The sequence below is a fragment of the Ylistrum balloti genome, unplaced genomic scaffold (genome assembly GCF_031769215.1).
Source record: "Ylistrum balloti isolate Yb309-2 unplaced genomic scaffold, AGI_CSIRO_Ybal_v1 Utg369890, whole genome shotgun sequence".
Taxonomy (NCBI): Eukaryota; Metazoa; Mollusca; class Bivalvia; order Pectinida; family Pectinidae; genus Ylistrum; species Ylistrum balloti.
Genome location: NW_026782023.1, coordinates 362,947 through 651,304, shown reverse-complemented (window position 1 = coordinate 651,304; position 288,358 = coordinate 362,947). Strand labels below are relative to the sequence as shown.

General features: G+C 37.1%; 13 protein-coding genes across 13 annotated transcripts; 4 read left to right on the top strand and 9 right to left on the bottom strand.

Moving 5' to 3' along the window:
• Positions 1–34,791: 34,791 nt before the first annotated feature.
• LOC132546437 (aspartic and glutamic acid-rich protein-like) lies at positions 34,792–37,536 on the top strand. The gene is made up of 3 exons (XM_060210148.1): positions 34,792–34,929; positions 36,767–36,836; positions 37,157–37,536. Exons 1-3 carry the CDS (start codon positions 34,792–34,794, stop codon positions 37,534–37,536), a joined length of 588 nt encoding a protein of 195 aa, XP_060066131.1.
• Positions 37,537–39,041: 1,505 nt separating this feature from the next.
• LOC132546435 (uncharacterized) lies at positions 39,042–40,650 on the bottom strand. The gene is made up of 3 exons (XM_060210147.1): positions 40,616–40,650; positions 39,748–40,301; positions 39,042–39,565 (listed from the first exon to the last, which is right to left on the bottom strand). Exons 1-3 carry the CDS (start codon positions 40,648–40,650, stop codon positions 39,042–39,044), a joined length of 1,113 nt encoding a protein of 370 aa, XP_060066130.1.
• Positions 40,651–69,950: 29,300 nt separating this feature from the next.
• On the bottom strand, positions 69,951–72,611 carry LOC132546434 (uncharacterized). Its single transcript, XM_060210146.1, has 2 exons — positions 72,606–72,611; positions 69,951–70,694 (listed from the first exon to the last, which is right to left on the bottom strand). The coding sequence occupies exons 1-2, from the start codon at positions 72,609–72,611 to the stop codon at positions 69,951–69,953; spliced, it is 750 nt and encodes a 249-aa protein (XP_060066129.1).
• Positions 72,612–83,447: 10,836 nt separating this feature from the next.
• Positions 83,448–85,781, top strand: LOC132546451 (leucine-rich repeat protein SHOC-2-like). The gene has a single exon (XM_060210164.1). The coding sequence runs from the start codon at positions 83,448–83,450 to the stop codon at positions 85,779–85,781; it is 2,334 nt and encodes a 777-aa protein (XP_060066147.1).
• A 23,845-nt stretch (positions 85,782–109,626) lies between these two features.
• Positions 109,627–114,080, bottom strand: LOC132546426 (zinc finger protein Pegasus-like). Its single transcript, XM_060210137.1, has 4 exons — positions 113,827–114,080; positions 112,986–113,475; positions 112,247–112,386; positions 109,627–110,113 (listed from the first exon to the last, which is right to left on the bottom strand). Exons 1-4 carry the CDS (start codon positions 114,078–114,080, stop codon positions 109,627–109,629), a joined length of 1,371 nt encoding a protein of 456 aa, XP_060066120.1.
• Positions 114,081–148,228: 34,148 nt separating this feature from the next.
• Positions 148,229–150,776, bottom strand: LOC132546433 (protein roadkill-like). The gene is made up of 2 exons (XM_060210145.1): positions 150,769–150,776; positions 148,229–148,829 (listed from the first exon to the last, which is right to left on the bottom strand). The coding sequence occupies exons 1-2, from the start codon at positions 150,774–150,776 to the stop codon at positions 148,229–148,231; spliced, it is 609 nt and encodes a 202-aa protein (XP_060066128.1).
• A 7,762-nt stretch (positions 150,777–158,538) lies between these two features.
• LOC132546432 (diacylglycerol kinase theta-like) lies at positions 158,539–196,119 on the bottom strand. Its single transcript, XM_060210144.1, has 24 exons — positions 196,059–196,119; positions 195,129–195,302; positions 188,630–188,709; positions 187,715–187,817; positions 184,169–184,257; positions 182,141–182,272; positions 181,855–181,999; positions 181,513–181,521; positions 178,990–179,106; positions 177,450–177,620; positions 175,355–175,508; positions 174,743–174,833; positions 174,073–174,186; positions 172,943–173,093; positions 171,529–171,686; positions 170,328–170,479; positions 169,244–169,392; positions 165,309–165,417; positions 164,122–164,325; positions 163,389–163,544; positions 160,691–160,856; positions 160,195–160,293; positions 159,352–159,479; positions 158,539–158,605 (listed from the first exon to the last, which is right to left on the bottom strand). Exons 1-23 carry the CDS (start codon positions 196,117–196,119, stop codon positions 159,357–159,359), a joined length of 2,907 nt encoding a protein of 968 aa, XP_060066127.1. The 3' UTR covers positions 158,539–158,605; positions 159,352–159,356.
• An 8,115-nt stretch (positions 196,120–204,234) lies between these two features.
• On the bottom strand, positions 204,235–209,778 carry LOC132546443 (large ribosomal subunit protein uL5-like). Its single transcript, XM_060210155.1, has 6 exons — positions 209,741–209,778; positions 208,991–209,144; positions 208,179–208,285; positions 207,816–207,963; positions 205,363–205,457; positions 204,235–204,333 (listed from the first exon to the last, which is right to left on the bottom strand). Exons 1-6 carry the CDS (start codon positions 209,744–209,746, stop codon positions 204,304–204,306), a joined length of 540 nt encoding a protein of 179 aa, XP_060066138.1. The 5' UTR covers positions 209,747–209,778; the 3' UTR covers positions 204,235–204,303.
• A 259-nt stretch (positions 209,779–210,037) lies between these two features.
• Positions 210,038–221,811, top strand: LOC132546448 (dynein regulatory complex protein 1-like). Its single transcript, XM_060210160.1, has 20 exons — positions 210,038–210,153; positions 210,394–210,594; positions 210,786–210,837; positions 211,427–211,483; positions 211,798–211,872; positions 212,296–212,433; positions 213,232–213,441; positions 214,563–214,702; positions 214,887–214,946; positions 215,286–215,360; positions 216,435–216,581; positions 216,963–217,060; positions 217,306–217,472; positions 218,780–218,869; positions 219,370–219,459; positions 219,632–219,679; positions 219,867–220,015; positions 220,457–220,609; positions 221,057–221,159; positions 221,491–221,811. Exons 1-20 carry the CDS (start codon positions 210,038–210,040, stop codon positions 221,560–221,562), a joined length of 2,241 nt encoding a protein of 746 aa, XP_060066143.1. The 3' UTR covers positions 221,563–221,811.
• Positions 221,812–222,482: 671 nt separating this feature from the next.
• On the bottom strand, positions 222,483–239,358 carry LOC132546447 (transmembrane protein 241-like). Its single transcript, XM_060210159.1, has 14 exons — positions 239,293–239,358; positions 237,967–238,105; positions 236,879–236,925; positions 235,798–235,887; positions 234,747–234,828; positions 231,941–232,018; positions 230,967–231,044; positions 230,463–230,511; positions 229,134–229,182; positions 227,794–227,829; positions 226,951–227,055; positions 225,204–225,300; positions 224,200–224,264; positions 222,483–223,029 (listed from the first exon to the last, which is right to left on the bottom strand). The coding sequence occupies exons 2-14, from the start codon at positions 238,042–238,044 to the stop codon at positions 222,576–222,578; spliced, it is 1,308 nt and encodes a 435-aa protein (XP_060066142.1). The 5' UTR covers positions 238,045–238,105; positions 239,293–239,358; the 3' UTR covers positions 222,483–222,575.
• A 121-nt stretch (positions 239,359–239,479) lies between these two features.
• On the top strand, positions 239,480–248,223 carry LOC132546444 (U5 small nuclear ribonucleoprotein 40 kDa protein-like). The gene is made up of 9 exons (XM_060210156.1): positions 239,480–239,618; positions 240,139–240,268; positions 240,711–240,804; positions 241,362–241,527; positions 242,226–242,348; positions 243,785–243,905; positions 245,447–245,529; positions 246,518–246,683; positions 247,300–248,223. Exons 1-9 carry the CDS (start codon positions 239,511–239,513, stop codon positions 247,347–247,349), a joined length of 1,041 nt encoding a protein of 346 aa, XP_060066139.1. The 5' UTR covers positions 239,480–239,510; the 3' UTR covers positions 247,350–248,223.
• Positions 248,224–249,842: 1,619 nt separating this feature from the next.
• LOC132546442 (survival of motor neuron-related-splicing factor 30-like) lies at positions 249,843–258,132 on the bottom strand. Its single transcript, XM_060210154.1, has 7 exons — positions 258,079–258,132; positions 257,143–257,208; positions 256,614–256,786; positions 256,157–256,244; positions 255,290–255,375; positions 253,599–253,725; positions 249,843–251,770 (listed from the first exon to the last, which is right to left on the bottom strand). Exons 1-7 carry the CDS (start codon positions 258,130–258,132, stop codon positions 251,624–251,626), a joined length of 741 nt encoding a protein of 246 aa, XP_060066137.1. The 3' UTR covers positions 249,843–251,623.
• A 2,819-nt stretch (positions 258,133–260,951) lies between these two features.
• LOC132546440 (neo-calmodulin-like) lies at positions 260,952–263,696 on the bottom strand. The gene is made up of 4 exons (XM_060210152.1): positions 263,639–263,696; positions 262,399–262,542; positions 261,389–261,634; positions 260,952–260,980 (listed from the first exon to the last, which is right to left on the bottom strand). Exons 1-4 carry the CDS (start codon positions 263,694–263,696, stop codon positions 260,952–260,954), a joined length of 477 nt encoding a protein of 158 aa, XP_060066135.1.
• Between the last annotated feature and the right edge of the window lie 24,662 nt (positions 263,697–288,358).

Sequence of the window (288,358 nt, the reverse complement as noted above, 5' to 3'; positions counted from 1 at the left end):
CTAACAGACAACTGGGATGATCATTGAATACTGACTAACAGACAACTGTAATGACCATTGAATACTGACTAACAGACAACTGGAATGACCATTGAATACTGACTAACAGACAACTGGAATGACCATTGAATACTGACTAACAGACAACTGGGATGACCATTGAATACTGACTAACAGACAACTGGGATGACCATTGAATACCGACTAACAGACAACTGGATAACCATTGAATACTGACTAACAGACAACTGGAATGACTATTGAATACTAACTAACAGACAATGGGATGACCATTGAATACTGACTAACAGACAACTGGGATGACCATTGAATACTGACTAACAGACAACTGGGATGACCATTGAATACTGACTAACAGACAACTGGAATGACCATTGAATACTGACTAACAGACAACTGGAATGACCATTGAATACTGACAGACAACTGGGATGACCATTGAATACTTACAACTGATTGTGATCATTAAAATAGTTACACCAGGTAATTATAAACATTGATGAATGGATAACCTTGTAATGTTTGTTGTATTTACCATTTTGTCGGAGACACGCCCCCAAAATGGTGAAGCAATAGCATAAACAGCAGCCATCAGTAAGAACAGCACTCCTATCAGTTCTGAACTCAGGTTAAACTGTCAAAATAAAAGAAAGTGTTATGTACCCTATCATACAACAAGTAATCTAGTACTCAAGAACTCTTAATTCCTACCACCATTTTAGTGCACATATAACAAATAACAAGCTCCATGAGGTTTTTGTTAAACTTGAATAAATCAAGTATATCCCCATCCCCCAACTAAAAATATTTTGTTAGACAAGAGGCCCATGAGGGTCAGGTGAGTGTGAACATAGTTCATATAATAACAGAAGTGATATTTTTATTGATGAAAGCTTTTTAATATTTTAACAAAACAACAACACTATTCATTTCAGTTTCTCAACACTTCCTAGCAATTTCTGCATAAAATGCAGCGGTAGAATTGCAGAAGTGATGAAAATGTGTTTTTCAAGATGGCAACCATGGTGACTATATTGGATGGTGGTGGGACCCAAAATATGATAACATTCAGTTATGACATCACAACAAGTCTTGGTATCATATGGGTGAATATGTGTATTCCCTACCTAAAACAGCACTCTGGTTCTCAAATTCTCCTTGTTTTGTAATAAAAATAAAACAAATAAAATTTCAATAATAAGGTAAAATCATGGGATGGACCTGTGGCACAGCGGTAATGCATTTCATCTATCTTCCAATAAGATGTCTCACACATCAGCCCACTACAGCAATTACTCTGGTAATTTAAACTGTTTTGCAGTTGCTATGAAATGAATAGTGAGCTTGAACAACTACGAAAACTGTTAATGAATAATAACCTCTACCTCCTCCAGGTAAAAATATCATAACTGCTAAAATATATACATCCTATATACATTGTACTACCTCCTCTAGGTGAGGCTCCAGGGGGAGTTTTATAATCTATAGTATATATAACCTCTACCTCCTCCAGGTAAAAATATCATAACTGCTAAAATATATACATCCTATATACATTGTACTACCTCCTCTAGGTGAGGCTCCAGGGGGAGTTTTATAATCTATAGTATATATAACCTCTACCTCCTCCAGGTAAAAATATCATAACTGCTAAAATATATACATCCTATATACATTGTACTACCTCCTCTAGGTGAGGCTCCAGGGGGAGTTTTATAATCTATAGTATATATAACCTCTACCTCCTCCAGGTAAAAATATCATAACTGCTAAAATATATACATCCTATATACATTGTACTACCTCCTCTAGGTGAGGCTCCAGGGGGAGTTTTATAATCTATAGTATATATAACCTCTACCTCCTCCAGGTAAAAATATCATAACTGCTAAAATATATACATCCTATATACATTGTACTACCTCCTCTAGGTGAGGCTCCAGGGGGAGTTTTATAATCTATAGTATATATAACCTCTACCTCCTCCAGGTAAAAATATCATAACTGCTAAAATATATACATCCTATATACATTGTACTACCTCCTCTAGGTGAGGCTCCAGGGGGAGATTTATAATCTATAGTATATATAACCTCTACCTCCTCCAGGTAAAAATATCATAACTGCTAAAATATATACATCCTATATACATTGTACTACCTCCTCTAGGTGAGGCTCCAGGGGGAGTTTTATAATCTATAGTATATATAACCTCTACCTCCTCCAGGTAAAAATATCATAACTGCTAAAATATATACATCCTCTATAGACTGTAATACCTCCTCTAGGTGAGGCTCCAGGGGGAGTTTACTTTAATATCTATAGTAAATATAAACTGTACCTTCTCTGGGTGAGGCTCCATAAGGAGTTTTTTAATCTGTTGTATATATAAAATGTACCTCCTCTAGGTGAGGCTTCAGAGGGAGTTTTATAATCTATAGTATATATAAACTGTACCTCCTCTAGGTGAGGCTCCAGAGGGAGTTTTATAATCTATAGTATATATAAACTGTACCTCCTCTAGGTGAGGCTCCAGCGGAAGTTTTATAATCTATAGTATATATAAACTGTACCTCCTCTAGGTGAGGCTCCAGCGGAAGTTTTATAATCTATAGTATATATAAACTGTACCTCCTCTAGGTGAGGCTCCAGAGGGAGTTTTATAATCTGTTGTTTATATGAAATGTACCTCCTCTAAGTGAGACTCCAGCGGCAGTCTTATAATCTATAGTATATATAAACTGTACCTCCTCTAGGTGAGGCTCCAGCGGAAGTTTTATAATCTATAGTATATATAAACTGTACCTCCTCTAGGTGAGTCTCCAGCGGAAGTTTTATAATCTATAGTATATATAAACTGTACCTCCTCTAGGTGAGGCTCCAGCGGAAGTTTTATAATCTATAGTATATATAAACTGTACCTCCTCTAGGTGAGGCTCCAGCGGAAGTTTTATAATCTATAGTATATATAAACTGTACCTCCTCTAGGTGAGGCTCCAGCGGAAGTTTTATAATCTATAGTATATATAAACTGTACCTCCTCTAGGTGAGACTCCAGCGGAAGTTTTATAATCTATAGTATATAAAAACTGTACCTCCTCTAGGTGAGGCTCCAGAGGGAGTTTTATAATCTATAGTATATATAAACTGTACCTCCTCTAGGTGAGGCTCCAAAGGGAGTTTTATAATCTATAGTATATATAAACTGTACCTCCTCTAGGTGAGACTCCAGCGGAAGTTTTATAATCTATAGTATATAAAAACTGTACCTCCTCTAGGTGAGGCTCCAGAGGGAGTTTTATAATCTATAGTATATATAAACTGTACCTCCTCTAGGTGAGGCTCCAATGTTGGGTCCAGGATTGACCATACCATTGCAGCTACTGCGATGGTCAAGCAGTTGACAAATGATTTGTAGGATTTGAGCAATATAAGTAGTGGCATTTTTTTGCTAGATTCTTGTTGGACAACTACAAAGAAACAGAATAAAAAAATCTAAAGTTAAAAATAACAAAATTGACTAAGATGTAGTATAATCAAGTGAATCCCATGGTAAAGTGAAACCGTGGTTCACTTAACCATTATGATGAAATGAACCCCACATCCCCACCCCCACCCCCGACTATGATAAAGTGAACCACTTTATATTTTGTTTTTGATTGCTGTTTCTTCACTAAATTTTTTTATCAGTTTACTTAATCATGTTCCTCAATACTTGATAAAACAAACAAAAAACAACACAACAGAGGTAGGGAAATTTAGGATGGAGCAGGGCCATGGTAAAGTGAAGCTTACAGTATTTTCTTAATAATTAACTTTTTGAACAATTTTTTTTCTAACCACCCTGATTCAATCATATACACATAAAAGACAGAATAATATGTCTGAGTTGGGAAATGTAGGGTGGGGAAGTGGGAGGTACCTAAAGACTGTCTTTACTTTCTTTTTAACTTCTTCTCTGGCACTTCATTTTGTAATTTGTTTCATTTCTTTGTGTCTGTTTTTTAAATCTGACATAATCTCTTAAACATGCCTTACTTTATGATAGTTAGCCCTAGGTAATATATGCAACAATGTAAATGATATCAGTTTCCAAAGATTGATTTTAATGCGCCAGTGATGAGAAAATTAATAATTTTGAATTTTTTATTCAGAAGTTAGGTCTCTGATAATTCCACTTACAATCATCTGCTGGTACGATCCAGTAGTTGCAAAGTGTTACAAGAATTATGATGCCACCTATCACAGCAAATGGCAAGAGGAAACCTCCAAACTGTCAACAAAATACATTTATCATAATGAGGTATAACAATATAAACCAGAAGGGAGACAACTCCTGTATACCGGTCACTGGAAAATGGAAACCTAAAGGTATACAGGGAGCCAACCACAAGTTACAATAACAAGGACACCAGAAGAGAGTGTGCTAAACATAAACATGCTTCAAGAAATAAGTAGGTATTAAACTTTAATTATTTGCCAACCAATTTTGCCTGTTACAATCCTGATGATCAATGATGTTGAACTAGTCTTACAGGAGTTATATCCCTTTCCCAGCTCTAGGCTATAGGAAGTAACAATTTAACAACAATCCTCTGAGTAATCATTATACTTTCGTATTTTCATTTTTATTTTTTTTTTATTGTTTTAACAAATAATTTAACAAGCTTTATTATACCCCATAAAGAACACCTCCAATTGCTGGTCCACACATGAAGCCAAGTCCCACAAACACCTCTCCCATCCCCTGTAAATACAAATTTTTTTTTTTTTTTAGTTTTGTAACTTTATATACATGTATGTAAATATGTTTCATGTAGCACAGCCGGTTAAATATCTACATGTATTTGATGTTATGATGACAGACGCTGATAAAACAAATGACTTATGATATGTACAGACCACACTTTCCTACATTGTTGATATCTAATGTTTGTTTGACATGTCACAGAATCAACATTTTATTTCTATGATTTATTGTAAATGCATTGTCTTTTTGTACACGAAAACAATAAGTATATCTGGATCGACAGTTTCCAGATATTAAAATAAATGTACTTATCTACATGTTAAAATAACATCCTATCCTCTAAATGGTCAAATGTTTACGCTTCACAACTTTCAATATTGAACCTTATTCTGAAAAAGTCTCAGTTTATTTTATCTTTTATTTCATTGACCAACACTTAACTTACAGACTTACAAATATAGTTCCAACAGTATCTCTGAACTCTTGAGCACAAAGAGAATAGCTAGCAGTTTGGTTGGCACAGCAGCCAAGAGCCAGAACGAAGCGGAGTACGAAACAAATGATAATGAACACTTCATTACCTTTTGTAGTGTCAATAAACGTCACCATCCTGTAAATGAAAGATAGATATGAATAGCTATTAAAACAAAAACATTCCTGGCAAGTAATTACTTTCAATAAAAGAACAAATCCATAAGACTGTTTTCCAATTAATCTACAATATAAAGGTCTTAAGAGATGATGTAATCTCCACTAATAAAAGTCCCAGACAGTTTCCATGGTAACCTTTGTACTTACCCAAACAAGACAGTACAACCTCCACTTATAACAGTCCCAGACGGTTTCCATGGTAACCTTTGTACTTACCCAAACAAGACAGTACAACCTCCACTTATAACAGTCCCAGACAGTTTCCATGGTAACCTTTGTACTTACCCAAACAAGACAGTACAACCTCCACTTATAAATGTCCCAGACAGTTTCCATGGTAACCTTTGTACTTACCAAAACAAGACAGTACAACCTCCACTTATAAAAGTTCCAGACAGTTTCCATGGTAACCTGTGCACTTACCTAAACAAGACAGTACAACCTCCACTTATAAATGTCCCAGACAGTTTCCATGGTAACCTTTGTACTTACCCAAACAAGACAGTACAACCTCCACTTATAAAAGTCCCAGACAGTTTCCATGGTAACCTTTGCACTTACCTAAACATGACAGTACAACCTCCAATTATAAAAGTCCCAGACAGTTTCCATGGTAACCTGTGCACTTACCTAAACAAGACAGTACAACCTCCACTTATAACAGTCCCAGACGGTTTCCATGGTAACCTTTGTACTTACCCAAACAAGACAGTACAACCTCCACTTATAACAGTCCCAGACAGTTTCCATGGTAACCTTTGTACTTACCCAAACAAGACAGTACAACCTCCACTTATAAATGTCCCAGACAGTTTCCATGGTAACCTTTGTACTTACCAAAACAAGACAGTACAACCTCCAATTATAAAAGTCCCAGACAGTTTCCATGGTAACCTGTGCACTTACCTAAACAAGACAGTACAACCTCCACTTATAAATGTCCCAGACAGTTTCCATGGTAACCTTTGTACTTACCCAAACAAGACAGTACAACCTCCACTTATAACAGTCCCAGACAGTTTCCATGGTAACCTTTGTACTTACCCAAACAAGACAGTACAACCTCCACTTATAAAAGTCCCAGACAGTTTCCATGGTAACCTTTGTACTAACCCAAACAAGACAGTACAACCTCCACTTTAAAAGTCCCAGACAGTTTCCATGGTAACCTATGTACTAACCCAAACAAGACAGTACAACCTCCACTTATAAAAGTCCCAGACAGTTTCCATGGTAACCTTTGTACTTACCCAAACAAGACAGTACAACCTCCACTTTAAAGTCCCAGACAGTTTCCATGGTAACCTATGTACTAACCCAAACAAGACAGTACAACCTCCACTTATGAAAGTCCCAGACAGTTTCCATGGTAACCTTTGTACTTACCCAAACAAGACAGTACAACGTCCACTTAAAACAGTCCCAGACAGTTTCCATGGTAACCTTTGTACTTACCCAAACAAGACAGTACAACCTCCACTTATAAAAGTCCCAGACAGTTTCCATGGTAACCTTTGTACTTACCCAAACAAGACAGTACAACCTCCACTTATAAAAGTCCCAGACAGTTTCCATGGTAACCTATGTACTAACCCAAACAAGACAGTACAACCTCCACTTATGAAAGTCCCAGTCCCTTTGTAGACAGTTTCCATGGTAACCTTTGTACTTACCCAAACAAGACAGTACAACCTCCACTTATAAATGTCCCAGACAGTTTCCATGGTAACCTTTGTACTTACCCAAACAAGACAGTACAACCTCCACTTATAAAAGTCCCAGACAGTTTCCATGGTAACCTTTGTACTTACCCAAACAAGACAGTACAACCTCCACTTATAAAAGTCCCAGACAGTTTCCATGGTAACCTTTGTACTTACCCAAACAAGACAGTACAACCTCCACTTATAAAAGTCCCAGACAGTTTCCATGGTAACCTTTGTACTTACCCAAACAAGACAGTACAACCTCCACTTATAAAAGTCCCAGACAGTTTCCATGGTAACCTTTGTACTTACCCAAACAAGACAGTACAACCTCCACTTATAAAAGTCCCAGACAGTTTCCATGGTAACCTTTGTACTTACCCAAACAAGACAGTACAACCTCCACTTATAAAAGTCCCAGACAGTGTCCATGGTAACCTTTGTACCTTACCCAAACAAGACAGTACAACCTCCACTTATAAAAGTCCCAGACAGTTTCCATGGTAACCTTTGTACTTACCCAAACAAGACAGTACAACCTCCACTTATAAAAGTCCCACACAGTTTCCATGGTAACCTTGGAACTTACTCAAACAAGACAGTACAACCTCCACTTATAAAAGTCCCAGACAGTTTCCATGGTAACCTTTGTACTAACCCAAACAAGACAGTACAACCTCCACTTTAAAAGTCCCAGACAGTTTCCATGGTAACCTTTGTACTTACCCAAACAAGACAGTACAACCTCCACTTATAAAAGTCCCAGACAGTTTCCATGGTAACCTTTGTACTTACCCAAACAAGACAGTACAACCTCCACTTTTAAAAGTCCCAGACAGTTTCCATGGTAACCTTTGTACTTACCCAAACAAGACAGTACAACCTCCACTTATAAAAGTCCCAGACAGTTTCCATGGTAACCTTTGTACTTACCCAAACAAGACAGTACCATCTCCACTTATAAAAGTCCCAGACAGTTTCCATGGTAACCTTATACTTACCCAAACAAGACAGTACAACCTCCACTTATAAAAGTCCCAGACAGTTTCCATGGTAACCTATGTACTAACCCAAACAAGACAGTACAACCTCCACTTATAAAAGTCCCAGACAGTACAACCTCCACTTTATAAAGTCCATGGTAACCTTTGTACTTACCCAAACAAGACAGTACAACCTCCACTTATAAAAGTCCCACACAGTTTCCATGGTAACCTTGGAACTTACCCAAACAAGACAGTACAACCTCCACTTATAAAAGTCCCAGACAGTTTCCATGGTAACCTTTGTACTTACCCAAACAAGACAGTACAACCTCCACTTATAACAGTCCCAGACAGTTTCCATGGTAACCTTTGTACTTACCCAAACAAGACAGTACAACCTCCACTTATAAAAGTCCCAGACAGTTTCCATGGTAACCTTTGTACTTACCCAAACAAGACAGTACAACCTCCACTTATAAAAGTCCCAGACAGTTTCCATGGTAACCTTTGTACTTACCCAAACAAGACAGTACAACCTCCACTTTTAAAAGTCCCAGACAGTTTCCATGGTAACCTTTGTACTTACCCAAACAAGACAGTACAACCTCCACTTTTAAAAGTCCCAGACAGTTTCCATGGTAACCTTTGTACTTACCCAAACAAGACAGTACAACCTCCACTTTTACAAGTCCCAGACAGTGTCCATGGTAACCATAAACTTACCCAAACAAGACAGTACAACCTCCACTTATAAAAGTCCCAGACAGTTTCCATGGTAACCTTTGCACTTACCTAAACATGACAGTACAACCTCCACTTATAACAGTCCCAGACAGTTTCCATGGTAACCTTTGTACTTACCCAAACAAGACAGTACAACCTCCACTTATAAAAGTCCCAGACAGTTTCCATGGTAACCTTATACTTACCCAAACAAGACAGTACAACCTCCACTTTTACAAGTCCCAGACAGTGTCCATGGTAACCTTAAACTTACCCAAACAAGACAGTACAACCTCCACTTATAAAAGTCCCAGACAGTTTCCATGGTAACCTTTGTACTTACCCAAACAAGACAGTACAACCTCCACTTATAACAGTCCCAGACAGTTTCCATGGTAACCTTTGTTTCAACCTCCACTGGTCCCAACCCATGGTAACCTTTGTACTTACCCAAACAAGACAGTACAACCTCCACTTATAAAAGTCCCAGACAGTTTCCATGGTAACCTTTGTACTAACCCAAACAAGACAGTACAACCTCCACTTTAAAAGTCCCACAAGTCCCAGACAGTACAACCTCCATGGTAACCTTTCCATGGTTACTTACCCAAACAAGACAGTACAACCTCCACTTTTAAAAGTCCCAGACAGTTTCCATGGTAACCTTTGTACTTACCCAAACAAGACAGTACAACCTCCACTGATAAAAGTCCCAGACAGTTTCCATGGTAACCTTATTCTTACCCAAACAAGACAGTACAACCTCCACTTTTAAAAGTCCCAGACAGTTTCCATGGTAACCTTTGTACTTACCCAAACAAGACAGTACAACCTCCACTTATAAAAGTCCCAGACAGTTTCCATGGTAACCTTTGTACTTACCCAAACAAGACAGTACAACCTCCACTTATAAAAGTCCCAGACAGTTTCCATGGTAACCTTTGTACTTACCCAAACAAGACAGTACAACCTCCACTTATAAAAGTCCCAGACAGTTTCCATGGTAACCTTTGTACTAACCCAAACAAGACAGTACAACCTCCACTTTAAAAGTCCCAGACAGTTTCCATGGTAACCTATGTACTAACCCAAACAAGACAGTACAACCTCCACTTATAAAAGTCCCAGACAGTTTCTATGGTAACCTTAAACTTACCAAAACAGGATAGTAAAACCTACACTAATAAAAGCCCCAGACAGTTTCCATGGTAACCTTTGTACTTACCCAAACAAGACAGAACAACTTCCACTGATAACAGTCCCAGACAGTTTCCATGGTAACCTTTGTACTTACCCAAACAAGACAATACAACCTCCACTGATAAAAGTCCCAGACAGTTTCCATGGTAACCTTATTCTTACCCAAACAAGACAGTACAACCTCCACTTTTAAAAGTCGCAGACAGTTTCCATGGTAACCTTTGTACTTACCCAAACAAGACAGTACAACCTCCACTTTTACAAGTCCCAGACAGTGTCCATGGTAACCTTAAACTTACCCAAACAAGACAGTACAACCTCCACTTTTAAAAGTCCCAGACAGTTTCCATGGTAACCTTTGTACTTACCCAAACAAGACAGTACAACCTCCACTTATAAATGTCCCAGACAGTTTCCATGGTAACCTTTGTACTTACCCAAACAAGACAGTACAACCTCCACTTATAAAAGTCCCAGACAGTGTCCATGGTAACCTTAAACTTACCCAAACAAGACAGTACAACCTCCACTTTTAAAAGTCCCAGACAGTTTCCATGGTAACCTTTGTACTTACCCAAACAAGACAGTACAACCTCCACTTATAAAAGTCCCAGACAGTTTCCATGGTAACCTTTGTACTTACCCAAACAAGACAGTACAACCTCCACTTATAACAGTCCCAGACAGTTTCCATGGTAACATTTGTACTTATCCAAACAAGACAGTACAACCTCCAATTATAAAAGTCCCAGACAGTTACCATGGTAACCTTTGTACTTACCAAAACAAGACAGTACAACCTCCACTTATAAATGTCCCAGACAGTTTCCATGGTAACCTTTGTACTTACCCAAACAAGACAGTACAACCTCCACTTATAAAAGTCCCAGACAGATGCATAAACTTGAGACCAACAACAGGTATCTACAAATTGAAGACAAACTATCAATTTATTTAATTTAGTTTGATTTTGTAACATTTTCTGTGACCCCAAGGCTGGAATATCCTAGTTCTACATACAGATAGCAAAGAGTATTTTTCTGTCCTTTCCTACCTCTGCTTGATTCATGAGAATGCCAGGTTATCAGAATTGAAATTTTTTCCCTGGTGAATTTAACAAGTAAAAAATAACTGCAAAATCTGATTGTTCAAACTTGTATTTAGTAAATAGAGTTTGTGTTAAAGTCACAACAATGTCACCACTCAAAGTTATTACGTACTGTGTCGTCATGTTGTGTCATATTATATTTGAAAATGGACGGGTCAAATTTCTCAGCCGACTATCAACTATAAAGTATGCATATTAAGATATTGTTCTGTGTAATTATGACTTCAAAATTGAATACATTGTTTTTTACTATTCATTATAAAGACCTTCATAACAATACAATCATTGTTAGCGAACAGATTTGATGTATTTGAAATCCCTCTGAAGTGTTTCCAGTAATTAGTAATTGCAGATTTTAATGTATCAATGTACATATAAAGTAGTAATACCCTAGCCAACATATAATACACATCCAGTAAACATTTTCTGACCAATAGTAGAGAAATGAAAGAAAATTTAAGGATTTTTTAGGAACTATGTTTTTAGATGAGTATATTAATTAATTCAAGTCCAAATTACTTTGATACCAGATTTTCCTGCAATATCTTGTACTTCACAGTTGGTTAGTTTAAGTTGTGTGCTTCATTTGGATAAATTTACATTTGTTCACCAGCTAGTTTAGTCCCTCAATTAAAATGGAAGTGAAAAAACAATACTTGCCAACATTCCAAAGGCTGGTGCAAAAAGAAATTGAGTTAGAGGAAATGCTGCGAAGATCCAACCAGACACCAAATTGCTGACACCTTTTTCACGAGCCTGGAATACAGTATGATGTACAATTTGTTAATAAAGAAGCACAACAAAGTATCTTAAGAATTGACAACAAGAGGCCAATGGAATGACAGACATATACATGTAATTTAACCATGATTTATCTCAGTGTAGAATGTGTCACCCTCTGTTCAGTCATAGTGAACTTTTTTTAACTAAATCCACCTGTAACTTTGAGAGATGCCAACCTGTAACTTACACAGGTGTTGACATAGAGCTTTACAAAGATTATAGCCATCATTTTACAGAGTGATAACCTGTAATACAGAGGTGATGACCTGTAACTACAGAGTTGATGACCTGTAATACAGAGGTGATGACCTGTAACTGCAGAGGTGATGACCTGTAATACAGAGGTGATAACCTGAAATACACAGGTGATGACCTGTAACTGCAGAGGTGATGACCTGTAATACAGAGGTGATGACCTGTAACTACAGAGGTGATAATGTGTAACTACAGAGGTGATAACCTGTAATACAGAGGTGATGACCTGTAACTGCAGAGGTGATGACCTGTAATACAGAGGTGATGACCTGTAACTACAGAGGAGATGACCTGTAACTACAGAGGTGATAACCTGTAATACAGAGGTGATGACCTGTAACTGCAGAGGTGATAACCTGTAATACAGAGGTGATGACCTGTAACTACAGAGGTGATGACCTGTAACTACAGAGGTGATAACCTGTAACTACAGAGATGATGACCTGTAATTACAGAGAAGATGATCTGTAACTACAGAGGAGATGACCTGTAACTACAGAGATGATGACCTGTAACTACAGAGGTGATGACCTATAACTATAGAGGTGATGACCTGTAACTACAGAGGTGATGACCTGTAACTACAGAGCAGATGACCTGTAACTACAGAGGTGACGACCTGTAACTACAGAGGTGATGGCGTATAACTACAGAGGTGATGACCTGTAACTACAGAGGTGATGACCTGTAACTACAGAGGTGATAATCTGTAACTACAGAGGTGATGGCGTATAACTACAGAGGTGATGACCTGTAAGTACAGAGGTGATGGCGTATAACTACAGAGGTGATGACCTGTAAGTACAGAGGTGATGACCTGTAACTACAGAGGTGATGACCTGTAACTACAGAGGTGATGACCTGTAACTACAGAGGTGATAACCTGTAACTACAGAGATGATGACATGTAACTACAGAGATGATGGCCTGTAATTACAGAGGAGATGACCTGTAACTAAAGAGGTGAAGACCTGTAACTACAGAGGTGATTACTTGTAACTACAGAGGTCATCCAGAGGTGATGACCTGTAACTAAAGAGGTGACAACCTGTAACTACAGAGGTGATGACCTGTAACTACAGAGGAGATGACCTGTAACTACAAAGGTGACGACCTGTAACTACAGACGTAATGACCTGTAACTTTAGAGGTGATGACGTGTAACTATAGAGGTGATGACATGTAACTATTGAGGTGATGACCTGTAACAACAGAGATGATGACATATAACTACAGAGATGATGGCCTGTATTTACAGAGGAGATGACCTGTAACTAAAGAGGTGATAATCTGTAACTACAGAGGTGATGGCGTATAACTACAGAGGTGATGACCTGTAAGTACAGAGGTGATGGCGTATAACTACAGAGGTGATGACCTGTAACTACAGAGGTGATGACCTGTAACTACAGAGGTGATGACCTGTAACTACAGAGGTGATGACCTGTAACTACAGAGATGATGACCTGTAACTACAGAGGTGATAACCTGTAACTACAGAGGTGATGACCTGTAACTACAGAGGTGATAATGTGTAACTACAGAGGTGATAACCTGTAACTACAGAGATGATGACCTGTAACTACAGAGGTGATGACCTGTAACTACAGAGGTGATAACCTGTAACTACAGAGATGATGACCTGTAACTACAGAGGTGATGACCTGTAACTACAGAGATGATGACATATAACTACAGAGATGATGGCCTGTAATTACAGAGGTGACGACCTGTAACTACAGAGGTGATGGCGTATAACTACAGAGGTGATGACCTGTAACTACAGAGGTGATGACCTGTAACTACAGAGGTGATAATCTGTAACTACAGAGGTGATGGCGTATAACTACAGAGGTGATGACCTGTAAGTACAGAGGTGATGGCGTATAACTACAGAGGTGATGACCTGTAAGTACAGAGGTGATGACCTGTAACTACAGAGGTGATGACCTGTAACTACAGAGGTGATAACCTGTAACTACAGAGGTGATAACCTGTAACTACAGAGATGATGACATATAACTACAGAGATGATGACATATAACTACAGAGATGATGACATGTAACTACAGAGGTGATAACCTGTAACTACAGAGGTGATGACCTGTAACTACAGAGATGATGACATATAACTACAGAGATGATGACATATAACTACAGAGATGATGACATGTAAGTACAGAGGTGATGACCTGTAACTACAGAGGTGATGACCTGTAACTACAGAGGTGATAACCTGTAACTACAGAGGTGATAACCTGTAACTACAGAGATGATGACATATAACTACAGAGATGATGACATGTAAGTACAGAGGTGATGACCTGTAACTACAGAGGTGATGACCTGTAACTACAGAGGTGATGACCTGTAATTACAGAGGTGATGACCTGTAACTACAGAGGTGATGACATATAACTACAGAGATGATGACATGTAAGTACAGAGGTGATGACCTGTAACTACAGAGGTGATGACCTGTAACTACAGAGGTGATAACCTGTAACTACAGAGATGATGACATATAACTACAGAGATGATGACATATAACTACAGAGATGATGACATATAACTACAGAGATGATGACATGTAAGTACAGAGGTGATGACCTGTAACTACAGAGGTGATGACCTGTAACTACAGAGGTGATAACCTGTAACTACAGAGATGATGACATGTAACTACAGAGATGATGACATGTAACTACAGAGATGATGGCCTGTAATTACAGAGGAGATGACCTGTAACTAAAGAGGTGAAGACCTGTAACTACAGAGGTGATTACTTGTAACTACAGAGGTCATCCAGAGGTGATGACCTGTAACTAAAGAGGTGACAACCTGTAACTACAGAGGAGATGACCTGTAACTACAAAGGTGACGACCTGTAACTACAGAGGTGATTACATGTAACTATAGAGGTGATGTCCTGTAACTATAGAGGTGATGTCCTGTAACTACAGAGATGATGGCGTATAACTACAGAGGTGATGACCTGTAACTACAGAGGTGATGACATGTAACTACAGAGATGATGACCTGTAACTATTCAGGTGATTACCTGTAACTACAGAGGTGATGACCTGTAACTACAGAGGTGATGACCTATAACTATAGAGGTGATGATCTGTAACTACAGAGGTGATGACCTGTAACTACAGAGGAGATGACCTGTAACTACAGAGGTGACGACCTGTAACTACAGAGGTGATGGCGTATAACTACAGAGGTGATGGCGTAAAACTACAGAGGTGACGACCTGTAACTACAGAGGTGATTACATGTAACTACAGAGGTCATCCAGAGGTGATGACCTTTAACTACAGAGGAGATGACCTGTAACTACAGAGGAGATGACCTGTAACTACAGAGGAGATGACCTGTAACTACAGACGTAATGACCTGTAACTTTAGAGGTGATGACGTGTAACTATAGAGGTGAAGACATGTAACTATTGAGGTGATGACCTGTAACAACAGAGATGATGACATGTAACTATAGAGGTGATGACCTGTAACTATTGAGGTGATGACCTGTAACTACAGAGGTGATGACCTGTAATAAAGAGGTGATGACCTGTAACTACAGAGGTGATGACCTGTAATACAGAGGTGATGACCTGTAACTACAGAGGTGATGACCTGTAATACAGAGGTGATGACCTGTAACTACAGAGGTGATAACCTGTAACTACAGAGATGATGACCTGTGACTACAGAGGTGATAACCTGTAACTACAGAGGTGATAACCTGTAACTACAGAGATGATGACATGTAACTACAGAGATGATGGCCTGTAACTACAGAGGTGATTACATGTAACTACAGAGGTCATCCAGAGGAGATGACCTGTTACTAAAGAGGTGACAACCTGTAACTACAGAGGAGATGACCTGTAACTACAGAGGTGATTACATGTAACTACAGAGGTCATCCAGAGGTGATGACCTGTAACTACAGAGGAGATGACCTGTAACTACAGAGGTGATGACCTGTAACTACAGAGATAATGACATGTAACTATAGAGGTGATGTCCTGTAACTACAGAGGTGACCTGTAACTAAAGAGGTGATGACGTGTAACTATAGAGGTGATGACATGTAATACAGAGGTGATGACCTGTAACTACAGAGGTGATGACCTGTAACTACAGAGGTGATGACCTGTAACTTTAGAGGTGATGACGTGTAACTATAGAGGTGATGACATGTAACTATAGTGGTGATCCACTGTATCTGAGGTGTCAGCTAGTAATTTAAAGTGGTGATGAGTCCCTTCTCCAAGATACCCAGGAGCCAAGCACCATCCCTCAAACTCAGTGGAGATGATTCCCACCAATAAATAAGATCCTTGGAAATGAGCTCTACCTCATAAGTTAGCCTCTCCTCTTATCCTCTGAGAGCTGAGCACTGTCCCCAACACTCCTAAGAGGTGAGCCCCATCTCTAAAACATCTTGCAAACCTACACACCTTAGACCTCTGGAAGATTACCTCAACCCCTTCAAACCATGATAATGAGCCCAATCACTCAAGCAAATGAGAGATGAGGTTAGCCTCTTCCCTCAGATCCTTGTGAGGTGAGTCTTTTCCTTCTGAACCCTGGGAAGGAGTCTCTTCTCTCAGGTCTCTATGAGGTTAGCCTCTTCCTTCAGATCCCAGTGAAGTGAGCATCTTTCCTCTTAACACTGTCAGGAGATAATCTTCCCTTTTAACCCTTACAGCTCTGTGAGGTGAGCTTCATCCCTCAGACCCCTGTGAGTGACCAACTACGATCAGGTCTGTGAAGTGAGCCTGTTCCCTAAGACCCCTGAGACTGAGCCTCTACCCTCAGGCCTGTGAGGTGAGTCTGTTCTCTCAGACCCCTGTAAGTGAGCCTGTTACGTCAGGCCTCTGAGATGAGTCTGTTCCCTCAGACCCCTGTGAGTGAGCCTGTATTCTCAGGTGAGATGAGTCTGTTCCCACAGACCAAGGTGAGTGAGCCTCTACCCTCAGGCCTTTGAAGTGAGCCTGTTCTCTATGACCCCTATGAGTGAGCCTCTATTCTCAGGTGTGTGTGGGACCTGTTCCCTCAGACCCCTGTGAGTAAGCATTTACCCTCAGGTCTGTCAGGCGAGCCTGTTCCATAATACCCCTTTGAGTGAGCCTCTACCCTCAGGTCTGTGAAGTGAGTTTGTTCCTTAAGACCCCTGTGAGTGAGCCTCTACCCTCAAGCCTGTGAGGTGAGCTTGTTTCCTAAGACCCCTGTGAGTGAGCCTCTACCCTCAGGTATGTGAGCCTGTTCCCTCAGACCCCTGTGAGTGAGCCTCTACCATCAGGCCTGTCAGGTGAGCTTGTTCACTAAGACCCCGTGAGTGAGCCTCTACCCTCAGGCCTGTGAGGTGAGCCTGTTCCCTCAGACTCTCAGAGTGAGCCTCTATTCTCAGGTGTGTGAGATGAGTCTGTTCCCTCAGATCAATGTGAATGAGCCTCTACCCTCAGGTGTGTGAGGTGAGCCTGTTCCCTTAGATCCCTAGGAGTGAGCTTCCCTCTGAAATTTGTGAGGAGAGCATCCCCCCTCAGACCACTATGAGTGAGCCTCTACCTCATGGCTGTGTGAGGTGAGCCTTTTCTTCCATCTTAACCTTGCAAGGAGAGCATCTTCATTCATTCTTCAGGTTTGTGTGACCTGAATTTGTTCTCTCAGGTCTGTGAGGTGTGCCTGTCCTTCCCTCTTAATCTTGTGAGGAAAGCATCTTCACTCAGATCCCTGTGGGTTAATCTCTTATCTTAGGGCTGTGTGAGGTGAGTCTGTTCCCTCAGGTCTGTGAGGTGCGCCTGTCCTTCCCTCTTAACCTTGTGAGGAAAGCATCTTCACTCAGATCCCTGTGGGTTAATCTCTTATCTTAGGGCTGTGTGAGGTGAGTCTGTTCCCGCAGGTCTGTGAGGTGCGCCTGTCCTTCCCTCTTAACCTTGTGAGGAAAGCATCTTCACTCAGATCCCTGTGGGTTAATCTCTTTCCTCAGGGCTGTGTGAGGTGAGTCTGTTCCCTCAGGGCTGTGAGAGGTGAGCCTGTTCTTCTCTCTTAACCTTGTGAGGCATCTTCACTCAGATCCCTGTGGGTGAGCCTCTACCTCAGGGCTGTGTGAGGTGAGCCTGTTCTTCCCTCTTAACCTTGTGATTTTCATTATAATATTAACCAGGCTTCAACAAAATTTTGAAAATTTCAGAAGAAATTTGTAAACATGATACAGGTATATACAGTTGACGGCTAATGAGGACAACTAATGATGATTAAAATTGTACCACAGACAGAAAAACAACTTAACGATTAACTCAAGAGAACAAAAGAATTATAAATATTGGATCTTGATCAGCTATTGGACCTTAGGGTCACAGGATGTTTACAAATGTTTGACTTATTTTCTAGATCAGGCCACCACTTGATATGTAAAATTGTCCAAAATATTTTTGCTCAGACGTTGTGTCTGATAATAAATGTAACAGCATGATTATCTTTCATTCTCCAAGTACTGTATATGGAGAAACACACCTCCAGAGTTTGCTTACATACAAAACTGTTCATTTCTGCCAGTGTTAAATTCAACTTATGTAGATATATAAAAGGTACTTTCATCAGGTTTGGGGCTGTGATAGCTCAGTCTATCAGTGTTAGCCTATGTAACCTTTGGAGAGAATGAGAGGTGTGGTCGCACAATCCCTACGCCAAGAAGCTGAAAAACAGATTGTTCTCTGCTGTCCTGGTTGTGTCCTTGTGGAAGACACTTTACCCTTATTGCTCTGGATGGCATGCAACTCGCCTCCTGTATGTTGTTCAGTGAGGTAGCCACCAGCTACTTGTATTACAAGTAAACTGCCTCAAAATGACTCTTACTGTTCGAGTGACAAAACCCAGCAAACAAATAAATATCAATTAAAAACTTTCCCACTAAAAATATATCAAAATTTGAAGACTCTTGAACAGAACATATCTAGTGACTTAAACTGAAAGTGATTGAAAGAGTGTTAATATCATTTATCATCTATAAACAGTTAACTATACCTACCTCTTTTGGAAAAAATGGAGCAATGAGAGAAAGACATAAGAAGTTGGCAAATCCCACGATACAGAAACTGAAAACAATGAACTTTTGTTTTCTTGATAACGCTCTAAAAGAAAACGTATTGTCAGTAACTGTTGTGATTTCTGTTGGCTGGGCAGGATCACAACCATTTTCTACACTTGCATCTGGTACACAATCAGCTGAAATCTCTTCTGTTGGCATTCTGTTTGATTCAGGGCAATATTCTGAACCTGTATCTGTTAAGAGCTTGGAATGGGGTTCATGTCCTGAATCTCGGAAGTTCCTTGAATGAGTGTGTCGCAGAGTTGTATTTGACAGGCCCGGAGAAGGGGATTTCAAGACAGAACAAGAATCTATTGCATCCTGGTCAGCAGGGTCATCCACAGAGCTTGTAGGTATGGAATGAGGATTGAAAACTGAACTGTTATCTGTTGAATCTATGTGACCTGATTCTGTGTTTGTTTCAGAGAGAGGATCCAGGTTTGATACAATCTGTGTTGAGTTCTTGGACTGAAGCCTATGACCTGATCCAGTGTTTGTCTCAGAGAGAGGATCCAGGTTTGATACAATCTCTGTTGAGTCCTTTGATTGAAGCCTATGACCTGATCCAGTGTTTGTCTCAGAGAGAGGATCCAGGTTTGATACAATATCTGTCGAGGTCTTGGATTGAAGCTTATGACCTGACCTTATTCCTGAGTCCTGGCATCGACATGAAAGTACAGCTTGGTCAGTTTCTATTGAGTTCTGGCAGTTAAACTTCAATACTGAAGCGGTACCTGGGTGACTTTTAGGCGAATGATTAGGCTGCTTTTTCTCCGAGGAACACATATTGTAAACCTCTCCTTCATCAATACTTTCACAGTTTGAAGACTTTCCCATACCCATACCCAAAAGACCAACATGTCTAGATATGTCCCTTTGTGAGAGGCTCTGTGATTGGCTCAAAACCCCACTAACAACTTGGGATGAGATTTCAGAGAGATTGGCTGCAGCAGATGAAAGTCCTACAGATATTTCAGATAGACTTTGAGGTAAGTATCCATTGGACTGGCCTTGTGATGAAGATCTTTCAAATTGACTTTCTTTGGAGACACCATTTGGAATCAATTGGGCTGTGAAAGCTGGAATGTCGGTCTCCACTGAGATGGTTGCCTTGGCAACAAGGATGGTTGATTCTACTCCCTTGTCCATCAACCTGTCAAAAAGTCTTTAAATAAGATTTTCTTTTCATACTGAAATCTACAAATTATTTTAGGGAAATACGAAAGACTTTATTTCTATAAATATATATATATATATATATAAAACAAATGCATTTTCTTTTATTAAACCTTAAATAAAAATACAGTTGAACCTCATTATCTGAATCTCGGTGGGGCCATGGGAAATCTTCAAGATGACCAAGTATTCAATTAAATTGAGTTTGAAAATTTTGTGTGCAGATAACAAGGTTTGACTGTACTTAATAATCATAATTGTATAATTGATAATAAACAGCAAATGCATTTTCTTTTCATTGAACCACTTACATGTAAATTGTATAACAGAATCAAATTGATGATTAATTGACTGTTCTGTAAATTTACTAACATAGATACTGTACTACAGAAACATGAATACAACACACTGAGTATTATCATTTTCAGTATCAGGCCAACAGCTGTTGTTATCAAACCTAAAGCATATGATCATGATAAACATTTAAAGTGTTTATCCTAGATTAATTATATATCACCTGATTACTGTTTCATTCTGTCCAGTTTATGTCCATCTCCTTCCTAGCTACCCTGTAAGTTAATATCCAGCTTGTCATTTGTGAAACACTCCGGAAACTTCTAATGCCCATAAAAAAATAAATTGCGTACGTGTTATCAGGAATCACTTCAAAACATTCTATAACTGATCTGCATACTGAATGAACAGTCATGTGTCTGCATGTTACATATATGAACAACCTGAATGCCAGTAGTTAATAACAGTCCTAATATCTGACACTGTTATCTCTATATGCACAATCAATAAGATAATAGGATCAAATCAACTTGGTCCACTTACGTTCATTCAAAATTTCTTATTTTTATTCATCTAACATCCTAACATTCATTTTATTTTTCATTCTGAGCAGGTCCTATGATTTATGATATGAAAGTAAATGTTTTTAGTAGTCAAGCAGGTTTTAATTAGTACGTCACAAGAGATACAGTGATACATCTAGTTATAAGTAACATGAAAATTTACATAGTTTAATAATATACTGGTATTTCATCTGTTGTTTATTTCTTTTTAGTATTTTTTTTTAGGTCAGAAACAAATTTCAAAACATTTTTCTATAATTTTTTAGGAAAATCAAAGATTGAAATCTAAAAAAAAATGTCTATCGTGCAAATTTAATGTATTTTCTGTATACCTTTCTGATTTGAGGGGTATAATGGTTAATGAATACTAAAAAAAAAGATATAAAGAAAAATAATGAGAAGTATTCCCCATTTCAACTCCTAGCTGATCTTGTAGCTCATTTCTGTACATGTAGGTGCAAAAAGGATAAAGATTGCTGAGATTAGAATGTGATGAATGGGTGACAGATGACTGAAATAATTAACATCATATGATTCTCATGTGAGCAGATAAAATCTAATTATAGATGTCAAATCTGTGTGTGGCATTCCTGAATAGTCGATTTACAAGTCAAAAAAAAACATTGTTATTATGCACCAAGATCTTGTCTAGTCAATGATTGTGTCACTTAAAAGTTCTAAAATTCAACCGATTTATTAAGTCAAAATCACACAAAAGGTCAATGTCAGCTTGCCTCTACATATGTAAACAATGCTTCCGGTCTATTAAGTTCAAGCACTACCTTATTTAAAATTCCACAGTTTAAAATATGCATACGATATCAATGGGATGGGTAAACAAGCTTTGGGCTTGTATCAATTCATATACCATATGTACATGTAAATGTGTAATATACATCAACTGATATGTTCATGTTGCAATTATATAGGTACGAATGCCATAGGGGACAGATATATGTGTACAAGTTTGTTAAAACAAGGAGTCAATCCACTTAAACATTCACTTTACAATATAATAAACAATACTGTTGATAATAAATCACTGCAAACATTCACATTGCCAGATAAAGATGTAAATAGTTTGAACATACAAATTGAGGTCATCAAAGGTCAGAGGTCAGAAAGGTCATCACTAATTATCACTATCATATACATCGTAATTTTTGTTCATTTAACAGTATAGGTCACCAAAAGTTGCATGACAAATGATAATTTTTTGTAGATCAAGTTGTTATATTTTATTTTGCTTCATTTTCACCTACAGGTAATACAAGTATAAAAATAAAACATTATGAAGTTTTTCAATACCAAATGGGGCAAAACGATGTTATAAGGGTTAAAAAAAAGGAAGAAAATTAGAAATTTACATCTTCGTGACCAACTGATAATTTGTACCAAATTTGAATTGAATCCTGCTAAAACTATGGCAGGAGTGGATTTCCCAAAAGATTGGATGCAAAGACAGATAGCCAGTCCGACAGATAGACAGACTATACTCTGTCCAGTCAGCCTGGGCAACAAACAGAAATGACACTCAGTTTGGCAATTTTGGAAAAGTTTTGTTATAATCAGATGAGTAAAATGAGGCAAGCATTTTGTCTGAGTTTGTAGTTGAATCAATTACGTTCATTAATTTTGTGAACTTATATGTATATATCCAGCCACTCAATGACTGCTGAATATATTTAAAATTATTTGATTTAATCTTCAAAATTATTCTAACTCAGGACATTATAGCAATTCAAAAAGATTTACATGAACAGATTCCTCCAAGGAATAGCTAACTAGGGTCGCAGTGGTAGCACTTGCCTTTCACATTATCAATAGAAGTAAAATCTATGATGAAAAAAAGACACCTGTGTGTCTTCATATAACCTACCTGGTAACTTTAATCATTATTTATAAAGTCTTCAATTTCTTTTGTAAACTAATTTTCCTTAAAATAAACAAAAAAAAAAAACAAAGAAAAAACCCATTTTTTGACCTCAGTTCGATATTGTCTCACTAGATTTGTCAACTCTGAAACACCATGCCTTGTATGCATGTTATTGCTCTTTATCACTATAAAAGTATCACCTGATATGGCTGTGTATACATTAAACCATTGTTTGTGTTAACCTATCATGACTCTTATGGCTATGATAAGACTTCATAGGTGGCGATAAAGAGTCCTTCACTTCTGACGTCCGTCCGTCCGTCCGTCTGTCATTGCAGTCCTCTGACCAGAACAATAACTATTGATAAACCAATACAAAGACTTTAAAAATATTAATCAGAGTTCAAAAATATTCAGTTTAAGTTAAGAGTGTGACAGGGTTAGCTCATACATTGAAATAATGTTCCCTTTTTGCTTAATGCTAGAGGTTATCTCCCTTTACTTCAGCTTATATTTAAATGTATTATTATTAAATTATATTTAAATGTATGTAAGGTAATTAAGTCAGGTGATCAGTGATTGGTCGGTTTAATTGGCCCCTGTTGGGCTTCGGTGATCCCCGTTTGTCTGACCTGGGGTCATTTTCCCCTGCGGGGCTATTGAAAACCCCACTTCAGCAGCATTTTTCAGACAATTTGACGCCAAATTGATTTTAAAATTTTTTGATTGTTTGGTATTCATTTCTTGACATTTAGAGCAAACAGAGCTCGAGGTATGGATTATTTCTTTTATACTTTAGCAGGACAAAAATGGATGACTGTCTCAAAATAAAGAACAATGTCACTTAAGATTACTTTCAATGGCCCGAGTGTTTACTTTGGTAATTTAGTGAAAAGATCTTTATTTTACTATTAGACTTTAGAACAATTCTTCTTTGAGATAAAGCAATATATTAAAGAGTTTATGTGTGAATGTAAGCAGATATCGATACAGATTTTATATATTAAACCAGTGATTGCACAATAGTTCAAGTCTTTTATGTATCTTTGAACATTTGTCACCCCTACTGTGATAGGTACATGAATGTGTATAGCAAGCATGATTCTTTCATGAAGTATGACGACAACTTCAATTTTAAACGAAAACATGACACATAAGTGCCACGTTATTTAAATTTCCTTCCCATGTGCGACACCTGTGGTCGTTACAGTAATAAACATCATAGATATATACACACACAAACTGAACGGGGACTGAATGCCAACAGGTAAGCACAGGTACACAGAAGTTGTTTAGATGAGGTAATTCAGCTGTTGACGTGAACTACGATCTACATATATATATCTAGTTGTGCATATTCATAACGGCATATCGAGCACACCTAACTGTATTATTCTTACCTTCGAATCCTGTTCCCGGATCAAAAACCTAGCTGAAGAACTACTTTCATTTTCCACTGTACACTAATTATCACGTGACCAGACCAACACACGAGGAAATACACGTGACCCTGCCTCGGTACCGATGCAAAAAAAAAACCTTCTAAAAAGGGAGATTCAATCCACTATGCAAGGATGAATTTAGGACTGTCGCGCACGTGCTGCCTCTCCCCACCCACATGTCTTAAGACTGATTTGGTTTTGTTTTTGTCTGAAATATTACAATAAAAATATCTTCAACATGATCACCGATAATGCCATTTAATTAAACAAAAAATCCAATAGATACATCAGTAAAAACAACAAGAGTAGTGAATGTCACCATGTAACTGACCGAATAGATTGGTTTTAAAATTGTGTAAACTTCGATCAACAAAATAACATTTACATAAATGTGTCTAGATGTTATGATTGTTCACGTAACTATAGCTTCTTTAATTTAATTTCTAGTACTATGATTTAATAACAATAGATCTTGTGCCTCCTGTACAAGAAAATGTTACTCTAATATATATATATATATAGAGAGAGAGAGAGAGAGAGAGAGAGAGAGAGAGAGAGAGAGAGAGAGAGAGAGAGAGAGAGAGAGAGAATGGTGTTCATAAACAGTAGGCCAAATCAACGACAGATTTTCTCCAAAACAAATAATTTTTCGTTGAATCAATCCCCTGTTCACATTTGTATCTTTTTAGTCATTTCGTTACCATTCATAAGTTCGTTTGTCTATCGCGGTGAATCAGGACACTTACCTATCTACACTGATGTATAAGTTGAACTACCAAACTCTATTTACTATCATAGTACCTGGCGCCATTAGTCATCTAGTACTCCGAAGACGGGTTAATTTTTGGAAACAGAGTTACCTATGCTATGTGTATCATGTGTACCGTACGAGGTCAAGTCGGTTATCATACGAGGTCAAGTCGGTTATCATACGAGATCAAGTCGGTTATCATACGAGATCAAGCCGGTTATCATACGAGGTCAAGTCGGTTATCATACGAGGCCAAGCCGGTTATCATACGAGGTCAAGTCGGTTATCATACGAGATCAAATAGATTATCATATGAGGTCAAGTCGGTCACCATACGGGGTCAAGTCGGCTACCATACGAGGCCAAGTCGGTTACCATACGAGGTCAAGATGATCACCACACGGGGTCAAGTTAGTTATCATACGAGGTCAAGTCAGTTACCATGCGAGGTCAAGTTGGTTATTAAACGCGGTCAAGTCGGTTACCATACGAGGTCAAGTTGGTTATTATACGAGGTCAAGTTGGTTATTATACGAGGTCAAGTCAGTTACAATACGAGGTCAAGTTGGTTATTATACGAGATCAAGTTAGTTATCATACGAGGTCAAGTCAGTTACCGAACGAGGTCAAGTCGGTTGTCATATGAGGCCAAGTCGGTTACCATACGAGGTCAAGATGGTTACCATACGAGGTCAAGTCGGTTGTCATACGAGGTCAAGTCGGTTACCATACGAGGTCAAGATGGTTACCATACCAGGTCAAGTTAGTTATCATACGAGGTCAAGTCAGTTACCGAACGAGGTTAAGTCGGTTGTCATACGACGCCAAGTCGGTTACCATACGAGGTCAAGATGGTTACCATACGAGGTCAAGTTGGTTATCATACGATGTCAAGTCGGTTACCATACGAGGCCAAGCCGATTACCATACGAGGTCAAGATGGTTACCATACAAGGTCAAGATGGTTCCCATACGAGGTCAAGTTAGTTATCATACGAGGTCAAGTCAGTTACCATGCGAGGTCAAGTTGGTTATTAAACGAGGTCAAGTTAAGTTACCATACGAGATCATGCCGGTTATCATACGAGGTCAGATAGATTTTCATATGAGATCAAGTCGGTTATCATACGAGGCCAAGTCGGTTATCATACGAGGTCAAGTCGGCTACCATACGAGGTCACGTTAGTTATCATACGAGGTCAAGTCGGTTACCATACGAGGCCAAGTCGATTACCATACGGGGTCAAGATCGATTACCATACGAGGTCAAGTTAGTTATCATACGAGGTCAAGTCGGTTTCCATAGGAGGTCAAGTCGGTTATCATACGAGGTCAGATAGATTTTCATATGAGATCAAGTCGGTTATCATACGAGGCCAAGTCGGTTATCATACGAGGTCAAGTCGGCTACCATACGAGGTCACGTTAGTTATCATACGATGTCAAGTCGGTTACCATACGAGGCCAAGTCGATCACCATACGGGGTCAAGATGATTACCATACGAGGTCAAGTTAGTTATCATACGAGGTCAAGTCGGTTTCCATAGGAGGTCAAGTCGGTTATCATACGAGGTCAGATAGATTTTCATATGAGATCAAGTCGGTTATCATACGAGGCCAAGTCGGTTATCATACGAGATCAAGTCGGCTACCATACGAGGCCAAGTCGATCACCATACGGGGTCAAGATGATTACCATACGGGGTCAAGATGATTACCATACGAGGTCAAGTTAGTTATCATACGAGGTCAAGTCGGTTTCCATACGAGGTCAAGTCGGTTATCATACGAGGTCAAGTCGGTTGTCATACGAGGCCAAGTCGGTTACCATACGAGGTCAAGATGGTTACCATACCAGGTCAAGTCGGTTGTCATACGAGGTCAAGTCGGTTGTCATACGATGTCAAGTCGGTTACCATACGAGGTCAAGATGGTTACCATACCAGGTCAAGTTAGTTATCATACGAGGTCAAGTCAGTTACCGAACGAGGTCAAGTCGGTTGTCATACGAGGCCAAGTCGGTTACCATACGAGGTCAAGATGGTTACCATACCAGGTCAAGTTAGTTATCATACGATGTCAAGTCGGTTACCATACGAGGCCAAGTCGGTTACCATACGAGGTCAAGATGGTTACCTTACGAGGTCAAGTTAGTTATCAAACGAGGTCAAGTCGGTTACCATACGAGGTCAAGTCGGTTACCATACGTTTTCAAGTCGGTTGTCATACGAGGTCAAGTCGGTTATCATACGGGGTCAAGTCGGTTATCATAGTGTTAATAGATTTACTTTGTGTTTTAGCCATCAATTTACTTACTGTGTTTAAAATCAATGCGCTACCTATCATAATGATTCTTCACGCGCTTCTAAAAGAAAAACATTTTCAAGATATATATATCATTATAGAAACAGACCACACATCTAGTTCTACACAAGTGTTTACAATCTTAATGTTAAAGCGGTTTATATCTTACACATAACTAACGTGTCTTTTCAACCAAATCCTACGTATTGGAGCATACCAGGACTTTTTATATACTACATGTTTTATCATTTTTGTAATCTATAATGAGAATTATGTTACAGATATGTCTTCTGACGTTACTCCTACGCAGTGGAGATATTGAAACCCTGGTCCCGAAGATTCTTCCTCGTTTTCTGACTTACCATTCTCAACCATAATTATTTATCGTTAGTACACTACAACGTCCAAAGTTTGTCGCCCAAAATTGATTTAAATTTTAGTGAATTACATCATTATTATACTTCCTCATTCACTGAGACTTGGTTATCCACAGAAACATCTGGTGAACTTTTTAATTCAAACTTTGTAAAATTGCGGATTGGCGGAAGCATCGCCGTTTACGTCAAATAAAAATATTACAGCGATTCGATGTCCGGAATTTGAAATTAATAATCTTGAATTAATTTGAATAGAACTACAGATCAACAATAAAATTATTTTGAGAACGTTTTATAGACCGTCAAATCCTCGGAATGGAATTTGGAATCTTATTGACCATTCAATATATATGGTTGCTAAATCTGATTGTATTTTAATTACTGATGATTTTAATGAACAATTAGCTGTAAATCCTGGTCGTATTATCGATTTAATGTAGAGATACGACTTCAATCAATTTGTTGTGGAGTCTACTCATTTTACAGATCATTAATCTTTTATTTATTGCTGACAAATGATTAAAAAAAATATTATTAAGAAAGATGTTGTCGGCGAATCTTTTTTACCAGCAGATACAAGATACCACGGTCTTGTTTACATGTGTTAGATGTTGATCGTAATGCATTTAATTCAAACTTTCAAAGCCAAATCTACAAATCCACAACCCTATAACAATCATAACATCACAGTATCCAATATTATTTATTATAAACATTTAGGGGTATGGTTTTCAGGTGACAGTACAGGGAATACCCATGTTGATCATGTAATGAAAAAAGTGGCACAAAGATTAGCTCTATTAAGAAGTCTAAAAAATACTCCTGACAGAAATTGTCCTCAAACAAAATATTTTTCATTTATTAGGCCTAAACTAAAACATTCTGATATTGTCTGGGATAATTTACCACGCTACTTACGTCAAAATTTAGAAAAGATTGAAGCAGCGAGAATTGTTACGGGTTCTACAAAATTGCCAAGTATACGTTCACTTCATAAAGATGTGAAATGGAAAAAAAATATCTAAACGACGGGGAAACCATAAAATCCTACAGTTTTACACAAGCAAACACCACCGTGCTTGCTTAATTTAGTCCCAGATAAAGTATCCGATGTTAGTAGTTATTTTGCAAGAAACTCTCCCTCACCCTCATGCCGTTTAGATTTCATTTGTTCATGTTATTGCCTAAAATATTACAAAAAATATCTTCAACATGATCACTAATGATGCCATTTAATTCAACAATGGACTTTTCTTTCTATAACTTCGTGTCTTGTCCTACCGAAGGTAGCTGTTTTAGTGAAATGATCATGAATATACTGCAGTTTCGTCCGTCGACTGTTTCTAAAAATCTACAAATTTTATATAAATAGTGGGTCACTGATTGAGAGGGTTATTAACACTTAAAAAAGCCGTTCATCGCCTGTTTATGTATTTTTCTCATTTTCAGCTTCTTATCAAGAACGCTGGGTCGACTGCAAATAAAATCGGTTACTATAGCATCGACCAGGAAGGCCATGAAAAGTACGAAATTCGGGGTCCCACCCCTTGGTGCTCACGAAGCGGGGACAAAAGAGTGAACAAAATTCTATTTATTTACTTTTTTTTAATTTTCTCTTCAGGAAGATATAAATATGTAAAGAAAATAAGTGTTTAAGATTATTATAATGTCAAAGAGAGGCTCATACAAAATGAGTGGTCACAGGAATTACCGTTGATCATCCAGTGGAGGGGCAATATTTGGACAGAGTCAAAATACTCTAATAGCAATAAAGTGCAAAATTCGTTTGAAAACTGTCATGTTTAAGGCATATCCATTTTAAAAGTTTATGAAAGGATGCACAGATTTTGTTCGCCTAGTAATTTTATTATTACTGGGTCAAATGTCAGAGAATAGAGGATGTAAAACTGCCATTTTTGTCTCCAAATTTTTCACACTTTTGTATAGACATATGGGTTTAAAAGTTGTAGCGAATGACACAAAAATATTGTGGGCCAAGATTGAAGATCAGAGGTCAAAGTTCAACAAGACCTAGAATTGCAAAATAACGTAAATGTTCTCTATAACTGTCAAGGTTTTATATAACCATATGGATTTGAAACATCATTTCTAAAGTCGCACAAAACACTTCGTCCTTTACCAATACTCCGAGTGTCAAATACAGGTTATTCATGGGCATGTCAAGTTTAGGTTTGAAGGAAATTGGACTTTCAAGAGAAATGACACGTAGATGTTGGAATCGTTAAGGCCCAATGGACCTCCTCTTGTTATACTACAAACGTTTATATAGCCATAAGTTAGGGACCATCAAATTGATTATGTACAATGTCCAAAGCTTCGTTGTCTGGTCAATGGTATGAGATGAAGGGCACTTAAGTCGTGGTAGCTTTACCTGATATTGACATTTTCATACCCAATAAAGCTCATTGATTGGTTAATCTTTTTGATCAAGTGACATGTAAATTGATGACATATATGTCAATATGACACACCTAAAGTCAGACATTTTTAAACTACGGGAATGTCTTTTTTAATACATTTTTAAATAAATCACTTCAGATTTGGTCTGATTTGGATGAAATGTGGTACGCATACAGATAAGAATTCTATGAATACTGTCACATAACCCCGTTATTACATCTTTGTCATACAAATGTTTTATTAACACTTTGTGTAAGATATATAGAACTTTCACGCGACTACTTGACGGCGGGACTAATAAACAAATAGAAAAGACGGAGATTCCGGAACAGACAACAACCGTAGTTCACTACAGTGAGAGAGTTATTTCATTTTTTCGATTCACCACTGTCTGACTAAATTAACGGACCAGATGTCTAACGACTAATGGAGGCCTGTTTTCAATTTATTGCCATCGATCTACAATACATAAACGAAAGTCGGTTACCCAGGAAAACGCATGAATCAAACATCAGTAGTTAACACGTGCGAGTTTACACAAACGAAACACTACTAGGTTTGGTTAGATGCCTAAAAATCCTCATGTTGAGTTGCCATTCAATACTTTTATTCAAAACAGCGAACAATGTTTTTCTTGTACGATTTATAAAAAAAAAGGCAAACAAAACGCTGTAATGTGAAATTATTGTTTTACTATGTATCTTGATGCATTAATAAAATCACTCAAAATAGACAAACCGTCTCCCTGACTGTAATCAATTATGTGTAGTCACGATAACGTATTTATTACGACGGCGATATTAGTTAAATGATCACACAAATAACAGTCCATATCAAATGATTTTGAATACATGTACATTAATATACTGAGAGGAAAAAGAAACGCAATTAGGAATTTCCAGGGCAACTCGAAAAGGGTTTTACAATGTAATTATGGTGTAACTGGAAGGTAATGTAAACTTTATTTATTTTACAACAATTGCGAAACAAGTTATGTCAACTTATAATAATCACTCTTGTTGGCCCGGATGTAAGCGCGCGAGGGGTCTTATTGTGGGAGGAAACCGGAGTACCCGGGGAAAACCCACGTGGTCGGGCAGGTGACCCCTTACCTTTTCACGTATCGAACCCCGGTCGGCTAGGTGAAAGGCGAGTGCGTTAACACTGCGCCACCCGACCACCCTGAACTGGAAGGTAGTTCACCACTCTATCATCTACGAGAATTTCATTCGTGTATGTTAAGTTAACCTTTCAAATTTGACTATGATTCAAAAGTACCTCACTCAAAATGAAGTGCGTTCTGGACCCATCAACATCGTATGCCCATCCCCCCACCCCCCGCTCGTGGGTACGTCTGCCCGGTAAAACGAAAACCTGGACTCATCTGAGAACAGGACCCTTCTCCAACGTTGCATTGGGAAGCGTCTTACGGAATGTGCGTTCAGCCATTGCATTCGTCTGGCACGTCGTCGCGTATTAAGCTATGGTCCAACATATGGCCGCCGCGGTCTTAAACCAAAGGCACGCAGTCGAGTACGCACTGTCTTGGATCAATTGGAACATGATGACGCCCAATTTTGATCTTTGCTGTTTCCGTGGCAGTCAGAAAGCGATTGCGAAGGTGCGAAAGTCGCATTGCCGTATCCTGCCGACGCGTCATCACACGAAGGCGACCGCTTCAGAGACGGTCTGCAACCCTTCCGGTGGCATGTAGTCTTTGGATGAGACGGCAAATGTTCGATGGATGGACTCCAAATTGATTAGCGACCTTATTTTGCGTGGTACCTTGCATAAGAAGTGCAATGGATGACCCCTGTCAACTTCGGACAGTAGTGGCATTTGTACGGTGAACTGTTTATGCTTAAAATGTGGGAAATCAAGACGGACATGTCTGAAGATTCGCACACACAGAGTTTGAACCAATCCTTTATACTGGGTTCGAGATATCGTGCTTTTGTCTCTTATTCTTTTGTACAAGCGGCGTGCGCAGTTTAGTTATGTATCAGTGATTTTAATACGGTACCATAGGGTTGCACACCGTCTTAGTATTGTAACGTGCAACCCTATCAACTATTTGTTATGAGGGTCAGAAACTTTAGCAAGCCTCAGATTACCTTGCTGTGGATCTATTTGAATCAGCTTGACGAATTGAGGGACTACTGACGAAGCAAAATATATACAGATATGCATATGAATGGAACACACTATATACAAACGGATTACACTATGTACAGGTTAAGGGGACTAAAAATCACCAATGAATGAACTCTGATCCTGTATACGCTTATTTAGCGTTATGAAAGCAATTACTCCGGTTACTCGGGGTTTCCTACTCTTATGGTTTATAACTGCACTGGTACTCAGTGCAAACCAAACCGAGTTACATGAAGGGACTTCTTTAGTTTGAACTAAGCCAAGCAAACTATTGGGTTGAGCAACTAATCTCACTGTCGCCTCGAACTAATCTACACGTAGTTCGAACAAGGCCAAACGAACCAATTCACAGGAACCATATCGCGACTATCTCACTAAGGCAACTTTAATTACATCGGATGAGGCAGTCTTTCAGGCCTATCACCAGTAAACCCTATCAGTCCTCTGTTATATTGCATGCGTGCTATACTGCTACTCATACCTTCTATGGTCGCCACCCGGCGGCCGATAGGAACATAAGACACCAGAGCTGTCTTTTCTTTTTTTTGAGCTTAACGTCCTTGTTCCGGTTATAACCGAGCCTAGGACACTAAGGGGGAGGGGGCTGGGAGGGACGAGGCGTAAAGGTATGCAATTTCGCTTTTTAGTCATCGTCAAACAGGTCTAATGTGGGGAGGACAGATCCGGCTATTTCTATACCCTAACGTCTAAATAAGGGGGGTGTTGGACTGTCACTGAAACACCTATTCCTACTCTAGTCTAACTCTATATTTCCCTATTATAAACCTATGCTCTGTGGCGGCTAGCAATTAGCCTTCTCTTTTTCGAAAAAAACCAGCAGAGGTTCTTTAGCGTGCACGGCGTGACTCACTGTACACCGGACCCCCGTTGAACGTCCCTTCCGAAGGACAAGAGGTTTAGAAGATAGCGGAAGAGAGCGTATGGGAAAGTAGGAAATTGGAAAATAGGTTTAGCTTGTTAGCGGGTATATGTTTGTTATTGGTAGACGGGGTTCTAGCCACCATTTGACAAGGCTTGAGAACAGGACAAAATTAGTGGTAACTGGATTGACAAGGCTTGAGAACAGGACAAGATTTGTGGTGACTGGATTGACAAGGCTCGAAAACAGAACAAGATTAGTGGTGACTGGATTGACAAGGCTCGAAAACAGGACAATATTAGTGGTGACTGGATTGACAAGGCTCGGGAACAGGACAAGATTAGTGGTGACTGGATTGACAAGGCTTGAGAACAGGACAAGATTTGTGGTGACTGGATTGACAAGGCTTGAGAACAGGACAAGATTTGTGGTGACTGGATTAGCAATGCTTGAGAACAGGACAAGATTTGTGGTGACTGGATTGACAAGGCTTCAGAACAGGACAAGATTTGTGGTCACTGGATTGACAAGGCTTGAGAACAGGACAAGATTTGTGGTGACTGGATTGACAAGGCTTGAGAACAGGACAAGATTAGTGGTGACTGGACTGGCGAGGCTCGAAAACAGGACAAGATTAGTGGTGACTGGATTGACAAGGCTCGAAAACAGGACAAGATTAGTGGTGACTGGATTGGCGAGGCTCGAAAACAGGACAAGATTTGTGGTGACTGGATTAGCAATGCTGGAGAACAGGACAAGATTAGTGGTGACTGGATTGACAAGGCTTGAGAACAGGACAAGATTAGTGGATTGACAAGGCTTGAGAACAGGACAAGATTTGTGGTGACTGGATTGACAAGGCTCGAAAACAGGACAAGATTAGTGGTGACTGGATTAACAAGGCTCGAAAACAGGACAAGATTTGTGGTGACTGGATTAGCAATGCTTGAGAACAGGACAAGATTAGTGGTGACTGGATTGACAAGGCTTGAGAACAGGACAAGATTAGTGGATTGACAAGGCTTGAGAACAGGACAAGATTTGTGGTGACTGGATTGACAAGGCTTGAGAACAGGACAAGATTTGTGGTGACTGGATTGGCAAGGCTCGAAAACAGGACAAGATTAGTGGTGACTGGATTGACAAGGCTTGAGAACAGGACAAGATTTGTGGTGACTGGATTGGCAAGGCTTGAGAACAGGACAAGATTTGTGGTGACTGGATTGGCAAGGCTTGAGAACAGGGCAAGATTTGTGGTGAATGGATGGACGAGGCTCGTAAACAGGACAACAAGATTAGTGGTGGCTGGATTGACAAGGCTCTAAACCAGGACAAGATTAGAGGAAACTGGATTGACGAGGGTCGAAAACAGGACAAGATTAATGGCGGCTGGATTAACGAGGTTTGGTAACACGACAAGATTAGTGGTGACTGGATTGACGAGGCTTGTGAACAGGACAAGATTAGCTGTGTTACTATATGTCTGTGGCCGTGTGTTGATGGGCTACTATATGTCTGTGGCCGTGTGTTGATGGGTTACTGTATGTCTGTGGCCGTGTGTTGGTGGGTTACTATATGTCTGTGGCCGTGTGTTGATGGGTTACTTTATGTCTGTGGCCGTGTGTTAATGGGCTACTATATGTCTGTGGCCGTGTGTTGATGGGTTACTATATGTCTGTGGCCGTGTGTTGATGGGTTACTGTATGTCTGTGGCCGTGTGTTGATGGGTTACTTCATGTCTGTGGCCGTGTGTTAATGGGCTACTTTATGTCTGTGGCCGTGTGTTGATGGGTTACTACATGTCTGTGGCCGTGTGTTAATGGGTTACTATATATCTGTGGCCGTGTGTTGGTTGGTCATGTATGTCAGTGGCCGTGTGTTGATGGGTTACTATATATCTGTGGCCGTGTGTTGGTTGGTTACTACATGTCTGTGGCCGTGTGTTGATGGGCTACTATATGTCTGTGGCCGTGTGTTGGTGGGCTACTATATGTATGTGACCTTGTGTTGATGGGTAACTACATGTCATTGGCCGTGTGTTGGTTGGTTACTACATGTCTGTGGCCGTGTGTTGGTGGGCTACTACATGTCATTGGCCGTGTGTTGGTGGGTTACTATATGTATGTGACCTTGTGTTGATGGGTAACTACATGTCATTGGCCGTGTGTTGGTTGGTTACTACATGTCTGTGGCCGTGTGTTGTTGGGCTACTATATGTCTGTGGCCGTGTGTTGGTTGGTAACTACATGTCTGTGGCCGTGTGTTGATGGGCTACTATATGTCTCTGGCCGTGTGTTGATGGGTAACTACATGTCATTGGCCGTGTGTTGGTGGGTTACTATATGTCTGTGGCCGTGTGTTGGTGGGTTACTATATGTCTGTGGCCTTGTGTTGATGGGTTACTATTTTCTGTGGCCGTGTGTTGGTTGGTTACTACATGTCTGTAGCCGTGTGTTGATGGGTTACTATATATCTGTGGCTGTGTGTTGATGGGCTACTATATGTCTGTGGCCGTGTGTTGGTGGGCTACTATATGTCTTTGGCCGTGTGTTGGTGGGTTACTATATGTATGTGACCTTGTGTTGATGGGTAACTACATGTCATTGGCCGTGTGTTGGTGGGTTACTATATGTCTGTGACCGTGTGTTGATGGTTTACTATATGTCTGTGGCTGTGTGTTGGTTGGTCATGTATGTCTGTGGCCGTGTGTTGGTGGGTTACTATTTTCTGTGGCCGTGTGTTGGTTGGTCATGTATGTCTGTGGCTGTGTGTTGATTGGTTACTATTTTCTGTGGCCGTGTGTTGGTTGGTTACTACATGTCTGTGGCCGTGTGTTGATGGGTTACTATATATCTGTGGCTGTGTGTTGATGGGTAACTACATGTCATTGGCCGTGTGTTGGTGGGTTACTATATGTCTGTAGCCGTGTGTTGGTGGGTTACTATATGTCTGTAACCGTGTGTTGATGGGTAACTACATGTCATTGGCCGTGTGTTGGTGGGTTACTATATGTCTGTAGCCGTGTGTTGGTGGGTTACTATATGTCTGTGGCCCTGTGTTGATTGCTTGTTCCACTGACTGTGTGTTGATGGGTTACTCTATTATAGCAGTGTGTAGAAGGGTTACTCCATCTCTGGCCGTGTGTGGATTGGTTACCCGATATCTGGGAGTGTTTTGATTGGTTCCTCGATGTCTAGCCATGTGTTGATTGGTTACCCGTGTCTTGTCGTGTGTTTAAGGATCACATCCTGCCCGTGACCACACCACCACGACATCTCCAAAACGGACGTTTGGAAGTTGTAGTGAGAGGCAGCTGGAATTTTCATGACATCATCATAGTGGCAAATTGTATAATTGCGTGACATGAATACCTGGATCGCAATGTTTATCCACATAATTCGTATCCATGTATATATTTACATTGCGATCCAGATGACGGAGGACGGTTAATGGATGACGAAGGACGGTAAACGGATGACGAAGGACGGTTAAAGGATGACGATGGACGGTTAACGGATGACGAAGGACGGTTAACGGATGACGAAGGACGGTTAACGGATGACGAAGGACGGTTAATGGATGACGAAGGACGGTTAACGGATGACGATGGACGGTTAACGGATGCGAAGGACGGTTAACGGATGACGAAGGACGGTTAATTGATGACGAAGGACGGTTAACGGATGACGAAGAACGTTTAACGGATGACGAAGAACGGTTAACGGATGACGAAGAACGGTTAATTGATGACGAAGGACGGTTAACGGATGACAAAGAACGGTTAATGGATTACGAAGGACGGTTAACGGATGACGAAGGACGGTTAACGGATGACGAAGAACGGTTAATGGATGACGAAGGACGGTTAACGGATGACGAAGGACGGTTAACGGATGACGAAGGACGGTTAATGGATGACGAAGGACGGTTAACGGATGACGAAGAACGGTTAATTGATGACAGAAGACGGCTAATGGATAATGGAGACGGGTGGCAGATAACGGCTTAAAAGTTTAAGATCACATGATTTCATGTGAATCCGGTTAAAACTATAACAGAAATTGATTTCATTAATTGTTTATTGTACACGGATAGTCGATCAGATGGTCAGAATATTTCACGTCTATTCAACCAAAGCATTTAAAAGATACATCAGCTATTTTGACAATTATTGTGAAGGCTATATAAAAAACGTGACGAGAATTTTTGTCTGTGTTGATTAATAATGCTAACTGTTATAAAATACATTTACGTATTGTAAGATATTTGTATTTGTATGCATTGTCATGTACACCATAGATGTTACCCCACTGCTTGCCAAGTATTTTGAATATCTATCTAATTTATAAAGAAATCATTCTAACCCATGCCTATACATTACTACTGAATATTTATATATAAGTATTGAACAGCTTTCAGTTGACATTCAAGGGCCTTTGAATGCGATATGGACAAAGGCAAATTCAGTGAAGTACGTTCGTGATAAATTTGCCTACGTTCAGTAACTATTGAATGCCAACTGAAAGCTTATGTTCTTTGGTGGCGCAGTGGTAACAAATTCGGTTTTTAACTAGGCTGCTGGGTTTCGATTCCCTGGAACGGACGTGAAAAGGTCAGGGGTCACCTTCCCGACCACGTGGGCTTTCCCTCGTACCTCTGTTCCTCCCACAACTCCTTGTGTGCTTCCATCCGGGCCAACAAGAGTGATAAACATAAGCTCAAAGCTTGTTTTACAGTTATTGTAAAATAAATGAAGTTTATATTATATAACTGGTAGTTGCACTATACTCATATCTACTCGTTTCTTACTTCATTTGACATCTCTCTCTCTCTCTCTCTCTCTCTCTCTCTCTCTCTCTCTCTCTCTCTCTCTCTCTCTCTCTCTCTCATTTTTCATTGGAACTCAGATTGACTGCGCTCTCCTTAATAGAAATTACCAAATCCTTATTGAATTGAATTTATACAGTAACAGTATAGTTCGCAACAGAGATGAAAACTGCGCCTCAATATGCTGTCCAATCCCTTTTTGGCAAAAAACTATAATGAAAGCCTGTCCAATTATTGGTGAAAAGAGGTTCATGATCCGATCCGGAAACCAAGGATTTCTTTTTATTAGGATATATTAGGATATTTAACGGACGCAGACACACAGTGCCTCTATATCCATATCAATAATAATCATACAATTAAATTATATAGTTACTTCCGATTAGTGAATTGCAACGAGCCAGATGGTTAAATTTCAGTTCGAGATTTTTCCAATGATTGTCCAAATTAATTTCAAAGTCTGATTGTTGATGATTGGATTACTTTTCTGGTAGACTGTTCCATAGGTCCATAGTTCTTAGTCCAAATGAGTATTTCCGAATGTCCAGATTACATGATTTCTTTTTCAGTTTCTTTGAGTGGCCTCTTGTTTTAGAATTTTCGTCTCGATCAAACATGCCTTTGGTGACTTTTTCATCGTGAAATTTATCCATAATTTTGAAAACGTTTATCATATCTCCCCTCAATCTACGGTATGCCAATGTCGGGAGTCCGAGATTCTTGAGACGGTCGCTGTAGGATAGTTGATTCGATATCCTTTATTTTGTATGGGTTCCAGACGCTTGCGGCATATTCTAAGTGTGGGCGGACTAATGCCTTGAACAGTTGTGTAAAAAACACTTCATCTAAGTATACAAAGGACCTTCTAATAAAACCAACAATACTGTTGGCTTTGTTTACAGCTTGTTGCATATGCATAGAGAAATTTAGATCTTTATCCACCGTTACGCCAATATCTTTTTCTGAAGTTATGTTTTCCAACGCCACGTTGTCCTCTGCTCCTGCCATATGGTATGTCCATGTTTCTTTCCTTTTTTGTTTTATTGTTAATACTTTGCATTTTAGTGGATGGAATTTTAGAAGCCATTTGTTAGACCATTCTTGCAGTTTATCCAAGTCTTGTTGCATTGCCTTCCTGTCCTCATCACTTTTTATTTCTCTATAAATCTTAGTGTCATCAGCAAATAGGTAGGTGTTCGAGGAAGTATAATCTGGCAGATCATTTATATAGATTACAAATAGAATTGGGCCCTGGGGGATCCCACTTAATACCGGGTGGTCTTTGGATGCTTTTCCATTAACTAGTACTCTCTGCTTCCTTTCGTGTAGAAAGTTTTCTATCCAGTTGACGACTTGGTCTGCTATTCCGTAGCTTCTTAATTTTTCAATTAACCTGGTACCTTGTCAAAGGCCTTCATAAAGTCCATATATATAACATCAATTTCCCCACCGTGATCTAGTATATCCGTCCAATCCTCAAGCACCATAAGGAGCTGGAGAACTGTGGACCGTTTCGCGATAAATCCAAATTGCTTGTTGCTAAAAAGATCATTGTTTTCCATATGATTAACGATGGAATTTCGCACAATTTTTTCCATGGTTTTTCCGACTATGCTGGTGAGGCTTACGGGACGATAATTCCCTGGGTCCGATTTTGATCCTTTCTTGAATATTGCTGTGATGTTGGCCTCTTTCCATGCAGATGGAACTTGACTATCCTCCAGTGATTTGTTGAAAATAATACTTAGCGGTTTGTTTATGATCGATTTTAGTTCCTTCATAACCTTTGGGTGCATTTGGTCAGGTCCTTGAGACTTACTGCCATCCAAGTCTGAGAGGAGTTTTCCGACACTTTCTTCAGTGCATATGATATCTCGAAATGGGTATTTTATTATTTTATTATGCATTTTTGGTGTGTCGCCTGGTGGTTCCTCTGTGAATACACTACTGAAAAATGTAGCCAAAACATCTGCTTTATCCTGCTTTATCTATTGGTCAATCATTTGTGACGTCAATTCTGCCACTCGATTCATATTCAATAGCAGTGTTTATGAAGACCATGTACATCAAATGGGACATATTTGGTTAAATAAGCATGCATAGCATCATAAACACTAAGAGATAGCGTTTGTTGTTAGACGCAAACATCTGATAAGCTAAATTATGTCCAGGAGAATAAAATAATAAAATGAAAAACATCTTCTCTGGCATCACTGTAACATGAAGTGCTTATTCTATTATTCCTTTCTATATTATTATACCTCCCAGTTTCAATATTCAGTTTGTGAGACGACATTTTTATTTTTGCGATTTCCTTTAAATTTAAATTTCCTGCATATTTTGTAAGATAATTTTGAAAACATGTCTTCACTTATATATTTTACAACGAACAGTTGGAAAATTAATTTACTTTTTCTCTACACTCTTGCTTAAATATATCAAACAATATTTATAATACAATAAGTGTAAATTTTCTTTATATTGACATATGTACCCCACTATGCCGAAGAATTCAACACTGCATGAGGTCTTTCCATACTTGATATTTGTATGAAGTTTCATGAAAATTGCCTTCCGAATGAAGTTGTTAGGTGGTATATACTGATTTGGGACGCGACGCGACGAGACGGGACGCGACGGAACGGGACGGGACGGGACGGGACGCGACGCGACGGGACGGGACGGACGGACATGGGCAACGCTATATGCCCCCGGCCGTAAATGGGGGGAGCATAATGAACTCTTTGCTCACATTTTAATCAGATATACCAAATAAAAGGTGTTTTTTCTACGGTTTGCTTTTATCATGCATTCTGTGATATATTTAAACTACTTTTGTGCTTGTCAGTAAATACATACCGTATAGCTGTTTTAATTTGCTTCTGAAATTTTAACATGCTTCATATTTCGTTTGCGATTTGTTTATAACTTCTATACACGTTTACTTGTAAATTAACTCTACAGAATCAATAACATTATTATTGTTATCATTATTATTATCATTATTTGTACATATGAAATTGTCAAAATTAGATCTGATATCTCTTAATCCCCGTGCCTACTACTCTTCCATTCCGTGTAGGACATACAGAACGAAAGTAAAGAAAAACACAACAGGATTTTATCTTCAGGGGAAGTGTATAAATTACAGACACACACACATACTGTACAACATCATCAACTTCACATGTGAAAAAATAAATCTTTTATCTTGTACTCTCCGTCTACTACTGTTCCATTCCGTACAGGAAATACAGAACGAAATTCACAATAGAAAAACAAAAAAACTTAAGGGGAAGTGTACAAATTACACAGAAACACACGCACACATACTGTACATCATCAACTTCCACACGTGGGTCAATAATCGTGCAAAGTATACGTATCATATGATGTCCGAGAGGTTAAACAATCGCCATCAACATGAACATAATGTTCGGTGTTTGCTACTTGTTGTATTCACGGTAAAATAAATGTACTATTATAATGAAATACATGAATATGTCTTTGGAAGAATGAATATTTAACTATTCTATTCCAGAGATTTGAGATGAAATAATTAATGTTCTCTCATTATAGTCTGATCTACATAACTGTTAACATTGATAAACAAGGAATCACCAGCATGGCAACATCATCACAATTCAAACTCAAATTCCATGAAATTAGGGCGAAATATGAACAAAAGAAAGATTTACACGGAAACTCCTGAAAATATACAAGAAGAATAAGATCAAGTGTTCAGGAAGAGTAAGCGTCTTCTGCTTCATCGACGGCAGTCGTCAATATCCACTCCCTAAGTCTGCTTAGTTTGTATGAAAACATGAGATGTGCTAGCTTTCGTATTTTCCCATATACTTTTGTTTTTAAGAAGTTTGCATAAACATGTCCGAACTCGCATGAATATGGAAAGGTTAAGCGGTATACAGCAGAATCAAAGCTGACATATTAAGAAACTGAAGCCGTATTTATGCAAGACAGTGTTGATGATTCTGTAATATGACACAACGTGAAGGAAAAACAAAATAACATTGGTTGTTGTAACATAAGACAATCAAATTGTAATTACTCAATTCAAGACTTCCATGTACAAATACCTATTAAACATTATTAATTATGACAATAGATCTATTACGGAAACTTTGTTCGAAAAATGGGCAAAATTATGATATGCAGTACTTTGACTTTGAACTGTAAGAATAACAACTATTTATGGAAGCAGGAAGATGAAGATGGGGGGGGGGGTGGGTTATGGAAGCAGGAAGATGAAGATGGGGGGGGGGGGTGTGCGGGCGGGTGTGAAACTTATAAACCGGATCACATATCAACAATGCAGTCCAAACGACCTACCGTATCAACAAACTAATAAAACAAGCATATGTTGTTAAATTTGTACAAATCTGTTTTTAGACCTCATCTACAATACGTCTTTACAACACGATCAGTACCAACCAAGATAGAGTGTGGAATCCGTGTGTGAATACGACGTACATAACACAACTCGTGAAGAGTTACTCGGACAGGTTGAGAGAATTGGTTCTACTCTCAATGACGTACAGGCAGATACCTGCTTATCCAACAGAAGGTTTTTTCACAAAGAGAGTTGACGCACTGGAAGAAATATCCAGAAAATGTCATCAGTGCAGAATATGTCAACCATTCTAAAAGTAGACTAAATTCTTACGGAAAGAACTGGAACATTAAACTCTCTCCCTCGAGAACAAATTTTGGTAATTTATGTTAACGCCATAACGGCGGCCGTACTTCTGCAGAGATCGCGAATTTTCTGATACCAAGATTTTTATTAAGGTATTCTAATGATTTGTCACAATCCTGATTTAAATTACCACTGTTAGAATTCAATTTTAAATTCAGTTACTTTTAACATTGTCCCGGACACGAGCAGACATATTTGTCAGATTGTATGACGGTATCGACAAATGATACAGTATTCAGACACATGACTGCTGATGCAATATGTATACCATATACAAGGTTTTTACTTTTATGAATCCTAATAATAATATATAAGCAATTAAATTTCCAGGTACATCAGAAACTTCTGGCGTGTTTGACAACGGCTAGGAGGACAGAGATTGGGCAGGAGCTGGGTTGGAGTTTTACAGAATTAAAAGGTAATCTTTATCAACGCGAGTTACTCGTTTAACACTAAAACATAAAACTGCTCTGTTGTGTTTATGTTTCAGGTGTACAACATCCTCCAGATATTTTTTGTTTAATTTGTTAACATATTATGTTAAATGATTTACACAACAATTTATTTATTACAAATTTTTTTTAATTACTATTTACATTCTAACAATTTCAATAAAAATCAATACATCTGCTGGTGTTCATATAGAAACAAATGCTGATGTGCGTTTGGAATTGTGCTTCTAAAATAATTTGTAGATTTCAGAAAGAAAAGGAAGTTTTATTTCTTAGTTTTGTCTAATATTGCCAGGTTGGTGGTAAAAGAGAAGAGAATCGACCATCCTCGTCTCCATGACAACAATCTATGGAGACAGACATTCTGGCTTTCTCCTCCCAACTAATTCCAAATGCTGTCTTGTCACAAAGCCAATCTGGTGAAAAAAATTCAGAAAGCCAGCCTCCGGGATCCTTACCTCCAAACATCTATAGGTCCTTCATCTGTCTGTAGTAGCTATTGAAAACTTCTTTGAAATCTCATCACAACGTGTCTGCGAGGTTTTGAAGCAATCGCATAGTTCCTTACAAAGGGACATTTCTGGACATGTGGGAAAATGTGGCTTTTGTGAACTCCTTTAACTTATGTGAATTATGTGAAAGTATTAATAGAGCAAAGGTAAACTAGCCAAGGTGTTCACAAGAAAATCACTTAGATACAGATACAGTGTTTAAGTGTTATTGCCAAACCTCAACAGATACTGGTCTGATAGTACTTACGTTGCCAGGATTCAGGCTTCAATCCAAGACCTCAACAGAGATTGTATCAAACCTGTATCCTCTCTCTGGAACAAACACTGGATCAGGTCATCAGCTTCAATCAAAGGACTCAACAGAGATTGTATCAAACCTGTATCCTCTCTCTGGAACAAACACTGGATCAGGTCATAAGCTTCAATCAAAGGACTCAACAGAGATTGTATCAAACCTGTATCCTCTCTCTGGAACAAACACTGGATCAGGTCATCAGCTTCAATCAAAGGACTCAACAGAGATTGTATCAAACCTGTATCCTCTCTCTGGAACAAACACTGGATCAGGTCATCAGCTTCAATCAAAGGACTCAACAGAGATTGTATCAAACCTGTATCCTCTCTCTGGAACAAACACTGGATCAGGTCATAAGCTTCAATCAAAGAACTCAACAGAGATTGTATCAAACCTGTATCCTCTCTCTGGAACAAACACTGGATCAAGTCATAAGCTTCAATCAAAGGACTCAACAGATATTGTATCAAACCTGGATCCTCTCTCTTGAATAAACACTGGATCAGGTCATAGGCTTCAATCCAAGACCTCAACAGAGATTGTATCAAACCTGGATCCTCTCTCTGAAACAAACACTGGATCAGGTCATAAGCTTCAATCCAAGACCTCAACAGAGATTGTATCAAACCTGGATCCTCTCTCTGAAACAAACACAGAATCAGGTCACATAGATTCAACAGATAACAGTTCAGTTTGCGATTCTTATTCCAGGAACGTATTACCTACTTGTTCTGTGTATGTCCCTACTGAACTGAACACAAAAGAAACAGATTCAGTTCATAGTCATTGTTTTTCAGGAAAGTCAATGGGTGTCAGTTTAGAGATGGAATCCCCATCTCATAATCCGGCAAATACTATTCTTGGACACGATTCAAGGAACTTTCAAGATCCAGGGCATGAACCTCGTCCAAAGTTCTTAACAGATACAGGTTCTGAATATTACCCTGAATCAAACCAAATGTCGTTAGAAGTGGTTACTCCTACAGGTATACCTGTGGGAAAATGTGGTGACACAACCCAGCCTTCAGAAGCAGTAACTGATACTGAAAACACATTTTTTCTTAGAACTTTATCAAGAAAACAAAAGTTCATTGTTTCAGTTTCTGCATTGTGGGATTTACCAACTGTTTAAGTATTTCTCTCATTGCTCCATTTTTCCCAAAAGAGGTAGGTATAGTGGACTATTTATAGATAAAAAATGATATTAGTGCTGTTTAGATCCCTTTTCGTGTAAATTACTGAGCAATGTTCAGGTCCCTTTTAGTGTAAATTACTTAGTAATGTCCCTTTCAGTGTAAATTACTTAGTAATGTCCCTTTTAGTGTAAATTACTTAGTAATGTCCCTTTTAGTGTAAATTACTTAGTAATGTCCCTTTTAGTGTTAATTACTTAGTAATGTCCCTTTTAGTGTAAATTACTTAGTAATGTCCCTTTCAGTGTAAATTACTTAGTAATGTCCCTTTTAGTGTAAATTACTTAGTAATGTCCCTTTTAGTGTAAATTACTTAGTAATGTCCCTTTTAGTGTAAATTACTTAGTAATGTCCCTTTTAGTGTAAATTACTTAGTAATGTCCCTTTTAGTGTAAATTACTTAGTAATGTCCCTTTTAGTGTAAATTACTTAGTAATGTTCAGGTCCCTTTTAGTGTAAATTACTTAGTAATGTCCCTTTTAGTGTAAATTACTTAGTAATGTCCCTTTCAGTGTAAATTACTTAGTAATGTCCCTATAATGTCCCTTTTAGTGTAAATTACTTAGTAATGTCCCTTTTAGTGTAAATTACTTAGTAATGTCCCTTTTAGTGTAAATTACTTAGTAATGTCCCTTTCAGTGTAAATTACTTAGTAATGTCCAGGTCCCTTTTAGTGTAAATTACTTAGTAATGTTCAGGTCCCTATTAGTGTAAATTACTTAGTAATGTCCCTTTTAGTGTAAATTACTTAGTAATGTCCCTATTAGTGTAAATTACTTAGTAATGTCCCTTTCAGTGTAAATTACTTAGTAATGTCCCTTTCAGTGTAAATTACTTAGTAATGTCCCTTTCAGTGTAAATTACTTAGTAATGTCCCTTTCAGTGTAAATTACTTAGTAATGTCCCTTTTAGTGTAAATTACTTAGTAATGTTCAGGTCCCTTTTAGTGTAAATTACTTAGTAATGTCCCTTTTAGTGTAAATTACTTAGTAATGTCCCTTTTAGTGTAAATTACTTATTGTCCCCTTTTAGTGTAAATTACTTAGTAATGTCCCTTTTAGTGTAAATTACTTAGTAATGTTTTTAGTGTAAATTACTTAGTAATGTCCCTTTGTAGTGTGTAAATTACTTAGTAATGTCCCTTTTAGTGTAAATTACTTAGTAATGTCCCTTTTAGTGTAAATTACTTAGTAATGTCCCTTTTAGTGTAAATTACTTAGTAATGTCCCTTTTAGTGTAAATTACTTAGTAATGTCCCTTTTAGTGTAAATTACTTAGTAATGTCCCTTTCAGTGTAAATTACTTAGTAATGTCCCTATTAGTGTAAATTACTTAGTAATGTCCCTTTTAGTGTAAATTACTTAGTAATGTCCCTTTTAGTGTAAATTACTTAGTAATGTCCCTTTTAGTGTAAATTACTTAGTAATGTCCCTTTTAGTGTAAATTACTTAGTAATGTCCCTTTTAGTGTAAATTACTTAGTAATGTCCCTTTTAGTGTAAATTACTTAGTAATGTCCCTTTTAGTGTAAATTACTTAGTAATGTCCCTTTTAGTGTAAATTACTTAGTAATGTCCCTTTTAGTGTAAATTACTTAGTAATGTCCCTTTTAGTGTAAATTACTTAGTAATGTCCCTTTTAGTGTAAATTACTTAGTAATGTCCCTTTTAGTGTAAATTACTTAGTAATGTCCCTTTTAGTGTAAATTACTTAGTAATGTCCCTTTTAGTGTAAATTACTTAGTAATGTCCCTTTTAGTGTAAATTACTTAGTAATGTCCCCTTTTAGTGTAAATTACTTAGTAATGTCCCTTTTAGTGTAAATTACTTAGTAATGTCCCTTTCCGTGTAAATTACTTAGTAATGTCCCTTTTAGTGTAAATTACTTAGTAATGTCCCTTTTAGTGTAAATTACTTAGTAATGTCCCTTTTAGTGTAAATTACTTAGTAATGTCCCTTTTAGTGTAAATTACTTAGTAATGTCCCTTTTAGTGTAAATTACTTAGTAATGTCCCTTTTAGTGTAAATTACTTAGTAATTACTTAGTAATGTCCCTTTTAGTGTAAATTACTTAGTAATGTCCCTTTTAGTGTAAATTACTTAGTAATGTCCCGAGTGTAAATTACTTAGTAATGTCCCTTTTAGTGTAAATTACTTAGTAATGTTCAGGTCCCTATTAGTGTAAATTACTTAGTAATGTCCCTTTTAGTGTAAATTACTTAGTAATGTCCCTTTTAGTGTAAATTACTTAGTAATGTCCCTTTTAGTGTAAATTACTTAGTAATGTCCCTTTTAGTGTAAATTACTTAGTAATGTCCCTTTTAGTGTAAATTACTTAGTAATGTCCCTTTTAGTGTAAATTACTTAGTAATGTCCCTTTTAGTGTTAATTACTTAGTAATGTCCCTTTCAGTGTAAATTACTTAGTAATGTCCCTATTAGTGTAAATTACTTAGTAATGTCCCTTTTAGTGTTAATTACTTAGTAATGTCCCTATTAGTGTAAATTACTTAGTAATGTCCCTTTCCGTGTAAATTACTTAGTAATGTCCCTTTTAGTGTAAATTACTTAGTAATGTCCCTTTTAGTGTAAATTACTTAGTAATGTCCCTTTTAGTGTAAATTACTTAGTAATGTTCAGGTCCCTTTTAGTGTTAATTACTTAGTAATGTCCCTTTTAGTGTAAATTACTTAGTAATGTCCCTTTTAGTGTAAATTACTTAGTAATGTCCCTTTTAGTGTAAATTACTTAGTAATGTCCCTTTTAGTGTTAATTACTTAGTAATGTCCCTTTTAGTGTAAATTACTTAGTAATGTCCCTTTTAGTGTAAATTACTTAAATTACTTAGTAATGTCCCTTTTAGTGTAAATTACTTAGTAATGTCCCTTTTAGTGTAAATTACTTAGTAATGTCCCTTTTAGTGTAAATTACTTAGTAATGTCCCTTTTAGTGTAAATTACTTAGTAATGTCCCTTTTAGTGTAAATTACCCTTTTAGTGTAAATTACTTAGTAATGTCCCTTTTAGTGTAAATTACTTAGTAATGTCCCTTTTAGTGTAAATTACTTAGTAATGTCCCTTTTAGTGTTTTTAGTGTAAATTACTTAGTAATGTCCCTTTTAGTGTTAATTACTTAGTAATGTCCCTTTTAGTGTCCCTTTTAGTGTAAATTACTTAGTAATGTCCCTTTTAGTGTAAATTACCCCTTTTAGTGTAAATTACTTAGTAATGTCCCTTTTAGTGTAAATTACTTAGTAATGTCCCTTTTAGTGTAAATTACTTAGTAATGTCCCTTTCAGTGTAAATTACTTAGTAATGTCCCTTTTAGTGTAAATTACTTAGTAATGTCCCTTTCAGTGTAAATTACTTAGTAATGTCCTTTTAGTGTAATTACTTAGTAATGTAATGTCCCTTTTAGTGTAAATTACTTAGTAATGTCCCTTTTAGTGTAAATTACTTAGTAATGTCCCTTTTATTTTAAATTACTTAGTAATGTCCCTTTTAGTGTAAATTACTTAGTAATGTCCCTTTTAGTGTAAATTACTTAGTAATGTCCCTTTTAGTGTTAATTACTTAGTAATGTCCCTTTTAGTGTTAATTACTTAGTAATGTTCAGGTCCCTTTTAGTGTCAATTACTTAGTAATGTCCCTTTTAGTGTAAATTACTTAGTAATGTCCCTTTCAGTGTAAATTACTTAGTAATGTCCCTTTTAGTGTAAATTACTTAGTAATGTCCCTTTTAGTGTTAATTACTTAGTAATGTCCCTTTTAGTGTAAATTACTTAGTAATGTCCCTTTTAGTGTAAATTACTTAGTAATGTCCCTTTTAGTGTAAATTACTTAGTAATGTGTGTAAATTACTTAGTAATGTCCCTTTTAGTGTAAATTACTTAGTAATGTCCCTTTTAGTAATTACTTAGTAATGTCCCTTTTAGTGTAAATTACTTAGTAATGTCCCTTTTAGTGTAAATTACTTAGTAATGTCCCTTTTAGTGTAAATTACTTAGTAATGTCCCTTTCAGTGTAAATTACTTAGTAATGTCCCTTTTAGTGTAAATTACTTAGTAATGTCCCTTTTAGTGTTAATTACTTAGTAATGTCCCTTTTAGTGTAAACTTACTTAGTGTAATGTCCCTTTGTAGTGTAAGTGTAATTACTTAGTAATGTCCCTTTTAGTGTTAATTACTTAGTAATGTCCCTTTTAGTGTAAATTACTTAGTAATGTCCCTTTTAGTGTAAATTACTTAGTAATGTCCCTTTTAGTGTTAATTACTTAGTAATGTCCCTTTTAGTGTAAATTACTTAGTAATGTCCCTTTTAGTGTTAATTACTTAGTAATGTCCCTTTTAGTGTAAATTACTTAGTAATGTCCCTTTTAGTGTAAATTACATAGTAATGTCCCTTTTAGTGTAAATTACTTAGTAATGTCCCTTTTAGTGTTAATTACTTAGTAATGTCCCTTTTAGTGTAAATTACTTAGTAATGTCCCTTTTAGTGTTAATTACTTAGTAATGTTCAGGTCCCTATTAGTGTAAATTACTTAGTAATGTTCAGGTCCCTTTTAGTGTAAATTACTTAGTAATGTCCCTTTTAGTGTTAATTACTTAGTAATGTCCCTTTTAGTGTAAATTACATAGTAATGTCCCTTTAAGTGTAAATTATTCAGTATATTCTGTGGAATTGACTATCAATTTTTTTTTTGTAACATGCTAGTTTAATTGCCCTGTGAAGTGTAAATTACTTAGGTCCCTCCAAATTACTTAGTAATGTCAGTGTAAATTAATTACTTAGTCAGTGTAAATGTTCAGGTCTTAGTAATGTCTTAGTGTTAGATTACTCAGATTGTCCCTTTTATCTTAGTAATGTCCCTTTTAGTGTAATTACTTGTGAGTAACACCATCATTGTAATGTCCCTTTTAAGTAATGTCTGGTGCCTGCCTCATTGTAAGTAACAGCATACATTGCATCCTTACTTAGTAATGTCTGTAACAGAGCAAAAAAATATACTTCCAAAGATTAGCTCATTTCCTTTGGATCCAATGGACAGTCCTCATTGCTCAGGAATCTGATGAGCAGGACTCATTTCCAAGGGATCTGATGGGCTGGTCATCATCTCTGTATGTTAGAGATCATATCCCTATGAATTACACGTCATCAACTCTATAAGTAACAGATCATCAACTCTGTAAGTATCAGGTTATCACCTCTGTAAGTGACAGGTCATCACCACTGTAAGGAACAAGTTATCATCTCTGTAAGTAACACATCATCGCCTCTGTAAGTAACACGTCACCATCTCTGTAAGTAACAGGTCATCGCCTCTGTAAGTAACAGGTTCTCATCTCTGTAAGTAACAGGTCATCACCTTTGTAAGTAACACGTCACCATCTCTGTAAGTAACACATCATCGCCTCTGTGAGTAACACGTCATCGCCTCTGTAAGTAACAGGTTCTCACCTCTGTAAGGAACAGGTTTTCACCTCTGTAAGTAACAGTTCATCACCTCTGTTAGTTACAGATCATCACCTCTGTTAGGTACAGATCATCACCTCTGTAAGTAACAGTTCATCACCTCTGTTAGTTACATATCATCACCTCTGTTAGTTACAGATCATCACCTCTGTAAGTAACACGTCATTGCCTCTGTAAGTAACAGGTTCTCACCTCTGTAAGTAACAAGTTTTCACCTCTGTAAGTAACAGTTCATCACCTCTGTTAGTTACAGATCATCACCTCTGTAAGTAACAGGCCATCACCTCTGTAAGTAACAGATCATCACCTCTGTAAGTAACAGTTCATCACCTCTGTAAGTTACAAATCATCACCTCTGTAAGTAACAGTTCATCATCTCTGTAAGTAACAGATCATCACCTCTGTAAGTAACAGGCCATCACCTCTGTAAGTAACAGATCATCACCTCTGTAAGTAACAGTTCATCACCTCTGTAAGTAACAGGCCATCACCTCTGTAAGTAACAGTTCATCACCTCTGTAAGTAACAGGCCATCACCTCTGTAAGTAACAGATCATCACCTCTGTAAGTAACAGTTCATCACCTCTGTAAGTTACAGATCATCACCTCTGTAAGTAACAGTTCATCATCTCTGTAAGTTACAGATCATCACCTCTGTTAGTTACAGATCATCACCTCTGTAAGTAACAGTTCATCATCTCTGTAAGTAACAGTTCATCATCTCTGTAAGTTACAGATCATCACCTCTGTTAGTTACAGATCATCACCTCTGTAAGTAACAGTTCATCACCTCTGTTAATTACAGATCATCACCTCTGTTAGTTACAGATCATCACCTCTGTTAGTTACAGATCATCACCTCTGTAAGTAACAGTTCATCACCTCTGTGAATTACAGATCATCACCTCTGTAAGTAACAGTTCATCACCTCTGTTAGTTACAGATCATCACCTCTGTAAGTAACAGTTCATCACCTCTGTTAGTTACAGATCATCACCTCTGTAAGTTACAGATCATCACCTCTGTTAGTTACAGATCATCACCTCTGTAAGTAACAGTTCATCACCTCTGTAAGTAACAGTTCATCACCTCTGTTAGTTACAGATCATCACCTCTGTAAGTAACAGTTCATCACCTCTGTGAATTACAGATCATCACCTCTGTAAGTAACAGGACATCACCTCTGTAAGTAACAGGTCATCACCTTTGTAAGTAACAGATCATCACCTCTGTTAGTAACAGGACATCGCCTGTGTAAGTAACAAGTTATCACCCTTGTAACTTATCTTGATTTACCACTGTGTCTCATGTTGTCAGTCGTCATCTTGCTGTGTTTCGTCCTGTAAATACATGATGCTGTTTTCCAGGCTCGTGAAAAAGGTGTAAGCAATTTGGTGTCCGGTTGGATCTTCGCTGCGTTTCCACTTACTCAGTTCATTTTTGCACCGGTCTTTGGAAAATTGGCATGTGTTTCTATTTACATTCTATTTTATTTGGGGACTTAACCAAGTTTCTGCACCAATGTAAAAATACAAAGTTCACTCTAATTATGTAAGCAGCATACACGCGTGCAAAAATACCAGAGTTTAAGCAATTTGGATTTATAGTAATTATTATAGCCATTTTAAATAATTAAATTCTTGAACAACTTGTATCAAATTGTTTTGAATATATGAAATACTTGTATGATTTGTATACCTCAGTATCGTAGATTTACGTATAAAGGGCCACTTTTATGTACGTAAGACATAATCGTGTAACCTGCGACATTCACGGTCATGAGGAGGCGTTTTTCATACAAGGTACTTTATCAAATGAATCAGTATGCATTTGTAGAAATGTTACATAATCAAAACGATGACAACATCGTCTGTACATTGCAGATCCCCATTTTGGGTCTCAAGGTTTTGCACCTGCTTGGGACTTTTATCGGTGGGTGCTGCACTGTCCTGTTTGGGTTAGTACAAGTTTAGTATAGCAACTGTCCGGAAACAATCCTATTTGGATGACGTGCTATCCTGTTTTGGTAAGGACAGGTACAAGGTTTTCATGACATTTGTCTGTGAATTCTATCAGTGAGGCTGCGGCGTACTCTAAGGGTACCAAGGGTAAGTACAGGGTTACCATGGCTACTGTTTGAGATTTTTTTATCAATGTGGTAAATACATGGTTACCATAGAAACTGCCAGGAATTTTATCATTGTATAATTGATATGACTTAACTTTCATTGACAGGATGCTGTCGTTTATTGACACTTCAAAAGGTACTGAAGTTTTCATCAGTTTCTGTTTTGTACTTCGCTTCGTTCTGGCTCTTGGCTGCTGTGCCAACCAAACTGCTAGCTTTTCTCTTTGTGCTCAAGAGTTCAGAGATAATGTTGGAACTATATTTGTAAGTTTTAAACATGTATTTTAGGATTATAAAAATGGATATCAACTTTATGACTTTTTTCTCAGAACAAGTAACATCAGATAACTTTTTCTGTTCAAGATTTAAAGTTATAAAGTTAAGGGATTCGAATGTAGAGAATTCAATGGGATTAATTTGATTTGTTTTGACTGCTAACAGACATAACTATTAAATATGTAGAAACTGTGTTTTAAGATCACTTTTAGCATAGGTGCACTTCGATTTGTTTAATGCAAAACAACATTCTAGTAAAATGAACTATGATTCTGTGGAAAGTTGAATGAACACTCGGTATCAGGATTGTATGAATTATCTACTATGTACTAGCAATATATCCAGGCTATATATATATCATCATGTCAACTTCTGGTTGTGTTGTATAAAGCTTATTAACAAATTCACATTTATACGTTGCATGTAAGACATATTCAATCACTGATATGAAACATATATATTATTCAAATGGAAACATATACTGTATATTTGTTTAATTCTGAGTGGTCTAATATTTCGCTGATGTCCAGGGTTACGCTAGATAACGGGTATTTAATTTCATATATTGGTATTCAATACAGGGATGATAGTTTACATTTTTATAATTTTGATAAACTTTAAGGATATTTTCCCTGTGTTTAATTTCGCTCTATATTAAATTACCACGGCTGTAGCGAAATTAAAGTCACACGAATATTATCAACTATACAGCATAGATATAACCATTAATCATATTCTAAAATGTATGTCGTCCACAGATTCTGTCAGGCAAACACCTAAACGTGTGAACTGATTTCAATGACATGTAGGAATATGTGAGGTCATGTGTATAGATGTGAAGTAGGTTTTCTTGCAAACATTTTGGTTGACATGGTAACCACGTTAATATACGTGGGGTTTTTTTTGTGAAAAACATAGCCAAGTAATCTAAAGGTATATTTTAATGAAACGTGGTAAAATGGTAGGAAACTTATAATTTGACAGATGTTTACAAAAGCGTTACGGGGAAAACATTATAGAGGGTTCTGATTGGTTGGGATTGAGATATTTACTGAGTATACTGATATTTTATACATGTTTAAGTATTTGGAGAATTTACATTACAGTGGCAATATCTTCCAAAACATCTATTGTTCATTGGTTGCTATGGTAACCAAATATACCTATAATTATAGGAATGTGGTTCACACGGAACCAATTTCAATAAAACTATACAGAAATATTCTGAGCCACATTAAGACAGCATTTTTGCCTTGGTAACCTGGTCACAATACACATATATTTGTGTAATGGCCAAGAACCCAAAGGTCCGTGAGACAGTTTTATTCACGTTTCGTTGAATTATGTAATTTATAAAACTTTTAATTTGACACAAGCGAAGCTTTCAGATTTGTTATAATTTTGATGGTATCTAAACCAAGCTTAACATGCTTTATTTCATTGATATTTCCCGTTTTATGTTTACAGGGGATGGGAGAGGTTTCCATCGGTATGGGATTAATGTGCGGCCCTGCCATCGGAGGTGTTCTTTATGGGGTATAATTCATTTTGCAAAATATACTTATTAAAATATCAGGGAACTGATACCACATACGTAAGTTACTCTTTACATGCAATGTTACATTGCTGTTTCATATCAGTTTGAATGAGAGAAGGGAGATAACTCGTATAACACTGATTGTTTCAGAATTAATGAAAGTACAACTAATCCCTCCTATTTCATTGATTTCGACTGTTATGAAATCATATTTGTTACGATATTTCACCAAAAACTAAATATTATTTACATCAGCCATGTCAGTTTTTGTCAGTAGTAAATATGATATTTTCTGTTTGTCTAGGTAGAAAATGAAACTGATCAACTAAAAAAAAAATTATCGAAGTTCCAGACTCAACAAAAATGACAATTTCAGAAATATATGGAAAAGAATTATTTATCAAATTATGTTATAAATGGGTTTTATCATCTTCAAACCAATTCATCCTGCCAAATTGTCCAATCACTGTTGACTTTATTTGGAGAGACTATTGATGTCGGTGTTATTGTGTTAAATATGCCACCATAAAAAAGTCCTCCTACCAGAAATCCAAACGTCTGTCGTCATTGTCTCTTTGTCTGTGAACATTCAGCAAATATTATTCCAGGTTAAAGTTCACTTTGTCGGCCAATCAAAATGCGTTAAGGAATTAATCCATGTGTGATTTATTTGTTGTTTTTTTTAAACAACAGATGTAAAATTTAAATGATACCTTGAGAGTTGAATAAAATCTACCTTTTGTAGTAGAAATACATTTATACATAGTAAATTACTATAGAAGATTTACATAACAATACAAACACAGTTGTAGGACCGTCATTTCCTACTTTCGTTTTCAGTAATAAACTGTGTCATTATATTTTTGTTGACAGCTTGGAGGTTTCCTCCTGCCGTTTGCTGTGATAGGTGTCATCATCATCCTTATAGCTTTTGTTAACTACTGGATCGTTCCAGCAGACAACTGTAAGCAGAACAGAGCTTTGAGCCTAACTTATAAAGAAAACATTCAAACTTATGAATTTCCTATTTACTGAATCTTTAAATGAACTTTGGGAAACGGCTACAATCTAGTTTATTGCATAACTTGAAAGGGAAATAAAGAGTGCAACAATATTTTAACCAGATTGTAATTGATATGAAGAATCAAGGTTTAATGGACGAGTTCCAATACTACACAAGATAAACTTAAAAAAAAATCTTCTGGAAAGTGAACTTTTCTACAAGTATATTATAGAAATCTTCAAAATGTTGAATAGCAGGATTTGGAAAAATGACTTGACAAGATCGACTAAAGAATTTCACATGTCTTAAAATTTCACATTATCCAAGTACACATTTTTTTACTTCAATATCCTTTAAAAACATTATTCTGTTGTGCCACATGTACAAGTATTTGATGAAACTGCGGCATTATGTAGACACTAGCATTGCAGTGCTACGTATCTGCTTTGAAAATAACTCAATTACATCAATGGTTTTTTTCACAGAAACGAGAGGAAGTTAAACCAAAACGTAATATAATTGTTAGGATTTCTTCTAATATACTGTAGTTAGAAAATGACTAGCTATAGTTGTTTAGAGATATACTTAGGAAATGATACAGATCTAATAAAAAAAACCACAAAACAAATTGAATAAACACACACATCCTCACACACACACACACACACACACACACACACACACACACACACACACACACACACACACACACACACATCCTCACATCCTCACATACCCACACCCACCAACCCCCAACCCCCCCCCCCCACACACACACACACATCCTCACACACACCTCACACACACACACACACACACACACACACACATATACACTCACACACACACACACACACACACACACACACACACACACACACACACACACACACACACACACACACACACACACACACACACACACACACACACACACACACACACACACCGCCACATACCAAACCCACACACACACACACAAAACCAGAGAGGAAGTTAAAGATTAAGAAAGACAATCTTTAGACAGTCAATATTATTAATTTCGACGGTAACTCTATTTATGCTGTGTCTTTGTAGTTGTCCAACATGATTCCAGAAGGAGATTGTCACTACTTGCATTGCTAAAGTCGTACAAATCACTTGTCAACTGCTTGACAATCGCAATTGCGGCAATGGTATGGTCAACCCTGGACCCAACATTGGAGCCTCACCTAGAGGAGGTACAGTTTATATATACTATAGATTATAAAACTCCCTCTGGAGCCTCACCTAGAGGAGGTACAGTTTATATATACTATAGATTATAAAACTCCCTCTGGAACCTCACTTAGAGGAGGTACAGTTTATATATATTATAGATAATAAAAATTCCTCTGGAGCCTCACCTAGAGGAGGTAGTACAGTGTAAATACATACTATAGATTATAATACTCCCTCTGGAGCCTCACTTAGAGGAGATAGTACAGTGTATATATAAATACCATAAATATGAAACGTGCACTGGAGACTCACCTAGAAAAGGTACAGTTTATATATATCATAGATATGAAACTCCCACTGGAGCCTCACTTAGAGGAGATAGTACAGTATATAAATATATATATAATATAGATATAAAACTCCATATGGAGCCTCACCTAGAGGAGGTAGGAAAGTGTAAATATATATATATATATCCTATAGATTTAAAACTCCCACTGGAGCCTCACCTAAAGAGTACAGTTTATAAAAGTTTATAATAAATTGAAAATCGGAAACTTTAGTAATTTAATAAATAAGGACACACAGATATCAATTTCTACAAATGTTATACATACGTATTATACCTTAAAATGTGTTGTGATTCACTATAACCACGCTTGAAGTATGGCATCAAATTGGAGACAAGAAAGGAATCGAAAACCGTATTTCCTAGAAAATTTTCAAAATATTAAGATCAGGTAATTAAAAGAAACTGATTATATATTTTTTTACTAAAACAAGACTCCTGGCGTTGTTTATTTTATTCCATTATTTATCTATAAACTTCTGTTATGCTTATTTATCTATTCCCTTATCATATCTATGCATTTATCAATAAAACTTCTGTTATGCTTATTTATCTATTCCCTTATTATATCTATGTATTTATCAATAAAACTTCTGTTATGCTTTATTTATCTATTCCCTTATTATATCTATGTATTTATCAATAAAATTTATCTTCTGTTATGCTTATTTATCTATTCCCTTATTATATCTATGTATTTATCAATAAAACTTCTGTTATGTTTATTTACCTATTCCCTTATTATATCTATGCATTTATCAATAAAACTTCTGTTATGCTTATTTATCTATTCCCTTATTATATCTATGTATTTATCAATAAACTTCTGTTATGTTTATTTATCTATTCCCTTATCATATCTATGTATTTATCAATAAAACTTCTGTTATGTTTATTTATCTATTCCCTTATTATATCTATTTATTTATCAATAAAACTTCTGTTATGCTTATTTATCTATGTCATAACGAGGTAGAAACCTATAGAACTGATAATCGATGCTTTGTTTTGACAGTTTAACCTGAGTTCAGAGCTGATAGGAGTGATCTTCTTGTTGATTGCCGCTATTTATGCTATTTCTGCACCATTTTGGGGGCGTGTCTCCGACAAAATGGTAAATATTTCAATTTCTACCCAAATAAGCCTCAATGAAACTACTAAGTGTGGTCTGTTTCTTTTACCGATGAATTTGACCAGATTAACATTGCCAGTGCGTATGAATACATATATTAGGTAAGGGGAGAAAACTCCACAACTTCTACTAGACTGGCAATATACCAGAAGTATGAGATTTAAAAACATCAAAATAAAAATTTTAAAACTATTGAAAACTATTAATAAAATTAACAGAAAAAAAGAATTGTGTATTCAACATTTAATAAATGTAACTTTACGTTTCAAAAGATGTGAAGCGACTGAAACCTGATATTTCTTGTTCTCCGCTGCGGTGCCAGTTAAACAAAGGGCCGACACCGCTTCGTTTGCGAATCGGCGCACCACGTCTAGACGTTATTCATCCGCGGGGGGAAATGCATAATGTCTTTGTTGCACAGTATAATTTAAATTTTCATTAAAGTTTTCGAAAAATAAGTGAAATTTTGTTCTAACTTGTCACAATAATCTGTCTTCAAGTGACGGACTATTTGCTTGTTTGACGTCAAACGATATGATGACAAGAAACGAAAATGAAAGTAGAAGATCAATTGCGTCAGTTCCCGTGCTATAGAAAAGAGAAGCGTGAATTGAAATATAAGGATTGAATCTTGCTTATGTCGATTTCATGGGATGATGAATTGAGTTGGTCTTGAGACAAATTCAACATGAACTGCTTCGTCCTTAAATACATCAGTTATTAAAACACTATGAAACGATCAAAACCATTTGATTGTCAGCAGTTAATGGTCGTATAAATTCTATGTTGGTCATTACTCATTGGTCATCCCTTTTATCTATTGGTCAATATTCAATAGTCATCATAATTATCCAGTGGACTGGAAACAATGGTAATGCCAGTTATCATTTAGTCAGCATTTAATGGTCATTACAATTATCTGTTGGTCAGCATTCAAAGGTCATCACAATTATCTGTTGGTCAGCATTCAAAGGTCATCACAATTATCTGTTGGTCAGCATTTAATGGTCATGACAATTATCTGTTGGTCAGCATTCAAAGGTCATCACAATTATCTGTTGGTCAGCATTCAAAGGTCATCACAGTTATATGTTGGACAGCATTCAATGGTCATCACAATTATCTGTTAGTCAGCATTCAAAGGTCATCACAATTATCTGTTGGTCAGCATTCAAAGGTCATCACAGTTATCTGTTGGTCAGCATTCAATGGTCATCACAGTTATCTGCTGGTCAGCATTCAAAGGTCATCACAGTTATCTGTTGGTCAGCATTCAAAGGTCATCACACTTATCTGTTGGTCAGCATTCAATGGTCATCAAAATTATCTGTTGGTCAGCATTCAAAGGTCATCACAGTTATCTGTTGGTCAGCATTTAATGGTCATTACAATTATCAGTTAGTCAGCATTTAATGGTCATTACAATTATCTGTTGGTCAGCATTCAAAGGTCATCACAATTATCTGTTGGTCAGCATTCAAAGGTCATCACAGTTATCTGTTGGTCAGCATTCAAAGGTCATCACAATTATCTGTTGGTCAGCATTCAAAGGTCATCACAGTTATCTGTTGGTCAGCATTCAAAGGTCATCACAGTTATCTGTTGGTCAGCATTCAATGGTCATCACAATTATCTGTTGGTCAGCATTCAAAGGTCATCACAGTTATCTGTTGGTCAGCATTCAAAGGTCATCACAGTTATCTGTTGGTCAGCATTCAAAGGTCATCACAGTTATCTGTTGGTCAGCATTCAAAGGTCATCACAATTATCTGTTAGTCAGCATTCAAAGGTCATCACAGTTATCTGTTGGTCAGCATTCAAAGGTCATCACAGTTATCTGTTGGTCAGCATTCAATGGTCATCACAGTTATCTGCTGGTCAGCATTCAAAGGTCATCACAGTTATCTGTTGGTCAGCATTCAAAGGTCATCACAATTATCTGTTGGTCAGCATTCAAAGGTCATCACACTTATCTGTTGGTCAGCATTCAATGGTCATCACAATTATCTGTTGGTCAGCATTCAATGGTCATCACAGTTATCTGCTGGTCAGAGCAATATGGTTAACCTAATTCACGACTGGTTATTGCAAATGATCATTTGATCATAACTGAATGGTCATCTCATTTCCGTATTGGTCAGTGCTCAATGGTCATCTCATTTCCGTATTGGTCAGTGCTCAATGGTCATCCCGTTTCCGTATTGTTCAGTACTCAATGGTCATCCCGTTTCCGTATTGTTCAGTACTCAATGGTCATCCCATTTCCGTATTGGTCAGTACTCATGGTCATCCCATTTCCGTATTGGTCAGTGCTCAATGGTCATCCCGTTTCCGTATTGGTCAGTGCTCAATGGTCATCCCATTTCCGTATTGGTCAGTACTCAATGGTCATCCCGTTTCCGTATTGGTCAGTACTCAATGGTCATCCCGTTTCCGTATTGGTCAGTACTCAATTGTCATCCCATTTCCGTATTGGTCAGTGCTAAATGGTCATTCAATTTCCCTGTAGATCAGTACTAAATGGTCATTTCAGTTGTCTGTTGGTCTGTTCTCAATGGTCACTCATCTCCGTTTGAAATTGGTCATCCTTGTTTTTATTGGTCATTTCTGTAAGAAATAGGAGATGTTGTATCACATTAAGACATTGTTTTTACAGAAGGACAGTCGAATCATCATTATCTTCGGCTTCATGATGACATCAGTAGGATTGCTGCTACTGGGACCATCAACACTGCTGGGATTTCACCAGAATTATAAGTAAGATATTTCTTCATCAGTTATCGTTTTCTCTACAAAGCCTCATAGGATTTGAGTGTGAGTGCCTTTAACATAGTTTATTTATATCTATCCAAAGATTAATGTATTTTAGATTTAGCTAACCTGTCTATTTTCAAGATCAGTAGTAAGTTTGAAGGAAGGGCGATCACGTTCGCTCATGTTAAATAGATGGGACGACCAAGACAAACTTTTCAGTTCAAGGTCAGCATTGATTGTTTTAAAATCTTCAATCGTTTTCTCTGTATTTTAACTGCCCAAGAGTATCTAATCAGCAGCTTGCAGGAATGAACGGTTACCAAATTTGTTTATATCAATGACCTTGGCTCACTTTCAATATTTCAAATAGTCTTTGGGTATGTCTATCGTTTTTACTTACAAGAAACTGTTTTGTTGTATTTTACAGTAAAATGTGGCTACAGATCATCAGTTTCTTCGTCCTCGGAATTGCAAGCAGCGCAGCCATCGTTCCGACCTTCGACCTCATGTTTAAATGTGCAGAGTAAGTATCATTCTAAAGTTGAGCTCCTGTACAACTTCAGAATCCATCCATACTTACTTACATTTTTATCATATTTTGTTTATTTTTTAGTAATTGCGACTGGAAATAGTTCGCTCTCACTAAGAATAGTTTGTATATGCTGGCATCTTGATGGTTTGATCCCAAACGTTTTTGGGCAGGGCAAAAAAAGTAACAAATGTACTGGAAATTCTAAAATCTTATTATGAAGACCCAGATATGGTAGAATGAAATATTCTTCAGGAATTGGAAGGTCTTTGGGTGCTTTACAAAATTGTCAATTTAGACCCTTGGGTGAGTCTAATATTTCCCCTGACGGAAAGAGTGAAGTTTACTATATTTTAAAGAGGGGATTTATATAAGTAAGCATATCAATTAGTTACAGAACCATTCGAAATAAATCAAACTTTGTAAAAATGATTAACATGGGACGATCTGCGCATTTTACTTTTGCATGTAAAATGTAGTTCAGGTCATTCATTATGACAGCTTTTATAGACCGTTAAGCCTCTTGCCGATGAAGGTATAAAACCACAAAATACATTTACAAGTGTATCTTGAAACCTACATCACTTACGTTCAAACTTTTAGTAAATCAAAAAAAATGAAAATAACGAAGGAAAAAACTGCATTTGCAGTATTTGTTGTTTGTCTTTGTATCATTTCAGAAACGACGGTTTTGAAAATGACGTCAACACATTTAGTTTGATAGCCGGAATTTGGGGTTCGATGTTTGCCCTAGGGTAAGTAGAATGACAGACAAACGCCTTTTTTCCAAAATGGCGTTTTAGATGTTGACATTCTTGAATGATATCTTGATATAGAAATGTACCCCAATATATTATAGATGTCGGGGGATATAAATAAATTAATGTATGTAATATAAACCGAGATGCTGGTAATGCTGCTGCTGCTGCTGATGCTGATGATGATGATGATGATGATGATGATGATTTAGAGTCAGTTCATGATGTCTTACTTTTATGATATAAAAAGATTTACTAATTTGATATTAACAGGGTTAATGTTGTAATATTAACAAGATTAATATTTTGATATAAACAGGGTTGATATTGTGATATTAACAGGGATTTCCTCGGTCCAGCACTTGGTGGTTTCTTGTTGGATGAGGTTGGATTCCAGACAATGACAACATATGTTGCCATGGTAATGGCAGTGATGGTAGGTTTTTTCTTAATTGAAATCATTTTATTAGTTTTTGTATAACCAATGCTAAACACAAAAACATGAAATATCGCTAATTTTAAAGCAATGTATGACATTGTTATTCAAATGTATGACATCATCATGCCCAGATATATGACATTAGTAGCTCCTCTGTCGAATGCAAGTGATCTTACACCGTGCAATAGCATCTGTCCTCTCTCCGTGCCGTATCATCCGTCATCTCTCCGTGCCGTAGCATCCGTCTTTTCTCCGTGTCGTAGCATCCGTCCTCTCTCCATGCCGTAACATCCGTCCTCTCTCATTGTCGTAGCATCCGTCCTCTCTCCGTGCCGTAGCATCCGTTCTCTCTCCGTGCCGTATCATCCGTCCTCTCTCCGTGCCGTAACATCCGTCCTCTCTCATTGTCGTAGCATCCGTCCTCTCTCCGTGCCGTAGCATCCGTCCTCTCTCCGTGCCGTAGCATCCGTCCTCTCTCTGTGCCGTAGCATCCGTCCTCTCTCCGTGCCTTAACATCCGTCCTCTCTCCGTGCCGTAGCATCCGTCCTCTCTCCGTGCCGTAGCATCCGTCCTCTCTCCTTGTCGTAGCATCCGTCCATTTTTCCGTGTCGTAGCATCCGTCCTCTCATCCGTCCTCTCTCCGTGCCGTAACATCCGTCCTCTCACCATGCAGTAGCATCCGTCTTCTCTCCGTGCCGTAGCATCTGTCCTCTCTCCGTGCCGTAGCATCCGTCCTCCCTCCGTGCCGTAACATCCGTCCTCTCTCCGTGCCGTAGCATCCGTCCTCTCTCCGTGCCGTATCATCCGTCCTCTCTCCGTGCCGTAGCATCCGTCCTCTCATCCGTCCTCTCTCCGTTCCGTAACATCCGTCCTCTCACCATGCATAGCATCCGTCTTCTCTCCGTTCAGCATATGTCCTCCCTCCGTGTTTACATATATGTCCTTGTGTTCACCGTATATGTCATCTCTCCGTGTTCGTAGCATATATCCATTGTGCCTTAACATATGTCCTTCTCTTGCCGATATATGTCATTGTGTTAACATATGTCCTCTCTCCGTTCCGTAACATATGTCCTCTCTCCGTTCCGTAGCATCTGTCATCTGTGTTCCATAACATCCGTCCTCTCTCCGTTCCGTAGCATATGTCATTGTGTTCTCCGATATATGTCCTCTCTCCGTTCCGACATATGTCATTGTGTTCAGATATATGTCATTGTGTTCAGATATATGTCATTGTGTTCAGATATATGACATTGTGTTCAGATATATGTCCTCTCTCCGTTCCGACATATGTCATCTGTGTTCCGTAGCATATGTCATGTGTTAGACATCCGTCCTCTCTCCGTTCCTTAATATGTCATCTCTCCGTGTTCCGTAGATATATGTCATTGTGTTAACATATATGTCCTCCCTGTGTTCCGTATCATGTCCTCTCTCCGTTCCGTAACATATGTCATTGTGTTAACATATCCTCTCTCCGTTCCGTAATATCCGTCCTCTCTCCGTTCCGTATATCCGTCCTGTGTGCCTTAACATCATATGACCTGTGTTCGTAGCATCCGTCCTCTCTCCGTGCCGTAGCATCCGTCCTCTCTCCGTGCCGTAACATCCGTCCTCTCTCAAATTCCAATTTTTTCCTGAAGCAACTTATTCTTAATAACCAAAAGATCCAAATTATTGCTATTTGGTCTATAGCACGGTGGGATGAATGGTTACCAAGTTTGTTCAAATTATTAACCTTGAAATACACCCATAGGATCAAATGTGTTGAAATATTTAATCAACTACTTCTCAATAAACAAACAGGTGGTGATATGGGTCTGTAGCTTGCTGGGATGAAGGCTACATTGTTTGAACAATCTTCTTAATAACGAAACGTCTGTGCGTCGAGTTATTTGTGTGGAAACATGCTTGGGAAATGTATGATGTTATTATAGTTAGTACATAACAGTATTGTGTTCAGACATATGACATTGTGTTCAGACATATGTCATTGTGTTCAGACATATGTCATTGTGTTCAGTCATATGTCATTGTGTTCAGACATATGTCATTGTATACAGACATATGTCATTGTGTTCAGACATATGTCATTGTGTTCAGACATATGTCATTGTGTTCAGATATATGATATTGTGTTCAGAAAAATGGCATTATTGTGTTAAGAGTTGTAACGTAATTGTGTGACAATGTGTTCAGATGTATAAAATTATTGCATTTATGGTGGGCAGATGTATGACATTATTCTGTTAAGATATAAGACATTTTTGTTCGTGTCTTGCATCCTGCTTTCTAAGTTATTTTGGTATATTTGGTTACTCACTCTAGAACCTGTCTGTGCCTATATACAGATATTTTCTGCGGAACATATAAAAAAGAACATGTCATTTTGTACTTACTGATATAGTTCTACCTTACAGGCTTTGATTCTTGTGGTTGTTGTGCTCGTGGACAGGCCATGTAGGTGTAACCCTTCAACACACAGCCATGATATAAGCCCACAACACACGGTCAGACATGGTGTTTCTTCTGGCGTGGTATAACTACACAAACACGGCCACAGACACGGTGTATTCCTTCGTCACACTGCGACAGCCGTGGTATAGCTCAACAACATCTGGCTACTGACATGGCATGACCCCCTCAAAACTCTGCCACAGACAAGGTGTAAGCCTCTCAGCACTCTGCCACAGACAAGGCGTGACCCCCTCAAAACTCTGCCACAGACAAGGCGTGACCCCCTCAAATCTGCCACAGACAAGGCGTGACCCCCTCAAAACTCTGCCACAGACTAGGCGTAACCCTCTCAAAACTCTGCCACAGACTAGGTGTAACCCCCTCAAAACTCTGGCACAGACAAGGTGTAACCCCCTCAAAACTATGGCGCAGACAAGGCGTGACCCCCTCAAAACTATGCCACAGACTAGGTGTAACCCCCTCAAAACTCTGGCACAGACAAGGTGTAACCCCCTCAAAACTCTGGCACAGACAAGGTGTGACCCCCTCAAACTCTGGCACAGACAAGGCGTGACCCCCTCAAAACTCTGGCACAGACAAGGCTTGACCCCCTCAAAACTCTGGCACAGACAAGGCGTGACCCCCTCAAAACTCTGGCACAGACAAGGCGTGACCCCCTCAAAACTCTGCCACAGACAAGGCGTGACCCCCTCAAAACTCTGGCACAGACTAGGCGTAACCCTCTCAAAACTCTGCCACAGACTAGGTGTAACCCCCTCAAAACTCTGGCACAGACAAGGTGTAACCCCCTCAAAACTATGGCATAGACAAGGCGTGACCCCCTCAAAACTCTGCCACAGACTAGGTGTAACCCCCTCAAAACTCTGCCACAGACAAGGCGTAACCCCATCAAAACTCTGCCACAGACAAGGCGTAACCCCATCAAAACTCTGCCACAGACAAGGTGTAAGCCTCTCGACACTCTGCCACAAGCATGGCATGACTTCCCCAAAACTCTGCCACAGACAAGGTGTAAGCCTCTCGACACTCTGCCACAAGCATGGCATGACTACCCCAAAACTCTGCCACAGACAAAGTGTAACCCCTCAATATACGGCCACAGACATGATGTAACACCTCAAAACATGACTATAGACATGCTGTAACCCCTTCAACCTGCGACCACAGACATAGTGTAACCCCTAAACACATGGCCACAAATATGGTGTAACCCCCTAAACACGAGGTCAAAGACATGGTAAAATCCCCTCAACATCTAACTACGTGAACTGGGCAACCTTACAAATAACCCACACAGGCACGTAGTAACCCCTCAAGTCGCTAGAGAGATTGGGACAATTCTACACACAGGATCACTGACACAATGTAACCCTAAAGTGACATTGACCTCGGAAATTTCATTCTTGAAAGGTTGTGACTGAGTCATGATATTGCAGTTGTGGTGCTAGAGCTGTGACTATGAAATGATTTCCTCTCGGGATGGTTTTAATCCAATAGTAGTTAGACCACCTCGTGGCCTAGACAAGCGTGGTCTTAATAGCGGGACGGTCTAAAGAGTGAATATGACCAAGCAAGCCCTTTCAGCCAGTTCTGTCCGTATTTTCATAGTCATAAGATTAATATTTTGGTTTTATAATATTAAACACACTGTAAATAAATATGAGAAAACAATTTAGATGTCAGTTTGAAGGCTAACTTGAGGTTTTACTGTATGACTTACAAATAAATCACCTAACTACAGACATGGTCCCAAGGAGTTCAGCTTTACGGGGTTGACTTCATATCTAACACATCTGACAACTGCTCACATACGTGGTCCCAAGGAGTTCAGCTTTACGGGGTTGACTTCATATCTAACACATCTGACAACTGCTCACATACGTGGTCACAAGGAGTTCAACTTTACGGGGTTGACTTCATATCTAACACATCTGACAACTGCTCACATACGTGGTCACAAAGAGTTCAGCTTTACGGGGTTGACTTCATATCTAACACATCTGACAACTGCTCACATACGTGGTCACAAGGAGTTCAGCTTTACGGGGTTGACTTCATATCTAACACATCTGACAACTGCTCACATACGTGGTCACAAGGAGTTCAGCTTTACGGGGTTGACTTCATATCTAACACATCTGACAACTGCTCACATACGTGGTCACAAGGAGTTCAGCTTTACGGGGTTGACTTCATATCTAACACATCTGACAACTGCTCACATACGTGGTCACAAAGAGTTCAGCTTTACGGGGTTGACTTCATATCTAACACATCTGACAACTGCTCACATACGTGGTCACAAGGAGTTCAGCTTTACGGGGTTGACTTACTAACACATCTGACAACTGCTCACATACGTGGTCACAAGGAGTTCAGCTTTACGGGGTTGACTTCATATCTAACACATCTGACAACTGCTCACATACGTGGTCCCAAGGAGTTCAGCTTTACGGGGTTGACTTCATATCTAACACATCTGACAACTGCTCACATACGTGGTCACAAGGAGTTCAGCTTTACGGGGTTGACTTCATATCTAACACATCTGACAACTGCTCACATACGTGGTCACAAGGAGTTCAGCTTTACGGGGTTGACTTCATATCTAACACATCTGACAACTGCTCACATACGTGGTCACAAGGAGTTCAGCTTTACGGGGTTGACTTCATATCTAACACATCTGACAACTGCTCACATACGTGGTCCCAAGGAGTTCAGCTTTACGGGGTTGACTTCATATCTAACACATCTGACAACTGCTCACATACGTGGTCACAAGGAGTTCAACTTTACGGGGTTGACTTCATATCTAACACATCTGACAACTGCTCACATACGTGGTCACAAGGAGTTCACTTGACTTCATATCTAACACATCTGACAACTGCTCACATACGTGGTCACAAGGAGTTCAGCTTTACGGGGTTGACTTCATATCTAACACATCTGACAACTGCTCACATACGTGGTCACAAGGAGTTCAGCTTTACGGGGTTGACTTCATATCTAACACATCTGACAACTGCTCACATACGTGGTCACAAGGAGTTCAGCTTTACGGGGTTGACTTCATATCTAACACATCTGACAACTGCTCACATACGTGGTCACAAGGAGTTCAGCTTTACGGGGTTGACTTCATATCTAACACATCTGACAACTGCTCACATACGTGGTCACAAGGAGTTCAGCTTTACGGGGTTGACTTCATATCTAACACATCTGACAACTGCTCACATACGTGGTCACAAAGAGTTCAGCTTTAGGGGTTGACTTCATATCTAACACATCTGACAACTGCTCACATACGTGGTCCCAAGGAGTTCAGCTTTACGGGGTTGACTTCATATCTAACACGGCGGAGTTTTACTGTAGAGCTTACAAACCAGACAACAAGATACAGACGCGTTTCCAAGGAGACCAAAGGGATGTACATAGAGAAATACAGTACACGCCGGGTACTTTCGAGGGGCTGAAGTTATCAATGGAATCGTTTTAGGAGATTCGAGTTTGAATAACAAATCTAGTGTCAACATAGGATGGAAGATTGTAGATTTTAATGACGAATTAGCTGCCCACTGTAACTTTGGGACGAGTCAGTGGTCTGTTAAGTCAGGTGTTATTCAATATGAAAGCTGACTTTGGTACTCTTAAAAATGGATTAAATGACGAGGTGGTCTTAATAAGGAAACCGTCTTAATACTTAGTTTGTATTTATAGTGAAACATATGTACATCGACTCAAATGAAGTGGCCTTAATGGGGAGTTATCTAAATTCTGAAGTATTCATTAGAAGGAAGTGGTTTTTTTCTGAAAGTGTCTTAAAATGAAAGTGTCTCTATTCTGAAGAGATCTTAACGAAGAAGTGTCTTAATATGAAGTGGTCTTGATAGGGAGATGTCTTGATTCAGAAATGGTCTGAACATATAGGTGTCTTAATTCTGATGTGGTCTTAAGTGGAATTTCATTGGACTTCAATTCAAACATATATTATTGATATAGATATTATTTTGATTGAAAACAAACTTTGTACAATACAGATGTCCGTGCCTTATCTAAATGATATATCAATCAGATTCAATAGTTATATACATATATTCAATTTATCTCGGACATATAAACTATATCACAATAACCCTTTTCATCAAATACTCCCAATATTACATAGGTACTGAATTTATTTCAGACATACATGATACGTTCTTTCACAACAATGAGTACAAAATATTGTAACGTTACTGTAAGTATCTTTTCTACAGTATCATTGTATTGTCAAATTGTCTTTGTCAGATGGTAATTGGTCGTGCTTTGTTCAAAGGTAGTGGACTCCATCACGACAACGGCGAAAAGTCGAGATAGCGTACTACGGTCTAAGTTACTTTGCCGGCGGTGACTGCAGTGATGGAACCAGCACCATCCAAGTCGCCACTAATCCTGCCCTGGTTTAGAGCCTCGTCAATCCAGTCACCACTAATTTTGTCCTGGTTTAGAGCCTCGTCAATCCAGTCACCACTAATCTTGTCCTGGTTTAGAGCCTCGTCAATCCAGTCACCACTAATCTTGTCCTGGTTTAGAGCCTCGTCAATCCAGTCACCACTAATTTTGTCCTGGTTTAGAGCCTCGTCAATCCAGTCACCACTAATCTTGTCCTGGTTTAGAGCCTCGTCAATCCAGTCACCACTAATCTTGTCCTGGTTTCGAGCCTCCTCAATCCAGCCTACACTAATCTTGTCCTGGTTTAGAGACTCGTCAATCCAGCCACCACTAATCTTGTCCTGGTTTAGAGCCTCGTCAATCCAGTCACCACTAATCTTGTCCTGGTTTAGAGACTCGTCAATCCAGCCTACACTAATCTTGTCCTGGTTTAGAGCCTCGTCAATCCAGTCACCGCTAATCTTGTCCTGTTTTAGAGCCTCGTCAATCCAGCCTACACTAATCTTGTCCTGGTTTAGAGACTCGTCAATCCAGCCACCACTAATCTTGTCCTGGTTTAGAGCCTCTTCAATCCAGCCACTAATCTTGTCCTGTTCTAGAGCCTCGTCAAACCAGCCACCACTAAACTTGTTGTCGTGTTCTAGAGCCTCGTCAATCCAGTCCCCACTTGTTGTCGTGTTCTAGAGCCTAGTCAATTCAGCAATTTACTAATCGTGTTGTCCTGTTCTAGAGCCTAGCGCGTATGTGCCACTCGGTTTTAACGAATGCATGTGCGCTATGCGCACGGACATGTGCGCGACTATATTACCTACGTCACCTGTTCCGTGTATGTTACACTGTTACGTGCTGATATGTAAATGTGGTATTGCGTGTTGGGTTGAAATAATCCCTCGAATGGTAATGTCCAGTATTGTATCTTTTTTCGAGGTGTGAGGATCAGGTTTTGTCGGATCGTTATATGTTGTAGTGTCAGGCAATAGTTCCTGCAGAATCTACCTCTATTAGGAATGAGTTATTTGAAGCGCCCCAAACCCATTGTTTGGGTACGTAGAACATATACATATAGTTAAATGAAACATTTGTAGTTTGTTTCATTTTGCTAAAAATGTTGTAAAATGAATGAATATTTTACACTTATTCATTGTAGTCCTATAATAGTATTACTTTGTTAAATGAGAGAACTGACGGGAAATTATTCATTAAACAAAATGTCCATCATATCGTATATCTATTGTAGCGGTCATTTCATCTTTTGTATTAACGTTTTAATTGATTAAACGTCACGAATGGTTGTTGGACTTCATTTCCTGTTTTTTCCACACAACTTGTACAACTTTACAACTAATCTTGTTGTCCTGTTATCGAGCCTCGTCAATTCACCCACCACCGTTTGATTATTTTCGTTTTGTCATAAGTTTTTATGTCACATTCCCTACACCCCAACCCTTCCATTTTATGAGGAGGGAGTCAGATTTTTATGCCACACTCCCCACACCCAACCCTTCCATTTTATAAGGAGGGAGTCAGATTTTTATGCCACACTCCCCACACCCAACCCTTCCATTCTATAAAGGTGGGAGTCAGATTTTTATGCCACACTCCCCACACCCAACCCTTCCATTTTATAAAGGTGGAAGTCAGAGTTTTGTGCCACACTCCCCACACCCAACCCTTCCATTTTATAAGGTGGGAGTCAGATTTTTATGCCACACTCCCACACCCAACCCTTCCATTTTATAAGGTGGGAGTCAGATTTTTATGCCACACCCCCACACCCAACCCTTCCATCTTATTAAGGTGGAAGTCAGCTTTCGTCATTAAAATACATTTTACTTTTTTGACATATGATTTCGTACATAAACCTGGACTCCAGACCGATATAAAATGTCAGTAGTTCTCGCCTCTCTGAAGCAAACCTGATAAGGTATAGAACTGTTTACTATTTCATGAACAGAATTCGTTGATAAAGCGTATCACAGAAACCGACAAAAACAATGATAGTGCTTTCCATTCCAATAAGAATTGCCAATAATTAATATCTTGATAACCTTCCAACAATTGTAATTCATATTTAACCCGTTGTATACTAACAACAAGTTATATACCTTATCACGTTTGCTTCAGAGAGGCGAGAACTACTGACATTTTATATCGGTCTGGAGTCCAGACTTATAGAAGAAAATTTATTGAATGTCAGAAAACCCTGGGTTATAAGTGAGGACATTAGTATGTTGTAGATATTTTTAAAATTTTGTGGTGAAGCTGTAGTTCATAGATCTCATATAACAGACTTCCTGGAATAAATGTGAATTATTAAATATATACAGGTATATTTAAAGTCGCTTTTTGTAGGTTTTATATTCTCATTATCCCCCAAGGTGATAATGTTATTTGGATACTATCTTCAGATGTACTTGAATGGTGTGGAACAAGTGAAAACAAAATAAATTATAGTCCCGTAATCCAAGATGGCTGACACATCTTCTGATTGGCGGAGACATTTTTGAGCATCATTTTGTAAATATGATCACATTATCACCTCTATTTCAACAAAGAACAAGATTGCTGTGAGTTCTACTGATGTCATGTACCGGCATGTGGGATACACAGTATTATAGTTTTGTAAGAGAGTCTGTTTATCACGTACATGGTAGATTACTCTATCATATGTGTTAACAGTTTTTTATCGCTATTTCTGTGATATTTGATACAAACGTATCACTAAATCCGTTTTGATTATATTTGTAAAATACAATATCTAAAGTGTCAATGTTTAGAAGAAAGTCTCTCACAAAGACATTTTTTGGTCTTATGATACAAATAATCTACATTTCAATGTGATGCGACATGTATGTATCAGTGCATATCACATTAACAATGAACGTGACTTTTTATATTTTTGTATTAAAAAAAGATAATTTGGTACTATTGTGTATTGGTCGTAATTATGCTTGTGAATCGATTTAGATTTTACTTTGAGCGAACGAACGCATGAAGGAAGGAAGGTTTTTTTTATTATCAAACCATGATTGTTATGTATATCACAAAGGATCTTAAGATTACGTGATGGATGATTTCAGCGACAAACATTGTTATCAATAAAGAAAATATTTGAAAAAACATCACTTTGGTGAAATGTATGTTAGTTATACACTATAGATTACCTTCAATATCAAATATCCTTGGAATAAAATCATGCGACCAGTTAGAATATAGAGTTTACTATTTGGTGAAGACAGATATTACTTGAACCAGTAAATGGCCCGTATAGAGAGAGTATTTGTCTCTGTCTTCTGGGATGTATCAGAGGTAGGTATCTTAATGATCCGGGACGGTATCCCTACAGACGACTACTCCAGGTGTATCAGAGGTAGGTATCTTAATGATCCGGGGCTGTGAGGGCTGTATCCCTACAGACGACTACTCCAGGTGTATCAGAGGTAGGTATCTTTATGATCCGGGACTGTGAGGGCTGTATCCCTACAGACGACTACTCCAGGTGTATCAGAGGTAGGTATCTTAATGATCCGGGACAGTATCCCTACAGACGACTACTCCGGGTGTATCAGAGGTAGGTATCTTAATGATCCGGGACTGTGAGGGCTGTATCCCTACAGACGACTACCCCAGGTGTAACAGAGTTAGGTATCTTAATGATCCGGGATTGTGAGGGCTGTATCCCTACAGACGACTACCCCAGGTGTAACAGAGGTAGGTATCTTAATGATCCGGGACTGTGAGGGCTGTATCCCTACAGACGACTACCCCAGGTGTAACAGAGGTAGGTATCTTAATGATCCGGGACGGTATCCCTACAGACGACTACTCCAGGTGTATCAGAGGTAGGTATCTTAATGATCCGGGGCTGTGAGGGCTGTATCCCTACAGACGACTACTCCAGGTGTATCAGAGGTAGGTATCTTTATGATCCGGGACTGTGAGGGCTGTATCCCTACAGACGACTACTCCAGGTGTATCAGAGGTAGGTATCTTAATGATCCGGGACAGTATCCCTACAGACGACTACTCCAGGTGTATCAGAGGTAGGTATCTTAATGATCCGGGACTGTGAGGGCTGTATCCCTACAGACGACTACCCCAGGTGTAACAGAGGTAGGTATCTTAATGATCCGGGATTGTGAGGGCTGTATCCCTACAGACGACTACCCCAGGTGTAACAGAGGTAGGTATCTTAATGATCCGGGACTGTGAGGGCTGTATCCCTACAGACGACTACCCCAGGTGTAACAGAGGTAGGTATCTTAATGATCCGGGACTGTGAGGGCTGTATCCCTACAGACGACTACTCCAGGTGTATCAGAGGTAGGTATCTTAATGATCCGGGACGGTATCCCAACAGACGACTACTCCAGGTGTAACAGAGGTAGGTATCTTAATGATCCGGGACTGTGAGGGCTGTATCCCTACAGACGACTACTCCAGGTGTATCAGAGTTAGGTATCTTAATGATCCGGGACGGTATCCCAACAGACGACTACTCCATGTGTAACAGAGGTAGGTATCTTAATGATCCGGGACTGTGAGGGATGTATCCCTACAGACGACTACCCCAGGTGTAACAGAGGTAGGTATCTTAATGATCCGGGACTGTGAGGGATGTATCCCTACAGACGACTACCCCAGGTGTAACAGAGGTAGGTATCTTAATGATCCGGGACTGTGAGGGATGTATCCCTACAGACGACTACCCCAGGTGTAACAGAGATAGGTATCTTAATGATCCGGGACTGTGAGGGCTGTATCCCTACAGACGACTACTCCAGGTGTATCAGAGGTAGGTATCTTAATGATCCGGGACGGTATCCCAACAGACGACTACTCCAGGTGTAACAGAGGTAGGTATCTTAATGATCCGGGACTGTGAGGGATGTATCCCTACAGACGACTACCCCAGGTGTAACAGAGGTAGGTATCTTAATGATCCGGGACTGTGAGGGCTGTATCCCTACAGACGACTACCCCAGGTGTAACAGAGATAGATATCTTAGTGATAGGGACTGTGACGACTGTATTCCTACTCCATGTGTTGTCAGAGGTAGTTGTTTTAGTTATTCGGGAGCTGTTAGGGCAGTATATGGCTGTGTTTACTAAAATCAATTATTGATATATTGTTGTATAAATTGTTTATCTTAATTGTTTTATCATTGCACTAAAACCAAGTTTAAACTGGAGTTACCTCCCTTCCCTTATACCAATTTATCCAATATATTTGTTATACTCGTGTGTGTTTTACATCCTGATCACTTGTCTTGGGAGAAGACTAATACAGACTTTCAGTCTGTTGTCTAATCTCTTTGATAGTTATATCAATAAAATGCTTGAAATAAAAGAATAGGTTTTCCAAAAGAGAAGTTTTTTTTTTATAAATAACGCTTTTTTTCTTCAATTTTAATTCCCCTTCAGATATTGATGCTAATTAAAAAGTTTGGTTGGAATCGGTCTTGCGGTTCTTGAGAAGAAGCTGAAAACGAGAAAAGTAACCGAAAAGAGCACAACAACAGACAAAAGGTAATGGCTATAGGTCACCTTAAGCTTTATCCAAGGTTACATAAAAGTAATAAATACAATTCAATTACCAGATTTCCATGCTAAAGGGAATCTATTTTTCCTATCGGGTAACTAGCAACATGAACAGGAGGTAAGGCAGTATACACTAAAAAAGCACTGTAAAGATACAGTCAAGTACTGGCTGCCTGCACGTACGGCGAGACGGACACAACAACATAACAGTCTTTCATAACAATAAATTAAATAAGTTTGTTTTCTTGTTTTGTTTTAATGCACCAAATTCAGATAGATGATAACTGTTGTGTTGTGATTTCATTGATTGATAAAGCATGTCATGGTCTTTAGTCTTCAGATAAACTATCAGGACAGGCCACAAGATTACTATCTTAAAGGCATATGCTACCATCACCCTCACTTCAGAAGAGTTCCACTCACATAACATAAACATGTGGAGATAGACTGCTGTCTACATAATGTATGTTATCATTCTGTATTATCTTTAATATCGTGATTGTGTCATACAATATTCACAACACTATGATATCGATATTTCCACCTTTCCCCCTCAATCACTCCACAGTAACAGCCTAGTCTTATCGAGTATCGACCACTCTCATCATGTTGACAAAACTATTAAGTAAACATCACCATATTTACTTACAACACCTTCGGCTTTAAACGAAACACCCGTTCTTTACACAAGGTATATACATATATATGCAATTAAAGGCTACCTGTAATGAATATTTTTGTGTCATGCGTCCCCGGACACGCCCCATTGAACACTAACAGCTGGGTGTAAGGAACTCTTTGGTGAATGGAGATTTCGCCAATCTTAGCAACGTGGATTATGGGCCTTGTTTCCAAGGCCGCTATACCTGGCGAGGGAGTATTGCACCGTTATAAATACATGTTTGTGGTTGGTCAATAAGGATATAGAGTGGTGATCGACTCCTAATCGAATCTGTCCATACATCCTCCTCCACACATCATCCCGGGGGACCCGGACAATACCAGGGAACACAACTAAATACTTACAGGTAAGTCACACCCTTTATATGCCACCCCGGGGTAATTGAGGGAGTGAAGTTTTCAAAGTTTTTAAAGTGTTCTAGAAAAGTATCTATCGCAGCAAATACACATTTTATATGCATATATATATATTATGTTGATGGGAAAAGTATCACTTGTAAAGTAGAGGTTTATAATCATTGACCGATTTTTTTGTGTGTTCATGTACACAATACGTCCGGTTTTAATATGTCGCGTCAGTGTCTATCATGTTAAAACGTCACGCATGGTAATCTCGACTTTACCTACATTTAAATACACATAGCTCTCGTATCGCCGTCACCGGGTCAGTAAGATCACGTTGCTCTGTATGGGGCCTTCGAAATTATTTAAAAGATCTACTATAATAAAGTTAGAGTGTGTATATTGATAACACTGATAAAGGACAGTAACGATTTTTTCTTCATTTCTTGAAAGGGTTTTACTTATGCTATTGTGGCTATTCTGAAGACGAGTGTTGTGTGGATTGAAAATCCTTTAAATAGACATGCGTTTAAATTCTGAAGTCATATGTATAGATAGAACTTCTTAAAAAGAAAGAAAAAATGAAAAATCATTTTAATAATTAAAGGAGAATAAAACTAGTGGTAGATTTTAATGAAAGAATCGCAATAATAGCTAAATTGTAGAAAAATAACCCCCCCCCCCCCCCCCCCCCCGCCCAAAAAAAAAAAAAAAAAAATCCCACTTCGTTCCGCTCGGCGAGCATACGTCACGGTAGATCGCGCACGTGTGTATTATGACATGACTACCTTAATTCAAGGTTTCGAATAATTCTAGTTTTAGAGAAAACAAATTTCAATGCTGATGGTCTTACACACTAGGAAATAGCGAATACCATTTTTAGAGCACATGTCAATCTTTGCCAGTGCGCATTGTAGCTTCGGGAATGCAAGGAGAGGTTTGATTATGAAACTGTTTAAATTAGCGGAAATTATTTTAATACTTATTTCGAAACTAAAAGTAACAAAATGACTGCAAAATGAAACTTAAAAAAAATATCATTGTGCATTTTTGGTTTAATTTTCTTGGCATGGTAGTCATACAATTTATATTTCAGTACAGGATGGACCCAGGGGAAATATTTTGTAATGCTATGTATAAGAAATGGAATTGTCCCCGTGAGTTAGTCCTCGAACGTTTGTTAGTCAAAAAACTACAATACCCCGACCCTCGGTATTTCTTTAAGTGACTTAAACTGTTGTAATTAAGGATATCACACTCTCTTGTTTACTTTTATGTCCGCTTTTATCATCCGGGTTCGACGTGAGAAAGAAAACGTGTTGTCAGGGAATGGTAACTTACTATATCCCCAGAATAAACATATTATTAGCACAATAAGTGATTAGTAAAAGAAAAATGTTTAGTTTTTTTTTTTTTTTTTGTACAGAAATGTATAATACTCTCGTCAGTCTGATATAACACACAGATAAATAACAACACACAGGACTGGCGAGGCGGTGATCTAGGAGTTATAACTGACACAGGATTATCTAACACATTTGAGTTTCACACGAACACTGTTGTCCTTTAGTGAATTAAAAGGCTATATTTAATTGGTTTTCATGTTGATGTTATGAGTGACAAAATCAATTTAAATTTAAATGGCTAATTTACTATGATCAATACATGTAACATTTCATCCTTACACAACGTACTACATGATTGCCTGGAGTGTTGAGTGACGAACAAACCAAAAAATGGTCGTACTCATGCTAACATCGCCAGTAGAATCACATACATGATGATATCTGTATAATAGGTGTGTACACACCTGTCACAAGGCGTATCATGATAAGGTATCACCCACTGTCACCAGGGGTATCATGATAAGGTATCACCCACTGTCACCAGGTGTATCATGATAAGGTATCCCTACTGTCACCAGGTGTATCATGATAAGGTAATCTTACTGTCACCAGGTGTATTATGATAAGGTAATCTTACTGTCACCAGGTGTATCACGATAAGGTATCCCACACTGTCACCAGGTGTATTATGATACGGTATCCTTACTGTCACCAGGTGTATCATGATAAGGTAATCCTACTGTCACCAGGTGTATCATGATAAGGCAATCCTACTGTCACCAGGTGTATCATGATAAGGTAATCCTACTATCACCAGGTGTATCATGATAAGGTAATCCTACTGTCACCAGGTGCATCATGGTAAGGTATCCCTACTGTCATACGGTGTATCATGATAAGGTAATCCTACTATCACCAGGTGTATCATGATAAGGTATCACCCACTGTCACCAGGTGTATCATGGTAAAATATCCCTACTGTCACCAGGTGTATCATGATAAGGTAATCCTACTGTCACCAGGTGTATCATGATAAGGTAATCCTACTGTCACCAGGTGTATCATGGTAAGGTATCCCTACTGTCACCAGGTGTATCATGATAAGGTATCACCCACTGTCACCAGGTGTATCATGGTAAAATATCCCTACTGTCCCTACTGTCACCAGGTGTATCATGATAAGGTAATCCTACTGTCACCAGGTGTATCATGATAAGGTAATCCTACTGTCACCAGGTGTATCATGATAGGTATCCTTACTGTCAACAGGTGTATCATGATAAGGTAATCCTACTGTCACCAAGTGTATCATGGTAAAGTATCACCCACTGTCACCAGGTGTATCATGATAAGGTAATCCTACTGTCACCAGGTGTATCATGATAAGGTAATCCTACTGTCACCAGGTGTATCATGGTAAGGTAATCCTACTTTCACCAGGTGTATCATGATACGGTATCCCTACTGTCACCAGGTGTATCATGGTAAGGTAATCCTACTTTCACCAGGTGTATCATGATAAGGTAATCCTACTGTCACCAGGTGCATCATGGTAAGGTATCACCCACTGTCACCAGGTGTATCATGGTAAGGTATCCCTACTGTCACCAGGTGTATCATGATAAGGTAATCCTACTGTCACCAGGTGTATCAATATAAGGTATCCCACACTGTCACCAGGTGTATCAATATAAGGTCCCACACTGTCACCAGGTGCATTATGATAAGGTATCCCTACTGTCACCAGGTGTATCATGATAAGGTAATCCTACTGTCACCAAGTGTATCATGATACGGTATCCCTACTGTCACCAGGTGTATCATGATAAGGTAATCCTACTTTCACCAGGTGTATTATGATAAGGTATCCTTACTGTCACCAGGTGTATCATGATAGGTATCCTTAATGTCACCAGGTGTATCATGATAAGGTAATCCTACTGTCACCAGGTGTATCATGATAAAGCAATCTTACTGTCACCAGGTGAATCATGATAAGGTAATCCTACTGTCACCAGTTGTATCATGATATGATATCCCACACTGTCACCAGGTGTATCAGGATAAGGTAATCCTACTGTCACCAGGTGTATCATGATAAGGCAATCCTACTGTCACCAGGTGTATCATGATAGGTATCTTTACTGTCACCAGGTGTATCATGGTAAGGTAATCCTACTGTCACCAGGTGTATCATGATAAGGTAATCCTACTGTCAGTAATCCTACTTTCACCAGGTGTATCATGTCCTAAGGTATCACTGTCACCAGGTGTATCATGGTATCCCTACTGTCACCAGGTGTATCATGGTAAGGTAATCCTACTGTCACCAGGTGTATCATGATAAGGTAATCCTACTGTCACCAGGTGTATCATGGTAAGGTATCCCTACTGTCACCAGGTGTATCATGATAAGGTAATCCTACTGTCACCAGGTGTATCATGATAAGGTAATCCTACTGTCACCAGGTGTATCATGATAAGGTAATCCTACTGTCACCAGGTGTATCATGATAAGGCAATCCTACTGTCACCAGGTGTATTATGATAAGGTATCCTTACTGTCACCAGGTGTATCATGGTAAGGTAATACTACTGTCACCAGTTGTATCATGATATGATATCCCACACTGTCACCAGGTTAACATGATAAGGTAATCCTACTGTCACCAGGTGAACATGATACGGTATCCCTACTGTCACCAGGTGTATCATGGTAAGGTAATACTACTGTCACCAGGTGTATCATGATATGATATCCCACACTGTCACCAGGTGTATCATGATAAGGTAATCCTACTGTCACCAGGTGAACATGATACGGTATCCCTACTGTCACCAGGTGAACATGATACGGTATCCCTACTGTCACCAGGTGTATCATGGTAAGGTAATCCTACTGTCACCAGGTGTATCATGATATGATATCCCACACTGTCACCAGGTGTATCATGATAAGGTAATCCTACTGTCACCAGGTGAACATGATAAGGTAATCCTACTGTCACCAGGTGTATAATTCTGTCCATTTCGTAGCGTTACCTGTTTATGTTTGTCTGGCTGTTTTGTTAAATATTTCACGTTAACAAGATAAGTTTTACTTCGACACTTTGGGAGACTACATTCTGGCAGATACTGATGCCTATGTGTTTTCAAGGTAATCATATCTCATATTTTCCTCATCCTTCCTACTTTTCACTTTTTATCTCCCCTTCTCATCGGTAAATTGATACGTGAAAGGGCCAAATTTAAATTTTTAAGAAGGAAAGAAGGATTGAGATGATTCTAAGGCACTTTTTCTTGTTTTATCAACTTTTCCCCCCGCGAAACTCGAAGGTTTAGTGTCGGTGGTTGGTATTGGGATTTGTATACAACAAGTGTTACTTTATTGATGATTTTTATTGAATTTTCGCTCCTACCTGCAGCTGGTTCCATTAATTAAACACACACCGGAAGTGTGACCTATCTACCAGTAGAAAGTATCGGAAAGGGAACAGAAAGGGAACGCGTAGCTAGATCGTTGGCACGGCGATAGATCCCAACTGCATTCATGTTCCGCGTTCATCCGCATTCAACGAGTGTTACAGAGTTCAATAGAGGCATAGCTGTATTGATCTGGAAACGTTGGCATAGCTTGGAAAATACTAGCCACAAAGAGAATCGGTTCAGCAGAGATAAAATATTTTTAAAATGTCATTTTATTCATCAAATATTGTTTTAATACCAAGTCATGTACAGAAATCAATTTCTATCTCTTTGTCTCGGCTAATGTACATTGCTTGTATTAATATCGCTAAGAACACAAAATGCGTCACAGCTAATATTTATAAAGCTAGATAATGGATAGAAATATCATAAATCATTGATAGTAACTACAGTAACTTTTGATAGTAACTATGGTAACGATTGATAGTTACTATGGTAACGATTGATAGTAACTATGGTAACTTTTTATTATAACTAAGGTTAGCTATAATTATAACTGACGTCCTCGATACTCCAGAGGTTACGATCATTTTCGCTCTCTGCACTCCTGGAACATGTCATGTCAAAATTGAAGGCACGAGTGTAGCAATTTGATTGGTTCCAGGAAAACAACTGACCAATCACCGGCTAGCAAAAAGGATCAAACTGGTTTGTCCACAAGATGACGCACATGAATCTGTAATTCTGCCGTGACCTATTCCAGGGGCACAGAGAGCGACAGTGATTGTAATCCTTGGAGTATTGAGGATGAGTTAACCATTGTCAGTAAAAACATTAACCAATTTTCTCTCATATCCCGCCATGTAAGATAGCTATGTAAGAAATTTCTATCTTACATGGGCAAACACGTTCGCGGAGTAATCTGTGTTCAGGGGAGACAACTTTTACAGCATCCGAAAATCCCTTGTACAAAAAATGACCGACAACCATGTACCCGATACCTTGCAGGTTTATGTCACGGGTCATAAAACACACAGTCGCTGAATAATTACAGGACACTGAATGACAGACAGAAGTACATGATTTCCAATATGTTGTCAAACACAAAAAGCTCTGAATTAATTCCATCAAACCGAACACCATCCTCTGCCACCATTTAATCAACTTCAACAGTTACTAGGCCTACATCTGATGTCACAGTGTGTTTACCATCGTCATCACAACAAGAAAACACGGTTAACACCTAAAATCCTGTATCACAGAAACAATCTGAAACTCGAATCGAATCCTTGTTTGCTGGTTCTCACATTGAAAATTGCCAAATCACCGTAAATATCACAAATATTCCACCACCCAAACGTCGTCGAATCATGGTGATCGAGAGCGACAGCGACTCGGAATAGGAGATCGTGTGACGTCACGCTTTGAATTTATGAATGGAATTCCTTTGACTATGGTGACGTCATGTCAGCGTCACAGTATTTTGAAAAAATGTTAAAACAGTAAAAATATACATTGATATATTTCTTAAAATGATCAAATATGTGATTTTGATGATAAAACTATATGTTGAATTATAAAAATCCGTTCCTTGTTGATTTCTTTGAAGCATTTGACGGAACAATTTCTTTTCGCGGATGTTTACTTACACATACTATATAATCACACAGAGATCATTTTTGCTTTTTTTTCATCTGCGAATAATATATTCATCCTGCAATATACCGAAAAATGGTTTGAAATTTGACGGCAAACTGTAAGTTTTCAAAATATGGGTATGATCGTTAAGAATATCCAGTTCGTTTTTTATAAAAAAAAACACCTCGGATTAAAAAAATGAAAAAAATGAAGATATTGGCCGACCGACAGTCCTTTTCCCAAAATTTTGGTAAAGATATGAGAGAAAAAGACTCTTATAATCCGTATCTCCTTATTTTTTTTCTAAATTGTCTTCAACACGAAAATGAAAATGTACCATACGACATGTCAATTGATTACAGTTGTTTTTAAGTTTGTTTGTACAATATTCACTGACCAATATATTGTATCTGTTTCACAGGAAACCATTGATGAAGTGATCCTAACAGCAGCGCAACCATGAGTAAGGAAGGGGAGGTTATCCCCCTCGCGGGCCCGGGGAGTAAAATCATCGCCCTGGCACCTCCTTTGCGAAAACATTTCCCTCGTGAGGGCAAGGCCGTAATCGTCGACTTTTCAACAAACAGTCTAAAACAACTGCCTATCGAAATATGGAAATGCGAGGAAATTATGCTCAACGCCACAAAATTTCTTGCAGAAAATAACCGTCTTAAGAAACTTCCAAAGACCATCTGTGACCTGGAAGTATTAACATTTATTGACTTGCGCAATAACGCACTTACCGCCGTTCCCGGTACCATCTTCAAAATCAAAACATTAGAGATTCTAGATTTGACCAACAATGCTGTAAAAAGTCTCCCTGCTACTATCAATAAAGCACAGTCCATGCACACGCTCCACGCGTCCAACAATAAGATCAAAGCACTTCCGAAGACCATTAACAAGTGCCCCGCATTGACACATCTAGATGTCTCCTACAACGTCATCCGATCCATCAAGAAGACTGTGTATGAGCTGGGTGCTCACATTATACTCAAACAGAACAAACTCGTGGATCTCCCTGATGCTAGTGTCAAGGCTCCGGCTCTTAAGTCCCTCGACGTGTCATACAACCAGATTTCCATGATTCCGGACAATATACACATGGTCACCACTCTGACGTGGCTTGATTTGTCACATAATGAGCTGGCAGATATTCCTCGCGAGCTGGGATTCCTTAAATATCTCAGCTTTTTAGACATTTCCTACAACAAGATTGTGTCTTTACCAGAAGAGATGGTAAGCTTGCAATATGCTCTGACGACACTCAAGGCGTCCCAGAACCAGATCCGAGCCCTTCCCGAGGACATTCATAAACTACAAAGGCTGACGATTCTTGAGGTGGCAGACAATCAAATAGAGAACTTACCACCTAAGTTTTACGACCTCAAGGGTCTTAAAACTGTAGATTTATCCGGCAACAAACTTTCGACTGCTGTAGGTATAACTAAACTGAAAGCGGCCGAGACGGTGAAGATTGCCCGCAATGCTATTACTACACTTCCCGAAGATCTGCCTACCATGAAATGCCTTGTTTCATTGGACGTGTCTGGTAACCATCTCAAGGTCTTGCCGGAGAATATATGCCGCGTGACGTCATTAAAGGACCTGGCGGCCGCAGATAACAAGATAAGCGCTATTCCGGAATCCCTTGGTGACAACCAGCTCCTCAGGGATGTGGACCTCAGCCGGAATCGGATTCAAGGACTTCCACAGGACCTCAAAAAGCTACGGAGCCTGGAAAGTTTGAAAATAGGAAATAACCAGATTTCAGCTTTACCAAAGACGTTGGACGTTCTTAAATTTCTCCGAACGCTGGATGTCAGTGGAAACTCTCTTACGGAAATACAACTGCCAAAAGCTATTACACATCTTAATATATCGCAAAACCCTGTGTTTTTACCAGCTCAGGATCCCAAATCAGTACTCGTACAGCTTGGTGAGAGAACATACGCCAAACAGATCACCTTCCTGGACCTGTCCAGTATTAAACTCGAGGAAGTTCCTCCAAGTATTGGTCACATGAAGTTGCTTCGGACCCTCAAGCTAGCCCACAATCTCATCAAGGCGATTCCCGAGTTCTTGTGTCGTCTGCGTTGCCTCGAAGAGTTTGATCTATGTAATAATGAAATATCTGAAGTACCAGACACCATAAAGAATTTGCAGAATCTAAAGCGTTTGGACGTGTCTCAAAACAAGGTAGGAGAATTTTCAGATGGCATGACAAGACTTCATCAACTGGAGTTTCTCAATATATGTTATAACAATATAGTCAGTCTACCAGAAGACTTTGGAGAGTTACATAAACTCATCTATCTGGACCTGTCCAACAACGAGCTGATGGGACTGCCGGAGGATCGCTGGGATGTTCTCGCTTCAATGACTGAGCTAAATGTCAATAAGAATCACATCAACATGGTGCCAGGCGATCTGCCCTATTTGTACCGGATCCGGATATTGAGAGCCGCCAATAATGACCTCACAAGTATTCCTAATGACGTAGGCAAGATGGCAAATCTGGAAATCCTTGACCTCTCCGATAATCTGCTGGAGTCCATTCCAGACTCAGTCTGCAAGTTGCCTGTACTTTCCGAATTAGATATATCTGATAATAAGCTGAAAGATTTACCTAAACGGTTAGACAGCCTCAAACAACACTGCAATGTCAACGCTGACAAGCAGTCTGCGTACAAGGCGCGGGAACCACCAGACATGCTTCAGACAGGGGAGGCACAGACAGACGACGACGGCCCAGGAGGCAAGAAAAACAACCAAATCAAATCAGACGACTAAACAGTGTAGGCAACGTGTCTTTAAAAACAGATCCAACGTGCACGAGATTTGGACCGTTGGTTTTAGTCTGACCGCTCGTTATACACACTGGCTGGATGACGGAGTGCGGCTGGATTGGACCTGCAATCAGATTTAGTAAAAAAATCCGACAAAAAGTGCAAAACACACGTCAACTTTACTGGTACTGGCAAAAAAGGGTATCCATTTTGGTGGTACACGTTAAATTCAGTGTTATGCGTTCACACATACAGACAAAAATAGACTTAGTTCACAATCCGTGCTTAAAGCAAGGATCTTAAAGGACACTCAACACGGTATTTACAATACGGAGTAGACATCCAATATAATATTTATAATTAATTTACAATTATAAATAAGGGGACATTAAGTCCGTTACTTGTAATACGGAGGAGACATTCAGTCTGTTATTTATAATACAGAGGGGACATCCAGTCCGTTATTTGTGATACGGAGGATACATTCAGTCCGTTATATATGATACGGAGGAGACATCTATTGCAGTATTTATAATACGGAGGGGACATCCAGTCCGTTACTTGTGACACGGATGAGACATCTATTACAGTATTTATAATGCGGAGGGGACATCCAGTCCGTTATTCATAATGTTGACATGTACATTTAGTGAAAATGACGTCAAAACCAACGAGGCAGTTCGTAAGAGTAGCATCCAGTTCGAATTAAGGGATGCAATTTCGACCACACGTGCTTCTCTGAACTACAGTGACTCAAAAATCGTAGCCAGGGAAGAACATTGATTTTCATTTAATATTTGTTAATGCGCCTTAATCTACGTATAATTTTTTTATTCTTAATTTTATATCAGATATTGGTGTGGCCTTAAACATTTTGTTGACGGTTATCGAAAGTTTTTGGCGCTGTTGACTTTTAAAAATGCACTTGTAGTTCTAAATATAGCTGGCACATCCTCCTGTTCTTGCTGTCATGGTTACGGATTCTACCTATAAGTGTATCTTTCCTGTAGGTCGGGCACAGGATTTGGTTCTCAAGTATTGAACTGAAGTTGCACATACATTTATCATTTTATACAATCAAAACAAGCGTAATTCTGATCAAAATAATGACGCTCGGTGCTTACCGAAACAGTCAAATCATATGAAATAATTATTCAACTAAGCTCAGATACTGTAAAGTCATTAATTTTCGTGGGGATTTATTTTCATTAACTTGGTGGGTACTTTAAATCTACGAATTAATGTCCAAGATTTTTTAAAATGAGCATATTACGTAGATTTATTGAACTGTATTTATCCACGAAAATAAGTGGGCACGCTTTTTAACGATATTACGAAAAATTGAGTCACGCGAAAATATTATTTTCAATATTTCAATCTGATGCAGTCAGATGTACGGATAAATAACGAAACAATTGGGACCAGTATGCATGCAAAGAGCTTAAGTGAATCAGGTCGGCTGAAGACATGCGCATTGTAGTTGTAGTGTCTCTGCGCATGGGAGCTGAGTCTGACCAATATTAATTCTGGTCTTGTTCGTGATTGAGGTCGCTTCACACGTATATAATATATACCGTTTGCGTTCGCCCTATACTCTTTATCTTTACAATTTTATTTTTACATTGTTTATATTTTTAAAATCAATCAAAACTTTTTACATCAACCTTACTAGAATAGCGCTCTAACTTATCATTTCTTAATGAAATCATGTATCAGTTGTGACGTCACTCCTCCCGAAACTGAAAAAAGATGGCGACAAACCATCAACAAAGTCATGTCAAGGGACTGAACGGCCGACAACTTTTCTTGTTTGTTTTATTAAATCTTACAACTATAAAGCTGTGTTGATTATCAATATCCATCAACTATCACGGGAAATCTAACAAGAGAGAACCGGAGAGCGCGATAGCTCAGTTACAGTACTGACCTACGTAAACCAAGGTGAAGGTCGGAGGTGCATGGTTCGATGCTCTCTACCCAAAACCGGAATGTGTTTCAAAAGAAACTGGATAACAGACTAGTCTGTGCTGACATGGTTGTGCCCTTTAACAAGGCGCCCTAATAGCGTTTGATGGCATGCGACGGACCTTCCGTACGTCTTTCGTTGAGGAATACATTAATTATCATAAGAAGACCATGCCTAAAAATAACACTGGCTGTTTCAAGGTGCGATAAACCCAATAGCAAAACCGTAGACTCAGTGACTCGTACAGACAACTGGATATTTTAGACTGATCAAACTTTTTTTACTAAATGTTTTTAGCAAAAGAGATGTATTTTTATGGCTGTCATGAAACGAACGATTGCTTCTATTAATCTTATTTTCAATGTCTTTCTTGCGTATATCTATAAAGATAACAAAGACAGGACTGATCCGAAAACTGCAACATTCTTTACAGAACAGAATACCAACACAGCAGATCTTTATGAGAACTGTTTTTTTTTCAAACGAGTCAAATTATATCTATTAAAAAAGCGATACGGGGACCCCTTTAGAGTGAAAGGGGAGAGTGACCAGGTTTTCCGGAAGGGTAAGCGTCTTCGTTTTATATAAATCTTGGTCCATCAAAGAAATTAATGTCACGACCCCAAAAGAGAATACGTCAAATAACACTTGATCCAAAAGGTATACTGTTGAGTATTAAAAACTTACAACTTCATATCGCATGAGGAAATATTGACGAGATGTCGGCTTCCATAGACACCTGGTGAGATGTCGGCTTCCGTAGACACCTGGTGAGATGTCGGCTTCCGTAGACTTCTGGTGACATGTCGGCTTCCGTAGACTTCTGGTGAGATGTCGGCTTCCGTAGACTTCTGGTGAGATGTCGGCTTCCGTAGACTTCTGGTGAGATGTCGGCTTCCGTAGACTTCTGGTGAGATGTCGGCTTCCGTAGACTTCTGGTGAGATGTCGGCTTCCGTAGACTACTGGTGAGATGTCGGCTTCCGTAGACTTCTGGTGAGATGTCGGCTTCCGTAGACTTCTGGTGATATGTCGGCTTCCGTAGACTTCTGGTGAGATGTCGGCCTCCGTAGACTTCTGGTGAGATGTCGGCTTCCGTAGACTTCTGGTGAGATGTCGGCTTCCGTAGACTTCTGGTGAGATGTCGGCTTCCGTAGACTTCTGGTGAGATGTCGGCTTTCGTAAACTTCTGGTGAGATTTCGGCTTCCGTAGACTTCTGGTGAGATGTCGGCTTCCATAGGCACCTGGTGAGATGTCAGCTTCCATAGACATCTGGTGAGATTTCAGCTTCCGTAGACATTTGGTGAGATGTCGGTTTCCGTAGACTTCTGGTGAGATGTCGGCTTCCGTAGACTTCTGGTGAGATGTCGGCTTCCGTAGACTTCTGGTGAGATGTCGGCTTCCGTAGACTTCTGGTGAGATGTCGGTTTCCGTAGACTTCTGGTGAGATGTCGGCTTCCGTAGACATTTGGTGAGATGTCGGTTTCCGTAGACTTCTGGTGAGATGTCGGCTTCCGTAGACATTTGGTGAGATGTCGGTTTCCGTAGACTTCTGGTGAGATGTCGGCTTCCGTAGACTTCTGGTGAGATGTCGGCTTCCGTAGACTTCTGGTGAGATGTCGGCTTCCGTAGACTTCTGGTGAGATGTCGGCTTTCGTAGACTTCTGGTGAGATTTCAGCTTCCGTAGACTTCTGGTGAGATGTCGGCTTCCGTAGACTTCTGGTGAGATGTCGGCTTCCGTAGACTTCTGGTGAGATGTCGGCTTCTATAGATTTCTGGTGTAAATATTACTATTGTTTCCAGCATCAACTTCCTTGTTTATGAACTTGACTTTCATAAATTACCGAATTACTACATCATAAACAATCTTATGAAGTCTTCAGAGTAATTTTAGAGCCTGAGAAGAACCTACACATGAAATTCGATAAACTCTAAAAAAAAAATCTGGAATAGCGATTAATTTCTATCACAATCTAAATCCACGATACCTGTTTTATCGATCAGCTCTGATATGGAAAATGAAATAGACATTATATTTTATTTGAGAACGACCCATCCATTGCTTCACATGAAACAGCATCATCAATGAGAGGGTGCAGGTCGCCCCCTCACGTCGCCAGGACACTGACGTCAGTAAGACGATACCCGGACACGGATTATCCTGTCAACCAACCAACTAACCAACCAATCAGCGATAACAAACTGTGAAACTGTGAAAATTCAAGATGGCCGTCAGTTTTTTTTCCCCAGAGATACAGATGGCAAACTTTGAGCATCTAAATCCAGCATGGCTCTCTGCTCAGTGTTAAAAAGAATTAGCATAAGAGGCCCTACTGATGAAGATATGACGTCCTCGCAAGTACTTTCCAAGAAAAAGCGAGAACAAACATTAATTGTCCGTGATACAAGATGAACGTTCATCCTTCTGCCAGATTGTTTTTGTTTGTCTATAACACAAGGACCAATGAAACAAGACACATTAAATTTCAGAGAGATCTATGAAGTGCTTCCCGGGCTCGAATTAATCGGTAATAGTAAATTCGATCGTCAAAATCCAAGATGGCTGCTTGTTGGGCGTATCATTTTTTTCAAAAACCGTTTCAAACCAAGTAGAAACTATTCGGTAACAAGAAGAACCCACATATTAGGTTTTTAGAAAGATCCATTCCATGTTTAACACACGACAAACTGAAAATCTAAGATGACCCTCCGTGAGTTACATTCATTGTAAGCACGGACTTGTTCTCGGCCCAATCGGCTGTCAAGCTTATCGCTATACCATCAGTACTGACAGAGTGAAAACAAAGGGCAGTAACTCTAGGAAAACATGCAAACACTGGATTTAGAAATCAATGGAATGTGCGCTGGATACGGAGAGTTGCGCAAGCACACAGAATAGGGTTCACCTGGGCATAGATATATATGCACCAAAGTATTTATTTTTAGGCGAGTCGATTGGTAGTATAAGGGGAGATTAATCCTACAATAGTATCCCTATCAGGTTACCGAAATCGAGCAACCTTTCCAACATCTCCATATACTTGGTTTCCTCCGAAATTATTGAGGTGATGTTTCCTTATATGGGCCAACTCGTTCTCGGTCACCCTTATTGCCATTTGCCTACCATCTGATAGACTGAAACGAAGGGAAGTAACTCTGAGAGATCAGAACATGGAAAGAACTGTGAGTCTTCACGGTTATCTGACTACAAAAACTTTCGGTGGTGAGAAGGGTTATTTTTTCTACTTTGAATGAAATCTTACTGAGAAGCTATTTCCGTGATACAGATGGTAGTTTTTGTGAGGAGTAGGTAACTAATTGAACAAGTGTTACCTATTATTTGGCAGTAAAGTTGGAGCTCAATCAAACTGGTGAAACTTGAGAAGAAGTTTGAAGTAAGAAGTTGCACAGGAAAAAAACATGAGTGCGCAATCATGTTACAAAATGGTCTCCCTGATTGCCGTATGGAAGTTTTGACAGGTCAAAAAATAACAATTTGTTGGCTACCATTCCTTAACGTTCCCGTCAATTTTTAACTTAATGGCACCAGTGGAATTGGAGAAGAAATTTAAAATATGTTTTCGAAGATGGTGGCCATCTTGGATTTCAAACATACCCTGAAAATAACAACACTTGGTCAGGACCATCTCAGGATCATTTCATGCACATTTGAACTCGATCCCACTGGTGGAACTTGAGAAGAAGTTTGAAAGGCCAAAAGTGTAATTGAGAAGAAGTTTGAAAGGTCAAAAGTTGAGGCACTGCGCATGACGGAGGATGACGACGGAGGGAACACGATGGCTATAGGTCAACATAACCCAAAGACTGAAAGTATTCTATTGTTTGGTATTTTAGAAGACGGCATGAAATCGTAAAAAAAAAACATTGGAAATAAAATTGATAGAGAAAACTAGTTACCAATACAAGAAATTCGTGAAAAATAAACATTCTTTTTCTTGTTTTTATCTAATTTTGGAAAACTTGATACTATCTTATAATCTATTATATATGTATGTTTGTTAGTTTCAACAAAACCATACACATCGCTTAGTATAAATAAAAACAAACACAGACTCTGGGTTTAACAATGTAATGATCTCTATGGCAACTATACGATTTAGTATACATAATATATATAATATATAGGACATTGATAATATATATTGAGGTAATCAGCTACATACGGTGTAGAAACAGCGCCATCAGAGTGGAGGGGGAGGGGTATTGACAGATCCCTCTAGTGTCACTATAGAAATCTCGTGTCACATGGACACCAATCTAGTTAGAATAGGTTGTCTACCTTAGTTTATCTACTCTCCGCTTGGCGTCATCTTAATTAAAAATAGACTATATTGCCTGCCTGTTTGTTTGGCTTCATTTCAAAGGCAAATAATCTGGACCAAGTTTTTTTTAGTGAGCATATATTGACAATCGGAGAAAATTTTAACCAAGGGAGATAATCCATTCTAAGACATTAACATTCAGCAGAACCTCTGTAGTCTATTGTTCAGATAACTAACCTGCTACCCAACTGCACTACATTCAAAATATTTTTAAACTCGGCACTTCAAATTCCATATTTCATATATTTTTTTAAATGTGATATCCAAGGTAGTGACAAATGCCATTTTAACTTTTAACAAATTCTTCTACAAGACCAGGTTCCAGTAGGACTACGGGTTTCATTAATAAAATGATACTTGGCATTTTTCACACACATGGTTAAATTTCTCCCCTGAAGACAATTCTTTCTGACTACAGAGGTCCCACTGTATTTAACTCATTATTTATATAAATATCTGAAAGCTGAACTGAAATTTTCAAAAATATATTTTAACATTTAAAGAATAAACGACTATGAATTTTGGTCTGTTCATTTGAGGTAATACTTTGTAAGTCTAAAAAGAGGGGGCTGTCAACACACCACAGGTCTGACACCCCCTGAACCACACCCCAACCTACATGCCCAGGATTAATCAGGACTCTACACAAACTCCATATTCTCTTTACCATACTCCCTTCCCTGTTACAGTATCAATCCTGCTTTCAAAATCATTTATCATTTTCAGATAAAAATATCGTCCTACTCTTGACTCTCTCTCGTACTGTAACACCCAAGTCTCCACTAACTTCATGGGGACCGGCAGGGAAGGGGGTGTAGAGGGGTGTGGCTTTACACAAAAATGAGGGTAATGTGTGGAACGCCCTTTTGTTGTTTACACAATGACATTATGAAGAGGAAAAATACCAACATACACAATTTCAGCCCAATACTTTGTTACCAGTTACAGAAATGTTTCGTTGTCATTGTTACCATGACGAGAGATCCTGGTCACACAAAATCTCTCCTCCTAGACTACAGAAATCCAAGGTGATCTCCATTCTCAATAGTTTCGTCATTACCTCTAACCTTTGTTATCATTTTCCTCATTGATGTCTTATATACTAAAGATATTTCCATTACTTAAAATTTCCCAGTAATGTACATAGTCTGTTAAATACGTCCACTAAGCAGACCAAAGATCACCTATGATTCCTTATATATACACACCGGCGTCCACAAGTGAGAGTAAATGTCACAATACAAGCTAAATGTTAAAAAAATATCAATACGTAAGTTTATGTACCAGTGTGCCTTACGGCCAGCCTCCATGTCTCTATCAGCACTGTCATTCACACACACATATATATAGTACTTGTTGGGCGCGTGTAACACTTGTTTTGTATCTCCCTGGATTAGACGGACTTCTTAAGAAGTTTACTCGCAACGCGCCCTCCCTCCCTTCCCTCATTGCATACAAAATATCTCCTCCAAGAGGCTCTCTTAACTGGTTAAACTAACTAAGAAACATGGTGGACAGACACAGCCCAATCAAGCCATCAGAAAACACATGGAACCTTATTCAGCTAGAAATCACATGGTCCTACCTGTCTCCTGGCTAAGCACCAGACCCATGTATACCCCGGCCCTATCACTGGCCCGGAACCAGTATGCCTGGTCATCACTGGAAACTTTCTTTATAAAGAACAAGAGGCCCAAGGGCCTTAATGGTCACATGTTGTTGCTCTGGTAACATACATCACAAAAAGCATCTGCCAACCAAGTCAGATTCCCAAATAAAATGTAAATACTATTAACCAGCATTCCCTGTTAAGGCTTCAATTAAAGAAATCATCTTCAAAAATGTTGTTTCCCTCAAGTGTAACCCCTCCCCTGGGGAAATGCGAGGTCCTTAGGTCATGAAATTTAGGTTTAATAAACCATCTTACAATGATGAAGAGCATTTAATTCTACCACATCTCAGTGTTGAGAAGACTCTTTTGGAGGCACCCATCAGCTCATGTGGGTCTGGACCCAGGTTCAAGATATGAATATTATGAGACATACAATAATAATTCAGACCAAGTTTGAGATAATTCCAATCGAAAATAAAAGTGTGTCCAAGAAAGAAATTTTCCTGTATAATTTACTGTAAACTTCACCCCCTCCCCAAGGAAATGTGAAACCCTGGGGCCGTGAAAAAGAACCTTAAGACTCTTTCCTCCAAGAAGAGCATTTGATTCTAACATATATGGGTGTTAAGAAGAAGATTTTTAAAATTTGAATTAATTTGACCTCGTTTGACCCCATCCCACTTGCTCATGAGGATGTGGACCACCTAGTTTCCAATTTTTGTTGGCCTTTTACTATGTCAGTTCAACAGTTTTCCAAGAAGTTGAAAATGATAAAAAGTTTACAATGCATGACACCAGACAAAAGATGACCATGAGACTTTGTCTCAGCTGACCCCCCCACTACCCCCACTTAAAAAAATACCTTGATACCTTGACAGTAGTATGTTCCTGTCTACAATGCTAGTATCAAACATTTCAGATTTAGACCTGTGGCTATAACAGATTATTTCCATCATTTTACATGAGACTTTCCAAAGCAATCATCAGTTGAAAAACACTTGTACTTTTTCCAGAAATGTCACAATGTAACATGTGACCTCTGATGACCCGACTGTGCTGTACTGCCTCTTAAATACTTAGTGATGATACAGTATTGTCTAGACATGAGAAAAATGATACTAAATTGTTTGCATGACATGTTACAAAAAACTGACTAGCACTCCGCACCAGACCTAGGTATTCTCTCGCACTTTGCAGTCCATTCTCACTCACTCATTTTGATTTGAGTAATGTTCCATTCAAGGCTTTAAAAAAGTACTATATTTTGCCTGTCATAAGCCTGTGTAGGGTGAGAAAGTGTATGTGTGAGATTACTGAATGTGTGACTGCTTTGTCACTCCCAGGTGTGCAGGAGTACTGTCGCTCCATATGTATGTGTGCCAATTCATGCCGTGCAAGAGAGTTGTCCCTGTTGGGGAATCTGTTTCACAATGGGTTTTATTTTGTCACTGTGTATGCCGTTTAATTCTACAAGAGTAATGGTATGTGGTCATGTGTCCATTTCATCTCTCCATTTTGTGTATTTGTGTATATCTAGACAGTCAAATCTTAAGAATTAGTTGAATGAAAAATAGGATTTCTTGGAAAGTGACAAGTCAATATGAAGGAATCAAGACTGGACAGAAGGGGTCTATAACTCAGAAAGTTAAACCTACCTCTGTTAGAAACCTTGTTCTTGTTGTAACCACGGTAAATACTAGCCATAATATACTGCTCAACTGGAGAGAACTTCTCTTTAGCTTGATCAGTCAAATGTCGGACTAGTAACACCGAGGTTTCGGGTTTTAATCCTAGCTGAGGCACTGGCATATATAATGAACTCTGTCACATTGTATGTTATAAGTATGATCGAGAAATAAAGGACGATAATGGACGTTGGCATGTTAGTATAATGCTGTAAAGAGAGAATGAAGCAGTAGTATTGTCTGTAAAAACTGTAGTGTATTAATACTGAATCAAGGCTTATAACAGGAAAAATATAGTTATACAACACACAGAGAAGCCCCATGTCAACAGTCAGTTCTAACTTTGTATGAGAATATTTTAATGACATTCAAAAAGACATATAAAATCCATGAAAAATCACACATTAGAAAGCTGTATAATGAAGAAAGCTTTCGTTTGAACACAGACAACACCAAGATTACACAGAGCACATCTACATAGATCCGTGGGAGCTCCAAGCTGTAGTTACCAGAGGACACGATTTAGACGTCGTCTTTCACAGTGGTCAAATTGACCACAGTGGCCACCACATGACCAGATGTATTGTTATCAAGTGGTGACCGTCAGATTGACTGGTAATCACCACTTGGCATAATGTAGTAAGACCAAGTTGTGCCAGTCAAAAGTAGAGAAATCTTACCTTCTCACTGTAATGCGGAGAAAACCAACTTATGGACAGTGGGCATGGTATAATTACATTGGCAAGAGAAGTTATTAGTCTATGTATAGCCAAAAAGATGTTTGAAAAAAAATTCTTTCAGATGTAATATTATTTTGTGTAGTCACCGTAGGAACTGGTTTAATCTTCAGCTTGTAGTTACCCAGGAAACCATTTTTATCCCAAACTTGTTGAAAACATAGTGTGATTTCAAAGATACATTATAAAATTATTTTTAAAAATTACAATTTCAAGATAGAAATGTTTGATAGAATTGACATTTTCACATATCCATCTCAAACACATTTTCCAACTTTTTATGACACAGACAAGAACATGAAGGCAGCTTTGACAATTTAGAGGTAGATCATGCTGCATGTCAACAGCATCTAAAATAAGACAAATTAGAAACATTTGACAGATTTAGTGAGGCCTACAACAGTGGTCTCTAATCCGGACACACGTTAAAGGGAGAGCATCCAAACTACTGTCTCTGACACAATGGTGATGGTTTGGGGCTAAAGGTCAATCTTCCTTGTATTTCAGCAGTTACAGCTCATTAAACTTTAAAATGCTTTATGGAGCAATGAAAGTTTCTAAAAGGACATTTTAATGCATATGTTTCTTTTACTACTCTACATATCATAGCTGAAGGTTTAGAACAAATTTGTTTTACATACAGTTCTGTAAAAGATTTCGTATTTTAACTCCGTAAAACCAGTAATAAAACTACATGATGACAGAGACAGTAGCGTGTTTGCCTGAATGCTGCACCTCCAATACAACTCAGAGAGAAAAATACATATACAGCAAATGCTATCATAATAAATCTGGTTGTAAGCCAGTTGCATATTCAATGATTATCATACACACCTAGCACTGAATACACTGTACGGCAGGAGAAAAGTTCCTGTAGTGTACCAGGAATGTTAGTAGGCACATATAGTATACACATCAGGCGCGTGCCCACCTCGTTCCCGCACGGTCCTGTTCATTGAGGTAGCCATGTTAATTAATTTACAATATCAAAATTATAACCCAATTTGAATGGCCAAGAGGCAATGGAAAAATTTGGATGGTCAGTATACAGTGGCTTTCGAGGTAGATTAAGTCTAAGGCATCTGTGAAAATAGACAACAATTGAGCTTAAAGCACTCAAAATATTGCATGTGTCAGTAAACGATTGCCAAACATTGTAGATGGAACAAGGCAGAGACAGAGAGAACTAAGTCAGTACTATATTATGGACGTTATCATTCACTTTCTGTGCAAATTTTTAAGGTCATACAAGACCTGATTAAGACAAAAGAATTGTCAAGGTCACTGTGTGACCCCAAAGACAACGAGGTCAAGTTAGCTGACCCTAACTATACAAAAAAAATGTTATCTGTGTTAGTAATGTCTAAATACATATTATATATAATACATGTGAAATTAGTATGTTGTTTTTGCATTAGGTTAGTGAATAAAACACACAATAAATTCTGGTCAATATACAACGAAGCAAGGCTGGCCATACAGTATCACAACCTACAAATACCTGTACACAAAATCTAACAAAATCTTTGGTTGGTATGGAGTGTGTATTTCACTGTCTTCATTAGTAAATATACACAACAAAACGTCAGTTACTGAGTAACAAAGGAAAAACAACCCATTTCTGGGTGGAAACAAAAAACTAAAGAGAAGTAACAAAAAAAAAAAAAAAAAAATATTAACAAACCAATGAGCAAAAAGGCTGTTCAAATCCATAGGTTAAAGGTTCAAAGGTCATATCAAGTCACTTGACCCAGAAGTTCAAAGGTTACAGTAAGTAAATACACAGGTCACACCTGATAATTGGGTCTTGACAGGACATCACATTCATAGTTACATGTATGTGAGGTCAGAGGTTAATTAACTCAAAAAGGTCATTTGAGTTCAAATCATTTCAAGTAACCATTAAAAGCAATTTTTACCCATTAAACTAAAATTATTCCAAACTCAACTTTGTAATACAATTAAAAAGATGCTCAATCTGGAGCAAGCTCTGTAACGTTGTAATAAGGGAGATAATTAGTAGACCGGTAATTCATTATACGATACATCAGCACTATACTACAATGTAGAATTCGGACAAAAAATTATCAAAAAATTAACAAAAATTAACAGAAATAAATCATCTATGTTTTCAGGAAAAAAACATTAAAAAACTGAAATGTTAAATCCTTGAACATCAATACTAACACATCCACCCCCTAAAAACAAAATCATACCATGTATTTGTTTGCCAGTGGAATATCTAACTAATTACAGGTAACAAATGTACAGGTAAGTGCAGATTACACAGGTTTGCCAGCAACAAGACATTGAGGTATGTCACCCTACCCGGTGAAGAACCCATTAGAATTACCCGTCTAGATATTTGATTTCAACAGGTAAAATATTCATGCATATAGAGACTTGAGAGTTCTTACTGTAATAATACAATTTTAAATGTTCGTCCACAGAATTTTTTTCTTAACAGACTTCATTTGCCCTTCAATATGATAAAAAGCTCTATTTTCAATGGTTCAAATTTTCGCAAAGTTATCAAAATTCATACCTAAACAGGATTTATTTGGATTCTGTGTTGTAAATCGTGACACAGACCATAATTCTTTACAAATGACCGTGCTTTATTTTAATGTTTTTTGTTTCTTTTGTACTGTTATTCTATCTTTGAAAATGGGAGTCTTCACCGTTATCTGAATTTTAATGTTAAATAAGATTCTAAAGAACTTTTTTTAATAAGTAATTATTTCCACATGATCAAAGGTAAAACTGACAGTTTAAAACAGACGTATTTATCATAACATGTAAAATTATACATAAAACAGAGGTATCTTACCAAGGATAGCACACATCATATACAATAACGAATGTCCATCTCTGATCAACACATTGATTTTGAACTTGAGCCATGTATGAAAAATTTGACATTTCTTCAAACAGAAACCAATGAAAAAGAAATGAATGTCCAGACCTGTGAAAGTTTACTTCAAACAACAGGTACACATAACATTTTATCATCATGAGGTTTAAACAGGAAAACAACATGTTTTTAAGGGGCAGGAAGGTATTTTTAAAGGTAAAAGTTGCACTTTCCATATGTAAATTCTGCAGAAAAATATGCATTATTTTTAATTCAGCAGAAAAAATACTTTCTAATTTGTTACATCTGTAACTAATTCACAGACCTAAAGCAAGGTCTTATCGGCAACTGTTGAAAATGGATTTTTAAGATGTAAATATCTTATATTTACAACTATTTGTTAAATCATGTAACAACATAAGAAAGAAGTATTTTTTACAAATACATGTTTTACAGGTAAATGTTATAGGTTAATTCTGAGGTACATTAATTTGTTTAACATGTAAATATTACACTTTTTTTTTTACAAACAACAATTTAGAGGTAAATCAGAAAAACGATCTCTCACAAGTAACAGTTTTATAGGTAAAAGTTACAAATTTTGAAAATAGTTAAACATGTAACATGAGTTTAGTTAAAAGTGATGGTATTACAGGTAAATATTGTACAGGTAAATGTGATTGATACCCACTTAGTCTCCACATACACAGAGAGAAGAATGTAGAGATAAGAGTCGGGGAAAAAGGTGGGCGTGGCATCACCACCTATGAAAAACCACGCCCACCTTGAACCCAACACCCTACATGAGGACTGAAATCATGTAATGAGCTTTAATATAGGTTTGTGCAAATGTGCTGAATGTATAAAGATATTTATATAGAATATATATAACTATAATAATATAAAGATGATGAGAAATATAAGCATGGTGATGATGCAACACAGTACCAGCAAGGTATGTACAAGTACTGAGTGGTAGATTGAGGTAGATTCCGATAGTTGCCGTTTGATACTACCCACAAGGCGGCAACTTCTCCTGAGTCATCATGGTAATTATCCAATTAAAAAGCTTTTTAAGAAAATTAATACCAACAAAAAATAGTTTTAAAAATCTTACAAAGATACTCCTGAGGTAATAGTAGTGGACCACGACCAAAGATGTGTGTGATTTGTACATAACCAAGCTCCTCGTGCTGTCAGGCACAAGACTCTGTGCCCATGGTATACAGTCAAGCTTCCCACACCATCAGACCCAGCGTTCACAGCATCCATTGTGTGCGGTTAAGCTTCCTACACTGTCACAGTACCTGACATTTCCCACAATGTGCCAACAGTCAAGCTCCCTCCACTATCAGCCTAAGCGTGGGCACACAGTCCCCAGAATGTACAACTCGCCAAGCTTCCTATACCGTCAGGCCCAAGTCTCATAGTCTCCACAACTTTCAGAAAGTCAAGCATGACCATTTTAACTTAAACAGTACTATTGAACTTTGACCCTTCACTCAATAGGCAAGTCTTTTCTCAGTTATTCATATCCATATAACAGTTGTGAGTATTGACCAATGTTCACTAGAGGAACTGTCACAAAGTTTGATAAAATTAGTGTGACCTTCAGCCTAAAAATTGACAGGACTATAGACAAATGAATTATTGATCCCTTTAAATTCCCATCATTTTAAAGCTAAGGACCTGATTTGTATTATTACTTCAATTGATGTATTTTGTAAAAAGGTTTGATTTGCTTATAATACTGAAGATTTCTTCCATTCAGATAGAAATTATGAAAAGAAGTAGTATTTCCATCCAATATCTAAGAGCTTATTCACTATATAGATAAAGGTATCGAAATTAACTCCCAGTGAAATGACCCACAAGATGTATAAACATGCAGCTGTACATCAGACACGGAGGAGCTTGGAAATGCAAGAGTGATCTCCCCTGAATAGTATTTTATCATTTTCAATAGATCACCAATTTTGTTTTATGAAAAATGAAGATGAGTACATGTATAATCCTTTTTTTTTTTTTTTTTTCCAATAATATATTTTTTTTTCACGATTATATATCACCCGTGTTGTGAACAATCATAAAACACATATATAGCATAAGAAAATCTAAACTTCTGATAACATCATCAAAGCTCAGTGTATACATGGGACAGTGGGATTGAAAGGCTGCTCTATATACAAGATTGCTTGGCTACCTTCCAGGGGGAGGTAACTCTGTCAGACTCGTGATAATGATTGAAAAAAAAGAACACATGGGATGGAAAATCACCGGGCAAAAATATAAAAACTTCTACATATTTATAACCAGAAATATTTAACAAATAGCAATATTTTCAACCTTTAAACCGTTTCAACCTTAAAAAAAATATTGTTGACTCACAATAGAAGAAAATTAATTCTTTTTTTTTTAAGTCACCGGTAAAGCTATTGGAATACTTCGAAGGTTTTTACTGTTGATGGAAGCATACAACAAAATCATTGTTCATTAGAAAGTGTATAAAAATAATAGGATCCTAAACCCCTTAATGAATATCAGCAATGATCTGTACTAAAAACCTTGAGATTCATTCTCAGAAAATGGGGAGATTCATTTCAGAATATTTAAATCTTTTATGAATACCTCATCAGATGATTTTTATCATTTGTGCTTCAGCACTATATATTAGTTTTTAATTATTTATATTTCTGAGAACTCAATTTCAAGTACAAAATCCTGTTCCTAAAGAGTCTGTATTTTACTTCTATAGATTAATACATGCCCAGATCCCGAACTCAGAACTACGCATGTTATTATGCTAATAGTACAAGAAAAAATTCATTGCAAATTTGAAAATTAGACAAAAGCACATGATTTTGTTACATACATCACACACTACACCACAGTACATCCTTATTATTGAACACAAAAGATGGTAAGCTTTTGGGTCTTCACAATGCTTGTAGTTATAAAACATAATAAACAATATTAAAAACAAAAACGTTTTGAAACGTTTTCGGGAAGTTAGAGACTATTTAATAATGTATAAATGAATCGGTGACTGTTAGTGTTTCTATGGCATGATATGTCAAGTTTTATTCACAAAATGTAAAATAATTAAATGCTTTTTAGAAATTGTGAAACTGGTAATTCAAATTTTATAATACTATTGAATTGAATTTGTGATTTTAATACATGTTTCACATCATTCAATGAGTTTCTGATCTTATACAATCATAGTTGTCACAATTGTACAACCATTCTTGTCCTTGCGGACTTTGGTGATAGTTAAATATCGGTAGATTCCAGATTTACTTTCTATGGGAAATTCTGTGAGGCAGTTTCTGGAAGGGTTGAGAGATAATCATTAAAAGAAATCATCAATCCTGAATTAAATATTAATAATACAGTCCTTAGCTTAGTTGAGGTGGACTTGGATTAACCTGTAAATGAGGATAGTGGCCTGAAACATTGTTGGCAAGCATCATTATCAGACTGTTAATAAATATGGAAGGAGATGATTATCGCTTCCTTAGTGATTTAATGTCGTATCAACATCTAACATCATCTAAGAGCAGGTTTCATTAATAGAATTTAAAAAAAACTGTTTTCTATGAAGACTATGAAGACAAATTATCTAAAATGTTGACCCCTCAAGTCCCCGATGAAGTCATAAAAATAGTCTCACATCAATGGCTATCTCATTATTGCTTAAAAAATATCGTTCTTATTTTAAGATGTCATGAAAAGGAGTTTTTGATATGAAAATTGATAATGACAAAAAATCAAAAATCAATCACCATCAAATTGATCCAGTTTACAATATGACAGGTTTGAATGAATGAAATGATAACAGAAGCACATTTAAAAATATTACATTTTGTGAATAAAGGTACGAAAATTGTGCTCTATAGTGTATAATGAAAAAGCTCACTTCTAGAGCTGGTTACCATGGAAACTCAATGATAGGGTCGATCATCAAAGAAACTCATTACTAAGGCTGGTTACCATGGAAACTTACTGCTGAGATTGGTTACAAATGAAACTTGTCAGTTTCTGACATCTGTTTTTCGATTTCAGCTGAATAGAAGCCATTGATACCTGCTTTCATTTGCTGAATCTTATTTGTGATATGGATCTTAAACGTTTCAAAATTTACAAGATGGGAATGCATGCTTTAAAACCTAATTCAAGCTTTAACCTCGAGAGGAAGGTCACAGTGACCTGATTTCAGAACACAACACACCTTTGGGTATTGTTATTGATTGTAAAGATCTGAAATCAATAATAAATGCAAGAGACATATCTGTGACAGATTTTAATCATGAAAAAAAAAATGGTTAACTGCTTTCAAATGATGAGAAAAAGGTTTAAAAAAATTTTTCAAAGGCCTAAAGGATGATGATATAGTGAGGTTTCTGATCTCCAGCCCTAGTATGAAAATAAATTGAAGGTATACAAAAATTTTGATGAAATAGTAGTGTTATGGCACATTTCTATATAGAACACATATCTTAAGTAAAAGCACCATGTGTAGTGGTCAACCAATCAAAAGAGAAAAAGGGGTTAAAAATAAAGAGGACAGTGTCGGTAGACAGTTTTAGGCTGATAAACAAAAAGATTGTGATAAAAAGTAGGAAAAAAGTCTACTTGCGGTAGTACAAGAAATAAAAGTATTTGATATTCGATGAGGGTTCAAATTAACTTTTGAGCATAACTACTCAAATTAGTTCATTTAGCTTAGGTTTTGCAAGTCATTTGATCCCCAACAATGAAACAACTGCTAGTCACCATCTCATCATTATCTAACTGTGCACAAAATAACCCCCACAAAAAAACAAAAAAAAAATGTATGAAAGTGTCACGATGATAAAAAAATTTCATGTACCCCCAAAAATACTCATTAATGATTAAGACTTACTAAAAGAATAGATTGCGATGTTGTAACATTTTTTATGAACTCCCCCTAAAAGCATAGGGGTCAAAAACTAGTGAAGACAAATTCTATATACATGATTTCATATATAAGTATCTGAAGATAACACGGAGCCTACAATAAAACCGGTATACAGGATCTCCATTCCTGCAAATCATTAAAAAATCAACATCACAAAATAAGCAACCATTATATAAATGAATAATGTATTTAGATATCTTCTAACTTCCAGTCAACAAGTGAAGTGCTCATGGCTTCATCACTTGAACTTGTCATGGATTTAAAGAAAGAAAAGAAAAAAGAAAATGGTTTTTCCCCTTTTGGGTTAGGGGCAAGTTTACCGGGATATTCTTTATATCATGGCAGTGAAAGTTGATTCTGATATATATCTATATTTACTAATACACCAACAAATAATCTAGTAAACATTTACGAGATAAAAACTCCAGTATATTTGTCTTGCGACATTTCAAGGGATATAATACCCAGTTGTTCCACGTCAAATGGAACGTTAATACCCGCTATATTAATACGAGGTAGCATTGGCCTCCCTTTACACACCAGACTCTCCCACAGAGGTCAGCAGACAAGGAGAGCCTTGCATGTACATAGCACTAAACGTGTAGCCAGCCTGGTTCTGGATACGTCCAGGTTGTCCCCAATAACGGTCACCATCCGTCAGCTTCTGAAAAACACAATTCAATAGCAGTTCTTAGTTGAAATAAAACATCATGAAATGTTCTTATCATTGAGACAGATGTACTACAGTATTGATACCATGGAGACTGCGATACTACAGTACTATTTTTACCGTGAAGACCAGAACAACAGTACTATAGTAACCATGGAAACTAGGGTATTGCTGTACTATTGTTACCATGGAGACTGGGTTACTAAAGTACTATTGCTACCATGGAGACTGGGGTACTACATTACTACTGTTACCATGGAGACTGGGGTACTACGGTACTATTGTTACCATGGAGACTGGGGTACTACAGTACTGTTGTTACCATGGAGAATTAGGTACTTATAGTCTATAGACTTGGGTGACGCTTTGTCATCTAGGCATTTAATTAAAAAAATGCTACTAGGTTGCTTCCATAGAGTCAAAAAAGAAAAATGGAACGGTTTTCTCCAACCTTCATCATCCTATCAGGAACCAGTTGATGATTTACTACTTGACATATCATGAATTTCTGTTTTTGTGACTTTATTGTAATTCTATCCAAAAGGGAATAGAGATTTTATAGACAATATGTATGGACAATGATTACCCATTATTTTGATGTACTTTATTGATCAGCTGTATGGAGGTTTAAGATTTCTGCTCCACTATTATAAATACCATCAAAGTCGACAATGAGGAGTAAATAGAAGGGAGATATTATCCTTTTACGAGGTAACATTCTCGCTACAATGTCTGGGAAAGACGTGACAAGATGCCTGAGGTGTCAAACAAGCCAGTCTGATGACATTGACAAAGGTCTGTTGGTCAGTCTCAGAGGTGGGCTTACACATCGTCATGGCAACCTGTGTCTATTCTACCGACACATATTATAAAACCAGCTGGGAACACAAGTTAGTCTGAGTTGTATCTAGTTACAGCCACATCGCTGACAGAGAACAGATAGGTGGAACTGTTAGATACCATCAGCAAAGACCACTGACATCACACAATGTCAAACAATGTCAAAACAAGTGTCACTGACAAATATCAGATAAACAGATATATACAACAAAACAATCCATGTCACATGATATCACAGATTAGGATTCATAGCACATATCAAAGTAACGAAAAAACACACACCATTTAGTTAATTATATGAAAGAATAGTCACTTACTAACCTTCTCGCATAAACCTACCAGTGACAAGAAAGAATAGTCACTTTCTAACCTCCTCACATAAATCTACCAGTGACAAGGAAGAATAGTCACTTTCTAACCTTCTTACATAAATCTACCAGTGACAAGGAAGAATAGTCACTTTCTAACCTTCTCACATAAATCTACCAGTGACAAGGAAGAATAGTCACTTTCTAACGTTCTAAAAAAAAACCTACCAGTGACAAGAAAGAATAGTCACTTTCTAACCTTCTCACATAAACCTACCAGTGACAAGAAAGAATAGTCACTTCCTAACCTTCTCAAATAAACCTACCAGTGACAAGGAAGAATAGTCACTTTCTAACCTTCTCAAATAAACCTACCAGTGACAAGAAAGAAAAGTCACTTTCTAACCTTCTCACATAAACCTACCAGTGACAAGGAAAATAGTCACTTTCTAACCTCACATAAACCTACCAGTGACAAGGAAAATAGTCACTTTCTAACCTCACATAAACCTACCAGTGACAAGGAAAATAGTCACTTTCTAACCTCACATAAACCTACCAGTGACAAGGAAGAAAAATCACTTTCTAACCTTCACAATCTCCAGTGTCACATGAGCTTTTCAACTCAGAGATTGCATGACCTTCTTTTTTTCCCTGAGTGATATGACCCTCTGACCTCTGTGAAAGACATGACTTTTCAGACTCATCTTTCACACTTACCTCTGATTCAAAAATTTTGTTTTCAAATGTTACCTAAAACTGTTACTTCATGAAAAAGCAAAAAAAAAAAAAAAAAACCATTCCTCTTTCATGTAATTTCAACTCTCCCTGACATGTGACCTTTGGCCTATGACTGGTAGATATGAAACTCTCTATGTCCTGCTCTGTCCAACAATAACCCCATTCCCTGATATATTGACAGTGTAAGGAAACTTTGTGACACATGACCTTTCCTCCTCCTGCGATGTATTGCCCCCGACTTCGAGTGGTCAGTGAAACGGGCAGTAGAAACCCCACAAGATATATGACCCCCTCTACGGACCGTCTCCTGACCTCATCCTTCAGATTGACACACTAGACTGGGGCTCTGGGAGAGGCCTAACTGCCTCACTCTCACTCTGTCTGTTGCTAGTCAGCTCAGAGGCCATACACCGACAAATTTATGTGACTGCATGGCTATATGTATCTCCAATATCACCAAGACTGGACTGTCTGGCCATATTAATTAGTGTATTGATTGGGGGTCAGGTCAGTAGGGGTAGCTTGGATCAATACAGGCAGACACACCGCAGGCCTCAACACCAGCGGTCAGCTGAACGGTCAATATTACACACCCCACACCACACAACAATCTTAATAGACTCATCATTTATTTAATTTTAAACCACATACTCTTTGCGTAGGAAGAAGTACCGTAAAAACAGTACATACCAAAAACCAGAAACAACTTTCCATCCTAGAAACCAAAATTGTTTTCAATACTGAAAACCAAGCTTTCTTTCCATGCTGGAAACCAAAATTGTCTTTCTATCCTTAAATTCAAAACTATCCTTTAGTCTTCAAACCAATACTGCGTTTCCACTCCTCAAACCAAAATTGTCTTTCCATCCTAGAAACCAAAATTGTCCTTCCATCCTGCAAACCAAATTGTCTCTTAATACTGAAAACCAGAAATATTTTTCCTTACCAGAAACAAAACCAAGTTCCCACTTCAGAGTCCAAACAATTTCCAGTAACCTTAGAATGACACCCCTGCTAAATCTACCACATTTACAATCTACACGACACCCCTGCTAAATCTACCACATTTACAATCTACACGACACCCCTGCTAAATCTACCACATTTACAATCTACACGACACGCTTGCTAAATCTACCACATTTACAATCTACATGACACCCCTGCTAAATCTACCACATTTACAATCTACATGACATCCCTGCTAAATTTACCACATTTACAATCTACAAACAACTGTGTTAAAAAAAGAAATGGTGATGATCCAGTTCCCTTCATCATAAATATAAACACATCTCTGCATAGACACTTGTTTCTGTGGAGGTAATATTTTCGCATTTTCGTACATTAAATTGATGGAAAAAATTCAATCTGTTTAATAATGACACACATGTGTATTATATGTTCTTTTACATACACATCCGAAAAACTTTAATTCATTAAAATATCATTTGTTCATTTTAATGGAAAATCAAACATTTTGACCTAACCCCTGAAAATTACCAACTATATGGTTTTCTTTTGCTAGATTAGATAAAGAATGTTTATACTTAATCAGAGATATCAATTTCTGTTCTTTATATCCGTGAATTCACATGTCCACGAAATGATACAGAAACAAAAATTGACAAGGATTATGGTACTAGCGGATTTTATGAGCAAGATTTTCCAACAAAATCAAGTTCTAATGAAAATACCTCTTTTTGTAATACCACCAAATTTAAGCCCCACTAAAATTTTGGATTTTACCTTACATAGAACGTAGTTTATTTCACTATTTCAAATGTACTCAGATGGGTCTGTCCTACTAATGCTTGAAGACTGGAAACCTTGTAAATGTAAATTCAATGAAAAAGTACAAGTGGGATATTGGTGCCAACCATTGTTTGATCCTTATATTTTCTTAAAAAAATTGATTTTTTTTTTCTGTTCTTTCCTCTTCTTGCTTTTAATTATATTTAAAATAAAATGGAATCAAAATTTCTCTCAAGAAATAACACAAATAGTTGTTTGACTGCCATTTTATTTCTTGTTATCAGTCCCAAAGTCATATGCTACAACTAGAGGGCATGGTTAACTGACATATAAAAGTTGATAAAGATCAATCAAGTATTTCTGAAGTAATGTTGATAAACTTTCAATGTAAAAATCCCAAACAGAAGTTTTGTTTTCCTTATCAGCCACCAAACGAAAAGGGTACAACTAGGGACAAAGGGAACCATCAAATGAAATCTGAGAAAGTAAATATCTTCTATGCTCAAAATCCAAGACCAAATCCAAGGCTGCATGTTAGCCATTTTGTTTTTCTGATCACATTTGAAATTGAATAGGTGCAATTAGGATGAAGCAGAGCCTATATACCAAGTTTCAGAAATATCCTTCCAGAACTTCTAAAAAAATAGCAATAACAAACTTCAACTATCAAAATTCAAGATGGCCGCCTATTTGCAATTTTTTTCTTTTTGATCAGTTCCAAAATCAAAAGAGCAAAGTTAAGGACAATGGAGAACCTACAACAGAAATTTCAGAGAGATCCATTCCAAACTCTCAAGAATGAGCAGTAACAAACTTCCATTGTCAAAAACAAAATGGTTGCCTGGTGGCCATTTTGTTTTTCAAGAAATATCCATCAAGTATAAATGGATCGCCTAAGTAATATTGATAATTAGAATGGTTTACTGACAGAGGACATAACATGAATATAGAGCAATTTGAATAGCCCACTATCATTAATAAACTTATTTTACATCAGCTGTAGAAAAAATTATCCAACTTATACCTATGAGTCTTGTTGGCCTGGCGGGAATGTGTCAGAGGTCTTACTATGGGAAGAAACCAGAGTACCCAGAGAAAGCATAATCTGGCAGGTGACCCTTACCTTTTCACGCTCATTCTGCGACAATTCTATACACAGAGTTAACTGTCATTAAATGGACTTGTAGTTTGTCTTGTTGTGTAAGTACTACAGGTAGAGTTTGTAAATGAGAGAGATAAATCACCTCAAAAGGGTCAGAGTTTATAATGTTGTGTAAATACTTACAGTTACAGAAATAACTCATCTCAAACAGCAAAGGGCTTAAATTTCGATGGACCAACTTTGACAGGCCCAGTAGTTTGGGATGTTGAGTACTTACATTGAGGAACGTTTTGATTAAGTGAGGTAGCTCTCCTTGAAGGGCTGGTAGTTTGGGATGGTGTGAGGATACTTCACATGCCACACGATGTGAAACATGAACTCGATGCGGTCCTGACAACACTTCTGACAGCTGGGACACCGAAAAGGATCATGATCCATGGGGTGCAGAGACTGGTGTAAATGAAACATGGTGAAGTCCTGAAAGAACAGGTTACAATGGGGACAGTGATGGATTCCCGAGTCCACCGTCGGAGTTTCAGATGTCGTTGTCACGTCACGTTTTTCCTCACTTTCTGCCTCCGACATCTGAGGAGATTTGGATACAAAAGAGGAGTTGCCTCCTTTCCAATCGCCATCGTCGGAGTCTCCACTGCTGATTGACTTGTTTATACTGAGGTCTATGACACGATCAGCACGGTCTGAGGTAGACGTCTGAGCCCCGTAGATTGAGGAGATGGGAGGGAGAGGTACTGGCTGAGGTAGAGATGTCAGTCCTGACAGGCTGCAACATAAAATACCATTTCCATGATAATAGAAAATTTCAGAGAAAATTCTCTATACAAAATATGTCAAAGACATTCAAAATCTTCAGTTTTTGCAATCAAAACAAAACAAGATTATCATTAATTCAATTTTTCGTCTCTAAAAGAATCAGTTTCATGTTCAGAAAACAAAATTTCTTGAGGAGTACCTCGGACAGTTCATGTTCAGAAAAACAAAATTTCTTGAGGAGTACCTCGGACAGTTCAGATTCAGAAAACAAAATTTCTTGAGGAGTACCACGGACAGTTCAGATTCAGAAAACAAAATTTCTTGAGGAGTACCACGGACAGTTCATGTTCAGAAAAACAAAATTTCTTGAGGAGTACCACGGACAGTTCATGTTCAGAACAAGAGATCCCAGAGGGATCTTGGCACCCACCATTTGAGGATCTGTTTTCGGTTCTTGAAGATTTGTTTATTTTTTTTTGTTTGTTACAGGTGTTGTAAATGTTCATGAACTGGTCTTCATTGAATGTACTCAATGATGGCACAAGATATTTTTATTAAGCACCTATTAGCAAATATCATTTGAAAAAGATCCCAAAGTATTATTTGATAGCAGTCAGTTACAGGTGGATAATGGACAATATGCTTGTGCTGTATTACTGTCGACATCCAAGATGGCTGCCTGTGGGCCACCTTGATTTCAAATCAGTCCAAAAAAGGTACAATGCACAACTACGGACCAAGGGAAACCAATATCTATGAAATATCAGAAGAATCCATCCAGTACTTCCTCAGATAGAGCAGTAACAAGATTTTACTCTCAAAATCCAAGATGGCTGCCTGTCAGCCATCTTGATTTCGGATCAGTCCAAAAAGGTATAATGCACAACTTGGAACCAAAGGGAACCTGCATATGAAATTTGAGAAAGATCCATCCAGTACTTTCCAAGAAATAGCAGTAACAACCTTTTACATTCAAAATCCAAGATGGCCACCTGTCTACCATCTTGAATTCGAATCAGTCCACAAAAGGTACAATGCACAACTAGGGACCAAGGGGAAACTGCATATGAAATTTGAGGAAGATCCATCCAGTACTTTTCCAGAAATAGCAGCAACAAACTTTTACTTCCAAAATCCAAGATGGCTGCCTGTCGGCCATCTTGAATTAGAATCAGTCCAAAAAAGGAACAATGCACAACAAGGGACCAAGGGGTACCTGCATATGAAATTTGAGAAAGATCCATCCAGTACTTTTCCAGAAATAGCAGCAACAAACTTTTACTTCCAAAATCCAAGATGGCCACCTGTCGGCCATCTTGAATTAGAATCAGTCCAAAAAAGGAACAATGCACAACAAGGGACCAAGGGGTACCTGCATATGAAATTTGAGAAAGATCCATCCAGTACTTTCCAAGAAATAGCAGTAACAAACTTTTACATCCAAAATCTAAGATGGCCACCTGTCGGCCATCTTGAATTCGAATCAGTCCACAAAAGGTACAATGCACAACTAGGGACCAAGGGGAAACTGCAAATGAAATTTGAGGAAGATCCATCCAGTACTTTTCCAGAAATAGCGGTAACAAACTTTTACTTCCAAAATCCAAGATGGCCACCTGTCAGCCATCTTGAATTCGAATCAGTTCAAAAAGGTACAATGTACAACTAGGGACCAAGGGGAAACTGCATATGAAATTTGAGAAAGATCCTTCCGGTACTTTTCCAGAAATAGCAGTAACAAACTTTTACTTCCAAAATCCAAGATGGCCACCTGTCAGCCATCTTGAATTCGAATCAGTTCAAAAAGGTACAATGCACAACTAATGACCAAGGGGAACCTGCATATGAAATTTGAGAAAGATCCATCGAGTACTTTTCCAGAAATAGCGGTAACAAGAATTGTTTACGGACGGACGATGAACCACGGACGCAGGGCGATTTGCTAAAAACAAAATTTCTTGGAGTACCTCGGACAGTTCAGGTTCAGAAAACAAAACTTCTTAAGAAGTACCTCGGACAGTTCAAGTTCAGAAAACAAAATTTCTTGAGGAGTACCTCGGACAGCTCATGTTTAGAAAACAAATTTTCTTAAGGAGTACCTCGGACAGTTCATGTTCAGAAAACAAATTTTCTTAAGAAGTACCTAGGACAGTGTGGAGAGACCAATCCATTCTTGTGAGGACTAGCTCCGTCAGAGGTGTGACTACGCTGACTGCTGAGGTAAGTGGATGAGGATAGGGCAGGGGGAGAATGGATCACACTACTGCTTGTCGTCAAGGAGATCTGTGGAGAAAAACACCATTAGCTACAAAAGTATTGATCAGGGGTCATATATACACTCCAAACCCTTAATCTGTGGTCAAGGATGACCTTTGACTTTAAACCCTGAAACTTTTAAACTAATGACCACCAGTATCTTATCAGTATATCTGGGAACTTGTAGTAAAATTACATAAACTTGTCCTTGGCTGTTTGTGTAATGATTACTCCCATTGATTGCCAAAACTCTTTGGTGATCATTTATTAATTACCATACAGCCAGTTTTTTTCACATGGACAGTGTTTTTGCTATTTCGCAGCACACTACTGGATCTTGAAATTTCAATCTGTGAAATAATGAGACATGTGTATTCAATATCCTTTTAAAATTCATATAGTGAAATTTTGAATTAGTTAAAATAAAATTTGATCATTTATAATGATATATAAATTTGATCGTTTTTAAAAGCAAATCATGAAAATTTCAACCTGTGAAATAACCAGCTATACACTACAAGTGTATCTTTAAAAGGAAAAAGAATTTTTTCCAATAACAAATAAACAGAAACATGAAAAACCACACAACCTATCTTTATATCAGTTGCTTGATATTTCTTACTTACCTTGGCATATTCATTTGACATCTGCCGTTGGAGATTCCTAAGTTCAGAGTCAGAAGAGTTTTGATTGGATAATGGGCGACTGTTCTGGCCATCTGATTGGTGGGCCTCATCGCCAGGGGTTGATGGAGGTGTAACTTGCTCCAGCTTGATTGGACTCGGCGTTTTATGTGCACGGTACATACTGTCTGTTGAGGTAGATACGGACAAGTCACATTGGTCACGTTTTGGAGCAGGCAGAATGGACGAGTCTGATGGGGGACCCATGTAATGACTCTGAGTGACAGCCGCAGCACTGTGCATTATCGTTTCATATGTAAGTGCATGCTGAAGTAGGGCACGCTGCTGCATGGCAAACGCCTGATAAGCGGCCATGTTGACCTGTCCAGTGCTGCTAGCTGCACGTGCCCCAGTTGATCTGTAGTTAACAAGTTTACCTCGCATGTGTACGTTTCTCTCATGGCGTCGCAGGTCATTGGATTGTGTGAAACACCTGTAATATATATCCAAAACTGTTAGAAAAAATGCATACATATGTATACATACATATGTTTATATATACATAAATATGTTTAAATATGTTTATATATACATACATAGAAATCAAACAACTAAAAAGAGAATATCCATTGTATTGTATGTTCATTCTTTTCGGAAAACTTCGAATTACAAACTTTAGCAACATTTCTAAAATTCTATCAAATCTATGAAAAGATTAAATTTACATTCTAAAATAATCAAATACTCAAGCATAAATAGGATCTCATCTGAAGATATAATACAAAGAAATTAAGAGATAAGACAACTCCTGAGGTAACAGAAGACTACAGATCAGATTTCCTACCTGTGACAAATTTTGCACTTGTATGGCCTTTCTCCTGTGTGGACACGTTCGTGGACTTTCAAGTTTGACGACCACAGAAAAGACTTTCCACATGTGGTACATACATAAGGTCGGTCTGCACGGTGCAATTGTTCATGTTTACGTAATGTGGCTATTTCCCGAAATTGTCTTGAACACACATCACACTTATGTGGACGTGAGTTTGATGATGCTGGTAAACGCACAATTTCTTTCTCCCTCCCATCGTCATCCATATCTACAAGAGAAATATCAAACATTGTTCATGAAGCAGACTCAATATTGCACATGGTCATAGATATATTCAACTTAAAACAAGTTAAAAAAATTTAAAAACCAAAACAATAAGACATCAGTATTTCCTAAACTTGTGTTTTACTCTACTTATCGACCAATCAGACATCAGCATTTACGCTTCTTAACCACCAACCAGACATCAGTATTTACTTCATTACAGTTCTACGTTTATCGACCAATCAGACATCAGTATTTACGCTTCTTAACCACCAATCAGATATCAGTATTTACTTCATTACAGCTCTATATTTATTCACCAATCAGATATCAGTATTTACGCTTCTTATCCACTAATCAGACATCAGTATTTACTTCACTACAGTTTTACTATACTTATCCACCAATCAGACATCAGTATTTTATAATCATTTTTACTCTTATCTACTAATAAGCCCATCCACATTTATTGCAGCTGCAGATGAAAAGGCCATCAGATACTATATCATTATCGTGTAATCTAGCACATCCCATTAATTGATCACTAAAAAACGACACTACCACCCTCTGGGGTTTAAGCATGATAATTACGGTAATGCCTTATCTTTTCATACACATGCTACACTACTTGCAAAAGTTGATTGTTTAGGAAATGCATGATCGTCATTCAGTCGTAGAGAGAGAATAGACATTCAAGGATTTTTTCATAGAACAATCATCAAACATTGAAAAGCTGTAATTTCACCTGTGAGAAACACAAGCTAGAATATTGATTATTCCTACACATTTGTATATGTCAAACAATTAAATTGTGCATGATAATGAGAATTGTAGTAACAACATATCAGTGGTGTTCATTGTAATGATCTTCACCACTAATGTCGGGATGGAGAGAAGATGGGGGTGATAAAGGGGGTAGGATTACAAATTAATATTACACCAACTGTGAGTTTTCTTTTCCATAAAAAGGTCCTTATATGTACTTCACCAATAGTATTTCATTGTATCCCCTTATCCTATTGTTCCACTACTGGACCCTGCCTATCTGCTATTAAAGAGAAGGAATGATAGATCTCTCTACAAATCATTTCATAATACCCTCACATGTAAACTCAGGTAGGAAAGGATCATAAGATGTCCCTTTTCATCCCTGTTAGGGTCACATCTGATTTTTTTTTAATTGGTTTGGTTAAACTTCATATGAATTTTTTGAGAAAATAATTTCCCAAATATTGTTAAACATGTAGTACAGAATTTTGAGCATGGAGCTGGGCAATACTAGCTTACCAAGTATTACACTGCTCCAACTTAAACGTAATTACCTTGTAGACAAGGACACTAACAAATACCGAAAGATGCTGTGCGGAGAAACACAGGGATGTAATTAGGTTGTTGGAATATCTATAAATACATAACGTACATGTCTTATAGTATAAAAGAACATTACCCTTGTCTGGAGTTTATAAATATTGTGTACTTAATGTTTAAGATTACATATCAATACATTATGATGAAATATGACACAATAAAACATTGACCTACCACTGTACAGGTGTTAACACAAATTGACACACAATAAAACATTGACCTACCACTGTACAGGTGTTAACACAAATTAACACCATAAAACATTGACTGATCACTGTACAGGTGTTAACACAAATTAACACATGATAAAACATTGACCTACCACTGTACAGGTGTTAACACAAATTAACACATGATAAAACATTGACCTACCACTGTACAGGTGTTAACACAAATTAACACATGATAAAACATTGACCTACCACTGTACAGGTGTTAACACAAATTAACACATGATAAAACATTGACCTACCACTGTACAGGTGTTAACACAAATTAACACATGATAAAACATTGACCTGCCACTGTACAGGTGTTAACACAAATTAACACATGATAAAACATTGACCTACCACTGTACAGGTGTTAACACAAATTAACACAATAAAACATTGACCTACCACTGTACAGGTGTTAACACAAATTAACACATGATAAAACATTGACCTACCACTGTACAGGTGTTACCACAAATTAACACATAATAAAACATTGACCTACCACTGTACAGGTGTTAACACAAATTAACACCATAAAACATTGACCTACCACTGTACAGGTGTTAACACAAATTAACACATGATAAAACATTGACCTACCACTGTACAGGTGTTAACACAAATTAACACATGATAAAACATTGACCTACCACTGTACAGGTGTTAACACAAATTAATACATGATAAAACATTGACCTACCACTGTACAGGTGTTAACACAAATTAACACAATAAAACATTGACCTACCACTGTACAGGTGTTAACACAAATTAACACAAGAAATCATTGACCTACCACTGTACAGGTGTTAACACAAATTAACACATGATAAAACATTGACTGATCACTGTACAGGTGTTAACACAAATTAATACATGATAAAACATTGACTACCACTGTACAGGTGTTAACACAAAATGACACACAATAAAACATTGACCTACCACTGTACAGGTGTTAACACAAATTGACACACAATAAAACATTGACTGATCACTGTACAGGTGTTAACACAAATTAACACAGGATAAAACATTGACCTACCACTGTACAGGTGTTAACACAAACTAAAACATGATAAAACATTGATTGATTACTGTACAGGTGTTAACACAAATTAACACATGATAAAACATTGACCTACCACTGTACAGGTGTTAACACAAATTAACACATGATAAAACATTGACCTACCACTGTACAGGTGTTAACACAAACTAACACATGATAAAACATTGATTGATTACTGTACAGGTGTTAACACAAATTAACACATGATAAAACATTGACCTACCACTGTACAGGTGTTAACACAAATTAACACATGATAAAACATTGACCTACCACTGTACAGGTGTTAACACAAATTAACACATGATAAAGCATTGACCTACCACTGTACAGGTGTTAACACAAATTAACACATGATAAAACATTGACCTACCACTGTACAGGTGTTAACACAAACTAACACATGATAAAACATTGACCTACCACTGTACAGGTGTTAACACAAATTAACACATGATAAAACATTGAACTACCACTGTACAGGTGTTAACACAAATTAACACATGATAAAGCATTGACCTACCACTGTACAGGTGTTAACACAAATTAACACATGATAAAACATTGACCTACCACTGTACAGGTGTTAACACAAATTAACACATGATAAAGCATTGACCTACCACTGTACAGGTGTTAACACAAATTAACACATGATAAAACATTGACCTACCACTGTACAGGTGTTAACACAAACTAACACATGATAAAACATTGATTGATCACTGTACAGGTGTTAACACAAATTAACACATGATAAAACATTGACCTACCACTGTACAGGTGTTAACACAAACTAACACCATAAAACATTGACTGATCACTGTACAGGTGTTAACACAAATTGACACACAATAAAACATTGACCTACCACTGTACAGGTGTTAACACAAATTAACACATGATAAAACATTGACCTACCACTGTACAGGTGTTAACACAAATTAACACATGATAAAACATTGACTGACCACTGTACAGGTGTTAACACAAATTAATACATGATAAAACATTGACTGATCACTGTAAAAACCAATTTAATGATGTATCACATGATATATTTTCTACTAATTTGTAATCAAGTTGATCTCTTAAAGGTCTCATTCTAAATAAGAGTGATTTGACCCTTGATGTTTAGGGTCAGAATGGAGAACACATTTGACCCATTAATTCTGAGTTACATACAAACTATTTTTCATTGACAGATAACAATGACTTGAAGTAAGATTATCATTATCTCTGTGACCTTGACCTTTCCATTTTTTTTGTGCATAACTTATACGTAAAAAAAAAACCCAATAATATTTGTATGTACAAAGTTTCATCAAACTAGTATGATATCAATAGCCTAGGGGGAAACAAATAAAGTACTGGTTCTTGAAGGTGACCTTGACCTTTTTATATCATATTCTCCTTTGATATTACTAAAGATGACCTTTGACCCCCTTGATTTTAATTTTTACAGGAGATGCTCTCAGGAAGTCCAAGCTAGGAGTTTACAAGACGATAAATATGTTTCTATAGCAATGCATTATCTACAAATTAAAATTTAACAACTACTATCGATATTTCGTGTGGAAACTTTCTATTTTAATTAAGTCTTTTGTGATTTTTTAAGCACACATTGCACTTATAATATTGTACACAATAGTGTATCCTGATAGTAAGCTGCTGAATATTTTGAAACCCAAAAGTTCCTTACTATATACAAAGATAGGAGCTAATATGTGTTTCACAATTTTTTTTCAAAGATTTGCTGAAATGAAAAATTCATGACTAGTTCCATAAATAGCATATCTTTTTTATCACATGATAGAGTCTGTATGATAGAACATGGAGATTTCTATGTCAAACCTGAAGTCATGTCCACTCTAAATCTTAAAAGTCATGTGTGAATGTGTGATGTCACTTATCTAAAGTGACGTCACTGAATAACAACCAGAATACGCTATATATTGCATGCATGTAACATGCAAAAATATGACATGGGTATGTATTTAATGAATTACAAGGCAGTTATATGATAAAAGAAGATAACACATTGGACAATCACGAGGTAGGTAATTGTCCTGTTACACCCATGTCTATGTTAGCACTGCCACAATGCTTCTTTATAAAGTTGTCAAATAAAACTTTAAAAAAAAATACATATAACATCAAGATCAAACTGTGTTTGTAACAAATAAATCACAACGTTATTTTCTTTCAAGCTACAAGAAGAGATATAAACAATGCTCTTCTATCATTTAAACTGTTTTGGCAAAAGGCTTGCAATATCCGTTTAGGAATCTATTCCAATTCTCACAAAAACAATCTGGAACCAATAAGTTGTAAGTCTAGGTAAAAGACATCAACATACACAATCAATGTACCACTTAATATTTCTTTATTCAAAGATTTATATAATCCCAGACAATAGATTTATTGCTCTAAAGAAGAAGATGGTGAATGCAGAAGTCACACAGATATATATTTAACAGTATACAGTAAAACAGAATATGAAATGATTTTACAAAATTGCTATTATTTTAGCAAGACTACGAAATCAAATTCAATTTTTTTTTTGGAATAGTAATTTGATTGTTTTAGTTAAATGTAAACACATTCTAAAAGACATGACATTATATAGATCAACACATTGAGAGTTTTTTGGACATATCTCCTATGGAAAAATGACATAAGATATATTTACCTTCTGTGTCAGAAGAGGTAACCCAAGGAGTAAGATGTTTATTGTTTTGTATGTGAGACTGCAATATAATCATATCTTACTGCCCACACACAACACACACACAGACAGTAATAGTCACAGGTCACAGTCAGATGAATCCCAGCACCTAGTACATCAAGGGTATCAAGGAGTAGCACTATAGTTGTACACCCAGACAACAAATTAAACCATTAAGATACGTTATTCAGTAGCTTGCCCAGTAGAAAGCGCCACGCTCCACCGCCCTCTAACGTCTGTACTAGTACTGGTGGCCACACACACGGACAGATGTGCCTCAGTGAGGCATGTCCTCAGCAGGTCACTGGACCCCGACTACTGAGGTGTGGAATGTGGGTCGAGGTCACACTACAGTGCAGCTACAGATCAGTAATCTTCACACTTTACCCACAACAGCTGTTGTGCCCATGTGGATCACGGTCCATTAGTCTGCATATTGCAGTAGGGCTTGTGTACGCTCAGATCCCCTGTTGTGGCAGCCTTACCTGTGCAGGTCAGAGTAGAGTGGCCTATGTAGGGCAATCCAGGTTAGCTTCCACTGCCAGGTTAGGCGCTCATCGGCCAACGACCTGCCCTTCTCCTGTCTCTCCGCAAGGCTACTGAACGGCAAACAACACACACTCTGCCCACATGGGGCGTAATTACAAAACGTTGGACAGAGGCTGGAAGAGCTGGATCAATATATATACCTAGCCACTACCTGGTCACTCACACTGCTAGTGTTGCTCTTCATCATACCCTTTTTCTCACTGATAATCAATGACACTGCCAACTGTAGTCTTTGTGTTTTGTATTGGATCTATTCATGTTTTTCAGTAAGCTTTCTCTATGGTCTGTTCAAGGTCATCTTCCAGGTCATATTATGTCCTAAATATAGCATGTCATCGCTCACAGTACCTGAACTAAACCCTGTTAACATTTAAAATGTTTGTACAAAGAAATGAAACAAGAGGCCCAGGGGCCCAAACAGTCACCTTAGTGAACTCACAAATGCAAACAGTTGCAATGAATATGTAGTATAGAGAAGAGAAAGTGAGAAATGCTATTTGTACAGGGACAGATGAAGTTTTCTGCAGTTGTATCTAGGGTCATGAAATTTACATTTTGGTCAAGCCCTTAATAGACCATTCCATCCAAGAAGAGAATTTCATTTTACCAAGTTGGTTATTGGGAAGAAGATTTTTGAAATTTCGGTCAATTTTACTCTTTTTGGCCACGCCCATCAGCCCCTGATATAACTTCAAAGTGCCATCCTATACAAATAATTCTAACCTAATTTTTTCTACTTCCAATAGAAAAGAAACAAATTATGTTCAAAAATATAATTTTCCTACACATACCATAGTAAACTTTATCTTCTTCCTACGGGGAAATGCGAGACCCTTGGGTCATAAAATTTACAATTTTAATAAAGCATCTTAAGGTCCTTCCATCCATGAAAAGTTTTTGATTCTACCATATTTGGGTATTGAGAAGAAGATACCTGGAAGTTGAAATTTCAGTAAATTTGACTCTTTCTTGCCCCACCCCTTAGGCCCCTGGGGGTATAGAGAGAGGAAACTCAGTTAAGGGGTTTTCAAGAAGATGGAAATGTAGAAGGTTTATGGATGCATGTTGGAGGACAAAGGTCAAAAGGTCATCATGAGACTTTGTCTCAGGTAGATTTTCCAAGAGATAAGGAAAAATTTCCGCCAAAACGGAGCTAATAAGCATATTTCTACTTAATATATGTCATGCTATCATGAAAAAGAATTACCAATTTAACTTCAACATTATTAATGTAATCTTCATGTATGTCATAAATTATAATTAATCCCGTACATCTTTTGAATTCTGACCAAAAGGGATGTCCAAACTTTTTCTATTTTTCACAATAGACCAAAAATTCTGCCTTTTCCACAGAGGGTAGTATTCGTCAAAATTCTAGATCAACCTATAACAAAGGACCACTTCCAATTACAGCAACTTATATCTGTGTATTAATGAAGATAATTACGCATGATATAAAAAAAATAGATAACATTAGAACAAATCTTATATCAATTATGTAAATAATATATAGCATGCAAATACATATATTATATATGTATAAATATATACATATTTAATATATAAATACATATATGTGATAGATATATATTATGTTAACTATTATTTTAAGAATACATTAGTTTCCTTTATTCTAGGTTCAGATAAAGTCTTCAGACACCTATTATCTGTGTTGAGTTTTCAGATAAAGTCTTCAGACACCTATTATCTGTGTTGAGTTTTCAGATAAAGTCTTCAGACACCTATTATCAGTGTTGAGTTTTCAGACACCTATTATCTGTGTTGAGTTTTCAGATAAAGTCTTCAGACACCCATTATCTGTGTTTGAGTTTTCAGATAAAGTCTTCAGCAACCTTTAATTTGTGTCCGAGTTTTCAGATAAAGTCTTCAGACACCCATTATCTGTGTTTGAGTTTTCAGATAAAGTCTTCAGACACCCATTATCTGTGTTGAGTTTTCAGATAAAGTCTACAGCCACCTTTAATTTGTGTCTGAGTTTTCAGATAAAGTCTTCAGACACCCATTATCTGTGTTTGAGTTTTCAGATAAAGTCTTCAGCAACCTTTAATTTGTGTTGAGTTTTCAGATAAAGTCTTCAGCAAGACTGATTTTAATTTGTGTCTGAGTTTTCAGATAAAGTTTTCAGACACCCATTATCTGTGTTGAGTTTTCAGATAAAGTCTTCAGACACCCATTATCTGTGTTGAGTTTTCAGATAAAGTCTTCAGACACCCATTATCTGTGTTTGAGTTTTCAGATAAAGTCTTCAGACACCCATTATCTGTGTTTGAGTTTTCAGATAAAGTCTTCAGGCACCCATTATCTGTGTTTGAGTTTTCAGATAATGTCTTCAGACACCCATTATCTGTGTTGAGTTTTCAGATAAAGTCTTCAGCCACCTTTAATTTGTGTCTGAGTTTTCAGATAAAGTTTTCAGACACCCATTATCTGTGTTGAGTTTTCAGATAAAGTCTTCAGCCACCTTTAATTTGTGTCTGAGTTTTCAGATAAAGTTTTCAGCCATCCATTATCTGTGTTGAGTTTTCAGATAAAGTCTTCAGCCACCTTTAATTTGTGTCTGAGTTTTCAGATAAAGTTTTCAGACACCCATTATCTGTGTTTGAGTTTTCAGATAAAGTCTTCAGACACCCATTATCTGTGTTGAGTTTTAAGATAAAGTCTTCAGCAAGACTGATTTTAATTTGTGTCGGAGTTTTCAGATAATGTCTTCAGACACCCATTATCTGTGTTGAGTTTTCAGATAAAGTTTTCAGACACCCATTATCTGTGTTTGAGTTTTCAGATAAAGTTTTCAGACACCCATTATCTGTGTTTGAGTTTTCAGATAAAGTCTTCAGACACCCATTATCTGTGTTGAGTTTTAAGATAAAGTCTTCAGCAAGACTGATTTTAATTTGTGTCTGAGTTTTCAGATAATGTCTTCAGACACCCATTATCTGTGTTGAGTTTTCAGATAAAGTCCTCAGCCACCTTTAATTTGTGTCTGAGTTTTCAGATAAAGTTTTCAGACACCCATTATCTGTGTTTGAGTTTTCAGATAAAGTCTTCAGACACCCATTATCTGTGTTGAGTTTTCAGATAAAGTTTTCAGCCATCCATTATCTTTGTTGAGTTTTCAGATAAAGTCTTCAGGCACCCATTATCTGTGTTGAGTTTTCAGATAAAGTCTTTAGTCACCTTTAGTTTGTGTCTGAGTTTCCAGATAAAGTCTTCAGACACCCATTATCTGTGTTTGAGGTTTCAACTGACTTCTTTAGTCACACCTTAATTTTGTGTATACTTTGAGTTTTAACAGAAAGCTGTTAACCACACCTATGTGAACTACAGGTGATAATGCAGATTGAATAATACACATAACTTTCATATGGAATTGATATTTTTTCCATGGTTGAGTGAACATGTTATGTGTTATGCTTGGTGAACATACTACTAAAACACATTAATTATGTATACATTTTTTTTCTCTCCCAAAACTTGTCGCTTTTCTTTTTGATAGGTTTCATAAACAATATATTTTTCGAAGAATATAAATAGTTAAAATGGAAAAGTTTGAGTCTTGTGTATACATGTATCAGATTTAATTATCTGATGAATCCCACATCTCGTAAAAAAACCCATCGATGTATGTATATATTTGGTAAATTATAAACCAGTGCTTTTTCACTATACTTTTACAATTAAGGCCATCCCTGACTTTGTGAAAAATTAATGACATTGCCTCTGGGCTTATCTGAGGATAGATACTATAACAAGTGAGAATGTAACCAACTCCTGCCAATAACAAACCACATCCCCTACCCGTTTCCCTCTATATCACATCATTATTTTCAAATATTAAAAACTAGTACATGTATATAGCACAGAGACTGAGAAGATTTAACAGTATGTTATATATGTATGTTGTATGACTCCATCCATTTCAGTTCTACTCACAAGCAGCCTACATATTGTACTTATTTATAGTAGCTTTCAATCACAACAGGAACCATCAAATTAACATTGCTTCCAGATAGCTTAAAATCACAAACACTCACATCTGTTTTATCCAAATTTTTTTCTAACTACACTTTTTTACTAGTGACACTTTTTCTAACTACACACTTTTTCTAACTACACATTTTTACTAGTGACACTTTTTCTAACTACATTTTTTCTAACTACACTTTTTTTAACTACACTTTTTTTCTAACTGCACATTTTTTCTGATTACTTACAGTGATATTGTTTGCCCAAATGTTTGAAGCTGATAATATATATCTATATCACATTCAATGTAGTTAATTTCAATATGAAATTTGTTGTGAGTCCAATCCTTCTCAGATAGTATTATTACTTAATGTTACAAGTGGCTTTCTATTTTTATATTTAGCATCCTCGATGACCTTTCATCTCATATGAGATTTTAGAAGTTTATATTTTTGTGAGCCATGGCATGCAAAAAAATTTTGAGAGATTCCCTTTTCTATACTGTTACATGACAATCCTACAGGAGAGATTCCCTTTTCTATACTGTTACACGGACAGTATGACAATCCTAGAGGAGAGATTCCCTTTTCTATACTGTTACACAGACAGTATGACAATCCTACAGGAGAGATTCCCTTTTCTATACTGTTATACGGACAGATATATATAACTACACATGACAATATACAGGAGAGATTCTTTTCTATACTGTTACAGGACAATCCTACAGAGAGATTCCCTTTTCTATACTGTTACACAGACAGTATGACAATCCTACAGGAGAGATTCCCTTTTCTATACTGTTATACGGACAGTATGACAATCCTACAGGAGAGATTCCCTTTTCTATACTGTTACATGACAATCCTACAGGAGAGATTCCCTTTTCTATACTGTTACATGACAATCCTACAGGAGAGATTCCCTTTTCTATACTGTTACATGACAATGACAATCCTACAGGAGAGATTCCCTTTTCTATACTGTTACACAGAATCCTACAGGAGAGATTTCCCTTTTCTATACTGTTACACAGACAATCCTACAGGAGAGATTCCCTTTTCTATACTGTTACACAGACAGTATGACAATCCTACAGGAGAGATTCCCTTTTCTATACTGTTACACGGACATTATGACAATCCTACAGGAGAGATTCCCTTTTCTATACTGTTACACAGACAGTATGACAATCCTACAGGAGAGAGATTCCCTTTTCTATACTGTTACACAATCCTACAGGAGAGATTCCCTTTTCTATACTGTTACACAGACAGTATGACAATCCTACAGGAGAGATTCCCTTTTCTATACTGTTACATGACAATATATTCCCTGTTACACAGACAGTTACATGACAATGAGAATCCTACACATATGGAGAGATTCCCTTTTCTATACTGTTACATGACAATCCTACAGGAGAGATTCCCTTTTCTATACTGTTACATGACAATCCTACAGGAGAGATTCCCTTTTCTATACTGTTACATGACAATCCTACAGGAGAGATTCCCTTTTCTATACTGTTACATGACAATCCTACAGGAGAGATTCCCTTTTCTATACTGTTACATGACAATCCTACAGGAGAGATTCCCTTTTCTATACTGTTACATGACAGGAGAGATTCCCTTTTCTATACTGTTACATGACAATCCTACAGCAGAGATTCCCTTTTCTATACTGTTACAAGACAATCATACAGGAGAGATTCCCTTTTCTATACTGTCCTACACCCTTTTCTATACTGTTAGACAGTATGACAATCCTACAGGAGAGATTCCCTTTTCTATACTGTTACACAGAGATTCCCTTTTCTATACTGTTACACAGACAGTATGACAATCCTACAGGAGAGATTCCCTTTTCTATACTGTAACATGACAATCCTAAAGGTAGAGATTCCCTATTCAATACTGTTACATGACAATCCTACAGGAGAGATTCCTTTTTCTATACTGTTACATGACAATCCTACAGGAGAGATTCCCTTTTCTATACTGTTACACAGACAGTATGACAATCCTACCCTTTTCTATACTGGAGAGATTCCCTTTTCTATACTGTTACACACAGTATGACAATCCTACAGGAGAGATTCCCTTTTCTATACTGTTACACAATCCTACAGGAGAGATTCATACTGTTATGACAATCCTACAGGAGAGATTCCCTTTTCTATACTGTTACATGACAATCCTACAGGAGAGATTCCCTTTTCTATACTGTTACATGACAATCCTACAGGAGAGATTCCCTTTTCTATACTGTTACATGACAATCCTACAGGAGAGATTCCCTTTTCTATACTGTTACACAGACAGTATGACAATCCTACAGGAGAGATTCCCTTTTCTATACTGTTACACAGACAGTATGACAATCCTACAGGAGAGATTCCCTTTTCTATACTGTTACACAGACAGTATGACAATCCTACAGGAGAGATTCCCTTTTCTATACTGTTACACAGACAGTATGACAATCCTACAGGAGAGATTCCCTTTTCTATACTGTTACATGACAATCCTACAGGAGAGATTCCCTTTTCTATACTGTTACACAGACAGTATGACAATACTACAGGAGAGATTCCCTTTTATATACTGTTACACAGACAGTATGAGAATCCTTTTATACAGGACAATCCTAGAGAGATTCCCTTTTCTATACTGTTACATGACAATCCTACAGGACAATCCTACAGGAGAGATTCCCTTTTCTATACTGTTACATGACAATCCTACAGGAGAGATTCCTTTTTCTATACTGTTACACAGACAGTATGACAATCCTACAGGAGAGATTCCCTTTTCTATACTGTAACACAAACAGTATGACAATCCTACAGGAGAGATTCCCTTTTCTATACTGTTACACAGACAGTATGACAATCCTACAGGAGAGATTCCCTTTTCTATACTGTTACACAGACAATGACAATCCTACAGGAGAGATTCCCTTTTCTATACTGTTACACAGACAGTATGACAATCCTACAGGAGAGATTCCCTTTTCTATACTGTTACACAATCCTACAGGACAGATTCCCTTACTGTTACACAGACAATCCTACAGGAGAGATTCCCTTTTCTATACTGTTACACAGACAGTATGACAATCCTACAGGAGAGATTCCCTTTTCTATACTGTTACACGGACAGTATGACAATCCTACAGGAGAGATTCCCTTTTCTATACTGTTACACGGACAGTATGACAATCCTAGAGGAGAGATTCCCTTTTCTATACTGTTACACGGACAGTATGACAATCCTACAGGAGAGATTCCCTTTTCTATATACTGTTACACAGACAGACCAGTATGACAATCCTACAGGAGAGATTCCCTTTTCTATACTGTTACACAGGACAGTATGACAATCCTACAGGAGAGATTCCCTTTTCTATACTGTTACAACAGTCCTACAATCCTAGGAGAGATTCCCTTTTCTATACTGTTACATGACAATCCTACAGGAGAGATTCCCTTTTCTATACTGTTACATGACAATCCTACAGGAGAGATTCCCTTTTCAATACTGTTACATGACAATCCTACAGGAGAGATTCCCTTTTCTATACTGTAACACAAACAGTATGACAATCCTACAGGAGAGATTCCCTTTTCTATACTGTTACACAGACAGTATGACAATCCTACAGGAGAGATTCCCTTTTCTATACTGTTACACAGACAGTATGACAATCCTACAGGAGAGATTCCCTTTTCTATACTGTTATACGGACAGTATGACAATCCTACAGGAGAGATTCCCTTTTCTATACTGTTACACGGACAGTATGACAATCCTAGAGGAGAGATTACAGACAGTATGACAATCCTACAGGAGAGATTCCCTTTTCTATACTGTTACACAGACAGTATGAAAATCCTACAGGAGAGATTCCCTTTTCTATACTGTTACACAGACAGTATGACAATCCTACAGGAGAGATTCCCTTTTCTATACTGTTACACAGACAGTATGAAAATCCTACAGGAGAGATTCCCTTTTCTATACTGTTACACAGACAGTATGACAATCCTACAGGAGAGATTCCCTTTTCTATACTGTTACACGGACAGTATGACAATCCTAGAGGAGAGATTCCCTTTTCTATACTGTTACACAGACAGTATGACAATCCTACAGGAGAGATTCCCTTTTCTATACTGTTACACAGACAGTATGACAATCCTACAGGAGAGATTCCCTTTTCTATACTGTTACACAGACAGTATGACAATCCTACAGGAGAGATTCCCTTTTCTATACTGTTACATGACAATCCTACAGGAGAGATTCCCTTTTCTATACTGTTACATGACAATCCTACAGGAGAGATTCCCTTTTCTATACTGTTACACAGACAGTATGAATGAAGGGTTGCCAGGCTATTAATCTGCCTGACCTTACACCTGGATGGTATAAGTTGCTGTAACATGTCACATATCCAGAACTGAAAAATACTGTGATTCCCTATTAAAGATTACCATTCAAAATTTCATTTAGTTTCTGTATTTTTTCTGAATGCTCCTGTTCACATCAAACGTATTCACATGATAAAATAATCCATCCTCTGATATCAATGTTTCGTTATCTTCCATCAAGTAAATAAAAATGGACCATGAATATCCGACTTCACCTCGTTGCAATTTTTGGCTATGGAAACTTACATTATAACATATTGGGAAAAAAAGATGATTTTAAAATGACCACTTTTGAGGACTTTATTAATGATTGAAGCAACAAGTTGTAGTTATTTAATTAACTTGTGTGCTGAAAAAGAAGTTAACAAAGAAATATGGCTCTTTTGAGGAAAAAAAGGACCAAAGAATAAAAACCAGAATCTCACCTTTTAAAAAAAGAAGAACATAAACACAGATATCCTCTACATTTACACCATCCTTTTTCCTTTTTTTTCTTTTCTTGCACCAAGTGTTACTACTTTTCAAATGATGATTTTACATGAAATACCCAGTACTCCTGTGTCACTATGAGCTAACTCAAAGCTTTGCTATGATTTAGTGATGTCATCAAAATGAAAGTACATTAACATTTCCAATACAAATGTCTGTAATTTCAGGTGAGCACATTTGAAATCGTATCTATGGATATTTTTATAGAAAAATACTGGTGTTTCACTCGTCAGCTTTTTAAAAATAAATCTTATAGTATGGACACAAATCAAATCATATGTATATTTGTTTGATGCAATTCATTGAGGTATCATAGCGAGCAACATACAATTCTTAAGGGGTCTGAAACTTACGCACCAAGAATACCTCAATATGATGGTGATAATGAGTCACCAAAAAGTCAAACTTAAGTCTTGAAAAATTTAATATTTAGAAAAACTTATTGAGCATAACATGTATTCATTTATTTATTTGCTTAAATGAAATACCTTAAGTTCATCAATATTCATGCATAATATCAAATTATCAATCTTTTCCATCAGATACAAAATTGAAAAATAAATACAGAAAAAATAATCTATTAATCATCATGTTTAATAAACTGTTATTTTTCTCTGTTTACCATTAAGTTTCATTAACTATCAGAAACCTTGCACAAAGTAATTGTAATTTATGACCGGCAGTTTAATATCGTTTCCGATTAAACTTGCATTTTCACTCCGCCATTGTGAACACACTAAAGTGTAAACAACCATTTTTTTTCACAGTAAGCGGGCACCTGCCCCGAGCTGTAGTAGCATATCGCGGTGACCCATATTATGTCCCCGCTTCAACTCTGAATGTGCTATGATAATTACATATTCGCCGATTAAATACATGTTATTTACATTGTCTATTACGGGTTTTAAAAACCTTATTTTGTACAGAAATAAAGCATCTTCATTTACATGTACCGTCACTACATTACGACAGTTGAAAACCCAGAAACAAAGCCCACGTTACACACTGAGTGATTATGCAGGATTCGCAAACAACAAAATGTCGACATGTTTGCTGTGCATTAGCTAACACACGTGATAGCCTCGGACCACCTGCTCTCGTTCGACTGCACGCGGCCTCCTCGCGCTGCTGTAATTGACAAAAAATACCCGGAATACCGCATCTGCCGGTCAAACCGACTGGACATTGAAGTAAGGAAATGATACTTACCGTGGAGGACCGCTACCTTCCCTCTTGGAATACATAAATTTGTAATATATGGCGTCTACGCTGTTTCACACCTTCCAACACCGAGAGTTACTCTGACCCGAATACCAAGGCGAATGACCTAGTTTCACAGCAAGCATGTAGCGGGCTAGCCAATAGACACTCACCGCACTATCGCAATCAAATGCAAGGGGAAAATCGACATGGCACTAGGTTATTCTGGGTCAAGCCAGTGGCCTTATTATTACAGCGCGTGACGCATCAACTAGAGCTGCTGACCATCAGGACAATGAACCTGCTTTATATAGATGTAAGGGAAAGGGATTGATTCGGACGCAGCCGTTCGCAGGCCTTTGGTTGAAAGATTGATCGAAACAGAAGTATTAATTTCAGCGCAGGTCACTGGTACCTGGCACATAAACTCGCCCATTCATAACAAGTAGCCTTGAATTACAGGCCAATTAAAAACAGGCTCGTCACTCGTCGACATCAAAGGCACCGCCCTACCTTCGTGTTGGATACGCATATTATCGTACAATAGCGGGTTTAAAAATCTAGTATGGATTTTATTCATACATTTAATGTTGAAAAGATGTCATTGATCGTTTTCATAATTGTATCACTCCACTCGCTGAACCTGATCCCAAAACCACTGAAAAATGAAACCTCAAAAGAGAATTAGCAAAACATAAAATCGTTTTTTGTTTTTTTGTTTGTTTTCATTTAATGGTTCTCGTACAAAATTAATCATATATTATATCTCGCTTATTAATCACTAGAGGTTTACTAGATATGCTTAAAATTCTATTTTGTTGTCATTGTTATTTTATTGTCAATGATGTGTTGTCAGTGTTATGTTATACCGAAAGATGTGTTGTCAATGTCATGTTATTGTCAAGATTGTGTCAGTGTCATGATATAGTCAACAATGTGTTGTCAATGTCATGTTATTTTTGATGTTGTGTCCAGGGATGGTGTTTTATTAGCCCACCATCCTCAGATGGTGGGGTATTCAAATTGCCCTGCGTCCGTGGTCCATCGTCCGTCCATAAACAATTCTTGTTACCGCTATTTCTGGGAAAGTACTAGATGGATCTTTCTCAAATTTCATATGCAGGTTCTCATTGGTCCCTAATTGTGCATTTTACCTTTTTGGACTGATTCGAAATCAAGATGGCTGACAGGCAGCCATCTTGAATGTCAACAGTAATACAGCACAAGCATGTTTTCTTCGATATTCTATCATATTGATTCAAGACCATGTCCATTATCCACCTGTAACTGACTGCTATCTAATAACACTTTGGGATCTTTTTCAAATGATATTTGCTAATAAGTGCTTAATAAAAATATCTTGTGCCATCATTGAGTACATTCAATGAAGACCAGTTCATGAACATTTACAACACCTGTAACAAACAAAAAATAAACAAATCTTCAAGAACTGAAAACAGATCCTCAAATGGTGGGCGCCAAGATCATTCTGGGATCTCTTGAATTTGATGTCATGTCCAGTGATGGCGTTTTATTTGATGTCATGTCCAGTGATGGTGTTTTATTTGATGTTGTGTCCAGTGATGGTGTTTTATTTGATATTGTGTCCAGTGATGGTGTTTTATTTGATGTTGTGTCCAGTGATGGTGTTGTATTTGATGTTGTGTCCAGTGATGGTGTTGTATTTGATGTTGTGTCCAGTGATGGTGTTTTATTTGATGTTGTGTCCAGTGATGGTGTTTTATTTGATGTTGTGTTCAGTGATGATGTTTTATTTGATGTTGTGACAGTGATGGTGTTTTATTTGATGGTGTGTCCAGTGATGGTGTTTTATTTGATGGTGTCTAGTTGAATTTGGTGTCATTCCGGATGATGGCATTTAAATTTGGTTTTTTTTGTTTCTTTTTCTGGAATATGGTGTTCTAAACAGTGCTTTTTAGCCCACCATCATTAGATGGTGGGTTATTCAAATCGCCCTGCGTCCGTGGTCCGTCCGTCCGTAAACAATTCTTGTTACCGCTATTTCTGGAAAAGTACTGGATGGATCTTTCTCAAATTTAGATGCAGTTTCCCCTTGGTCCCTAGTTGTGCATTATACCTTTTTTGGACTGATTCGAATTCAAGATGGCCGACAGGTGGCCATCTTGGATTTTGGATGTAAAAGTTTGTTACTGCTATTTCTTGGAAAGTACTGGATGGATCTTTCTCAAATTTCATATGCAGGTTCCCTTTGGTTCCAAGTTGTGCATTGTACCTTTTTGGACTGATCCGAAATCAAGATGGCTGACAGGCAGCTATCTTGGATTTTGAGAGTAAAATCTTGTTACTGCTATATCTGAGGAAGTACTGGATGGATCCTTCTGATATTTCATAGATATTGGTTTCCCTTGGTCCCTAGTTGTGCATTGTACCTTATTTGGACTGATTTGAAATCAAGGTGGCCCACAGGCAGCCATCTTGGATGTCGACAGTAATACAGCACAAACATATTGTCCATTATCCACCTGTAACTGACTGCTATCTAATAATACTTTGGGATCTTTTTCAAATGATATTTGCTAATAGGTGCTTAATAAAAATATCTTGTGCCATCATTGAGTACATTCAATGAAGACCAGTTCATGAACATTTACAACACCTGTAACAAACAAAAAAAAAATAAACAAATCTTCAAGGACTGAAAATAGATCCTCAAATGGTGGGCGCCAAGATCATTCTGGGATCTCTTGTTTTGGATGATAGCGTTCTTATTCATGCTTTTATTTTGCTGGATAGGTGTTTTAGATGATGATGGTGTTATAGTTGATTGTGATGGTGTTTTAGTTGATGATGGTGTTATAGTTGATTGTGATGGTGTTATAGTTGATGATGGTGTTATAGTTGATTGTGATGGTGTTATAGTTGATGATGATGATGGTGTTGTTGTTGATGTTGATGGTGTTATGGTTGATGATGACGGTGTTATGGTTGAGGATGATGGTGTTATAGTAGATGATGATGATGGTGTTATAGTTGATGATGGTGTGGTTGATGATGATGGTGTTATGGTTGATGATGATGGTGTTATAGTTGATGATGATGGTGTTATAGTTGATTGTGATGGTGTTACATTTGATGATGATGGTGTTGTTGTTGATGTTGATGGTGTTATGGTTGATGATGACGGTGTTATGGTTGATGATGATGGTATTATGGTTGATTGTGATGGTGTTATATTTTATGATGATGGTGATATGGTTGATGATGATGGTGTTATATTTGATGATGATGGTGATATGGTTGATGATGTGATATGGTTGATGATGATGGTGTTATATTTGATGATGATGGTGATATGGTTGATGATGATGGTGTTATATTTGATGATGATGGTGATATGGTTGATGATGATGTGATATGGTTGATGATGATGGTGTTATGGTTGATGATGATGGTGTTATAGTTGATGATGGTGTTATAGTTGATGATGTTATAGTTGATGATGATGGTGTTATGGTTGATGATGGTGTGGTTGATGATGATGGTGTTATAGTTGATGATGATGGTGTTATGGTTGATGATGGTGTGGTTGATGATGATGGTGTTATAGTTGATGATGATGGTGTTATGGTTGATGATGATGGTGTTATAGTTGATGATGATGGTGTTGTTGTTGATGTTGATGATGGTGTTATAATTGATGATGACGGTGTTATGGTTGAGGATGATGGTGTTATAGTAGATGATGATGATGGTGTTATAGTTGATGATGGTGTGGTTGATGATGATGGTGTTATGGTTGATGATGATGGTGTTATAGTTGATGATGATGGTGTTATAGTTGATTGTGATGGTGTTACATTTGATGATGATGGTGTTGTTGTTGATGTTGATGGTGTTATGGTTGATGATGACGGTGTTATGGTTGATGATGATGGTATTATGGTTGATTGTGATGGTGTTATATTTTATGATGATGGTGATATGGTTGATGATGATGGTGTTATATTTGATGATGATGGTGATATGGTTGATGATGTGATATGGTTGATGATGATGGTGTTATATTTGATGATGATGGTGATATGGTTGATGATGATGGTGTTATATTTGATGATGATGGTGATATGGTTGATGATGATGTGATATGGTTGATGATGATGGTGTTATATTTGATGATGATGGTGATATGGTTGATGATGATGTGATATGGTTGATGATGATGGTGTTATGGTTGATGATGATGGTGTTATAGTTGATGATGGTGTTATAGTTGATGATGTTATAGTTGATGATGATGGTGTTATGGTTGATGATGGTGTGGTTGATGATGATGGTGTTATAGTTGATGATGATGGTGTTATAGTTGATGATGGTGGTGTTATAGTTGATGATGATGGTGTTATAGTTGATGATGATGTTATAGTTGATGATGATGGTGTGGTTGATGATGATGGTGTTTTGGTTGATGATGATGGTGTTATGGTTGATGATGATGGTGTTATAATTGATGATGATGGTGTTATGGTTGATAATGATGGTGTGGTTGATGATGATGGTGTTATAGTTGATGATGATGGTGTTTTTGTTGATGGTGGTAGTGTGGTTGATGATCATGGTGTTATAGTTGATGATGATTGTGTGGTTGATGATGATGGTGTTTTTGTTGATGATAGTGTTATGGTTGATGGTGATGGTGTTATAGTTGATGATAGTGTTATAATTGATGATGGTGGTGTTATAGTTGATGATAGTGTTATAATTGATGATGATGGTGTGGTTGATGATGATGGTGTTATGGTTGATGATGATGGTGTGGTTGATTGTGATGGTGTTAAAGTTAATGATGATGGTGTTAAAGTTGATGATGATGGTGTTAAGATTGATGATGATAGTGTTATAGTTGATCATGGTTTGATGGTTTTTGATGTTATAGTTGATGATGATGTTACACTTGGTCCTGCACAAGTGTTGTTACATTTGTGCAACATTTTAAAATCCCCAGATTATTGACATATATTCATCACGTGACCGTTAAGGCCCCTTGGGCCACTTGTATGATGATGGTGTTATATTTGATGATGATGATGTTATAGTTGATGATGGTGATATAGTTTATGATGATGGTGTTATAGTTGATGATGGTGATATAGTTGATGATGATGATGGTGGTATGGTTGATGATGATAGTGTTATGGTTGATGATGATGGTGGTGGTATGGTTGATGATGATAGTGTTATGGTTGATGATGATAGTGTTATGGTTGATGATGATGGTGTTATGGTTGATGATGATAGTGTTATGGTTGATGATGATAGTGTTATAGTTGATGATGATGATGGTGGTGGTATGGTTGATGATGATAGTGTTATGGTTGATGATGATGGTGTTATGGTTGATGATGATAGTGTTATAGTTGATGATGATGATGGTGGTATGGTTGATGCTGATAGTGTTATGGTTGAGGATGATAGTGTTATAGTAGATGATGATGATGGTGTTATAGTTGATGATGGTGTGGTTGATGATGATGGTGTTATGGTTGATGATGATAGTGTTATGGTTGATGATGATAGTGTTATAGTTGATGATGATGATGGTGGTATGGTTGATGCTGATAGTGTTATGGTTGATGATGATAGTGTTATAGTAGATGATGATGATGGTGTTATAGTTGATGATGGTGTGGTTGATGATGATGGTGTTTTGGTTGATGATGATGGTGTGGTTGATGATGATGGTGGTATGGTTGATGATGGTGGTATGGTTGATGATGGTGCTATGGTTGATGATGATGGTGTTTTGGTTGATGATGGTGTTATGGTTGATGATTATGGTGTTATGGTTGATGATGATGGTGTTATGGTTGATGATGATGGTGTTATGGTTGATGATGGTGTTATGGTTGATGATGATAGTGTTATGGTTGATGATGATGGTGTTATGGTTGATGATGATGGTGTTATAGTTGATGATGGTGTTATGGTTGATGATGGTGTTATGGTTGATGATGATAGTGTTATAGTTGATGATGATGGTGTTATGGTTGATGATGGTGTTATGGTTGATGATGATGGTGTTATAGTTGATGATGGTGTTATGGTTGATGATGATGGTGTTATGGTTGATGATGGTGTTATGGTTGATGATGGTGCTAGAGTTGATGATGGTGTGGTTGATGATGATGGTGTTTTGGTTGCTGATGATGGTGTTATGGTTGATGATGATGGTGTTATGGTTGATGATGATGGTGTTATAGTTGATGATGGTGTTATAGTTGATGATGTTATAGTTGATGATGGTGTTATGGTTGATGATGATGGTGTGGTTGATGATGATGGTGTTATAGTTGATGATGATGGTGTTATGGTTGATGATGATGGTGTTATGGTTGATGATGTTGGTGTTATAGTTGATGGTGTTATAGTTGATGATGATGGTGTTATAGTTGATGATGATGTGATATGGTTGATGATGATGGTGTGGTTGATAATGATGGTGTTATAGTTGATGATGATGGTGTTATAGTTGATGATGATGGTGTTTTTGTTGATGGTGGTAGTGTGGTTAATGATGATGGTGTTATAGTTGATGATGATGGTGTGGTTGATGATGATGGTGTTTTTGTTGATGATAGTGTTATGGTTGATGGTGATGGTGTGGTTGATGATGATAGTGTTATGGTTGATGATGATAGTGTTATGGTTGAGATTGGTATTGATGATAGTGTTATAGTTGATGATGATGGTGTTATAATTGATGATAATGGTGTTATGGTTGATGATGGTGTTATAGTTGATGATGATGGTGTTATAGTTGATGATGGTGTTATGGTTGATGATGGTGTTATAGTTGATGATGATGGTGTTATGGTTGAGGTTGGTATTGATGATAGTACATTCTAGTTGACTTTGTTGGTAATGACATTCTGGATGATAGCTTCCTAATTCGTAATTTTGAAATGCATTCTAATCGATTCGGTTGTTTGGAGAATGACGTATGTGTGTTTTAGCATATACATGTAAGTACTGTTACCTTTGATAACAATGCTTTGCCTAGATTTGTACTGCTCCATACTTACGTCTGTATGTGTATCTGGTGATGCTGATGGCTTGGTATAAGATATCAGGAACACTGACATCATTTGCCGTGTCTGTTTTGAAAGGTAGTCATTTCTAATGTAAAAGGACCTGTTAAAAGGATTAAGGGGACAGACCTGAATGCCAGGACCCTTATCTCAGTAAAGGTAGTCTGATAATGCTAAAAGGACCTGTAAGGAGGGCCCAATTTGATCTGAAGCTCATACAAATATTTCATCTTTAAAAAAATATGAAAATGCTTTGAAATCAAATACAACTTTTCTTCAATACAGTCTGAATGCTAAAAGGACCTGTAAGGAGGGGAAAGAGAAAGGACCCTTATCTCAGTAAAGGTAGTCTGATCATGCTAAAAGGACCTGTAAGGAGGGCCAAGAAGAATCCAGGACCGTAAAGGTAGTCTGATCATGCTAAAAGGACCTGTAAGGAGGGCCAGGGAGAAGCCAGGACCCTTATCTCACTAAAGGTAGTCTGACCATGCTAAAAGGACCTGTAGGGAGGACTCGAGAAGAAACAAGGACCCTTATCTCAGTAAAGGTAGTCTGATCATGCTAAAAGGACCTGTAAGGAGGGCCAAGCAGAATCCAGGACCCTTATCTCAGTAAAGGTAGTCTGATCATGCTAAAAGGACCTGTAAGTGGGCCAAGAAGAAATTATCTCAGTAAAGGTAGTCTGAATGCTAAAAGGACCTGTAAGGAGGGCCAAGAATCCAGGACCCTTATCTCAGTAAAGGTAGTCTGACCATGCAAAAAAGACCTGTATGGGGGGGACTCGAGATGAATCTAGGACCCTTATCTCAGTAAAGGTAGTCTGACCATGCTAAAAGGACCTGTAGGGGGGACTCGAGAAGAATCCAGGACCCTTATCTCAGTAAAGGTAGTCTGACCATGCTAAAAGGACCTGTAGGGGGGACTCGAGAAGAATCCAGGACCCTTATCTCAGTAAAGGTAGTCTGACCATGCTAAAAGGACCTGTAAGAAGAATCCAGGACCCTTATCTCAGTAAAGGTAGTCTGACCATGCTAAAAGGACCTGTAGGGGGGACTCGAAGCAGCCAGGACCCTTATCTCAGTAAAGGTAGTCTGACCATGCTAAAAGGACCTGTAAGGAGGACCAAGAAGCAGCCAGGACCCTTATCTCAGTAAAGGTAGTCCGACCATGCTAAAAGGACCCTTAATCTCAGTAAAGGTAGTCTGACCATGCTAAAGGGACCAGTAAGGAGGGCCAAGTAGAATCCAGGACCCTTATCTCAGTAAAGGTAGTCTGACCATGCTAAAAGGACCTGTAAGGAGGTCCAAGAAGCATCCAGGACCCTTATCTCAGTAAAGGTAGTCTGACCATGCTAAAAGGACCTGTAAGGAGGTCCAAGGAGAAGCCAGGACCCTTATCTCAGTAAAGGTAGTCTGACCATGCTAAAAGGACCTGTAGGGGGGACTCGAGAAGAATCCAGGACCCTTATCTCAGTAAAGGTAGTCTGACCATGCTAAAAGGACCTGTAGGGGGGACTCGAGAAGAAGCCAGGACCCTTATCTCAGTAAAGGTAGTCTGACCATGCTAAAAGGACATGTAAGGAGGGCCAAGGAGAAGCCAGGATCCTTTTCTCAGTAAAGGTAGTCTGATCATACTAAAAGGACCTGTAAGGAGGGCCAAGCAGAATCCAGGACCCTTATCTCAGTAAAGGTAGTCTGACCATGCTAAAAGGACCTGTAAGGAGAGACAAGGTGATGCCAGGACCCTTATCTCAGTAAAGGTAGTCTGACCATGCTAAAAGGACTTGTGGGGGGGGGACTCGAGAAGAATCCAGGACCCTTATCTCAGTAAAGGTAGTCTGACCATGCTAAAAGGACCTGTAGGGGGGACTCGAGAAGAAACAAGGACCCTTATCTCAGTAAAGGTAGTCTGATCATGCTAAAAGGACCTGTAAGGAGGTCCAAGAAGCAGCCAGGACCCTTATCTCAGTAAAGGTAGTCTGATCCAAGAAGCAGCCAGGACCCTTATCTCAGTAAAGGTAGTCTGACCATGCTAAAAGGACCTGTAAGGAGGGCCAAGGAGAAGCCAGGACCCTTATCTCAGTAAAGGTAGTCTGACCATGCTAAAAGGACCTGTAGGGGGGACTCGAGAAGCAGCCAGGACCCTTATCTCAGTAAAGGTAGTCTGACCATGCTAAAAGGACCTGTAAGGAGGTCCAAGAAGAATCCAGGACCCTTATCTCAGTAAAGGTAGTCTGACCATGCTAAAGGGACCAGTAAGGAGGGCCAAGTAGAATCCAGGACCCTTATCTCAGTAAAGGTAGTCTGACCATGCTAAAAGGACCTGTAAGGAGGTCCAAGGAGAAGCCAGGACCCTTATCTCAGTAAAGGTAGTCTGACCATGCTAAAAGGACCTGTAGGGGGGACTCGAGAAGAAACAAGGACCCTTATCTCAGTAAAGGTAGTCTGACCATGCTAAAAGGACCTGTAAGGAGGGCCAAGGAGAATCCAGGACCCTTATCTCAGTAAAGGTAGTCTGACCATGCTAAAAGGACCTGTAAGGAGGGCCAAGATGCAGCCAGGACCCTTATCTCAGTAAAGGTAGTCTGACCATGCTAAAAGGACCTGTAGGGGGGACTCGAGAAGAATCCAGGACCCTTATCTCAGTAAAGGTAGTCTGACCATGCTAAAAGGACCTGTAGGGGGGACTTGAGAAGCAGCCAGGACCCTTATCTCAGTAAAGGTAGTCTGTTCATGGAAAAAGGACCTCTAAGGTGGTCCAAGGAGAAGCCAGGACCCTTATCTCAGTAAAGGTAGTCTGATCATGCTAAAAGGACCTGTAAGGAGGGCCAAGGAGAAACCAGGACCCTTATCTCAGTAAAGGTAGTCTGACCATGCTAAAGGGACAAGTAAGGAGGGCAAAGTAGAATCCAGGACCCTTATCTCAGTAAAGGTAGTCTGACCATGCTAAAAGGACCTGTAAGGAGGGCCAAGGAGAAGCCAGGACCCTTATCTCAGTAAAGGTAGTCTGACCATGCTAAAAGGACCTGTAGGGAGGACTCGAGAAGAAGCCGGGACCCTTATCTCAGTAAAGGTAGTCTGATCATGCTAAAAGTACCTGTAAGGAGGGCCAAGCAGAATCCAGGACCCTTATCTCAGTAAAGGTAGTCTGATCATGCTAAAAGGATTTGTAATGAGGTCCAAGAAGCAGCCAGGAACCTTATATCAGTAAAGGTAGTCTGACCATGCTAAAAGGACATGTAAGGTGGGCCAAGGAGAAGCCAAGATCCTTTTCTCAGTAAAGGTAGTCTGATCATGCTAAAAGGACCTGTAAGGAGGGCCAAGGAGAAACCAGGACCCTTATCTCAGTAAAGGTAGTCTGACCATGCTAAAAGGACCTGTAGGGGGGACTTTAGAAAAATCCAGGACCCTTATCTCAGTAAGGGTAATCTGACCATGCTAAAAGGACCTGTAGGTGGGACTCGAGAAGCAGCCAGCACCCTTATCTCAGTAAAGGTAGTCTGACCATGCTAAAAGGACCTGTAGGGGGGACTCGAGAAGAATCCAGGACCCTTATCTCAGTAAAGGTAGTCTGACCATGCAAAAAAGACCTGTATGGGGGGACTCGAGATGAATCTAGGACCCTTATCTCAGTAAAGGTAGTCCGACCATGCTAAAAGGACCTGTAAGGAGAGACAAGGTGAAGCCAGGACCCTTATCTCAGTAAAGGTAGTCTGACCATGCTAAAAGGACCTGTAAGGAGGGCCAAGAAGAATCCAGGACCCTTATCTCAGTAAAGGTAGTCTGATCATGCTAAAAGGACCTGTAAGGAGGTCCAAGAAGCAGCCAGGACCCTTATCTCAGTAGAGGTATTCTGATCCAAGAAGCAGCCAGGACCCTTATCTCAGTAAAGGTAGTCTGACCATGCTAAAAGGACCTGTAAGGAGGGCCAAGAAGCAACCAGGACCCTTATCTCAGTAAAGGTAGTCTGACCATGCTAAAAGGACCTGTAGGGGGGACTCGAGAAGAATCCAGGACCCTTATCTCAGTAAAGGTAGTCTGACCATGCTAAAAGGACCTGTAGGGGGGACTCGAGATGAATCCAGGACCCTTATCTCAGTAAAGGTAGTCTGACCATGCTAAAAGGACATGTAAGAAGGGCCAAGGAGAAGCCAGGACCCTTATCTCACTAAAGGTAGTCTGACCATGCTAAAAGGACCTGTAGGGGGGACTCGAAGCAGCCAGGACCCTTATCTCAGTAAAGGTAGTCTGACCATGCTAAAAGCACCTCTAGGGGGGACTTGAGAACAACCCAGGACCCTTATCTCAGTAAAGGTAGTCTGACCATGCTAAAAGGACCTGTAAGGAGGGCCAAGTAGAATCCAGGACCCTTATCTCAGTAAAGGTAGTCTGACCATGCTAAAAGGACATGTAAGGAGGTCCAAGAAGCATCCAGGACCCTTATCTCAGTAAAGGTAGTCTGACCATGCTAAAAGGACCTCTAGGGGGGACTTGAGAACAACCCAGGACCCTTATCTCAGTAAAGGTAGTCTGATGTAAGGAGGGCCATGCCCATGCTAAAAGGACCCCAGGACCCTTATCTCAGTAAAGGTAGTCTGACCATGCTAAAAGGACCTGTAGGGGGGACTCGAGATGAATCCAGGACCCTTATCTCAGTAAAGGTAGTCTGACCATGCTAAAAGGACCTGTAAGGAGGTCCAAGAAACAGCCAGGACCCTTATCTCAGTAAAGGTAGTCTGACCATGCTAAAAGGACCTGTAAGGAGGTCCAAGAAGAATCCAGGACCCTTATCTCAGTAAAGGTAGTCTGACCATGCTAAAAGGACCTGTAAGGAGGGCCAAGCAGAATCCAGGACCCTTATCTCAGTAAAGGTAGTCTGACCATGCTAAAAGGACCTGTAAGGAGGGCCAAGCAGAATCCAGGACCCTTATCTCAGTAAAGGTAGTCTGATCATGCTAAAAGGACCTGTAAGGAGGTCCAAGAAGCAGCCAGGACCCTTATCTCAGTAAAGGTAGTCTGATCATGCTAAAAGGACCTGTAAGGAGGTCCAAGAAACAGCCAGGACCCTTATCTCAGTAAAGGTAGTCTGACCATGCTAAAAGGACCTGTAAGGAGGGCCAAGAAGCAACCAGGACCCTTATCTCAGTAAAGGTAGTCTGACCATGCTAAAAGGACCTGTAGGGGGGACTCGAGATGAATCCAGGACCCTTATCTCAGTAAAGGTAGTCTGACCATGCTAAAAGGACCTGTAAGGAGGGCCAAGGAGAAGCCAGGACCCTTATCTCAGTAAAGGTAGTCTGACCATGCTAAAAGGACCTGTAGGGGGGACTCGAGAAGAATCCAGGACCCTTATCTCAGTAAAGGTAGTCTGACCATGCTAAAAGGACCTGTAAGGAGGGCCAAGCAGAATCCAGGACCCTTATCTCAGTAAAGGTAGTCTGACCATGCTAAAAGGACCTGTAAGGAGGTCCAAGGAGAAGCCAGGACCCTTATCTCAGTAAAGGTAGTCTGACCATGCTAAAAGGACCTGTAAGGAGGGCCAAGAAGCAACCAGGACCCTTATCTCAGTAAAGGTAGTCTGACCATGCTAAAAGGACCTGTAAGGAGGGCCAAGGAGAAGCCAGGACCCTTATCTCAGTAAAGGTAGTCTGACCATGCTAAAAGGACCTGTAGGGGGGACTCGAGAAGAATCCAGGACCCTTATCTCAGTAAAGGTAGTCTGATCATGCTAAAAGGACCTGTAAGGAGGGCCAAGCAGAATCCAGGACCCTTATCTCAGTAAAGGTAGTCTGATCATGCTAAAAGGACCTGTAAGGAGGTCCAAGAAGCAGCCAGGACCCTTATCTCAGTAAAGGTAGTCTGACCATGCTAAAAGGACCTGTAAGGAGGTCCAAGGAGAAGCCAGGACCCTTATCTCAGTAAAGGTAGTCTGACCATGCTAAAAGGACCTGTAAGGAGGGCCAAGGAGAAGCCAGGACCCTTATCTCAGTAAAGGTAGTCTGACCATGCTAAAAGGACCTGTAAGGAGGGCCAAGGAGAAGCCAGGACCCTTATCTCAGTAAAGGTAGTCTGATCATGCTAAAAGGACCTGTAAGGAGGGCCAAGCAGAATCCAGGACCCTTATCTCAGTAAAGGTAGTCTGACCATGCTAAAAGGACCTGTAAGGAGGGCCAAGGAGAAGCCAGGATCCTTTTCTCAGTAAAGGTAGTCTGATCATGCTAAAAGGACCTGTAAGGAGGGCCAAGGAGAAGCCAGGACCCTTATCTCAGTAAAGGTAGTCTGACCATGCTAAAAGGACCTGTAAGGAGGGCCAAGATGCAGCCAGGACCCTTATCTCAGTAAAGGTAGTCTGACCATGCTAAAAAGACCTGTAAGAAGGGCCAAGAAGCAACCAGGACACTTATCTCAGTAAAGGTAGTCTGACCATGCTAAAAGGACCTGTAGGGGGGACTCGAGATGAATCCAGGACCCTTATCTCAGTAAAGGTAGTCTGACCATGCTAAAAGGACCTGTAGGGGAGACTTAAGAAGAATCCAGGACCCTTATCTCAGTAAAGGTAGTCTGATCATGCTAAAAGGACCTGTAAGGGAGCCAAGGAGAAGTCAGGACCCTTATCTCAGTCAAGGTAGTCTGAACATGCTAAAAGGACCTGTAAGGAGGGCCAAGATGCAGCCAGGACCCTTATCTCAGTAAAGGTAGTCTGATCATGCTAAAAGGACCTGTAAGGAGGGCCAAGGAGAAGCCAGGACCCTTATCTCAGTAAAGGTAGTCTGACCATGCTAAAAGGACCTGTAAGGAGGGCCAAGGAGAAGCCAGGACCCTTATCTCAGTAAAGGTAGTCTGACCATGCTAAAAGGACCTGTAAGGAGGGCCAAGGAGAAACCAGGACCCTTATCTCAGTAAAGGTAGTCTGATCATGCTAAAAGGACCTGTAAGGAGGTCCAAGAAGCAACCAGGACCCTTATCTCAGTAAAGGTAGTCTGACCATGCTAAAAGGACCTGTAGGGGGGACTCGAGAAGAAACAAGGACCCTTATCTCAGTAAAGGTAGTCTGATCATGCTAAAAGGACCTGTAAGGAGGGCCAAGCAGAATCCAGGACCCTTATCTCAGTAAAGGTAGTCTGATCATGCTAAAAGGACCTGTAAGGAGGTCCAAGAAGCAGCCAGGACCCTTATCTCAGTAAAGGTAGTCTGATCATGCTAAAAGGACCTGTAAGGAGGGCCAAGCAGAATCCAGGACCCTTATCTCAGTAAAGGTAGTCTGATCATGCTAAAAGGACCCTTAAGGAGGTCCTAGAAGCAGCCAGGACCCTTATCTCAGTAAAGGTAGTCTGATCATGCTAAAAGGACCTGTAAGGAGGGCCAAGCAGAATCCAGGACCCTTATCTCAGTAAAGGTAGTCTGATCATGCTAAAAGGACCTGTAAGGAGGTCCAAGAAGCAGCCAGGACCCTTATCTCAGTAAAGGTAGTCTGATCATGCTAAAAGGACCTGTAAGGAGGGCCAAGCAGAATCCAGGACCCTTATCTCAGTAAAGGTAGTCTGACCATGCTAAAAGGACCTGTAAGGAGGACCAAGGAGAAGCCAGGACCCTTATCTCAGTAAAGGTAGTCTGATCATGCTAAAAGGACCTGTAAGGAGGGCCAAGCAGAATCCAGGACCCTTATCTCAGTAAAGGTAGTCTGATCATGCTAAAAGGACCTGTAAGGAGGTCCAAGAAACAGCCAGGACCCTTATCTCAGTAAAGGTAGTCTGACCATGCTAAAAGGACCTGTAAGGAGGGCCAAGGAGAAGCCAGGACCCTTATCTCAGTAAAGGTAGTCTGATCATGCTAAAAGGACCTGTAAGGAGGGCCAAGGAGAAACCAGGACCCTTAATCTCAGTAAAGGTAGTCTGACCATGCTAAAGGGACCAGTAAGGAGGGCCAAGTAGAATCCAGGACCCTTATCTCAGTAAAGGTAGTCTGACCATGCTAAAAGGACCTGTAAGGAGGGCCAAGCAGAATCCAGGACCCTTATCTCAGTAAAGGTAGTCTGATCATGCTAAAAGGACCTGTAAGGAGGGCCAAGGAGAAACCAGGACCCTTAATCTCAGTAAAGGTAGTCTGACCATGCTAAAAGCACCTCTAGGGGGGACTTGAGAACAATCCAGGACCCTTATCTCAGTAAAGGTAGTCTGACCATGCTAAAAGGACCTGTAGGGGGGACTCAAGAAGAAACAAGGACCCATATCTCAGTAAAGGTAGTCTGATCATGCTAAAAGGACCTGTAAGGAGGGCCAAGCAGAATCCAGGACCCTTATCTCAGTAAAGGTAGTCTGATCATGCTAAAAGGACCTGTAAGGAGGGCCAAGAATATGAAAAAAACACGTTAATCTTCTACATAATTTTTCAACAACATCACCGACTTGAATGTTTGATTTAAGTTTTGTTTGAAAATACACGATCTTATACTACATTTAGTAAAAAAAAAAGAAGAAAACATTCAATCTGAAGACAGATTCAGTCCATTTAAAGATTCTTACCGTGCAAGGGAGGCAACTCTTACAATGTGATTATGAAGTTCATCAGCAAGACAAGCTTTTGAAAAACATGTTCTCCTACCGGTACATATGTAACGACTTTAAAAGTACAAATATCCACCTTAAAATTGTACAATATGTCAGTGTTGTAAAGCCGTGTTTAAAGTCTCCAACGTCAACACGTGTTTGGTACTCGTTAGATTAAGCTCGTGGTTTCTTTGTTCTCAAATCTCAATTAAAATTTGCATGGTGAATGTCGTCGATGAAATAGAAGATGCTTACCGTCCTTGAACACTGGAAATCTTTCGTTTATATCCTTGTTCGTTTCTCACCGATTTGAATGCATTTTTTTTGTGTCTGACCGATCGCAAGTAGATTTTGGCTCTGTAATATGTAAGTAAACGAAAATTTTAAATCTACTAGAATCACGGTTTATGAATAGAACTACAGATTATATGACATTGTGATTCTTCCTCCTAACTTGACAATATTATGAAAAATATTTTGAAAACTTGTTATTCCAGTTACGGCCACTGTTGTGGTATGTTCGTTAACCCATCCGTGGTTAGTACTTATGATCAGTGTTTCTCGGTACTGGGTGGACCTTCGAACACAACTCGGGGCCAAGTGGATACTATATATACTTAAAAGATAAAGAAACGCAGGGTGAACTTTAAACCAGAAATTAAGTATGATATCGGGCTTCACTTAAAACGAAATTTTGTATACTTACAGATAAATTAAAGCTTAAAAATTTCCAAAGTCTCTATTTTGCATCTGACAATTGGTTTAGAGGTACTAACGATTAACTTGAATGGACCCATAGGATTTTGAAATTGAAATTGAACCGAGTCATCAATATCTTGTGTGTCCGCCATTTGCTGTGGTCACGGCCGTTATTCTTCTGGTCATAGAGTTCATGAGAGCGTTAATCCGTCTTATGGGGATGTTGTCCCACCCTTCAATCAGAGCTCTGGTCAACTGCTCTCGAGTAGCAGGGGGTGGCTGGCGCTTTCAAACCTGTCTATCCAACTGGTCCCCAAGATGCTCGATCGGGGACAAATCAGGGCTATATGGCGGCCAATCTAGTGGTTGAATGTTGTTGTTGGCCAGAAAGATTTGGCAAATCCTTGCTACGTGGGGCCTAGCATTATCCTGCTGGAGGGTTAGATTATGCTGCTGTAAGAAAGGGATAACATGGGGTCGGAGGATCTCATCTCTATACTTAGCTGCTGTTAAATTGCCATCAATAACAACCAATTGTGATTTTAACCCGTGTGAGATTCCTCCCCACACCATTACTGAACCGCCCCCAAACCTATCCCTCTCTACAACGCAAGCGTCCGTAAAACGTTCGCCACGACGTCGGTAGACACATTGACGGCCGTCAGATCGATCAAGACAGAATCGAGACTCGTCCGTGAAGAAAACTTGTCTCCACTGCCTCAGTGGAAACCGTCGTGGAGCATGTGCAGCGACCCAGGCCATACGACGCCGACGTCGAGCAGGGGTAAGGTGTGGACCTATGTAGGGGCGACGTGCTCTTACACCAACTTCTCGTAATCGATTCCTTACAGTTTTTGAACTTCTAGGACGCCCATGATTTCCACGAACATTAAGTGCACTCTCAACGGCAGTAAGGCGCCGATTACGCACACGAGAAACGACGACATAGCGATCCTGACGTCGTGACGTTACGCGCGGACGTCCTGACCTAGGTCGATCGGCTATTCGCCCAGTTTCCCGAAGACGTCTTCCAGGACGTTCTATGGTGGAAACATTAACACCAAAGTGCCTAGCAACCTGATTTTGCAGCTGTCCTTGCATCAGCATCTGAATGACCCGACCCCTCTGAACTTCTGTGAGTCGTGCCATTCTTAAAACGAATCAAATTCTCAATTAATTTTAGGGAAGCAGTTGGTCTGTATAAAGACTAACGAAGAGTGACTTGACCAACGCTGCACGAGACCAGAACAACACGGTGCACGAGATTCTTGTTTTTTCCTTCCTCCATTTACCAGAGCTGCGCACTGTACCGTGACTAAATTTTCGATACATGACAAGGTGTAATATGACCTAATTACTCAATCCACAAAGTTTCACTTTATTTGGAGAACGCGTTTTCAAAATATCGGAATAAATATTACCCTGCGTTTCTTTATCCTTTCAGTATATATGTACAAGTCAGTGTAAACTTTTGTCATTTTGGTTTCCTAATTCGTAATGATACCGACACAACTCGGGGCCACGTGTATACTATATATATGTACAAGTCAGTGTAAACATTGTCATTTTGGTTTCCCAATTCGTAATGATTGACCTTACATATTAAGTCCAAGATGGTCAAATTTTTGGTGTCCCAGTTTACATGAAAATTGAACAGGCATATCTAGGGACTGTGAGGATGTGGTTCTCAGGAAATCATAAGGATTGCTCAAGGACGAAAAGTGGTTTAAACCCCCTTCTGCTGGTGATGTGATACTGCTGCTGCTGATGTGATGCTGCTGCTGGTGATGCTACTGATGTGATGCTGCTACTGCTCGGGCTGCTGATGTGATACTGCTGGGGCTGCTGCTGATATGATGCTGCTGGGGCTGCTGATATGATGCTGCTGCTGATGTGATGCTGCTGATGTGATGCTGCTGCTGTTTGGGCTGCTGATGTGATGCTGCTGCTAGGGATGTGATGCTGCTGCTGCTGATGTGATGCTGCTGCTGCTGATGTGATGCTGGTGCTGCTGCTGATGTGATGCTGCTGCTGCTGCTGTGATTCTGCTGCTGATGTAATGCTGCTGCTGGGACTGCTGTGATGCTACTGCTACTGATGTGATGCTGCTGATGTGATGCTGCTGCTGGGACTGCTGTTCTGCTGCTGCTACTGATGTGATGCTGCTGCTGCACGGGCTGCTGATGTGATACTGCTGCTGCTGCACGGACTGCTGATGTGATGCTGCTGCTGGGACTGCTGGTGTGATGCTGCTGCTGGGACTGCTGGTGTGATGCTGCTGCTGGGACTGCTGGTGTGATGCTGCTGCTGCTGCTGCTGCTGGGACTGCTGATGTGCTGCTGCTGATGTGATGCTGCTACTGCTCGGGCTGCTGATGTGATGCTGCTGGGGCTGCTGCTGATGTGATGCTGCTACTGCTCGGGCTGCTGATGTGATGCTGCTGGTGATGATGTACTGATGATAATAATATTGCTGCTGATGAGGAGGAGGAAGAGGAGGAATACCTTCTATACACACAATTCAATTTTGGCAAAATGTTTGTTTTTGCAAATTAGTGCAATGATAAATTAGCACATTAACAGTTATTGCTATATAAGCAAAATAGTGTGATCTATAATTCAAACGTACGTTTACAGTATTTGAAAAGTAATGAGTGAAAAATCAGAATATCATAGTAGTATGATCAAATCCTCTTTGTCTTCCTGTTAAGTGTTCATAGTATAATGATACATGTATTATCAACAGACTAGGAGTATTCAGTTTTCACACTGATGTGGTATGTTATGCCATATAACTCTTGTTAACTCTTTCTCCATAAAAATAAGCAACACGAGTACAATTGAAAACTTTTATCTTTATTCTTCTTCATATTCCTTAACAATAATCTATTTATCAAATTAGCCATGAAATCTGACACCATATAAGGAAACCAGCCATGAAATCTGACACCATATAAGGAAACCAGCCATGAAATCTGACACCATATAAGGAAACCAGCCATGAAATCTGACACCATATAAGGAAACCAGTCATGAAATCTGACACCATATAAGGAAACCAGTCATGAAATCTGACACCATATAAGGAAACCAGTCATGAAATCTGACACCATATAAGGAAACCAGTGACTGGTGTAACCACAACATTATAGTGGCAGAACATATCACAACTAACTCCACGGCTGTATTAGAGGTAAACACCGATATCTAGGTAAAGTGTCAAGATTGATCTAGTAATACCTGGCCGGCAGAGTCTATACTTACACACCTGTACCGATGTGTACAACACAAGTACTGATGTGTACCTACAAATGTACCGATGTGTACCCATACATGTACTGATGTGTATCCACATGTGTACCTTCAAATGTACCGATGTGTACCCATACATGTACTGATGTGTATCCATGTGTACCTTCAAATGTACCTATGTGTACGCATACATGTACCGATGTGTATCCACGTGTACCTTCAAATGTACCGATGTGTACCCATACATGTACCGATGTGTATCCACATGTGTACCTTCAAATGTACTGATGTGTATCTATATTTGTACCTTCAAATGTACCTATGTGTACCCATACATGTATCAATGTGTATCCACATGTGTACCTTCAAATGTACCAATGTGTACCCATACATGTATCTATGTGTATCTACATGTGTACCTTTAAATGTACCGATGTGTACCCATACATGTACCGATGTGTATCCACATGTGTACCTTCAAATGTACCAATGTGTACCCATACATGTATCGATGTGTATCTACATGTGTACCTTTAAATGTACCGATGTGTACCCATACATGGACTGATGTGTATCCACATGTGTACCTTCAAATGTACCGATGTGTATCCATACATGTACCGATGTGTATCCACATGTGTACCTTCAAATGTACCAATGTGTACCCATACATGTACTTATGTGTATCCACATGTGTACCTTCAAATGTACCGATGTGTACCCATACATGTACTTATGTGTATCCACATGTGTACCTTCAAATGTACCGATGTGTACCCTGATGAGTACCTACACATGTACTGATATGTCTGTACATCTATGTTAATGACTGAACATCAGCATAAAGGTACAGACAGCTCAGGATGTCAATGTACATGTAATTATAATGTATATGTATTATTGATTAGTGTCGCATTGTTTCCAATGGAAACCTGCTCGTATTGTGTGTAGGTTGTTATTTAGGTCTGAGATGTGTAGTCTAGTGGGAAAGGTTTGTAGAGTAGTGTATGGAGCACACAGAAAGTTTACATGTGTGAAAACATATACTGTCCATCTCGGATCAATACTAGCGTACTCACAGCACCATAACTTGAGTGTATAAAGTAAAGATTGCACAATTCCAATCTGTTCATGTGTAAGCACAGCATATTTACACATGTGTAAAATATCAGACCAACATAAGTGCACACAGAATCTGTTCACACATGTAAATATCGGACTACACATTTCAGATCAGTTGAAGTGTACACACTGCATATTTACACATGTGTAAAATCTCAGACCAACACAAGTGTACACACAGCATGTTTACACATGTGTAAAACAACAGACTACACATCTCAGATCAGTACAAGTGTACACACAGGTACATTTTCAAAATACCATTAATAAATTATTCCTGTCAATTGAAGCAAAATCTATATAAAAAGGTAAAATATATTTTAAAAATAAAAAATAATCTGAGTCTAATTATGTAAGGACTTGTGCACCTTTGACTCGGTAAATAACCTCACTTAGTCCTTGAGTGTAGTTTTAGTTCTTGAATGTCAAATGTCAGCTATCAAACATGGTCCACAAATCCATTATATATATATATATATATTTTGTTTGTTTTTTTAAAATTTGTTCCTTCCATATAGATAGAAGACTGCGATACAAGTCCCATATCATGTATTTGACAATATGCAATATCTTTCTTTAATTCATGAAAACAAACGAAACAAAACAAAAACATTTTATGTTTCAAAACAAATTTTCAGCATCTTAGTATGGTTTTGTTTTGATTGAAGAAAAACAATGTTTTGATCTACATTAGTTACAACAAAATATCACCTCTTTGCCAAAATATAGCAACAGGCTTTAGTAAGTTAACAAAGAATTAAAATCATAAAGAAAAAAAGCCCTAAAAAATAAAAAAACAACCAGTCAGTAATATATATATATATCTATGTTATAAATAATAAAATGACTAATTCTCCAGTATGTGTAAAATCAACTGAGAAAATGTTAAAAGTGAGTAAAAAGTGATTGCACAACCCTTTGTTCTAAAAATAACTAAACAGACTAGGAGGGAACCCTGCTTTGAAGTTTTGCTAATGCAATATCACATGTATTGTTTACTATGGACAGGTGAATTCAAATATTTCAAACCTGATCACTTGAAAAATTAAAAATACAATTTTTCTAAAAGTTGCTTTTTGTTCATAGGAAAAACATAACCCTTTTGATGAATCCTACCCGATGTTGAGAGTGCACTGTTTGAAGATTGGTTGTGTTACCTGCCGGGCGGTTATCGACTAAGGGTGTCACAAGATACTGGCTCAGACCTACCTGTCTACACACCATATCATCACTGTAGTTACAGGGGAGGTTCAGCATATTATACAACATATGGACATTATAATCATATCATTGGTATCATATATGTTTCTTTCAATCTGTCATAATAAACATAACAGAGCTAACTGTTCCACGTTGCCGTTTTTTGAAAAGAAAATATACAGGATTTTGGTAGCAGTCAGCCTCTAACATATCTTAAAGACTGAAAAGAGGAAATGTTTGAAACATATATAATTATGTATATATTATACACCACTACAAATAGACTCTCATATTCTTGCACTCTTATATATACACAGACACCTACTTCCACCCACTGGTCCACCTACACACACACACACACATATGCATACATACACACATACTAATCCTAGTCACAGGCGATAATTCTTCGCCATCATAATATACAAAATATCAACTACCCAGGGGTCTGTCATGCCTGTAACATGGGGGTGTCAAACTAGATTCTTCCTGCTTTGCCTCCAGGAGCTTGCCACAGTCCTATTTTGAGCTATCATAAACGGCCTGCCATAGTGGTATATTCAGGTGCCACAAAGAGCCTGCCGCAGATGTTGGATAACCATAAAGGGCCTGTCACAGCTATATGTTTGAGTACCATAAAGGGCTTGTCACAGTTGCATGTTGGAGTACCATAAAGGGCCTGTCACAGCTATATGTTGGAGTACCATATAGGGCCTGTCACAGTTGTATGTTGGAGTATCATAAAGGGCCTGTCACAGCTTTATGTTGGGGTACCATAAAGGGCCTGTCACAGTTGTATGTTGGAGTACCATAAAGGGCCTGTCACAGCTATATGTTGGAGTACCATAAAGGGCCTGTCACAGCTATATGTTGGAGTACCATAAAGGGCCAGTCACAGTTGTTTGTTTGAGTGCCATAAAGGGCCAGTCACAGTTGTATGTTGGAGTACCATAAAGGGCCTGTCACAGTTGTATAATGGAGTACCATAAAGGGCCTGTCACAGTTGTTTGTTTGAGTACCATAAAGGGCCTGTCACAGTTGTATGTTTGAGTACCATAAAGGGCCTGTCACAGTTGTATGTTGGAGTACCATAAAGGGCCTGTCACAGTTGTATGTTGGAGTACCATAAAGGGCCTGTCACAGCTATATGTTGGAGTACCATAAAGAGCATGTCACAGTTGTTTGTTGGAGTACCATAAAGGGCCAGTCACAGTTGTATGTTGGAGTACCATAAAGGGCCTGTCACAGCTATATGTTGGAGTACCATAAAGGGCCTGTCACAGCTATATGTTGGAGTACCATAAAGGGCCAGTCACAGTTGTTTGTTTGAGTACCATAAAGGGCCAGTCACAGTTGTATGTTTGAGTACCATAAAGGGCCTGTCACAGTTGTATGTTGGAGTACCATAAAGGGCCTGTCACAGTTGTATGTTGGAGTACCATAAAGGGCCTGTCATAGCTATATGTTGGAGTACCATAAAGGGCCTGTCATAGCTATATGTTTGAGTACCATAAAGGGCCAGTCACAGTTGGATGTTGGAGTACCATAAAGGGCCTGTCATAGTTGTATGTTGGGGTACCGTAAAGGACCTGTCACTGTTTTATGTGGGTGCCACAGCACCATGAATTTCTAACTAGATATATGTTGGTATGCCACATAGGCCCTGCCACTGTTATATGTTGTGGTGCCACACAGGCCCTGCCACTGTTATTCTTTGGTATGCCACAAAAGGACCTGTCACAGTTGTATGTTGGGATGCAACAACCACAAAATGTGCTAGCCAGTTGTATTATGTTGTTGTGCCATAAAGGGCCTGCCAAAGTAACAACTGACACTTGACACATCAGGAGCACCACAAATGAATTATTTTAGATGTTTTTGTATTGCAGAATTGGTAATGACTTCACCATAACATAACAGAAATTATTCCTGACAAAATCCTACTAGTCATTTTGAATTCATCTTTGGATTATTTGACTAAAACAACCTAGTACATGTACATCTGTAACAAGTCAGACTAGTCTTTATTTGATTTGAACCCTTATTTAATGTAACTCAGGTATATGAAGAGATGGTGTTACACCACAGAACCAAGTAAATGGTGGAAACCCAGGGAACCAAGGAAATGGAAACCCAGGGAACCAAGGAAATTCCATGAACCCATGGTTATCTAGAGTAAGTTTGAGATAGTGGTAACTTCGACCAACTGTGATATTGTGGTAACCAAGACAACTGTGATATTGTGGTAACCCAGACAACTGTGATATTGTGGTAACCAAGACAACTGTGATATTGTGGTAACCCAGACAACTGTGATATTGTGGTAACCAAGACAACTGTGATATTGTGGTATCCCAGACAACTATGAGATAGTGGTGATATGTGTGTTGTGATATGCCAATGCAAAGAGGAGACAGCAGTGAACTTTTAAGGTAATAGTTACCCAAGACAAAAAAATGGTTACCACTGAAACAATGTATGGGCTTTTTTATATGGCTGTAATTTTGTGGTTTACTTATCAAATCAAAAGTTTGCAGAAAAAATGATGTACCAGTAGTGAAGAATCCATGGTTTTCTTATCATTTTCACTTTTAAGGTATCTAGTTTTGTGTTTTATTCTATCTGCAAAAACAGCGAAAAATAGAAATCCTTGAATATATGAATTTTGTCAGTAGATCTGAGATCTACTAAGAAATGAATTCAGCAGTGAAACAGATTACTAAATAGGTTTCAATAAATATAATATCATCAACAACCTTCTCTTCTGAGAAATCAGCAATACAGTTACAGCTGGGCCCTTAACCATTAAAAACATGAGATGTTAAACATAAATGACAACAAACAGACAGGATGCCCAGGTCTGTTATACATAAAACTACCAATAAATACTGACCTACAGACACCCAGCCTTTCTGTTGAGGTTTCATTGATTTTTATAATAATATATCAAATCAGCTTTTCAATGTAATATATGAATGCTTCCCAATACACACTCCAAACACTAAAATATCAACAATGATCATGGACTTGTCACTCACCAAAATCTAAGCACAACCTTGTCCACACAGCTTACTGTGATGTAACAGTATCAACGTCTCTGGCTGACCTGTATCATGTCATAACATTTTAATCTTAATTGATTACTATATTCCTGTCCAAAACTGATCAATGTGAAGTCACAATGACCATGTCCCCAACTGACCTGTGTGATGTCACAGTATCCTGTCCAAAACTGATCAATGTGAAGTCACAATGACCATGTCCCCAACTGACCTGTGTGATGTCACAGTATCCTGTCCAAAACTGATCAATGTGAAGTCACAATGACCATGTCCCCAACTGACCTGTGTGATGTCACAGTATCCTGTCCAAAACTGATCAATGTGAAGTCACAATGACCATGTCCCCAACTGACCTGTGTGATGTCACAGTATCCTGTCCAAAACTGATCAATGTGAAGTCACAATGACCATGTCCCCAACTGACCTGTGTGATGTCACAGTATCCTGTCCAAAACTGATCAATGTGAAGTCACAATGACCATGTCCCCAACTGACCTGTGTGATGTCACAGTATCCTGTCCAAAACTGATCAATGTGAAGTCACAATGACCATGTCCCCAGTTGACCTGTGTGATGTCACAGTATCCTGTCCAAAACTGATCAATGTGAAGTCACAATGACCATGTCCCCAGTTGACCTGTGTGATGTCACAGTATCCTGTCCATACTTGACCAGTGTGATGTCACAGTATCCTGTCCATACTTGACCAGTGTGATGTCACAGTATCCTGTCCATACTTGACCAGTGTGATGTCACAGTATCCTGTCCATACTTGACCAGTGTAATGTCACAGTATCCTTGTTCCCAGTTTACCAGTGTGATGTCTCGGTATCTTGTCTCTCACTGACCAGTGTGATGTCACGGTATCTTGTCTCTCACTAACCAGTGTGATGTCACAGTATCCTGTCCATACTTGACCAGTGTGCAGTCACAGTAACCATGTCCCTAGTTGACCAACCAGTGTAATATCACAGCATCTTGTCCCAAGTCGACCCATGTGATGTCATGGTATTTTGTCTCTCACTGACCAGTGAAATGTCACAATATCCTTGTCCCCAGTTTACCAGTGTGATGTCACGGTATCTTGTCTCTCACTGACCCGTGAAATGTCACAGTATCCTTGTCCCCAGTTTTCCAGTGAAATGTCACAGTATCCTTGTCCCCAGTTTACCAGTGTGATGTCACGGTATCTTGTCTCTCACTGACCAGTGAAATGTCACAGTATCCTTGTCCCCAGTTTACCAGTGTGATGTCACAGTATCTTGTCTCTCACTGACCAGTGAAATGTCACAGTATCCTTGTCCCCAGTTTACCAGTATGATGTCATGGTATCCTGCCCCTAAGTGACCAGTGTGATGTCATGATATCCTGTCCCTAGTTGACAGTATGATGTCATGGTATCCTGTCCCTAGTTAACCAGTGTGATGTCATGATATCCTGTCCCTAGTTAACCAGTGTGATGTCATGGTATCCTGTCCCTAGTAAAACAGTATGATGTCATGGTATCCTGTCCCTAGTTGACCAGTGTGATGTCATGGTATCCTGTCCCTAGTTGACAGTATGATGTCATGGTATCCTGTCCCTAGTTGACCAGTGTGATGTCATGGTATCCTGTCCCTAGTTAAACAGTGTGATGTCATGGTATCCTGTCCCTTGTTAAACACTTTCATGTCCTGTCCCAAGTTGACCAGTGTGGTGTAAGCATATTCCCATTTTATCTAATTGATGCCCATTACAAACTGTATCAATATAATGTCAATCATGTCCGTTATGTAATTGTCAATGACAATAAAGTAATGTCCAGGGTGGTAATGTCAGCATTATATGTGATGAAGGATGACAGAGGTTATGTACAATCCATCAATCATTGTCGATACCCACAACTTCAAACACCCAAATCTTCACTAATACATTCATGTCAAACACCATCTCCTAGTAAACTAATGGAGGACAGCTACATTTGTATCCCTGGCAACCATCACCACCATCACTGATGGAGAAGAGTAACGTCCATATCCATGGCAACCAATATCTCTAATGAGGACAATAGTATCTGTACTGATGGAAACCTACATCACTAATGAAGGGCAGTGATATCTGTTTCCTTGACAACCATTATCACCAATTGAGGACACAAATGTCCATACTCCTGACAACCAATATCACTAATGGAGGACAGTAACAACTTTATATCGCTGGTGACCACCATCACTGATGGAGGACAGTATCATCTGTATCTCTGGCAACCATTATCACTAATGGAGGACAGTATCATCTGTATCCCTGGCAACCAATATCACTAATGGAGGACAATAACATCTGTATCCCTGGCAACCAATATCACTAATGGAGGACAATAACATCTGTATCCCTGGCAACCAATATCACTAATGAAGGACAGTAACATCTGTATTCCTGGTGACTACCATCACTGATGGAGGACAGTATCATCTGTATCCCTGGCAACCAATATCACTAATGGAGGACAATAACATCTGTATCCTTGGCAACCAATATCACTAATGGAGGACAGTAACATCTGTATCCCTGGTAACTACCATCACTGATGGAGGACAGTAACATCTGTATTCCTGGTGACTACCATCACTGATGGAGGACAGTAACATCTGTATTCCTGGTGACTACCATCACTGATGGAGGACAGTAACATCTGTATCCCTGGTGACGCTAATGGAGGACAGTAACATCTGTATCCCTGGTAACTACCATCACTAATGGAGGACAGTAACATCTGTATCCCTGGTAACTACAATCACTAATGGAGGACAGTAACATCTGTATCCCTGGTGACTACCATCACTAATGGAGGAGAGTAACGTCCATATCCCTGGCAACCATCATCACTAATGGTGGTTAATGTCTGTATCCCTGGTGATCAACACATTAACTTAGGACAGACACATCTGCATCTCTGGCGATCAACATCACTAATGGTGGTTAATGCCTGTATCCTTGTCTACCAACATCACTAATGGAGGATAGTAGCATCTGTGCTCCTAGAGACCAACATCAATGTTATTAGAAACTGCCAGCAACCTCAGTTCCCCTGTCTATCACTACCTCGTGTATACTGACATCACAGACATGACACTCCCCAGAGTTGGTCCTCAGTTCCCCTGTCTACCACTAGCTCTTCATCTATTGACATCACAGACATGACACTCCCCAGAGTTGGTCCTCAGTTCCCCTGTCTATCACTAGCTCTTCGTCTATTGACATCACAGACATGACACTCCCCAGAGTTGGTCCTCAGTTCCCCTGTCTATCACTAGCTCTTCATCTATTGACATCACAGACATGACACTCCCCAGAGTTGGTCCTCAGTTCCCCTGTCTATCACTAGCTTTTCGTCTATTGACATCACAGACATGACACTCCCCAGAGTTGTCCTCAGTTCCCCTGTCTATCACTAGCTTTTCGTCTATTGACATCACAGACATGACACTCCCCAGAGTTGGTCCTCAGTTCCCCTGTCTATCACTAGTTCCGTGTCTATAGGGTAAAACAACACCTGAAACAAGAAATGTCATTTCTTCAATTCATTTATATCAAAAAGAAAATGAGTATCAGTTAAACCAACGAATGCTCCCAGAAACAATTTGTTTAATGGGCACAGTTTTTTTTAACAAAGGGCAATAATTCTGTAATTAAGGGATTCAAGCACTGAATTTAGTACACTACACATCATTTTTGTATAATCAATGAATACACTGTTTCATAACCATAATTTATATGCAAGCAAAGTTATGCTTCAGATATAAATTTAATAAAAAGGCCAATTAATCTGTAATTAAGGGGTTGCAGGCCCTGAACTTGGCATTCTGAACATTTCCTTAGTGTGATCAATGTTTCATGATCCTTGCTTAACCATGGGCAAAGGATGGAAAGATGGACGGACGGATGGACAGATGGAAGGACAGAAAAAGCAGCGACTATATGCTTCCTTGAATTTTCAGGAAGCATAATAAATTTTGTTTTTCCAATAACTCTCAAGACCAGGAGCATCATAAACATAAAAAACGACTCGCACTCCACAACTAGGTGAGCTACATATTCAGCATCTATTACTGCAGTTCTGTAGAACAACTCTACATAAATCAAATTCCCGTTCCCAGATTAGGGCTGTGCAAATCTTTCTAACTGGACAAAAAGACAGATGGAACCCATTTCAATTTCCACTGTCAAAAAACAAAAACAAAAAATGTTTTGGTTAGTTTGTTAGACTCTGAATACCACAGCATGTTAAGAAGTACCTACATGAATTAAAGTGGCTCATTCTCCTCTGTTGGCGACTGTAATCGTAGTTGTTCATTATCAGGGAAAAATATACTGGGTTCTGTGTTTCGCCGTTTTATCTTATTTTTGCTTTTTTTCAACATTGTTGCCTGAAAAAAAAAAATTAAACAATGTGTATACAAATTCCAAGGTGCAATAGTCCTAAAAACACCAAGATGCTAAATGTATCATTGGACAATGCTTCAGCATATTCGTATGAAGTCTAGGCCTGCAAAAACTTATTAAGATTATAATGGTAAGTCACAGAATCAGATTTATTAAACTAGAATAATACAAAACATTTAGGACAACATTCTTATATCATAATGGCAGTGTTTAAAGACTGCAAACAAGGACAGGGTCATACTGATGCCATGCCAAATGAGATATCAAATGAGTGCAAATTTTAGGATGATTGTATAGAGAAATACTAGTAAATGTAAATTCCACAATACAAATTTGAGAGTAGAAAAAATCGTTTTGTGTTGTAATTTCTTTTTTTTTTTTACTAGAACAGCACATGGCTTTAGCATGATCAATGTTTATACCAAGTGTTGATATCTCAGTTAAAATGTTAGCAAAGTTATGCTCTGGACACAAAATTTTAACAAAGGGCAGTAACTCTGTAATTTCGGTGTTGAGGGCCCTATAACTATAAACTATAAAACTATATTTATTTTACAATAATTGCAAAACAAGTTATTTCAACTTATACAAATCACTCTTGTTGGCCAAGTTATGCTCTAAACACGAAAGGACGGACTGACAAATTGATGGACAGAAAAGTCTTCTGTTATTTGAATGAAAAGACAAGAATGCTAATACCTTTAATGCTGATCGAAGTACTACAACTTGGCCGGCTGGCTGAACCCAGGGTTCACCATCAACTTGGACCGGTATGTCTGCTAGCAATGTTATCCGTAACTGCAATATTATATATTAGCAGATTTTTAAATGCATGAAGGTGATTAAGACTTAAATGATTAGTTACAATATGCCTTAAGCAAAATGGAGACTGTTGATACCTCTTTCCACTTGACTAAGGAGTAAAATTACATGTCTTTTATTCACTGGAATTTGGTATATAATCATAGAAACTAAAATATATGAGATGTTTATGTATAGATCCTTTGTATCTGTATGATCAAATCTACAGAAGAATTATTTCTGATAATGATACAAGAATATTACAATTTACATAATTTTGATGAACAGTTAAAATAACATCATTTCAAATTAAATTATTTCCAATGATGGTTGTATGGTATCAATAGCTAAACATTATAAATCTCCATTACGCCACTAACAATTCTATACTTACGTGTCCCCCCTGTGCAATGCGTATCCCCGAGCGTAGGCCACCCTGTATCTGCCCCATGTGTACTACGCCTGTGACTCCCACCACTTCAAGATTACCATCATAATGGTTTGGTTTAGAAAAATGGTCTTCTCTCTCAGGGCCCCAAGGATTGGATCCTGACCCCCAACTATACCAATACATAAAATGATGAGAATTATTGTGAACATCACATACCATATTGCTGGTCATTGTCATGGGTTAAAATTTTTGCAATTTTCTAAAATTTTGTGATCTGGATGTAAAACAACATCTAATACACAAGTGTCTTATTACTTCACACATTGAATTTTTGCGATCACGTTAATTTACCATAAAATAGCAATAATATCATTCCGACAGAAATAACCAGCAATATGGTACTATAATAATTCAAAATAAAGCAGGAAGAAAGCAAAAATATGTATAAATTCACATTGATTTTGGCAGCTTTAGTGAAAACACATGTCAGGGATGTCAGAATTTTCAGAATATCAATCAATGATATTAAGCCCAAAGCTATAACTTCAGATACAAGTACTGATGGATTTATAGGGGCTGATTGAGTTAGGTGTATTAGCTTACAATACAGGATAGTTACAAGGAGTATTCATTAAAGGTCTTTTAATATACCCTTCAAAGTGTTATTTTTCTAACACTCTAGCTTACAATACAGGATAGTTACAAGGAGTATTCATTAAAGGTCTTTTAATATGCCCTTCAAAGTGTTATTTTTTGACATTCTAATGGAGTTTTCAACTCTTCGAGGTTCAAAACACATGTATTATTTGACAAATCTTATGTATAAATATTTCAGGTGAATTATCATGGACTTCTGAAATTGATATAGGTCAACTTAAATTAAACCCTTACTTAATTTAGTTATATTTTAATGACAGGTATTCTTAGAGTTGACTAAATGTCAGATCTCCTGTCTCAAAATGATTAAGAGCGTTGCTCAAACATCTTTTCAATTTTTCACTTTTTTGGTCTGAAATTGTTAAATGCTGGAGATAATTTAATATCATTAACTAAGTCACAGTGACACAGACCATCCCCAGGAAAGAAATGAAAGGCTCTACAAGAGTCTAACTTAGTGACTGTATGACAGACTTACTTGAGAAAACTAAGGTCTAACTAAGGTAACTGATAACTCTGACTTAGCCGACTGATAACTCTGACTTGGCCGACTGTGGCCGACTTTTTTGGTCTGAAATTGGCCGACTGTGGCCGACTAATAACTATCATTACTTAGCCGACTGATATCTCTGACTTACAGACCATAACTCTGACTAAGTCTACTGATAACTCTGACTTTGCCGACTGATAACTCTGACTTAGCCGACTGATATCTCTGACTTAGCCGACTGATAACACTGACTTAGCCGACTGATAACTCTGACTTTGCCGACTGATAACTCTGACTTTGCCGACTGATAACTCTGACTTTGCCGACTGATAACTCTGACTTTGCCGACTGATAACTCTGACTTTGCCGACTGATAACTCTGACTTTGCCGACTGATAACTCTGACTTTGCCGACTGATAACTCTGACTTTGCCGACTGATAACTCTGACTTTGCCGACTGATAACTCTGACTTAGCCGACTGATAACTCTGACTAAGTCTACTGATAACTCTGACTTAGCCGACTGATAACTCTGACTTAGCCGACTGATAACTCTGACTTAGCCGACTGATAACTCTGATTTAGCCGACTGATAACTCTGACTAAGTCTACTGATAACTCTGACTTTGCTGACTGATAACTCTGACTAAGTCTACTGATAACTCTGATTTAGCCGACTGATAACTCTGACTTAGCCGACTGATAACTCTGACTTAGCCGACTGATAACTCTGACTTGGCCGACTGTGGCCGACTGATAACTCTGACTTAGCCGACTGATAACTCTGACTTGGCCGACTGATAACTCTGACTTTGCCGACTGATAACTCTGACTTAGCCGACTGATAACTCTGACTTAGCCGACTGATAACTCTGACTTAGCCGACTGATAACTCTGACTTAGCCGACTGATAACTCTGACTTTGCCGACTGATAACTCTGACTTTGCCGACTGATAACTCTGACTTTGCCGACTGATAACTCTGACTTTGCCGACTGATAACTCTGACTTAGCCGACTGATAACTCTGACTTGGCCGACTGATAACTCTGATTTAGCCGACTGATAACTCTGACTTAGCCGACTGATAACTCTGACTTTGCCGACTGATAACTCTGACTTAGCCGACTGATAACTCTGACTTTGCCGACTGATAACTCTGACTTAGCCGACTGATAACTCTGACTTAGCCGACTGATATCTCTGACTTAGCCGACTGATAACTCTGACTTTGCCGACTGATAACTCTGACTTAGCCGACTGATAACTCTGACTTTGCCGACTGATAACTCTGACTTTGCCGACTGATAACTCTGACTTAGCCGACTGATATCTCTGACTTAGCCGACTGATAACTCTGACTTTGCCGACTGATATCTCTGACTTTGCCGACTGATAACTCTGACTTAGCCGACTGATAACTCTGACTTTGCCGACTGATAACTCTGACTTAGCCGACTGATATCTCTGACTAGGTCTACTGATAACTCTGACTTTGCCGACTGATAACTCTGACTTTGCCGACTGATAACTCTGACCATGTGACAGACTTACCTGAGTATATTGAGTATAATGATTCCCTCCACTGGAGGCAGCTCCACTGGCTTACCATCCACCTCCAGTCTCATATGACGATGTAGATCTTTACAAGCCTTTCTGTTAACCATCTTCCGTAAACCAATTTTCAAATACATTCCCTTATTATGTAATCTGCAAAACATTGAGGTCATGAATGAAATAAGCAATAACTATATAATGTGTTTATTAGTATGTAGAAATAAGGCCACATGCTACTGTAAATGCTTATTTCTAGGATCATGAATGGATCACTTTAGGAGTTGTCTACCCTTGATCCAAGATCACAATGCTAATACTGTACATTGTTTCCCTGTAGAAACTTGCAGGGCAATACCTTATGTGAAGTCCAACATTAGATTAAGTCTGCAATGTATCATTATTTTTTCACGAATATCTCTTCGGCTTGTTTTACAAGATGATATTCCAATTTTCAAAAGACATGTGTAGAGAAAAAAAAGTTCCCTTACTTAATCCATCACTACTTTGACTTAAGGCTATATGCTACATTAGATGTTGCTTCCCTACATCAGCTTCAGGCTGCAAGCAACCTCATTGATTCTTATCAGAAAATGAATACATGATATTCAGATGTGATATTACTTTATGTGTACCATTATCTAAATCCAAATAAAAGTAATTTAGATTTTTAATTCAATTTTTTTCTTCAGTAGCTGTTATGAATAAAGGAACAAAATATATCATGTGTTACCTGCTATTGAATTTGTCTGGTTTCTCTTCGCGTGCAATGTGGAAGTCAAGACAGAGGTCCGCATCAATCCCGATACCAAAGTAATTGTTCATCACAAAGATGGTTGTCGTGTCTTCATTTGTGTTTGCAGAGTTGGTATCATTAGCTATAGCCACTCTCGTGTCATTCTGCTCTTTCTCATTCGGGTGAAAAATCACTGTCCATCTGCAACCGAATGTCAAAAATCAGTGATCTATACAACTAACAATGGCAGCAATAACATGTAACAAACATCCCAAGAGCTATCACTAAAGTTATCATAACTATTAACCTGTGAATATACTGAAAAATATTAGGGTATTTTGTTGGCATATTTACTAATTACTAATTAAGCATAAAAGCATGGAAAAGAAGGTGATTTATCTGTCAATCATGCGTTTTCCTATTGATTCAGACTAGCTGTCATCAGGACATTGGCAAACACTCTTGTAATTTTTATGTATTCAACCTTAGATGTATGATGTTAGTGTTGTAATTTCTGAACAAAATACTTTATGATATTCATTTGCTTTCTTTACAATTCATTTGCGCCTATAACGTTTATGTATCAGTTTTAAATTTAATTACCGTAACACGTGAAGACCACTTTAATGCTTCATGTCAGTATTGATCAGTAATATACATAAACTGTGTGACACGAAGGCACGAATGTAAAACACATAAGCACGCAGTGTTGATTTCTCTTTGATTTCAATTTCTTCAACTTTTTAAAAAAAATTTCATGAATGAAAATATTATGCTTTAAGATGAAAATGTATCTTTTCATTTAAACTTGTGTTTGGTATTTGTTGTGTTTATTCAGGTAGAAATATCATGTCATCAACTTTACGTGAACATGAACATGAAAATGTCAATGTAACCCACCACGAATGATTCAAAGTCTCCATGTATCAAAGTTTTTATGGTAGTCCCTTGTACTTCGAAACATCGAAGTTTGACAGCTTGAATTTATATAGGACAGTTTCCTCCATTTCATTAATTATTTATAAACCATGGTAATGCTTTGTTTACATAAAATATCTACATAAAAATAATGAAAACCAGTGGTACCAAGAGGCCCAACAGACCTGTAAAATTCAAACAGAAACTGAAATGATATGACATGATACAGAGGCAATGATTGACCACTGGTCAGAGGATGTGCTTACCTGTCAAGCTTAATCTCCTCAGCATCGATAACATCCCTGAGGAGGTTAAGTGGGTCCTCGCCCCCTGTATAACCTGGCCCCCATCGCAGCACACGGGCTAGATCATTGCCTGTAAATTAGTTTTCATAATAAAAAATACATATACAGTACTTATTACAAGTTTTTATCATATCAGTCACTTTTTTTTTATAGATTTTGTGATATGTAGTTGTAGATATGATCGATAACATTCCTTTACTTCCAGACTTTATATACCTGTTTTAAGACAACAGTCACTTTTTTTATATAGATTTTGTGATATGTCGTTGTAGATATGATCGATAACATTCCTTTACTTCCAGACTTTATATACCTGTTTTAAGACAACAGTCACTTTTTTTATATAGATTTTGTGATATGTCGTTGTAGATGTGATTGATAACATTCCTTTACTTCCAGACTTTATATACCTGTTTTAAGACAGCAGTCACTTTTTTTTTATATAGATTTTGTGATATGTCGTTGTAGATGTGATTGATAACATTCCTTTACTTCCAGACTTTATATACCTGTTTTAAGACAGCAGTCACTTTTTTTATATAGATTTTGTGATATGTCGTTGTAGATGTGATCGATAACATTCCTTTACTTCCAGACTTTATATACCTGTTTTAAGACAGCAGTCACTTTTTTTTTAATATAGATTTTGTGATATGTCGTTGTAGATGTGATTGACAACATTCCTTTACTTCCAGACTTTATATACCTGTTTTTAGACAGCATTTCATCCTTTTACCAATATAAGACGGGGCTATGATATTGAAACTATATAAGACATGACAATATCATTGTACCTAGATTAGGGCTGACTATTAAGGCCAAAAAAAGCTATCACGATAGTAATGTGATAGTTAAATTACTATAGCCTTATTCAAGTGATGATTTGGATACTGTCAGGATAGTTTTTTTTAGAATAAGTTTTTTCTAACCCTAAAATAAAGGTCAATAGCCAATAAACTATATCAGAATGCTCCATTTAGCAAATATTACCGGTGAGAAAAGTTCTTTACAATTCTAATACAATCAACAAATATTACAGGTGAGAAAAGTTCTTTACAATTCTAATACAATCAACAAATATTACAGGTGAGAAAAGTTCTTTACAATTCTAATACAATCAAGTATGTGATATTTGTTAAATTCTGTTACATTTTCATACCTTCCACTTTGTTGTTTATCAAATTTGCTCATTTCAAGGACTGGTCTAAAGCATGAACCCTAAATTAAAGAGGTCACCACCTTTGTTACTATACTCTGTAGTCTTAATTCAGATTATATTGTACACAAGAAAGATAAAACACTTATTCAAGATATAAACTCTCATCAAAGTAAGAACTTGTTCTTAAAATTCTGCTTCCACTCTAAGAAGGTGATTGTGCTGTTCGTATTTAGTGCAACCCTAATCAAGGTTCCAAAGAGGCTTTCAGTCGATTAGTTACATCTCGGTCAAAAAAAAGCATTTTCGTTTATTTAAAAAAAAAAAAAAAAAAAAAATTGTGACAATCATCGACTTGAAAATATGCAATCAACCTATTGCTATCCAGAGTGTAAAGCTATCACAATTCATGGAACAGTTGACCTATTGTTACACCACTACCGAAGGTAAGACAAGTCTATACCACTGTACCTAAATAAGATAGGGTTTTATCACTGTACTTTTATATATGTGTTCTACATGCATCAAATGTGGAACATCCATGTAGGATAATGGATATTCTACCCTGGGATATAGAACATCCATATCCCATATACCTATATATGGTTGTCTCCTTTAATATCCCTGTGCCTGGATAGAACTATTTTAGAACACTATCCCTGTAACTAGATAAGATATGACTATATCCCTGTAACTAGGTAAGATATGACTATATACCTGTAACTATATAAGGTAGGACTAAAACCCTGTAACTAGATAAGATATGAATATGTCCCTGTAACTAGATAAGATAGGACTACCGTAAATATTCGCATATAGTGCGCACTTTTTTAAGCTGAAACTGTCGTGTCAAAAAGGGAGTGCGCACTATACGCAGGTACATGCCATTCCGGGGGTTATCATTCCCGAGTTCTGCATCCGCCATATTGGATTACCTCCCTTCACATAGTTATATGTAAAAGTCGTCGGTCTTATATGATAGTTTGGAGATAAAAACAACAAAAAAATAAAATGTTTTAATCATCTGCCATTCAAGCTAGCATTACGGTGAATCTAATTTTTTTTCGTTTCCCGTCATTTTGATGATGTATCTGTGGAATTCAATGAATCCGGAAGTTTTTAGGCGATTGTCGTTCTGTTCATAAATCGGACAGCCCATCCCACCGATGCCCAAAGTTGGTGACCCCATGACCTCTCTTGATCTGCATGGCCCGCACGCGCAGTTCTGTTGTACTAGCAGCGATGCCAGGATATCGGCGATCGCATACAAAGTTGAACAGCGCTCTCTCTCCATCTCTGGGTGTTTCGCTGTCGCACCTATGTCAGCCCTTCTGGTCAGTGGTTGGGACTTTAAACGGTCTTTTCTTTCTTCCGTGCCTTGATATTTCACTCTGGAATGTCGAAGTGGCAACCGGCGGCACGAAACTCCAGTCTCTCGGCGTAGTCAAATGGCGTTCGCAGTTTCCCCATGTCGAAGTCGGTGTAAACAATCTATCATTAAATACCTTCGGATACCGCGGTGGGCACAGATACCATGAAAGATCATGCCTATACTGAACAAACCACCTGCTTTTATGGGGACAAGGTAGGATTGAAAATGTTCAGACAGTTAAAACAACATCGTTTTCTGACCAATAGTACGCGTTCAGCCCAAGCCGGGTGTCATCAGTCTCCTCATACTCAACGTGTTAACTGTCATTAACCGTTAATTATACAATCAGCCAAGCCTTTCATGCTTGTTAGGTCACCGGGGTAAATTTGTTTACTTAAGGTAATTACAGGTGTTAGGGTCACGCTCATTGTGGTTTCCTAATTATCAATGGATCAGACCACATCAAATGTTTCGTCGCAGTGACCAGTCAATTAATTTTTCTGTAGATTTTTTTTTTTTTAAATCTGAAAATCAAAAATCAAAAAGTACCTGCGCACTATACACGAGTGCGCACTATATGCGAATATTTACGGTATATACCTGTAACTAGATAAGGTATGAATATGTCCCTGTAACTAGATAAGATAGGACTATATACTTGTAACTAGATAAGATATGAATATGTCCCTGTAATTAGATAAGATAGGACTATATCCCTGTAACTTGATAAGATAGGAACATGTCCCTGTAACTAGATAAGATAGGACTATGTCCCTGTAACTAGATAAGATAGGACTATGTCCCTGTAACTAGATAAGATAGGACTATGTCCCTGTAACTAGATAAGATAGGACTATATCCCTGTAACTAGATAAGATAGGACTATATACCTGTAACTAGATAAGATAGGACTATGTCCCTGTAACTAGATAAGATAGGACTATGTCCCTGTAACTAGATAAGATAGGACTATGTCCCTGTAACTAGATAAGATAGGACTATGTCCCTGTAACTAGATAAGATAGGACTATATACCTGTAACTAGATAAGATAGGACTATATACCTGTAACTAGATAAGATAGGACTATGTCCCTGTAACTAGATAAGATAGAACTATATACCTGTAACTAGATAAGATAGGACTATGTCCCTGTAACTAGATAAGATAGGAATATGTCCCTGTAAGTAGATAAGATAAGACTTTATTTCCGATGTCTTGGTAGAATGTGACTCTATCAATCTGTCTTTGCCTAGATAGATTTGGACTAAATCCCTATGATGTGATATGATAGAACTGTATCCCAGTACCTAGATAGTGAATTCCTATAACTTGATATGACAGGACTTTTTCTAAATAAGATACTTACCTGTGCCCAAGGGTACAATGGCCAAGGGTGGTGACTGACACACAGCATCCTGTCCCACATTATCCAGACAAGACAGGGCCCAGCCCACTGTACCGTCACCTCCACAGGCCAGGATTTTGTAGTAAGGTATATTACGGAATACATACAGCCTGCAAAACACATATCGACACTGGATTAAGTAATGAATATATCTGTTTGTCTAACACAAATTTCGCTAAAAATAAAAAAAAAATATCAATCTATTAATACTCATATAGTAAAAGTTAACTTATCTAAGAAATAATCCAAACAAAATTGTGCATGCCTCCATTTACGATCTTTGCTGAACTGAAATAGGAAAATCTTTAAAGCTTTCTGTGTGAGGTATTTACTACAACTACATATATGCTCTATTCAGACTACACAACAAGTCCTCAAAAGACTATACATTTGCATTCAACCTGACATCATGAAAAGTGCGCAGCATGTGCAACATTGACATTGTCTGTAAATGTATCTACTACATCTGTACAGTGGATTTTGCAGATTGGTCACATGATGTGACAGTCTTCTAAACTTTGTATAACATCGGTATGTACCTGTATGTTATTGTCAGTATCTACCTGTATGTTATACTTGTATGTTATACCTGTATGTTAAAGTCAGTATCTACCTGTATGTTATACCTGTATGTTATTGTCAGTTTCTACCTGTATGTTATACCTGTATGTTAAAGTCAGTATTTACCTGTATGTTATACCAGTATGTTAAAGTCAGTATCTACCTGTATGTTATACCTGTATGTTATAATCAGCATATACCTGTATGTTGTAGTTGTATGTTATACCTGTATGTTGTAGTTGTATGTTATACCTGTATGTTGTAGTTGTATGTTATACCTGTATGTTGTAGTTGTATGTTATACCTGTATGTTGTAGCTGTATGCTATACCTGTATGTTGTAGTTGTATGTTATACCTGTATGTTGTAGTTGTATGTTATACCTGTATGTTATAATCAGCATATACCTGTATGTTGTAGCTGTATGTTATACCTGTATGTAGTAGTTGTATGTTAGTATGTGTAACTATTAGCCATCTACTTACCCAGGTAATGGACCACCAGTCTCCAGATTAAAAACTTGGTGAGGATTTAAAAGTTTGCGAAAGGAAGTAATGAGTTCTAGGCCCTGACAACCACCACTCTTTACATTAACGAAGACGAGCAGAGGGTTGAAGTTCTCCGGGATCATGTGTGACTGAAACAAAATATATACTAGAATGTCATACCTCCTATCTTGGGGGGACATTTTTGTTCATTTCGTAGGTACTCTTAAGCTGTAAATTCTTCGTTCCACAAATCAGTTAAAAAAATGAATTTTTACTGTCAGATGTTTACACGGCTAATGCTGTGCCCTATGAAAATTTTGCAGCATAAACCATACAATGCCTACAGCTTTCATGTGCTTGTTTTATGAAAATTCAAGTTAAAACCTAGATTTGATCATGAGATCCTGAAGTCCTAATTCTAACACAGTGCTCTAACATTTATCATTACACAGAGTAACTTTGATACACTCTATAGGGTAGTATTATTGAGTTTGTTTAAATAAGTCTAATTACATTTTTTAAAATTCAAAACACTTCGTAAAGAGGTATTTATACAAATTACATACAAATTTGTAATATAGGGTAGTATTATTGAGTTTGTTTAAATAAGTTTAATTACATTTTTTAAAAATTTAAAACACTTCTGAAAGAGGTATTTATACAAATTACATACAAATTTGTAATATAGGGTAGTATTATTGAGTTTGTTTAAATAAGTTTAATTACATTTTTTAAAATTCAAAACACTCCTGAAAGAGGTATTTATACAAATTACATACAAATTTGTAATATAGGGTAGTATTATTGAGTTTGTTTAAATAAGTTTAATTACATTTTTTAAAATTCAAAACACTTCTGAAAGAGGTATTTATACAAATTACATACAAATTTAACACTTCAGAGTTTAGATAATCATTCTTTTGACATGTTGTTATTTTCTTTGTTGTTATTTTCATTGTTGTTATTTTCTTTGTTGTTATTTTCTTTGTTGTTCATGATCCCTTGATTTGACAAAGGACTCCATGGATCACTAAATTTCATGAATTATAAGAGTCATTGCAACAACCTTTCATTTTCCGTACCTTAAAAAATGAGTCAGAAAAAACAATCATCATTTACAATGATAAAGCATCAAGCACTATATAATAAAGCTAGGATTGAACTTGTGATGTTTAAAGAGCTGTTGATATATATCTACCTGAATGTTAGGAAGTAGTAACACAAGAAGTGGCTTTTCATCAAATACAGAATCCTGTAGAATATTAAACACGCGTGAAGCCTTTTCTGAGTTGGTGTACACCAGGACCAGAGCTCCATACTCATAGTAAATCACATCAAACTGGTTCCATTTATTTCCTGTAAAAACAAGTAAAATGCATAACGTCTTCTTTCTATTTCATTCCTATTTTTATTTTCTTCTTTGTAACCCTGATTCATTTGATAAAATGTCTTACAGAAGCAGATCAGTTAAGATATCAGTTTTTACCAATGGATTTTCAAGAAAGTCACCACATAGGAGTTTCTACCAGTAATTTTTAGAATTTCTACCAGTAAAACTTTTCAAAATCTTGTATGTTCAGCATGTCCTAAGCGCTTTTTCTTATTACATATATGAACAATACAATTAAAAGTATGTTTTTATATTCCTGACAAGTCAAAGGGTATTAACCATCACATGAGTTCTGTATCAACTAATATGGTAACTTTTGATGTCCTGACATTAACCCTCACATGAGTTCTGTATGGGTACTTTTGATGTCCTGACATTAACCATCACATGAGTTCTGTATGGTAACTTTTGATGTCCTGGCATTAACCATCACACGAGTTCTGTATGGTAACTTTTGATGTCCTGACATTAACCATCACATGAGTTCTGTATGGGTACTTTTGATGTCCTGGCATTAAATGTCACCAGAGTTTTTTTATTAACTAATATGTTAACTTTTGATGCTGACATTAAATGTCACCCGAGTCCTATATCTACTAATATACTTACTTTTGATGTCCTGACATTAAATGTCACCGAGTTTTTTATTAACTAATATGTTAACTTTTGATGCTGTGACATTAAATGTCACCCGAGTCCTATATCTACTAATATACTTACTTTTGATGTCCTGACATTAACTGTCACCAAGTTTTTTATTAACTAATATGTTAACTTTTGATGCTGTGACATTAAATGTCACCCATGTCCTATATCTATTAATATACTTACTTTTGATGTCCTGACATTATTACATCAATTTTGATAAATATTTCATACAGAATAATCTTTTTGCCAAACTAAAAGAGTTTTTTATTATTATTGAGACATGACATCCTTTTATTATCAAATTGTGATGTCATAATTGGTCGAAGAATAATTAGTCCTAATTAAAACTACAAAATATTTAGGTGATATGTAGGCTTAAACAGAATCTGGTAAGGTGAGGAATGGATATTTTGATAATATAGAACAAGTATGGATCAAAATTATAGAGAGGTTCTTGACACAGATTTGGAACAAGACGGTTACGTACGAGGACACTATTTACACTTTACAACCTCATCCCCTGACTAATTATTTCAAACAGTGACAATAAACGTAAAATGGACTCAACACTTACCCTTCCCCACTATGTCCAGTAGGATCTTCTCATACTGACGCTGTGACAGTCCAGTTGGAAGGTTCCCCACAAACATGGATATGGCAGGTCCGTGAGGGTCTTCTCTCTGTTGTAGATAGAATCGCGTCATACGGTTCTGTCTCAGCGAATCCTAAAACCACAAAAAAGTGTCATGTAAACAACCAGATAAATCAGACATAGATATAAGCTGGAGAATCTATTAAAGTCAATATCATATGTCCGCCTCAGCCAAATCACATTTATGAATAATGACAAAGAAAAATGGAGCAAAGCCTCAATTGGCCGGGTTGCGGGATGAGTGCAATGTTATATGGTATTTATAAGACAGTTAAAGGTGTTTTATTTGTTGAGTATGTAGAATATTCGTTATAAGAGAGAAATTTTGGTTGTTTTTATGAATCGGTGCAGAAGAAGGGCATTTGACGAAAGAAATGGCAGCCATTTTTGATTCGGTGATGTTCAAAAAGTAGACAATGGACATCTAGGGCCCCAAGGTGATTTAAATGTGGAATTTCGGAAAGATTCTTAAAGCAGTTTCTGAGAAACTGTGATAACAAGAAAAGTTTCAGAAAATGACTAAGTTCCATAGCCCAGAAAATCCAGAAAAATGTCCGGAATGAATCCATAATATGAGGTGCACATCTTCAACATATATATATAAACATCCTACAAAGTTTCAAGCTTCTATGTCAAAAACTCCAGGAGTTAATTCTACAAAACTGGTATTCCCCACCCGCCTGCCCGACATTCACCATACTATAACCCGGATCTAAACTATGTGCAACCTGGCCAACAAGAAAATTTGTGTTTACATAAGTTAAAATTCAAGATACAAAATGATGTTTAACTACTTGAAATAGTATACAACAGCTTTCCTGTGAAAATTTTAAAAATGCAATAACCAACATCAATTTTGTAATTGTCACAAAAAATAAAATTGGCCTGCATAACAAACAAGCTAGGACAAAAATATACTTTACCAAAACATTTCTCTGGAAGGATTCAAAGAGGAAACTCACCTTTTCACGTTCTTGTTTAAGTTGCCATGGTTTTTCTACACTCACCTTCCTACTTTGTTGTTTAAGTTGCCATGGTTTTTCTACACTTACCTTCCTACTTTGTTGTATAAGTTGCCATGGTTTTTCTGATTTTTCCAAGTGTTTCTCAGAGACTCCTTTGTCCAAGAGAACTTCAATCAGACTGAAATTTTCTGGATAGGCATCCTATAAACATCAAAACAACAATCATTATTACAGCACATTCATTTCAACAACCAATATAGCAATAACTAGATAAAGCAGAATAGGGAAACCTACAAGATCACTCACTATGCTACCCTTCGTCTCCAAAACCTAATCTTGGAAAACATCAACTTTAACATACATCTCAGGAAAATTCTTGACACAATCCTTAACTAACTATGCAATATTCCACTATGACCAAATGCAGTGTCAAGTGATAAGTGTCACCACAATCAATACCTATAATTAAGTCTTTTGTTTGGTGATTCATAAAATATCGGGGGCTATACTGATACTGTTGTGAAATGGTGACACTACCAAAACATTCAACTTGTATTATGCTCAAAATCATGCTTACTGAACCTTCAATAAATCTGGACAAACTCAAAAGATGTAGAAAAATATGTAAATCATTGAGAACTAAACATTCAGACTTTACAGGTAATTCTTAAGATATAAACTAATCCACTTTTCATGTAAATTATTCTAACACTTCAAAGAATATTCCTGAAAGCAGAGACATCATTTTCATACATACATGAAGTCCAAATTTTCTGAGAGCAATTTTGATAACTTCTTCTGCTGTGGTGTCTTTTGTCACTTCTACAATCTTGTACGGAGCAGACACCCTGGAAAAGAAAATCAATTAAATGATGTGGTGTCTTTTCATACTTAAACAATCTTGTACAGAGCAGACAACCTGGAACAGAAAATCATTTTGATAGACATGACATGACATCATTTTGATAAACCAGACATGTCATCATTTTGAGAGACAAGACATGCATAATTTTGATAGAACAGACATGTCATCATTTTGATAGACTAGACATGGCATCATTTGATATTTTGATTAACTAGATGTCATCGTTTTGACAAAAGAGTCATGTCATCTTTAAAGAAAAAGACATGTTATCATTAACATAAATTAGACATAATTTATATAGACATACATGTCTATAGACATAAAATGTCATCAATTACATAGAACAATCAGAGTCTATGAAGCATTCCACTGAATAAATTCTGAAACAGATATTCATAGAACTGACAAAACTCTCAAAATGACCCATCTTTTAGAATCTGAAACTATTTCCCCAATATAATGGTATCTATCGTGACAGCATTCTGCTACACTAACTTAACTCACCTCAGGCCACCTGGATAGATCTTCAGATGCCCTTTTTCTGGGTCTCTATCCTTGTATCTCAGGAAGATAGACGGGCGTTTGCCATCTGGTGTCTTGAGTTGTTGCCTGATAGGACTATTTTCCTCCAGTTCTCGCTCACCTGAAACATGCAGGGCTGCTCACCATTAGAATACAAACTCCTACAAAACTATTAGCATACATACTCCTACAAAACCATTAGAATACAAACTCCTACAAAACCATTAGAATACATACTCCTACAAAACCATTAGAACACAAACTCCAACAAAACCATTAGAATACAAACTCCTACAAAACCATTAGAACACAAACTCCTACAAAACCATTAGAACACAAACTCCTACAAAACCATTAGAACACAAACTCCTACAAAACCATTAGAACACAAACTCCTACAAAACCATTAGAATACAAACTCCTACAAAACCATTAGAATACAAACTCCAACAAAACCATTAGAATACAAACTCCTACAAAACTGTTGGAATACAAACTCCAACAAAACCGTTAGAATACAAACTCCAACAAAACCATTAGAACACAAACTCCTACAAAACCATTAGAATACAAACTCTAACTCCAACAAAACCATTAGAACACAAACTCCTACAAAACCGTTAGAACACAAACTCCTACAAAACCGTTAGAACACAAACTCCTACAAAACTGTTGGAATACAAACTCCAACAAAACCATTAGAATACAAACTCCTACAAAACCATTAGAATACAAACTCCTACAAAACCATTAGAATACAAACTCCTACAAAACTGTTGGAATACAAACTCCAACAAAACCGTTAGAATACAAACTCCTACAAAACTGTTGGAATACAAACTCCTAAAAAACCATTAGAATAGAAACTCCTACAAAATCGTTAGAATACAAACTCCTAAAAAACCATTAGAATAGAAACTCCTACAAAACCATCAGAATACATAATCCTACTCTCCCTCTCTATACTACTTATTTATCCATCCCAATTTTATGGCTATTTAAAAATGCCCGATATTTCAATAAATCTACTTGCACTTATTTTAGAAGTTTGTGGACAGAAATTTGTGGAGTAATAAAATCAGTGAAAATAAATCACTCACAAAAACTAATCACAGAGTTACTAAACTCTGATGAAGATCTTTGGTTCGTTAGAGAGTAACTAAAGTCTGATGATGAAGATCTTGGGTTCCTTACATAATTACTAAAGTCTGATGAAGATCTTGGGTTCCTTACAAAATTACTAAACTCTGATGATGTAGATCTTGGGATCCTTACATAATTACTAAACTCTGATGATGTAGATCTTGGGTTCCTTACATAATTACTAAAGTCTGATGATGTAGATCTTGGGTTCCTTACATAATTACTAAAGTCTGATGATGTAGATCTTGGGTTCCTTACATTATTACTAAAGTCTGATGATGAAGATCTTGGGTTCCTTACATAATTACTAAAGTCTGATGATGAAGATCTTGGGTTCCTTACATAATTACTAAAGTCTGATGATGAAGATCTTGGGTTCCTTACATTATTACTAAAGTCTGATGATGTAGATCTTGGGTTCCTTACATAATTACTAAAGTCTGATGATGAAGATCTTGGGATCCTTACATAATTACTAAAGTCTGATGAAGATCTTGGGATCCTTACATAATTACTAAAGTCTGATGATGAAGATCTTGGGTTCCTTACATAATTACTAAAGTCTGATGATGAAGATCTTGGGTTCCTTACATAATTACTAAAGTCTGATGAAGATCTTGGGTTCCTTACATTATTACTAAAGTCTGATGATGTAGATCTTGGGTTCCTTACATTATTACTAAAGTCTGATGATGTAGATCTTGGGTTCCTTACATAATTACTAAAGTCTGATGATGAAGATCTTGGGATCCTTACATAATTACTAAAGTCTGATGAAGATCTTGGGTTCCTTACATAATTACTAAACTCTGATGAAGATCTTGGGTTCCTTACATTATTACTAAAGTCTGATGATGAAGATCTTGGGTTCCTTACATAATTACTAAAGTCTGATGATGAAGATCTTGGGATAATCACATATAAGAGTACTTACCAAACTCAGAAGCTTCTGACACATAGTAATTCTTGGGATCATCAGATATGTGGAATGTTTTGAGGGCAGCTTCCAGGATGGCCTGAGCTGGGGCATTCTTTGCGACAGATATTGTGCGGTACATCCTTTTCCTCATGGAGGAATTCCCATCAAACACTCGAATGATCTCAGCTGAAATCAAAATGGTCAGGTCAACTTCTTGATAAGAAAGGCAACATTTTAGGGTCTTTCATAAAATCTTCTCCATACATTTATCATCTAGTTGGAGGTTTTCATCCATTCAACCGCTAAAAATAACAAAAGCAACTGGCTGTATTTGACAAGTTTTCAGTACTGCTACACAAGTGAGTTTGACACCAACCTTTTCCTACCTTTAACATTTCATTGTTATGTATTTGATAGGCAGTTCAGTGGCACAGTGGTAACACACTTATATAGAAATCAAGAGATCTTTATTGCATACCCTTAAAAGGTATGTGAGGTCACCTTTCCCACTTTGGGTTTTCCCCCCCAATCAGGACCAACATGACTGATTTATAAATCTAAATATCTTGTTTTGAATTTGTTGTGAAATGAGACAATTCAGTGAATTACAATACCCCGTGAAATTATATGCAAAACAAACTGTTTTTTTTTCAAGATGAAGTTCAGAGTGACCTACTTTTGACACACCACCTTACAAAAGTGAACTATACCCAAAAAATGAAATTCCAGTGACAAGTAGTGTAGGATTTAGAGCTTAGACAAATCTTTTCACTGATATAGGTCAAAGGTCAAAATGCAAGTCAGAGTGACCTACTTTTGATTCATAACAAACCACCACCATACCAAAGTAAACCCATACCCCAAAAATAAAGTTACAGAGACAAGAAGTGTAGGATAAAGAGCTAGGACAATCATTTTCAGACGAATGTTTTCTCTGATATAGGTAAAACATCAAAATGTAGGTCATGGTAACCTAGTTTTAATACTCAACACACTAAATTACTAAGGTGAAACCATATTCCAAGTATGACCTACTTTTGATACACAACACACTAAATTACCAAGGTGAAACCATATTCCAAGTATAACCTACTTTTGATACACAACACACTTAATTACCAAGGTGAAACCATATTCCAAGTATGACCTACTTTTGATACACAACACACTAAATTACCAAGGTGAAACCATATTCCAAGTATGACCTACTTTTGATACACAACACACTAAATTACCAAGGTGAAACCATATTCCAAGTATGACCTACTTTTGATACACAACACACTAAATTACCAAGGTGACCCCTTATTCCAAGTATAACCTACTTTTGATACACAACACACTAAATCACCAAGGTGAGCCCTTATTCCAAGTAAAAGAGTTCCACCACTAGACAAGTACTGTAGGAGATAGAGCTTGGATATGATAGCAGAAGTATCATCAATCACAACTGTGAACCGATATCTACGCATGATGACAGCTATCTGGACAATTTCATTTAAAGGTGCAAAAGCATTAGGACTGTCCCTGTACCCAAATACATCAGATAACTTACATTCTGGGTCCCTCTCTTTATCCCTACTCTCCTTTTCTCGTGGGGAGCGACGTTCTTTCTCTTCATCATCATTCTTTGATTCGCCACTGGATGGCCATTCCTCAGAAACAGTTCTCACTGAAAACAGCCAGCATCAATAACCATCAAAATAGATATCACTAATACATTTCAACATTGTTTGCGTAATAATAACTTCGCTTAATTTACTTTGAAACTGTAAAATGCAGAAATCTCATTCTGGTTACACCATAGCTACTTCTTTTCACAGCTTTAACCTCCTAAGAGTATATTTTTCCTACAACTGCACTGAGATTGTTAGAATACAGCTATCGTATATATTTTTGCTGTATTCGGCAGTGACAGAAACAGCTGTGCTTCAAACTCTGCATTAATTTGACAGAATTTATTGGATTAACTTAACCATTTCATTAAAAAATATAAATCACTGTTTGAATAAATAAGTGATATCTTTTATTGTAACAAACCAGTTCATTTATCAAAATTCATAAAATGGCTTTTTATATTCATTGAAGTTTGACCCTTTGTTTTACACAGACTAGTTATTTTTAAGCATGTCATCGGGCACAATTCAGAGTTATGTGAATGTCTGGTAAACAAAAACAGAATAGACCTAATCAACTGTTAAAGTTTCCACTCTGAGTTTGTAAGAAGTTTTGCAGAATACACAGAATACATGGTAAGTGTCTTAAAATACAAGCTGCATTTTGGTTTAGGACAGAAAGACAAAATGGCTGACTTTTCCAGTTTTTCTTCACTCTTGCCAAAATTCAGCTTTTATTTTAAGACAATCATGTATTCTCTATGTAGCTTATGCATACCTCACAGAACATGATATTGGAGGCCCGTCACATATGAAGTAAAGTATTTGTATTTATATAGCAAATAGGAGTACAGTATGGCAAAATATTATATGCCCGTCCCACACCAAAGAAATGTATGGAAATGGTAATAATAAGTCTACATGTTTAAAGGGCAGATGAGAAATGGATTGCAAAACAGAAAAACACAGTGAATTACTGTCCAAAAATTACAGTGATGGAACTTGTCTGAGGTATGAATCTTTCAATGAAGCTAATCTGTTGTTAACTACTTGCAATATCATACAGACATTGTTTTTGTGATAAAAAGAATGGCTATAACTCCTTAAATTTTTGTCTGAAAATTGGTATTCATTGAATGGGTGGGAGCTTTCATAGTGATGAAGTTTCCTATAAAGTGTAAGTTGATCTGTTGATAACTACTCGTGATTTTGAGCAGACATCTTTTTTGTAATTGAATTTGGGGCCGTAACTCCATGAAATACAGTACGAAAATAACAGTGATTGAATTTGTATGAGCTATCAAGCTATTTAACCTTTCTATGAACACTGAAGTTGATTCATTGAAAACTACTTGTGATATTGAGCAGACATTTTTTTGGTAATTGAATAAAGGGCTATAACTCTGTGAATTCCAAGTTGTCATGGCAATGAACATCACTTTTGTTTGAAGTTTGAAGTTGATCCATTGTAAATTACTCAAGTTATCAAAGGGACGCTAAATGTGCCTTCCTGCAAGCCTGCCTGCCAGACTATCGACATGATAACGTAATATGACTTTTGTTTTGATATGCATTTAAAAACCCAAGGCCTGATAATAGGCCAACAAATAATTAATGTTGTTGTGCTTGTCTACTTACTAATGACATTTCATTGTTGTGTAATATACCCAACTCACGTGACTCTGAGGGAATCTGTATGTAGGATATACATGGTAAGAGAACAAGTTTTCAAGTTGCAAGTGTATGTTTTCCTCAAATGTTCAAATAAAATTTTCATAAAACCCAAACAACTTTTTATAAAAATGAATTAAGAAATACAAAGTAAAACATTTTGGTTGAAAAACGACATTGCAGTATCAAGATTGATTGGACATAAAAATTCTAAAATTCTGAAAACAGAAATTGAATTGAAAAAAAAACATCAAAGAATGATTACAAATCAGAGGTAACACTACACAACTCCAACGGGCCTTCCTCTGGTCATCATGGCAACCAAATGACAACCATTTCTTTTTACTCCAGTTTTCAACTTCATCAGATAATATCTTAATTTTGACGGATCAACAACCTCCAATGTATTTCCATGGTTTCACTTTTCAAATTTCTGCTTCACATAGTTCCTAACATCCCTGTGTAGTTTCATTGAAATCAGTCCACAACATGCGAAGTAGTCTGGAAAAGATATGTCTAATCATGGGCCTTATGTGGTTACCATAGCAACCAAATGACATCAAATGATTTTGGAAATGGTACCTTTCTGAATGCCTCCCCCAAAAACTCTTTTCAATTTTCAGCACAACAGTTTCAATAAAATTGATCAAAGGATTGATATGTCAAGGCCGTTACATAAAAACCTGTTTATAGTGACCTGGTTATGGCAACCAAAACTTCTACAAAAAAAAAAAAAAAAAAACTGCATGCACATAAAATAAAAGCATTTAACTCTATGTGTTAAAACCTACCTGGAACAGCTGATCCACAGGTGGCACAAAGAAAGAAACATACACATCATTTATCGTATCTAACTTCACAAATTCCCCAAAATATGCACTCTTACATAAATACCTGAGATCTATGTAATATTAATCTCCCTCGTTCAAAGTATCTGACAGTTACCTCCCTTGATAATTTGATAAATATTTAATTACATCAGTTATGTCCCTTCGCTTAATGATTGATATTCATCCCACCATGATTTTTACAATTTGTGGATGTGTTGAGGTTTATCAGTTACCTCCCTTCATCTAACCATATCTATCATATGGTGTTTAGTATTATACTTTTCTCTATCAATGTATACTCACAATCACCCTTCTTGTTAAAGCCAAGAATAGTCTCCATGCTGATGTCCATTCTAGGAATGGTCAGACAACTGGGAGGAAGCATGATTTTCCTCAGGCTCCCAAAGTTACACTCCACTGGCAGACTTTTGTAACAGCCTCCATGGGCCTGTAAAATACAAAAGTAGGATTTTTCTCTGAAAAATTGAATCCAGAGTAGGTTTTGAAAATTTTTAAGAAAACTACTCCATTATAGATCATAATTTATTAAGTACAGTTTTACCACAGCACAAGTCACATCATCACTTACCGTAACCCCACACCACTCACAGCGCATGCCTGCCAGGCATTCTGCTGACCAGCATGTTTTCTTGCAGGCCACACATTTGGAGTTGGCTGGCAGGTTTCCCTCCCTCCACTGATGATACTGGACAACATTTACCTGTCAACACAACACATCCTGTTATTTTCGGTGCTGGAGAATGGATATTATTGTTAGGATGTTCTATTGCTACATAGTTAAGGTAATGATTGTGTTCAAATCACGACTTTAATCTTAAATAATAAACATGTTTATAGTTAGTGTTGCATGCAAAACTAGCCACCTGTCATTAATTCAATTTGCTACGCAACACATACTTTGATAGCAATGAATAGATGTCTCATTTTAACAATTGAAATCTTTTCTCCCAAAAAGCCAGTGTCTTGACATGAAAGAAAAAAAAACAGAAATAATGTGAAGGGAAAAAACTTTATATGCACTCAATTGCACTTAATACTGTCTGAAGTTTTAAAAAAGTTTGTCATCCTTAATTCAAGTAGGTGATTACCTGTAAAACAAACTAAAACATTGACATGTCAGAAAGGATTCAATTTTGTGTCCGGTTACATTGTCAGTATACACATGAAAAGATGTTTAATATTTGATCTTGACCTTTTGACACTGTGACCTTGAATGTTGGTCAGCTGACTACTTGTGCTATTCTGATCAACTTTGCTTCCCGCATCTTTGATGTGGGCTCTAAACATGGAGATAAATGTCTATTGTAGTTGGTGACCTTAACAGTCTTCACAGTTGACCTTTCGACCCCAAAATTAATCCCATCCTATATATTTTCTAATAATATTAGATTGCATCAAGTCTCAATACAATCCATCAACCCTATCACCAGTTATCATCTGGAAGCCAAAATATGACAATAAATTTATTTTTTAGTAACAGTGATCTTCGTAGTAGACCATTTAACCCCCACAAAAAAAATCACTATATTACTTCAGAAGCTAACATTAAATGGATTTTCATTCAAATCCCTCCAACTTTTCTCAAGTTATCATTGGGAAACCAACATCCAGACAGACAGATGGACTGATGGACAGTCAGACAGATGGATGGACAGATGGATGGATGGACAGATGGATGGATGGACAGACAGATGGAGACCAGCACTATGGTCCCCTCTGATTTTACCAGCAGGAGACTAAAAAAAAAGTGATAAATGTGATCATTGTCATGTGTCCCCTAAAATTCAATGATCTCAAAGTTTAATTTTGAATGACCATGAGGCTTACGATTAAAATTAAAATTAAGATTAGGGTGACCTTCACATTAATGTTACTAACAAAAGGTTCGACCTTGAGGTTTCTAAGACATTAATACCAATCAACAGCTAATTAAGAACTCACCAGCTACTTTAGGTTTGAAAATAAGGTGACAAAGACAGTGATGCCATTCACTAGTTCCTTGTAGTGATCTTAACATAATGTTTCTCACCATCTACTTACAGATTGATTTTTGGATGACCTTGCCATTAATGGTAATCATCAGATCCATAGACATAAACACTAATCACTGGTAATTTATAACATGACCCTCGCATAAAGCTTCTTGCAAACAACTAAAGGTTTGACCTTAAGGTGACCTTGACATTAATGTTAATCACCAACTCCTTGACGTTTGACCTTGAGGTGAACTAAACATTATTAGTAATCACACCACCAGTTCCTTCAGGTTTGACCTTGAGATGACCTAGAGATTAATGGTAATCCCCGGTTGCTTCAGGTTTGACCTTGAGGTGAATAAGACATCAATGGTAATCACCAGCTCCTTCAGGTTTGACCTTGAGGTGATGAAGTAATGTCAATGCCACTTCCTTGAAATGACCTTGACATAATGCTTCTTACAAGACACTAATTGCCTTTGACCTTGAGGGGACATTATCATTAATGGTACAACAGAGCACCCTGAAATAACCTCTATATTATTGATACTCACCAGTTCTATTAGGTCTAAAGTGTGACCTTGAGGTGACCTAAACATTAATGATATAATGGTACTTACCAGCTCCTTGTGTGGTACATAGGTTGCACATTCCTTACAGTCACTGACTACAAAGTCCTGGCAGTCCAAATGAGCATAATACTCACATACTGAAATATAGAACAAGATATTTACTAACACATTAAAATGTAAATGTTTACTTTCAAACTGTCAAGTCGCCTAGATATCAGTTGAAACTTAGGAGATTAATATGTAGCCCAAAATATGTCTTCCTACCTAGATACTGCCATCTGTGTTCTCATGACACACCTTCACACAAAGTCCATGCATGAAACAGTAGCTGAGATATGCATCAAAAACTATTGCGCTGTTTTTAGTATTTCCAATAACGGTCAAAAGTCAAGAAGAAGTTACATACAGGTTTAGTATTAGACACATTGCAATCTCACATTGTATTTCTTAAGTACTAGGCTTTTCCCCCCAGTATTTATGATTAAGGTCAACAGTCCAGTAGAGGAAGCAGTGACCACATTTTCATATCACTGCCACACACTGCATTCTCAGGTTGTCCTTAGTCGTAGTCACCACATTTCACTCTGTGATGCCACACACTGCGTTTTTCAGGTTGTCTTTACTGGTAGTCACCACATTTCAGTTTGTGATGCCACACACTGCATTTTTCAGGTTGTCTTTAGTCGTAGTGACCATATTTCAGTTTGTGATGCCACACACTGCGTTTTTCAGGTTGTCTTTAGTCGTAGTGACCATATTTCAGTTTGTGATGCTACACACACTGCATTCTCAGGTCGTCTTTAGTCGTAGTCACCACATTTCACTCTGTGATGCCACACACTGCGTTTTTCAGGTTGTCTTTACTGGTAGTCACCACATTTCAGTTTGTGATGCCACACACTGCATTTTTCAGGTTGTCTTTAGTCGTAGTGACCATATTTCAGTTTGTGATGCCACACACTGCGTTTTTCAGGTTGTCTTTAGTCGTAGTGACCATATTTCAGTTTGTGATGCCACACACTGCGTTTTTCAGGTTGTCTTTAGTCGCAGTGACCACATTTCAGTTTGTGATGCCACACACTGCGTTTTTCAGGTTGTCTTTACTGGTAGTCACCACATTTCAGTTTGTGATGCCACACACTGCATTTTTCAGGTTGTCTTTAGTCGTAGTGACCATATTTCAGTTTGTGATGCCACACACTGCGTTTTTCAGGTTGTCTTTACTGGTAGTCACCATATTTTCGTATGAGTCACTACGACTAAAGAAAGAAAGTATCGAGTTTGAGGTTTAATGACCCCTAGTGACGTCAACATGAAATGCAATTTTCTATTAAAAGTTTAGCAATGATCTCAAGGTTTATCTTCTGACTGATCCCAATCAAGTGTGACCAGAACATAAACCATGCAATCAGTTTGACTGAGCAAAGGTAATTGATCTTATCATTCAGAAACCAAATGTTTTGTTTTAAAATTTGGAACAGATCTTGACCATCAACATTTAAATCTTTGAACCTGCTTTTCTCTGGTAATTAATTATACATGTGTATTGTAAAGATGCCCTGGTAACCTGGCTCTGGTTTTCATATTGTTGTGAATGTAAGTGACGAGTTGCTGTTAGTCCATTTTGCTCGTGACAACTCGTCCTGAGGGTGGTATTTGTAGCAGTATGCTACAATACTCAGTTTATTGAACACATGGTCAAGCTTGCTGACATATTTAATGCTACTGTAGTTTTTATCATACACTACACCTGCCATTCATGGCACATCATGGACTTCTGCTATATCTTTGTATATTCACAATGATCCCAATAACACCAAGCCAAGTTGCATTGATGAACAGCAAATACTGTATAACTGGCAATATTTGTGGGGGATTTAATTTCACTTTATTTGTTGTCATTTAAGATGGCACAAAATCAAAAATCCTACATACATTTTAACTATGATTCAAAATCTAGAAAAATGTTTATCATCACCTCTGTATTGGATACTAATCCATTGAAATGTGCTTAATATAATCCCTGTGAACATGCCCAAAATGTGACATCTGAGAAATATTATCCCTGCAAAATGTATCAACTATACAGTATATGAGGAGGCATTACTATGTCTTTAAAGAAATAGCAGCAGGAGTTAACTTTGACTAGACAGAAGAAGCAGATAATTTCAAAAGAACCAAAATCGGTTCATGAATATGGAACAGGCAGAAAGGGCAGCATGGAAGCAGGCTTGATACTAGCAATAAATAGCAAGAGTCAAGGAGTCATGGGCAGACATCCATCAGAGAATGAGTTTCCCAGTAGAGATGGCTTGACCTCCAATCCACCAAGATCATGGAGGAGGTAAACAAAAGAAAACAATAGAAATGCCAGCAGTTGGTGGACAAGTGTCTCAAGTATATATGAAGGATATGATGTTTGCCATAGGAGGCTGGTTACAGGGCAGGTGTGTGCTTTACAACAGTTCAGGGTCATAAGAAACAGGTAGGAGCAGGAAACACCAGACATAGTGCTAGACATCAGCATTATCATTCATAGTGATACAACATGAAAAATGAGAAAGCTTTGTGAACATTAAGCAAAACAAGCATTGACAACAAAAAGCAGCAGTGAAAACCGCTGAATCCTTGATCCACCTCAACCTGAGGATGGAACTGGTCAGCATTGGGTTGTTCAAGGTACTAAGGATGAAGTTTACATTTGATGAGCCAAAAGGAAGTCAAAATCCAATTTTCTATTTATAGTTTATCTATCACATCATGCTTTCACCTTCAGACCTAAACAGCAATCCCAAGAAAATAAGATTCTGAATTTAATGGGAAATAAGTTTAACACTCCAAGACCATTGTTTTATCAAGAGAAAGAGAAGTTTACCTTAACCTTATAATGCATGAAAAGCAAGCAATACATAAATCAGTAAGATGGAACGCCCCCCCCCCCCCCAATTAAAAGTTTTGTGTGGAAGCTTATTTCCTAGTATCATAATGATAACCTTTGTGTCCTGACTGGAAAAGCAATCACGAACATGCAATTTTGAAGAAGCACTCTATGAAGTTTAAAACTTGGAGGGCAAAAGAAAACTGAAATTATACTTTCTATTACAGGTTTTTTCTTTTCAAATATTCTTCAAAAATTAAGCATGGCACCAAGTCACCTGTACTCAAAATTACATGAGGTGGTCTGGAGAAATCTCTTTGTTTTATTTTTTGTCCTCTAACATATCAAAAAAGTGGGTCATTGTGACCTAATCATGACAAACTGCATTTTGACCAAATTGTTGTAAAATATGCCTGCACTTCCTTCTTTGGCTAAACTGGGGCTCATTAAAGCACAAAGTCTAACCAAAACAGATGGATGTTTTCACATAGAATTTTCCTTTAAATATTTTTTTCAACATTTTCTTTTCAATCTTGATGACATCATTGTCAGATCCTCCATTCAGCATCTTTGAATAGTAAGATTAAGAAACTGATCAAAAAAATCTACATTCAGTATGGATAAGGAATCCACTACAAAGTAAATAAAATGGCAGGATGAGCCCAAACAATAATGACTATACTTAAAATTGTACATTAACAACAGGTAATACTCACATTCACATCTTATGGCGAGGCTGTCTTCCAGGCGCTTGCGACACACATTGCAGAACTTGCGTTTGAAGTGACTTGGCTCTGACCAACAGTGGGCAACAGGATTCTGGAATGTATTTAACACTTTAAGGTAGAAAGAATCGAATGCTTATTTCAAAGACAGTCCTGTGAGAAACTATACTTCATGCAGTTACTTCCCTTGAATATGATCACCATCACTACAAAAAGCAATTACATCAAATTCTCAAAATCTTGGACCTCTGGCTCTTGATAAACAAAACAACCCTATAATTTATTATGAAAATCTTAATTCTGAAAAAAGATTTCCCCTTTTTCTATCCATACATGTTGCAGAAAACACTACAAACAAGAAAGAAGAATTTTGATCTCTGATCTAATCAATGGTTTGTTATAGCATGAGCTTTACTATTGCAGTATGTCAAATCAATAAATGGTGTTTGATAAATTCTATATGATATGGTAAGAGTGAGATACTATTCATCACAAGACATGTATTCAGAAGGAGAAACAAGAAAAACTCTCCAATTGATTTCCAAATATAACAGGTACCCTTTGACCTGGATTTGGTTTGTCTTCCACGGCTAACATGGTGACAGAGTTTATACATAAGACATTACATCATAAATTTTCTTAGTCCTTGTTTTTTTTCTGACAAATTAACAAAACATTGAATTGTGATTGAAAAGAAGACAAAGTGTACAAAACTGATTTATCTCTATGAATGAATAACACATCATCTTTGAGTAAATAAAAAACTTCAAGACATCGTATCATCATAGATTTTTAAGAAAATGTACACTACAATTAAGTAAGGAATAGAAATATCTTGAAAATATAAGGCCTTCAGTGAATTTCTAATACAATTGGATACTGTTAAACATATACCTCAATACATACCTTGATAAGATTGGTAGCAATGCTGGAACAAGGGGAGACAACTGTCTTCAGACAGCGTTCATGTACCACGAAGTTACAGACTGAAAAAAGACAAATAGTGAAATTCAGACTACACATTTCATTTGCAAGCATAAGTTTCCCAGGTCAATTTTTTTTAGTTTAATTTGATATTGATTCATTGGTTTTGAGAAAAAATCTAGAACACTTACAGATGATCGGAGCCAACCCGGTGTGGCTATATTACATATCACTCAATGTTGTTTAATCACGAATCATTATGTCCTTGCCTTTCAGTTAAGATCCAGTGACCCAGTTGAATTCTGACCAACTTTTCTTCATATATCATAAAATAATGTTCATCTGTGTCAACAAGGTTCAAAATTTGACCTTGATCTCTGACGAAGTTGCATAAAAATCCTCTTTGACAGGGTGGCCTTTACATTTAGTCTGTTGATTCCAGTATCACAGTAGATATGTAGTGTGGGTCGGTATCACAGTAGATATGTAGTGTGGGTCAGTATCACAGTAGATGTGTAGTGTGGGTCGGTATCACAGTAGATATGTAGTGTGGGTCAGTATCACAGTAGATATGCAGTGTGGTCAGTATCACAGTATATATGTAGTGTGGGTCAGTATCACAGTAGATATGTAGAATGGGTCGGTATCACAGTAGATATGTAGTGTGGGTCGGTATCACAGTAGATATGTAGTGTGGGTCAGTATGTCAGATATGTAGTGTGGGTCAGTATCACAGTAGATATGCAGTGTGGTCAGTATCACAGTAGATATGTAGTGTGGGTCGGTATCACAGTAGATATGTAGTGTGGGTTGGTATCACAGTAGATATGTAGTGTGGGTCGGTATCACAGTAGATATGTAGTGTTGGTCGGTATCACAGTAGATATGTAGTGTGGGTCAGTATCACAGTAGATATGTAGTGTGGGTCAGTATCACAGTAGATATGTAGTGTGGGTCGGTATCACAGTAGATATGTAGTGTGGGTAAGTATCACAGTAGATATGTAGTGTTGGTCAGTATCACAGTAGATATGTAGTGTGGGTCGGTATCACAGTAGATATGTAGTGTGGGTCAGTATCACAGTAGATATGCAGTGTGGTCAGTATCACAGTAGATATGCAGTGTGGTCAGTATCACAGTATATATGTAGTGTGGGTCAGTATCACAGTAGATATGTAGTGTGGGTCGGTATCACAGTAAATATGTAGTGTGGGTCAGTATGTCAGATATGTAGTGTGGGTCAGTATCACAGTAGATATGCAGTGTGGTCAGTATCACAGTAGATATGTAGTGTGGGTCGGTATCACAGTAGATATGTAGTGTGGGTCAGTATCACAGTAGATATGTAGTGTGGGTCGGTATCACAGTAGATATGTAGTGTTGGTCGGTATCACAGTAGATATGTAGTGTGGGTCAGTATCACAGTAGATATGTAGTGTGGGTCAGTATCACAGTAGATATGTAGTGTGGGTCGGTATCACAGTAGATATGTAGTGTGGGTCAGTATCACAGTAGATATGTAGTGTTGGTCAGTACCACAGTAGATATGTAGTGTGGGTCGGTATCACAGTAGATATGTAGTGTGGGTCAGTATCACAGTAGATATGCAGTGTGGTCAGTATCACAGTAGATATGTAGTGTGGGTCAGTATCACAGTAGATATGTAGTGTTGGTCAGTATCACAGTAGATATGTAGTGTGGGTCAGTATCACAGTAGATATGTAGTGTGGGTCAGTATCACAGTAGATATGTAGTGTGGGTCAGTATCACAGTAGATATGTAGTGTGGGTCGGTATCACAGTAGATATGTAGTGTGGGTCGGGATCACAGTAGATATGTAGTGTGGGTCGGTATAACAGTAGATATGTCGTGTGTGGGTCTGTATCACGGTAGATATGTAGTGTGGGTCGGTAGCACAGTAGATATGTAGTGTGGTCAGTATCACAGTAGATATGTAGTGTGGGTTGGTATCACAGTAGATATGTAGTGTGGGTCAGTATGTCAGATATGTAGTGTGGGTCAGTATCACAGTAGATATGTAGTGTGGGTCAGTATCACAGTAGATATGTAGTGTGGGTCGGTATCACAGTAGATATGTAGTGTGGGTCAGTATCACAGTAGATATGTAGTGTGGGTCAGTATCACAGTAGATATGTAGTGTGGGTAAGTATCACAGTAGATATGTAGTGTGGGTCAGTATCACAGTAGATATGTAGTGTTGGCCAGTATCACAGTAGATATGTAGTGTGGGTCAGTATCACAGTAGATATGTAGTGTGGGTCAGTATCACAGTAGATATGTAGTGTGGGTCAGTATGTCAGATATGCAGTGTGGGTCAGTATCACAGTAGATATGTAGTGTGGGTCGGTATCACAGTAGATATGTAGTGTGGGTCGGTATCACAGTAGGTATGTAGTGTGGGTCTGTATCACATTAGATATGTAGTGTGGGTCGGTATCACAGTAGATATGTAGTGTGGGTCGGTATCACAGTAGATATGTAGTGTGGGTCGGTATCACAGTAGATATGTAGTGTGGGTCGGTATCACAGAAGATATGTAGTTTGGGTCGGTATCACAGTAGATATGAAGTGTGGGTCAGTATGTCAGATATGTAGTGTGGGTCAGTATCACAGTAGATATGTAGTGTGGGTCAGTATCACAGTAGATATGTAGTGTGGGTCAGTATGTCAGATATGTAGTGTGGGTCAGTATCACAGTAGATATGTAGTGTGGGTCAGTATGTCAGATATGTAGTGGTAGTTCCTGGTCAGTACTACTTTAGTTAAGTAGTTCAACCAAAGAAAAAATCTGGTCAGTAAAAGGTTTCCCCATTCCAATTTTTCTGATCACAGTATCTGTGTATCTGTGCAAAATGGCTGACCCTGCTAGGTGAGGCATGTTGTTATATTTTTCAACAACTACCAGGTCAGTAAGGCCTGGGCCTTTCATAGAAAAGTCTGAGACAAAACCAGAACAAAAAGTAATTGCGGATGTTAAATTAAGGTCAGGCAATATTGTTTAAGGAACACTGAAAGTGCACTTATTCATGGTTTTATGACGGCGAGTAAAATGTAATGAAATGTGAATATTGTTCAGTTAATGAGAACGCAGCCAAAATGGGAAGTAAGTCAATTTTTAGGTGCTCACAATTAAAAAAAAGTGACAATCATGAACAGTTCTACCCATAAAATAACAACGAAACATTTTCTTAGCAAAATAAAACAGATTGTGTCCTCTTTCCAACCACAAAGTAGGAAAGCTGACAAAGAAACTGTCAATGAACTTACGATTAAGTTTAATACAGACAATGGAATACCAACGGAGGAGTTACCACTTACAAAATTCTGCACACTGCTTCAGATTCAAAAGGATAATGACCTTGTTATTAACAAAATGTACGAGAATGACGTGTGTAGAAATTATCCACTGCTTCAGCTCCACACTGAAGAACAAACTCGTCAATCATTAGAAAGATAGTAAGTTTTTCAGTGTCCTTAATGATGCTGTTGCAAACTTATCTAGAATTAAGTAATGATCAGTATAGCATGAGCTTTTAGAAATGGGGTCAAAGTTGCAGAATCATCAGCATTATCTAACTATCTACCAGAACAAGTCACATTAATTAGGTTGAACTTTTAATTACAAAATTTGAGTTACAAAATAACATATTATAGTGACATGTTAGAGCTTGCTATTATGGACATTATAGAATCAGATATAGGAGCAAAGGTTATTGCTGTTTTTCATCTTATTTATCAAACATGTCACTACAGTAAATCTAGAGAAGTACAAACCTTAGCTGACAGCCTATAAGTGTTAATCAAGTCCATGTCCCCACTCACGGGAACATATTGATCTCCACTTACAGAAAAAAAACACTGATGAACCTTTGCTTCCATAAAAAGGCAAAACCAACAAAGATGAAGGTCATTATTCCATGATCTATCAATATATGGAGTACCTGGCAATGACCTCAAAAAATGCAGACATCAGAACCAAATATCTAACAAAGATTAAGAAGTCCTTAAAATTGTTAGCATTTTGCCATCTTTTGTGAGACATTTTAAAGATCTTTAGTAGTCAGAGTTTCCCACTACAAGCTACAAGTGCTATTGATCATGTATGAATGATCTTGCTTTACAGGTGATACAGCAATGTATTTTTTGGACCTGTATGACCGTATATGTGGACCTATATGACAGTGTATGTAGACTTGTATGACAGAATCTGAATTCCTGTATGTCAGTATATAAGGACATGTATGACAGTATATGTGGACCTGTATGATAGTATATGTAGACCTGTATGATAGTATATGTAGACCTGTATGACAGTATATGTGGACCTGTATGACAGTATATGTGGACCTATATGACAGTGTATGCAAACTTGTATGACAGAATCTAAGTTCCTGTATGTCAGTATATGTGGACCTGTATGTCAGTATATGTGGACCTGTATGACGGTATATATGGACCTGTATGACAGTATATATGGACCTGTATGACAGTATATGTGGACCTGTATGACAGTATATATGTGGACCTGTATACAGTATATGTGGATCTGTATGAAAGTATAGGTGAACTAGTATGACAGTATCTATGGACCTGTATTACAGTATATGTGAACTGGTATGATGTCTATGTGGACCTGTATGACATCTTTCTACTTACATGACAGTATATGTTTAACTGTATGACAGTAATTATGGACCTGTGCAACAGAATATGTCAACCTGTATGAAAATGTGGAAATGTATGATGTCTATGAGAATCTCTATGATGTCTCTTTGTACCTGCATGACTGTTTATGTGGACCTGTATGGCAGTATATATATGAACCCATATTATGGTGTTAGTGGACCTGTACGACAGTATCAGTGAATCTGTATGACAACATACATGGCCTTGTATTACAGTATATGTGGACCTGTGTGACAGTATATGTGGACCTGTATGACAGTATATGTGGACCTGACTACAGTATATGTGGACCTGTATGACAATATATGTGGACCTGTATACAGTATATGTGGACCTGTGTGACAGTATATGTGGACCTGTGTGACAGTATATATGGACCTGTATGACAGTATATGTGGACCTGACTACAGTATATGTGGACCTGTATGACAATATATGTGGACCTGTATACAGTATATGTGGACCTGTGTGACAGTATATTTGGACCTGTATGACAGTACATATGGACCTGTATGACGGTATATATGGATCTGTATGACAGCATATATGGACCTGTATGACAGTATATGTGGACCTGTATGACAATATATCTGGACCTGTATGACAGTATATGTGGACCTGTATGACAGTATATGTGGACCTGTATGACGGTATATAAAGATCTGTATGACAGCATATACGGACCTGTATGACAGTATATGTGGACCTGTATGACTATATATCTGGACCTGTATGACAGTATATGTGGACCTGTATGACAGTATATGTGGACCTGTATGACGGTATATATGGATCTGTATGACAGCATATATGGACCTGTATGACAGTATATGTGGACCTGTATGACAATATATCTGGACCTGTATGACAGTATATATGAACATGTATGACGGTATATGTGGACCTGTATGACAGTATATGTGGACCTGTATGACAGTATATGTGGACCTGTATGACAATATATAAGGACCTGTATGACGGTTGATGTGGACCTGTATGACAATATATGTGGACCTCTATACAGTATATGTGGACCTGTGTGACAGTATATGTGGACCTGTGTGATAGTATATGTGGACCTGTATGACAGTATATGTGGACCTGTATGACAGTATATGTGGACCTGTATGACAATATATGTGGACCTGTATGACAGTATATGTGGACCTGTATGACAGTATATGTGGACCTGTATGACAATATATAAGGACCTGTATACAGTATATGTGGACCGGTATGACGGTATATATGGACCTGTATGAAAGTATATGTGGACCTGTATGACAGTATATGTGGACCTGTATAACGGTATATGTGGACCTGTATGACAGTATATGTGGACCTGTATGACAGTATATGTGGACCTATATGACGTATATGTGGACCTGTATGACAGTATATGTGGACCTGTATGACAGTATATGTGGACCTGTATGACGTCTATGTGCCTGTTATGTGGTGGTGAGACTAAGAGTTCCCGGCATTGAGTCGATCGATAGTAGCAGCCATTCAGTGCCGCAGCTAACATGGGTGTCCGTAGCTCTGATCGATGTGGAAAGCGCCTGTCGTCATCTCGGGGCTGTGTACGCATGCATTAATTAAACCCAACCCCACATTGCACCCTACCCCCACACTATACTACCAACGAGTCCCCTGCCCGGCCCCCGGGCGAACGCGAGAACGCCGGGCAAAATACACACACACATAACAAGCGCATTTCGTTTTCACCATAAATTAGCGACTGGCGAATAGGGCGAGACTCCGAATCACCTACCTTCACAAACAAAGCCTTGACCAATGAGTCCCCAGAGCATGTCTGTACAGTGATGACAGTATGTTGGTTTGTGAAATGTCTTCTTGATAAAGAAATGTCCATGACCATGCTCGTCTGGGTCTGCTCCACACTGTAACATGTTGTTTTCCGCAAGGCTAGATTCATCCATGGATGCTGGTCGTCACTAGTGGTGGTGGTTAAAGATTTCCTGTTGTTCTATTTAACCTCCGTTACAACATCCGAACGAAAACTGAGGAATTCACAACAAACGCTAGGACGAGATGGCGAGACGGTGGCAAACATTGCTGGTGTAACCATCGTATCTTCTCCGCCACTTCGCCTATACATCACTTCCATTTGCCAAATCTGTCATGTGCGGAAATGAGGGAAAGTGTTCGGAAACGAGGCTCGGAGAGAATCCGCGGAGAGATTCTATGATAGCGGTTGCTGAGCCTGGCTGATCGATGGTAGTGTATCTCATACTTAGGCGTACGTATATATATATGTACACACAGATCTAGACATCGGTCCGACACTGTGTCATTCACGCGGACACACAGGCAACTGTGCAAATAGTTTCCCGTAGTCTTTCCTTGGATAATCAACATTAAATAAAAAATGAATATTAAATACCAATTGTATTTTTCGAATCAAAGAAAATCGTGTGGTAATTATTATAATATACAAAGTTCAATTATCATACACGTGTGGAAATTCTTGGTGTATTTACAATGAGCCGTTAACTTGACAAGTATACCGGCTGATTAAACTGGAGCACCCGGAGGATGTTATAGCAATAAATAGCTGATATATCGTCATGCTTTTACAGTTCAAATGAGTAAAGTTAGTATAGTTTATATATAAGACCTTCGGCGGTGATCCACCTGAAAGTAAATTACAGATTTTTGTATTGTCATATACACCCTATACTTTTCGAGTTTGTATTATCCTGGTCATAGCTGCCTTTGTTTGTTAGAGCTTGCGTGAGCATAGTTCACGGTTTTAACGATCCGTGACCGTTACTCTTTACTAATAGGGTAGCTAAGGGGGAGGGCGAGGGAGGTTTCTTTACTAATAGGGTAGCTAATTGTGGTCAAGTTAAGCTAACAAGCAGAATAACTATGCAGTTTTATGCTGGCTAGCTACCTCGTAAAATATACTTAATAAGGAACTTCTTCAGCTTCGCCCGAATTTCAAGGGATAGGGTAATGGTATGAAAATCCATTGATTAAACATGATAAATTAACCCTCACATCTTGGTGAACCTACACAACAATTAAATACCAAGTCATACCTGCGATGTCTAGATACCAGTTACTTTTAGCTGTTGAACCGTGAATATATATATATATATATATATACAGTTACTATGCACCTGAAGATCTAATACAGTGAAAGCGCTAGTGCAAAATGTAACGTCTTTCTTCTTTTGTCAAAAATCATTTATATATATATATATATATATACGCTATTTTACTCTTAAACTAAACGCCTGTAGGACATCTACGTATCCTATTTTTACCTGTGTCTAATCTTGTTTTAAATCAAAAACTCTTCAACTAAACTATATCAAAATATTGTAAGATATCACAGGAAAATGGAGCTGTACGTGTCTATAGGATGACTTTGGATTGTCATCACACAGACGCTGTTATATAAAGCGGCTGTGACACTGAGGATATTCAGTACATCTTGAACACTCCATCATGGACATTGCGATTTACCTTTTATATTCGTTTTGTTGTGTCTTGTACGTTATTTCATAACAAAATACGAAATTTTCTTCAAAGTATTTTTTTAATTATATAAACTGGAGCCGTGAAAAGCTTACAGATATTTGCACTGAAACCTTTCCCCTTTATTGTGAACTATCGAGTGAATAAATAGTTCATTGTTTGTAACTGTGGGTCACGCTTGGCCTGCATGACTGACCAGGACGACTGATCATGACCCCACACTGCCCATAGCTTATCTTCTTTCAAAAGTTTAGCTCAAACCAGTTGTCCACTGAAGATCAAAATCAGTCTCATTACCAAACCGAGAATACCGTTGTATGTTAATCTATGATGAGATAACATCTTCTCATGTCACTTCGGATCACGTTGTATTAGGACGTGTCATCTTATTCTAATGACGATAAACTCTTTTTATCTAGATTCCAATGTACAGTGTTTCGTGTCAATACGATATTTAGCTCCTACTTGGAAGTTCACGTATCAACTTCAACCAGGGACCCACCTTTCTGCACTCAAAAACTGGTCGTGTAAAAAGTACATCCACGTTCTCGACAGATTTGCTGTCAGTTGTGAGCAGGGATTTTATGATCCTTTTGTCCATAAAGATATATCGAAACGTTCAACCATTTTGCATTACAGTTATTATTTAATCAAATTATTGAAAATAAGAAATGGAATGTAAAATTCTATTTATTATTATATGTCCCTGGGATACAGACCATATATATATATATATATATATATATATATATTAAATGTGACGTCTACATGCCATGGAGTAACTAGACTCTAGAAGGTTCAATTTGTATATATGTGAACTCGAAATAATTCCTTCCTTGTAACCCAAATATGAACATTATAACATTATCGCTTATTACACATATATGATATAACCTAATGTGACGTCAGGTTTAGATAATGAAATGACGTCACACACTTACGTGTTCCATTGTGACGTAAGAATGGAGACCATAGGTATCGATGACTTTCAATGTGGTGTGAGAATGTGCATTTTCTATTAATGATTTGCCTAATAACTAATTTTCCGTTTGATACGGTATTTATGAAACTCGTCATATAAAAAAAACCCTTTATCTCGCTTATACCCTTTGACTCATTCCATAAAAACATATCAAGTGGAACCTCCTGTAAAATCATGTATATCAAACCTACAAGAGGCTTCGGTCACGTGATATTCCCACGTAAATTTGTCTATATTGTTCACTTTATCATCAAAACAGAAGATAAGTTGTACAGCGTATTACAACAAGAAAACCCAGAGGTACCAACCATTGCACGAGACTCGCATTTTTCCTCTTTTCGATTTTGCTATGACATGTCCCAGAGGTGCAGAGAGCGAAAGTAATCATAGCCCCTGGTGTATAGAGCATGAAGTGATCGTAGCCCCTGCTGTATCGAGGATGAAGTGATTGTAACACCTGGTGTATCGAGGATGTAGTGATCGTAACCCCTGGAGTATCGATGATGTAGCGATTGTAACCCCTGGAGTATCGAGGATGTAGCGATTGTAACCCCTGGAGTATCGAGGATGCAGTGATCGTAACCCCTGGAGTATCGAGGACGTAGCGATTGTAACCCCTGGTGTATAGAGGATGAAGCGATGGTAACCCCTGGAGTATCGAGGATGTAGCGATGGTAACCCCTGGTGTATAGTACATGTAGTGACCGTAGCCCCTGGTGTATCGAGGATGTAGTGACCGTAGGCCCTGTAGTATCGAGGATGTAGTGATTGTAACCCCTGGTGTATCGAGGATGCAGTGATCGTAACCCCTGGAGTATCGAGGACGTAGCGATTGTAACCCCTGGTGTATAGAGGATGTAGCGATGGTAACCCCTGGTGTATAGTACATGTAGTGACCGTAGCCCCTGGTGTATCGAGGATGTAGTGACTATAACCCCTGGTGTATAGAGGATGTAGTGATCGTAACCCCTGGAGTATCGAGGACGTAGCGATTGTAACCCCTGGTGTATAGAGGATGTAGCGATGGTAACCCCTGGAGTATCGAGGATGTAGCGATGGTAACCCCTGGTGTATAGTACATGTAGTGACCGTAGCCCCTGGAGTATCGAGGATGTATACCCCCCTGGAGTATAGAGGATGTAGCGATCGTATAACCCCTGGTGTATAGAGGATGTAGCGATTGTAACCCCTGGTGTATAGAGGATGAAGCGATGGTAACCCCTGGAGTATCGAGGATGTAGCGATGGTAACCCCTGGAGTATCGAGGATGTAGCGATGGTAACCCCTGGTGTATAGTATATGTAGTGACCGTAGCCCCTGGTGTATCGAGGATGTAGTGACCGTAGCCCCTGGTGTATCGAGGATGTAGTGACCGTAGCCCCTGGTGTATCGAGGATGTAGTGATCGTAACCCCTGGTGTATAGAGGATGTAGTGACTATAACCCCTGGTGTATAGAGGATGTAGTGACTATAACCCCTGGTGTATAGAGGATGTAGTGACTATAACCCCTGGTGTATAGAGGATGTAGTGACTATAACCCCTGGTGTATAGAGGATGCTTATTTCCATGTTGATTTGATAGATAGATGACTATTGATGGCATGGATAAGGACTGAAAATCTGTCGGCCATTCCACCATTTTAACAATCAGTCCCAAAACGCAGAACGACTATCGCTAACACACTAATAAAAATATTCTATATTTCTCACGAGCGCCAATTGATAGCCATCTGTCCGTCATTTCATTTTACAACTCTTGAGCCTCAGGTGTGTATTGTATATCAACTCTGACCCTTAGGTGTGTATTTTATATCAACTCTGACCAGCAGGTGTGTATTGTATATCAACTCTACCCCTCAGGTGTGTATTGTTTATCAATTCTGACCCTCAGGTGTGTATTGTGTATCAACTCTGACCCTCAGGTGTGTATTGTGTATCAACTCTGACCCTCAGGTGTATATTGTGTATCAACTCTGACCCTCAGGTGTGTATTGTGTATCAACTCTGACCCTCAGGTGTATATTGTGTATCAACTCTGACCCTCAGGTGTGTATTGTGTATCAACTCTGACCCTCAGGTGTGTATTGTATATCAACTCTGACCCTTAGGTGTGTATTTTATATCAACTCTGACCCTCAGGTGTGCATTGTGTATCAACTCTGACCCTAAGGTGTGTATTGTTTATCAACTCTGACCCTCAGGTGTGTATTGTATATCAACTCTGACCCTCAGGTGTGCATTGTATATCAACTCTGACCCTCAGGTGTGTATTGTTTATCAACTCTGACCCTCAGGTGTGTATTTTATATCAACTCTGACCCTCAAGTGTGTATTGCTTATCAGCTCTGACCCTCAGGTGTGTATTGTATATCAACTCTGACCTTCAGGTGTGTATTTCATATCAACTCTGACCCTCAGGTGTGTATTGTTTATCAGCTCTGACCCTCAGGTGTGTTTTGTTTATCAGCTCTGACCCTCAGGTGTGTATTTTATATCAACTCTGATCCTCAGGTGTGTATATATCAACTCTGACCCTCAAGTGTGTATTGTTTATCCGCTGTGAACCAATCATATTGGTCCCTTTGTTTAAAATCTCAGAGACCTTTTTGATACATAAATTCAAAGTCTGCTAATATTTACTGAAATTATTTTGTTCAAAAGGGCCATGGTAATTAGCTTAAAGTGCCATAACTCTGTAAATTACAGTCAAATCAGTCACATTTATATACGGCTGTAAAGTCTGTTCATATTTGCTCAAATTATTGTGTCCAAAAGGTCTGTGGTAATAAAATTGCTCAGCCATAACTCTGTTAATTTTGATTGAATCTGTCCCATTATTGAACTCATTCAAAATCTCATAAATACAAGATGCCCAGGGCCCTAATCATTCATCTCGGTGAGCTCACAAGCAGAAACAATTGGAATGAATGTGTCGTATATAGAAGAGGATATCAGAAATACTTTTTTGCACCGTAATAGAAGAGTTTTTCTGAAATTGTAACAGGGGTAATGAAATTTACAATTTTGGTAAAGTACTAAACCCTTCAACCCATAAAAAATGTCCAACTCTACCATATTTGGTTATCAGGAGTTTTTTTAGTTTATTTGATCCTTTTCCAACACATCCATCAGTCCCATGGGGTCAGCTTGGGTCAATGTCTGCATAACATCAAACTGTCAGCCTTTACTAACAATTCTGAGTTTCACTAATTCCTAATAAGAAATAAACAAATTCAGCTCAAAAATGTATTTTTCCACCATGAACAATTGTAAAATTTAAAACCTTCCCGAGGGGAAATGGGACACCCTAGTGTCTTGAGACTTACACTTTGGTAAAGCACCTTAAGACCCTTCCATTTATAATGGGTATTGAAATGAAGATCTTTGAAATTTCAGTCAGTTTGATCCTTTTCGGCCACAGCTATTAACTGTCAGCCAGAGTCAATAGGAGAACAACATTAAACTGTCATTCAGTACTAGCAATTTTAACAAGGTTTGATCAATTTCCGATAAATTATGCTAAAAAATGTTATTTTCCTTGATATAATAAAATTTAACCCCTTAGTCAGTTTGACCCTTTTTGGCCAGCCCCCTCAGGCCCCAGGGTATGGGGGACAATATAATACAAAATTTTTTTTTTACCTTTGACTATGGAGTGTTTCTGCCAAATTTCCAGGTTTTATAGAAGAATAAGAATGTAAAAAGTTCGTGGATACACAATGGACAACAAAACAGTATCGCAATAGGTCATTAGACTTCGTCTTAGGTGACCTTAAAGACTTACATACCAAGTTTCAGTAAAATTGTTTTATATCTAAAGTAATATGTTCACAAAGCTCAAGGGTAAGTGGTTTAATGAGCCATAAGTCTGTAAGGCACTGTTGAATTCATCCTATTGACAAACTCATCCTAGATTTTATCACACCAGTTCATATTACTCCAAGTTATTGGGTTCACAAAATTCATGCATGACTTGCGTTGCACAACGGGCAAATAACAATCATTATAGATCACAATGCCCTCTTAAAGGATATTTCTCAAGAAATGTGCACAAAAAAACTGTCTCTGTAAAAGCAAAAGGCATCAACAGCCTGTATCACTCACATGGACATTAAAGAAAAGACTGGCAAAATAATTGTGTTTTAACAACCCTTTTCAAGGTACCATTGTACATTACAAATATTTGAAATTATTTCATTTATTTGAGGAACAACTTTAGTGATCAGGATCACAGATACCTGCTTGCTTGAGGCCAAAGCTTCTGAAACTCATGGGAGAATTCTTAAATATTTTCAAAAAATATTTGACCCTTGTGACCCTGAAAACAAGTTAAGAATGTTTTTAAGTGGAAACTCTAAAACACCTCATCCAGGCCGAATATTCATACCCTGGGTCTTTTATCACTTAAAACAATTCCCAAAAATGTTTACATTCAACATCCTTGATATTGAAAGAGATTTTAGATCATTAATTTGAACAAGCGTGTCAGCCATTCATCTAACCATGCCACAGAACTTTAAGCAGCACCCAATATTTTAACATATTTGACCCCTGTAACTTTGCAAGAGGGTCAAGGTGAATCACTTGAACAAACTTGGTAGCCCTTCATGCCAGCATAGAACATATCCAATATCAACACCCTGGGTATTTAGGCTTGCGAGAAGTCGTTAGAGGATGTTAACATATTTGACTTGTGACCTTGAAAGTGCATCAACATTAATCATTTGGCCTTCTGATTATTAAGAAGTTGGTTGAATATTTTTTACACATTTGACCTCAGTGACCTTGAAAGTAGATAAACATCTTTTGCTTTAACAGTCGTATTGACACCAGCATACTGAACATCCAATTTCAGCACCTCAGGCCTTCCTATTATTGAGAAGTCCTTTGAAGATTATTACATATTTGACCATTGACCTTGAAAATGGGTCAAGGTGAATTATTTGAACACAATCTGTAATCCTTCACATCGTCATGGTACAGACACAATATTGACAAATTTTAGCCTTTTTGAAAAGAAATCCTTTAAGGATTATAAAATATTTGGCCCCTCTGATGTTGAAAGTGGGTCAACGTACATCATTTGAAATAATAGCCCTTCATCCTAGCATATTACATGCCCATTATCAGCACCTGGTTCTTTAGATTAATGATAATTGTTTAAAGATATTTATATATTTGACACATCTGTGACCTTGAAAATGGGTAAAGGTGATCATATATAAGAAATTGAAAGCCTTTCATTAAAGCATGCTATAAGCCCAATATCAGCAATCCCAGTCTTTTGGTTATTGAGAAGTGGTTTATAAGCCTTTTAATTTTATTTTAATTTAATCCTTTGACCTTGAAAGTAGTCAAGGTCAATAATTTCAACAAGCTTTGTGACCCTTCATCCTAGCTACAGATTCAATATCATCATCCTAATCCTTTTGGTTATTGAGAGATCATTTGAAGGTTTGAATATATTTGACCTGTGATATTAAAAGCGGGTCAAGGTCATCTATTGAAACAAATTTGACATCGTTTTATCCGAGCATGCCGAAATAAATTGAAAAGTTGAATTGATGCTCAACAGATACCAAGCCCCATCTTAATATCACTTGCTCTATGGGCATTTGAGCTGATAACCAAATAAATTGAGCCCCTTCATCTGTACAATCGTGAATCGCCATCTCCTATAAATGTTTCGACCCAAATATGAGTAATATCTAATGCATAGTTTTAAAGTAGCCGTCTATAGCAATATAGCCAAACTACCTTCAAGACAGTTGGTCAAAGCTCCATTATTTGTATAATTTTGAATCCACACCACCTAAACATGCTTCCAGTCACTTTTTCAAAATTCTAAGCAGTAGTTTATAACAAGTTGTTCAAAGAAATTGTTGGTGTATGAGAGATAAATGCCTGGGTATGGCATAAGCTCTTTTTCACTAGGGCTTCACCATTTTCCTTGTATCACTCATCTTGTCTTAATTTATGCCTTATTTGTAACTATGTGGTATAAATTAATTTTGATATCCATGACTTAAGAAGAACTGACTTTGACAAATATAATGGTAACAGTTTTCTATGAACAGGACTTTGTTTTCATTACTGTCACATCTGTGACTTTAAATATGGATGAAAGGTAATTTCTTTGGTATGGTTTCATATCCAATTATGCTAGCCAAATAACATGTTTTCTATGTTTTTGTGAATCATGAGAAATCATGTCCCTGTGTCAGATTTAACCCATGTAACCTTAAATGTTGATTGCCAGACTGGCACATTCCATCCCAGGATTATACTAGCTTTTCTGAATGGTTGTACAGAAGTTTTTAAGAGACATTGACAAACACTGTGCCACTCGGCCATCAGGTCTATGTAAGCCAAAAATTAAAAACACTGATTTTCTCGTCACAGCCCCTTTAATGCCGATAGAGAAGTAATGTCTTTTTTTTTCTGTCACTGTCTCTTTTTACTTCCCAGGAAGAATGATGCCATCATACTGAAAAGATAAAAAAGCAAATCATTTGTGAGCTGCCTATGATGGTGAATATAACAAATTAAGAAAAGCTCTAATCAAACAAACCATAATCTAATAGAACTCATTCAGAAAGGTAGAACTCGTTTCTATGAGCAACCATAACCTGTGTTTTGATATTAAGTAACCTCTACTGTCAAATCCAAATCTTATGCAATAAGTATAACTCATCAATTTCTGTTCAAGTTTTGTCACATTGAAATCTTTTGCAATGTAAAGCTTAACTCAATAATGCAATTAAGAATTTATGCATATATAATATTTGCGAAGGAAAAGGAAATTACTGTATTTGCTTCTTTTAATTTAATACTTGCAGCATAAGTATTCCATAGAAATTGAAAATATACTTGCAGCTGTATGATCAACAATACAAAATGTTTATTGATGGTCATATATGAAAAAAATTCATGAAAATATTCTAGTATCACCCGATTTCCTGCTTAAATTTGGTTTGCAACTGAATCTCACACTAGTTTCAGATTAAATGACAATATCAGCTGATACCAATTTTCATGAAAATTAAAACAACCCAAGAAGAATAACTTCACTGGTGCCAAATTAAGTTTCATGAAAGTCAAGAATTATGAAACTGGTACCATAAAATTTATTAATATAGGGGCTTCCTTGACAATTTTGGGAATTCCTATTGGAGACTGCATTAGGAAAGATTCAGAGACATTTTGAAAATTACTCCTGACACATATAACAAAAGTAATTTCCCAGTTGGATTAAAGAATAATTAACGAACTTCATTTTTAAAGTCAATGGGAGTGCCATCTATATTTAGGGTCATCTATATCTTCAGGAAATTCCCTGGATTAGTTAAGTTGTACTAATGTACAGGCTCTGAGAGATAAAGTTTTATTGGAGCCCTTATTGATGCAATATAGTTGTATGTGTATACAAGTTGATACATTGTGCACACATTTAAAGAATATGAGTTTAAAAAGTATAGAGGTTTAGGAAGTAAGAGAATACAGGTTTAGAGTGTACCTTCTGTTGGAACCACTTCATGGATTCCTCCTTGTTGACTTTGTGTTGACAGCCAATCTTGCTCTTCCTTCTCCTCCTCTGTGAAATGTTGAAACCTGTAACCACAAAAAATATGATTATCTCCCTTCCATTAATTTAATTAATTAGCACGATACAATTTATTTCAAAAACTTCATTTTTTCAAAGACCTTTCTTACAGAAATACATAGTGATCCCTTTCTACCTTTTCACCTTTTGATCAGAAACAGTTTTTTGTATAGAATTGTAAATTTGGCAGAGTGATTTCTGATCAAACTTGTTAAACGAGTATTAGTTATATCAATGACCACTACAAAATTAACAAGGTGCAGGAACTACATTGGATTGGGACATCTTGTGTGGATTTTTCTAAATTCTGCCAGATACCTTTCACATATAAACAATCAAAACCTCACAATTCAATTTCAATCATGTGGCATGTTTGTATCACCATCGTGTAACTAACATCACAACACATGTGTGTCAGTGTTGCAAAGATGTTGACCTTTATTTTGCACAAAGATAAAAGCAGTCGGAGGCATTACAGCAAAAACCTCAGTCTGTGCCAATGTGCTTACAACCTGTACCAGAAAACTTTTAGGTTGTTATTCATTTAAAATTTTTAAAAAATTGACAAAAGGTTTTGAACATTCCCAGTTTTTGTTACATAATACCAGGAAGTTTAAAAGTTTTTAATCTGCAGTTATTTTCAGTTGTGTCTGATTTACTTAACTTCAATATTTATTTATGTTTTGTCCCACCCAGAATTCATAAATGTAATTTCTTTTATTATTCCTGCCACAATGATCTGGGCTATGGAAAACGATCAAATAAAACCTATCACAATCGTGTAACTAACATAACAAAAGTTTCGGAAGCATTACAGCAAAAACTTCAGACTGTGCCAATATGCAATTATATTAACTATTAGGCTGATGTTCTATTTCACTGGTCAAACTGTCTGGGACTTCAATTACATCAAATGAAAACTGTTAAAAGCATCTAGTAAATGCTTTACTTCATGGACACTTCAAAGATTTTTTTGTCAAATGCTCTTTAATTTACACTAAATTAGTTTTCTCTGTAAGTTTGAACTGCGGTCACATACTGTAAAATAGCTTTGAAAAAAACAAGTTTCATTTTCAGAGGAATATATAATGGCAAAGTGTGTAAAGTTTGAAAAAATTCTCAAGGAATTAAGCTGCTACATTGCTGACAAATTTGGGAGATACGTACTCCTCCACGGAAAGAATGTGCTTTCATTTCATCAGTGATTATAAAGGACGAATTTCAGTTCCTGGACTATAAGAATAAATCCAACCTTACTGTATCACCATCGTGTAACTAACATCACAACACATGTGTGTCAGTGTTGCAAAGATGTTGACCTTAATTTTGCACAAAGATAAAAGCAGTCAGAGGCATTACAGCAAAAACCTCAGTCTGTGCCAATGTGCATGCCAAATACTGTGGAATCAGAAACATGTACTGTTTTTGAATATAAAAGAATATCAAGGGTTGTATTTAGGAGAAAATTTCAGATTATATAAAATCTTTATTTTCATGTTGAAGCATCTCTTGCTTAATTTCACTAAATAATGAAAAAAAAAGTATACCTCTTAAAATTTATTTTTGCACAAATTACACATGTTAAAGAAACACGGGACCTATGGGCCTTTAAGTTTACCTGTAATTTTCCACCCTTTACCTCCCTCGGGGACAAAAGCCATTTCTTTTATCTATTTTCATCCTCAAAATATTAAAATCTAATGCTATATTTCATAATAAAAGTAGAAAATAAAACCATTAGCCCCACCTCTCAGCCATCTAAATAAAGAAGCTATACTATCAATTCAGATGCTCACTGCCAAGTGATGCTAACCATCACATTTCATCTAAATCTGAAAAAAACATTTTTGAGGCAAAATGGGCTATGTAGTTTTAATCTTAATAGCTTCAAACTTCTCAGAAACTTCAGGCCAGAAGTCAAAAGTACATGAGATGTGATGTGATCTTGATCTGTAGATCTGATCACTTAAAATACAGAATGCTATTTGTCATATACTCTTTTAGAATACTTTGATCAGAGTCTATGAGGATGGATAAAGTGTGTACAAGATCAGGGTTTTCTATAAGAGCCGGTCGCCGGCCAATTTGACTGGCTACTTTGATCCGCCTACACCAATCCAGTTCCGTAATAATGTTCCGTACACGACCACACATACACGGCAGGCCAGCCTCCTACTTTCACTACACAGCCTACTACTAACAAAATTATGGAAAACCCTGACAAGATTATATATCTGGTGTATCTTTAGAGCAACTTAAGCTGCACAATGCACAACCAGAAGGAAATCATGAATGTCATATTTAGTTGAACAACAATCAATGCAATACTGATTTTTATGCAAGAATAATGTTAAAAGAATACAAACCTGGTCTTCCAAGAACAATGTAAAAATCCATGCCGTAGATTCCAATGGAAGGATCATATTTGATTCCTAAATCGATGTGTTCCTGGATACCAAAACCAAAGTTTCCTGTGGCTGAGAAGTTGTTCTTTCTCAATTCGTATTCTCTAACCTGAAGCAAAATTAAAAATTTTGTTAGATTTTTCATCTTTTTCAAATCAAATCAAATTTCAACTGAATATCATCAACAATACAGTGCATGCTAAATTGGACAGTGGGGGAGTACACACGAACGTGCCTATATCTGATATCAGGACACAAACAAGTGTGAAAGCTTATTGGAACAAAGTCTCAAAAGCAACTTAAATTTCCATTCTGAAAACTTGCCTTCAAACCACGCTCCAAAATCTCCTCTGCTTTGGCTCCACGGACAGTACAATGAACAGCGATGGTTTCGTTTCTTCTGATTCCAAAAGAACGTACAGTGTAGCGGGCTGAAATTACAATTTTTTTAACCAAATTTCAGGTCGATATATATATACAATGTATTCAGACTATAAATACAAAAGCATTGTTCAGTAGGAAATCTGCGGGTTTAGTATACTATGTCATTCATGGCAAAATGATATTAACTGGTATGTTGTCACAGGTGATAAATTATATATAAAATCAACCCTCAGAAGATTAGATTTGACCTCATTTCTACTCAAATGAGGATAATTGTCGGATTGTTGCTAAAATTTGAGTCACAAAAACAAAGTAGATTAGAATATTGATTTGGTTATTCTATCATTCATTTTCACATTTTTCAGATACTGTATTCAAATATCAAACACCAATGTTCTGTTTATAAAAGTCCCTATCCCGTTTACAGGCTCCTTACAGTTTTGGCACTCAACACTAATCTGCACAATTGCAAAGACTTTTATGCCTGTTTAGGCAAATCTGGTCTCCCAGCAACTAAATACTAATAATTATTGCTGGTGAAAGTGGTTTTTAAATCACTCTTTACAAGAATAATTTTACTGTCAGCCTTAAAAGTATGCCGTTCTTCATGAGAATTTTTGTCAAAATTAATTCTATTACATTCCTCTCCAATTTTAGGATTTTTTTTATGGACGTAAATGGTATCTACGTCCCTGGTTTTGTGCACTTAATGGGTTGGATATAGCACATACAACTTTGGACCAAAAACACACCCTTAGAAAAAACTGGCTGTTGACCAGTGAGCTGTTCCAATACTTTGGCTGCCCTCGTCAATCTGTCACCAGATTCCCCAACACAGATGTTCAGACAGAGTTTGACGATGCGCAACTGGCGCATGACGTTGTTCTTCCTTTTGTCTGCCTCGGCCTGCAGGAAACAAAATAGAAAATACGTTGTAAATGCAGATTGCTCACAGGAAGAAAAAACATGAAGTTCAGGGAGTATAAAAAACAACAGGCATGGAATGTAGGAATATATATTCACATCGAATAGAATAACTCCAAAACCGAATATGAGATAACGTAAAACAGATAGAAAGAAGAAGTCGTTTCAACCTTAGTCCCTAGTTCTGTGATCACGGATTCTACAATCTTGCAACTTCCACTTGTTTTGGAATAAAATACTCAAATTAAGACATATTTTGCCCAATTAAAATTTTCATTGATAGGAAAATGTCGTAGGCTGTCACTAAAACATTCAAAAATGCAGTTTATTTATCTTGATAACAGTAATATATTCGAAAATTTATCGTCCAACCAAGTGTGTACGTAGTTTCGAACAGATATAACAGCCGTTATTATTACTTGATTCAGTAAAGCGAATCATTAAATAGTCGATGTAGCTTGCAGATAGAATATTGAAAAACACAGGATTGCATTTAGACCATCCACTTTTAATACTGAAAGGGAGATGGTTATCGATTGAGATTCATTTTGATATCATGTGAGGAAAATGACACTGACCGCCATGTTGGGATTTTACCGGAAAAGGAAGTCGACGTCTATACGCTTCTGAAATATCATTATAAATTGGTCCTAAAAAAACATAGTCATGTGACCACATCATGCATTGAATGAAATAATTCAGTGGAGTATAATAGTTTCCAATAGTTTTATTAAAATTATTATTATTTTCATAAATACCGGAAGTTTATCATAACATTTAGTCACGTGATTCCAAAGCCTCCGCATAGCAACTAACACAACTTCCTGTGTTCTTGCAAGTACGGCATTTTATATAATACACGACATAGGATAAAAATGAGCTCAAGTGGAGAGGAAGAAGAGGCTGGACCTAATGTAGATTCTAATGATCCAGACGAACGTATCGCCGCTCGGAGAATTCGAATTACAAGACGAGTTGAGGCAGCAAAACGGTAACGTTATTATCAATATTGGACAACACCATAAACACCAAAAAATGGAATCGTTTTTATCTTACCGATTCGTACTTGCGTGCACTCAGTGTTTTGATAAGAAATTATTCACTAACGTTTCCGTCTTTTGATAAGAAATTATTCATCTTGCACTAGAAAGTCAATTCACTGTCATTTCACGTCATCATATAACATACCGCTGGGATACTGGGATAAATATATTCATCTCTTTTTATCCAGTGCTGAACTTGGTGAGGATCCTAATGAAAAGAAAGAGGTGAAGGAGGAGCTTAGTAAGAGCAGAAAACAGATTGAACAGAGTCGACTGTTGCTTTCGAAACTGAACCAAGATGCATTCGAGCTTGTCACAAACATTCGTGTAGCTGGCGATGCTAGAGAGGCGGCAAGAAGAACAGAAGAGGAGGAAGCCAAGAGACTTAGGTATACAGTGTTAATTGTTTTAATAAACATTTACTTCATATATATATTTAGCGAGGACGAGCAACTAGAGTGCATTTTGTGAAAATCATTGGAATTTCTTTACTTAACATATTTTTATTGTTAACCTCTGTCTGATGTACATATGTGTATGTATGTTTTAAAATGAAAATCATATGACTCATTTTGAAAAGGAAGGAGAGACTGGAACAAGAAGCCAAAACAGGAGCTGAAAAGTTCGAAGAGGTAAGATTTATTTATGCATTTACAGTATATATATATATACATGTATTTCTTTTTTTAAAAAAATTTTCATTGGTTAAGTTTTTTGATATTTTACAAAAACTTTAATGCAAAAGTTTTTTTTTCAATGCTTTTGAGATCTGTCATTTTTTACCTCATTCTCTGAAATAGCAAATGCCCTCAAAAATAGCAACCTTTACAGTCATTTGAAATTACTACTAGCCTTTCTTGGTCAAAGTATGCTTTTTACTGTAGTATAAGTGGTTGCAAATCAGAGCCCCAGAATGGACAGGATCTCCTTCCACATGGTCATATTACATATTGCATGTACACAATATTGGTAATATCAGTGTACATGAAAAAGAAGCAAATTCTGTATGATATACACTGGTATATTCCTGTTTAGCAGAAAGATTTATTTACATAGCATTTATTTTCCTTTATAACCTATCCTCTTTGAAATTGTTCTTTGAGAAAACAGCCTATATGACAGAAACTTGGAGAAACTTTGAGCAGAACAGCCCATTAATGGCAATGAGGAAGGTGTGACACTATGATAATGTAAAACAATTTTCTTATATTTGGAGTTCAGATCACAAAGAAATGGGAATCAGCACTTCAAAAGGAAATTCCCCAAGCTTTACATCAGGTATGAAATCTCAAATTGATTAATGATTTTCAAGAATCTTTAGCTAGTCTTAAAATTATAAGCTTAGAACTAAAATTATTTTTACTTATAAAAATCAGAGATGAATCTTGATCAACAATTTGAAATTCAATGAAGATGCCACTTGTCTTTTAATTTTATTCCAATTTCTAGATAATTTTCAAAATACTTGTTGTATGAATTTGAAATCTGATGAGATATATTATCCAGAAAAAGTTGTGTCCCAGTAGTACTGTTTGTGTTAATAGAACGCAAAGAAAAGAGGTAAAGTTTAACATATCTGTTTTGTCCTTTAGATGCTCCGTCAGCAGAAACAGAATTGTGACACCATTGTTGGTGACAAAAACAAGCTGATCAATGACTTTCAACAGGTAGTTACTCCAGGATGTGTCTGTTTTACCTCCTGTTGTAAGGCTGGTACTGGAATCACAACATATCCTCTAGAACTGTATCTTTTTGTCTGTGGATTGAAATCTATGTTAATAGTTTTAATCACCCCTAATTTTTATCAAATATTCAAATAGGAAAACAACAATTATTGTAATTATGATTCTCTATTCCAATATTGCTGACTTCCCCAAGAAAATATTTACAACAATTGTTTTTTATACACGTTAAGTAATTTGGCTTAATCACAGGTGTGAAAGCTTCTGGAGTTTAACTGTATTATTTCAATTGATTGAATATTTATAAAATTTTGGTATTTACAGTTTGGAATTTATAGAAAAACAATCTAGGTGATATTGGAATCTTGATTGTGGATCAATTCTTTTAATCTTTCTGCCAATCCACAGGAGCTGAAGATCAAGGATGATCAATATGTGAAGGACCTGAAGAAACAAGCTGAGGATGTGGACCTGATGATAGAGAGAATGGAGGAACAGATGAAGAAAGTTACAAAAGCAGCACGAAAGCAGCTCAATGAGACAGAGGTTGGTGCCAATCCTGTACACTGGTTCTTCTCAGTTCCGAAGTATAACACAATCATTTCGTGATTTTATTCAGAATTTATAATCTGTTTTGTGAAATTCTTACATATGTATTCAAAGATAGTGGAAATTTCTACAATACACCAAAAATTTCAGTGGGGGGGGGGGGGGGACATTTGTATCTGTAGAAAGTGTTTGTATGTATAATGAAACAAAATAAGAAATGGAAGATATATGATTAAAATATTGTCCATCATGAACTGTTGGAATTTGTACAGGTTTACACGATCCAGATTCATGATAGGGAAACATAGAATGTTTATAGTGCTTTATGAAATTATACTGAAGATATGGAAAATTACTAATTCATTTCAAATTCATGAAGATTATTAATTTACAATAAAACAATATATATATATATATATGTATATATATGTGTGTGTGTATATTTATAATACATCAATATCATAAACATATATATGAATAATTAATGCATAATAACCATTCATACTGATATTAAGTTAACAATAATTTATTTTGATCAGCTTCTAAGGAAATCTGTTACTTACACCATGAACTTTATAATGAGATAACTGTGACCAATTTTCTCCAAGACATGACCATATTAATTGTTTCATTGGTCCATACTGGAAATATTTCTCTATATCATTGTAAAGGAATTGATAACATGGCTTTAAAAGGCTACCATTAATGAGCCACATCCTATTATGTAGTGAGGGTTTTGATTAAAATACAAAAATAAAATTCATATATTAATTATACCTTCAATTTCTTGGACAGATGGCTTTCAATGCAGAAAGAAATGAACTGTTGGACACACATAAGAAGAAATGGGAAGAAAGGATGGAACATCGCCGCCAGAAGGAAATAGATTACATGAAGGCACGTGAGAAACGTGTCGAGGATTACGAACAGCAAATCCACACGATACGTGTTCAGGATGCTGAGGAATATAATATGATAAAAATTCGCCTGGAAACAGATGTGCAGGTAACTACCATTTATTTCTGGTTACAAATAAGGCCAGTCCCTTGAAAAGGACTATACCTTCAGGCAGATATTTTGTGGAAGAGAGTTTTCCTTCTGACAGTTAAAATAAATGTATACAAATGCAACATAATGATAGGCATTAACTTTTACTAATATAATATACTGCACTTCTACAGAAATATTAAGTACTTAAATCATTATTTTATAATCTAACATCTCTGGTAAGTTAGAAATTTAATAGATCATTTTGTATTGTTCTGTTGAAACATCATGCCACAGACTAATATATAGGTGCCTTTTTAGTCTTGGACCATAGGATTTGGATTATTACTTTTTAGCAGGCCAAGTAAAATATAGGCAATGAAGAGCTGTATTCTTCACCATAAACTTTCTTTACTTATTTGTCAAATCAGTTTTATATTTAGATGATGGAGCTTCTTTGTCATTAGTTTTAAAATTTAATGTAACTGAAAAAGAATGACTTTTTAATTTGAAGAAAAAGTATTGTTGTTGTTCTATAAAATATAGCTTCATGTCAAGTTTTTGCTTTTTTGATATTGTGAAAAAATGATAAAAGATTTTAAGTTGACATTAAGTATGATTTAATGCTCCCAAACGGAAAGCATTTAGTCGCCATTTTGTCCATCCGTCCATCCTTCCATATCACAAAAGTTAAAATGGGTATGAACATGAAACTTCACATCTCGATAAGGAGAGAAGTGCAGTGTAGAAGAACCATAACTCTTTTGCATAGTTTAGGCTTTTGATATATATCAAGGGTGACAGCTTCATTTTATATCATTGAATTGTGCATAAATTTCATATAAAAACATGATTAATTTTGCAAAGTTCTAGTCTTAAGACATTAACAGAATAGGAATGCATCTGATTGAAATGTGTCAGTTGCAATTTACTTGGTTGGTTGGGCAGAATATTCATAACACACCTTTCACCTGATGTTGGGTACCCAGAATTGACTAGAAAAGTTTTCCTCAGGTACTCTGGTTTCCTCCCACAGTAAGACCCATCACACCATCTGATTAGTATAAGTATGAATAACTTGTTCCACAATCGTTGTAAAATGAGCAACATTAAATTCAACCATTTCCTTATCATTTCAGATCCTTGAGCAACAGTTACAGCAGATGAAAGCCACATACCAACTAAACCAGGAAAAACTGGAATACAACTTCCAAGTTCTGAAGAAAAGAGACGATGAAAACACAATCACTAGATCACAGCAAAAACGAAAGATTACAAGGTTTTTCTTGTTTGTTTGTTTTTTTTCTTCAAATATTTTTCAAAATAATTTTTTATCTAAATTATGAAAAAAAAAAAATGATCGAAATATCAAGTAAATAAGTGTTTCTATTGTAAAAAAACATACCCACTTTTACATGTTATATCTTGTAATACAAATATAATATTTTGTCATTGTTTTACAGGCTGCAGGATGTCTTGAATAGCCTGCGTATCAAACTGGCCAAACAGGAAAAACAGTTCAAGTAAGAAGGATTTCTTTATGTAAATGTTAAACAAAAAAGATCGTACATGAAAACAGATTTAGTTTAAATCTTAGATTTTTTGTGACTTTTTGAATGTTTTATGTCAATTTAATTTCTAGACACCTTTAAAATAATATTTATAGTTTACACAAACATCATTGTGTCTGTAACAAGTTACAATTAAGAACACAATCTAACCATGTATTTGAAGTTTTGCTTAGATAAAACAGGACCAAGTTACAAACGTAGTATATACTGTTGATTCACGGTGTATGGTTGACATATATTTGGTCGATAATGAACGGTTTACTCTAAACCTGATCCAATGTTTTCCTATAGAGATGAGAACCAGCAACTGACTGAGGATTATAAAAGAATTACAGAACAGTTTAGAGACCTGCAGAGAAAGTCGAGGTAAGAATTACCAGGGTTTTCCAGGGGACCCTCAGATTTTATGAACGTACAAGTCCAAGGACTCAAATCACATATAACATCGAGTAAAACTGTATCAGTTCTGTCCTTTGTCAATTTAACAAGTCAAAATGCAGGTTTTAAGGGTCAGGGAAATCCATGTAAAACCTGCTTTTTACATTTTCGAGACTTTTATTTTCAACTGTCACTCATAACTTGTCTAGATTTATTCCATTTTTGATCTTGTCAGCCAGTTGGGGTAGGGTTGGATTATACGAGGAGTCAAGTTGGTTGGGACTCAGGGATCACCATTCTATCTCTTCATCTGTCTTATGTCATGTGTTGGATTTTGGCCCACGTTATAGTCCTTAACACTGAATGTTTTAATTTCTTTTACACCGTATAAAACTTGGTACAGCAAATGTGTGGTATATGTTATTACTGATAATGTAGACACAAAATGTACATATGAAATATACATAAAGAAAGGAGTTCTTTCAATGTTGAGAAATTCTGCTGATGTTATGGTCTTTGGCAACAGAGCGGGTTGTGCTGTGACACCTCCAGTTACTGTTCTCACTTACAGCCTCTTTGAACATTTAATATAAAATTCCATTGTCCTGAGCAGTAGCCACACCAACACAACTAATGTAGGTCACTGTGACTCATACCATCTGCGCTCACTGAAATTCTTCTATGAAAACTTTGTAACTTTGTAATTAGGTTAGACTTCATCAAACAGGATGGAGATCAAACATGTATTCTCTGTTTAAAATGATTAATCATGGAGGATAATTACATTTCTTGATATCTTGGCTTCTCTTAATCAGTGGAAAATTGGTCATGTGTACACAACATGATAGCTTTTTAAAATACATGAATTTTCAGTGATAATGGATTTCGTGAGTTTTATTTTCCCATAAAATCAAGTGTCATCAATTTTAGTTTTTTTCAGAGAACTTTGAATTGTTATATGATTTTACATAACTATACACTTCACACTTAAAAACTGCAAACAAGGTGGTGTTCTTTTTGTTATGTCATTTTATTTTATCTGTGAAATTTTCTTATTGTCAGACATTTCATGGCGGCCGATCACAAAAAGTTTCATGATGTGTGGTGTATGAACGAGGAAGAATGTAAAGAACTTGTAAATGCGATTCTAGAAGCTGACCGCATCATCCATGAACATCAGCTTGGCCTTATGTATCAGACACCAGATATGTAAGTCAACCAATCAAAATCAGTCTTGCTGTCTTGATAGATTCATGGGAATTAAACAGTTTTTCTTCTAGAATGTTTAAACCTAAATAACCCTGACTTATATTTTAGTGTTTATTGTACCTGAGAATGATAAATACATGTAGAATCTTTCACTCCTGGCAGGTGATATCTCTCAACCTTAGGGGTAAGATTCTTAATTTGCTTTACTGGCCATTTTATATATGTAATGTTGTCATTATCTCAATGCTATTGTTACTGTGACATCTGTTGATATTTTCAAATCAATTTATAACATTTTTGCATTTTTGATATCTTACTGTACTCTTATCTTCAATGAAAAACAAACATTTATTCATGATGTCTTTTGATGTTGCACCACAGTAATTTCTTAGAAAATGCTGGTCCCATCGTTAGTGAAGCAACCAAGAGGAAAGGGGTCTCAGCTCAACAAATTATACAGGAAGTGATGTCACAAACAGGTGAGACAATGTCTAATGGTGAAGAGTTATACATCGTTAGACCAAGGTAACACAAAGTCCCTCTCCTCAAAGATCACTTAAATCAAGTCTCAGATGAAAGACCTAAATTACTTACTGAGGGTACAAGATTAACTAATGACCAAGTAACTTTCACCGGTTAAAGAAATTATGAAATCAAGAAAGGACAAGCTTTTTATCAATTCTAATTGAAATTCTACCTTCACATTACTTTTAACTGACTGAAGGGAGTCACCACACGGCTGGAGAGGAGGAAGAGGATGAAGATGGTGAACTGGATGAAAATGCAGATGGGAGTCTCCCTCCAGACCACCAACCAGTCAAGAGCACGCTTCTGTCCAAAATCAACGCCACCACCATCAAACTGATCCTGGAACTTCTCTGTGATGAGTCGGTAGGTACTTTTCTTTTTGTGAGATTTTAGAATTTTATCCTGTTTTAGTCTAAAGAAGTATTAGGTACACAATCTTGTTTTTAGTCCGAAGTGTTTTAAACATGCTCATCCAAGGTCAAAGTTCATACAAATATTATCTCAAGTCAGATGTCATACACAGAGGATTGAATGCCAAATGTCTTATACACTGTATCTAAGATCAGATGTCATACACATGGTATCCAAGGTCAGATGTCATACACATGGTATCCAAGGTCAGATGTCATACAAACAGTATCCAAAGTCAGATGTCATGCACACAGTATCCAAGGTCAGATGTCATGCACACAGTTTCCAAGGTTAGATGTCATACACAGAATCCAAGGTCAGATGTCAAACACACAGTATCCAAGGGCAGATGTCATGCACACAGTATTCTAGGTCAAATGTCATGCAAACAGTATCCAAGGTCAGATGTTATGCACACAGTATCCAAGGTCAAATGTCATACAAACAGTATCCAAGGTTAGATGTCATACACACAGTATCCAAGGTCAGATGTCATACACACAGTATCCAAGGTTAGATGTCATACACACAGTATCCAAGGTCAAATGTCATACTCACAGTATCCAAGGTCAAATGTCATACACACAGTATCCAAGGTCAGGTGTCATACACACAGTATTCTAGGTCAAATATCATGCAAACAGTATCCAAGGTCAGATGTTATGCACACAGTATTCAAGGTCAAATGTCATGCAAACAGTATCCAAGGTTAGATGTCATACACACAGTATCCAAAGTCAAATGTCATACTCACAGTATCCAAGGTCAAATGTCATACACACAGTATCCAAGGTCAGGTGTCATACAGACAGTATCTAAGGTCAGGTGTCATACACACAGTATCCAAGGTCAGGTGTCATACACACAGTATTCAAGGTCAGGTGTAATACACACAGTGTTCAAGGTCAGGTGTCATACACACAATATCCAAGGATAGATGTCATACACACAGTATCCAAGGTCAGGTGTCATACACACAGTATCCAAGGTCAAATATCATGCACAGTATCCATGATCATATTTCATACTAAGGTCAAATATATCATATACACAGTATTCAAAGTCAGATATCATACACCGAGTCATTAGTCATACTAAAGACATCTGAGATCAAATGCCAACTCAGAGTTAACCCTTCAGATGTTAAAGATTCAATATCAATACTAAAATACACACCACAGTTTGAAAACAAAACAAACTTGGAATTCTACCCAAGGACATATCGGATATTGTTTAATTCATCTTGTTTACTTTGACAGGGATTTTTGGTGGAGTCCAAATTAAACAAGCTGCTGGCTCCTCTGGAAAAAGATGAGCGCTCATTAATGAAATTGGATGCAATCTTTAGTGTAAGTACATTAATCAGGAACATTTTAAATGTTTGACATACACATATTTGTTTCTATTGGTATTAAAAAACCTGTATCTGGTCGAATTCAAATGAAGTTAAAGCAACAAGTAACTTTGTTCTTTCATATGCCTTCATCTGTCCACCTTCTTTGTTCATCCATTGGTGAATATCTTCTCTAATCTTAAATCCTCAAAAAAGTATTCAAAGCCACAAAAGAAGGTCAAAGGTCAAATTGTCGTATCATTATATGAGTTTAACTACTTGTGCTCCTTTACAGCTGAGAAATATCAATGTAACCTTATGATATACACAATATATGACAACACACTTGTTCAAATTTCCTACCTTTGACTGAAATTGTTTTAAGTTAAGTATTTTAGGAATAAAAGAAAAATATTAAACATAACCTGTTCTGAGATTTTTTAATCCTTGACTCGATAGAAGTTAAGGCTGTGCTCTCTTCTGTTTAAATGTATGGATCATGTGACATTATTTCAGGCCCTAGGAATAGACACGGAGGAAGATGTCCATCTGTTGGCTAGTTATTTCATGCATATCAAAGGTCGAAAACAGCCACAGGATGAGGAGGTATGTTTGAATGCTGCAAATGTTATTATTTTAAGTAGGACTTGAAATGATTTACATTTAACACTACAAACCATATAATGAACAGCTAATATTTTACAGTTGAATTTTTATATCTTTACTTTTCAAAAAACAGGTGTTTCTTGAGATATATAGGGATTATTTGTATTTTCAGAAGGAGACAGTCGTGGATGAGCCCTCTCAGACAGAAGTCAGTGGAGAGGTATGTGTGTATGCTAAAACCTCAGAAAATTTGTATGGATTGTTATACTGAATAGCAAACTTCACCTTGGGTTTACCAATAATTCCGACCAAAAAACAAATATGTTCTCTTTTATGTTTATTCTTGTATTAAGATTTCATCAAACTAAACTTCCTGCACATACAATCAATTGTTCTCCTTTTTGAAGCTGGACGATATTGATGAAGAGATTCGAAAGCTTACAGGAAAAGAGGGCGACCTGGAATCAACTAAGAGTGAGACAGTGGAACTGATCCATCCCAATGAAGTTTTGAAGGCTCTTCGGGCATTTGTTGAGGAAAACCGACAACCCACCAAGTATGTTTTCCTTATCCAAGAATAAAAATTCTTCCATCTCATTCTGTAAACACAGCTTACTATCATTGGATTACCCTCCTCAAATTCTTAAGAATAATAAAAGTAAAACAAACATACCAAGAATGGACCCAGTGAATTTCAATTATCAGAAATAGACCCTAGACTAGATGTAATGTATATCTGGGGTCATGAAATTCATAATTTTGGTGACCCTTTCAACTATGAAGACTGTTTTTTGAAATTTAACTCAGTTTGGCCCCTTTTGCCCTGCCTATAAAGCCTGTGGTGGGGGTCAGCATTGGGTAGATATGTGTCATCCTGTCATTCTATTATAATACATGCAATTCTAAAAATAATTCTTTCCAGTTATGCTAAAAGATGTAATTTTCCTAGTATGATTAACGTCATCCTCTGTCCTTTAAATACATTATGCTTTTGCAGGGAGAAAGGGAAGCAGTCCCAGTTTAAGATTGTCTCCCTTGAAGAGCGTGACAGTTCAGACGATTCTGATTACTGGGCGAAGTATCCATCTCTCATCTCTACAAACAAGGAAAGACTCTGGGATGCTTTACTAGAGGGACTAGAAAAATACAGGTACCAAGACATGTTTTAAATGGACATGTATATGTCCAGTGCTTCTATATAGTTAGAGCACTGATCTTTCCTGTTTTTTTTTGTGGGAGATCAGAAATTGTCTTTCCGGTAGTTTTGATGTTTATTCATTTCCTCTTTACGCTGTCTTTGATTTTAGTTTTTGTCCATTTGTATTGATGTGATCATCGCCTTCAGCAAGTCTGTCCCGTTTCCTTGTAAAAGTTTGGTCATTAGCAATCCATTTACATAATGTATGTAACTATGGTCCATACAATTCTAGCCAGAGCAGCAACCCTCGGTTTAAAGTCTAACCACAGTGTGATGGGACCTACAGCCTTTCATAACGGGGGTATAGCGACACAATTTCTCAACCCAAAATCACAGCATAATAATGTTAACAAACAGTAGAGCTTTGAATTTTAGAAAATATTACTGTGTTGTTTACAGTGAGACCCTAACGAGTCGGTCAACACTTATCAATGAGACAGACGCACTGCGCCAACAGAACGCAGAACTGAGAATGTTGCTTCACCAATATGTCAACTCTAAGGTACTAATAACGACTATCAAGGTTGCAGTCAATCACCTTATCAATCTTATAATGTTCTTCATATATCACACTAAGATATCTATTCATAGGTGATTTTTTTATTGTAAATATCCATTTTTGTCTGATTTTCAAAGTGGAATTAATTTTGTAGGGAAATGTTTATATCACTAAATAATTTGTTGTCTATAAATGTGAAAGTAACAAGCTCCTAATTGCATCTCAGTAAAGTTTGTCAATTTTGTAAAACGATTGATTCTATTAAAAAATTTGTAATTCATGAAAACAGTATATCTTGCCATGTTACTTATAAATTATGACTATGTTTTAACAGGTGAATGCAGAACTTGAAATTCCTCCAACACGAGTTCTCCAGTTAGAAATGAATCCAAATGTTCAAAAATAAATATGGTAACCATGACGACCAGGAATCATCAAGTGTAAAAGGATGTGATGTACTCGTTTACTGAGTCTGCTGGCTTCTACATTGGATCAAGATGCTATCTTTACATAAAATTTATCTAGAGACAACAAAAAATCTGGGAGGCATATCGGAGATATTGTGAAGTCTTTCGAAATAGTATAATGTGGTCAGAACTGACACAATATGATTTTATACTGTGAGAATGAAAAACATTGATTTTTATCAAGACAATGAGGAATATTGTTGAATATTCAATCCTAGAAATCAGTGATTCATAAGCTACAGTATTTTGATGTGTATTTCACAGCTTATACTCTGATAAGATCTGGCATACAAATTAAAAGATGATGTATGTACTTCTGGGAGAATTTCAGCTGGACTTTGGGAGGCTTGACTGTGATAAAATAACACATTATTGATATGTACTATCAATGTATTTAAAGTGTAAATATTATTTTAAGATTTTTTTCTGTAAAATCATGTGTAAGAATTAAATATGTAAATAAATATGTGAATACCTTAAATATGATTCACACTTCAGAAATTGTTTTCATAATGGTGGCTACAGACATGGACTGGTTATAAATGTATATTGAGAGAATCACAACCTTTTCCTTTCCTGTATCAAACAACCAGCTCATTGTTTGATATATGGCATGATGTAGTTGCATGCATAATGCTGATTGCTGTATACAAGATTTACAATACAGGTCAACGTATAAGACCTGACAACAAAATGACACTAAAACATCTGGAAAGCATTCCATTTCTAAATGAATTCAAGGAATTTTTGAAGCTGGAAGTTCTTAAAAGTTTTTACACCAAACTTTAAATGTTGTTAATACTCATAAATCTAGAGTTTGTCTACGGGGTGATGTATTACAAATGATTTTAATACAAAGTGTTCTGATAAATATTGCACTTTTATTTTTTAATTTCAATCAAATAACAAGTAAAAGTACTGTCAGTATAATTCCACAAAAACAAAAATAACATTATTTATGTTGGTCATCTCGTAAAAAGTCATTGTATAATACATTATGTTTGGACCCTAATCCAGGAATTATTCCTGGCTGATAAAATTGTTCATGAAAAGTAGATGCCATACTATTGGCTGGTGAGGTGTACTCTTCCTTGTGAGAAGAAGTGTAATTGGCTGGTGAGGAGTACTCTGCATTGTATGAAGGTGTGTGATTGGCTGGTGAGGAAAAATCTGCATTGTAAGAAGACATGCGATTGGCCGGTGAGGAATATTCCATGCTGTAAGAGGCCATGCCACTAGAAGATGTATCCTCTCCACTGTAAGATGATTTTTTATTGGATGATATAGTGTCTGAGTTGTAAGAAGAGTTCTTATTGGCTGACAACTCAGGGTCTGTAATATTTGATGTTGTAGAGGGAATCATGGGATCTTCGCACACAAATCCTGATAGTTGATTGACAGCTAGCCTGCAAACAGAGGAAATCATAGGATAAAACATGTATATAGTGACTCAATATAAACCTCGCTTGAAGTTGAAATGATCTGTGACAGAATAAAATAATGACAGGGTCTGTGTCACAAACATAAACTAAACAGGATGTTGACAGGGTCTGTGTCACAAACATAGACTTAACAGGATGTTGACAAGGTCTGTGTTTTTCATTTGTTTATGATGGTGTACTCAAAATTTTGAAATGCTGGTCTAAAGAGAGCTTAAGTGACAAGAACAGTCTTCTTTAAGCTTCTCAGTGAGTTATCTTATGTTTCCCTCTGTGTTACCATGTCTCCCTCTGAGTTACCCCATGTCTTCCTCTGAGTTACCCCATGTCTTCCTCTGAGTTACCCCATGTCTTCCTCTGAGTTACCCCATGTCTGCCTCTGAGTTACCCCATGTCTTCCTCTGAGTTACCGCATGTCTTCCTCTGAGTTACCCCATATCTTCCTCTGAGTTACCCCATATCTTCCTCTGTGTTACCATGTCTGCCTCTGAGTTACCCCCATGTCTTCCTCTGAGTTACCCCATGTCTCCCTCTGAGTTACCCCATGTCTTCCTCTGAGTTACCCCATGTCTTCCTCTGAGTTACCCCATGTCTTCCTCTGAGTTACCCCATGTCTTCCTCTGAGTTACCCATGTCTCCCTCTGAGTTACCCCCACGTCTCCCTCTGAGTTACCCCATGTCTCCCTGTGAGTTACCCAATGTCTCCCTCTGGGTTGTCCCATGTTTTATTGAGTTCCCCATGTCTTCCTCTGAGCTACCCCATGTCTCCCTCTGAGTTACCCATGTCTCCCTCTGGGTTGTCCTATGTCTCCAATAGAGTTTTCCCATGTATATCTCTGAATTGTACCATGTCTCCGATTTAGTTACCCATGTCTCCCACTGAATTGTACCATGTCTCCCATTTAGTTATCCATGTCTCCCTCTGAATTGTACCATGTCTCCCATTTAGTTACCCATGTCTCCCTTTGAATTGTACCATGTCTCCCGTTTAGTTACCCATGTCTCCCTCTGAGTTTCGAGAGTAGATATCAATGCGTTGGATGTATTTAGTGATTCTTTCATGTCAAAAAACTCCTACATATCTCATGTTTATCTCTCAGTAGAGAGGGTAGAAACAGATTTTGTAGAAGTACTCACCAGACAGCATGAGATTGTGTTACTGTTATGTCAAAAAACTGGAGAGATATTACAGAAGAAACCATCTGTAAAGAAAATTGGCAGCATAAAATATTACATCGAAATATCACAATATATATAAACTAAAAACATGGAAGGGTTTCACTCCCTGATTGGGACAAAATATCAGTATGAAAAATAACAAAGGGCGATAACTCCTAAATTATGCTAAAAAGAGTGAGGGTTCTTGTGCATTGTACTTCTTGCTGAGATCTATCTACCTATGAAGTTTCATGATGATAACTCTAATAGTTTTAGTGTTATGCTCTGAACAAAATGTAAGTATGAAAAATTACAAAGGGCAACAACTCCTAAATTATTCAAAAGAGAGTGGTGATTTTTGTGCACAGCATTTCTCCTTGTTAAGATTTATCTATCTATGAAGCTTCATGTTGATATCTCTAATAGTTTTTGTGTTATACTGCAGACAAAATTATGATGGACAGACAGATGGACAGAAGAACAAAGCGGTGACTATATGCTCTCCCTTTGGGGAGCGTAAAACAATATTGGAAAAATTTTACCCTACCATGAAAATGATACTTTTTGGGTGCTGGTAAAAACTTGCCTGAGAAAAACATTGTTTTCTTCACGTTTCAGTGTTAACATTTTGTGTTACATGTAAAATTTTGTGAAATTGGTGAAAGTTTCCCAATACATAGCATTATAAATAATATACATGTTATTACAAGATGTTCTGTTAAGTACTATTAACTTAGATAATAGCTAATTTTCTGGCTATATTTTCTGGTAAACCTTTATATCTAGAATTCATAACATATAATTCAATGACCGAGGTATGTCCACTTTGCATTGACTTTATACAGCAAAAGAATTTTTTTTTCAAGATCGGTGAGGTGACGATCAACATGACAGTGACTTTTGATTCTATTTAATTATCATTGTGAAATATTTCCTTCTAAGGAACTATCATTATTATCATTATCTTTCAAGGTTTTGTTTACCTTGGCGAAGCCTTGTATCCTGACAAACTCAATGGACTCCAGATAAGCCTCCTGTAGACGTATCGTATATAGGTTCAACAGCACACCAAACACACCACTGAAATATTTTAAAAATCTCCACTATTTCAAAGAAATAACTTGTGAACCACTGCAACCCAAAAGTAGATCAAGGTCACTTACACATGTACTAGAACAAGAGATCACAGAGTGCCCACCATTATTTCATTTTTATTTGTTCTTTGAAAGTTGGATTTTTCTTCCCTCTTTTCTCTTCTCTGTTTTTGCTCTTAATGGTAGAAAATATGAACATTCCTTTGCAGCAAAAGCAATGATAATCTTTACCTGACATATCCAAGATGGTAACCTGAAAGCCATTTTGATTTTTCTGATCAGTCCCACAATCAAATGGGCACAAGAAGAGACTAAAGGGAAGATATGTATAAAATTTGAGAGAGACCCATTCAGTACTTGTTAAGAAATAGAGATAACCATCTGTACTAGGCAAAATCCAAGATGACCAACTGTCGACCATTTTTGTTTTTCTGATCATTCCCAAAATCAAACAGGCACAACTGGGGATCAGAAGAAACATACACATGAAATTTGACAAAAATCTTTGATGTACTTCTCAAGAAATAGCGATAACAAACTTTCTTGGTCAAAATCAAAGATGATCAACTGTCGACCATTTTATTTTTCTGATCAGACCCAAAATCAAACAAAATGGCTAAAGGGTGGTCATCTTGGATTTTTTCAATAAAGATTGTTCTCCCTATTTCATGAAAAGTGCCACATGGATCTCTCTCAAATTTCATATGTAGGTTCCCCTTGGTCCCCAGTTGTGCCAGATTGATTTTTGGTCTGAGCAGAAAGGCAAAATGGCCGATAGATGGTCATCTTTGATTTCGGCAAGTTTGTTATTGCTTTTTCTTGAGAAGACTCAATTGATCTCTCTCAGATTTCATATGTATGTTTACTTTGATTCCATGCTAAACTTTGACCTTAACACTACATAGTGGAAGTAGATTGCTAATATTAATTTATGTGTTTTGGTTTGAGAAATCAAAGCTTTTATGTAAAGGAAGTATACTACATTTTTGTTCCCTGTGACCTAGTAGTAATAATAAAGGATTTTCGACACCACTTCATTGACAAAGATGTAAGTTTTTATCAAAATCATTCTGAAACTACAATTAGCATTATCATGTTTTAGTGCAAAATGAACTAAATTAAGATTACCACTAAACGATATACATTGACATTGTGTTTTTTATCCTGTAACTGGCACTAACATTGTGGGAATACACCTACCACATCATTTTTGCTGTATTTCGCATTGACGAAAACAGGAATTTGAATTTACTAAAAAAAATACATTTCTCAATAAAATTTATTGTTGAAATAAGTGATTTTATATGTTGTAACATCCTAGTTTATTTTCAAAAATTCATAAAATTCATATCCCTTGAAATTTGGAATTCTATTTCTGTTTGGGACAATTACTTCTGTGTGCATGTCAATCATCAGACTAAATTCAGTGTAACATCAATGTCAGGTAAACAAAGATTGGATCAAAAAATTGTAGAAGTTTTGATGGACTGATTTACTGGATAGAAAGAATACATGGTCAGTGTCTTGGTTCGGGTCTTCCTTCACTGTCGCCAAAATACAGCTCATATTTTAAGATACTGACCATGTATTCTCTGTATATTTCATAGACAAAAGCATGTTAAATTTTGATACTTGCCTGAATATACAGCCTATGTAGAATTTGGAGAAGTATAGGTAAGGAAATTTGATGGCGTCAAGTGCATCCCCAATCAGGTAACTACAGGGTGCTAGGAGGACCATGCTGGCAACAAATAAAGATGTAAAGTATTTCTCTGACTAACATATAGGACAAAACTATCAAAGTTATATCACATACAATACATATTCACTGGTTGTTCACTTCTTGAAATATCAATTTTGTGTACAAGTTTCAAAAACAAGAGAGTACAACATGCAAACTGTTAACACAAAATTCATAAAAATAGGGCAATATACGAATTAAAGAAAGACTTTCATGAAGACCCTTGAAGCAACGTATACAATTTCCATGTTACAGCACTTGTTTCCAGCAACATCTTAATAAAATCTAATGCCTGGAATTCAGTTGAAGTAAAACCAGTAAAACACGCTCAAGGTTTGGGGCTAAATCTACTCGACCAGCACTGGCTAGAAGAGGATCTAGTCAAGATGAACCCCCTTTGATTTTCTCAACCTCATGAATTCTGAAAACACATCATTTTCCATTCAATTTTCATACATTATTGTTTAAATATTTCTTCATTTAATTTCATTATTGTTTAAATATTTCTTCATTTAATTTCATTATTGTTTAAATATTTCTTTGTTTAATTTCAGCAGATCAATTCGTCAGATGACTTTTTGCTACAGTTATTTCCCTTAAATATAACCTTTCTATGTGTTAGGCCAAAAAGTCAATGATTTGTAAAGCTTTAACAGTAATATTTTTAAATCAAAATTCAGTGAACTAGGACACTTTATCTATATTATCAGAGAAAGTTGGTGACCTTTGAACTCTTACCTGTATATGTAGTTGCAGTAAAGTTTTTCATGTGAGCTGAAATTAAGATAATTACAGTTATATTTTTAGCCGCATTTTGTGTATGTTTTCTGCAAATAAGTAAATCAATATATTCACTTGTAATAAGTTGAACATTTAAGGACATTTATAGACAACAAATCATAATTATCCATCAAAAGTTTACAGTTTCTTTATTTCATGATAACCCTCGAGTCAGGAAAACATCTTCTATAAAACAGAAAGAGCAAGAAAGAAACATGTAGCATGATTAAAGCACGGGGTGGAGACACAACATCCCTGTCGATGAAGATAGGTGAAATATGTCTTGGAAAGGCCGTGGATACTATTAGTATACAGAGTCCCCACTAAAACTCTTTAAAATGAAATTCCCAGAGCGAAAATAAAACCTGAATTGGAGAGGATTGGACTGTGTTATTGTCACTGTGGGAATTTCATTGATTGTTCAGTAAGTGTATAGATATACATGGAAGATTTCATTTCCCTATATTCATGGCATTAGGTATCCACCAAATACTTTTACAACTAATCCAACGGTCAGAAAATTACAGAAGGGGGGAATGCACAAAATTTCATATGTGTGAAGCCACCATATCAGAACAAATGTGAAATAGTAACCCAGAAAATTAAACCACTATACAGAGTAAGATATGCATGGTTAGGGTTGGGATTTCAAGTGTTTCAATATGATAACCAGTTGAAAAATATCTCCAGGGGCAAGTGACCTTCATGTCAGTGCATTTACATGTAAATATATTTCCTTGGTTATTGAGTGAGTAAGTCCAACTGAGTGTGGTGTGGGGGAAATTGGGTGGAAAGTGGGGCGAGTGGTTTCATTCCTTTATTCATATGTTTTTTCTGAACATCACAACTCGAGGATAACTTGACAATTTGTTTTTGTAGTTAACATCTAAAAGTTTTATGGTCAAACTATTCCCTTTTGAGCCTGTACATTTAGCCACCAGAGGGTCAGTCACTCAATTTGAAGAACCCATCTTTCTTTGTCTAAACAATATATATCTTAAGTCAAAGTTCATCATTTTGTTTAGAGATTTCAAACTAGAAAACATTTGTGAAAATTTCTATATCCATCAATATGACACACAACCTCATTTCAGGCCATATAGTTATGATTACCATTGTGTTAAAGTTTTATCAAAATAAAAGGAAACAGTGAGTTTGGACTTTGAACCCTGAAACATGAATTCATGCAATGTTTGATCATAATCCTGAGAAATGAAGTCACTTGAGTGAGGACACCAAGTTTTATATATCCTACCGTCACACATATTTTACAACTCTATCCAGTGACCTGTACATACCTTATTTTTAATCTGCCTTTTGTCAGTTTTGAATAAATCTGTAAAGCACCTACAAAAAAAACCCAGCAAAACATTTGTTAAGCAATGCAACAGAATGTGAAACACATGGTTTGGATCGAAACATTGTCAATACTATCCTTCCACCTTTTTCAGATTTGCAAACATGTATTTTTATGTCTCAGTAACTGATAAAGAAAATGGCATTTTTGAGGAATCTGCTTTTTTCATCATTTTTGAGGATTTAATGAAATCTTCAAAAATACTAAAATGAAATAAATAAATAAAAAAATCAATTAAAAAAACTTTCAAGCTTGAAAACTGACAGAGAAAAGTCAGAAAACAAAGTTCTTTTATGACAAGCATGAAAAATTCATCCTTTCTTTCATTGATAAAACCATGAATATTTGAACCATCAAAAATAACCTTGAAAGAATGCATCAAACATATATATCTATTAGGATATGGTGCCAATGTTTGACTTGATCTTTATTGTTATATATACCACGTACTTAATAGACCCTTTATTTGATACCTTTTCTCTTAGATGTCAAAAAGCTGCAGTTTGAGTTAAGACTTAAGGACATATGCTACCTTTCCCATTATACCTGTGATTTGTGTTAAAGTTAAGGATATATTCCACCTTACACATCATACTTGTGATTTACATTAGAGCTTGGGACAGATGATACATATATATACATATGTACCACATTAAAGCTGCTGTCAGAGTTAGGGATATACACTACATATCCCTCAAACATTACACCTGTGACTTGTGTTACACTTAAGGATATATGCTACCTTTCACACTTGTGTTACAGTTAAGAATATATGCTACCTTACACATTATATCTGTGATTTGTGTTACAGTTAAGGCTATATGCTACTTCAAACATTATACTTGTGATTTGTGTTACAGTTAAGGCAATATGCTACTTCAAACATTATACCTGAGATTTGTGTTACAGTTAAGGCAATATGCTACCTCAAACATTATACCTGAGATTTGTGTTGCAGTTAAGGATATATGCTACCTCAAACATTATACCTGAGATTTGTGTTGCAGTTAAGGTTATATGCTACCTTACACATTATACCTGTGATTTGTGTTACAGTTAAGGATATATGCTACCTTAAAAACATGTGGTTTAGCTTGATATGTATTTGCATTAATTATAAATGAATTACTATTTCAAGTGGAATAAAAAGTAAAATTTATTAATATTGTTACAGTACTGCAAGAGTCATACAGCATCCATGAAATGTGCTAGCTGAACAGTTCTTCTACTATAAATATATAAATGCTTAGTTCAGAGGAAATCTTATTACCTGTGCAAATAATATGAATACACATCCAGAAATATCCATCAGCACTAAACTGAAAATGAAAAGAAAAGACTAGTTCACCAATAGATTCCAGTATTTGTACAAGTAATAATCACAGAACTTCAATGAATAGATAATTATATACTTAGAAGTTGGAGAATAGAAAACAGAGTATCCGAGTTGGTATACAATATAAATTGAGGGTCAGAGTTGATACACAATACACACCTGAGGGTCAGAGTTGATATACAATACACACCTGAGGTTCAGAGTTGATAAACAACACACACCTGAGGGTCAGAGTTTATATAAAGTACACACCTGAGGGTCTGTGTTGAAATATTATAAACACCTGAGGGTCAGAGTTTATATAAAGTACATACCTGAGAGTCTGTGTTGATAGAGTATACACACCTGAGGGTCAGAGTTTATATAAAGTACACACCTGAGGGTCTGTGTTGAAATATTATACACACCGGAAGGTCAGAGTTTAAGTAAAGTACACACCTGAGGGTCTGTGTTGATGGTTCCTATTGATGAAGTAATGACCAACATTAACATCAGGTAACTAAATAAGCTCATCAGCTGCAAGAGATAAGATAATAATACTGTTATAGTTCTTACTCCAGCCAAACATTTACATATTTTATTGGTTAATTCATTCAGCATTTAGCTAATACTGTTTAAACAAGAGAACCAAGAAGCAGCATGGTTAAACATGTAAAAGGTGAGCCAAAAATAATCCATTGAAAACCAGACAGAAATTCTTGATAGAAGAATGAAATGATAAATAAAACAAAGAGAAATACTAAAACATGTAATCAATATGAATTGATTCACAAAAAACATAACTACATATTATGAAGGTAACAGAGAGGAAATCTTTGTAAAAAAAAAGTTAACAGCAAACAAATAAATATCAGGTATTGTCTCACCAACAAACGTCAGTGTTCTGGCGACATGAGGGGCGACCTGCATCCCCGTCAGAGGGCTGAAACCGTCTGTAACAATGTATTTGATTATGCTAGTTTTAGAAGACGACTCCAGGGCCTAATAATGCCTAATCCTAACTCTAGTAGTCTAAAAAATGTTCAAAAGTGGAAAGGAGGGATAAGGGGCCTACATAGATTAGGTTTATGTTCGGGTAATTTTGAAGTTCATCAAATGCCTTAAAACATCTGCATGGCCTAGCACTACCCCTATACCCCTGGAGCAGTTTTATCATGCTTGCTCTTTTTTGAAAAGCCACTGGGGATCTTCAGCATGTGACAGCAGAAAGTCCTCACAGGGGCATGTAGCATCAGAAGTCACATCAGTCATATCAGTGACAGTAGCCAATCAAATACCATCTTACATCAGGGGTCACAAGAGTTATATCAGTGACAGTAGCTAATCAAATACCATCTTACAACAGGGGTCATATGGGTTTTATCACTGACAGTAGCATGTTAAATACATTGTCACATATGAGAGCCACTAACCTTTCTAGAGATGGCCATCTGTGTTGTACAGTTTATCACTGTGACTAGATTCTGAAGAGAGAGGAAAACAGGAAGAGACTGGAAACAAAAAAAAACAAACATGTACCAAAATTACACAATATATAGACTCTTAACCAGTAGGCCTATACAAACATGTACCAAAATTACACAATATATAGACTCTTAACCAGTAGGCCTATACAAACATGTACCAAAATTACACAATATATAGACTCTTAACCAGTAGGCCTATACAAACATGGAGAACATTAAAAATAACAAGAAAACAACTTTATATTTACCCAACAAAGGCCAATTATCTTAGTATGAACAATGTATAAAAAAAGTTTCATTATCCCAGTTTAAATGCAAGCAAAGCTCTGCTTGGGACACAAAAGATTTAACAAGGACAACAACTCTATAATGGACTGCATGCCCTGACTTTGGTAAATAACACATTGTCTTAGTATGACCAATATTAACACCAAATTTCATGATCCTTGCTTAAATGTTCACAAACATATGCTCCTGACACAAAAGCATGGACAGAAATAAAAATGGACAAACAAAGCAGCAACTATATGCATATGGGGGAGCATAACAAACAGGTAACACAATGACTCATTGTCTAGGTTTCTGACTGGTACACATACAGGGAGAGAGTCAGAGAAACAAACAAAACAGGTAACACGACTCATTGTCTAGGTTTCTGACAGGTACACATACAGGGAGAGAGTCAGAGAAACAAACAAAACAGGTAACACAATGACTCATTGTCTAGGTTTCTGACTGGTACACATACAGGGAGAGAGCCAGAGAAACAAACAAAACAGGTAACACAATGACTCATTGTCTAGGTTTCTGACAGGTACACATACAGGGAGAGAGTCAGAGAAACAAACAAAACAGGTAACACAATGACTCATTGTCTAGGTTTCTGACAGGTACACATACAGGGAGAGAGTCAGAGAAACAAACAAAACAGGTAACACAATGACTCATTGTCTAGGTTTCTACACATACAGACAAACACAGGTTTCTGAGAGAGAGAGCCAGAGAAACAAACAAAACAGGTAACACAATGACTCATTGTCTAGGTTTCTGACAGGTACACATACAGGGAGAGAGTCAGGTAACACAATGACTCATTGAAACAAACAAGAGAGCCAGGTAACACAATGACTCATTGTCTAGGTTTCTGACAGGTACACATACAGGGAGAGAGTCAGAGAAACAAACAAAACAGGTAACACAATGACTCATTGTCTAGGTTTCTGACAGGTACACATACAGGGAGAGAGTCAGAGAAACAAACAAAACAGGTAACACAATGACTCATTGTCTAGGTTTCTGACAGGTACACATACAGGGAGAGAGTCAGAGAAACAAACAAAACAGGTAACACGACTCATTGTCTAGGTTTCTGACAGGTACACATACAGGGAGAGAGTAACAGAGAAAGAGAGCAAACAAAACAGGTAACACAATGACTCATTGTCTAGGTTTCTGACAGGTACACATACAGGGAGAGAGCCAGAGAAACAAACAAAACAGGTAACACAAAGAATCATTGTCTAGGTTTCTGACAGGTACACATACAGGGAGAGAGCCAGAGAAACAAACAAAACAGGTAACACAATGACTCATTGTCTAGGTTTCTGACTGGTACACATACAGGGAGAGAGCCAGAGAAACAAACAAAACAGGTAACACAATGACTCATTGTCTAGGTTTCTGACTGGTACACATACAGGGAGAGAGCCAGAGAAACAAACAAAACAGGTAACACAATGACTCATTGTCTAGGTTTCTGACAGGTACACATACAGGGAGAGAGCCAGAGAAACAAACAAAACAGGTAACACAATGACTCATTGTCAAGGTTTCTGACAGGTACACATACAGGGAGAGAGTCAGAGAAACAAACAAAACAGGTAACACAATGACTCATTGTCTAGGTTTCTGACAGGTACACATACAGGGAGAGAGCCAAAGAAACAAACAAAACAGGTAACACAACGACTCATTGTCAAGGTTTCTGACAGGTACACATACAGGGAGAGAGCCAGAGAAACAAACAAAACAGGTAACACAATGACTCATTGTCTGGGTTTCTGACATTTTATTTTTGTGGTTAGCCTACAGCCACATAACAAATGTTTGTACACAAGGTATTTCAGAAGATCCAATTCCCTCATGTCAGCAGCTAACTTGAATTTTTAAAAGATATGAATATCAATCAAATCAAACAAAGCTCAATTGCAAATCTAATTGATATGAAAGAGAAATTCATCACACATTTCATTATATGTGAAATGATATGTTAATATTGAAAATTCTAATAATAGAATGTGAGACTTCCTTTTTATAACCAGGTAGTGACACAAAATCTTGACAGAAGTGATGATGGTTGTGAGTAAATGTGCGAAGTTGCATGACAATCAGATCAAAACAAAATGAACTTGACAATTTTTCCATTATGATTACAGTGACCTCAATTTTGACCCTTTGAGGTCCAAATGCCAACTTGTACCAGAGATGATGGATGTGAATAGGTGTGTTTAGTTTTTTCAAAACTGAGTGAGAGTTTGGTTAAGAAATCTATATATAGTAATTATCCTTAATTTAGATCCTGGGAGATCAGACTTAAACTGGTGTAACAGATCATAATTGTGAGAAAGCGTGTTAAGTAAGTTTCCGGACAGTCCAATGATCCATGCAGTCAATAGAGCAAGGATAATGTTGTCGGGTTACATACATATTCTGACACAAGAAAGGTTAACAAGGTTCTGTTGTTTATACTGACCAGATTAGCTAAGGCCTTGGATCCTGAGTATATCACTGATACAAACAACATCATGCCAGGGATCCACATCACTGCTCTACGTCTGAAATAAAGACCAACGTCATCTGTACAAGTCAAGGTCATGCTATCTGTTAAAAAAAAACATTAAAATAACATACGTAATTAAATGTCTCACCAGTCTTGCTTTGTTATGGCCATTCTTGAGCAAACTACAAAATACACTAAAACATGTGTCACCCTCTTCCCAAATACTAAAATTTCATGTTGATGTATAAACACAATCGAACATTAAATACATTGTTACATTGTAAAACAAATTTTGTAAATTCTTCATTTTCCAAAATTTACAAAATCGTGACATTTTCACCCCCAAAATATCACCATTCTTGAGGAGGAAGAACAAAACTCCTCTAATACCATAAAACAACATGTAAATCTGAGATGAATAGAACAAGCTATAAAGATTCTGTAATCATTTCTCAAAATCTGACATTTTTGTCCAAAATATACACACAAAATTATCTATTTATTGGGTTCAGATGTCAATACTACAACATAACCATATTCCAGATTTGATTGGATTACAAATAACTGAGCTAAACTTTAAAATTTAGTTTCTCAGCATTTCTAATGTTCAGAGCTGCTGGAATGTATAATCTGTTAGATACTGTGTAAAAATAGAAGTGTTTAGGTGTCTACAACATGATCTAGCTGTATTACTGAATTTGGTCAATGTTCACTAATAAGATATGAGTTACAGATGTAAATACATTTAATTGCTTCCATGACTTTTCATCACAAGTGAAACAAAAAATGTATATAGGATACTTCAGAGCTCCAAACAACAATTCATAACACTTTTTTTCGGTTTTGAAAAAAAAATGAATTTTACTTCTTCAAAATCTGGAAATTTGGCAGTCTAAAATATTGTAATCATATACAAAGCTACTTATACCACCAATATCATTAACAGATAAAACATAAACAGTATCGTGTTGTGTCACGATTTCATGTTTACTTTATGACATTTATCTCGTAACTGCTTACAAACCTGATAGTTTCCTTGTCTGTCAGCATGGAGGGCAAGTGTTTGGTGACCACACCCATCCTGATAACCAGGAAACCAACAAATGTCTGCCATCTACATAATAAAAACATTTACATGTGCAAATACAGCCTATTTACAATACATTACCTGTCTGCCATCTACAAAACAAAACTGCTTACTAATCCCTGACTCATTTTTAGTAACACAACTTATAGGGAAAGAAACATAATGGCAAATGAAGTTAGGTAAACTCTCTGTTGCATTTCTTAATTCCCTTATGTTAATACACATTTCACCAATTAAGTATCCAAAACTGTACATCCACTGAATACACAGATCAGTTCCAGTGGATATTCAAAATCATAATCATTCTACCAGAGAGATGAGGTAAATATTGTAAGTGTAACTTGTGATAAAAATGTCTGAAATGTTGCAAATTGAAATTTGAATTTGAGCAACCCACTCATGAGGACTTGATTATTCATATTACATGCTACACACAGGTAATGCCAATAAAGAATAATTGCTGTCTTCAGTGAGATACTAGATCCCTGTACTCCAAGGGAGACAACTATTTCCAATGTAGGATTATCACTTCCTGAGTGTGACAATCATAATATGGCACGGATAATCATCTTCTGAAGGAGGCAAGTGCATTCATTTGAGGCAAGTGCTTTCCAAGGGAGAAAACTGAGAATTAATTGCCTCCATAGTCAGTCAATGGCATTTCTAGTGAGATAATGACCTTATAATTATAAAAATATGCATTCATAGGGACATCATTGCTGTCCAAGAAAGACAAACTTCTGAGACACAAAAATGTCTTAAATGCCATACAGTCCCGTTTTGAGGGAGATCATTCCATTCTGAGGGTGAAAAATGACTTCTGGGAGAGACTGTTACTTTCAACGTGTGATAAACTGGCTCCTGAGAATTTGCATTCCAAGGGAGACAATCACCTTCTAGAAGAAGGTGAGACATTTTTTTCTTAAAGAGGCAATGGTCTTCCAAAAAAGGAAAATTGTCTTTATACATTAAACAACTAATTAATTAGCTCATTTAATACAACATTTAAAACACTTACCCTTGGAATATAGTAGGATACTTGAACTCAAGAACTGACAAGACATACTGAAACAGAATAACACAAACACTGTAAAATTGTGCCAATCCTTTAGTAAAATGTATTGATTTATACCAAGTCTGATCACTTTAGAGACAATATCTCTAACTATTACAGTACTTTATATCTTAGGGTGGTCAGGTGCAAACCAAGTCATCCAGGGTTCAATTCCAAGTAATGGATGTGAAAAGGTATGTGGTCACCTGTCTGATCATGTGGGTTTTCCTTGGGTACTTTGGTTTCCTCACATAGTAAGACCTTCATGCCCTTCCATTCGAGCCAACAGCAATGATTGATATAATCTGATAGCTTGTTTCGCAATTATTGTAAAATGAATAAAAGTTCATATTTTCACCTTAAATTTTAACCCTTTCCTATACATCCATTGCTCTGTTGTTCCATTAAATGTTACATGTATTACTATTTTCTTATGTTAAAAAATTTTACTTTATTTTCACATGATATCTCAGTTATTGAATGAACTTCTTTTCTTCTGTGTTTAACATTTTAGCATCCTGTTTTCACACTATCTAGTAAACCATTACTACTCACAGAACCTCCCATATTTTTTTTACCATTTTACAGTATTTTCCATATTTATAAATTGTAAAATGCTTATAACTCAACTTTGCACTTTCTAATATTTACATTCTTAGATTATCTCTCAAATTATTTTACATCACATTTCATTATAAATTGTCTCACCTATTTTTATATTACCTCCCCTTCTTACTTACATTATCTTTCTTTATCTTATCATTAACCTTGTAATTACTTGTAATATGCTCACATTACTTCATATTATTTTCCATGTTTTTACATTATTTTCTTTCTTATTATGTCATTTTCCTTGGAATGAATAAATGAATTGTCTCCCCTGTTTTTAAATAAAATGCCTTTTTACATTTTCTCATCTCCTCTCACTTCACTTTAAATCAATACCTATTCTTAAACTATATCTCCTGTTCTTTGTATTTCATTTTTGCTATTAATAATACATTGTCTACTCTGATATAATTACCTTAAATGTTATCTCCCTCATTACTTACCTTATTGACAAAGTTTGTCACCAAGAACAACACACAAAAGATGAAGCATCTTGTCACTGTATTCTTCAAAAAGTCCATGATATCCCTTAGAGACTTTTCACTATAACGTCAGATGAGCTCTATCCATCGTTGATACACCCTATAGCACATCAGAGTTAGATAAGGTTTTATATTCAAATTGATATTTGATTTTTAATTCATCAATTTGTATAAATGTCAATGTTTCAATTATCATCTTACGTCTAAATTTTGTTTCCTCAAAAATTAACATTTAAATGATTTATTCATTCTAGTGAGAAGCTCTTTATCCAATACAGGATCGTTTGTGATAATGCATGATGGATTCTGTTAGAGTGGTATCAATTTATCTCCCTTAAATTATTGTTCAATAAAAGTCAACCTTGTGATATTTTCATTTCACTGATTAACTTACAAAAAAGTACCTAAGTTAAAAGGACACCAAGTAGTCTTATCTGTAAACGAACAACCTTTATTATTTTGCTATGGAAATGCCTCTGTTCTAAAAATATAACGGGAACTTTAACTATGATCAAAGTTCTTGTACTTCTATGAATTATACGAAATGTGCCTTTAAGCAAGGAGATATGATATGGGGGAGGGGGAGGGGGAAAGGGAAGGGGAGGGAGGGGTCAAAAATGAGTAATTCTCTTTGTAACACACTAGCAAAGACGTCTTCTTAAAAAAATATACACTACTAATGACTGCACTAACTTTTGAAACAAAAACAAAATGCAATTTTAAGCTAATTACAACTGAAATACCATCCTTTATTGTATTGTATGCAAGTTTCAGTCAGAAATATGAAGAAAATAAATAAATGGCATTAAAAAGCTGATTAATTTTCTTATTTACTTACATTGGTTTTGTGACACATTAATTTAATCCAAAAGTATCAATTTTTAATGTGATTCACTTCTCACTTGTCAACAAAATGACTCTGGTCAGGTCAGTGCAAAGTTCACACTAGCTACAGTATGGGGCATGACAAGAACTGTGATGGAAAAGGGACTGCAGTGACCTCATGACTTAAAGCAAAAACACAAAAGCTAATGCCAGAGAAATAACCACTTGGCCTAATTACTTATCCCTCTGTATTATATTTCCCTGCGATAAGTTTAATTTTCCATTTAGTATGATAGCAATTGCCATAAGTAAATGTTAATACTTGTTTTGTTTACGTTTCAGTCTAGATACATTCGTGCCTCTGTAATCTGATGTTTCTTGTCCCCATAAGCATGTCCTTTTCCTAATGCACGTTGGAGAGGTGGCACGGGACAAAAAAATATCAATGTCGGTTGAACTTACCACGCCAGGTCTTCTTCGATTCATTTATTTCATTAACAGCTGGATAAACGAGGTCTGCTGCATGGAAATTATTGTTGTGCAAAGTCATCAGTGCGTTTATAGATCGTCAAATGTCAATGAGATTTTCAAAGCGTCGGGTACACCCAGAGCCTGATCAATTCTGCTTCCGGTGCCGACACGCTTTCGAGTGTAAATGTGTTGTTTTTATTGACATCGCAATGGATTATAAAAGAAAGCTCACAGAAGGGGCCGTGGTGCCTAGCAAAAAGCCAAGAAATGACATGATTGTTGATTTAACATCTCAAGAAAATGCCTTGTTACAAACTGTAAGAAAACTGAAACCGTTATGCATTGATAAAACATGTTTGCAGTATCATAATATACAGTGCTACTCAAATGTAATAATATATGTATTAAATGATCGTTTTGATAATACTTGAGTAATATTTACTTCTCTCAGCTATTTTTTCAAACAAGAGCATACACTATTTGGAAGGGGTAGGTCGATGTCTGATATGATACTTGTCAAGAGACGGTGTTCGCACTACCACAATCAGTCCCATGCCTCGTTAGCCATGCATTGTTGCCCTTTGGTATTTGGTAGTACCATTGATTATCACGCCGAGGACTAGGTTCGATTCCTGTTGAGATATTTCTCTAACCTATGTTATTAAATTGATATTCATCTTAAAAATTTATATATATACATTAAATAAATATATATATATTCTTTGTTATATTCATCATTTAACATTCCTTATAATATTTGCTTTATTGTCAAGAATTTCTGATACTGATATCTTAGTATGCTTTATTTAATGATTTCATATTCGTTTCTATTTGAAGGGCCCACCAAGAATTTCTAACCTTGAGGCACCAATCATGTTACTGACTGGTCATGAAGGCGATATATTCACCACGAAGTTTTCTCCAGATGGACAACTTCTTGCTTCCTCCGGATTTGACAGATTGATTTGTATGTACATGTTTAAGGTTGCTATTTTTTACAGACTGATACATACAGGTATATCATTTCCATTTGATTTTAAATTGATATAATAGAATTTGATGACTTGAATGAAAATTTGTAAGTATATTCATAAAGCATTCAGCAATAATTAGGATATTTGTCAACTCTTAGCGTATAGCTATCTTGCATAATTTTTAAAAATAATTCGCCTCAGATTTTAGTACAGGGGACTCAACTAATTTTTTATTAAAACTGAAATAAATTACGCATATTAATATTCTAAGATGCAAAGAATCGAACATTCACCCGAGTCAATTGTGATTTGCTGTATATGTATATATTACTGTACATATGAAGAATATGTAACTGTAAGGAATACTTACAATAATTTGTCCATTGCAGAAATGAAGGTATTTTAATTCAGATGATTTTTTTCTGTGAATTTCAGATTTTTGGCTTGTATATGGAGAATGCGAAAACATTGCTGTCCTTAAAGGGCACACAGGAGCAGTGATGGAGCTTCAGTTTTCCACTGATGGAAAGTAAGACATTACTGTAGGGGTTTATTGTGTTCAGGTTAAATGTTATTTAATGTCGGTGCATGTATTAGAAACCTGAAATTAAGAAAATTAATTTAGATATAGCAAATTTTCTGTAATCAGCTTAGTACTAGTACTGTTATTCGTTAAATTGTTTTCCATTCATCTGCTTATTGTACCTTACTATTCATTTTATTGAGTAATGTAAACTTTCATTTGGTAAGAATAAACTTCTAAAAATAATTTACTTTGCATATCAATGAAAAAAATGTTTCCTTGAATTTTTATCTGTAATTTTTTAAATTTCATTTTCTGAGTTCAATTTTGTATACTTACTGGTTTCAGAAAACTTGTGATTTCATTTCTATAAAAGTTTCCTTCCATTTTGCATAAAACAATACTAGTAGTAGTTAACACCTCAACAATAGGATCAGGTGGTTTATGAAAAATGAAATCCTAGAGAAAAAAGAGGTAAGATGGAGGTTAAATATCAGCCATTACATGATTAGTGTAAGTGTGAAAGTGAACAGTAGAACTAAACCCAGTCATTTTTACTACAGCACTGTATTTACGGCAGCCACAGACAAGACTGTTGCATTATGGGATGTAGAGGTCGGTGAACGCATCAAAAAATTCAAAGGCCACCAGACATTTGTAAATTCAGTAAGCGTTGCCAGACGAGGTCCACAACTAGTATGTAGTGGCAGTGATGACGGCACAATCAAGGTAAGTAGTATCAAGTGATTTTACATTCTCTGCACTGTAAGAATCAAGTACACCCAAAGTGATCTAGCTAATATTAACATAGATATGATCAATTAAAAAATAAACAGTATGGACAAGTGAATTGTCAAATTTTCAAGGCAATTTGCCCCTTTATCAAGACACAGATATTACATAATTTAAATTACATACCTAGAATATAAAACAATTACCAAGGTATAAAGTTAAATCAAGAGCTGTGGTGTAAATTTAGGTATCTCGATAATCCCTTCAGCCAATGGATGCCAAAGGTCCTTTGTAAGAGACAAATAAACCATCCGAAGTTGTTGTATGGAAGATGGTGATTAGAATATCAAAAATGTTTTATATCGATTTAGGTATGTTTTGCGCTGTGGACACTGAGTATATATATTTATAGTATCTCATGAAGTATTTACTACTAAAGCCAGTATGTTGAGAACAGCCTAGTGGTATTTGATGTTGCCACCTAGGTGAGATGGGTCAGTTGAGAAATTGATTTAGAAATTTTCTAGTTATGATGTAAAGTTAAAAACTGCAGAATGCTGTCAGCGTTTTTGTCATTGATCGGCAAAATACTAGGATACTGGCAGCACTGATATGCAGGTCATAGTCCAAAGAAAGATCTTTGTGGAATTGACGTGACACATGACATATTAGAGTGTAACTCTTGAATGTTTTAGTTATGGGACTCAAGAAAGCGCGGAGTGTTACAGACCTTTCAGAGTGTATACCAGGTTACTGCATGTACCTTCAATGATACGGCTGAGCAGATCATTTCTGGGGGTATTGACAACGACATCAAGGTTTGTATCCAGCCTCTACTGATGTGCAGTAGCATCAGTGTGTCAGAGGATAATTAAAACACCATCTATGAAATACCACTCTTTAGACATGCAGAAGGAAGAATTCTAACAGATTAAGGACTGTAAATGTTTAAAAGTACACTGAATCTCTGTGACTCCCTTACTCTCTCTGATTCCCTGACTCTCCTAGACTCCCTGACTCTCTTAGACTCCCTGACTCTCCTAGACTCCCTTGCTCTCCTAGATTCCCTGACTCTCCTAGACTCATTGACTCTCCTAGACTCCCTGACTCTCCTAGACTCCTTGACTCTCCTAGATTCCCAGACTCTCCTAGACTCTCTTACTCTCCCAGACTTCTTGACTCTCTCTGACTCCCTGACTCTCCTTGACTCCCTGACTCTCTCTGACTCCCTGACTCTCCTTGACTTCCTGACTCTCCTAGACTCCCTGACTCTCTCTGATTCCCTTACTCTCCTAGATTCCCAGACTCTCCTAGACTCTCTTACTCTCCCAGACTTCTTGACTCTCTCTGACTCCCTGACTCTCCTAGACTCCTTGACTCTCTCTGACTCCATGACTCTCCTTGACTTCCTGACTCCCTGACTCTCTCTGACTCCCTGACTCTCCTTGACTTCCTGACTCTCTCTGACTCCATGACTCTCCTTGACTTCCTGACTCCCTGACTCTCTCTGACTCCCTGACTCTCCTTGACTTCCTGACTCTCCTTGACTCCTTGACTCTCCTCGACTTCCTGACTCTCTCTGATTCCCTTACTCTCCTAGACTCTCTTACTCTCCCAGACTTCTTGACTCTCTCTGACTCCCTGACTCTCCTTGACTCCCTGACTCTCTCTGACTCCCTGACTCTCCTTGACTTCCTGACTCCCTGACTCTCTCTCTGATTCCCTGACTTCGACCAAGGGGTTACAATTTGTTTTCTCTAGGTTAATATGACAAGGTTTAATTAAAACATGTGTTTTGGGTTTTCTTACCTTTCCATTCTCTCTGTACAATAAAACCATGAACAACCACAAGGGACCACTAACAATGTAATATATAAGGCTATACATGAAGCCTGTACAGGGCTCTCGTTCTACCAGATTTGGGGCCAAATATTCCCAATGCAAAATAGTATCTTTTTTTCCCAATTTAGACCCCAAGTTTTCCCATTTCTCAGGGAAACGCCGCTATTTTCCCCAATTCTAAGGGCCTGGGCCCTAGTCCCAAAATGGGGTGTGGGAGCCCTGCTGTAACGTTGCAAACATGATGGTGTTTGTTTTTATGTGAATCATTTGGTGTTGTGCATCAGATGTTGAGGTTGTGTCAGATATTGAAACTGGGTGTTTACAGGTGTTGAGATTGGAGGACTACTTGTGTTGATATAGGATGCTTACAGGTGTTTAGAATGGATGTTAACATGTGATTTGATATTTACAGGTGTGGGACCTTAGGAAAAATGACATGCTTTATAGATTGCGAGGACACGCTGACACTGTGACAGGGATGGAACTTAGCCCTGATGGTTCTTACCTCCTCTCTAACTCTATGGACAACACAGGTATTGTGTGAAATTACCAACTCCATCAATGTATTACACACATGAAAGAGATCTTTCACTAGCAGGTGGTAGGACAGAGAAATCTCCACCTCAAGGAGGAGATTATTGATTGTTTTACCCGAGGCTTTGCGTGAAGGATGTCTTGCCTGGGCACAATAGAGATATCTTCTCTACACGAGAAGTGTGGATATTTCTGTCTGGTGGGGTAAAACATTGTCGCCATCATTTCTGCAACAGAATATTTTTCTTTCCTTCCCTTTGCTGTAACTTGTCTAAACTACTCCTCTTCGACCCTCAAGACAATTTTAATGAAATTAATCATATCATAATTACCCCCTGAAATCTCATGTTAAACTTTTAAACTTTTAATCAGTTCTTACAGATTGATTCACCACTAAAATAGATAAAAAATAGAATAAATCTTTCTCTGGAAATATCCTCCTGTACTGTTAGATTTATTTCAGTGAAACTGGCAGTGTTTACTGAGGTGAGATGAACACCTCAGTAGACAATGCCATTGAGGTGTTCATCTCACCCAGGAGGCAATATTAGACTTAATCAAACTTTAAAGAGGTATCATCAATTTGAACAATATTATTGTTATTGTTTTTTAACTGATTTTTCCATAGTCACTGAAACTGATCTCTGATTATAAAAATGCTTTGGCCTGTTGAATCTTTAGCCCATCATCTGAGGATATTTCTGAAACTTGATGTGTAGGTCCCTCATGGTCGCTAGTTTTGCCCCTTTTTATTTTGGGACTGTTCTGGAAAAGAAATGTGAGACAGGCAACCATCTTGGATTTCATAGTTTAATATTATTATTGCTGTTTCTGGAGATGAAATTTCAAATCTTATGCATCAATAATTGAGAGCAAAAATAGGAAAGAAGAGAAAAGAAATGCAAATATCAAAATTTTAAGGAACAAATACAGATCAAACAATTTTGGATGTCAAGATCATTCAAGGATTTCTCATGTCTCAAGATTTGAATTGTCACAGAAGAAAGTGTAGCTGAAATCTACTGACTTCTGTGTTATTAATGATTTCCCACCTGTGGCTCTAAAAGAAGATTATGTTCGTCCATTTCTCTAAAGTTACGTATCATGAAAGTGTGTTGCATGTTACTTTCATATCCATTACTTTGAACCAAGGTGAAGGATACTAAGAAAGTTCCTCTAAATGCTAGTCCAGTTCAAAACTGTTACCCTGTTTCTGTCGCTCTGTAACCCATTATTGTATCACAAGTGATGTGGGGAACATACTTGATTTATAATACTATTTGTATGCTGGCATTCATTTTCGTACTGATTTAAGGGCTGTCAAGGTCAAAGAAACACTAAGCGGTAAAGGTCATGGTGACACTTAGGGTTAAAGGTTAAAATCTTCTGCTTGTACAGACCTGAACATGTTCATCGAGTGATCATAGATGAATGTGTAACTTGGTATTATGTCTTATCATGAAAATGATTTGGATGATGAAAAATAATGAGCTTATACTAAATGTATGATAACCTGGTCATGTTTTCTACAAAATTTCAGTGAGGGTTTGGGATATCAGGCCTTTTGCACCACAAGAACGATGTGTGAAAATATTACAGGGACATCAACATACATTTGAAAAGGTAGGTCAGCTGAATCTGTCAATGCTTGTTAAATATGAAAATGACTAAATGATTGGCTGTTTATTAGCCGCCAATTCAGCAAACAGCCAATCATATTGAATGTATTTGTTACTTCTATGAAATGGTCAAGAATTAAGGGACCAAACTATATTTCATGAAAAAGATAATGAGGTTTGATAGTGTTAACACTGTTTTTCTCATAATGTGCCTGTTATCCAGTGACTTCACCTCTGTATTTCCTTCTGTATACCACAGATCAGTGCCTCTGTTTGATATTTTCCTCCCCATTCTTTCTGTACACCAAAATAGAACTTTTCTCAGTTAATATGTGATAAAAAGTTTGTTTTCATTCCATACAAGATTTCATAAAACTTGTTTTAAAATGTTAATTTGTGAAGTCCAAGGCATGCCAAAAATAATGACTTCAAAGACATGTGTCATAAAATCTCACATAAACTGGAAACTTGTCTAAGATCTGATATAAATCCAACGGTTTTACTTCCAGAGTTGTGTAAAAGTATTCAGTCATGATTTACTGATATATTTAATGTAAGATATTAACCAACAGAGAGAGCGATATCCAGCAACACCTCCTTCACTTCCTCTTTAAGGGGTACAAAGGCAAATTACGAAAGATAGTTGGTCACTGTATAATGTCAGATGTCTGCACTGTACTTTTACAATAGTGATTAATATAATGTATCATATCAAATTTGTTAAACCAATGATCTGACAAAGTTTGCAGGTAATAAAAAACTGAAACTGAAAGCATTCCCACATTTGTAGACAAACACTATCTAGGGCTGATTTTTATAAGCTTATTAGTTATTGTAGTGGGTTTTTATTAATTGGTTATAACCACAGTAATTCAAAAAAACATTGAATACCTGATGAACTGTGGAGGTCAATTGGGGCTCTTGTTTTTAAGTTTCATTACAGATTCTTAAAATGAAATGGAGCTTAATAAGCAAAAACATACATGTTTCAGAATCTCTTGAGGTGTGCATGGTCACCTGATGGAAGTAAGGTCTCCGCGGGGTCAGGTGATCGCTACGTATATGTTTGGGACACAACGTCACGTCGTATTCTCTATAAGCTTCCTGGCCATGCTGGGTCAGTGAATGAGGTGGACTTCCATCCAACAGAACCAGTCAGTAAGTAGGCTTGTATCCTCTGCTCAGCAAACTTTTGAGTTTTTTTAACGTTTGTATTGACCAGTATAAATTTGATCATGTAGTACTACTGTAAAGGTTGCATTCTTTGATGGTTTACATTTTTGTGGGTTTATAAAAAAACAGAGCACCAAGAATATCTTATTAAAATTTATCATATTGACTTGTTTTCAATGTACATGTTTTTGGTGGTTTAATTGCAATCTTCAGAGATATTTCCTATATACATTTATTTAAAGAAATATTTCAAGGGATCTTATTTCTGTAACAAATTAAGCTCCTAGTAAAGATATCACATTTCAGCACTTGTTTAAGTAACCAGTATCTCAACCTCTAAGGGTCAAATCGATTTAGTTCATTTGAGGAACTACAGTTCACATTTATCTGAATTCTATACATTATTGAAACTTCTCAATGAAGTAAACTGAACTAAGATTGGAAAATAATATCATTTAGGTGCAGCTGATCATGTACATCACCCTTCATCACATGACATCAATGGTCCTATGATATCTATGGTCATATGATAGTTGAATGATGTCTACGATATATTTGATTTCCTGACAATAATTGTCACAATTCTTTTGTTCAATTTCAGTTGCATCCTGTTCAAGTGATAAGAAGATATACCTAGGAGAGATAGAATAACAGTGCTGTATGGAGTATGTGTGTCAAACATTTACCAAGGATGAGTGTTGAACAATTACATAGGATGACATGTGTGGATCATTTACATTGGATGATTGTGGGACATTTACAGAGGATGTATGTGGGACATTTCCAGAGGATGTATGTGGAACATTAGTGGAGGATGTATGTCAGATATCTACATGTGAGGATGAGTTTTAATCGTTTGAGGAGAATTTATGTTAAATACATTGTGTATTTGCAGATGAAAGTGTGTTGAGAAATAACAAATGAAAAGGATGTGCAACAACCTGACAAGTTTACGAAAATAAATATTTAAAATCATATCTTTGATATTTTATATACAACTATTACTTTTGTGTGATGCTGACAAAAAAATCTCAATCCTTTAGAGTAAGATTTTTGAGTGTCCAGATGACAGTGCAACCTCTTTGCTGGCAAACTTAACCCTAAGTTGGGGTTATTCAATCTGAATTACACAATTGTAAAAGGCTTGTTGTCATAAAGAAATTTTGAGGTGTTGGCCAACCAACACATCTAAGATGTCAAAACATATTGTCCAACAGCTGAGGATTCCACCCAAAATACACTGTCGTATACATTAGCCAGTGGTGATTAGTATTAGATAATCAGATACATAATGTGAAAGATTTGTTTTATTTTCTATATTTTTTTTTCACTCTGGATATTCAGCATCAGTGCTATTCCACAAATAATTGTGTCCGTGTTGTATTGTGGAGTAAGGGTGGGAGTGTTGGAGGTTGAGCGACATTTTAGATTTACTACTTATCTGTGTGGTGTAATAAAAAAAAGCCACCATTTATTTTCATGAATAGATTGATTCTGGAACAACCATCTTTACTTTCCTTATTGTGTGTAAATAAATAATTTCATTGAAAGTATTGCATTCTTTGTTTTGTAGTCATTGCCAGTTAAATATTTAAGAACAATATGGTAAGATGTCGTATGGAACTCAACTTGTATGGGATCAATATTTTAAGAAAATTCTGTCGTTTATGAGTTCTTTTGATTCTTTAGAGACATCCCCATTATTGTACGGTTATACATATGTATCCCGGTAGAACACTAGCTGCAGTATATGGCTCGGCTTGAGAGAACTTCTCTTTAGCTCCATTGTTTGAGCATCAGACAGGTAAACCAGAGGACCTGGGTCTAAATCCTTGCAGAGGCATTGAAATAAATAGTGACCTCTGTTACATTGGTGCCTTTGTAGGGACCTGTTGATAATCAATGATGTTACTGTCACCAGCATCACTGTAATCCCTGGAAACTCGAAGACAAGTCATTTCCTGAAGGGCGAGTATGTAACCCTGGTAAAGGACAGGACACAACTAATCGCGCCAAGAGAATTTCTCTTTAACTCAATCTGTTGAGCATCAGACTAGTAAACCAGAGGCCCTGTATTCAAATCCTAGTAGAGGTATGGAAATAAATAATGACCTCTGTTACATTTATCATGTACGTGTTGTAAAGGTGCTGTCACACTCTAGCGTATAGACCCAGCGCATGAGGAATGTGTCAAATATTTCGAAAAATTCTTTATATGCACAACATTTCAGCGTATGAGGTCGATTTTTGGTTAATGACAGTTACAGTAACGTGAGCCTAGCTTACCATCAGTGTACTAGTAGCGCACGCATAGCATATGTGATGTGATGTGTATTTGAGTTGGACGTATAGCGACGTATGGGTAACATATATCAGCGTACCTGCGACGTATGAGAAACGTATGCGGAATGTCAGCCTATCATATGAAGAGCGTACACAGGGGTGGGGTTATAAAATTTAACCATAAAGTCATACATACGTGCTCACACACCTGTGTGACCCCATTGACCCCAATGTTCCTGTACCATTGATAAATTAAATATATATCTATATTTAAGTCTGTGTGACATATATATATATATATATATATATATCTATATCTAAATCTGTGTTATATATAAAAGTCCATTTTACATAGATATATACATACGCTGGAAATATGCATGTAAAACACATGGGATAAGTTGGCTGTACGCTCAGAACATGTTAGGCATAAGTTGAGTATGTTAGACTGTCGTTAGAACTACTATCATAATGTTAGCCATTCATTAGACACACGTCAGACACACGTTCATTATAAGCTCCTCTAACACTTGGTTTCCTGACCCACTCAATCTCAACATATGAGAAGTGTATTCGATGTATGAATAAAATACCTTCAAGGTACCTCTAGCGTGTTCAGCATATGAGGAACGTATGAGGAGCGAAAAATTCATATGTCAGCATACGCTGAAAATTTTTGTGCATGTTCAAAAAATTGTTTGGCAGTCAGCGTACATTAGCATACCCCGGCATACTAGAAACATATTCCAGCGTACCCCTAGCCTGTTTTAGCGTATGTACATTCCTCATACGCTGACTCTATACGCTAGAGTGTGACAGCGCCTTTAAGGAACAGAAAAGCATAAAAGAAATTTGAACATCTTGTATTACAACATTTTTAATTTGTACAAAACATAGTTCAAAAGCATGTACAGATTGATACTCTCATACTACTCACACCCTCCCTCAAAAGTTTTTACACTTGGCTTTCTTCACATAGCAACATCTCTTTCAAAACTTACGAGACACTTGACTGTATTATCCAATACACAAGGAACAAAATAGATAGCAAAAAAATATTAGAAAAAAAGTCTATTTAAAATCAATATTTGATTCAATCACACTGCATGTTATTTACCTCTGCCTACACCGCTTCTTTCTTCGTAGACATGTTAAGTGATCCTCATCAGAATTTCACAATTCAATTTGATATTACTGTACTCAAAATTCCAGTCTTTTCAGGGAATTCAAGACTCTATTTTGTTTTTTCTCTTTTTTTGTGTGTGTGTTTCAAACTGGTATTTCTTTCACTTTCACAAAATGTAATTTTGTTTGCACTGTTTTTCACTTTTTACTTCAACAGATAAATATATTTTCATAAATCCACTTTCTTTGAATTGCAGCTTCTCTTCAGAAGAAAACTAATACATGTACAGTGTACCTTGTGAAATTTAAAAGCCTGTTATACAAATAATCACTGAGTTGGATTTTACAAGACAACAGAGTAACACCATTGTGAAATTATAAAGTCATTACTACTAGATAATAGAGAAATCATTTATTCTATTCTCTATTCACTGTCATTTTGACTTTATCACATTTAAAAATCAAAAATGAAATATTAAAATCAATACCCGTCATTTTATATAATGGTTATTGTGATATATATTAAGAAGGTTAAGATCTCAATTCAAATTTTGTACAGCACTCAGTAAGGTTTTTTCATAAGTGATCTTGTCATTGATTTTTTTCTTTCAAAGAAATTTTCTTGAAATTATAGAATTCCTTTTTTGTGTGTGGAAAACAAGATTTCTACATCAACTATTGGATGCATGGACCCTTTTCTTTGCTTATTATGTGTAGATGTATGTAGTTTAAAGAAACAAATATATTATATACCAAAAGATCACTTGTGACTTTTAAACAATGTTTTTGAGGGTTTTTTTATATGATGTTGGGGAAATAATGACCACCCCACCCCTACCTTAATTTCTGAAATTTTGCAAATTTACTCCCAAAAAATTCCTACTCAATTCACCAATTTTCCTTCCCAAATGCGGCAAAAAATTGCCCAATTCCAAGCCAGTGGAAAACCCTGTTCTACGACAATGTATTCAGTTAATAATTGCGTACTAAATTTCTAAACACATTAAATAATTTATACAAAAATATTTTACTTATTGTGTGTGTTATCTACCATACCACAATAACAGGGTCCATTAGGTCACTACAATCTTACTACAGTTGTACTATGAATTAATGATGACAACCAATCTATTAACAATTGTCAATCTTTACATCCTTTCGTCCAGTTCTCATGCTGTATCTCCAGCTCACTTCAGTCCTGTTGTACTGAAGTTATATTGTTCTGCTGTTAAAATACAGCCACTTCTAATCTAGTTGTATTAATAAAATACTTTTAATGCATTCAAATCTGGCACATCAAATCTGAAAGTTGGCAACCCTGTTGCCAAACCTGTGAAACAGTCAAATATATGCAGGAGAGTCCAGTTGAACTTCGCTTCAAGTGGGATTCCCCACCAGCAGCCTCATTCTGATCTCCGACCTGCGAGATAGGAGATGCTACCTGCTTTTAATGGAAGCATATTTCATACTGAACTCCTCTCGCTTGAATTTTTGCGGAGTATTACGCATAGATACTTCTATTTTTTCCACTTCTCCTGTTGAGTAAATGAAGTCATTGGTCTCCCACTCACTCCACAAGTTCCGACACCAACACGGCCATTCACATGTTCTGTTGTCGCAAATATACTCTTTTTCACTCTTCCTTTGTTAGTTTTGGAAAATGTCTGAAAATAAAATAGGTAAATAAATCAATAATGCAGACAATCATTAATTTTGTGGTGAATATGAGGCGTGAAGTAAGAAATATGATGACACAGTTTTGGTATATGGGATTGATAGATTCTCTTACCCGGGACAGGTAAATCCATAGTTTTAACCTGTGAGAGATTTCCTTGTCCCTTGGGTTGATCGAGGAGGGATTCCCCTGTCAGGACAATTACACAGTAACAATTCACTGACTCCACTTCAATGATTCAATCATGTCGCCGAAGCATTGAGCCAACAAAAACACATTTGAAGTACCTAATAAAGCCAGCTTGGTTACAGAAAAAATTACCCCACTGCTGGTGAGTTAGGGCGATCTCAATCCTTGGGAAAAGATGTGTAAGTTTGCTAACCTAATCATCTTTCTTCTCGGGATGAGATCCCCTAATCTCATCTCCAAGGAAGGTTGAGGGTGAAAGAATCTGTTAATCTATTATTATTCAGGAATAACCAAATCTTTCACCAGCTCTGGAGGTAAGATAGGGGGATCAAAACCCTTGAAAAAAAATCTTTCACCTCCTCTGGAGGTAAGATGGGGGGATCAAAACCCTTGAAAAAAAATCTTTCACCTCCTCTGGAGGTAACATAGGGGGATCTCACCCCTCAGTAAAAATCAATTTTTAACCTCCTCCGGAGGTAAGATAGGGGGATCACAACACTTGGGAAAAAAAATCTTTCACCTCCTCTGGAGGTAAGATGGGGGGATCAAAACCCTTGAAAAAAAATCTTTCACCTCCTCTGGAGGTAACATAGGGGGATCTCAACCCTCAGTAAAAATCAATTTTTAACCTCCTCCGGAGGTAAGATAGGGGGATCACAACACTTGGGAAAAAAAATCTTTCACCTCCTCCGGAGGTAAGATAGGGGGATCACAACACTTGGGAAAAAAAAATCTTTCACCTCCTCTGGAGGTAACATAGGGGGATCTCAACCCTCAGAAAAAATAAATTTTCACCTCCTTTGGAAGTAAGATAGGGGGATTTCAACCCTCGGAAAAATTACTACAATGCAAACAAGAGTATTTTTACTCTATCTCACCAGCAAGGAAGTGACTGATTGTTTTTCTCCTCCTGTGTTTTTGTAGTCCTAATGCTTCACATCTTTGATGAGACATCATAGATATGATAAGGAGAATCCCAGTCTCAACCCTAGGGCACTCTCAACAATGTTAGAGGTTTAACACATTGATAAACTGCAGAAAGACACTATCAAAACTACAGATCCATCAATACACTCAGGCAGACTAATACCTCATATACATATGGGAGTACCCTGAAGCAAGACATGAAAATCTCACCAGTAAAAAGCCAGGATATACCTGACCTTGGAGAGAGAAAAATGGAATAACAGCACAAAATTTGGACTATATTTTCACCTTGTTAAACAAGACAACAATTATACTTTGACCAAGACTTGTGGTATTTTTGACATGTATGTGTTCATTCCTCCCTCTAAAAGATTGATATATCTAGTCAAGTGCTTACAAAGTCAGCTGCACACTGAGATCAATTAATCTGGAATACCTATTGATACTATGATGATTTTTTTCTTCGTGCACAAATCCATCAAAATTGCATAAAAATTTAATCAACTATTTTCCTTTTTAAATATGTCTATTCCTCTAATTTGTCTCTCTTTTTCAAAAAAGACAAATGTTGTGCAAAGATACTTACAGATTGAATGCAACAGAAAAAACCAGCGGGTGAGATTCCCTTGTCTCGTGTATGAGAATAACTTTTTATATAGACTAAAGTTTAAATGTATATATACACGCTAATGCTAGGTTACCTTGGAATTAAAATCCAACCATTTGTTTTTCTCTGACTCTCTTTCCTCCTCCATCTGTTTGAGACGTTGGGCCTTTTTTTGAGACTTCTTTCTCTTGTATTCCCTTTGTGATGCTATGAGATCCTTTCTGGGGAAACCAACAGTGACACAAGAGATCAGATTAAACAGAAATATTGATAAACGTACGAGGTATTATGTACCTCATTCTTTCTTGGACAAAAAATGAAGCGAAATGTGAAATTTAACCTGAAATGTGAAGTTTAAATATGAAGTTTAACCTGAATTGTGAAGTTTAAGTTAAGTTCAAAATCTGTCAAAAACTTGGTCTTTAATTTTATTCCATTATTTAACTACTGAGAACCTCCTGAAAATCTGCACGCTAAAACTGAGAAAATGGACCTGATGTCTGATCAAAGTTTTGAAAGAAAAACACAGGAGACAGGATGGACACTATTCCAGTGTCCCCATGGTAGAATAAAAATTTACTTAATGGATAACAGTTTGTGTATGTGTAATGCCTCTTTCCTTCCATTCTTACTTTTTTGTAACAGACCAACTCAAAAAATCTTACCCATTGTAGAGTTTGGGCCTTAGTCTTCTTTTTAGGAAGAAATATTCATGACAAAACTTTCTACCAAGTTAAAAGCATCTTTGAGACCCTCATGCCTGACTCTTTTACAACATTTTCGAAATATCAAATTTAGGCATTGTTCTCATGCATTACTTTTCTTCCTTCATTCATAAAGTAAGAATTTATCTACAAAATACAAAAACCTGATAATTCTGAAGTTCATCCTGACACAATAAGGACCTACCCTACCAGTTAATGCTAGTGTTGGGAGGATACAGTCTCATGATCAATCATTAGATCATCTCAATTAATCGATGATCAACTAATTAACGATTATGAGGAGAACATACAACTCCATTTTTGCAATGATGAATTGATAACATAAATAAAGAAGAATCTAAAAGTTAGAGTGTTATGTACTTTGCACTTCTTGCCCAGAAAGTCATGAAAAAAGGACTCCACCACTTTCATCAGATTTGTTCCACAAGTATTGGAAAATAATATGTATTAAGCGCTTAAGTGGTGATGTTAACTAGTTTTGTTCAACCATATGCTTGATCACTTCATAATGTTTGTTGATAGAATCGAAGATTGAAGACTTTTTCAGTGAAAGAGAGGGAAACACGAATGTCACAATTGATTTTACTGACAACTGAACTTGAAAAATTGATGTTGATTAATTAGTTAATCAGCGCAACCGACCAATACACAACGAAGTCAATTAATCAGAACATCACTAATTTTGATTGTAAAACATATTTAAAGATTATAATTATTGTAATGTGTCTAAAAAACAAAAGAACTTTTTTAATCACAGAGTTCTGAAATTTAGCCCATTCAGTAATTAATTCATATGAAGTCAACTTTATAAACCTACTGATGTTTGTGTCTATTAAAGATCTTGTTTTCATTGAATAAGACAAGTTCAAAGTGTATTTTATTTCGATTTGAGTCTCACTCAATAGCGATTCTGGAACAGCAATCCCGCAACTTATCATTTCCAATTCAAAAGAACAAGTTCACTGCTCACAATGATAATTCAATGAATGTTCCCATGAAAGTTAATAGTACACAAATGCTACATCCTCTGTATTTAATTCACAACTTGTTGTTGTCTTACTTTGACTGAGGTTTTTTCGTGTCTGTTGACCCAGGCTCTCCAGTGGCATAATGTCTCTCTGCGTCAGTGGGTTTTAAAAACTTTACCTGTAAAGACATAGGTGTATATATGAGACCGAACAATAGGTTATTTTGTACATCTGACAGTATGAACAATGAGACATTACAGAAGTTTACTAAAAGTTTGTAAACAATCTAATAGCTTCATATAAATTTGTTGGTTTGTTAGGTTTATTGCTCCGTGAAAAGCAAGAAAAAATATTTGCCCAAGAGACACAGCTACAACAGCAGAGCTCAGTCTGTGATTTTGGTTTACTGAGGAACACAGTTCCTAGGTTAAAGGGATTGAATCACTACTCTCTGATCTTCACATATGGTTGCAAATCCTGATGTTGTACGTAATTGCTATTGTCACCATCTCGTACAATGTACCAGTACTATATCACCCTCTAAATATAAATCATGGTCAAAAGACAAAATCAAAGTTTTCAGACAAATTTCCTGGTACTTATAGCATAAATTTGCAAAACTAAAATTACACAAAGATAAGATTGGGATCCCCTCATTCCATCCACTTTTGACCTTTCACTGCTGACCATTTTAATATTATGGAGTAGAACTTGATGTTATGGTACTATAGAATAAGCATGATGCCAATTTGTTAAAAGGTTCTCAAGAAATGATATTGATTCCCAACAGAATGCAGCATGATATGGAATGTACACTGACATCTCTCACCTAAAATGTCGGAACATAAAAACAGTTAAGTAAAAAGGCTATAAATCTATAAATTTTCTTAGAACAAATAAACGTTGCTTTCTGGATGAGTGATTATTATGTGACAAGATACAGTAGAATAAACCTTTACCTCGGTCACATCTGTGTTTCCATAGTCATTAAACTTGACTGTGCATGTCCCATCCTCCAACACCTCATCTACTGTTGCTTCGTAATACCTGTTCAAATAGTTACACCAGTTAATCAAACTGGCTACCAGTGACTCATTCTAGGGAGATATGGGATTATGCTACGTTTACATTGTCTACAGTAAATTGATAGTGCCAATACAGTGTATTTTACTGACAGCAAATCATGCTAATTGCAGTGAATTTTAATCCTGAAATCATAAGAACACACATGAATAAAAATGAGGCACAATACTTTAAAACTCCATCACCTGTCATAAAATATTCATTTGTTTAAAAAGTTTACAAAGATTTAAAATGTTCAAAGGTTTCTTATTTTAGAACTGTTTGCTGATATTCGGATAAATACATGATTTTTATACTTTCTAAAAGAAATTTAATGAATATAAAATTACTCACTGGCCATCCTCCGAGTACATGGCCATACACATGTCACCAGATTTCCAAGCATGTTGAATGTTTTCTGCTTTTGTCTCTGTTTCCTCACTGCTCGGCCCCGCTTCCAATAATGTAGCTCCACCTAAGATAGCTTTCTGTTGGCCAACTAACTCAGTAGTCAGGTCAATTACTTCCTGCGAAAGCATTTGAGTGTATGTATTAGCTTTCTCTTAAAATCAACTTATTCTCTCAGATACAATTTTAAGATAATTCATGCAATGTGATTATAACATGAATGAGTTTTCAAAAATACAAAGATCAAGTAAATTTACATCAGGATTTTCCATACTTTTGTTAGCAGTAGGCTGTGTAGTGAAAGTAGGAGGCCGGCCTGCCGTGTAAGTGTAGTCGTGTACGGAACATTATTACGGAACTGGATTGGTGTAGACGGCCAAATGATCAAAGTAGCCAGTCAAATTGGCCGACGACCGGCTCTTATGAAAAACCCTGTTACATACATAATTTGTTTGTTAATAACTTTTTAATTTACCTGTAAATCCTTTTTCAGTTTAAGAAGATCTTCATTATCTGCATCATTAGTTAAAGAAGCTTCCACCTAAAATTAAAAAAAAATTATATCTTTCACACAAACCACATTTCATTTAGTGCAATTAACCAGCGCTAGAATAACTAAACTGAAAAGTGAACAGTGTAATACCAGTGGAGGTGTAATTTGTTTTTCTGACTGAAGCAAAACTATTGACCTCAACATTAATTTTGTGTCAATATAAAAAAAAATCTATCAACTTGATGAAATAATCACTAAGGTACCATCACGTACAGGTATTGAATGTTTAATATGTGATATGATAGTTATTATGCTGATAAAATAGCAGGAATGCTTTAAAAAAAGACTCACATTGAAAGTTACAGCTATTTTAGAAACGTAATAAGTTAACAAGTATCGTTTTAAATATAGATTTAAATATATCATATTACAACGATATATAATGTCAATCCTATATAATGTTCAGTAAACAATGAATCGTGAAATATAAATTGTATGATTTTCATCAAACATATATGTCCGGAACGTCTCGAATTTTATATCGTCAAAACTGGAAACGCGGTACCAATAAGGAAATTTGATAGTTTACTTATTCGTTCTATGTAAGTTATTGAACTTATTTCTGTCGTGCTTGTGTATATAAAATCATGGTAGATCAAGACACAGAAATTTTAATTTGATCCAGTTTTTTTTTAAAAGAAGATACCATTGCATAATGTAAACAGCTCACGATCGACAATGCAATATTGAAACAACAGGACGACAACAGAACGTTTGTCTCCCATGTGATCGCGTGAATTTCTTTGTTTTATAACGTTTACAAGAAAAGTAATGGTGTTTCTTCCGTATAAAGTATGTCTAAATTATTTAATGTTTCTATTAAGAGCCGTTGTTTGGCCGAACACAGCTCTAACTTACCTGTTGAAGCTGTAGTTTGTATGTCGCCAAATTTGACTGCAGGTCATCCGCCATCTTGCTTTTTGAGTAACAACTAAATTAAGACTTCAAGCGGAGAAAAAGTTCCGGAAAAACAAATACAAACTGTGTTTCTCTTCCGTTTAATAATTACATTATTGTCATATGTCATTTTAACTAAATATTGGACTATCTCTGTCAATAAGTAATCTGATAAATTATCAGGCCGGGAATACATGATCTATAACAAAATTCTGATATACATTACAATAATTTATAAAACGAATACAATGTATAAATGTTACGAAGTGAATTACTTCCCTTAAATGGTATCTCGACTGGAAAATAGACTTTTACATGGTTTGGAGTTTCAGTTTCTCATTCAAACTGAATAATCATTTCTTCTAAATATCTATGTTTTAAGGAATAAAATATTTGAAAAATAGGAAAGAGGCCAGATTCATTTTTCTCTTCTGACTCCCTGTCTGCACCGAAATAATTTAGAAACAAAGAATTTTTTTTAAGGTTTTTGCTTTTGTTTTTTTTCATTTTATAATAATACTACACAAAGTCAAAATATTGATTGCGAGTGAAAATGAAAAAAATAACCTTGCTTTCTGTGTGTGATATATTATTAATGTACAGAATCATCCTTTACAATACGCAAACCAACCAGACGGACGCTCTATCTGATAGATCTGGTCGCCGGCGATCAACCAAGCCAAATTCCGCTACCTTCCAAGGCTACCTCCTTTTCCCGCCAAGTCTGCGCGCCACAACTATTTACAACTCATGTCAGGGTACCCTTTCGTCAAGCAACAAGAGTTGATCACGAGCACCAAATATCGGAAATAAGGGCGGGAAAATGCACGGCCAGACCGAACTCTTTGACGCTATCCATTTACAAATTCTCTAGATCCTGTTAGAATATTTTAACACGGTCATAATGTTCATATCCTCAATTTTTATAGTGTGATTAGAAATAGACGATAACTACAAGTTTTTTTCTGTCTTGCCTATAGGATAGATGAATATGGATCTACCCTGGTAGGTGGTTATTACGAACTTCTAAAAACTCCCATTCTCTTAGTATCAACCATACAGGAGTGTCATTTTTACCAAATATTGATCTAATCTTAAAACCTCTGAAAACTTACAAGACCAATGTGTTGGTTCATATTCACATGTACTGTCATAAAAAATGTCGGACACGCTCTCACAGCAACGACTACATAAACATATTGCTGGAATTAAACAGATGATAAAAGTGCAATTGAAGCTATTCGATAGATTCAGCTCCATGTGATCATCCACCTGTATTTTTCAGCAATCGCGAAAACACAGATAACGTTAATAGTGATATCAGTCTAATGGGATCTTGTTATCGTTGTTAATAGATATTTTACGAATAAGTAATTCTTTTAGCTTTGCCTTGTCGTTACTGTGTATTTCTAGGTAGATCAGGGAATAGCAGTTATCCATATTGGATGCTGTTTATGTTTCCCTTATAAATCTTCCTCAAATACGTCCGTTAACTTAATTTTGTTTCAATATAAGAATTTATCACAAATCGATAAAAATGAGATAATACTTAATCAGATCTCATGACTACATTATTGTAAGTTTAAAAATAATGCTGACAAGCGTCCATCTTTGGTTTCGATAGTAAAATGTTGTGATAGCTATTTCTTAGATAGTATTGAATGAATCTTTACAATTTTTTCTTGGTTTCCAAATGTCTATTCTTTAATTGAAATGATTTAAAAATAAATAAATAAATAAATTTTAAAATATGGCCAACAGGTGGCCATCTTTGATATTGACATCTTTGCTTGTTTTCCCACCCAATACGTATCATAAGTATGTGTTAAATTTTTTATCATTGAATGAAAATATTGTTTAAATTAAGATTTGCTTTCACTATTTCAGAAATAACAGGACTTATTTTTCCCTTACTTAACAACAGCCGATTCATTCATGTTTTAATGCTTACTAATTACTGTACGAGCTTATAGAAGAGGAAAGAGATATAGTTAATTTTTCATTTCTAAATAGTGACATCACTGCTTCTCCCATTTATGTCGTTAAAATGTAACAACTGGTTCGATGTTCAAGAGCTTATTACGATTTTCGTGCAAGATGTCAACAGCTGATGGATAATCTGACAACGCATGCTTTCGACAAACGTAGGTTATCGCAGATATTAAGGAGGTTTTATACCGTCACTGTGACCTCACTGGAAAATATTTTTTGTGTGATATGAAGTATACCGTCTTCGATGCTCGAAAGTGTGCTTGATGGCTCCGTTTTTGTTCACATTCTCATTGGCAAAGGTTATTTGCTTGTCAAAACTTACACGGCAGATGACGTCGATGAAGCAGAAGATGCTTATCCTTTCAGAACACCTGAGTTCATTTTCCTTGTAATTGTTTCAGTTGTCTCCGTGCAAGTTTTCCCTTTTTCATATTTTACCCTCTATTAATTTTTTTGAGTTTGAAAAAACCATTGTGTTGAATTGTTGATATCTTTTTGTAACAACTATATAGTTCTCACGATTTGAATTATACATGATAATAAGACAAACAGTCAAAGAGTGTGGACTTGCTTTAATGACACAAGAGAAAATTATTGAAATTTGTACAGAAATGAGAGCGTATACATACACTATTTTTAAATCCCTTTTATATAGAGTGCAGCATTCTCGAGAGCTATTCATAGTCCGTTATTGACAGCTTCCGTCCTAGACTCTTGTTTAGTTGTGAAAACTTTCCAGCTGAAGACATAACTGTTCAGTACCGTTATTGTTTCAGTATGTTCCAAATGCTAATATGGTAAACTAATTCCCGTGTGCTTCTAGAGGGGAGATAACTGTCTTGTCACGACGCTTTGAAGGCGTTCAGGAACTCTGCAAATAGATAAAGTATAATGAAAATTATTCAACAATAAATTTTTGCTATTGTTTTAGAGAGAAGCTTATAATTTACAATCTTTATAGTCATCAAAAACTTAGGCTCCACAGATGGTACATTCATTGAAAGTGTCGTAACGATTATGAAGATGAAATTTACCGCATACAACTGTATTAATGACTGAAAATGTCATATGCCAAGGCAATCATTTCAAAAGGCAACTATTTACGAGAGACAGAAATATATGACATATCTGTCACCGTTTCGATCCAAATGTCCGTGCATTTTAAGCACGTATAAAACTTCTACGAACTTATAACCCTGACCTCTCCTAGAAACCTTGACCCTTCCGTATGTTTATAATTTAACCTTTTACCTTTCGTATGTTTATAACCTTTACTCACCTTCCAGATCAACTTTCCCGTTTTTGTCAGCGTCCACCATTGCGAACATTTCCTCAGCCTCCTCGTCAGTGAGACTTTCCCCTATACTACAGAGAACCTTCCGGAGCTCTTCAAGGTCCAATGATCCGTCGCCATTTTTATCAAATCGTTTAAAAGCATCTTTTAGAATATCATTCTGGTACTCAAGGGCTAAAATATGGATTTTCATAATGTTTTCAAATTCCTGGTATTCCACACTTCCACTACCTGAAAAAATAACAAAGACCAAAACATAAATACAAAAAGATATACAGAATGTTGAAACTGGCATGAAATCGTTTGAAAACGGTAAAGGCTAGAAAGACTGAAAACAGTATCTCGTCCAACCCAGCCTAGATATCCTTATAACAAGCCAAGGAACCAGCTACTCATTGTATCATAGTTTATCTAGGACATAACCCAACATTTGATTAGCCCAGCGAATTTCTCCGCATCGATAACTCATTTTTGCAAGAGCTGTAATGGTAATTGATGATGAAAATGCAATATGACGTCACTAACATAATAAAAAAAAGTGATTGACATCACTAACCATATCGGCACGTCATACAAAATTGTATTTCTAAATTATGTCAACCCAAGTGAAATATCGCGAGAGCGAGATCAATGATAACAGTGAATATGATAGACGACGAAATATTATATAAGTAAAGCTAATTGCATATGCTAGCCAAATCGTTTTACTAGGATTTATCTGGTGTCATCTTCCGACGATGGTCTGGTGTAAGACGAATACAGCTCTAGAACAATGTATTGGTAATACTTTACTTTCGATCTATATCTTTAGTGAAATATAAATATAAAGAAGATAAAAAATGCCCTTGAAAACGGAGTGTTCAAAAAGGCGACTCAATGCTAAACAAATACTTCAATGTCTTTGAACGTTTCACAGAATATAAGATATAAAATCGCACGTAAATGCTTTGATTTAGAATGACGCCTCTAAATATAAAGAAGATTCTAAAACTTACCGTCCATATCGTTTTCATTGATCATTCGTTCAGCCTCCTCTTTGGTGGGATTCCCCCCGCTCAGCTGCATAGACCGCATCAGGTCATTAACCCCGATCTTTCCGTTTCCGGTGGTGTCGATCAGACGGAAAATTCGCTTTATTTCTGTAACGCAAACATGAAACATTGTATTTACTGACCACTAAACAGGATACATTTAATGACCACTAAACATGATACATTTACTGACCACTAAACATGATACATTTACTGACCAATGAACATGATACATCTACTGACCACTAAACATGATACATTTACTGACCACTAAACATGATATATCTACTGACCACTAAACACGATACATTTACTGACCACTAAACATGATATATTTACTGACCACTAAACAGGATATATTTACTGACCACTAGACATGATATATTTACTGACCACTAAACATGATACATTTACTGACCACTAAACATGATATATTTACTGACCACTAAACATGATATATCTACTGACCACTAAACATGATATATTTACTGACCACTAAACATGATATATTTACTGACCACTAAACATGATATATCTACTGACCACTAAACATGATATATTTACTGACCACTAAACACGATACATTTACTGACCACTAAACATGATACATTTACTGACCACTAAACATGATACATTTACTGACCACTAAACATGATATATTTACTGACCACTAAACATGATATATTTACTGACCACTAAACATGATACATTTACTGACCACTAAACATGATATATTTACTGACCACTAAACATGATACATTTACTGACCACTAAACATGATATATCTACTGACCACTAAACAGGATATATTTACTGACGACTAAACATTAAATACTGTATGCAGGGACCTCTGAATGTGAAACATTATCACGGACCACTAATTGTTAACTATTGAATGTATTCGTTGACTTAAAATACTGTATATTATAGTAGATTATATAGAGATTACATGTATTTAGAAGGATTCTAAAGAGGCAGCGGAACTCACACAATAACTACTTATAATATGTTCAGAAAGACAAAATCTCACATTAAATATTAACCCCAATGGCGTACCAAATCAGCATATTCCTATTTTGCAAATAAAAATTCAATTTTTTTCGTTATTTTCTCAAAACAGGTCGATTGATGAAATGGATTTGTAAAATGGCTTTTACTATGGTACAAGCAGAATAGCGTTAGCAGGAAGTGACGTTAAACATACCTTTTCTTGCCTCATCTGTGAGTTCGCCCTCCTCGTCAGTTATACTGGACTGGGCCATTCTCGGGTCGTCCTGCCTCGTCAACCAGTGGTAGCACTGACAGGTGACCGACGTCTGACAAAGTCCTGAAATAATAGACACGTTTAAAACAAAACAATACAATAAAAGTTGATGATAAGGGGCAAAATATTAACCAAAGGCAAAAATCACTGTAGAAAATTGCAAGAGGAAAATGTTCATCTAAGTATGTAATGTCACGCTCTCAAATGGGAACCAGGTTCACATAGCCACTGGGCAATAATATATTCCCTATGACGTCAGGATGGCGGCAATTAAACTTTTCCCTAAATCTTCATCAACTGACATCTGTTGAAACACTGTGTGGTAAGTTGAATTATCAGAAGTCGACATTTCATGGAAATAGTTCAATTTGAACAAAGTCCTACACTACTGAATTAGCTGTGGTAAGCAAATACTGTAGATCTAGGGAGCAGGTAAGTTACTACTAAGAAATGGAAAATTGAAAAAAGGGAATTCTAAATCAAAATCCTTAGGTTTGTGGTAAAACAATGATTGTACAAATTCACACAATTATATTTTGAAGCTGCAGCAGCTTAGTCGATAAAGCGATAGGAGATGTAAGGTTCACTTCCTGTTCATGTGGTTTGTTGTTGATCAGAAACTTACACTGTACATGTTCATTAATCTATGCGCAGGAATTTTTATTGGTGTATTTCTTGGTGAAAAAGGACATTCGTCTGACGTTATCATTATTACACGACGTGTTTTATTTGATGTAGATTAAACTGCTAACTAATGACGTAATCGGCGAATTATGCATTGAATGCGTCCAGCACATGTATCACTATTGTAATATAACTTTCGTTGTAACATAGATTTTCATTGGTTATTCCGGTCAGAAATCGGTGATGATGTAATGACATGGTCAATAACGTTACATGTACGTCATGGATAAAAATGGCACAAAAAGTGACTGCCTCCGTTTGATTATAGTATCCACATTTTAACTTTAAACTTGTAAAAATAAGACATTTTTGATTGATGTAATAAAAAAGTGTCTTAATTTTATCTTCCTGTTGTAAGAAATTAATTACATAACTGCCTTGTTATTCAGCGAATATCCATGTTAGGATTTTTGTCTATACCCATGTTTAATATACAGTAGTCCATTGTTCGGCTTCTTTCATAAATGGAAACTCATGTACGATCATATAACTATTAAATTTGCCTCAATTTTTTTTATCTATTCTTTGCTTGTAAAGGCTCGTAAAAATAAAAAGCTTCTAAGATAAGTTTTACAAAATCTCTATGAAATAGAAAAAATAATTAAAGTCACACACACACACACACACGCACGCACGCATATATATATATATATACGTCAACCTTATTTTGAACACTGCGGTTGAGTCGAACTTCGGATAAGTCAAATTATTTTCCACGGTCCCTTGAATTTCGAGATAACGAGCTTCGACTGTACATATATGTGATTTACTGTTTCCGTTCATTTGACAAGTGTAATAGGTCATACCTACACAATTTTTGTGTTTATTGTAAGGAAATTGCTCCCTGCCTTACCTTAACAAACAATATGGCCAGGTTTACCGTTTCTCATTGTCGTCCTTAGATCCCTCTATATATTTAGTTTATTTAATCAGTTAATTCTCGTGAGACTGATCAGGTCTGGTAGATTGACAAAGTAAAGCTACTTATCACGAATCAACCGATACAATTGTATGTTATTCCAACAGTGATAGAATGTTAAATGTCAACTTCTAAAAGTTAAATCCGTTGTTTGTTTACAGCATGCCTATGAGAACCTACACTGTTGGTATATAATTACCGAAGACAGTAAGGCTTTACTGCTGAGGCATGTTAACATATCTAATGGAAAGCTTAATCTTTGGATTATTAAGTTTTATGAGAGAAAAAAACAACGACCAACATTCGCTTCCGTCGGGCAAGGCATTTAATACCTTGTTGTTTACTGAAGACAACATTATATTTACTGGAGACAACACTATATTTACTGGAGACAACACTATATTTACTGGTTTACTGAAGACAACATTATATTTACTGGAGACAACACTATATTTACTGGAGACAACACTATATTTACTGGTTTACTGAAGACAACACTATATTTACTGGAGACAACACTATATTTACTGGTTTACTGGAGACAACACTATATTTACTGGTTTACTGGAGACAACACTATATTTACTGGTTTACTGGAGACAACACTATATTTACTGGTTTACTGGAGACAACACTATATTTACTGGTTTACTGAAGACAACACTATATTTACTGGTTTACTGAAGACAACACTATATTTACTGGTTTACTGAAGACAACACTATATTTACTGGAGAAAACACTATATTTACTGGTTTACTGGAGACAACATTATATTTACTGGTTTACTGGAGACAACACTATATTTACTGGTTTACTGGAGACAACACTATATTTACTGGTTTACTGGAGACAACACTATATTTACTGGTTTACTGGAGACAACACTATATTTACTGGTTTACTGGAGACAACACTATATTTACTGGTTTACTGAAGACAACACTATATTTACTGGTTTACTGAAGACAACACTATATTTACTGGTTTACTGAAGACAACACTATATTTACTGGTTTACTGAAGACAACACTATATTTACTGGTTTACTGAAGACAACACTATATTTACTGGTTTACTGGAGACAACACTATATTTACTGGTTTACTGAAGACAACACTATATTTACTGGTTTACTGAAGACAACACTATATTTACTGGTTTACTGGAGACAACAGTATATTTACTGGTTTACTGGAGACAACACTATATTAACTGGACACAACACTATATTTACTGGAGACAACACTATATTTACTGGTTTACTGAAGACAACACTATATTTACTGGTTTACTGAAGACAACACTATATTTACTGAAGACAACACTATATTTACTGGTTTACTGAAGACAACACTATATTTACTGGTTTACTGAAGACAACACTATATTTACTGGTTTACTGAAGACAACACTATATTTACTGGTTTACTGAAGACAACACTATATTTACTGAAGACAACACTATATTTACTGGTTTACTGGAGACAACACTATATTTACTGAAGACAACACTATATTTACTGGTTTACTGAAGACAACACTATATTTACTGGTTTACTGAAGACAACACTATATTTACTGGTTTACTGAAGACAACATTATATTTACTGGTTTACTGAAGACAACACTATATTTACTGGAGACAACACTATATTTACTGGTTTACTGAAGACAACACTATATTTACTGGAGACAACACTATATTTACTGAAGACAACACTATATTTACTGGTTTACTGAAACAAACAACACTATATTTACTGGTTTACTGGAGAAAACACTATATTTACTGGTTTACTGAAGACAACACTATATTTACTGGTTTACTGAAGACAACACTATATTTACTGGTTTACTGAAGACAACACTATATTTACTGGTTTACTGGAGACAACACTATATTTACTGGTTTACTGGAGACAACATTATATTTACTGGTTTACTGAAGACAACATTATATTTACTGAAGGCAACACTATATTTACTGAAGACAACACTATATTTACTGGTTTACTAGAGACAACAATATATTAACTGGTTTACTGGAGACAACACTAAATTTACTGGTTTACTGGAGGCAACATTATATTTACTGGTTTACTGGAGACAACACTATATTTACTGGTTTACTGAAGACAACACTATTTACTGGTTTACTGGAGACAACGTTATATTTACTGGTTTACTGAAGACAACACTATATTTACTGGTTTACTGAAGACAACACTATATTTACTGGAGACAACATTATATTTACTGGTTTACTGAAGACAAAACTATATTTACTGGTTTACTGAAGACAACATTATATTTACTGGAGACAACACTATATTTACTGGTTTACTGGAGACAACACTATATTTACTGGAGAAAACACTATATTTACTGGAGACAATAGTATATTTACTGGAGACAACACTATATTTACTGGTTTACTGAAGACAACATTACATTTACTGGTTTACTGGAGACAACATTATATTTACTGGAGACAACACTATATTTACTGGTTTACTGGAGACAACACTAAATTAACTGGAGACAACACTATATTTACTGGAGACAACACTATATTTACTGGAGACAACACTATATTTACTGAAGACAACACTATATTTACTGGTTTACTGAAGACAACACTATATTTACTGAAGACAACACTATATTTACTGGTTTACTTCAGTATACGATATTCAATGGTTTATTTGTGAGCAGATATTTACTTGTTTACATGAGAGTACCTTATTCAGTGTCACCGATCCTAGCTGAATACCTATAGACCCATGTATTACATTTCATTACAGCACCAGGGTGAGAATTATCCTTCAAAATTATTACCTTTCAACCAGACAACACACACTTCTGTATATACTTGTTACGATTTGTTAGATATATCCATTGTTGTGTTGTGTGGATCTGGGTACACAGTCAGTTATCTAGCTTTGTCCTATTATAACACCAGGGAAAGACAAACATTATCTGGTCAATGGTCTCCATTTGACGTGAGAATACATTGACAATGTTTTCTACAGCTGATATATTAATTGTAGTCTTAAGTGAACAGGTGAAAGAAATCCTAACTGAAAATAGCTGTAAAACGAAAGACACTGCACTTATGTCTGTCAGTAAATCTTATTGAGGGCGACAAATACTTTAGTAGTTATGGAGGTGATGTATACTGTAGTAGTTATGGTGGTGATGTATCCTGTAGTAGTTATGGTGGTGATGTATGGAGGTGATGTATCCTGTAGTAGTTATGGAGGTGATGTATGGAGGTGATGTACCCTGTAGTAGTTATGGAGGTGATGTATCCTGTAGTAAGTATGGAGGTGATGTATCCTGTAGTAGTTATGGAGGTGATGTATCCTGTAGTAGTTATGGAGGTGATGTATCCTGTAGTAGTTATGGAGGTGATGTATGGAGGTGATGTATCCTGTAGTAGTTATGGAGGTGATGTATGGAGGTGATGTATCCTGTAGTAGTTATGGAGGTGATGTATCCTGTAGTAGTTATGGAGGTGATGTATACTGTAGTAGTTATGGTGGTGATGTATCCTGTAGTAGTTATGGTGGTGATGTATGGAGGTGATGTATCCTGTAGTAGTTATGGAGGTGATGTATACTGTAGTAGTTATGGTGATGTATATGTAGTAGGTGATGTATGGAGGTGATGTATCCTGTAGTAGTTATGGAGGTGGTGTAGTAGTTATGGAGGTGATGTATCCTGTAGTAGTTATGGAGGTGATGTATCCTGTAGTAGTTATGGAGGTGAAGTATGGAGGTGATGTATATCCTGTAGTAGTTATGGAGGTGATGTATCCTGTAGTAGTTATGGAGGTGATGTATGGAGGTGATGTATCCTGTAGTAGTTATGGAGGTGATGTATGGAGGTGATGTATCCTGTAGTAATTATGGAGGTGATGTATCCTGTAGTAGTTATGGAGGTGATGTATGGAGGTGATGTATCCTGTAGTAGTTATGGAGGTGATGTATGGAGGTGATGTATCCTGTAGTAGTTATGGAGGTGATGTATCCTGTAGTAGTTATGGAGGTGATGTATGGAGGTGATGTATCCTGTAGTAGTTATGGAGGTGATGTATCCTGTAGTAGTTATGGAGGTGATGTATCCTGTAGTAGTTATGGAGGTGATGTATCCTGTAGTAGTTATGGAGGTGATGTATCCTGTAGTAGTTATGGAGGTGATGTATGGAGGTGATGTATCCTGTAGTAGTTATGGAGGTGATGTATCCTGTAGTAGTTATGGAGGTGATGTATGGAGGTGATGTATCCTGTAGTAGGTATGGAGGTGATGTATCCTGTAGTAAGTATGGAGGTGATGTATCCTGTAGTAGGTATGGAGGTGATGTATGGAGGTGATGTATCCTGTAGTAGGTATGGAGGTGATGTATCTTGTAGTAGGTATGGAGGTGATATATCCTGTAGTAGTTATGGAAGTGATGTATCCTGTAGTAGTTATGGAGGTGATGTATGGAGGTGATGTATCCTGTAGTAGGTATGGAGGTGATGTAACCTGTAGTCGTAATGGAAGTGATGTATCTGCTCAGGATCAGTTATTTATCAATTAGTCTAATTTAAACAAACTGTAAATAGAGTGTAGTTTATGAAATAATGTTCAATTGTTCACTCACACCCTTAAATCGGCAGTTTCGATATGTATATTTCGAGTGTAATGAGAACGTCGCCTCCCCTATACCTATATACAAGCTATAGACCCGGTTCTACTCAGTGTAATCTGTTAGTTAATATAACATTAAAACATATATGTTCGATAAACAAATAAAAGTCAAAGGATTTACTATACTGTGTAGAAATTACGATATTTTATATTGTATATGGTTTAGTAAGGAAACTAACAGAAATCTAAATATAGTATATTAATTTAAATAACGTATACAAACAAATAAATACATAGTAGATAAGTATAACTTATAAATCCAATGACACGTGTGACACATAGAGAACATACCTTTATCTCTCTACCATCAATGTGTCAACAGTTATTGTGTTTTCCACGAACCCATGTAACACAGTGTGTCCACACCGCCCTGGAGTCAACGGTCAAACGATTAAGGAATACCACTATATCTCACTCATTCTACACTAATGGGTTTGTATAGAAAACAGGTTATACTCGGAATACACTAATCCGAAAACGCTAACGCTATACCGACTTCAAATCCTCTGTTTACACAAATATAACAATATCTAGAGAAGTTCGTTTATCTTTAAAGTTTGTATTGATAGGGTTATTTTTTAACACTTTTATTCGGGAATAATTTATATCTAAGATAAAGAAATGAAAAAAATAAAAATCAAACTAAAAAATAACGATAATAATAAACATATAAAAATAGACAAATAATGAGCACCCACCTGAATAGTTACATATTTCATATTTCCAGGTTTTATTCGGAAAGAAAGCGAACGTTAATTGTTATCATCGCTGTGAAGAGATAACAATATTTTGAATATTTTTGATAAATTATTTAGTTACTACGTATGCTTGGTAAACATTCAAAACCATCAATTGTAAGATATCTTCAAATAAGATAAGAAATTTGATTTTTCTTAATCCTTTCTCCACGAAATTGTTCTGAAATTGCCGATAATGCACGATTACAAATCGTTATTTGAACTGTTTATTGAGAACGAGTGTAAACTGTCACGATGCTGGATACGGTAACAGTATAATTATACTTTACAGTTAAATATATTTAGCGTGAGTTAAAGAACAAATTAAGCGGATCAATCTATTCAAAACCCTTCAAGGTTTTACAAGGTGCCTAAATATAGCCGTGTCACAGCTGGTTCTCACCTGTTTTCACTTACTGTTAGGGAATCGTGGCCATTTTATGAGTTTTTCTGGATGGATTAAAAATTTTTAAAAAACCCTCTCTTATTAAGGTGTGCAGCGTTACAGTAGCAGGTTTTCAGGAAGCGCAATGTTTGGGTAGATTTTCCGGGCATTAGTCGTAGTTATTTTATGGTAGATGTTTTGTACGTTTTCCAAGAATCGAATTTAGTGGTAATTTAGATCCGAGGCTAGATATTCAAGGCGGAGAACTTTGTAATATGTATTTTTGGCGGGAAATGTTGAACACGATATGCCCATAGATATTCGTGAAGGAGAATTTTGTGATAAATTCTGGGAAGGGGATTTTTTGGTAAATTCTCTGGAAAGAATATTTTGTTGAAAAAAAATTAATGCATGTATTTAAGCAAGTTATTTATTGGTCCAAATAAAGAACAGGATCATCCAGAAAAATCCTTCATTGTCATCGAAGGCACTTCTCTTCACATGTCCACATGTCTCCTATTAGAATCTCCACTTCCCCAAATCCATACCATTCGTCATCGTGTGAAAAATTACGCTTTTTGTCTAATTTGCTAAATAGTAGCGCAATGAAAAAAAAACTTTGAAAAGAAGAGTGCATGAGGCGACATGAATACAGATAGCAGAGACGTGTTGGGGAAATTATGAAAGTTTACATCTATATAGTGCTAACATAAACTATGTAGATAATAAACATGCAAAACTGACGCTTAAGGCCTCTAAACGCTTGGTATAGGCTGGTAAAAGGGGAGACCCGGTCTGCTAACAACCTTTGCCCAATTGTCAGATATTTCTCTCCAACAGTATCAATACATACAGTTACCTCCCTTGGTATACTGATTCGACAAGTATCGCTACAACAGTTGCCTCCCTTGGTATATCTTCTTTAGATGCTATTTTAAAAAAACAGAGATAAAAAAAAGATACAAGGGGTCCAAATCACGATACAAAGAGACCTAAAACATGAGACAAAGAGACCTTCAACAAGATACAAAGAGACCTTAAACACGATACAAAGAGACGTAAAACACGATACAAACAGACCTTAAACACGATACAAAGAGACGAAAAACACGATACAAAGAGACATAAAACACGATACGAAGAGACCTTAAACACGATACAAAGGGACTTTAAACAAGATATAAAGATACCTTAAACACGACACAAAGAGACCTAAAACACGAGACAAAGAGACCTTCAACAAGATACAAAGAAACCTAAAACACGAGACAAAGAGACCTTAAACACGACACAAAGAGACCTTAAACACGACACAAAGAGACCTAAAACACGAGACAAAGAGACCTTAAACACGACACAAAGAGACATAAAACACAATACAAAGAGACGTAAAACACGATACAAAGAGACCTAAAACGCGATACAAAGAGACCTAAAACGCGATACAAAGAGACCTTAAACACGATACAAAGAGACCTTACAAAGAGACCTAAAACACGAGACAAAGAGACGTAAAACACGACACAAAGAGACCTAAAACGCGATACAAAGAGACCTTAAACATGATACAAAGAGACCTAAAACACGATACAAAGAGAACTAAAACACAACACAAAGAGAACTAAAACACGGTACAAAGAGACCTTCAACAAGATACAAAGAGACCATAAACACGATACAAAGAGACCTTATATACAAGAAACAAAGAAACCTAAAACACGATACAAAGAGACCTTAAACACGATACAAAGAGAACTAAAACACGCCACAAAGAGACCTAAAACACGACACAAAGAGAACTAAAACACGATACAAAGAGACCTTAAACACGAGACAAAGAGACATAAAACACGATACAAAGAGAACTAAAAACATACGATACCACGATACAAAGAGAACTAAAACACGACACAAAGAGACATAAACCACGATACAAAGAGAACTAAAACACGACACAAAGAGACATAAACCACGATACAAAGAGAACTAAAACACGACACAAAGAGACATAAACCACGATACAAAGAGAACTAAAACACGACACAAAGAGACATAAACCACACGAGAACTAAAACACGAACAAAGAGACATAAAACACAAAGAGAACACAAAGAGAGACATAAACCACGATACAAAGAGAACTAAAACAAGATACAAAGAGACCATAAACACGATACAAAGAGACCTAAAACACGACACAAAGAGACCATAAACACGATACAAAGAGACCTTTAACAAGATACAAAGGGACTTTAAACAAGATACAAAGAGACCATAAACACGATACAAAGAGACCTTATACAAGATACAAAGAAACCTAAAACACGATACAAAGAGACCTTAAACACGATACAAAGAGACCTAAAACACGATACAAAGAGACCTAAAACACGAGACAAAGAGACCTAAAACAAGATACAAAGAGAACAAAAACACGACCATTAAACCACGATACAAAGAGAACTAAAACACGATACAAAGAGACCATAAACACGATACAAAGAGAACTAAAACACGACACAAAGAGACATAAACCACGATACAAAGAGAACTAAAACACGACACAAAGAGACCATAAACACGATACAAAGAGACCTTCAACAAGATACAAAGAGACCTAAAACACAATACAAAGAGACCTAAAACACGATACAAAGAGACCTTAAACACGATACAAAGAGACCTTAAACACGATACAAAGAGAACTAAAACACGCCACAAAGAGACTTAAAACACGACACAAAGAGACCTTAAACACGATACAAAGAGAACTAAAACACGCCACAAAGAGACATAAACCACGATACAAAGAGAACTAAAACACGACACAAAGAGACATAAACCACGATACAAAGAGAACTAAAACACGACACAAAGAGACATAAACCACGCCTTAAACAAGATACATAAACTACAAAGAGACCTAAAACACAATACAAAGAGACCTAAAACACGATGCAAAGAGACCTAAAACACGATACAAAGAGACGTAAAACACGGTACAAAGAGACCTTCAACACGATACAAAGAGACCTAAAACACGAGACAAAGAGACCTTCAACAAGATACAAAGAGACCATAAACACGATACAAAGAGACCTAAAACACGACACAAAGAGACCATAAACACGATACAAAGAGACCTTCAACAAGATACAAAGAGACCTAAAACACAATACAAAGAGACCTAAAACACACACAAAAGAGACCTAAAACACGAGAGACCTAAAACACGACACAAAGAGACCTAAAACACGACACAAAGAGACCTAAAACACGATACAAAGAGACCTAAAACACGATACAAAGAGACCTTAAACACGATACAAAGAGAACTAAAACACAACACAAAGAGAACTAAAACACGGTACAAAGAGACCTTCAACAAGATACAAAGAGACCATAACCACGATACAAAGAGACCTAAACAAAGAACAAAGAGACCATAAACACGATACAAAGAGACCTTATAAAAAGAGACACGATACAAAGGGACTAAAACACGATACAAAGAGACCTTAAACACGATACAAAGAGACCTTTAACCCGATACATAGTGAACTAAAACACTTCACAAAGAGACCTAAAACACGACACAAAGAGACCTAAAACACGATACAAAGAGACCTAAAACACGATACAAAGAGAACTAAAACACGATACAAAGAGACATAAAACACGATACAAAGAGAACCTAAAACACGACACAAAGAGAACTAAAACACGACACAAAGAGACATAAAACACGAAACAAAGAGACAGAAAACAACGATACAAAGAGACCTAAAACACGATACAAAGAGACCTTAAACACGATACAAAGAGACCTTCAACAAGATACAAAGAGACCTAAAAACACAATACAATGCAAAGAGACCTAAAACACGATACAAAGAGACCTAAAACACGACACAAAGAGAACTAAAACACGCCACAAAGAGACCTAAAACACGACACAAAGAGAACTAAAACACGATACAAAGAGACCTAAAACACGACACAAAGAGACCTTAAACACGATACAAAGAGACCTAAAACACGATACAAAGAGACCTACACACACAAAGAGAACTAAAACACGAGTACAAAGAGACCTTCAACAAGATACAAAGAGACCTAAAACACCATAAACACGCCACAAAGAGACTTAAAACACGACACAAAGAGAACTAAAACACGATACAAAGAGACCTAAAACACGACACAAAGAGACCTTAAACACGATACAAAGAGAACTAAAACACGCCACAAAGAGACATAAACCACGATACAAAGAGAACTAAAACACGACACAAAGAGACCTAAAACACGACACAAAGAGAACTAAAACACGACACAAAGAGACATAAACCACGATACAAAGAGAACTAAAACACGACACAAAGAGACATAAACCACGATACAAAGAGAACTAAAACACGACACAAAGAGACATAAACCACGATACAAAGAGAACTAAAACACGACACAAAGAGACATAAACCACGATACAAAGAGAACTAAAACACGACACAAAGAGACATAAACCACGATACAAAGAGACCTTAAACAAGATACAAAGAGACCTAAAACACGATACAAAGAGACCTAAAACACGATACAAAGAGACCTAAAACACGATACAAAGAGAACTAAAACACGCCACAAAGAGACCTAAAACACGATACAAAGAGAACTAAAACACGATATAAAGAGACCTAAAACACGACACAAAGAGACCTTAAACACGATACAAAGAGACCTTAAACACGATACAAAGAGAACTAAAACACAACACAAAGAGAACTAAAACACAACACAAAGAGAACTAAAACACGAGACAAAGAGACCTTCAACAAGATACAAAGAGACCTAAAACACGAGACAAAGAGACCTTCAACAAGATACAAAGAGACCATAAACACGATCCAAAGAGACCTAAAACACGACACAAAGAGACCATAAACACGATACAAAGAGACCTTCAACAAGATACAAAGAGACCATAACCACGATACAAAGGGACTTTAAACAAGATACAAAGAGACCATAAACACGATACAAAGAGACCTTATACAAGATACAAAGAAACCTAAAACACGATACAAAGAGACCTTAAACACGATACAAAGAGACCTTAAACACGATACAAAGAGAACTAAAACACGCCACAAAGAGACTTAAAACACGACACAAAGAGAACTAAAACACGATACAAAGAGACCTAAAACACGATACGAAGAGACCTTAAACACGATACAAAGATACCTAAAACACGATACAAAAGACCTAAAACACGCGGCAAAGAGACCATAAACACGATACAAAGATACCTAAAACACGATACAAAGATAATTAAAACACGACACAAAGAGACCTAAAACACGATACAAAGAGAACTAAAACACGACACAAAGAGACATAAACCACAATACAAAGAGAACTATACAAAGAGAACTAAAACACGACACAAAGAGACATAAACCACGATACAAAGAGAACTAAAACACGACACAAAGAGACATAAACCACGATACAAAGAGAACTAAAACACGACACAAAGAGACATAAACCACGATACAAAGAGACCTTAAACAAGATACAAAGAAACCTAAAACACGATACAAAGAGACCTTAAACACGATACAAAGAGACCTAAAACACAATACAAAGAGAACTAAAACACGATACAAAGAGACCTAAAACACGATACAAAGATACTTAAAACACGACACAAAGAGACATAAACCACGATACAAAGAGACCTAAAACACGATACAAAGAGACCTAAAACACGATACAAATACGTAAAACAAGACACAAATGACGTAAAACAGTCTGATGATGGACGGATTAAGTCTTACGGATCATGGTGGTTTACTGTACAAGAGAAAACAACAAATTTCTAGTAACCTAGGACCATGTGATGTCTTCGGTTTGATGGAATATCCCTTTAGCTCAAAGGGATGGGGTAGCTTTGGTCAGATGTTTTTCTTTGCTGGGACTCTCATGTCTTCCTGTTTCCCACTGATTTACAAATCGTTAACCCGATTAGGAACCACTTGGTTGATCAGTTAGTATAATACCACCCATCTGCTATCATTTAAGTTATATTTTCGTATATTTCTTAAGACTTATCGAGACTACGGATCTGGAAACGTGATGACTATGTTTCCTTATTGAATTTTTAATTTAATGCTAAACACTCCTTGATAAACTACATCCCGTTCAGTTAGGATAAGCTTCAGATTGATGTGATCGATAGAGATTTGACAATTAGTATCTTTTCTTGGAAACATATAAAGTCGGTTAATGATTTATCAAACGAATTATTATATATAGCTTAAATGTAAAGTCAAATTAGATAAAACATACAAAGAAAAAGTTCTCTAACACTTTTCATCTTACTGTTGAAATATAAAGAATCGTCTACTAATTTAATCACCTTTGATGAACATAGTGATTATTTCATATCACGTGGAAGTTTTACGCAAGTGCATTCGAGTAAAATTATGATTAAATATACACTTTCTAGGCATTGGGCTTATTTCTTTCACAAGTGTTTAAATCTCTTATCCTAACTAAGACAAGAACCAGTAAATACATCATGACGGTACAATAAAAAGGTATATTAGCAATGATTGCCTTTATCAGATAGAATTTAAAATCTAGCATGGCACTTTCCGATATAAACCTGAACCCTCGATCTTTAATATCCCGTATATAGAACTAGTAATTCTGTAGTAGTTACATCATATACCTCCAATAATTAGAAGTGGTCACTCCCTTAGTTAGAACTGGTCACTCCCGCTGGTCACTCCCGTAGTTAGAACTGGTCACCCCCGAAGTTAGAACTGGTTACTCCGTAGTTAGAACTGGTCACTCCGTAGTTAGAACTGGTCACTCCCGTAGTAAGAACTGGTCACTCCCGTAGTTAGAACTGGTCACTCCCGTAGTTAGAACTGGTCACTCCTGTAGTAAGAACTGGTCACCCCCGTAGTTAGAACTGGTCACCCCCGTAGTTAGAACTGGTCACTCCGTAGTTAGAACTGGTCACTCCCGTAGTTAGAACTGGTCACTTCCTTAATTAGAACGGGTCAGTCATGTAATTAGAACGGGTCGGTCATGTAATTAGAACGGGTCAGTCATGTAATTAGAATGGGTAACTCCCGTAAGTAGAACTGTTTTGTTAGTTCGTGAAGGGAACCTGTTTCTTACTGATATGACCAGACTGATTCTTAATCAGAACACGTTACCTTATGATCTGACTAAGTTAGGTCTGGATGGGAACATGGCGCTTTCTGATGCGACTTAAGTTAGGTCTGGATGGGAACATGGCGCTTTCTGATGTGGCGCTTTCTGAACTATAGGTCTGGATGGGAACATGGCGGTGTGTTATTTGTCTATGTTAGGTCTGGATGGGAACATGGCGCTTTCTGATGTGACTAAGTTAGGTCTGGATGGGAACATGGCGCTTTCTGATGTGTCTACGTTAGGTCTGTATGGTTCCATTGCGCTTTCTGATGTGTTTAACTTAGGTCTGGATGGGAACATGGCGCTTTCTGAACTAACTTAGGTCTGGATGGGAACATGGCGCTTTCTGATGTGACTAAGTTAGGTCTGGATGGGAACATGGCGCTTTCTGATGTGACTAAGTTAGGTCTGGATGGGAACATGGCGCTTTCTGATGTGACTAAGTTAGGTCTGGATGGGAACATGGCGCTTTCTGATGTGTTTAACTTAGGTCTGGATGGGAACATGGCGCTTTCTGATGTGACTAACTTAGGTCTGGATGGGAACATGGCGCTTTCTGATGTGACTAAGTTAGGTCTGGATGGGAACATGGCGCTTTCTGATGTGACTAAGTTAGGTCTGGATGGGAACATGGCGCTTTCTGATGTGACTAACTTAGGTCTGGATGGGAACATGGCGCTTTCTGATGTGACTAAGTTAGGTCTGGATGGGAACATGGCGCTTTCTGATGCGACTTAAGTTAGGTCTGGATGGGAACATGGCGCTTTCTGATGTGACTAAGTTAGGTCTGGATGGGAACATGGCGCTTTCTGATGCGACTTAAGTTAGGTCTGGATGGGAACATGGCGCTTTCTGATGTGACTAACTTAGGTCTGGATGGGAACATGGCGCTTTCTGATGTGACTAAGTTAGGTCTGGATGGGAACATGGCGCTTTCTGATGCGACTAAGTTAGGTCTGGATGGGAACATGGCGCTTTCTGATGCGACTTAAGTTAGGTCTGGATGGGAACATGGCGCTTTCTGATGTGACTAAGTTAGGTCTGGATGGGAACATGGCGCTTTCTGATGCGACTTAAGTTAGGTCTGGATGGGAACATGTTACTTTCTGATGAGACTAAGTTAGGTCTGGATGAGAACATGTTACTTTCTGATGTGAATAAGTTAGGTCTGGATGGGAACATGGTACTTTCTGATGTGAATAAGTTAGGTCTGGATGGGAACATGGTACTTTCTGATGTGTTTAACTTAGGTCTGGATGGGAACATGTTACTTTCTGATGTGACTAAGTTAGGTCTGGATGAGAACATGTTACTTTCTGATGTGACTAAGTTAGGTCTGGATGGGAACATGGTACTTTCTGATGTGTTTAACTTAGGTCTGGATGGGAACATGTTACTTTCTGATGAGACTAAGTTAGGTCTGGATGAGAACATGTTACTTTCTGATGTGACTAAGTTAGGTCTGGATGGGAACATGTTACTTTCTGATGTGACTAAGTTAACTTTGCTTGGTTATTGTTTGTTTCCTGAATAGGACAAGTTACGAAAGTGATAATAACAAATTGATCGCGCTATTTTCATTAATAAAACCAAGTTTTTAGGTTGCAGCTAACTGTGGATGACGGAATGCATCACGTAGACACTGTTGAAATTAACGTCATTTTCGGAAATATAAAAATCTCTTTCTCCTAAAGTGTAGTAGCACTCGCTCCAACAAGGGTTGTTACGGACGTGGAAAACTGACCACTGTTTAGTGTTGATGTGGTACAGGATACACGGCCGATAATGAGTCAGCTCTTAATATATTGTTAGATATTGTGGACATAAACGGAAAAAAATCGGCAACACGGAAAACATTTCAAAAATTGTTAAAGGAAATGTCAAGTTTAGACCAATATTGTATCGATAAATTAGATTACCAGAGCCCCTGATTGATCATAAGAATGTCCGTTTAACTTGATTTGTTTATTTTCCATCAGAGTCCTCGTAAGTCCAATATGTTTGAGGACAAAACTACGGTCAACACAATGTTTGTTTACTTCACCTGGGCACCGTTACATGACCAGGTAAGTATACCTGTTAAACTAGGTCAGGGGGTGTATATTTGCTAAAGAGATTAGCGGATCTGAAGAGTTCCGGAATTCACTCGAGAAGGACAATGTATTTTATTACTAAACGTAAATAAACAGCACATTTTATCTAAGCCAATTGAAAGCCTTTGTTTAAATGCCCGTGTATATAGTTTGAATATGAAAGCGTTGAAGAGGATGCCTTATCATTTTATAGGATTTATTGCATGATTCCACGTGATACGTAGTCCTGATAGACACATTGTAAATTACACCACAAAATATATTGATACTGGTGAGGACATGTAGTACTGAAGGGGTCATTAAGTGTACAATCATTACAGCAAACCTTCATGTATGATGGATTGATGTTAGACTTTATCAATAGATAGTGCAAACGATTTTAACACGAGATAGCGGAGGGAGAGGGGGATGTGTGTGTGTGTGGGGGGGGGGGGGTGTTTCAAGTAATGGTCAAACAAATACACATTCATGAAGTTGATCCTGAGTTCGATTCCACAATTAGACGTGACGAGGTATTTTACCTACTTGACCACGTGAATCCAAAAGAATCGAACCGAACATATCCGCTCAAGAGGACGCCGTAACTGTGAGGAAGAGACGGATGTGTTAGGCCCACGTTTGTCGCCTCATAACTCCATCGGAATAACATTAATACGATATCAGAAGTTTTTAATTTAAACTTTGAGGATAATTTGTTATAGTACATCACAAATCAGGGTTTTGATCTACACATATTTAATTTTTTTTAAATTATATTATTTCACAAATCGAAGTAGATATGAAGTTTGATTGAGCAGTTTCAGTCTAGTATTTGTCGGATATGTAAGTTCCTGTTCGAAGAAGGTTTATCAAAGTTATAATAATTGATCTTATATCCTGTTTTTGAAAACAAACAAAAAAAAACCGCAAAAATTATGAAATATATGTAGGAGTTTCATTTAAGGTGTTAAAATTTAGGGGGGGGGGACAAAAATTTATTAGTCACTGTTCAGCTTTATTACCTTTTTCAGAGTGGTTTTATAGGTAAACAAATAATCACTATCACTCCATATCATCGTGATCGCATCCTGGAATCTCTAATGTATATGACGTCACTCGGAAACCCATGGGCATCTCCAATCCGCGTGATTAAAATGACTTTCCACCCCAACGCCCACACGATCTCCTTGAATGGGTTTGTAGTCACCTGGCAATCAATGGCAGTGTACGTTATATTGACAGGACACATCAACAGCTCGTGCCAAAAATATTTAAAGTAGCCCCCTGATATACAAATTGTATTGTTACCAAAACCTTTCAATCTCAGAACTTTCCTACGCTTTCCATTCATCTGAGAGAGTTAAGCGCAGGAGATGGCAAGGAAGCGTCGAGAACACCCGGTAATAACAGAATCACGTGTTTATTTACTAGACAACCAATCGTGTTAGGCGGAAGGTGAAGAGTAGCGAAATATTTCGATGTCGCCACTTATGACGTTTCGAAAATCCCACTTGACATTAAAATATTCATCCATGCTTTTGTATTTGTTCCTATGAATGGGCAAGTATTTAAAAAAAATTGAGTACTTAAATGATAATGGGCACCCCGAAAGTTTCAACGCGAAGATCCTATGTACAATAATGTATGTATTGAACAGGTTGACCAACTTCACGTCTCATATGTTTAGACGAGAAATTAGATCTTCAACGTTCACGCGTATTTTCCATATAGTAACCAAACCATTTAAAAGGGATCGAGAGAGTGCTTTGTACCACGAGAACGCAGGAGAATATTCCAGAAAGATTGAAAATGATCCACTATTTCTTTAAAGCTTACATTAAAAACCTTCTAACCCTCGATATTTTCTTAATAATGATGACAACCACAACCTTTTGAAACATTACCGTATCTAATTCATTCTTCAGAACTAGATCTAGACCTGTAGCGTCACTGACGTGTTCTTACTAAAAAACTGTAAAATGCATTTTAATTTATTCATTTAGTTCTGCAATTTCATATTCTAAATTGTAATTGAAACGTGCCATTCTATTGTATATATTTGTTGTTTTTTTACAATCGTTTAGGCCCTTAGTATTGCTGAGGAGTCCTAGAAGGCAAAACAACCGTAAGATGTATTATTACTGACGAGTCCTATAAGGACAAAACAGCTGTATGATGTATCATCACTGACGAGTCCTAAAAGGACGAAACAGATGTAGTTTTTATTATTTTATGACGAGCCAACTTAATATTCACATCAAGTGCAATTTCGATCCGATATGATATATGTTATAACTAATATGAAATATGACATATTGTACATATATAAGCCTACTGTTTGCACTGTATGAAAGTCTAGACGTGTTGTCTGCAGGACAGTTGTCATGCTGAACTGTTTGTCCGTGTTTGTGGCTCACCATAACAGCTGTTCTCAGTGTGGGAGTGCAGCTGTACTTTATTTTGTCCTTGTTACTAAATGTAAATATATTTTATAGTTAATCAAGTATTGTTTAAGCGAAAAATATCTATGACTTTCTGAAACTAACAAATTTTAATGCTTAGGAACATCTATAAGAATACTTGTACATATTCCAAGATGGTTAGCATAAAAACTTGAAACCATTTAAGGATCAAAAGAAATTAACATATAGTTCAAAAGTTTGAAATTTCAATGACTTAAGACTTTGAAATAAAAACGTGATGTGTTAAGAATACATTTTGCCCTGTGTAATTTAGGTTAGATATAATGATATTTTAATATTCTTGTACAATCAGTTTAATGAGGCGTGTGATGTTAACGGGTCATTTATCAAGAATCATGGTGTTATTTCTTTAGAAAAAACGACATAATTTCACCAGGTCAGAGATATGTGAATTGACCTTGTCTTAAAGGTATGTGATCCATAAGCTTTTGATCTTCCAGTTACTGTCTATCGTTACGCTTTGTACTATTTTTCCAGTTGATCGATTCCGTTGAAATACAAATATGTAAATTGTATTGAAATTTTGATTGACATTAAACTGAATAAAAAGTGTCAAGGTTCAACAGACATTGTACACTCATGATCAATATTGTCATTGCTGGGAAGCACAATCACCTGGTGTTTAATACGCTGATTCATTTTAAGGTCATTTATATGCAATGAGAAAAAATGGATCCTGTGATTGGTGGCGTGATAATCTCGTGTCTTTGTAAATAAGTAAACTGACCATTTCATGATATACATAAGAAGATAAAACAACACGAATGTACTTAAAATTTGTACTCCATGCTGGACAATGAAGACAGCTCTGGTAACAGGGACACAGTTTTCTATATATAGGGTTCAAGGTCATTGTCTTCTATAAATATGTCTCATTATCATCATCATCATCTATAGATTTGTCTCAATGTCATCATCTTCTTTAAATATGTCTCATTGTCACCATCTTCTATAAAAATGTCTCATTGTCATCATCTTCTATAGATTTGTCTCAATGTCATCATCTTCTATAGATTTGTCTCAATGTCATCATCTTCTATAAATGTGTCTCATTGTCATCATCTTCTATAAAAATGTCTCAATGCCATCATCTTCTATAAGTATGTCTCAATGCCATCATCTTCTATAAATATGTCTCATTGTCATCATCTTCTATAGATTTGTCTCAATGTCATCATCTTCTATAAGTATGTCTCAATGTCATCATCTTCTATAAATTTGTCTCAATGTCATCATCTTCTATAAAAATGTCTCAATGCCATCATCTTCTATAAGTATGTCTCAATGCCATCATCTTCTATAAGTATGTCTCAATGCCATCATCTTCTATAAATATGTCTCATTGTCATCATCTTCTATAGATTTGTCTCAATGTCATCATCTTCTATAAGTATGTCTCAATGTCATCATCTTCTATAAATTTGTCTCAATGTCATCATCTTCTATAAAAATGTCTCAATGCCATCATCTTCTATAAGTATGTCTCAATGCCATCATCTTCTATTAGTATGTCTCAATGTCATCATCTTCTATAAATTTGTCTCAATGTCATCATCTTCTATAGATTTGTCTCAATGCCATCATCTTCTATAAGTATGTCTCAATGCCATCATCTTCTATAAATATGTCTCATTGTCATCATCTTCTATAGATTTGTCTCAATGTCATCATCTTCTATAAGTATGTCTCAATGTCATCATCTTCTATAAGTATGTCTCAATGTCATCATCTTCTATAAATTTGTCTCAATGTCATCATCTTCTATAAAAATGTCTCAATGCCATCATCTTCTATAAGTATGTCTCAATGCCATCATCTTCTATAAATATGTCTCATTGTCATCATCTTCTATAAATTTGTCTCATTGTCATCATCTTCTATAAATATGTCTCCGGCATTAGTTACGGGGTTGTTGCGCAATTCCACCGTCTTCAATTACGTATAACAATATTTTTTTTCAATCTTCCTACCTAGTTTACCACAGTTTAGATATCTAGAATAACAAACTAGAAAATCTAAAAAAAACCCACCCAAACCATCAGTTTTATTATTTCTTCCCGAATTAATTTCTAATGGTTACTTGTGTATATGTATACTTTTCTTTCAAAACATGGTACGAATATTAATACCTTTGAGACACATACACGTGGAAATATGACTCGTTATAATTCTGTTTTGACCACATACTCAACAAACTTCTTATCTGTTGAGCAGTTTCATCAGACAAGTGACAAACTCATGTGATAAGACACGACAACGGTAATGGCGAATTTAAGACTCGCTGTTCCACAATTTTCTCCCCGTCGGAATAGAAATTCCTGGTCCCAATCCACGGAAACCGAAACCTAATGGAGTTTATCTACATGGTGGTTATGCATTGCTTATACAACTGGAAAGACAAACAATGATAAAAATGAAAGCAAATTCATTTTCACATAGTTTTTCTGACGACAATGGACTTATTAACTTGTCCTTCCGGTCGATATTCATGTATGTTTCTGGTTATGGTCCGTATTATAGAAAATGGTCTACAAGGCTGATACACTAAATCAATTCTTTAATATCCTGTTGTATAATTTATTGATGTGAACTTTACGCCCTAAAGGACAAATAAAATGCTAGTACAAGGCCAGATAGCACCCATGGCCCAGTCAAGGACAGGTCGTTATACCAACTGGTAGGTTCTTACTGACTGATTAACAAGGCTTGTTCTTCATACAGACACAAACAAGTGTTGTTCTGTAGTATATTAATCTAGAGATTTTACGAAACAGGATAATAAAGCTCCTCGTGGGGACATAGATATCATCATCACAAAGAGGTCATAAATTGTACACTGGAGATGTTAGTACACATGTACTGACATATTGAAAAACAAAGCCCATGAGGACATCGATTTAAGCTGATATTCTTCGTTATCTACTATTATTTACTAATTCGTTTATCAAAACAAATGTTTGTGGGATTATATACTTGTGGTCTTCATTGTGGTATCTGAACTGATTTCGTTAGAAATATCTAAAAATATGTGAATTTCCTGCCCCTCCCTCCACCAGAGTTGCTGTCTTGCGAAATTCCTTCCAGTAGTTATATTGCAGCATCTTAGTACTCCATTCCCTGGACATATGTTATGTAGACAAGACAAGAGGATGGAGGTTGTAATAAATCAGTATTACACTGTTTAATAACTTTACAAATGACCTCCAGAATATTAACACAAATGTCAGCTGTTTCAATTCTCTTAAACGAACATAGATTATTCATCATATGCATTTACTACGCTCCAAGATACCAGAACTTTATAGGTGATATTGTAAAATAAAAATCGGAATGAACATGGCAGAAGAGTTTCCGTCTTATGTGTCAACAGATGAACAAATCTGTTTCCAGGAAAACGTACAACGGGTATTTGACCAGTGTTAAGTAAATGTACGTGATGGAAAAAAAAAAAAAAAAGCATTTCGAAACAGCTTGATTACACGGAGGAACAAATGCCTCGCGAACACGGACACGTGTACATGTTACTGTTGTCGTTACTTTAACTGGCGCTCGTGCATGTCAAGTAATGAACTTTCCCGTCCACTCATTTACGTACAAAAGATACAGATATTTAAAGTTAAGTAAATGAACACGGACTTAAAATAACGATATGTATTTGTTGAAGCAAAGTACCCAATCAGAAAGCAATCCAAAACACTATCTACACTTATAAATTACCTGCACAGGGATAACCAGCACATTCAGAAAACTACCGCGTGCTTAACCCGGAAGTGTGTGTACAGGACGTATTGACATATCCGCATGTTCATCTCTGGTTTTTAATTCGACATTACACAACCTTTGACAATTCAACAATATGACAAGTTCTTGGTTTTCCCAAAAGCTTCTCAATATTTGTGTCTATCTGTGCGTGAAACAGGAAGATTTTCAAGCTTCACACTAGGGCGGTTCCACACTCGGGGAGATTCTTAACAGACTGACGCCGCTCACCAAAGCCTCAGTTTCAAGATTCAAGTTTAAAGATGGCAAGACTTTATTTACTCACTCAGTCACTCTTTGTGGAACAAGAAGTCACACATTTGAAGTACAATTTAGAATTGTATCCATGTCAGACTAAGCGAGGATTCATATACTTATTTAACAGTTTTTTCCTAGAAAACCTAATGACACATGACACATTGATATGCATTCCTGTCTCAGCGCCAAAATGTTATATCGTTATCATAGATACCCCCCGCCCTCAAAAAAAATAAATAAATAAGAATAGAAATGAGTCTACACGTGTGTGACAAAATGCCTGACCATCGCCTTGTTTCAATAGAAAATCTAAAGTTAGCTGCTCTGAATCTAGCAAATATATCTTTATCTTTTTACTCAAGCCCTTTAGAAATTCTTCTCGTCCAAAATTTTCCTTAAAAATAAAATATTTATTTGTCTGTAGATGAGATAATTATATCAGTGTACCATTTTGGAATAAACTGACCAACCGCCTTCGTTTTCGCTACCTTTTCCTGTGACGAATTACTTGGAAAATATGTTTCTTGAAAAATCCATAAAAAAATAATTCCTACCTTTTAAACGTGCATATATCACTTTGACGTAAATTGTACATTATTTTTTTATTGTTCCTGAAAGCTTTTCCTGACAAGTTACTAAATTATACCAATACATTATCATTTTACAACTAATGACAATTTTAACATAACATCTACCGATTTCATCGTACACCACGAAGACAGATGTGTTCCCTCCGAGATTCACCAGTCTCTTACAAAACTGTCAAATGATTTCTTTCTACACAAGTAATATTTTCAAACTCACAAAACGAGTAGGACAACCAAGAATTCCCCCAATTGTAGATAGTTCCCAAGTGAGTAAAGAATCATATTAATGTTACTGTGGGTTTGAATTGATATAAACGAATTTGTCTTTTTCTGACCAAAAGAATCATTATCTTTCAGTATAATCTAGCTTTGCTGTTGCAAAAAAAGATTATCTATGGAGACAAAAAGATTTTTTTTATCTATTATCTTAACATTAATAAGAATTACATATTTTTTTTGTTAAAACATAAAGAAAAAATAACACAAAACATTGAACTCGTTGATGGCTTTCTTGATCTTGACTGAAAATGTGACTTCAAAACCCGATATATTCTACCGACAATTTTTCTTCACAAATATACACAGACATCGCAGAGTAACGCTAGAAAATAACTACCCAACTACCACAAAAAGGACGGGTTTCCACCCCATTAAAGATTACTAACTTACATTTAAAATACAAGGAAAGACACAAATATGCAGTCAAGTGTGTACTATCATTACAATGAATGTAAACTCATTTACACAAGGAAGAGAAATAACACACAGGAGATTTCCTCTCTTCTAAAATTTGAATTCATTCGTTGAAAAGTCTTTAATAAAACACACGTGCTGTAAACACGAGA

Excerpts from the sequence above, each read along its gene's own strand:
- LOC132546442 (XM_060210154.1), bottom strand. The coding sequence starts at position 258,132 with ATGGCGGATGACCTGCAGTCAAATTTGGCGACATACAAACTACAGCTT. Across the intron at positions 256,787-257,142 it reads AACTGAAAAAGGATTTACAG|GAAGTAATTGACCTGACTAC; the intron begins GTAAATTAAAAA and ends ATGCTTTCGCAG. Across the intron at positions 251,771-253,598 it reads GGTTGGATTTTAATTCCAAG|ACATTTTCCAAAACTAACAA; the intron begins GTAACCTAGCAT and ends TTTTATTTTCAG.
- LOC132546440 (XM_060210152.1), bottom strand. The coding sequence starts at position 263,696 with ATGGCCCAGTCCAGTATAACTGACGAGGAGGGCGAACTCACAGATGAG. Across the intron at positions 262,543-263,638 it reads CACAGATGAGGCAAGAAAAG|AAATAAAGCGAATTTTCCGT; the intron begins GTATGTTTAACG and ends TTTGCGTTACAG. Across the intron at positions 261,635-262,398 it reads CAATGAAAACGATATGGACG|GTAGTGGAAGTGTGGAATAC; the intron begins GTAAGTTTTAGA and ends TTATTTTTTCAG.
- LOC132546435 (XM_060210147.1), bottom strand. The coding sequence starts at position 40,650 with ATGTCGTCTCACAAACTGAATATTGAAACTGGGAG. Across the intron at positions 40,302-40,615 it reads CTGAATATTGAAACTGGGAG|TAGTGTATTCACAGAGGAAC; the intron begins GTATAATAATAT and ends TACATTTTTCAG. Across the intron at positions 39,566-39,747 it reads GGCCTTTGACAAGGTACCAG|ATTATACTTCCTCGAACACC; the intron begins GTTAATTGAAAA and ends ATGATCTGCCAG.
- LOC132546447 (XM_060210159.1), bottom strand. The coding sequence starts at position 238,044 with ATGGACTTTTTGAAGAATACAGTGACAAGATGCTTCATCTTTTGTGTG. Across the intron at positions 236,926-237,966 it reads TGACAAACTTTGTCAATAAG|TATGTCTTGTCAGTTCTTGA; the intron begins GTAAGTAATGAG and ends ATTCTGTTTCAG. Across the intron at positions 227,830-229,133 it reads AAAGGCAGATTAAAAATAAG|CTCACATGAAAAACTTTACT; the intron begins GTATGTACAGGT and ends TCTTAATTTCAG.
- LOC132546443 (XM_060210155.1), bottom strand. Across the intron at positions 208,286-208,990 it reads ACAGCCAGTTTTTTCTAAGG|CCCGCTACACTGTACGTTCT; the intron begins GTGTGTTTTTGG and ends TTGTAATTTCAG. Across the intron at positions 204,334-205,362 it reads TGAAGTGGTTCCAACAGAAG|TATGATGGCATCATTCTTCC; the intron begins GTACACTCTAAA and ends TTATCTTTTCAG.
- LOC132546448 (XM_060210160.1), top strand. The coding sequence starts at position 210,038 with ATGAGCTCAAGTGGAGAGGAAGAAGAGGCTGGACCTAATGTAGATTCT. Across the intron at positions 216,582-216,962 it reads ATGTATCAGACACCAGATAT|TAATTTCTTAGAAAATGCTG; the intron begins GTAAGTCAACCA and ends GTTGCACCACAG. Across the intron at positions 221,160-221,490 it reads ACCAATATGTCAACTCTAAG|GTGAATGCAGAACTTGAAAT; the intron begins GTACTAATAACG and ends ATGTTTTAACAG.
- LOC132546432 (XM_060210144.1), bottom strand. The coding sequence starts at position 196,119 with ATGCTCACGCAAGCTCTAACAAACAAAGGCAGCTATGACCAGGATAAT. Across the intron at positions 182,000-182,140 it reads GTGAGTGGTGTGGGGTTACG|GCCCATGGAGGCTGTTACAA; the intron begins GTAAGTGATGAT and ends TGTATTTTACAG. Across the intron at positions 169,393-170,327 it reads ACTGGTGGTCCATTACCTGG|GCTGTATGTATTCCGTAATA; the intron begins GTAAGTAGATGG and ends TGTGTTTTGCAG.
- LOC132546444 (XM_060210156.1), top strand. The coding sequence starts at position 239,511 with ATGGATTATAAAAGAAAGCTCACAGAAGGGGCCGTGGTGCCTAGCAAA. Across the intron at positions 243,906-245,446 it reads TAACTCTATGGACAACACAG|TGAGGGTTTGGGATATCAGG; the intron begins GTATTGTGTGAA and ends ACAAAATTTCAG. Across the intron at positions 246,684-247,299 it reads CCATCCAACAGAACCAGTCA|TTGCATCCTGTTCAAGTGAT; the intron begins GTAAGTAGGCTT and ends GTTCAATTTCAG.
- LOC132546437 (XM_060210148.1), top strand. The coding sequence starts at position 34,792 with ATGGACGAGGCTCGTAAACAGGACAACAAGATTAGTGGTGGCTGGATT. Across the intron at positions 34,930-36,766 it reads ATGGCGGCTGGATTAACGAG|GATCACATCCTGCCCGTGAC; the intron begins GTTTGGTAACAC and ends CGTGTGTTTAAG. Across the intron at positions 36,837-37,156 it reads TTTGGAAGTTGTAGTGAGAG|GACGGTTAACGGATGACGAA; the intron begins GCAGCTGGAATT and ends ACGGATGCGAAG.
- LOC132546426 (XM_060210137.1), bottom strand. The coding sequence starts at position 114,080 with ATGGATGACGATGGGAGGGAGAAAGAAATTGTGCGTTTACCAGCATCA. Across the intron at positions 113,476-113,826 it reads AAGTGCAAAATTTGTCACAG|GTGTTTCACACAATCCAATG; the intron begins GTAGGAAATCTG and ends TATATATTACAG. Across the intron at positions 110,114-112,246 it reads GTCTCTCCACACTGTCCTAG|CCTGTCAGGACTGACATCTC; the intron begins GTACTTCTTAAG and ends TTTATGTTGCAG.
- LOC132546451 (XM_060210164.1), top strand. The coding sequence starts at position 83,448 with ATGAGTAAGGAAGGGGAGGTTATCCCCCTCGCGGGCCCGGGGAGTAAA.